Source organism: Sminthopsis crassicaudata, chromosome 4 (genome assembly GCF_048593235.1).
Source record: "Sminthopsis crassicaudata isolate SCR6 chromosome 4, ASM4859323v1, whole genome shotgun sequence".
NCBI lineage: Eukaryota > Metazoa > Chordata > Mammalia > Dasyuromorphia > Dasyuridae > Sminthopsis > Sminthopsis crassicaudata.
Genome location: NC_133620.1, coordinates 99,722,073 through 100,010,430, shown reverse-complemented (window position 1 = coordinate 100,010,430; position 288,358 = coordinate 99,722,073). Strand labels below are relative to the sequence as shown.

Genomic DNA, 288,358 nt, shown 5'->3' with positions numbered 1-288,358 from the left:
TCTCTTCTATTATTATATATGCTTTCTTGAAATGGAAATTTACTGTTACACATTTTGAATATTCCCTGAAGTTCTATTGGATACATTACAATGTTTTTCTTTTTCTTTTTCTATTTGTTTTTTTTTCTTATTTTGTATTTAATTAATGAAAAAAAAAAAAAGAAAGTAGATAGTATCCTAACACTTCTTAAGAAAACTTTGAACACTTTTGCAGAGCAAGAAAGATGCTGTTGTGATTAATAAAATACAAACTGAGGTAGCTTGCTAGGTGTTCCAGGAGAGTGGCTTACAGATACAAGAAGGTAGGAGATTTCTTCAAATGAATTGGCCACTAGAATTCTAATTCTTTCAGAAGGCCTGAGAGCTTTTTTTAAAATGAAAGCCTAGGCAAGAGTTGGAGGCTAAGGAAGAAGTATGATGGAATAAAAAGGTTTCCTTGTGCACTAGGTGTCACTGTATCCAAGGCTCAACCTGACCAGTTGGGATCTGGGAGAGGACAAATGAATTAAACCAACTTTGAGATATTTTGCTATTCCCAAATAGGGAAGGTGATTATGGTCCAGAGGGAGGGATGGATAGAAGAATTCCATACCCCTACTCTGCTACTGCAATGGAATTGGGGTTCTTAAGAAAGTAGGGACCATTTTTTGTTATTCAGTCATGTCCGACTCTTCATGACTCCATTTGGGGATTTTCTTGGCAAAGATACTGGAATGGTTGGCCATGTTCTTCTCCCCCTCACTTTACCGATGAGGAAACTGAGGCAAGCAGAGTTAAGTGACTTGCCTAGGGTCACACATTTAGGAAGTGTCTAAGCCACATTTAAACTCAGAAATTCCTGACTCTATTGTGCTTAGCATTCCATCTACATTGCCATTTAACTGCCTGCAGGCACCATGCTTCAAATAATGCAACTATGAAAACTCCACAGAGCCAGACCCAGTTCCAGGTGCAGAGTAGGTGCTAAGTAAAATTCCTGTTACAGGATGGCATAATAGAGCTAAAAGGACTTTGAAGATCCTAGTTTTAACTTGCTGATTTTACAGAGAAGGAAATTAAGATTTAAAACAGTTAAATGGCTTGTCCAATGTCAAACAATGAAAACTGATGACTCTTAGTAGACCGGGTGAGGGTCGATCTTGACATTGTACCATTCTTCTTACTCCTGGGGCTCCAAAATCATTGCTAGTAGTTTTATCATTTATAAGATGAGGGGATTGGATTAAATGATCTTTTATGAGAAGGAAAGAAAAAAGAGGAGAGACCAATAGGAGAATAAATCAATTCTTCAATGCAAATACACAAGAGTGACTTGGTTCTCTCTGTCTCTATCTTGTATGTCTCTCTTTCTCCTTTCTTTCCTCTCCTTCCTTCCTTCCTTCTCTCACTCTTTCTTCCTCTCCTTCTCTCCCCCCTTTCTCCGTTTCTCCATCTCTCTCTCTACCTATCTGATTGGTTCGCTGCCTATGCATCATTTGCCTGTCAATGAGAGGCCACCAAACTGGGTCTGTAGGGGTCATCCTCTCATCACAAAATCTAAAACAAAGATGTTGAAGCTGATGGGAGAAGGAGAATTTGGCAATGGCGCACAAGCTAGAGAGAAGGGTAACCAATATTGAGCTGGAAGAGGGTTCCCACTCAGGGCCAAAGTATAGGATGGGGAAGGGAGAAGGACTAGAACTGTAGGATTTCCTGAGTTTCAAAGATTCTTTTTTCCTCTTTTCCCTTTTTATGGAAGCATAACTACTAGAAAGCATCTCAAAGGTCATTTAAGCTAAACTGCATTGTGATCCCATATGGGGATGTGTAATTGAATGTGGGGGTTGTGAAATTAGAATTAGTAAATGTTTGATTTGCACATCTATTTTATATTCATATTTTATATACCAGGTATATACCAGGGGTTTGCATAAAAATTTCTTGGGTAAAAAGGGATAACAAGCAGAAAAAGTTTAAGAAACCCTGATTTAGACCAATTTCTTCATTTTACAGAAGAGGAAACTGAAGTTTTAGAGACTGTAACTTGATCATGATCACATAGGTGTTTAGTGGCACAGTCAGCATTTGAATCCAGGTTCTCTGGCTAGAAATCCAGCCCTTCCCATTGTGCCACATATTTCCTTTTGAACTTCCTCAAAGTGTTTATAGTCCAAGGTTTACTTTCCACCTGATATAGAGGGCTAGATTATTTGTGAAATCAACCCTGGCTTTCTGAAGTCTATGTCAGTGGAGCCATACTTTATTAGAAAAAAAAAACAAAACAACTTCATGTGGAAGTCAGCAATAGTCACTGTATGTGGGCTAAGGTCAGTCTAGGTAAATATGGAGATGGTCATCTGCAGAAGGCTGAGGAATGTCTAAGTCCACTACAAATTACCAGCATCATTTTACAAAATGTGAAGGGGCTGGGATCAGCATGGTTGGGGGGGGGAACACCCATATCAGGGACAGGATTCAAGTGGATGAGAGTAGAAAATGAAGAATGGTTAGTATAATTGAGATGGAGGGATCGGGGAGAAAGGGAAGGATCCAGCCTCTGTGAGAAGAGGATAAGGGCCCATGTGGAACCAAAAGTCTGAATATTGTTTGTCTGCTGAATACTGGTTGATCTAAGCAGGTCTTGGAAGAGCACCTGGGACATTGGCAAGGATATAGGACACAAACACTTGGCCACTGATGCAGAAGTGTGGGTGGCCCAAGGAATTGTTCTATTTGAACTGACTGTTCTTTGCTAACTTGGTGCTAAGCCCAGTTGTTTCTATCCTGCTGAAAGACTGACAGATTTTCACTTTATGTGCCCTGAAACAAGACCTGTAGGGCTATGGTGGGAGTGGGGTCATTAGTGGAAGGGACGCTGGAGGAAGGAGACTGTGTCTTTAAGTGGCCTTCTCCAGGATTGGAAGTTAATGATTTGTTCAGGAAGGGATTTCACAACCTTGCCAAGGTTCACTCTCCCAACAGCATGTGTAGGCAGCTCTAGGCTTCATACCACCCACTGGCTCCCCAGAGTGACTGTCTCCAAGAGCTCCCCTCATAGGCTGTGGCCATGATCTCTGTGTCGGAATGGCAGAGTGAGTAAGGAACAGGGGAAAGGGGGAGGTGGGGCCTGGGGAGAGAAACTTTGGATTCATAAGCAGAAGCTGAAACCCTCCACCCCCAGGGAGGGGGCCGGGGTGGAGGTGAGGAAATGTCACTGACCTCTGGAGCTGAGAGGCAAGAGGCTGCTGTGTTGGCAATATGAGAGGCTTTGATGACCTAGGCTGGGCGTGGCATTTGTGCCTTCAAAAGGAAGGGGTCCTCACCATCCATCCCTTGGCTTAGACTTATGCCCCCAGAAACCCCTAGGCTGGCATCAGGGGAACAGATCAAAGCTCATTCTTGAATGCCTAATGGAAAGGAGACTAGGAAATGGGACACTGGTATAGCAGAGATGAGTGTAGAATATATTAATCACCTATTTAAATATATTATAACATCTGATATACAAAAACAGAGGCAGCATTTTTATTATTCAGTCGTGTATGACTTTTCAGGACCTTATGGCCCATAGCACATCCATACTGTCCATGGGGTTTTCTTGGCAAAGATGCTGGAGTGATTCCTTCTTCAGTGGATTAGGATAAACATGGTTAAATGAAGTGCACAGGGTCATACAGCTAGTAACTCTGAGTCTTTGGAGTCATTCAATTAGAAAGACCTGCCCCAGCGCTTTATCCACTATACCACTAACTGCAACATAGTGAAGTGGATTAAATGCTGAACAGAGTCAATCAATCTGGCAACGACATTTATTAAGTGCTTACTGTATGTCAGACACAGTGTGAAGCACTGGAGATACAAAGAAAACAAAACCAGTGCTTTCCCCAAGAAGTTCACAGTCTCATGTGGGTAGTTAACAGGTCAGTGACAGGTACAGTCAAGATATGGAGAGACATCCTTAATCCTTTGTGACACGAATCTACGAGAAGCTAATGGACCCTTTTCTGAATCATGTTTTTAAAACAAGAGATTACAAAGGAAGCCAATCGTACTGAAATTTTAAAAAGTTCATGGCCCTCTGATTAAGAACCCTTGGAGTAGATGAATGTAATCCAAAGTAGGAAGGTATGAGGAGCTGCTGTGATTTCAATACAACACGTTCCTGGGTATCACATAGATTGAGTCTCCCACTTAATCATTCAGAATCTTCACAACGAGGGGACCTCTGAGACAAGAAGAGGACCAACAAGTCTGAAGTAGACTAATTAGTCTGAGGTCTTCCCACTCCCCCCAACAAACTCTAATAAGTATCTAGCCCATCCTGAGGACCCTTCTGGCATCTCCCAACTTAGGATCTCCCCCTATCCCTGACTTTTTTGTGAAGAGCAGCAGTCAATGAAAGGCTTATGAGTCTGAGAACTGTGGCTGTGTGGACATGTGTGGTATTATCTTAACTCCTTATCCCCCGAGATCCAGCTGAATCAAGGTGTGACTGGGTATCCACCAGAAATACAAGGGGATTAGCCCAACAGTAGGAAAACCTGCTTTTCAAAGCTAGGGCAAGGGCTAGGCAGGGTTCTAGACAAAAAGGAAAGGAATGATTGGTTATTGTTTCTCATTCTCAAAGAGGACCAAAATGACATCATTATGTTAAGACTGTGTGTTAAGACTGTGTTCCAGGGTTGATCAGACCAATACGAGTATTCTGCCACAGGTCGCCCACAAATAGTCCATATAAACATTTGCACTAGCTTCTCTAATTTTGCTCACTTCACATTTCTTTGGGGCTAATTTAATTCTGCTTTGTTCATGGAGCAAACAAATAAATGTATATAAATAACTATGTAACTATATATAAATATAAATAACTATGTATAAATAAAAATAACTATATATAAATAAAATATATGTAAACATAAATAATTGTATCTAACCATGTATAAATATAAGTAATACAAATGTAAATAACTACATGTAACCATATATATGTAACTATATCTAAATATAAATAACTCTATCTAAATAAAAATAACTGTATAAATAAAAATAGCTACATATAAAAATTTATATATGTATATTTATGCCCTGGGAAAAGGAAGATCTTGGAGTTCTTCTCTCCCACTCTAGCCAACTCTAGCCCACCCATGACATGGGTGAGGGTGGTTCATCAGTCTCCACCATATAACTGAGTTTGAGACTTGGGTTACATCCCAAGCATTAATTTTGAGCTAAATCAACTTGTAGTTGTTACACAAAAATCCAATGCCTCTCTGGAAAGTAATTGATGAAGGGGTGTAATTTTTGTGAGGGGAGGGGAAATGTCCCGTCTTCTAACTTTTGTCCAGTGGGGGAAAAGTCTAGGGAGGCAGCAGCAGCCCCTCCTGTCCTGGAATCATCCTGCAATTGGATGCTTTGTTTGTTCTGACCACCTCTTCCATCGCATCTGCTTATGTTCTTATTTGCAGAGATTGGCATGGGTATCATGGGCTTTGGCCTTTTCTTCATTCTCTTTGGGATCCTTTTGTACTTTGACTCTGTGCTTCTGGCCTTCGGAAATGTAAGTCACCCTTCCCTACAACCCTCCCCAATACTCTCAACAAGTCTTCTCCATGCCTACCTCGTTCCCTTACTGTCCAAGAACCAAGAAGGTAAATCCAAAGACATTCTGCTAATCTATTGCTACAGACAGAGATAGCAAACCAGTCAATCATCAGGTACTTACTCAGTACATTCTATGCTTCAGGCACTGAGTTAGAAATAGGATAGCCCTATAGGAGCAAGACATTCCAGGAGAAATAAACACCTTCAAATAGATAAGTAAATACATTTTGTTATCTAGTTGTTTTTCCATTGTGTCTAGCTCTTTCTGTGACCCCATTTGGAATTTTCTTGAAAAATAAACTGGAGTAGTTTGCCATTTCCTTCTCAAACTTATTTTACAGATGAGGAAACTGAGGCAAATAGGTTTAAGTGACTTGCCCAGGGTCACACAGCTCGTAAGTGTCTGAAGATGGATTTGAACTCAACAAGGGGAATCTTTCTGATTGTAGGATCAGAATTCTCCACTGAACCACCTACCTGCCCCAAATATATCATAGATAAAAACCAAGTACAAAGATATTGGGTAAGTGGAGGCACTAACACCAGGGAATCAGGAAAGACCTCTTGAAGACAATGACATTTAAGCTAACCCTTGGAAGGAGAGCAAGAAATTACAAAGGGTGGAAGTGATGAGAGAGAGCATTCCAGAAATAGAGGGCAGGCTGAGCAAAAGTACAGGTGGGAGATGGAAGGTCCAATACTAGAAACTGAGTAAATAGTCTGAATGAAATGTGTAGTGTGTGAAGGGAAGTTAAATGAAATAAATCTGGAAATATAGGTTGGCTCAGATTGTAAAGAGTTTTCAATGTATATCAATGTATTTTAATCCTGGAAGCAATAGAGTATAGCTAGAATTTTTTCTGGGGGTAAGAAATACAGTGACATAACCCCCCTGTGCTTAAAAAAAAATGGAGGCAATCGAGGCTAAGTAATTTGCCCAGAGTAACTCAGTTAGTAATTGTATAAGGTCAAATTTGGACTCAGGTCCTCCTAACTTCAAAGCTAGTGCTCTATCCACTGTGCCACCTAGTGCCCTGCTCTTGTTGTTTAGGAATATGGTTTTGGCAACTCTGTGCCAGATAGATTGTAGAACAGACATCCTGAGAGTACAGGGAGATTAATTAATTAATAGGCTGGGTTCTAGGTGTGGTATCAGTGGAGAGAAGGGCAAAGATCCAAGAGATGCTAAGGAAGAAGAATTAACCTAGCAACTGACAGGATGGAGGAAGTGAAAGACTGGGAAGAGTTGAGGATGCTCCAGCAATATGTTGTAAATGTTTAACAACCAGCTGTCCAAACATCAACCCTGTACCCATAACACACTTTAAAATGTAATTTGTACTCAACATTTTCTCCATCATTTTCTTAAATTTAAACACCAACAAAACAATAAATCCAGCCCAAATTTGTGGCTTTTGGCTGTTTCCCAGCAGTAAATGCTCATTGAAAATTTAATAATCAGGTTGGTTAGAGCTGACTTCTAGAATACCCTGGATGACTGTTAGATTATATACCTGGGTTTGACTTGGAGTATATATCGCTTAGTCTCTCCATGCCTCAGTTTCCTCTTTTGTAAGATGTAGATAATAGCAGCACCTACCTCACAGGGTTATTGAAAGAATCAAATTGTTAATTTAAGGAATGTGTTTTGCAAACTTTAATATAATATATGTGCTCATTATTATTATAATTTTAGGATTTTTTGTCATTATTTCCTTACCTTTGATTATGTATATCTCTAGTCCCTACATCACAATCAGAGACGATAAAGTACTTTACCAACTTTTATACAAATGGTTATCCTTATTCATTGAACTGAGCAGACTTGGTGCTAGGTAGGATGTCAGTAAAATATGGCTTGGCATTCCCCTTCCAACACTTACAAAGTGTTCACCTTTTCTGTGGCTCTGGCAACTACTTAGTCCTTATCAACTATAGTGAGTCTGCAGATAAATCTTCAAGGATTATTATCCACTGGGGACATGGGCTATTATCATGAGAAGCATCCATAGAGCTTAGCATGATGATTTTGCACATAGTAGGTGCTTAATGAATGTTTGATTTAACATCTCTCCTGAGGATCTGACCTCCACTAAGCCTGCCAAGGAAATAATTTGGTAATCTCCAAAGAGCATGGGAATCCAGAAAGTGGTAAGGACAGGTACAATAAGTGAATTGTAGGACTTTAGAATGGGGATGGATGTTGGGGTAATTTGGTCCAACCTGTATCTGAACAAGAACTCTTTTCTATAATATCCCCCACAAGAGGTCATCCAACTTCCACTTGAAGACCTCTGAGGATAATAATGGCTTGGATTTATTTAAAACTTTAGGGCTTGCTAAGTATTTTACAAATTTTATCCTCACAACATTCCTGGAAGATGGATGCTGTCATCTCCATTTTACAGATCAGAAAACTGAGGCAGACAGACATTAAAAAAATTGCCCAGGGGCACATAGCTAAAAAAGTGCCTAAGTCTGGATCTGACCAGAGTTCTTTTGAGTCCAGGTTCAGTGCACTATCCACTACACCTCTAGTTGCTTCATTATAGAATAGAATGGGGAACTTGATGCCTGCTGAGGCAGCTCATTCTACTCTGAATATAATGGTAATTATTAAGATGCTTAACAGGCATCAAAATCAGCTTCTCTGCTACTTTCATTCACTCTGAGGGTCTAATGTCTCTCCCAAAAGATAGCTTTTCATATATTTAGAAACAGCTATCATCATGGTCCCCGCTAATAAAAATACTGCAACTCAGACTTTTATAATGATAAATTATTTACAGATCATTCTCACAATAAAAATATGAGATAGATAGTGAAAGGTTTATTATCTTCTCTTCACACATGAAAAACTGACACTCAGAAAGACAAAAGTAATTGATCCAAAGTCACACAGCTAATAAATGTGAGAGTCAAGAATAGAAATCAGGTTCCTTGTTATTAGGGACCTATGTTTTTCCCACAATACCCCTACATTGTTTTACACTTATTCATGTTTTATATTTATTAATAATAAAGAACTAAAATTTAATTTATATTAAAGTTTTCAAAATACTTTACCCATGGATATTCATGGGATATCTCTCCATCCACCCATTTATCCAGAGCCTCATACCTCTGACTTGGTCTTGTGGGGTTATTTTCCCACTCTCTGTGTTGGCGTCATCACTCCAACCTGCTCTAACACTGGTAGGTCTAGGTTTTCTGAAAAGTTCCATCTCTTTGCATTTACAATCAAATTCTCTCAGTGCCCCTGTTAAGGATTAATAAATATTCTCCCCATATTCATGACTATTGCTTGAGCTCCTTTTGAGGCTTACAACAATGACACTTAGATCTAAAAAAAAAAACCCATTTACTTAGCAATAAGACAAGGAAATAATAATGGCATCACAGGTAATGAAATGTTAAACCTAATGCGTGAAGAATAAAATATATCACAACTTACCCATGAACCTGGTTCACATAAATGTGCTCAGTGTCTGTGGGAAAGATTGGGTATATACATTTAGAGCATTGTGGCTAGAATAAACACATGAAGGGGGGAAATCCAAGTCCTTGGGATAACTCACAACTCTAGACTTCAGGATTACTCTACTAATTGCTTGTTCTGCTGACCCTCATCTCTTCTTTTGAACCAAAACAAGCCCTTTAAAATTAGAATCACCTTTAAAAAATGTCTAGAAAATGTTACTGCTTAATTTGGACAGTTTTTTTTCCTTTGGAGTAGCTTTCTATTTAAGCTAGAGAATTGCAAAACTCATCTTTGGACTATCCAGCCCAGTACAGCCAGTTATTCACCCATCTGGATGCTACATAATCCAGTCAAAAAAGAACTCACAGCAAATAGATGATGTTGATGTTGTTTGCCTTGACAAGGCAAACCAACCTAGCCAGCTTTTCATTCACCAGAATTTTGCATAGTCCAATTAAATCCCAATATCTCTGGGATTTTTGCACTCCCAAAGCCTCTTTTTTCTTTCTATTCCTCTCTCCAAAACCAGATGACATCAGTAAAGGAAATAAAGGGTTTATGAGAGGCTGCAGCCCTCTGAAGTCCTAGAGGATGTTAAAGAACAGTATCAGACCCTTTGTCCACAGTGGTTGAGTTTCTCTTCAAGCAAACCAGAACTATGTAGCTGAAGCTTTCTGTCATCTGACAGTTGACTGACTCTGCTCCATACATTTTAATCTGACTTTTTCTTCAATCTTTACTTGCCAGTTTTTTTTTTTCTTTTATCTTTCAGTAGCATAAACCACAGCTTTCTTGTACTCTAACTCATTTTTCACTTTAAAAGAACTTGTCAGATTTCTACTATGAAAACAGTAGTTTGTTTAGTTATACACCAATTAGCTAAGGAGTTATATGATTTCTCATTTTTAAAAGTTTTACCCTTTTCAGTCTTAAATCCACTGTTTTTTTAATGATTGAGGGTTTACAATGCAGCTCAAACTTTCTAGTAGTCTTCCATCTTATTGTGTGTTCTTGAACACAAAATTGAGGAGATCCAGATTTTTATAAGTTTTTTTTAAATAAGAAAAGCCCTTTCTCTGATTCTTAAAAACATCAAACTAAATAAATGCAAATGAATCATTGTCTTACATCTCTTACAAGGCGATTTAAATCTTCATATTTATTCACAGTTTATTTTCTGTCCAAAACTGCTTAAATTTCATCTGAAAACTGTTTCTTCACATTTGGCATTTTAAACTAATTGAACTAATATTAATTTCCTCTTCCTTTTAGGCATCTAAATGATCATTTATGACAAAAGCAATTCTCCACCTTTTACCAATTGATTTAATCTTTTTCTTTGCATGATAGTTTTCCCTACTCTTTTCAGTACCAAACTCTTCCATATAACAAGGGCAACACTGCAGAGGAACTACACATTACTTAATTTGAGTCATATAATAATCCTAGGAGACAGATATTGCGGGAATCATTAGGTATTTTAAAGATAGGGAAACTGAGACTCAGAGAGGTTAAATGACTTGATTATTAATCATGGAGGATGGAATCTGACACTCATTACATCTTTTTGACTGCAAATTCAACCATCTATTCATTCTTCTAATGCACTTTCCCTTCTACCAAAAGTCTGACCTGGCTTTCCAACGCACTTCAGCTATTTGCTTGCTGGGTGATCTTTAGCAAAAGTATTTAATTTTTCTGAGTTTCAATTGTCTCCTCTATAAAATGAGTAGAAACATCTCCACCTGTTTCCTAGGGAATATGTAATGAGCAATTAAATTTTATCTGTGAAAAAGCTTAGGAAGAACAAATATATTATATATAATATTATATGACATATAATATATATTATATAATGTGTATTATATGACATATATATTATTAGAAATTAACCCTTCAAGGCTATCTTGTGCATTTCCCGGATGCACCATCTAATCCAATCCAACTGAGGTTTTTCCTCTTCCTAAAGATTTTTTAGGACTTTACCACATGCCTGTTTCAGTCCTTCCAGTATTTTCTCCCTCTTCCCCTAAGAAGACAAAAAAAAATCCTCCCTGATGTACAATCCCTAAGCCAAAGCTCAGTACTTCATGATCTATTTTATATCCCTACTCCATGAATCTCTTCTCTCTTCTCCACAGATATTATTCCTATGTGGTCTCTCCTTCATCATTGGTTTAAGAAGAACTTTTGGATTCTTCTTCCAAAGGCATAAACTGAAGGGGACAAGTTTCTTCCTCGGGGGTGTGATAATTGTCCTCATGCGCTGGCCTCTTTTGGGGATGGCCCTGGAGACTTATGGTTTTATCAACCTTTTCAGGTGAGTGGAGTTTTCCTGGCAAGAATTGGAGGGGAGAGGGAGGCAGAGACAAAGAGAGTCTGAGACAGAGACAGAAAGAAACAAAGAGACAGAGACACAAAGACAGAGATAGAGATAGAGACAGAAAATGATTTAGACAGAGGCACATAGAGAGAGGCAGAAACAGTGACATAGACCAAGAGAGACAGAGAGATGAAGGATGAGAGTCACAGAGACAAGAGAGGCAAACTTATACACAGAGAGAAAGTGATAGATGATAAGAGTATTTATTAAGTGCTCACTATATTCCAAGTACAAACAAGATAGCTCCTGTCCTCAAGGAGCTAATTAATTCTAAGGTATCTACACCCCAGATAAAGGGGACCTAAAAAAGAGATAGCTACATATATGTGCCTGCCAATATGTGCCTGCCATGGTTTGGAGCTGGTGGCCAGGAAGATGAAGACTTGGGAAAATAAACACTCACACCTCTCAGAGTCTGGGGCTTTTCCTGGTATGGAGTCCAAGTTTCTGGTACAGAGGAGATGGGGATGATAACTGAAGTCTCATCTTCTCTGTTTCTGTCTCTATGTCTCTGACCCTGTTTCTCTGTGTCTGTGTCTTAGACTGAGAATAACAAAACAACTACCAACTTTTGTGCACCCCTAATAAAAAAGTAGAGTTAGCTAGAGTACAGGAAAAATGGAGTTCAAATCTGTCCTCAGACACTTATTAGCTATGTTACCCTGGACAAGTCATTTTACCTGTTTGCTTCAGTTTCTTCATCTGTTATTTTTATTTGTCCTTTGTTTTCTCAAAGAATTGTAACATCTGGAGGATGATGCTAGGACATACAAGTGAATTGGATTTAAGTGAGGGAGACTGTGCAAGGTCACCTGTCTCACTTTCTCTCCAGAGTCATCTGGGTTCAGTGGCCATATATAGATCAGGATGACTGGAGATCTTGGCCCTGGATGACATGGGAGACCTTGGTTTTTTCAAGCTAAGATCTTCAACAGGCAAATGAGCTAGAGAAGGAAATGGCAAATCACCCCAGCATCTTTGCTGAGAAAATCTCAAGTGAGGTTATGAAGTGTTGGGTGTAACTGAGCAACAACAAAATTGTAGAAGAACAAGCCCCATTTCAATCAGTTAATCAGTCTATAATACTTGAATCTCCATGTTATTTTTTGACTAAGGAGCATTTTTACTTAATTTCCTCAATTGATAATACCAAAAGCAGGTGACCTAGAGCTTTGTTTAGAGTGTTGAATTTTGAGTCAGTCAGTTAACATGCATTTATTGAGTGCTACATGCCCTGCCTCCCTAGTACCACCAGGATCAATTATAAAATCCTCCCTCTGAGCTCTAAAGTCCTTCACAACCTACTTCCCTCCTACCTTTCCAGTGTTCTTGCTCCTTATTCCCCTCCATGATCTAGCAACACCCACCTCCTTGCCATTTCTCGCACAGACCCTCTACCTCACATCTTTGGACATTTCTCCTTCCTGTCTCCCATGTCTTCATCTCTACCTCCTGACCTTCCTGCTTTTCTTCAAGACTAAGTTCAAGTCCCATCTTCCAGGGGTATTCTTTCCCAGTTCCTCTCATCATTCTCCCTCTGAAATTACCTTCTAATTACATAGTATTTATCTTAAGAGGTAAAACATCTTACATAGTGTCTCCCCCATTAGAATGTGAGGCCATTGAAAATGGCCTTTTTGGCCCTTTTTTGCCTTCTCACAACTTAGCACAGTGTACATAGTAAGCACTCAATACTTGGTGAATCACTGATATATAAGGTAAGCAAAAAAGTGCTATTTAACCAATGAGTCTGGGGGAGGATGATGGTGCCCTCAAAAGTAACAGGGAAGTTTAGAATAGGGGAGATTGAGTTCTGATTTGGATGTATTGAGATTGAAGTGTTCTAAAGACATTTGATGTGAAGCTAGAGCTCAGGAAAGATACCAAGGCTGAATTTACAAATCTGGGAATTGACAACATAAAAATAATAATTGAACCATGGCAACCCTTGGAAAGTCACTTAATCTCTTTTTTTAAGCCTCGGTTTCTTTGACTGTAAGGCAGGAATAATAAACCTTTATTTTATATAACAACCCTATGAAGTTTTTAAAAAGCATCAAATGAGATCATATATGTATACTCCTTTGCAAACTTTAAAGCACTCTCTAAATGATATTTCTTACCAGTATTAGCTCTATGAGATAAACAAGGCAGGATTGTGATGTCCATTTTATAGCTCTAAGAACTGAGGCTTAGAGAGATGAAGTGGGTTGTTAACAGTCACATACATAGTTAGAGACAGACAGAGCTAGATTCCAAGCCTTCTTACTGCCAGTCCCTAGTGCACTTTCCACTACAAGGTAGTTGCCTCATTCAAACAATCAGCAATACAGGCATCCACTGGGAGCCTAGTCCCACATTAAAAACAAGAGGAGACAACAAGAAAATACATAGGGAGTCTGCTGTTTTTTCTAGAACATATTCAGAACATTACACAGGAGGCTTTCCAAATAAATCTAGTGATTGATTTGGGGGCACATGGATCACCAGAGGCAACTCAGAAAGCATTGCTGAGTCCTTGACCGCTACCCCCCCCCAAAAAAAAAACAGAGTAGGGCAGAGAGGAAAGAACTCCAAAAGAAAAAAAGCAATTTTAGAAAGGGAACCACAGATTGGACTTAGAAGACAGTGTCAGGGAATGGAATCTGCATTTCTGGATCAATATTTAAGACAGAGGAATGCTGGGGTTTTGTATGGCGATGGCATGCATCTGACAAGGGCCAATTAAAAACATTCACTAAGAGTTTTTCAAATCTGATCAAGAGAGCTTTAAGCAGAAAAAGGGAGGAAGGGCTAATATTGCCCAGAAAAGATCTGCTAAGTTAGCTAACCTAAAAAATAGCAACAACATTGGAAGAAAACAGAAGAGCAGGCCAATGTATGTGGGAAATATAATTTTTACATTTAATTTTATTTTTCTCAATTATACATAAACAAAAACATTTCAACATTTTTTTTTATTTTTGAGTTCCCAATTATAGGATACAATTTTTAAGAGAAATATCAGTAAAACCTATGACATTAGGTATCTATGTACAAATGTACAAAGTATGGAATAATAAATGGGATAAACTTGAGATTCTAGGTGTTCAGTTGGGTCCAACTCCTTATGATTTCATTTGGGTTTTGAGGCTTTTTTTTTTTTTTGACAAAGATATAGGAATGGTTTGCCATTTATTTTCTCCAGTTCATTTTACAGATGAGGAAACTGAGGTTAAATGACTTGCCCAGAGTCACACAGCTAATTTTTCTGACTCTAGGTCTCTATCCACCTTGCCACTTAGTTATTCATAGAGAATGGACAGACATTTAACCTCATGGTTATCAGTAAGACTTAGAAGAATAGGACTCATGACTAAGAAAATAAACCTTGTACAAAACAAACAGAATTGATAAAAAGGATAGAGAGGAAGAAAAAAAGAGAGAGAACCACTTTTTAAAAAAATTTTATTTTATAATTATAAATTTTTTTGACAGTATATATGCATGAGTAATTTTTTTTATAACATTATCCCTTGTATTCATTTTTCCAAATTATCCCCCCCTTCCCTCTACTTCCTCCCCTAGATGACAGGCAATCCCATACATTTTACATATGTTACAATATAACCTAGATACAATATATGTGTGTAAATCCCATTTTCTTGTTGAACGTTAAGTATTGGATTCCGAAGGTATAAGTAACCTGGGTAGATAGACAGTAGTGCTAACAGTTTACATTCACTTCCCAGTATTCCTTCTCTGGGTGTAGCTACCTCTGTCCATCATTGATCAACTGGAAGTGAGTTGGATCTTCCTTATGTTGAAGATTTCCACTTCCATCAGAATACATCTTCATACAGCATTGAAGTGTACAGCGATCTTCTGGGAGAACCACTTCTTATAGTGAATAGAGTAATGATTGTGGCTAATGATAAGAAAGCTAAACTACTTTGTTTTTCCACTATTTCCTCTGCCAGTAAGAATCCTCTTTGGTCTGCAAAAGATGTTACGAAAATGGCCAGTAGGAATGGAATCCTAGGATAAGTGAGTTGATGACTAGTTGATATTTAGGAAACTCAAGTCATCCAGCTGGCTCAGGCGAACCACAAACACAGATGATAAAAAAGAAAAAATAAAAATTTTAAAAAGACCATGTGGCTGCTAAGGTTCAGCCAGCAAAATTGGAAAAATCTTGAGGAAGAGAAAAGGTGGTGTAGGATACAAGGAGGGCAAATATATTATTTTTTTTCCCTGAAAAGGGAAGAATGAAGAATCTCCATAAAATAAATAGATCAGTGAATTGGACTTCTATCCCTCATAAAATCTATAGATTTTGAGCTTCAAGGGATCTTAGAATTCCTCTAACCTCCACCCCTTCATCTTACACATAAGGAAACAGGCTGGAAGAGTTTAAGTGACCAACAGCCCCAGGCCATAAGCAGCAGTTTTTGATCTAAGAATTACAGGACAGGGAGAAAGTGGTCTCTACCTGGAACAGAAAGAAGGTTTGAGTGAGGAGGTAGAGGGGCACATGTAGGGAAAGTCACCAGAAGCTGGGTGACCCCAGCTGAGATGGGGCTGTGAATTCCTAGATCAATCTTTGGCTTCCTGGTGCTGATGTTGAAAATGAAAACACTGGACCTTATATGCCAAGCCACCAGACACCAGGGAGTGGAGCTTGGAGTGATGGACTTTTTCCTTTCTCTATTTTTCTTGGGTTAGGTTTCCATGGGAACCAATGTGTCTGCAGCAGTCTGAGATTGGGGTTCTGTGGAATGCAGAATACAAAGGAGAGAGCCCTGGGTTTGGAGTGAGAGAACCCAAGGTCTAGCCCTCTCTACTGCTGAGAGGCCCTGGGCAAATCATTTAACTCCTCAAAGTCCCCTCTCCTTGTTTGGAAAAGGAGGATTAGATGGCTCTGAAGGTCTCTTCCAGCTCTAAATTACAGTCTATGACCTTAAATCTCTGAGCTAGTGCTCATATGCTAAGACCTTTTCCAGGTGTAAATCTTATTGGATACCCAAGCTAGCTCAATATCCGGATGCTGCACACATCTCCTCTGGGATGCAACATACAGTCCTGATTCAGTGTCTTTTCTCCAGGGAAGTACCTATAGACAACCTTCACCACCACCACCATCACCACCATCCACAGCCACTATCATCACCACTGCCACTCCCACAAGATTTACACTCTCCCTTGTAATAAAGATGAGCAAAAATACCCTACACAATGCCCACTCCTATTCAATCCATTCAATATCTTGTCATAACAGTCCCTTGCCTGTCTGCCAGGAGGATTGAGAATGTTTCATTATTTGTTCTGTAGAATAATCATTTCCAGCATACATCAATTTTTACACATGGGGATGAGGAGCCAGAAATGTCAAGCCACTTTATTAGGTGGGAAGAAATACAACTTCAGTTTGAATCCAAATCTTCAAGTCTCTAAATTCAATGCTTTTCCATTCTATTATGGATTTTCTCCAATCTTGGCCCATATCCTTTTATATTGTCATTAATCCTTATCTCTTATTTTTCAGGGGTTTTTTCCCAGTTGCTTTTGGATTCCTAGCTTCCAGCATCCCAATTCTCAGTTCGGTAAGTCACATAGTTAAATGGTTGGACCAAGTAAAGCAGCAGGTCCCTTTCCTGTTCCACCTCCTTCTGCCTCTGTCCCTGCTCCCAGGGCCTGGGATTACTTCCCTTAACACCCAGAAATCAATTAAATCTAAAATACATGCAGTGTTAGACTGTTTGTTCACTGAAGTGACCCTTTTCTTTGGGAGCTGTCACTTCAGTGATGTAGGGGCTGATGGAATTAAACATAAATAAGGCACTTCCTAACTCTTTTTGGGTGACAGAGGCTGGTGCAAAGTCCATCTTGGGCATTTCACTTCTCTCCAGAGTAGCATTAGGAATGTCATTCTATTTCTTCAACCAAGGGTAGCCTCATGAAAGAGATGGAATTAGGATTTTCATGAAGGCAGGGAGACTTGATGGCAGGCCAGAAGTAGAGGTCATTCAAGAAGAGAAAGGGGAAAAATCTTAAAGTTGACACTGTATAGATTGGTTACCATATTATCTTATTGACATATAAGAGCAGGTATGATTATTTGTAGAAAAATAGGTCCAGAAAAGATAATTGACTAGCCAAAGGTCATCCAGATAGTAAGTAGCAGAACAAGAACTATGAATATACAGAGTGTAGGGTTGGAGAGGACCTTTGGAATCATCTAGTCTACGCTCCTTTTACAGATGAGAAAGCTAAGGATTAGAGGGGAGTAAAATGCAGAGAGCAAAATGGATTTCAAGAAATCCAGGTCCTCTGATTTCAAAACAAATGGTGTTTCTGCCTCATCACAGGCTTTCTGGTTCTAGGAACCTGTCTTCTCCAGTTCTCATAATGCTCTATTGACTTTACAGGAAGGATAAGAAGAAAGAGAGAGGGGGGTGGGAAGGAAAGAGAAGAGAAAAAGGAGAAGGAGGAGGAGGAGGAGGGAGGGAGGGAGGATGAACATGATGGAAAAGATCTCTGGTTGGAGTCATTAGTCCCACATTCAAATTTAACCTCTGACACTCACTACATGTATGATTTTGGGCAAGTCATTTAACCCCCATGAATTTCAATTTTCTTACCTGTAAAATGTGGGTACTGGATCAGATGGTCTTTTGTTACAATATCTATGATCCTAAGAGAGTTTAATATTTTTCTAGCTCTATAAATAACTTGGTTGTCTAATTGACATGGCATTAACCCATAATTTAATTTATGTAGTAACATTATTTTTATTATAGAAACAATTAAAATCTCTTTAATTATTTGTTTTTCTTCATTTATGCAGTGTTCTATAGTTTTTGATTCCTGGCATAAATCTAACTTGGTCATAGTGAATAATATTTAAAGTATATTATTGTAATTTCTTTGCTAATATTTTTGCCTTAATATTAATTAAGAATATAAATTATTTTCTTTCTCTGATTTATCCTTTCCTGATTTGAGGGTCAGGATCATAATTGTCTCATAGAAAGAGTTTGGTAAGATCTTCTATGCATATTTTTGCAAATTATTTATTTAAAATTACAGTTCATTGTCCTTTGAATGTTTGTAAGAGTCCACTTAGAATTTAATTCTTTTTCTACCTTTTCCAGATGATATTTATTAGTAGTATAAGAAATAGAAATACTGATGAATTGTCAATTTATTTCATATTCTGCTACTTTGCTGATGTTATAAATTTTTTTTTATTAACTATATAGTATTTTTTTCCCTTTTTTCCCTTTTCTTTCTTTGGTGAGGCAATTAGGGTTAAGTGACTTGTCCAGGGTCACACAGCTGCATTTGCATTCACATCCTCTCATTCCAGGGGCAAGGTTTTATCTATTGGGCCAACTAGCTTCCCCTTATCATATGATTTCCAGACAGAAATGACTTTTGTCTCCTCTTTGCCAATGTCTCTTCCCTCAATTTCTTTTCCTTTTCTTAATGCCATAGATTGCTTTTGTACAACTACAACAAATAATAGCAGTGACAATGGGTAGTCCTGCTTTGCCTCTGTCTTCATTAGAAAGGCTTCCATTGTTTTTCCAATACAAATAATACTAACTCTTTTGTTAAATATTGTTTGTCTCATTAAGGAAAAGTCCATTTATTCCTCCGCTTTTTGTGTTTTTAACACAAATAACTACTCTAATTGGTTAACAACTTTTTAAAAGAATATTTATTGATACAATTGGTTTTGCTGTTAATGTGGTCTATTATGTTTATTATTTTCCTTATATTGAGCTATCTTTTCATTCCTGGCATAAATCTAACTTGGTCATAGTGAATAATATTAAAAATATATTATTGTAATTTCTTTGCTAATATTTTTGCCTTAATATTAATTAAGAATATAAATTATTTTCTTTCTCTGATTTATCCTTTCCTGATTTGAGGGTCAGGATCATAATTGTCTCATAGAAGGAGTTTGGTAAGATCTTCTATGCATATTTTTGCAAATTATTTATTTAAAATTACAGTTCATTGTCCTTTGAATGTTTGTAAGAGTCCACTTATAATTTAATCAGGACCTTTTTTGGTTTTCCTTTGGGAATTCATTTATATGTCATTCAGTTTTTGTTTCTTAGATTGATTTGTTTAAATGTTCTGCTTATTAGTCTGTTATTCTAGATATTTTGCATTTTTGGAAATATTCATTTAATTTTGTATTTTGTATTTTTTGAAATATTTACTCATTTAATTTACTTTTATTTTTGTTCACATGTAATTGTGCTTTTATATGGATCAAGATTAAGAAATTTAAGGAGACTGGGGAGAGTAACTATGGGAGCTCAATTTTTAGGTTGAGTTAAACAGAGAAGGCTTTCATGACAGAGGAGTTGATTTAATGACAGTCTAAGAAAGGTGTTGTAGACCTATCCTGGATGCTGCTTTGGAAGTAATAGGTGTGAGATGGGCTGATACTAGTAGCTTTGAGCAGGTAGAACTGACTTATGAGTTGGCTTTTCCATGTCCATGTGTTAAATAATATAGGGTTTAGAGCACTTGTTCAAAGTGGAGAACAAAGGAAAGATGGTCAATAATCACAGAAATAATTGGTACTAATCACAAGGTGAGAAAAGAGGACATTTTTTGATTCACTTCAAGTGACAGAAAGAATAGAGTAGCTGCAATCAATGAGAAGAGTTACGGTTTGGGAGCTTACCCATATTTGATTGGAAGGAAGAAATTCTATAGCATACATATGGATCCACCTAAAAACAATCCCAGATGTTCCTCATAAGAAAATAATTTAGGTTTATCTTACAGCCAGTTCCTGGGACTCAGTCTCTTCTCTGTAGCACCTGATACAGACTGAGTGCTCAGGCGGCATAGGGAGAATGCCACAGCCTTGATCCAGCCAGGGTTTCCATCTCTCTCTGCCCCTTTGCCATCTGTGCCTAGCACTCCAGCTGACTTTCGAGGCCAGCCTTGATAATAACCTGGATATTGAATCTACTCTCTTGCCATTGTCTGCAATAATTATTCTTGGCTCCCACAGCTGTTCCAGAGGCTCCAAGGCACCAGCTCCATGGTCTGATCTGCAGAGGTGGGCTCCTTGAACTTGGACTGTTGTACCTGGGGAAGATTGGGCACCGCCCCCACATGCTTTGCTTGACAAATTCCAATCCTCCTTCGGAATTGGGCTGGAGGATGGAGCTGAGTGAAAGAATCGAGTGTTTTCCAGTGTGCTTAATATAAACTCTGACAAAACCTCAGACCCATGGAAACCCTAAGAGAAAGGAGTGGCTCAGAACAAAGACCCATGGGGATCAGACTGCCTTGTATTTATGGACAACAGAAAGAAAGACTTTTAAAGTACATTTCCAGATTGAAAAGCTGCCTGTCTAAAAATTAGTCTTAATGTCTTCATGGTCCATGGGAGATCATTTTGTCCACCTACTCTTCCTCTGCCACCCCCCACCCAGGGCCTTTTCCTTTCCACTTCCCCCTCCCCAGCCTCTAGGCAAGATTACACCTATACCTTCTCAGACATGAATTAATGACAGTCTTGGTCTAAAAGTACTGCAATTTTTATCCTTGTGCCTGACAACTCTTAAAGTAGAACTCTTCCCTCCCTGTATAACCTTCAATCCTGCCTGCTAGAAGGAAGCACTTTTATGCCATTTAATCCCTGACAATGAGCATCCCTTGGGTACAGAATCCTATGCTTGATAACAGATTGTTTTTGTATGTATATGTGGGATGGGGTAAGAGATGGGGAGAATCTAGTGAAAGGAGAAGACGGCTGCCCAGGCTTCTAGAGGTTCTTTTCAGCGACTCTGATTTGATGAGGTGATGGGATGGGAGTAACTACAACTAAGGAGCTCCCCGTGGAGTGGAAGAAGCCAGACCATATCTCCCTAACCTTTCTGCCAAAAACAGACAGAAGATCCTAAAGCAAAACTGTGAAACAGGAATTATTTCATCAATGTTATTAGTCCATGGGTTGAAAACAATACTTAGATAATGCTAAGAAACTATGGTCATTTCAGCTTCAAGAATTCCCAGTGTGGGAACTCCATATCCATGCAGATCATAATTCCCTAGAGAGGCATTTTGGTATAATGGGAAGGAAGATCTGGGTTCAAATTTTGACCCAGACACTTACAGACTATGTGATCTTACTCAAGGTCACCTATTGTTAGTAGCAGAGCCAGAACTGCTCAAAGCCAGGCCTTCTCACTCCAGAAGTGCTCCCCAGTATACCTCCTGTGTCTGGGAAAACAAGAAATATTCAAGGGATCTGTTCTTAGGGGATATTGAGTTATTTTTCTCTCTAGGATGATCTTGGAAGGAAAGAGAACAAATATGGTTGCTCTGGATGAGCTTTCTATGTTTTTGTGGTCTTCACTTGTTTCAGGCCCTTCATATTGGTGGAGTTATTAATAGGGTTGTGTTTCAGGGAAGTAAACTCCCTGGAAATGGCTGCTTTAAATCTTGGAGCCTTAGGAGTAATTTATTCACCTGAATTCTGGGGCTTTTCTCCATATTCCTCAGTTCACCCTCCTGACTTTTTGGTATCCTCCAGAATCTCACCTCCTTTTTTACACTGGGGGTAGCTGCAACTGGTCCTCTTGGGATGTTTAAGGAGGATCCTTCCTCTGAGCAGAGATATTGCGTCCAAACTTCATCCTCAAGTGCCTTCCTTTGGGAGACCTCTCTCCCACAGAATGAGAGTGCTCAGAGTTGGAAGGAGTCTCAGAGGTCATCTATAGGACCTCTTATACTTTTCTCACTCCGGACTCCTTTTCACCCAAGGAATTTTTATTTGACCCTGGAAATTAGGCATATAAAATAGGTATACAAATCAAACATTTCTGTTAACAAATCATAATTTCACACCCCTACATTCAGCTACTAGACCCCACAGAGGGTTGTGACCCACAGTTTAAGAAGCTTTGATCCAAATCCTTCATTTTACAGATGTGAAAACTGATGTACCAATTTGTTAGATGACTTATCCAAAGTTACCTAGATAGTAAGTGGCAAAACCAGATCCTCTGAGCCCAAATTTAATGCTTTTTATATTGTACCCTGCAAACATCCTACCCTCTGACCTTCATCAATCAGTAGGGACAGATAGACAATTGCCAAAAAGCACCAGAGAGCTCTGCTAATTATTAGCTATGTGACTTTGGATAAGTCATTTATCTGGACCTCAGTGTCCTCATCTGTGAGTGAGCGGAAATAAAATCAAGATCATTTCCCAATAGATAAATGATCAAAGGTCACCAGCCATTTTCAAAAGAAAAATTGGAAATTATTGCCAAAAACTTATTTATTCCAAATCACTAATAAGAAAAATAACTTAACACAACTCTGTGGTTTCTCCTCATGCTCCTTAAAATTAGTAAAAATAACAATAATAGAAACTGCTCATGCCTTCTGGTTGATATCCTTGTTTCCAGTCTCTTCTTATTCCAATCTATCCTCCACTTGGATGCTAAGGTAATATATAAAGCACTAGGACTGCCAATATCATGTCCCAGTGGTTCCCTATTATTTGCTGTAGCAACATAAAAATGCTGTTTGGTTTTTAAAACCCTTTACAGAGGTGGCTAGGTGGCTCTCCTGACCTGGAGTCAGAAGGATCTGATTTCAAATTTGATCTCAAATACTACTAGTTGTGTGATTTGGACAGGTCACTTAACCTTGATTGCTTCCAAAGAGCAAGGAAACAAACAAAAAATTAAAACCTTTTACAACCTTGTCTCCTCTACCTTTCAAGTCTTCTTTCACTTACCTCTCCTCCACATATCTACAAACCACACCAGCCTGCTGTTGCATATTGTTTTCTCCATCTTAATCTGTCATGAGCTTTCTAATAGAGGCAGTGGATAAAACACTGGACTGCCAAGTCAGGATGGATATGAGTTCAAATCCAGCTTCAGACATTTATTAGCTGGGTGACCCTGGGCAAGTTACTTAGCCCTGACTGCCTTAATTTCCTTAGAATGGGGTTTGATACCAGCACCCTAGCTGGTAAGGTAATATTTATAAAACACTTATCACAGTACTTGGTAATATACAGTAAGTGCTTAATATTTTTTTCCTTTTTCTTTCCCCATTAGGATATGAGCTTCTTTAGTACAGAGACTATGATTTTGCCTTTCTACCTTCAGCACAGTGCCTGAATAATAATAAGTATTTAATAACGATTTGTTATAGGATTTACTGACTTTCAATCAGCAGTCAAATATTTATTGCATATGTTTATATGCTAGACCTGTTACTAAATCCTTTGCAGAGAGAAAACCTTTTGAAGCAGCCTGAGACAGAGTTTGGAGATCATTGTAAGTCTTCAAGGCACAGTGGAAGCAGGGGGCTAGAGACAAAAATGGTTTCTCATGGGATTTGACATAGGGACTTGACCTATAATTTCTTTGGCAAAGGGACCTTGCTTTTTTTTTTTTTTTCTGTGAGGTGATTGGAGTTGATTTGACCAGGGTCACACACTACTAAGTGTTAAGTGTCCAAGTGTGTTTGAATTCTGGTCCTCCTGACTCCAGGACTGGCGTTCTATTCACTGAGGACCTTCTTGATGAGGACATTTCCCCACCAAAGCTGATTAGTGCCTTCTCTGCAACTCATAGCACTGAGATTTTACTGCCAGTGCCGACAGTGACTTACCCAGATCCCACAGCTAACACGTGTGAGACTTGGGCATTGAACCCATATGGATATTCTTGACCCAGAGGCCAGATTTCTACCCACCAGGCCATGCTGTCTCCTTGGTGGATGGGAGCAGACCCTGAATCAAAGATCCTGATCCCGAAAGGTACTTAAGAAGTAGAAAAGAAAAAACAAAAAACACATTTATTAAGCACCTACTATGTGCAAGACACTATGCTAAATACTTCATAGTATCTCGCCTGACCCTCACAACAAGTCTGGAAGTCTTCATTTTACAGTTGAGAAAACTAAGGGAGGCACAAGTTAAGTAGTTTGCCCAGGATCAAACAGTTAGGAAATAGCTGAGGCTGAATTTGAACTCAGTCCTCCTGACTGCAGCCCCAGTACTTTATCCATTGTGCCCCCTTAGTGGGTCTAATAAATCTGATAATATAAATCTTTCATAAATCGTTCCCTCAAAGTCTCTCAGACACAGAGTCCATGGATCTTTCTTGCCTCTATGTGCAATTTGCCTTTTTCCCTTCCTTTGATATCTATAAAAAGTTTATGCTAACAATACCACTGACATTTGTAAGTTGCTGAAATGTTTGCAAAGTAGTTTATATTCCTTGATTTATTCAAGCCCCACAACGGCCTTGTGACATAGGTACTACTGATGACATTATCCCCATTTTACAGATGAAAAAACTGAGCCACAAAAGTTAAGTATCTAGCTGAATCACATAACAATAAGAACAGAAGTTAAAGGGGTTTTGTTTGTTTGTTTGTTTATTTTTTACTTCAGGACCACCATGCCATCAGTAAGGCAGAGGTATCAAACACAGCTGATGACACTGATCCTCCCTTAGTGTCATCAATGACACTACAATATACCCTGGAGTGAGGGAACTAGATTAAAATGGAAGTGGAAAATATTTAATAAAATAAATAAAAATACAATACAGCATGGCTAATGTTAACATTGGGGTAGCTAAGTGGCAAAAGTGAAAAGAGTGCTGGCCCTAGAGCCTCAGATATTTACTAACTGGGTGACCCTGGACAAGTCACTTAATCTTGTTTGCTTCAGTTTCCTCATCTGTAAAATGAGCTGAAGAAGGAAATGGAAAACTATTCCAGTCTCTGCTAAAAAAATAAATCCAAAATGACTGAAATTACTCAACAATAAAGATGTTAAGAGGGGCAGCAAGGTGGCACAGTAGTTAGAGCACTTCAGGGAGAACCTGAGTTCAAATATGGCCTCAGACACTTAACACTTCCTAAATGTGAGACTCTGGACAAGTCACTTAATCCCAATTGCCTCAGGAAAAAAAAAAAAAAAAAAAAAAAAAAAGATGTTCATAAATTGTTTTATAAGTCTGTTTTCAGCTAGAAAGATTTTCTGTATAGTTCAATGATGCCATTTATATTTAAATTTGATAGCCCTTCACTAAACCATGCTACCTCTGAAAGTAATAATTTGTTATTGGTAATCAATAGTTAATAATAATCAATAATAAACAATACTAATTTATTGCCATAATTTATTACTCAATAGTTAATGATAAATAGTAATATTTATTATTGATGTCATAATTTGTTATTAGTCCATAGTTAATCATAATCAATAATAATATGTTTTGATTCTTATTAATCAAGATAATAATAATAAATAGTTATAATTTATTATTGGTGTTATAACTATTTCTAACACTGCCTAGGTAGACTTGTAGTAAGGTTGTTTGACCAAGAGACAGAGAGAGGAAAAAGTCGTTCTAAACTGAACCTACTCTAGGACCTCATTTTGAGCCTTTTTAGGGGTTTGCTAATGGCCAATATGTCTAGCAGAGGGAAAGAAGGGACTAAGGGAGACTTGAGAAATGCAATGTACAAAAAGGATGGAAAATGAGAGAAAAAAGAGATTGGTCCTCTTATGGGGGACAAGAGGTAAAGAAAGACAAGGGGCAGAAAACAGGGCTGTGAGTAAGTAGCTTTTTAATTATTTTTTTAAAGAAGAATTGATAAGGGAGGGGACAGAAGGTAGAGGTGGGACCAAGCTTGAAGACGTCATTCTGGACTTAATAAAACAGAGTCAATCCCGGACTTGGGGAGGGAGAGACAAAGAGAGAGGGAGGGAGTGGAAGGGAGGAGAGCTCCTTTCACTAATCCAGAAGCTGCTTCCCTGGAGTGTGATCTGAGGCTCCAACATCCCCTGCTGTGCTCTCAGCCCTGAGGCTGAGCCAAGGTAAGTGACATCTCAGCATCCACACAGGGGAAAGATGGGAGGGGGTGCCTGGATACTGAAAGTGATGAAAGAGTTGGTCCCAGAGCAACTGTGTGGCATGTGAAGTCAGAGCATGTCAACCAGGATCTCAGGTGAGGTTAGGACTGAGCAGCTGACCACGGGTCTAGTAAGGACTCTGATGTCTTCTTTTAATCAAATGAGATTATATGAGTATGAAACGTGTTTTTCAAACCTTAAAGTGCTCTACACTTGTTACTTTTTCTCTTTCTTATTGCCCCCAAGGATACTTACTTGCCTAAATTTGCATATACCTCCCAGAGTAATTCCAAATAATTGACATCAGTGGAGTAGTGGATACTCAGAGGAGAGAAGATCTGGGATCAAGGACCCAAATACTTGACACATACAGGCTATGTGACTCTCAGTTCCTCAGGGAACTAAAAAAAAATGCAGAGAAGGTGTGACTTGCATTGGTAGACTCACTGTGATACAGGGGCTGCTAGGGTGATCAACTTTTAAAGACTGCACTTGTGATTTAATTGTTATTGGACTTCCCAGGGAAGAGAAAGGTTTTACATACATACATACATACATCACCATGAAGTTAAAAATCCCCCTACCTCTTAAAAAATCCAACAAGAATCATCTATCTGGATGTAGCTACAATAATGGTCAAAGCCAACATCTGAAACTCACCAGGGAACTAAATTGGGTAAAGATTTTGGGCAGAAGCATGATGAATATGGAAATATGTTTAGAAGAACTGCACATGTTTATCCTATATTGAATTGCTTGCTGTCTTGGGGAGGGGAAAGGGAACAGGAGGGGGAGAAGAATTAAAAAATATGAGGTTTTACAAAACTGAATAATGAAAAATATTTTTGCTTGTACTTGGAAAAAATAAAATACTTTTTTTTTTCTGAGGCAATTGGGGTTAACTGACTTGCCCAGGGTCACACAGCCAGGAAGTGTTAAGTGACTGACGCTAGATTTGAACTCAGATCCTCCTGGTGCTCTATCCACTACACCAACTAGCTGCCCCCACATAAACTGCTATTTTAAAAAACTTTAAAGCACACAAAAAAAGGAAAAGGCATTAGTTTCTGGGGGGAAAAAGATTTGGGGCAGAGACAGTGTGGTATGATGGCTAGAATACTGGATCTGAAATCAGGAAGACCTGGTTTCAAATGTGACTTCTGGCACCTATTAGCTGTGTCATCCTGAGGAAGTCACTTAAGATCTGTTCTTCAGTGAGATTTACACTAGAAGCTTCTAAATTCATTTCCACCCTGAATTCATCAACCTATGACCCTACACATCCACTCAGAGCCCGAGGAATGAGAGTAAACATCAGTTTTCCTTGCAAAACCTTAAAAGTTTAGTTTAGAGGCTCTGACTCTGGGGAAAGGGAGAGAAGCTCCCCAAAATGCTTCAATGAGAGGATCAGCAGAGCTGTGTATGGAGACCTCTGCTTTTTTTTTTTTTTTCTCCTATTATAGACAGATTTCTGTTTGGGGATTTGATCAATATTCTGGAACTCCCAATTCTGACCTGATTATGTAAAAGTAAGAATTAAGAATGTCTTTTTAAATTTACATAGTTCTTTTAGCTTTCATTTAAGCCTTGACAATCTTATAAAAGTAGGGCAGATATTATTAACCTACTTTACAGGTGATGAAAATGAGACTCAGAGTAATTAATGTAAACTCTTGTTTGTAAAACAAAATGTAAAACATATGTAAAAAATGAAAAACATTTTCATATTGTCTTTCTGTGCCCAGTGCCTACCAGACACATAAATGCTTAATAAATATTTTTGATTAATTAATTATATCATCACGATAAGCTCTGTATGCAAGTGTGAAAGACAATCTCCAAGGTGGTGAGTTTTGAGGAGATCTGGGAAACATGTCCCAACTATACCCCCATCTAATCATATTTTGATACTAAAATGACACGTCTTTATTAGCCTGATTAAATTTTCAAGTTTCAAATTTCAAAACTCTTCCTTAAAACGCAGCTTCTTTTGAAGAATGGCAAAGTATATTGCCATTTATTGCATTTTATTTATACTTGTCTCTCCTCTGACATGTCCACACTGTGTTACTCTGGGCAAGTGACTCAACTCCCCAGTGTCCCAGGTAATTCTCTGAGACCATATGTTGAAGAGTAAATGGTGATCTGTATTAGAGAAAGTTATCTCATCTGGAATTCCCTATAGGAAAATTCTAGACAAAAATAAGACCAGAGCTTTATTTGGTTTTTCGGATCACCTTCAGTCCACTATTATCAGCTGAAAACAATGAAACATGGAAGCAATCGGTCTAAATGAAGTCTAAGGAAGCTCCAGTAGTATGAGGTCCTTCCAGGGAAGACAGGTCTCATTTGGATATTCACTGAGGGGGTCCTAGTGATCCAGAGACTGAGCAGAAAGGGAGGATGCTGTTGCCAGATGGGTCTGTGAAATATATACTGCAAGTAATAAGATCTATATGGGGATGAGATACAAAGATCATCTTGGTATTTTTCACTTTTTGGTCTCAGGTTGGCCATGTCTAGGATCACATGGAAGGGTGAAGGGAATGGAGGCAATAGTATGTAATGTAATGTTCTTTGGACCTGTTGTGCTCTGGTCACTGCCAGTTGATCTAATATCCCAGCAGAGGTCTTTCCCTTCCTTTGGTGAGCCTCATTGTGGTGCAGGGGCTGCTGGAGTGATCAACTTTTAAGGAGGACTGGAGTTGCAATTTCCCTGTTAATGGGTACACACACACACACACACACACACACACACACACACACACACACACACACGACAGATTCAGACAGAGACAGAAACAAAAAGAGACAGAGACAGAGACAAGAGATATGCAGGTATGAAACAGTGAAGGAAGAAAGTTTATTCATTCACTCACTATCTCTATTGTTTTCTCCCTCTTCTGATCTACTCAATCCCACTCCAGAATCATCCAAACTTTAGCAAGCTCAGAATTTGGGAGTATTTGCCAGGGCTCTCCTCCATCCACTAATTTGTGGACTGGCTTAGTAGGTCCTTTGAAGGGATTCCCTAAGAGCTTTTGCACACCACTTGGGCCATGGCAGTATATCTGTCCAAGCTCAGGAGCTGGATGGGACCTCAAATGTTATTTAGTCCAACACTGAGTGTCCAGATGAAAAAACTGAGATGACTTGTTAAAGGGCCCCCAGCTAGTTAGTGCTGGAATTTCAATTTCTTGGCTCTCAGTCTACCTCCATTTCTTGTCTCCCCTGCTTACTGAGTCCAGGTAAGGAAGAACTGCCATCAGGCACGTATGGGGGTGCTTTTGTTCGGTGACTCTAGTAGAGCTTTAGTGTTATCCACTGATACTTCTCTGGCCATCAGTTTCTAACTCTGCCAAAAGTGAAGATTGGACTAAATATCTCCTGTTCCCTCTAAACTCTAAGTCCAGCGATGTCCATCCAAGGTTCCTTCCTGCCATAGTTCTCTGTATTGTAACTGGATCTGTTACTTATGAGCAACAATTGGTCACAGGTCTTTGTACATGGGAACAGAGGTCATTTTCAAGCAACTTCCTTTGACCCTGCATCCTCAGCCCCGTTACCTTGAGTATAAATTTGACTTTGGAGCTTGGGTCTGTCTCTTGCTAGCTCTTCCTCTTTATCTAGCCCACAGAGACTCCTCTTCTTTCCTATCTCTTCCTAACTTCTTTTCTCTTAAGTCTTTTGAGCTGTTCCTGGGCACTATCCAAAGGCAGAATGTGGAAAAGAGCTACCTATTATCTGGGCATTATCTGGGAAGGGCAAGAGGAAAGAGCAGGCAGCCCTCTTCCTCAAGAAGAAGCTGTTTGCTCAATTTACACCCACTCAGGGCTCTAGGAGATCGGGAAATGGAGACAATTAATCTGATGAATCAGGTGAAATGGCTTTTTGAGGGCGGGGGTGTCTGAATTTTAGATAATAAGACAAAGTAATGACCGTCCCTTATTCTATGAAAAGCTATTACCAGTAAATTGGATTTTCTTCATTTCCACTGAAGACCGAGGAAAGAAGAAAGAAAGAAATTCATGCTATAGCAGGAAGAAGGTAGGCTGGATCAAAGAAAAGGATGTTTCAAGGGGAAAGGAGTAGCAAGAAGTGGGCCAGTTTGATAGTTGTTTCTGCTACAGGAAACCAGACCTAAATACAACAGACCCATGGAAGCCTAGAATGCTAGAGTGGAAGGGAGCTAATGAACTCTCTTATTCAATCCCATCATTTTACAGATGAAGAAACTGATTTCCATTACAGGCAGATCACTCCCAGCACCAAACACCTTGATTGTTTTCTCCTACTCTGAGTGAGAATTTAGAGAGAAGATTTTTCATGAGGTGTGTCTTAGCTTTAGGAAGCAGCAAGCTAGGTGGCTCAGCAGATAGAGCACTGGCCCTGGAGTGGGAAGACCTGATTTCAAATCTAGCCTTAAAAACTTACTACAACTGTATGATTCTGACCAAGTCACTTAATCCAGTTTGCCTCAGTTTCCTTATCTGTAAAATGAGCCGAAGAAGGAAATGGCAAAGCATTCTAGTATCTTTGCCATAGAAACCCATAATAGAGTCACGAAGAGGCAAAAATGACTGAACAGCCTTATTGCTAGGCATATTTTTATACTTGACTAACATTTTTATTTTCCAGTAACCAAGAAGAAATCACCTGGGTTCGAATCCTAGCTCTAACACTTGTCTAAGTGACCTTGGTCAAAATTGCTTTACTTTTCTGAGCTTATTTCCTCAATTATAAAATTAAGATATTGGTCTATACGGACTCTGAAATCCCATTTTAGTTTTATATAGATAATCCTAAGAACTGGACACTGAGAGGTGAATAAGGTCATAGATCTGGAACTGGAAGGGACCTCATCTAGCCCAATACCCTTACATTGTTGTTCATTTTCAAACATGTCTGACTCTTTGTTACTCTATTTGAGGTTTTCTTAGTAAAGATATTGGAGTGATCTGCCATTTCCTTCTCCAACTCATTTTACAGATGAGGAAATTGAGGCAAACAAGTTTAAGTGACTTGGCCAGGATCACATAGCTAATAAGTATGTAGGACAGATTTGAATTTAGGAAGATGAATCTTCCTGAATCCAGAACTGATGCACTATGGAACTATGCACTATGGAACCATCTAGCCATCCAGCCCTTATATTGTAGATGAGGAAGTTAAATGACTGACTCAAGGTCACACACAGGTAATAGATAACGAAGGTAAGTGTTGAACACAGCTCCTCTGATCAAACTTGGTCCTTTTCCAAAAGGTTGATAATCTTTTTTTTTTTTTTTTTTTTTTTCTGAATTACCCTCTAGTACTCATTACAGGACCCTGTAAGGAACCTCAATCTGGAACATCAGCTAATTTAGTTCCTTCTTCCTTCTGTCTCTATCTCTGTTCTAGGTCACCTAGCAGGATGAGAACCTCAATGTGTTGGCAGCTGCTACTGTTCCTCTCTGTTTTCCCATTTGGAGAGACTTTAGACAAGTTTGCTCCTGTTGGGAACCCTGGATTCACAGGTACAAGCTATCTGATAACAGGAAAGGCTTCAGGAAAGATGGGATACTAGTCCAAACTTCATCAAATCTGGGCCATTTTTATTCTCTCACTTTTTTCATTAGAGTATTGTGCAATCATCAAGAGCTAGTCACCCTCCCCTGCCACACATAGAATTCTCATTTCAACTAATCTGCCACAATTGGTTAGGGATATTGTGTGAACTCAAAGCTGGCAATATTGTTCTTCCTGCCAAAAATCATAGGAAGCTTAACAAGGTCTTAGATCTGAAGTACCTTCCAAATTAGTCTCTTGTTAACCTCATCAGCTGAATGGGAAAATGAGAGCAGGAAAATAGAATTCAAGTTAAGGTCACCCAGATAATTCAATTCATTAGGCACTCAGATCTCATCTATTGGGACTCAGCAATTACTGTAATTAGAACTTTTGGGGATGTGGTAGAGCCACTGTACTTATCATTTCTCTTTTGAGACAGATTGAGTTATTTACTCAAAGTGATATTCAGTCTAAGAGTCTAGATAGTGTATTGTGTTAGAAGGAGCTCTGAATTAAGTCACATGACCTGAGGAGGTGGCTCAAGAAAAAAATAGGCATGGGGGGGGGAGAGAGAAAGGGAGGAAAATAGCCACATCATCTTAGAATTTGTGATAGGAAAGGCTGGTCAAAGTCTGACATGCAGCGTAGACTTGAAGAAAGAAGATTTCAAAGGGCTCAAAAAAAATAGTCTAAAATTTCTATGGAGAACGAGGGGATGATAACAACGGTAAAGCCATGAATTTGACTTTGATACTTGGTAAAATTCTAGATCATAAAGGGATGACTGGTAAATAGCTAAAAAGGAAATCAATAAACTCAAAGAGCCCACCTAGCTTCATCAAGAACAGGGTAAGCTAAACAGAGCTCATTTGCTTTTCTGAGAAAGTTACTAGATTGGTGGAACAGGGAAATGCTCTAAAAATTCCTAGCAAAAGATTTGACAAAATCCCTCATGCTATTAGTGTGAATAAGCAGAGATGTAGACCAGATAATAAATAGGACAGTTAAATGGATTTGAGATGGTTAAGACCCAAAGAGTAGAAATTACAAATGATTCAATGTTAACTGGGATGGAGGATTCTTGACTGGCATTTTCATATGTGATATTTTTATCTGTGATTTGGCTAAGGGTATGGATGTTATGTTTATTAAATTTCCAAATAATATAAAGCTAAGTGAAATGTTAGAGGATAGAGTAAGGATTTAAATCAGTTAATTTATGAATCTGTTAAGATATGATGATTTCATAGGGATAAATGTAAAATTTTATATATTAGTTCAAAAAATAAACTTCAGGGTTACATAAGCAATATATTTTTCATGATTTCGTTTGTATGCTGGGAATTGAATTTTTTGCCTTCGTAATGGATGGTTAATAGGTAGGGAAATATTTTGAACTGAAAAATAATTTTTAAATGAAGTTTACATAGAGGGAGGTGGGAAAGAGAAGTAACTATTTTGTAATTAATTTGAAAAAGATCTGTGGACTTTGATAGATCACAAGCTCAATATGAGTCAAAAACAATCTGATCTTAGATTGCATTGAGAGGCATGGCATTGAGTGGGAAAGAGCTGACAGGTCCATTGTACTGTACCCTGGCTAAACTATAAACTGTTTTCAGTTCGGTATATCACATTTAGGGAAGAACATTTAAAGAAGCTGGAGAGTATTTAGATAAAGGTGACCAAAATGCTCTGATGCTTTGAAATCATGTGATATAAGAATTAGTTAAAGAAATTGGGAATATATAGCTTGTATATAGAGAAAAAAATTAAGGGACTAATTGAGCTCTTTAAATATTTGAAGGGCTGTTACATCAAAGAGGTATTATCTCTTCTACTTGGGCCCAGAGGGAAGAACTAGGAGCAATGGATATTAGTTTCAGAAAAGCAGAATTAGAATTGCTATCACATAAAAGTTCCCAATGATAAAAACTTTCAAAAGGGAAATGGGTTGCCTCTTGAGTTGGAGAATTCCCTCTTACTGGAGATCTTCAAGCAAAGACTGAAGGACTGCTTATCAGATCATGAAAACTTTTGCTCAGGTTGGGGTTAGCCTGGTTGGCCTCTGAAATCTTTTCTTTGTCCAAGAGTCTGTGATTCTATGCATAACACATATGGCAACTAAGTGTTAAAATGAATAGAGCACAGGGCCTAGAGTCAGAAAGACCAGAGTTCAAATGTAACCCTTAAACACTAACTATGTGATCTTGGCCAGGTCACTTAACTGCTATCTGCCTTATTTTTCTGAACTGAAAAATGGGGATAATAACCCTGGTCAGGATTGTTGTGAGGATTAAATGAGATAATATTTGTAAATATTTTGCAGTGTCTAACATATATTAGAAGCTTAATAAATGTTTGTTTCTTCTGCTCTCCCTCTCTTCCTTCTCTTTCTCCCTTCCTTCCCTCTCTTCCTTCCTCCCTCTTTTCCTTTCTTCCTCTCTCTCCTTTCCTTTTTCTCTCCCTCCATCCCTCCTTCTTTCTCTTCCTTCCTTCTTTCTTCCCTTCTACCTATAAGTCCTTAATGTCTTTGAGCCTAGGTTTCCTTTCTTTACAAAATTAAGGCATTGGATAAGGTGATTTCAAGGATCCCTTTAGGGTTTAAGTACTAGATGATTCTATAGCTCCAAGACAGCTTCTGAATTTGTAGAATAGCACCTTCTATGTACAGGTACTATAGGATGCATGGGCTATCAACCATACTTTACAGCCCAGTAGAGTTCTATTGCCTCCTAGCATCTTTGTTTTCAGACAGAGGTAATCAAGTGCAGCACTCCAATTCCCTCTACTATACAATGCTAGGACCCCTTTGCACAATACCAGTTTCCAGAGGATCCTCAAAGGGAACTATAGACTATGTATTTAATATTCTGAGACAGGAACATGTACCCAGGGTTCCTTTCTGGGTGTTTTGGGGGAATAGAGGAAAGGAAATGGCTGGTGAGTCCTTTCTCTGGTCCCTGGTCTCATCCAGAATTACAGATTCATATTTTGGAATACTAGAGTTGGACAGGGGCAGGGAGGAAGTGAAGGGGAAGGAGGAGAGGACTTTTGAAATGATCTAGCCCACCTCTCATTTTACAGAACAGTAGACTGAGGCTCAGATAGCTGAGGCAATTTGCCCAAAGCCATGCAGTATATGACAGGGATGGTATTTAAACTCAAGTCTTCTGACTTTAAAATTCTACAGCAAGACTGGAATGGGGAGCAGCAAGGTTTTGAATATGCTGGGAAAGTGTTGGTACCCTGAATCCAATCCGGGGTTCAGTGATACATAGGGTTGAAATGCAAGGCAGTATTTGATTCAGCATCTCCACCTGCCTTTTCTGCCCTAGGTCGGCGGGGTTGGCTCCTGGCCCACCTGGTTCCTTGGGGACGGAGACCCCGGTGCTCTGAGAAACCAGAACAAACAGTACAGACTCAGAGACTGGCGCTACTCTGTCCTTCAGATGAAACCCCTGACCCGCTGTGGCCAGGTCTGTGCCCCACTCGCAGCCGATTGATCCCCACATCCCAAGGAGCATTGCTGGTGGAGCGGGAGAAAGACCTATCGGCTTACAATTGGAACTCCTTCGGCCTGCGTTATGGAAAGCGACAGACGAGGATGGGGAAGGCTCGGGCTAAGGCCTGATGGAGATCCTGTGTGTCCTGGGATTTAAGATGAAATTTAACCTGGGGACAAAGGTTTCAAGCAAGGGGGCTGGGCTTTTTGGAGTGGGGGGGAAGGGAAGGGAAGGGGAAAAGTTCACTGTCCTAAGGAGATAAAAGAAATCATATTAATTCCTTCTTATCTGCTTTGTGGCTCATTCTATTGTTATTTAGTCATTTTTCTCTTGCATCAGACTCGTCAGGATCCTATTCAGGGTATTCTTGGCAAAGATACTAGAATGGTTTGCCATTTCCTTCTCTAGCTCATTTGACAGATGGAGGAAACTGAGGCAAATAGGATTAAGTGATTTGTCCTCAGTCACAAGCTAGTAAATATTTGAAGCCAGATTTGAACTCAGAAAGATGATTTTTCCAGACTCCAGGCCTGGCACACTATCCTTTCTACCACCTTTTCTAATCCTAAAGATATTGTCACTTCCTCTATCTCAGTTACATTTATCAAGGGGCAAGTCTTTAGAGAAGACTGGAACTTTGTATCAGTCAGAGATGTGCTGTTCTCCATCTCCAGCATGAATAAAGAGTAAGGAGGAATTAAACAAGGCAGCTGAGAAGCGCTCTCATTCCTCTTGAATAGGATCTTTAGGTTACATATTAATCAACTAATCAATCAGCAAATATTTGGTTTTTGATATAATAATTTTATTTTCCCCAGTTATATGAAAAACAAATTTTTATGTTTGTTTTTAAAACTTTTAGTTCCAGATTCTCTCCTTTCCTCTTCTTTCCCACAGCAAGAAGGCACATGTGAAGTTATGTAAAACGTTTCCATAAAAGTCATGTTATAAATGAAAACATAGATCTCTACTCCATCTCTCCCTGCAAAAAAAAAAAAACCCTCAAGAAAAATAAAGTAAAAAAAAGATTATGCTTCAATCTATATTCAGACACAATCAGTTCTTTCTTTGGGTATGGATAGCATTTTTCATAAGTCCTTCACAGTAGTCTTGGATCATTATATTTCTGAGAATAGCAGTCATTCACAGTTGATCATCTCAGAATATTGCTATTACTTTGTACACAGTACATTTCACTTTGCTTGAGTTCATGGAGGACTTTCCAGGTTTTTCTGAGAGTATCCTGCTCATCATTTTTTATAGAATAATAAGATTCCATCAAAATCACACACCACAGTTTATTCCGTTATTCCTTTGATGGTCATTCCCTCAATTTCCAATTCTTTGCCAAAGAAAAGATCAGTAAACATTTATTAAACACCTATTATGTACCAGGCTTCATACTATCCTATAGGGACACAAATACAAAAATATGATAATTCCTGCCCTCAAGGACTTTATTCTGCAAATTGGTATGAATTCTCTAAGTCCCAGCACAGATCTATAGCCAAATGTAAGCACAAACAATCTAAAGTCAAATAGGAACAATAGTTGACATATTGGGTTTTCCATATCACTGCTTATTCCAAGTATGACACTGACTATTACTATAAACAAGGAAGATGAGACACAGGTACTTGGTTAGTGAATTAGAATGAATCAATAGAGGAATGAAACTTCATCAAAGGGAATTTTATTTACCAGATTTGGAAAGTCTCTAGCACAGCCCCCCTCCCCCACCAAACCCCAGCCTAAAGGAAGAACTACTTGATGAATTATAACTGTTCAATAAAGGATTGAGGTACTTTGTGAGTAGTGAGTTTTCTGTTACTGGGGGGAGAGTGGGGGAATGGAGTGGTATTCAAAGCCGGATGAGTATGTTCTAAGGTTGTTATAAAAAGGAATCAATGAAATAGCATTGGGACCTCAGGGGATTTATAGTATAACCTTTGCATTTTAGAGATAAGGAAATTGGGGATCAATGAGGTTAAATGATTTACTCATGGTAAATAAGCATAATTAACATCAGGAGCAGGATCTGTAACAAGCTCTTCTGATGCTGGAATTACTGCTCTTTCCACTGTATCATAATGAATTTTTTTGGTTAATGAAGGAAAAAGCATTTATTAAACATTTACTATGAGCTAAACACTGAGTCAAGTAATGGGAGCACAAAGATTTTAAAAAGAGAAAGTCTTTGTCTTCAGAGAGCTTCTATTCTTGCAATTCTGATTTTTCCAACTGTAGAAGTCCAGAGTTGGGATTTGGGGAACTATGTTTGGATTTCTCTAAGTCTAGTAAGCAAAATTCCTCTTGAATACACTTCACCCCTTTGACTCAACTGAGAAAAGGAAAAACTATCTGATGCATTACAGTAGTCCAAATGTGGAATGGATTGCTTTGTGAAATAGTGAGTTTCCAGTCACTGGAGGTATTCAAAGTTAGATGACTATTTTTGAGGAATGTCATAAAAGAGATTAATGCAATTAGGAAAGGAATCTAACTGAGCTGAAATTTGCCATCACATGGATCCTAGGATTGTCTTCTGGAGTTATACAGAAGAAGTCTTCTCTCTTCTATCTAATATCTCTTCAAATATTTGAAGCAAAGCATCTGCCCCTGCCCCCTACCCTACCAAGTTCCTTTTTTTTCTAAGTTAAACATTCCCAGTTCCTTTAACTATTTCTCACAAGACTTGATTTTTAATCACCTCACCATCCAGACCCAGAACCACCATTCCATATGTGGTCTGACCAGCACAGAGAACAGCATTTTTGGACATTATGCTTCTGACATAGAAAAATGATAGCATCTTCATTTGGTGTTCCCAAGACTCCTGGCTCTAATCCAGGTTAATTTTCTCATCCAGAGGACTTGGGCATCCTCTATCGAGTCTTACACTTGTTTTAGCCATGAAAGGAATTGGTATTCTGATGATAATATGTGAAGATGGATGGAGGGTAGCAACTCAATCTCAATTGCCTCACACACACACAAAAAAGGTAGAGGGATAGTTTCCAGTCCTTAGGTTTAAAAAAAAGGGGAGGATCTTCCATATCAGCTATCCCTTTCTCCTCTCTTCAACCTCCCTCCCTCTCTTTTTAAGTGCTATCTACAGGGAACCCACATCTTTCCAAAGAAGCAGGGGGCAGGGAAATTAGAGGGCATTCATCTGCACCATTGTCAGCCCAATGGTTGAATGGCATTTCCATTTCTTGTCTTGTCTTCATCTGGACCATATTAAAATGCTATATTTGACCTTGGTCAGGGATAGCTGGATACACTCTTTATCATATAACTGTCCAGTCTTCTTTGTCCCCAATCAATCAACAAGTTCATTTTTAAGTGTTTACTTAATGTTCCAGGCATAATGGTACTAAAAGCTGAGCATACATAGAAAGCAGCCTGATGGGGAGACAATGTGTAAATAACTAAGTGCACAGCATACATATGCAGTGTAGGGAAGAGGTAACCCCAGAAAGGACTGGAACCTAGGAGAATTGGGAAAGGTATCCTGCAAAAGATGCCACTTGGGCAGAATCTTGAAGAAAACTGAGCTTTCTGGCTTCTAAGAAGTGGGGATGGGGAGGGAGAACATTCCAAGCCAGGATGAGGGTACAGGGAGACGAGCAGTACCGAGACACAGAAGTGGAAATGGAGTACATGAGGAACAGCAGGTGGGACAGTATGGCTGAAGGGTAGAGTGCATGGATGGGAGTAATAGGTAACAATGCTGGAAAACTAAAAAGCAGCCAAGTTGTGAAGTTTTAAAAGTCAAACAAAAGCATTTGTAGTTAATCCTAGTGATAATAGGGAGCCATCAGAGTTTATTGAATAGGGAGAGTACATGGTCAAAGGTGCATTATTGTGGAGAGATGTCAAACCTCCCTCATTGGACTGTAAGCTCCTTGAGGTCAGGGATTGTCTTTTGCCCTCTTTTTGTATTCCCAATATCCATAGTAGGTGTTTAATAAATGTTTATTGATATTGATATTTCATTTTAGAAAAATTACTTTGACAAGACTAAAGAAAAGCATATACAGATAAACAGGAAAGAGAAATCACAGGTGATTCAATAAGGTTAAATTGGTTTTATACACATATATATGTATATATGTACATATATATATTGGCTGAGGCAGTTGGGGATAAGTGACTTGACCAGGGTCACACAGCTAGGCAGTATTAAGTATCTGAGGTCCTCCTGACTTCAGGACTGGTGCTCTATCCATTGCACCAACTACCTGCCTCCTAAGTTAAAATATAACATGGGAAGATGACACTTGTAACTCCTAAGAACTTTTATCATTATTAGGGTAGTTAGAAGTACTATATTTCTTCAATATAAACAAGATATATATAAACTTCAAGATATATATATATATATAATATGCATATATGTATGTATATATGTTCATATATATGATGATATATATATATATATAAAGAACATAAATTTCAAATAAATAAGAAAACATGGGTGTGAGTTAACTATACAAAAAAATAAAATTAGAGCATGAGAAAAAAGAGTGTATTGGGAGAAGGAGGAAAGGGAAGATAGAATGGGGTAAATTATCACACATAAAAGAGGTATGAAGGAGCTTTTACAGTAGAGGGGAGAAATGGGCAACACTGGAACCTGACTTTCATCAGAATTGGCTCAGAGGGAATGGCACACACACTCTACTAGGTATAAAAATCTATCGTATCCTACAGGAAAGTAAGAAGGGTGAATGGAAGGGAAAATGGTCAGTTAGCAATTATAACTATGCATATGAATGGGGTATGTGGCAAAATGGAAGTGTATGGCAAAGTGGATTACAAATCAGAATCCTACAATATGTTATTTATAAGAAATGCACTTGAAGCAGAGACACACATGGAATGAAGGTAAGGCTCTGGAACAGAATCTATTATGCAACAACAGAGGTTAAAAAAAATTAAAGGTAGCAATCATGAAATCTAAGAAAGCAAAAGCAAAAATAGATCTAATTAAAGATGATAAGCAAGGAAATTACACTTTGCTAACAGGTACCACAGACACTAAGATAACATCAATATTAAACATATATACACTAAATGGAATAGCATAAAAATTCTTAAAGAAAAAGATAAATGACTATAAAAAAAGAGAGACAATAACACTATGTTTTCTTCTTCCCTGAATCTTTTCCCAAATTGTAGCAAAGCAAGAAGAGAATGAAAAGCGATATAGTAGCATGCTGATGCTAGTCTGTAATAAAACTCCATAATTGTCCTTATAAAAAAAAGTTAAAGAAAAAGATAAATGGGTTATAGGAGAAAATAGAGAATAAAACTGTATTAGTGGGGGAATCTCAACTTTCCACTCTCAGAACTATATAAATCTAAGTAAAAATAAACAAGAAAGAAGTTAAGGAGGTAAATAGGATTTTAGAAAAGTTAGATATGATAAACATCGTAGAAAATTTAATGGGAATAGAAAAAATGTATACTTTTTTTTTTTTAGTGGTACACAGCATCTACACAAAAATTGACTATGTATTAAAGTATTAAACATCTCACAACAAAATGCAGGAAATAGGATCATCCTTTTCAGATTATAATGGAATTAAAATTATATTCATCAAAAGGCTATGGAAATGCAGATTAAAAATACATTGAAAATTAAATAAACTAATTCTAAAGAATGAATGGGTCAAAGAAAAATCACTCTGATCATCCTGTGGAAGATAGATTGGATTGGATTTTATTACGAATAAGATTGCTTCCGAGGTTGGAAATGTTCATTGCCAGATCACTGCTCAATTACCTATACTTGGAAAAAAAAAAACTAGAAAAGGGCAGCCTAACATCCAGGATCTTAAGCTTGTCTAAACAGGACTTTATGTCATCTGTGAACTTTGAAAATGGCTAAGTGAAAGACTGCCAAGGTTTGGGAAGGAGAACTCATAGAGAGAGGCCAGTGATCCTGACCTGATTGACAAATAGAAAAAGAGAGTGCTTAACAGCAGAATCATTCCTCTTAAGATCCACTGAGTGATCTACTCACTCCTCCTGGCTTTGTGTCCAATATTTTTTGAGGCAGATTTGACACAGCCATCATCTTTCTCCTTTCTTTTAGCTATAGTAAGGTGAAGGGCCAAAAGCTATTCAGGAAGTGCTATAACATTCCAAAGCAATAAACCCTTCAAATGTTGAGCTACATAAAAGCAAAGTAAGATTGTTACTTCCCATGTTCTGGACATTATTCCTTTTAAAATATAGTTTAAGATTACATTAGCTTTTTTGGATATTATGTCATACTATTGGTTCATTGAGTGTATGCTCCATTAATCACGCTGCTCCTCCAACACATCAGATCTTTTTCAGATGAACAACTTTCCAGACATATTGCAACCAGTTTCGTACTGATTTTTTTTTAAACCCAAGTATAGGAATTTTATTAAATGTCAAATTAAAAATTAGATTCAACCCAACATGTTAGTCTATCCAAATGATTTTTTTGTTTGTTTTTTTTAGGCTGGGGTTAAATGACTTGCCCAGGGTCACACAGCTAGAAGTGTTAAGTGTCTGAGATCAGATTTGACCTCGGATCCTCCTGAATTCAAGGCTGGTGCTCTATCCATTGCGCCACCTCGCTGCCCCTTATCCAGATGATTTTTTAGAATTTTTATAACTTTTTATTTTTCAAACTATATGCAAAGATTATTTTGAACATTCACCTTTGCAAAACCTTATGTTCCAAATTTTTCTCTCTCCCTCCCTATCGTTCCCTCCCCCCCCCATTTCAGACAGCAAGTAATCCAATATAGGTTAAACACATGCAATTCTTTTAAACATTTATCATGCTGCATAAGAAAAAATCAGATCAAAAGGGGAAAAATGAGAAAGAAAAACACAAGCAAGTAAACAACAACAACAAAGATGAAAATTATATTTTGTGAAACATATCTAGGCTCTGTAGTTCTTCTCTGGATGCAGATGGTTCTCTCCATCACAAGTGTATTGGAATTGGCCTGAATCTTTTTCATTGTTGAAAAAATCCATCACAGTTGATCATCACATAATATTATTGTTGCTGTGTACAATGTTGTCTTGGTTCTACTCACTTCATTCAGCATCAATTCATGGAAGTCTCTCCGGGCCTCTCTAAAATTATCCTGCTGATTATTTCTTATAGAACAGTAATATTCCATAACATTCATATACCATCACTTATTCAGCCATTCTGCAACTGATGGGCATCTGCTCAGTTTCCAGTTCCTTGCCACTACAAAAAGGGATGCTATAAACATTTTTGCACATACGGGTTCTTTCCCCCTTTTTATGATCTCTTTGGGTATCCCAAAGATTTAATAGAAACTGCTGCTACCAGGTAGTTTTGAATCCTTCCTGAAATTTAATGCAGTAGCTATCCCAGCTTTCCATCTTTGGGCCATATACAAATATAATAAGCATGCCTTCTTTGTTTTTATCCAAGTTGGTTTAAAAGGATAGGGACAGCTAAGTGGTGCAGTGGATAGAGCACCAGCCCTGAAGTCAGGAGGACCTGAGTTCAAATCTGGTCTCAGACACTTAACACTTCCTAGCTGTGTGACCCTGGGCAAGTCACTTAACCCCAGCCTCAGTGGGGGGGGGGAATATATAGATATAGATATAGATAGATATAGAAATAGATATAGATATAGAAATAGATATAGATATAGATATAGATATAGATATAGATATAGATATAGATATAGATATAGATATAGATAGATAGATATATAAACAGTAAAGGGCCAAACATAGATAAGTGGGACACTCCACTAGATACCTCTTCTAAGCTGAATTAGCCTGAACCCCTCCCAGACTGAAAAATTTTTTGGTGGGGATTAGGTAAAAGAAACAGGTTGTGTTTTTTTTGTTTGTTTGTTTTGTTTTTTTAAGGGAGGGAGGTTTCGCTTCTTACCTAGTCTAAATCACTGAATGGACTTTGCCTCAGACAAATTAAGAACTGGGAAAGACCTTAATTTAACAAGACCAAGGTCTCCTATTGCATCTGGGGCCATGCTTAGTCATCCTGATTTATATCTTTTCAATAGACTCAGATGACGCTGGAGAAGAGAGTGAAACTGTTAGCTTTGCACAGCTCTCCTTCCCTTAAATGCAATTCATCTGTAAGACAAGACCTCACCTTTCTGATGTCATTGGTTCTCTTCAAGAATGAAGGACGACACTTTGTAGCCTGAATCCTCCTACTGTTTTTTGTCAATACTTTTCCTTCTTGCCCAGAAGGATAGCATGAGAGGCTTTGTCGAATGCTTTTCAGGTCTTGGCAAATTATATTTATAGCATTCCCCTCATCTAGTGACCTTGTCAAAACAAGGAAATGAGGTTATTCTGACATGACCTGTTCTTGAGGAAACCATGCTGACTCAATAATCATTAATTACAATGGTACATATTATAGGATAAGATTGTAGTTTTCAAACTTTCTGTTCTCAGGAACCCTTTACATTCTCAAAAATTATTGAGGAATCCTCCCCTAAAGCATTTGTTTATTTTGGTTTTATCTACTGATGTTTATCATATTAGAAATTAAAATATCTTGGTATTATTATGAAAGTAATTTTGATCTAGTGAGTATGAAGGTCCCAGCAAGGGGGCATGGTTTTGAAACCTGAAAGCTAGAAACAGGGTTGAGAAGGGAATGGACACCAACTTGGGTTGTTTCACAAAATGGAGGCTCCAAGAGGAACTCAATAATGAGAGAAGGGGAGGATAAACCGTATAAAGGGATGTTCCATGTCCAGAAGGACTTAGAAATGGTTGGATATTTTAAGGTGAGGAAGCCTCAGGCTTTGAGGATAGTTAAAGAATAAGACAGATTGGTTTTGAAGTTCAGGGGACAGATAAAGGATGTGGAAAGGAAGAAGAAATGGAGGAAGAGGCAAAATTTGAAGTCTCTGAATTATAGCTTTTGGAGATGTAAAGACCAGGTTTAGCTGTCATTTTATCTGACAGAAAGAAGTTAACCCCAACATGACAGAAAGCATCCTTTTTCATCTTAAAGACTGATTTACATATATGTTTTGCTATGTGGCTTTGATGACCCTAGGCAAAATGGAATTTAATAGGATTCAGAATTTGAAAACTAATCTAGGGATATTTTTCGTTACATGAGTCCCTTGGGCAGTCTGATTAAACCTAAGGATCTCTTCTCAGAATCGGGGGGGGGGGGGAGAGGGTCACCACACCTGTAACCTCAGCTCTCCTCAAGGATAAGGCTGAACGACTTGAGCTGAGAAGTTTCTGAACTATTATGGACTAAACCGATCTAATGTCTGCACTAACTTTGGCATCAATATTGTGAACTCTTGGGAGGGATGGAGGGATGTTGTGTGGTACAGGTTGCCCATAGAGGGATGACCTATGTGATCAGTATTGAAATTTGCCCATGTATGATAGCTGCACTTGAAGCCTGAGTTTAGTAGAGAAAGAGAATCTTTAAAATCAAACAGAATAAACAAAAAGTAGCATTTTTAAATACACAAAATAAAATAGAGTGTTACATAGCAAAGCAAGGGTTAGTGAAAATAAAGATCTTGTTATCCTTTCTAAATTCACAGACCCCTTGAAATCTATCCATGAATCACCTTTTATTAAGTTTTAGAGTTGTTGTGCATACCCTTTGACCCAGCAGTGCTACTACTGGGCTTATATCCCAAAGAAATACTAAAGAGCGGAAAGGGACATGTGTGTGCCAAAATGTTTGTGGCAGCCCTTTTTGTAGTGGCTAGAAACTGGAAGATGAATGGATGTCCATCAGTTGGAGAATGGTTGGGTAAATTATGGTATATGAAGGTTATGGAATATTATTGCTCTGTAAGAAATGACCAACAGGAGGAATACAGAGAGGCTTGGAGAGACTTACATCAACTGATGCTGAGTGAAATGAGCAGAACCAGAAGATCACTGTGCACTTCAACAACAACACTGTATGAGGATGTATTCTGATGGAAGTGGAAATCTTCAACATAAAGAAGAGCCAACTCACTTCCAGTTGATCAATGATGGACAGAGGTACCTACACCCAGAGAAGAAACAATGGGAAGTGAATGTAAATTGTTAGCACTAATATCTGTCTGCCCAGGTTGCATGTACCTTCGGATTCTAATGTTTATTGTGCAACAAGAAAATGATATTCACACACATGTATTGTACCTAGGTCATATTGTAACACATGTAAAATGTATGGGACTGCCTGTCATCGGTGGGGAGGGAGTAGAGGGAAGGGGGGATAATTTGGAAAAATGAATACAAGGGATAATATTATAAAAAATATATAATAAAAAAAGTTTTAGAGTTGTGATTTCACTTTCACAAGGTCTGAAAGATGGTAAGTAGCAGAGCTAGGATTTGAAAGCAGGTCCTCTGACAACAATTCTTGGTTCTAAAAGATACCTTACCAATACTTAAGTACTTTTCCATTCCCTTAAGGTGTTATCCTGGGGAAGGAAATAGCAAACCAAGCATCCTTTAGAACAACTAGGTGATGCCATAGTGCTTAGAGCATCTGGGCCTCGAGTCAGGTAGACTCATCTTAGTGAATTCAAGTCTGGTCTCAGTTACCCTGGGCAAGTCACTTGGCTCTATTTGCCTCAGTTTCCTTAATTGTCAAATAAGTAAGTTGCAAACTACTCCACTATCTTCACTAAGAAAACCTTAAATAGGGTCACAAATAATTGGATGTGATAGAAAAACAACAGGAACAACAACAAAGCTATTATCCTAGTGCTTATTTTCAGTTCCTCATCCCCTGTGCTCCATTCACTTTAAAATTCCAAAGGTAGGTCAGGATTGCCTCCAGTTTTCTTGGAGCAGTGAAGTCTGAAAAAGTCAGGAAGAGATCATTTCAACTTAATCTGAATTCTGATTCTTTCAAGATTGCTCTTAAAAATAGTAAGTACCTTCCTTTTGGATATCTCTCTCTTCCTAAACCTGAGACTTCGGAGTCTCACCCCTGACTTCTTTCCCAGTGCTCTTCATTAAACTGTTCATTCCAATGGGGACCACCCACACAATGCTGGCCCTGAATAGTTATTAAGCCCCTATTTGGAGTTCTTTCTTTCCCTTCAAGGCCCAGCTGCTCAGAGCTAGGGTCTGATTGAAAAATTCTTTGGAACAACCAGCTGGGGCCCTCTGGGGAGTCAGAAAAAAATCTATGGGGAAGATGGGGGTGGGGCAGTTAATGAAGGCAGATGAAAGAGAGAGCCTGCCAGTTCTGCATCCATTCCTTCTCTTCCTGTATGTGCTTTAAAGGACCAGGATTATGCCTAAATATTTATGAACCCTTCAGGTACTTAATCCCCTCTCCCCAAACAATAGATTTTATCCTCTGATCTTAGGTCTTAATAAACAAAATTCATTTAAATTGTTTCTGTAACAAGAAGTCATTGCATATTTTTAGAACCCACAACTTTGTGGACCTAAGATCACTGATCTAGGACTAGAAAAGACCTAAGAGGCTATCTAGTCTGAGGAAACTGAAAAAGTGTGTGATTTACTCAGTCACATAGGTAATAAACTAGATAAGGCCAAATTTGAACCCAGGTCCTTTAATTAATCAGAGAGTGCTATTCCTACCATAACACACTGGCTTCTTTTCACTCCATATTAGCCTCTTCTCTTGTCCACCAAGGATTGTTTATGATAGCCACCAATACCTGTAATCCGTCATGATGTTATTTGCGTTACCTTTGAACCAGTGTTACAGAAAAATAAATTTCAGCATTTCCCCCAAACCACAATTATGCAAAAATTAGTTGGTGTTGAAGGCTTATTTTCAGAGAGATCCTGAGCCCCACTTTGCCTCATGGGGTGGAGCATTCTCTTGCTTCTAATATCTTCTTCCTTTTTTCCCATCAAAAAACGAATAGGACTGAGTCAGAATGAATTTATGCTTCTCCTGGCTGAATCTCAAATGCCTCCGGCTGCCCTGGGTCCCATTAAAGAGAGGCAAGTGAAATACAGCTGTCTTCTCCACCATCTCCTCCACTTTGTCCCTTCACCTTGGACCTCAGAGTTGACGTAGCTCAAGGGCCCTGTTGGCCTTGCCAGTGAAGGCTTGAGGTAGGGTTCTGTGGGAAAAACTGGACCCTTGAGATAAAGGGCCTGGGAGATGTCTTTGATAAAAATCTTTATACAATTGTGTTCTCTTCCTTCTCATCACAGTCAGGGCCCTAGGGAAGTTAGAAGTCAAGCAAGGTCAGCAGCTCAGAAAGAGAAGCTGAATTCTTATAGCAGTCTCCCACTCTCTTCCCTCCCCTGTTTTTGCTCTTCAGGAAATGGTGGAAGCTAATGGCTTATGGTACTGAGCTAAAGGGATTCACAGAATCATGGGATCTTAACATGGGAAGAGATCTGGGACATCATCTAATCCATTCACCCATATATGCAGAAATCTTTTTTTATGTTATCTCTGACAGCTTGTACTTAGCATTTTTATTGACAAAGAACTCATTAATCCAGTTCCATTACTGATCAGCTCTTAATTCTTGAAAGTTTATTCTTACCTAGAACTGAAACTTCTACTCCTTTGTCCTGCTTTTTGTTGTCTTTCACACAAATCAAGTAATGCTTCTTCCAAATAAAGCCCTTCAAATATTACCAGACACTAACTCAGATGTTTAGAACTAGAAGGGACTCTACAGACTAGTTCATTCAACTCAGTCATTTTAGAGAGGAAGGAATTAAGGCTCAAGGAGGTCAAAGACCTCCTTGAGAAGATCAAGAGCTAGGAAAGACCTTAGAGATGATCTAGTTCAGCCCTCACATTTTGAATATGAAGAAACTAAAGCCCAAAAAGTGAAAATCTGTGTCCAAAAACAGATTGTATTAAGGAAAGACTTGAACCTAGCTTTCCTGATTTCCAGTCCTTGCAGTGTTTTCCAGGTTTTTCCTGTGTTATCTTCTCCAGGCTGAGCAAAACTAGCTCTTTATACATTTCTCATATGATTCTAATTTTAGGGGTCTTGGGTTCCAATTCCAATTCTGCTTCTTGCTACCTATGTAACTTTACTACTTAGGCCAATCACTCCTTTGGGGGTCTCTTTTTTAAGGTATAAAATGAGGAAACCAGAATATGATATCTTTAAGGTCCTTCCTAACTCCAGATCTTATGATGCTATATTCTCAAGTACCACAACAGGATAATCTTATTCTAAGATGCCAATTATTTAGCTATCAATGATCCTCCCAGATTTTCATCCCTTCTTGGTCTGATCCTCCAATCGTTGAGAGAAATCAACATGCATTCTCTCTCTGGCCTCATGCCTCAGTCCAATCCTTTGCCTTTCAAAGTTGGAGGCCCTTTTAGATGTCATTAGTTCATCTTATTAGCCAGGCTCTCTCCAATAATGTTGTTAATGAATTGTGATCCCATTTAAGGTTTTCTTGGCAAAGATACTGGAGTGGTTACTTTATAGATGAGGAACTGAGGCAAGCATCGTTAAGTGACTTGCCCAAGTTCAAACAGATAGTTAAGTGTCTGAATTTGAATTCACATACTCCTGAGTGCAGGCCCAATGCTCTGTTCACAGCACCATATAGCCACCACAGAATTTCAGAAAGGGAAGGTATCCCAGAATCTCTGCCTGAACAAAAATCCTCTCTGCAACATACTTAGTAGGTAACTTTTGTTTGAAGTCCTTCAGTCAGGATGAGCTTATTATTTTTCTATTCCATTTTTGAACAGTTCTAATTGTTGGGAAAATTTCCCCTGACATTGAGCCTAAATTGGCTTCTTTAAAATTTATTCCCCCAACTCCTGGTTCTGCCTTCTGAGACCATGTAGAAAAGGACTAATGAACACATGAGCATCTTTCAAAAGCTGGGCATTTATTAGATTTTTCTCCCACCTTCCACTTCTCAAGACTTTTCTTCTCCACATTCTGTTCCTTCAACTCATCCTTATCTGGCATGAAAAGGAAATTCTTGATCATCATGGTTGCCTTTTCTGGGAATTCTAGAGCTGGTCAATATCCCTCCAGACATATGATTTTCAGAACTGAATCCAATCCTCTAAATGATAAGTTCTGATTAGGACAGTCTGCTCAGGATATTATGCACCTCTTGATTCATCCCAAGATTTTTTTAACCTTTTTTGGCTGCTATTTGGTGTTCCTATTAAGTTTGTATTCCTCTGAATCTGTAAAAATGAGCCAGAGAAGAAAATGACAAACCACTCCAGTATCTTTGCCAAGGAAAGTCCAACTGGAGTCATGAAAAGTCAGACATGACTGAAAAATGGCTGAAATTCATCTAAAAACTCCAGATTTTTTTTTAATACAAATTACCATTGAGTCAGACTTGGGCTTCTAGATAGCACAAAATTTGAGTTGGTATTCTGATTCAGACATTTTATAATAATAGCTAACATTAATATAGTGCTTACTAAGTACTGGCACTATGCTAAGTGTTATTTTTACAAATAATCTCATTTGATCCCCACAATAACTCTGGGAAGTGGATGCTACCAATATCTCCATTTCATAGATGAGGAAAATGAGATAGAGATCAAGGTCACGAAGCTAGATAGTGTTTGAGGTTAGATTTGAACTCAGTTCTTCCTGACTCCAGGCACAGCACTCTGTGACCTATGACCACCTCACTACTATCAAGTTACTTCTGTTCTTTCCACTTTACTCTCCTTATCTGTCTAGTGAGGGGTCTGGATTCCATGACTTCTAAGGATCCTCCCAGCTCTAAACCTATGATTCAATGCCTCTCCTAGCTTCTACTTATGAAGTTCTTTTGTTTTTTGAACCCTAATCCTAAAGTTGGGATGAACATTCTTTATAGCTCTGAGTACCTCTTTGATTGTCATCAAAGAATTTTTGGTTGTCTGACTTTCAGTGTTATCTCCTCCCAATAGTGATCCTCAACCCCCTTAACACAATTTAGTCCCCCCAAATCCACTGAATATTTTTAGCATCTATTCTACTCTGCTACAAATCCCATCATCCAACCCCATTCTCTTTACCACAACATTCCTCAAAAAAAAAAGTTGTTTTTTTTTTTCTCCTGGCACAGTATTCTTTGCCATGAGCAATCAATGTTCACTGAACATGTAAGCTGTCAACACTATGGGAGAGTCGGAGACTCATATATGTGAAGTTTCCCTTCAGTATTTGCAGTCTTTTTAAGTTCATTGCAAGTTCAAGTTCTGCTATGTTCTGAGCTTAGTTTGGATGTATAATAGGCAAATTTTGTTTATTATGCAAATACTATACCTAATTATACTTCATATGTTGCATAAAGTAAAATTCATATCAACAATTATTTTAATGGATGTTATTAGTAACTTTTGTTTTTACATTATCTAGATTTCCCCTTGAATGCCTACCCTCCCAGAAAACCCCATCCCTTCTAACAAAGATTTTATTTATAGTTCAGCAAAATTAATATGTTGAAAAAAACTGACATAATAGGCAATGTTCCAATTAATCAATAAGGATGTAGTGTCTACTCAGTATCAGGCACTGTGCTAAACCCTGAAAATATAAAGAAAAGGAAACAAAATAGTTCCTGCCCTTAAGGAGCTTACATTTTAAATGGAGGTAGGGGGAGAGAGGGAGAGAAAGCATGTACAAAGAACTAATAGATATAAGTATCTTTTATGTATGTTAACATGTATGTTTATGTATCTTTGTATATATATACATATATATACAATGTATATTATATATTTGCATATATATATGTATATATATATATATACAAACTAAGATACATACAAAGTAGCTACAAGGTAAAGTTAAAGGGTATCACTCTAGTAGCTGGAATACAAAGAGGAAGAATCTTTTGCAGAAGGCAGAACTTTAATGTAGTCTTGAAGAAAACCAGGTATTCTTTAAGTCTGAGGTATCTAGGAAGAACATTCCAGGTATTGGGTGTGGGTTGGAGGTGGAGCAACCAATGCAAAAGCTCAGTTAGGGGAGCTGGAGCATTGTGTGTGAGGTTTGGTGAATAGGTAGCAAGACCATGTAGTGTGGGGAAAGGAATAGTGCTTCAGAAGCTTGGAAAGCTGGGAAGGCTCAGATGTGTGGAGCTTGTGGACCCAACTCTCCCTCTCATTCCTGCACAGAATTGCTAGGAAAATATTTTTAGTAGCTTTTCTTTGGGGGCAAGATTGTTCTTTTTTTTTTATTTTTATTTTTTTCTTTTTTCTGAGGCTGGGGTTAAGTGACTTGCCCAGGGTCACACAGCTAGGAAATGTTAAGTGTCTGAGACTAGATTTGAACTCAAGTCCTCCTGATTTCAGGGCTGGTGCTCTATCCACTGCGCCACCTAGCTGCTCTAGATTGTTATTTTTTAATTTAATTTTTGGAAGTTACATTTTAAATTCTGAACTCCTTTCCTCCCTACCCCACATTAGAGCTCTCTGTCTCTCTCTGTCTCTCTTCTCTCTCTCTTTCTTTCTCTCTTTTCTCTCTCTCTCTCTCTCTCTCTCTCTCTCTCTCTCTCTCTCTCTCTCTCTCTCTCTCTCTCTCTCTCTCTCTCTCTCTCTTTCTCTCTCATACACACACACATACACACACACACACACACATACATTCTATCTATCTATCAAACCATATTATCCATATTCTATATATCAGTTCTTTCTCTGGAGGTGAATAGCATCTTCTTTCATAAATCCTTTGTAATTGATCTGAGTATAATATTCAGAGTTGTTCTTCAAACAATATTGCTGTCACTGGATATAACATTCTTTTGGTTCTGCTCATTTCAATCTTCATTATTTTATACAAGTCTTTCCATGTCTTTTAAAATCAACTTGGTCATAATTTCTTGTAGTTAATCACAATCATATCACAACTTGTTTAGCCATCCCCAATTGATGGGCATCCCCTCAGTTTCCTCCCCACTACAAAAAGAGCTGCTTTAAAAAATTTAGGACATATAGGTTATTTTCCTTTTCTACTGATCACATTGGGAAATAGATCTAATGGTATTGTAAGGTCAAAGGGTATACATAGTTTTATAACTTTTGGAGCATAATTCCATATTGTTCTCTAAAATGTCTGGATCATTTTATTAATGTTCCAATTTTTTCACATCTCATCCAACATTTGTCATTTTAGCCAATCTGATAGGTAATTATCTCAAAATTGTTTTAAATTGCATTTATCTAATCAGTAATGATTTAGAGCTTTTTTTCAAATGACTATATCTATATATCTATATCCATCCATCTATCTCAATTTTCTGCTTTTATCTTAATATTGCCTACATTGGTTCTATTTGTACAAAATCATTTTAATCAAATATACTAAAAACTACCCATTTTACATCTCACAATGTAATCTCTCTTATTTATCCATAAATTTTTCTCTTATGCTAAGAGACTTACTCTGGTAAGTAATAGGTTCTATGTTTTTCTAATTTTCTTGTGACAACTCCCTTTATATTTAAGTCATATATACATTTAAGAGTATAAGATATTGGTCTACCCCCAGTTTCTTCCAGACTGCTTTCCAAACAGTGAATTCTTATTCCCAAAGTTTAAATTTTTACATTTTTCAAATACAAGATTAATAATCATTTACTGTGACCTTTGCCTTTCTGTTTCTTAGCTAGCACCAGACAGTTTTGATAACTGTAGCTTTATAATATAATGTAAGATCTGGTCCTGCTAAATTCCCTTCCTTTATATTGTTTTTCATTAATTCTTTTGATATTCTTGACCTTTTGTTCTTCCAAATGAATCTTATTATCTTTCCTAGCTCGTAACATAATTTTTTTGGTCATTTAATTGGGATGACATTGAATAAGTAGATAAGTTGAGGTAAAATTGTCATTTTTATTATCTAGGCTCTGCCCAACTGTGAACAATTAATATTTCTTCAATTATTTAAATCTGACTTTTTAAATATAAAAAGTGCTTTATAATTATGCTCATCTAGTTCCTAAGTGTGTCCTGATATACTCCCAGATATTTTATACAGTCTACAATTGTTTTAAATGGCATATCTCTTACTATCTCTTCTTGTAAGGTTTTGTGGATGATCTACAAAAATCCTGATGATTTCTTTGTGTTTATTTTATATCCTGCTACATTGATAAAATTAGTAATTTTTTCAACGAGCCTTTTAGTCAAATCTCTGAGATTCATATCATCTGCAAAAAATGAAAATTTTATGGCCTCATTGTCGGATCTGATCCCTTCAATTTATTTTTCTTTTCATTGCTATTTCTAGCATTTCTACTACAATATTGAATAATATTGATGACAACGGGCATCCTTGTTTCATTTCTGATCTACTGGAAAGGCCTTTAACTTATATTCATTACAAATGATGTTTGTAGGGGCAGCTAGGTGGCGCAATGGATAGAGCATCAGCCTTGAATTCAGGAGGACCCCAGTTCAAATTTGGTCCCGGACACTTAACACTTCCTAGCTGTGTGACCCTGGCAAGTCACTTAACCCCAACCTCAAAAAGAAAAAAATAAATAAATGATGTTTGTTAATGGATTTAGGTAGATATGTCTCATCATATTAAAGAAAATCCATTTATACCTGTGCTTCTAAGTGTTTTTAAATTCAAATGAGTGTCAAAAGCTTTTCTTGCATTTGTTAATATAATCATATGATTTTGTTACTATTGTTATTGATATAACCAATTATATTCATAGTTTACCTTATAATAAGTAATCCCTGCATTTCTGGTATAGCTCCCACTTGGTCACAATGTGTAATCTTTGTGATATATAGTTGTAGTCTCCTAACTAGTATTTTATTGCATCCATATACATTAATGAAATTAATCTATAATATTCTTTCTATGCTTTTGTTCTTCCTAGTTTAGGTATCAGCACTCTATTTATTTCACAAAAAATTTGGGAGGACCTTTTTGTCTATTATTATAAATAATTTATTTAATGTTGAAATTAGTTGATTTTTAAATCTGGGTTTCCATGGTCCTTTTTCAATTTTATTGAATTATGATATTTCTGCATGTCTGCATTTAACTATAAAGTTTTTATATCCTAATATATGATCAGTTTTTATAAAGATGCCATAAATTACAGAGAAAAAGGTACATTCCTCTCTATTCTCATTCAATTCTCTCCAGATACCTGTCATATCTACCTCATTTAAGATTTTATTCATCTCCTTGACTTCTTTCTTCTTCTTTTTTTTTTTTTTTGGTTAATTCTAATAGAGAAAGGTTGAAGTCTCTCACTATCATAGTTTTCCTATCTCTGTCCCCCTCTAATTCATTTGATTTTTCCTTTAAAAATTTGGATGCTATAGCATTTGGGGTATATGGGTTTAGCATTGATATAACTTCATTATCTAGGGTACCTTTTATCATAATGTAATTTCCCTCTTTATCTCTTTTAATAAAATCTACTTTAGCTTTAATTTTGTGATAATGATTGCTGCTCCTGCTTTTTTTTTTTTTGCATCAGCTAAAGCATAATAAATTCTACTGCAGCCCTTTATTTTTATTCTATGTATATTTCTTATTTTTAAATGTGTTGCTTGTAAACAAAATATTGTCAGGTTCTAGTTTTTAAGCCATTCTGTGTTAATTCATCCCATTTACTCTAGATGTCATAATTACTAATTGTACTTTCCCCTCCATCCTATTTTTCCTAATTATTCTTTTGGAGAGGAGTGCAGTTTGCTGAGGCAACCTGGGTTGACATACCCAGGGTCATACAACTAGGAAGTATTATGTGTCTAAAGTTGGATTTGAACTCAGGTCCTCCTGATTTCAGGGCTTTATCCACTGTGCCATCTAGCTGCCCCTTTAAGATTAAGAGTTTTTGGAACATTTAAAAAAATGTTTTGTAACTGCTCTATTTGTGTTGTAGTTTTCATGTATATAGTTTGTCTACTTCAAATAAATCTTATTTACATGTGTACTTCATGTAAGTCTTTTCATGCTTTTGTATGTTCTTCATTGTTGGTAGGTAAAAGCTGGTTTTCCTGGTATAACCTCAACTCTACAACTTGCTAATAAATCCAGGGATTTGGAATTAACCCTTTTTGGTCTTTTGCTGGAAGGGAACTGATAGAAACAAGTTCCCTACTTCCCTATTCCTTACCCCTTACTCCTTATTCCTTGCATTATTCCTTACTCCTTACTCCTCATTAGGTAATTTAGAAAATACTCTCATTTTATTGGTACTAAAAATAAGAGGCAGTCTCCCATTGGTATCATACAATATATAATTTTGAGCTCTGAAGAGCTCTGGGCTTACAATTAAGCCACAAATACCTACTTCCCTTATGCTCACCAAGGGCATGAAGTTTGCCCACAGACACAATTCTCCCAGTTGTTTTCTTTCTCCTACTGTAACAATAATATTTGTTTGAACTCTCTGCCCTGGTTACTCTTCATCTTGAATGCTCTTGCACTACAAACTGGTGGTAGCTATGGGAGATGAAAAGCCTTTTTGACAACAAGAGAGCTTTTGGGAGAGGGAAAGGGTGAAAGAGATGGGAAAATATGGAAAAAAATGGTTCTCTTCCCTATGGTTTCAGTAAGGAGAGCATCAGTGGTCTAGAGAGGTTGTCCTTTATACCTATCCTTACCTCCAGGGGATGGAGAAAGAAATTAACTCCAAAAGAATAAAGGATTCTCTCCCTTGGCTACTCCTTTTAGCAATAGAAGCTTTTACCTGGCAAAGGGAGGGAGTGACCCTGACAAATGGGTGAACAACCTAAACATCTAGAATCTGTCAGGTAACTACCACCATCCAGCTGCAAAATGTCACAGGCAGAGGCATAGTGAAGAGGAACTTGTTGGCATTGGGGAGACATCAGCAGAATATTGAAGAATCTTGAGGAGTGTGAGTGGTTTGTATTATTGATAGAAATACTTGAATTATGCCCATTATGGAAAATAAAGGCACTAGGGGATTTATCCATTGACCCCCTCCTGACTAACACAATGTCTACCCAGAAGTACACAAGGCAAAAAACTGCCCTATCAGAATGGCTTTAAACAGTCATAAAAGTAACATAACCCATACTGGGATAGGGGGAGAAGGGGAGATTTTCCATTTACTCAAGAGAGGTGATAGTCCATTCCTAGTGAAGTAATTGCTACTTTGAGACATGAGACTGTCGACCCTGCAGTCCATAGCTTTTTATGACAACCAAATAGATATGCTTCCCCTGATGATATGATCATAATCTGGCGTGTGGTTGATGCATTAATAGCCACAAGGATACTAAATGGCTGGCCTCCCTTATCCTCCTTATATGTTCAGAAATCACTGTCTGACAGGACATGGTTATTCTATGGAGTTTCTTTTCCCCAAATGACTAGGGAAAGGAAGAGAGGAAGTAAGGTTTTGTTAATAGATGAGGTCTGCTGGTATAAGGAATGAAGCTCCTTTAAGTGAGATTTTGGGAATGCAGAGTCAGAAAACAGGGATAGGATAGAGGGACTTTTTACAAAGCTTCTTCCAGGATCCTCCTGAAAGGCAATATGATGGTAGATGCTAGGTCACAAAGTACCCTGGGAAGATATGCATCAGGTCCCTAACACCTTTCTGGGACAGAAATATAGAGATTGATGAGTGGATAAAGGAGGGGTAGAATTCGGAAGCAACCTTAATACATAGAGATCCTGAGGAAGGTGATCCAAGTGAGTAGAAAGGAAAATTGGAATGAAGAAGATATAGGAAGGGGGAAAAGTCACTATTACAATGGGTCACTGGAGGACACTGAGCACCTCAGGATGAAGATGAAGAAAAGGAGCTAGCTTAGAGGATTTGTATTCTGCTAGGCTGAAATCCCTTGCCCCTATTCTAACTCTTTGTCCCACATTTGTCCTTTTGACTTCCATCTTATGTTTGGAAAGAAGATCTTTGATATCTTCTTTTTATTCTGATCATACCCCTTTCAAAGTGAGCCAACAAAGTTAGGGGTGAGCATGGTCCCCAGGTCAGCTGTTCCCTTAGGAAGATTATAGGCCATAAACCCAGATTATAAGATGACCAAATGAAGAAACTGGATATTTTCTGGGTCTCCTAGACATTAGAACCCAAGTAACTCTAGTATGAAGGTATTCATACATGAGGAGCAAGAGATTTTGCTCAATAACTTCAATCTAGGTTCTACCTTATGTAAACTGCTATACTTACAATGGGGAGCATTGTAGACTATAAAATGGCCTATCATGCAATGCCCATTAAAGAATGTATTTTAAACATACCTGATTGGTCAGTCAGCCAAAATCCATCATTGGTGCTTGTCTCCTACTAACTCAGGAATAGAAAGCAGGGATAAAAAAATTAGTTCCTGCCTCCAAAGAGCTCACATTCTAACAGAAAGAAGGAATGCAACATTAAAACTTAAAAATGCAAAATAATTTGGTCAAGGAGAGAGCATTATCAACCAGGGGATCAGGAAAAGCATTCTGTAGCAAGCAGATGGTAACCTAAGTTGTACATTGGAAGAAAGCTAAAGATGTAAGAAGCGGAGTTGAGGAGGAACAGAATCTCAGATAAATGGAGATAAATGGAGTTAGGTGGGAAATGGAATGCAAAATTCAGAGAAATGTTAAGAGGGACAGTTTAGCTGGAATATAAAGGGGAGTAACATGAAATAAATCTGGAAACAAGCTTTCCTATAATATACTGCAAAGGCTTTAAAAACAAAGCTGAAAGGTTATAATTTATCCTAGAGGCCATAGAGAGCCATTGAAGTTTCTTGAATAGGGTCAGATCTGTGCTTTAGGAAGGGTTGTTGGGGGTTTTTTGTTTTGTTTTGTTTTGTTTTTGAGATGAGGAGGGTAAAGCAACAATAGTAAAAATGGATTGGAGTGGGGAGAGATTAGAAGCAGAGTTCAGTTAGAAGGTTATTGTCCAGGCAAGAAGTGATGAGGAAGGGAAGTGAACTAGTGTGTTTATGTGGAAGCTTGAAGAGGGTTGGCAAGAGATTTATTGAAGAAATAAGCTAAGACTTGGAAACTGATTGTTCTTGAGGTCTCAGATAGGTAATTCAGGCTCAGACAGTTTCCAAACCTCACAAAGTCATTTTAACGAGATTTACTTAGTGGCTGGGCCACACTCACTGAAGGAGTCAGCAGGCTAGCAAAGCAAGACAAGGATTTTTACAGAGTAAATGGTGCTGAATTCATCACAAGAGATGTAAATCATGAAATTATAGGAGGCATTAGCTGACATGGAGAGGTCCTAAAGCTATGGTGGAACTGAGCATTATCCAGAATTCATATACTTAAGAGGTATTATTATTTGATAATAACATTATAACTAGCATAGGTTCACCCAAGGAAGCAAAGAAGGAACTGCACAGGTGCCATGTTAGGGGAAAGATTTATTGAGATTTGCAGTCCAATGTCCTGTTCTGCATATTATTGGAGCTACTTTCTTATTGGCTGATTACTGCTTTTTTTTTTTTCTAGTTCAAGAGTACATTAAATATTCCACAAAAGTGGTATACCTCTACAATGAGGGAAGGAAGGGAAGTACATTCTCATTTTTTCCCCAAGGGCTAAGCTTGGACGTTAATAATTGTAGTGTTATTATTTTTCCTGATTCTGCTTACTTAATTTTCTCACATCTGTATATTTCATATTCTTTGTTTCTTTTTTCTGCATTATGTTTTGAGGTAATTATCACATAATAACCTGGTGATATGGTCACAGAATATGTTTGCCTGTTCATTATTTGAGACCCATGATTAATGATTCCTGTGGGGCTTGGAGCTAGGAGTAAGTTTAGATTGAGATGGGCTGGGGACAAAAATCATAATTCTATCAATTGGATATGAATTTTGAAGGAGAATTAAAGAAAACTGAGGGTTGGTTTTTAGACTTAAGAAAGTCTTAGTAAAACTGACTAAACTTAAAAGTGTGTGCACATACTTGGCCCCGTTGTATCCAGCTGTTAACATCTGCCAACAGACCTTTGTCTTGCTCTACATAAAGTTAGGGCTGTGAAAATTAAGAAAAGACAGACAGATTTAGCATTTATGAGATTATTGCTAACCTTGGGGAAAGCAGTTTTAGTTGAGATGAATTATGCAATGAATTGAAAAATCAGAGGGAGATGAGGAAGAAGAGTCAATAAGTATCTGCCACTTACATATTCCAGAGAAGGTGCCCACCTCCATTAGTAGAGCAACTTTCCTCATTTGTGAGTTCTCTTTGTCAGGGAAACTTTAATTCCTATCCTTATTTGAGTGAGGTTTTATGTGAATATGTATGTGTGAAAAGAGTAAGTACTCTTTTCATAAAGAAGAGAGAGATCATGGCATAGTTGATATAAAGCTAGTGAATGAGCTAAGAAGACCTCATTTTGGAAACATACTGGTCTTGTGACTGAACAAAGTCAGTGTTTTTAGCAGCTCTCTAAGCCCAAGTTGCAGAGAAGGTGCCCGCTTGCCTTGGTAGAGGGAGTTCCTTACTGAGAGCTCCCTGCAGAGATAAAATCACAGTGCCAGTCCTGATGATCCCTGAAAGGGAAAAGAGAAGTAAATAACTTGAGGAGCTGTCAGGGTTAAGTGAAAAGTTTTTTTTTAAATATTGCATTTTATTTTCAATTCATTGAAGGAAAAAAAAAATTTCCATAGCAGAGTACTTTACTAATTCTATCCAGGCATTGATGTCTTATCATTTAATTTAAGTTCTTGAGTTTCCTCATGGCTTAAGAACCATGATTCCAAATCTTTCTAAGATATCTATACCTTTTGCAACTATTCCCAAACCACTCTTTGAAAAGCATTTTCTAAATGTCCAGCCCTTGTAACAAAACAAACATTATTCCATATTGTACAGGCAGTTCTATAAAATTTTTTTTCTCCACCAGGGCACAAAAACTCATTGTAATTACTTGTCTGTGGCTAGTCATATCTATCTACATTCTATAATCTGACAAACATCAAGGTGAATTGTTAGTGGTGCATCCTTTTTCAATGATATTTACCCCAATCTTAACCCAATGTTTCCCATCCTAAGTCCCATAGGGGACCCACTCAGATACCAGATAATTCAGGATCAATTCATAATCAGTTTCACTTCCTTCCCAAAACAATGAGGCCCAAAGTCCTTTGGGGGCAGGAGAAATGATCTCATCTTCTGAAATTATTTCCTGCTGAGAATGGATATAGAGCTGGATCATTTAACAGGATCCCATTTTTTTGAGAGGGTGGTAGCTGGAACTGATTGAAGCATCCAATGGGTTGATTCAGGTGTCGAAAACTGGTCAATGCAGCTTTAATTGACCAAAAAAAATCTAACAAATATAAGTTAGGATGGTCTGAGATAGAAAAGCAAGCTCACAAGAATTGCTATAAGATTCAGGGAGGCCAATGTAGCTTGACCAGCAACTTTTCATGTAAGGAAATATGCTTGTATCATAAGACACACAGTGCAAACAAATGATAAGGATGTTTCAGCTTTGGTTTCAATAAAAAATAAAGGTAACAATTAGGTTTCAGATAGTTGTATTAATTGTTCTTACATTTTTCTGGAAACCTTTAAGGTCCTTATTTCATAAAGACACAAACATTAAGTAATAGATAGAGGATGTAGGAAAACTGGGACACTGGTACATTATTGGTGGAATTATGAATACATCCAGCCATTCCGGAGAATGATTTGGAACTATGCTCAAAAAGTTATCAAACTGTGCATACCCTTTGATCCAGCAGTGTTACTATTGGGCTTATATCCCAAAGAGATTTTAAAGAATGGAAAGAGACCTGTATGTGTAACAATGTTTGTGGAAGCCCTCTTTGTAGTGGCCAGAAACTGGAAACTGAGTGAATGCCCATCAATTGGAGAATGGCTGAATAAATTGTGGTATATGAATGTTATAGAATATTATTGTTTTGTAATAAATGACCAACAGGATGATTTCATAAAGGCCTGGAGAGACTTACATGAACTGATGCTGAGTGAAATGAGCAGAACCAGGAGATCATTATATACTTCAACAACAATACTATATGATGATCAATTCTAATGGATGTGGCCCTCTTCAACAAAGAGATGAACCAAATCAGTTCCAATAAAGCAGTAATGAACTGAAACAGCTACATTCATCAAAAGAACTCTGGGAGATGACTATGAACCACTACATAGAATTTCCAATCCCTCTATTTCTGTCTACCTGCATTTTTGACTCCCTTCACTGGCTAATTGTTCACTATTTGAAAGTCTGATTCTTTTTGTACAGCAAAATAACTGTTTGGACATGTATACATATATTGTATTTAACTTATACTTTAACATATTTAACATGTATTGGTCAACCTGCCATCTGGGGGAAGGGGTGGGGAGAAGGAGGAGAAAAAGTAGAACAAAAGGTTTTGCAATTGTCAATGCCAAAAGGTTACCTACGCATATATCTGGTAAATAAAAAGCTATAATAATAAAAAAAAAGGATTCCAAGTGAGAAAAACTAGGACAAAAAAAGTAATAGATAGATAACTAGGCCAAATATTCATTCACTTAATTATTTAGGATATAATGATGACATGTTTCCAGATTGAAAACAGCAAGATATTATATAATTGAATTATGTTCATGGCTTCTATTGACCATTTGCTCTGATTATAGATATTTGCTATAAGAGAAAAAAATAGGGCATGGTTATAACACCATCAAAATGGATCCTTCAGGCCTCATTCTGGGAGCACACACATGAAAGGATAAAGCATCCTTGGCTCAGTTTAACAACCAATCATGCAATAATTATTCCAATTTATAGCCAGACTGAGGAATAATCAGGTGGGTTCTTATTCAAAGAACCACAACTGAGAAACTGAGTTAGAAGAATCCCACCTTATGAAGAGGACAAGGTTGTCCTCTCAACTCTTGTCCAGATACAGATCTCCACTTATAACAGTTCAGGGAGCACATTTCTCTGAATAACTTATGGTGTTTTCCTCAAATGGGTTACTGACTTAATTCATCAGACAATCATTCCCAAATTAAAAACTCAAAACAATATCAGTTACGGTTCCAAGAAATGTCATCTCAATAGCAAGTTTCACCAATCAGAGACTTCAAATCTATATAAAAACAACAATTTGCAAACCATTATGTATAACCTAACACATGTACCTGCAGGACACAGTCAAAACTAAGTGCAGGGATATCAGATATGTTCAATTTTCAGTTGAGAAATGATCAAAAGATGTGAACAAACAATTTTCAGATGAAGAAATTAAAACCATTTCTAGTCCTATGAAAAAATGCTCTAAATCACTATTGATCAAAGAAATGCAATTAATACAACTCAGAGGTATCACTCCACACCTCTCAAATTGGCTAAGATGACAGGAAAAGATAATGACAAATGTTGGAGGGTGTTAGGATTCTTACAGGTGTTATGGGCCAGAACTTGAGACAAGGTAATAATGTACTTGGTTCACAACTTTAAAGGAGTTCACTCATTGGTTCACACATTAGACTTCATACCTTTAAGAGAGCATATAAAAGGACAAGTCCACTCTCTGGGAGGAGATTCAGAACTAGGATTGACTTCTGGGAGCTCCCACAAGCCCACTGTAACCAACAATCCCACTCTCAGAGGTGGAGTCTGATTCATTCCACTTTCAACCTTTGTGCTGGCTGGAGGCTTTGGATTCAGAGAGAGTTAGAGGCAGAAGCTGGCAGAGACAAAGGACTAGCAGCAAGAGCTCTCGGGAACCAAGGAGAAAGCAAGGCCTCCAGAAAACTAGCCGAGCCCCAAGTGAAGGAGATAAGATTTGGAAAGAGACAGTAAAGGACTTTAACTTCTGGCTGGATTTGGGATTATTGAACTGAACTGAAACTAAGGCTGCCTCCAGAAGCTCCCCAAGAGATCTGCTCCCAGAGAACATTATATCTTTAGAGAAACAGAACATTACAGGAGGGGATGTGGGAAAACTATCACATTGATATATTATTGGTAGAGTTGTGAACTGATCCAACCATTCTGGAGAGCAATCTGGAACTATGCCCCAAGGGCTATCAAAATGTACTACCCTTTGACCCAGCAGTGTTTCTTCTGGGCCTGTATCCCAAAGAGATCTTAAAGGAGGGAAAGCAACCCACATGTGCAAACATGTTTGTGGCAGTCCTTTTTGCAATGGCAAGAAACTGGAAATTGAATGGATGCTCATCAGTTAGGGAATGACTGAAGAAGTTGTGATATATGAATGCTATGGAATATTATTGTTCTATAAGAAATGACCAGAAGAATGATTTTAGAAAAGCTTGGAAAGATTTACATGAACTGATGCTAAGTGAAGTAAGCAGAAACAAGAGAACATTGTGTGTAGTAACAAAAAGATTATCTGATGATCAACTGTAATGGACATAGCTCCTTTCAACAATGAGGTGATTCAGGTCAATTCCAATAAACTTGTGATGGAAAGGGCCATCTGCATCCAGAGAGAGGACTGTGGGGTTTGAATGTGGATCACAACATAGTATTTTAGGTTTTTTGCTATTATTTGTCTTCTTTCTCATTTTTTTTTCCTTTTTGATGTTATTTTTCTTGTGCAGCATGATAAATGTGGAAATATGTATAAAAGAATTCCCATGTTTAACACATATTGGATACTTGTTATCTAAAGGAGGAGGTGGGTAAAAAGGAGGGAAAAATGTGAAACATGAAGTTTTGCAAGGGTGAATGTTGAAACATTGTGTATACACATATATTGTATCTAGGTTATATTGTAACATATGTAAAATGTATGGGATTGCCTGTCATCAAGGGTAGGGAGTAGAGGGAGGGAGGAGATAATTTGGAAAAATGAATACAAGGGATAATATTATAAAAAAAAATTACTCATGCATATATACTGTGAAAAAAAATTATAAAAAACAAACAAACAAACAAACAAAAAAGAAACGTGTATATTTTGAAAATAAAAAGCTATTTTTAAAAAAATTCTGCTCAAGGTACTTCAAGAAAATTATAGATCATATTTGCTATTATATTCATTTAACAATGAGACCATGATGCACTTAAATAAATATTAAATAATTTTGCTGAAGACAGATGGAGACCTTGGTAGAAGTAATCATTTTCAGGGAACTTGTAGTTCTAACAAATCTCTTAAAAATGCCTTGCATTGCAAAAAAGTAAAATCTTTGATACAGTATCACAAACGACTTTGCCTTAAAACAGCCATAGACTTGAAAAAAAATATTCAGTTATGAATACTATGTAAATATGAGCCATTCTTTTAATAATAGAAGCAATTAATGTCAAAGGAATTTCATTTATCCAGGAGGGAGCCCAGAGCAGGGGCTGTGTTCTTGGATATCTCCTCCATTTTATGAAGGTATAGGGAGGAAGAGCTCAAGTCAGGCCACTCCACAATTATTCCTTCATATTCCAATTGATCCAAAATAAAAACCATACAATTATATAATTTTCAATCCCAATTCCAGATAACTTCCAAAAAAATTTAATCAAGTTTTCAGGAGTGATAATTAAACTGTCACTGTATTTTCTTTCTTGTATGGAAATTTCATATTCTATATCAAGCTTATAATTCTGTACATATTAGAATAATTTTAAGTTTTAAAATCATAATTTCACTAAAGAAAACTTACAAATTGCATAATAGAAAGCAATAGAATACCTTATACGAACATGTGATTTCATTAGGTTAAGTTATCAGAGAGAACCCATCTTAAACACAGATTTAAATTTACAATAGTAATATTTCAATATTTACACACAAATTTCTAAGATCTGGTGCCAAATTCACAACTTTAGCACACACCAATTAATGATTGTCTCATACAAGTGCAATAGTAAGAGATTTATCACATAAAATTCACAACTTATCTTAATAACAAAGGAGATGGCCTTAAGCTCAACATTCCTGGTATAAAAGCCAATCAGTAGAAATTGTTTCTATACAACAAAGTTGTAAATTATCAGCAAACTCATTCCTTCATTGGGACCCATATAACTCAAACAAATTCTTTTCTCAGAGATAGTAATCTTACAAGATAATTTTAAGAAACCCAACAAATTCAAAATTTAAGAGGAATTTCCAGGGATTCCAGAAAAAGATCCATTGGCTACTCTCCATTAAGTTTACCTTCTTTGATTGACATCTGCTTTCTTTGTTCTCTGACACCTACCCAGACAAGAGAAGTGAACTACATACTCTCAGATCTCTATACTTTTAAAATGCAAAACCAATCCAGATGAGGTTTTTTTATCTCACCCTCACTTTTACATAATTATTTTTAACTAACAGATTTTTATTTTCAAATGTATGCAAAGATAGTTTTCAATATTCACCTTTGCAAAACTTAGTGTTCCAAATTTTTTCCCTCCTTTCCCCCTCTCCCTCTTCCCTAAACAGTAAGTAATCTAGTATATGTTAAACATATGCAACAAAAAAAAAAAAAAATCAGATCAAAAAGGAAAAAAAGAGAAAGAAAACAAAAAGTAAACAACAACAAAAAAAGTGAAAATATTATGTTGTGATTCACATTCAGTCTTTACAATCCTCTTTCTGGATACAGATAGCTCTCTCCATTACAAGTCTATTAGAATTTGTCTAACTCATTTCATTGTTAAAAAGAGCCACATCCATCACAGTTGAGCATCAGATAATTTTTGTTGTTGCTATTAACAATGTTCTCTTGGTTCTACTCACTTCACTTAGTATCAATTCATGTAAGTCTCTCAAAGCTTTTCTCAAATCATCCTATTGATCATTTCTTATAGAACAATAATATTGCATAATATTCACATAATGGACATCCACTGAGTTTCCAGTTCTTTGCCACTACAGAAAGGGGCTGCTACAGACATCTTTTGCATGTGTGGGTCCTTTTTAAAAATGATTTCTTTGGGATACAGACTCCAATAGAGACATTGCTGAATTAAAAGGTATGTACAGCTTGATAGCTTTTTGGTATAGTTCTAAATTGCTCTCCAGAATGATTGGATCCGTTCACAACTCCACCAACAATGTTTTAGTGTCCCAGTTTTCCCACATCTCTTCCAACATTGATCATTATCTCTTCTTGTCATCTTAGTCAATCTGAGAGATGGGTGATGATACCTCTGAGTTGCCTAAATTTGTATTTCTCTAATCAATAGTGATTTAGAACATTTTTTCATATGACTAGAAATGATTTTAATTTCTTAATCTGAGAATTGTTCATATCCTTTGACCATTTATCAATTGAAGAATAGCTTGCATTCTTATAAATTTGAGTCAATTCTCATATATTTTAGAATTAAGACCTTTGTCAGAACTCTTAAATATAAATTTTTCCAGTTTTTTGTTTTCTTTCTTCTTGACTTCATTAATTTTATTTATACAAAACCTTTTTTATTTAATATTATCAAAAATATCCATTTTGCATCTCATTATATTCTCTAATTCTTCTTTGGCCATAAATTCCTTTCTTCTCCACAGATCTGAGAGATAGACTATCCCTTGTTCTCCTGATTTGCTTATAGTACCATCCTTTATGTCTAAATCATGAACCCATTTTGATCTTATCTTGGTAAAGGGTGTTAGGTGTTATTTAATGCTTAGTTTCTGCCATACTACTTTCCAGTTTTCTCAGCAATTTTTATCAAATAGTGAATTCTCATCTCAGTAGCTGGTCCATAGATATTTTTAAACATTTTTTTAAGCAAACTTTTAGTTACAAGCCAAATTTCAATTCTACAATTTTAGAAAGAAACTATTACTTTTTGATTGTTTTTTCCCACCTCACACAAATCTTTTCTCTTTCTTTTTGTGAACCAAGAAAGGGTTAAGTGCCTGATAATGCAAAAGTAGATTCTGTGCCTCCAGTTTTAAAATTAGCTTTTCTGTTTCTAGAGTTCTCAAACTTTCAAATTCCTTTCAGCCTATGCTCTTTTCATTCTAACATGCTTTAACTTTCTCATTCTCATCTGACTTTTCTTTTATCCTCTTTCACTTGCTGTCACCATTTTCACTGTATTGAATATATTTCCTTTCTTTCTCTTTGGTATTCACTCACTCCTGCTTATCTCCATCAACTCTTTTCCTTTTTATAAAGGTATATTTTCTAAATGGTATTTACACACATATATTGTATCTAGGTTATATTGTAACACATGTAAAATGTATGGGATTACCTGCCATGGGGGGGGGGAGGGAGTGGAGGGAGGGAGGGGATAATTTGGAAAAATGAATAAAAAAAAAGGTATATTTTCTATACACTATGTGATTTGAGGGAGCAGGTCGTGAATGACTCCCCCAGTTCTTACAGAAGCCCATTCCTTTAGCCTACTCTTTTGCTAAACTGTTATAAAGCAAATCTTCCCATCAGTGAGTAACTATTCCTTTCTTTTTCTTGTCTGTTTCACTTTAAGAATGGTTATTTGTTTGCAAATCCTGTTCATGATGTCAATTTAAGTAAGAGTAATCAATCTCGTTTTGGAATTTATATTCAACAGACACAGTCTTAAAGGAGGGAGGGTTATTGCTCAGAACCTTGATTCAAACAAGACATAAGGAAAGAGGGAATTTATAGCATAAAAATAATACACAATTAACAAACACAGTGATCACTATAACAATAAAGACAATATAATAAACAACATACAACATATATCATCACCACTTTGAGGAAGTACCAACCCTGAATTTTCCTAGCTGGAGAACCTGTTATAGCTTTCAGGGTATGCGGGGAGGATTTTGCCTCAGGCAAAACATCCTTTTCTGAGAGAGATTCCAAAGTCCCCTTTCCGCTCACAAGTCTATTGGAATCATCTCATTGTTGAAAAGAGCCACATCCATCACAGTTGATCATCAGATCAGTTTTTATAGGCTAAGAACAATGAGGGCGCTACGCTGAGTATTTTCATTTGATACATGACTCTTGACTCGGAACAACCTCCCAGGTACAGATGCTCCATCACAAAAAAGCCCACCCAGGAGAATATTTGTTTATTCCTTTAGGAGGACTGTATTTACTCAAGGCTGGTCAGGTTTCTACAGTAAACATAGGTCTGCAATAAAGGAAACTCATTAATCAATGCATCTGCAGAGTGCTTACTGACATTCCATCAAATAACTACAAGCACACTCTCATGTTCTCAGCAAAAAAAGTTACCCAAAAAACATGGCCAAGACTCACTTAGTATTCCATGCTCACTAGAATTGCTTACACCCCTCACTAGAGATGGCTGCCATTAAACACAAATAAGTAAATACAAAAACCATTCTATACATACTTCTTTTTATCAGATCTTTCTCTAGATGCAGACGGCATCTTTCTTCATATGTCCTTTATTTTTAACTTGTATATTTATGATAGTGAGAATGATTAGTTGGTTCAAAGTTGTTCTTAAAACAATATTGTTGTTACCATAGATAAGGCTCTTCTGGTTCTGTTCATTTTATTCTTGATTGTTTCATGCAAGTCTTTCCATGCCCTTCTGAGATCATTTTTTATAGCACAATAGTATTACATCACAACTATATCCTGCAACTTGTGCAGCCTTTCCTTAAATGATGGGAACCCTATGATTTCCAATTCCTTGCCACCACATAAAGAGTTTCTATACACACTCTGTTTACATTCAAAGTTATAATTATTATTTGTGAATTTCCCTCCATCTTATTTTTACCCATTGTTTTTTTTTCTCAACCTCTTTTTACCCTATCACTGTTTCTGAAGACAGAGCCTTATCTGTAGGCAACAAAGAAGGAGTAAATAGATATGACAAGACTACTTGTAATACTTGTGTGATCAAGCATGGAAAATGATAGGAAAAAAAAAAACCTTTAAGGGCTATGGGTTGAAAGAGGGAACCTAGGCCTGAGAATTCAGAAACGTATATTCTGACTTAATTCTCTCCTGGACTCAGAAAGGGCTCAATTTTTCTATGTCTCATAACTGAGGTCACCTACAGTGTGGGACCCAGGAACAGTCTGTTTTACCAGCATGATGGATTTGTAGAACTGCTGACGTTATTTAACAGAGGTCTCCTTTCCCACCACCCCTTTCCCCTTGCTGCCCTGCCTGGAAGCAGGTGACATTAGGCTTTGTACCCAGGATTAGCATAGAGCTGAGGATTTATTACTCTATCTATAAATCTATCTATAAATCAGAGGAGAGGTGGAACCCAACTAGAATTAAGAGGTATATAAAAGCAAGAGGAACTTGGAAAAGAAGAGGCAGCCTCAATCCCAGGCCAGTCAGACAGAGAGACCGACAGACAGAAAAGGATGAATTGCTGGGATCTACTGCTGGTGGTCTGGAGCACTTGCTTCTTCAGTCTGCCCAGTGATGCTTTACAACGGTAATACTAGGACCAAAAGGGTAGGAGGGGATGGGAAGGCTCAGCTGACTAGCAGTAAGTGAAGAAGATGATGTGACCAAAGAACCTTGGGGAGAAGAGGGCTTTTCAAATGCCAGTCAGGAGGAAGCTCCATCTGTTTGCCAATAAGAGGAGGCAGGAGGCTCTTTCTGTCTAGGTTTAGGCAATGGGGCACTAGGCCAGTGTAAGAAGCAGCAAGTTCTTAAGCTGCAGGTGATAAGTAGAGAATAATCAGTTATCTGCACATGTTGACCATTTCAACTCTCTTCTTCCCTCAGAAACTTGTGATGGCTTCACTTTATAGATGGGGAAACTGAGGCCCATAGAGAAGAACTGATTTTCCCTATAATTACCTCATACAATTATGGAGCATATCCATATAGCTGGCAAAGTCAGAACTGATGATACTTGTATGGTCAATTTCCACCAAAAAAAAAAAAAAAAGGAATTTGGGAGCAGGGAGGATCACTAATCTTGTGTCAGATTCAACCATTGATCATAACCATAGTATCAATCAACTAGCCAGCATTTTTAGAGCCAATTCAATATTTATTAGGCACCTGCTGCACGCCAGATACTGTGCTAAGCTCTGGGGTTAGAAAGGCCTGATCTGGATGTAAAATATAGCATATATGTATATATATACATATGCTAAATCTTGAAATAGTGTAAGGAAATCTAGCTGAATTATGCCAGCTCACACAGAGAAAGCTAAAAAATTATTTTTATTGCTACTTATTGGGGAGAATGATAAAAACTTTTAGCAAGGACAGTGATCTGTGTGTGGCCTCTGTACCTACAGCAGGCAGCACAAGATAGGAGTAGTATCCACCTTCACCCTCAGAATTCAAACATATATATTGTTTCAGACAAAGAACAAGTAGGATTCCAATGGGCAACTTTTCAGTTGTCTGTAAGACCAGTAGAGTGAGGGCATTGTCTATATTACCTAATAAGGAGTGAGGAATAGGAAGCAGAGAAATAGGAATGAGGAGCAGAGAGATAGATAATTTGACCCTACTGGTACCATTCCAGCAAAAAAAAATTAAAAAGAGTTAAAGTCCCAAATCTGGATTTATTAGCATCCTGTGGTCCTGAGGCTGTACCAGGCAAATGTGTTTCCACCAGTAGACAGAAACTAAGGAAAACAGGAGGTGGAGGTGAAGAAGGAGAATAGATAAAGCAAAGGTGCAGTATCTGGAGATGGAGTGTCTTATGTGAGGAACAGTGAGAAGATAAATGCCAATTGAAGAGCATATTGAAGGGAGCTAAGGTATAAAAAGACTGGAAAAGTAGCAAGGGGTCAGGTCATAAAAAGCTTTGAAAGCCCAACAGATCCTGGTTGTAACAGAGAGATCCCTGAAGTTTATTCAGTAAGGAGGCTCACATGGCCAGACTTTTGCTTTAGGAAAATCATTCTGGCAGCTGAGTGGAAAATGGTTGGAGTGGAAAGAGACTTGAAGTGGGGAGAATACTGGAAGACTGTTGCAATGGAGGTTCTTACCGCCCCAGGGTGATGGCTGTGTGAAGGAAGAAAAAGGGAGGGGGCACTGAGGTGAGATGGTGTGAAGGTTTAAACAAGATTTGATAAGAGATTGACTATATAAAGTGAGTACAAGAGAGGAGTTAGGAATGACCTTAAGATTGTGATCCTGAGTGACGGGGGTAGGAGGTAGGTGGTGGTACTTTGGACAGTTATAGGGCAGTTTGGAAGAAGTCAGAGTTCAGGGAAGAAGAAGGATAATGTGTTTTCTTTTGGATATGATGAAATCTATGGAATATCCAGTTCAAGAATCCAGTAGACATGCTGAACATGTAACACTGGACATGTAATAGCAAGGAAAAGGTTAGCGCTAGATAAATACATTTGAGAATCGCCTATATAGAGATGACATCTGAGCTGATGAGATCATCGAGTTAGAGAGCATATAGAGAGAAGAGGGCCCAGGACAGAAGGCCCATACCCACACTTCATGGGTATGACAAGGATGAAGATCCAGCACAAGGACACCGAAGAGAGGTCAGACCATTAGCCAGAAACCCAGGAGGGAACAGTGTCATGAGAAACTAGGGAAGAGAAAATATCCAGGAGAGAGGGATCAATGGTATCGTGCAAACTCTGCACTAACAAAAATGAAAAGAAAATGGTTCTTACTTTCCAAGAATTCTCATTTGCCTGGGCAGTAGAGGTTAGCCCTTTATCAAAATTATCACATTTATCATAATTTACATATATTTATTATATTTATAATTTTTATTCAAGATCAGAAATAAAAGCAGCAAAGGACAGTTCACAGTGCTCTGAGAATATTGGATAAGTGAGAGACTAGCCTTGACCACAGGTAAGTGGAGCAATGAGTGCAGAGAGTGCCAGACCAGAGTCAAGAAGACTCTTCAAATTTAGCCTGAGACACTTGTAAGTTGGATTACTCTGGGCTAGTCATTCAACCCTGTTTCCCTCAATTTCCTTATCTATAAAATGGGCTAGAAAAAGAAATGGTAAATCAGTCCAGTATCTTTGCCAAGAAAACCCCAAGTGGGGTCAGAATGGGGTCAGTCATTCATGACAGAATAACCACCTTGGGGAAATGCTTTGGGGAAATGTCATGGAAATGGTGTAATCTGAGCTAGTTTTAGAAGGAAGATTTATACTCTGAGAGTCAGAAATGAAAAGGGATTGCACACCCCAGGATGACTTACGGAGGATAATTTATATGATCTTAGGGAAACAAGGGCAATTTGGGGAAATACTGATAGCCCATAACTTGGCCCAGAAGGTGAATAACATGAAATAAGGTTGGAAGGAGTTTGCAGGGGCCCTTAAATAAAGTTTGTATGTTGTCCTAAAGGCAATAGGAGTTAAGTGACTTGCTTAGACAGCTATTAAGTGACTGAGGGCAGGTTTGAACCTAAATCCTCCTGACTCCAGAGCCAATGCTCTATCTACTGTGCCAACTAGCTGCTCCACGTAGACTTCCAATAGGTAGAGAGAAAGGAGGAGGCAGGCCGAATTCCAGATGAAGGAAATGTCATAAGCAAATTGTATGGGTTCTTAAGAGCTGATTTTCAAGGAAAGCATTTACATTTCAGTAATTAGCAAAACTACAAATCAGGGCTTGATTTATTATTTGGTTGATTGTACAGATTTAATAATATGATAGAGGAAAAGGTATGAATGAATGAATGGTTAAAATTAAAAGTGTGTCTTATGTACAATCCCTTTCATTGCCATTCCTTTAAACATTTATCAGCCCTGTGTGAATGTGTGTTTGGAATTAGGAATATCTGGGGTTAGAATGTGAATCTGGGAGAAATTAGAAATAAGGATCATCTTCAAATGGAAATTACTACACTGTGAACGAGGAAAATCTATAACCAAAATTACAACAGGGTGATTTCTCGCATTATGTCCCAGGTGTGGAGGGGGTTGGACAATTGTTAGTGTGACTGGTACTGTGGGAAAAGGGCATTGTCTCTAGAGTCAGAGCACAGCTTTTGGGTTCAAATATTACTTCTGGTGTGATTTGTGACCCTCAGATCATCCTTAGACTCAAGGAAGTGCTTGGCTGAGTGTAGCAGATCAGAGAAGCAACAATGAAGTAGACAGTTTGGGCAAACACATTTCATGTTTAGACATCAGGGATCCAAGCGATGGAAATGCCAATCCTTTTCCACAAGACCTTTCCATCACCTGGGTCCCTCGACTTTAATATAACCACTTTGATGTCTGAGAGCCAGCCAGCCAGAGCTTTAATGCTGGTTAGCTCCGAGTATCTGCTGCCATCTACTGTTCTCAAATAGCACCGCCTCTTTCTCATAACTATGTGTTATATTCTATTATTATCTTCATTTTATGAACAAGAAGAGGTTAAATGATTTGCCCGGGATTACAAAAATGGTAAGGATCTGAGATAAGCTTTGAACTCAGAACTTCCTGATTTGAAGTCTAGCACTCTATGATAACACCTAACTAGCCCCCAATGCCTACAAGGAGTCACCTATATCTCTGTCCTTATCTATGGAGAAGTTCTTATCTTGTAAGGAAGTAATTTTAAGGGCAATGGCAGGTGAGTATATGGGACTAGGGACATTGCAATTTTCATCTCAACACAGAAAATGAACAAATAGGCCCAAGCAGGTTTTTAGACCCATGATGTCAACTCCAAAAGAGATTGATCCCTGTGAGTCACCTTAGAAAACCACAAGCATTATCTATGCATTGTGTTTTTATTTATTTTGGCAAACATTTTCCCATTACATGATCCAGTTCTCAAATGCCTGGATAGAAAGGTTAGGGGTAGTCTTGACTGGGGACAAAGGAATGAGTGAAATGATCTTAAAGGATTGGGTAGGAGATCCTGAGAGACTGTAATATCTTGTTTTTTTCTTTCCTTTATTCCTGGGCAGGATTGTCCTCAAGAAAATGACTTCAATACGGGAAAATATGAAGCTCAAAGGCAAGGATTTGGGAAACTTCAACATGGATTGGATCTCATATACCAAGCAGCTGTTCCTGCTTAATGTAATGTCCCCTGTTAGGCTCACCAATTTTGAGGATGTAAGTTTTCCAGTACTTAATTAACTTTTTGCTTTCATCTCCATGGCTCCCCAGGATACAAATCCAACTAGAATGTATGGAAGATATAAAGTAAAAGTTTAAAATAGTTAAGAAATGTTTTTGTCAATTAAGTAATAGCATTAGAAGAAAATAATTAGAAAATAAATAAAAGCTATGGAAGGAAGAAAAGGAATTAACACCTTGAGCAGAAGGGGCACTAAACCTTGCCTAATCAATGAACTGAAAATTAAAATGGACCAAATAGAAAAACCAGTGACTCCACGAGACAATAAGAAATGTTAAAACAAGTCAAAAGAGGAAAATCTAATGCTTCTAGTAGAAAAAATGACTGGATTAGAAATCAGATCAAGGAAAAATATTAAAAATCAAAAGACTACATTTATACTGTGACAGAGAGAAAGAGAGAGACAGACAGATATAGAGACAGACAGAGACAGACACACAGAGAAACATACATAGATACACACAGACAGAGACAGAGAGATCCTCTAGACATCATATTTAAGAAATCTTAAAAGAAATCTCCCAAAGCTTTTAATATCAGAGGCCAAAGTAGAAATCAAATCTACTAGCCACCTTTTGAAAGAAACCCTCAATTGAATATTTCTAGGAATATTATAATCAAAATTCAGAGCTTCTAGGTAAAAGAAAAATACTACAAGTAGCTAAAAAAAATAAGAATAACAACAATAATTTGTGTTTTATAGCACTTTAAGGTTTGCAGAGTATTTTTGGTTATCCTTTAGTGGTATGTTGTTTCATTCCTGTTTTATAGAGGTAGAACCTGGGGCTTAACAAAGCTAACTAATTTGCCCACACAGTTTTTGAGAGCTGAAACTTAAAAGTAGGATAGCACTTCATATTTTTCAGTACCGCATTCTGTGGCACTTCAGAAATGGAAGATACTAGAAGAGATCATCTAGGGTAACTTAAAATGATTTGCCCTGGGTCCATCTGGTTTTTCTTCCCCACAGACCCAGTATTATGGTGAGATCAGTATCGGCAACCCATCCCAAACCTTCCAGGTTGTTTTTGACACGGGCTCTGCTGACTTTTGGGTGCCCTCCAGCAAATGTAGCCCACTCTACACAGCGTGTGGTAAGGTCCTAGCCCTGAAGAACCAGGGTTCTAAGCCTTTTTCCTCCTATCCTCCCATTTACCTATTCAATTTTTCAAAAGGGGTGGGGATTTTTCATATTTCTTGAATAGAGAAAATGAAAACCCAGAGCTAACAGATTTGTGTATGGAGCCCAACATTCCTGACTCCTACCTCCTTGTTCTTTCAGGCAGAAAAATCAAAATGATAAGGGTAGTGGGGGAGGAAATAAGGAATCAAATCGGATTCCTTGGGGAAGCATTTGAGGTCCTGGCCGACCCACATGTCTAGGTCTTCCCTAGCCTGCAGCAAGACAGAATTTTTAAGCCTATCTCCCTCCCTCAACTTTGCCTCATGTCCCCAGACTCTCATCCTCACTTCTCAGGCTTCAAGGCTCTAATTTAACAGTACCATGCCAGGAACTTGGCCCCTCATCCTTGGCAGTTAGCCTTCTCTTATTGACACATAGTCCAACCTCATCCTTAGCACTTAACCTCCATTCAAAGAGCTCCCATGATTCCTACCAATTAGGAATCCATTAATACTGTCCATCAATTAGTATGTGTCACAGCTCCTTAGCCCCTATCTCTGACAGTCTGCCAATCAACAAGTATTTATAGAGTGTATATTGTGTACCTCTCACCCCTTACCCCAAGATGAGATGTTTTAAGCTGATTCATTTAAACAATGGTATAAAGTTCAACAGAAATCCTTGAAGCAGAGTACAGAGGCTTAACTAGGGTAAGGTGAGTGGGACTTAGGCATAAGCTGATAGTACATTCAGTCTAGCAACATGTAAACTCCAGCTAACTGCTTAGCTAGCAAGAATAGTGAATTAAAAATAGGAAGCTAATGAATGGTATTCTGGATGAGTCCTATGACCTAGATGTATCCAACAGCTACTAAGTATGCCCAAAATAAGCACTGGTGCCCCCAAATCTCTGCCTATCATGAGGGACGGCACAAAATATCTCCCAAAGGAAAGTCACCTTTCATGCTGATTGGAGTAGGCATTGGGTTTCAGCATTTAAAAAAAATCTTAGTTTTGACTCTGGCAGAGTATGGGGCACATAGTAGAGGCTCAGTAATTTTTTTTAAGTTTTATTAAGGGATAGGGACTGATCTAGGATTTCATTGATCAGGGTTCTCCCAGGTTCAAAAATTTCTTCTACCATTGCAAGCAAGCACCTTCTCTGTAACTTATAGTTTTAGATAATTGAATCCTGAGAACCTAAATGATATGTCTGGGGTCACAAAGCCAATCTGTGTTAGAGCCAAGTCTTCTTTGCTTTGGGCTGACTATCTGTTTAGCCATGATACTTTAAGGCTAGCAGCGTGGTTGACTTCACAATCACAGCATTGTAATGGTTCCACAGAGATTGGGTCATTTATTTACATTCTCAAAGCCTTCATCCCTCCAGATTAAAGAATCATCGGCTGTAAGAAAGGAAAGACGGTAAAGACCATCTGTTGGCTTCCTTTCTGGACAGAGAGAAGTACCCTATAAGTAATGGGAAGAGAGTCTAGTCTTGGTCTTTCCATCCTAAGTACCTTCCTGTCTTCTCTGCCCTCCCTGGCTCCCTCCTCTAACAATTGGGTCTCTGTCTCCTTACCAGTGTTCCATCATCAGTACGATTCCACCAAATCTTCCACCTACAGAGAGAATGGGACCGAATTCAAAATCCAGTATGCATCAGGCCAAGTCATGGGCTTCCTGAGCGAGGATACAGTGACTGTGAGTCCTTCCGAAGAAAGGACCAATTTCCCTTAATTTAGGATGCTGGAAGAATTCTTGTGGGGAAGAGGGAAAGTTGAGGAGAGAATATGGATGTAGGTCTATTCCCAAAACCTAGGGAGACTGGAAAATGTCAGTGTTCTGCTGCTTCTCTTTGCTCACTGGGGATCCATAATGTAGTCCATGTACCTAGTACAGAAGAAAGCTAAACTATTGATTCAAAAAAAAATCTTAATTATTTGCATTGTATTTTGCATATAATTTGCAAGTGATTCATTTAAGATCAAATTACCTAGAGGTTCTAGTCCATTCCTTGGAATATGATTTGAGAATATCAAAAATATCTGTGCTATACATCTCTTCACAGTTCTAAAATACACACTATCCTCATCTCCTTAAGGACTTTGAGAGCTCACTAGCAGTTTGAGTGGACTGGAGTACCATATTAATCTGGAGGGGTAAACTACAGGCCAACTAATATGTTAGCAAAGATGGACTTTTAGTCTTTTAGCTGAGAGGAAGACCCTGGGAAATGAGTCACTGGAAAGAAGTATTTTTGGAGGGGAGACTTGGAGGGAAAGGAAATAAATTAAATGTGAGGCTTGGACTAATACCCTCTGGGTGTCCTGGGAATGTGGCTGGGTGTGAATCTTAGGGAGTGGAATGAGGTTTTGGGGTTAAAGGCATTAGGAATATGGTAGGGAGAAGAGGATCCGGAGAGGAGATGGAGAAGAAAGTGAAAAATAGATAACAAATTTGGTTCATTCCAATTTGGCCCGAGTCCAACCTTCCCCTCTCTTCCCAGTGTTCCACTAGGTCTGATCTCTTGAGTTGACTTTAGGCCAGGTTATTGCCAAGGGAGAAGGCCAGCATAACTTATACCATGTGGCCTACAACTCCATTAATACTTTTATCTAGGTGAAATCAGGTTTTGATAAGTAGGAAGGGCAATCCAGAAGGAGATGTAGGTACTAAAAGGGGCATTGGAGGGCACACAGGGAGTGGTAAAGGGGTAGACTTGTCAGGCAAGCAACCCATGGGATGGAGCAGTGTTATGACCAGAATGAATTAGTTGGGAGCTCTAGAATTTTAAAAAGCTGCATCCAAATCTGGATTCTGGTGCTTGCTTTTTGATCTTAGGAAAGTCATTTCATTTTCTGGCCATCAGTTTTCTTATTTGTAAAACAAGAGAGTTGGACTGACCTCAACAATTCCTTCTGATTCCAAACCAATATTCTTAGTACCAATTTCTCTTATTTTTCCTCCCTAATTCCTCCAAATTTAACTGTTTTCCAAATCAGGAGCTAATATGATTTCTTGTAACCTAGAGTTCGAACTGGACCCAGCTCTCCTGGCAATATCCCCGTGTTGCCTACCAGCTCTGATTTCTTTATCCCATAGGTTGGTGGGATCAAAATGACCCAGTCATTTGGTGAGGTCACAGTGCTGCCCCTGTTGCCTTTTGGACTGGCCAAGTTTGATGGTATCCTGGGCCTGGGTTTCCCTGCCCGATCAATGAGCAAAATCGTTCCTTTCTTTGACAACATAATCTCCCAAGGGATGCTGGAAAAAGAAGTCTTCTCTATCTACTACAGCAGGTAAGGCTATTCTTCTAGGTGGGAGGAAAGAAGAGGAATTGTGCTTCTGACTGTCCCATCTGCTGGATGGTCAAGAGCATCAGTCCCAAAAGCCTGGGGGGAAACTTCTGTGGCATCCAGAGCTTTTTGGAGAGACAGTTGAACCCTAGAACCATGCTAATGTGAGGGAGTCCCATAAATCAAATGAGATATCTGGAAAAGTGATTTTTATTTAGCTTGGGAAAACATGGTTTTGTACATTTGTACATTTACCCAGTTACCAACTTAGCATTTGCCTAAGGCTTTACACTTTATAATTAAACACTACACTCATCTATTCCATTTGCTCCTTATATCACATTGTGAGGTAGGGTAGGGATTACTATCCTCATTTTATAGGTGAAGATAACTGTAGTTCATATAGATGAAATCAATTAGGATTATAAAATCTAGCACTTGTAAAGGCCTCTAGATCATCTTTTTCAGGAGGTCCTTAACTTGGGGTCCACGAATCCCCAAGAATTCTATGAATAGATTTTAGGAAATTTATTAATTAGATGGGGAAAATTGTGTTTATTTCCTTCAATTGTTCAAAAACATTATTCTAAGAAGGGGTCCTTTGACTATACCAAACTGCCAAAGGGTTCTAGGTCACAAAAATGGTTAAGAATACTTGATCTAATCCAGTAGCCTCATTTTACAGATGATGAGACTGAAGACCAGAGAGATGAGTGCCTTGTTATTGTTGTTCTGTGGAAAGTTTCTGTGGAACTATAAAGTACTATTGAAACAACTTTAAGGTTTATAAAATACTTGGAAGATAGTGTTTTGTGTGATCTTCACAACAACCCTGTGAAGTAGATATCATCCCTGCCCCATTTTACAGATGAGGACACTGAGGTTCAAAGAGGATACTATGACTTGCCCTTAGTCATAAGGCTATTGTGAGACAACAGACTCAAAGAACCATAGATTGAGAATAGAAAATTGAAGCCAAAGGGTATATAGCTGTTATGAGATGATATATTCATAGAACTATAGACTTAGAACTGAAAGAAAATTTAGAAGCCATTGTCTACAACTCAATCATTTTACAGATTAGGAAAATGAGGTGAAAAAGTAGTCCTATGGTTATCATAAGAAATTAGAATTATAAAACCATAAACTCAGAGCTAAAAGAGAATTTAGAAGCCATTCACTAAAATCCATTCATTTTTACAGATGAGGAAACTGAAGCTAAAAGGTTAGGTAACCTATTCAAGATCACACAGGTTTATGGGGCAAAATCAAGATTCAAATTGAGAACATCTTGCTCCAAATCAAGTATTCCTTCCAGTGTGCCATGCTGCTATTAAGTCTTTTGGGCCAAACTCAATTAAATCACAAGTTTTTAATGTACCTCCCTCAAAAGAACTCAACAATATAACCAGAAATTAACAGGGTATTTTACTGGTAGGTGCTCAGTAAATATTCAGCTACCAAAATTATGTCCTGGACTGATAGCTTGTCATTGAGTTCTCCATTCAGCATCCTAGAGAATCTGCTGCAGAGAGATTCATGGAAAAGCATAAGCACAAGTTGCTACAGGTGAGACAATGGATGCGATTCATTCTGGAATTGGAGAGAGCTTCCACACTGATGCGATCACAGGTCCTCCTAAGCATCAAAATGTCCTACAAGACATGATGCTTCATACACCCAAGTCAAAATAAGACTAAATCAGCCACACAGATGAAGTTTGGAATTACTAGAGGGATGAAGGCTAGCCTTGAACTGGTGACCCATGTAAGCAAGAGCTGGGGATGTGCCTTTTCTTCTACAAGCTAGCAACAGTCAGGCAAACCCCTTTGACAGCAGTGACTTTTGTCTGACTTCGTGGGCAGAAGCTTCAGGCTCCTCCTCCAATAGAACTCTTTCCCCTTTCCATCACTATCAATCATCATTGACACTTTCACCAAATTCTGTTTGCTGACATGATGTAGTGAATAGAGTATTGGGCTTGTAATTGAAATACCTGCCTATAATCCTTATTAATTTGGAAATCTTGGGCAAGTCACCAAATTTCCCTGAGGCCTAGTTTTTTCTGTAAAATGGGGGAATCCTTACATTACATAATTGTGAAGAAAACTTGACCAACTGTAAAAATGTGAGGTTTTGTGACTCAACACATTGGAAATCCAAAGAAGGATAATAATACATCTCAGCTAACATTGAAGAGTTTAGCAGTCCTAGTTAAAGAAACAATATGTTCCTTATAGGAGCATAGATTTTTTTCAGCTGGGAAGAATTTTAGAGATCATTTTCATAGAGATGGAGGTAAGATTTCTGGATCCAGAAGGGAGTCTGTGAATAGTTTTCAGTGGGTCCATGAACCTAGAAAGGAAAAAAAAGTTATTTCAATATAATTAGATTCCTTGAAATCATAGGATTTTGTACATTTAAAAATATAATTTTTGAGAAGAGATCTATTGGCTTTACCAGGTTGCCCACAGCATCCATGACATACACAAAAAGGTTAAGAACTCTTGTCTAGAGTAGATTTATAGATTAGGAGACTGAATCACAGAATTGTTAAATTCGCACAAGTGAAAATACTTAGATCTCAAGCCTTCCAGCTCCAACTGCACTCTTTTTCAATTGATAAATCAAAGTACTTAACAAAACCAGAGAGTGAATGGTAAGAATGATAATGGGAGCAACTAGATGGCACAGTGGATGGAATACTGGCTCTGAAGAGTTCAAATCCAACCTCAGACTTCTAACACTAGCTGTGTGACCCTAAGCAAGTCACTTAATCCCAATTGCTTCACCCCTCCCCCCTGCCAAAGTGACAATGATTGTTAGGGGAAAGCAATGTAGTAAGGTAAAAAGAGCCTGGAGTTTGAAGTTAAAAAATCTGGATTTCAATCCTAGCTCTTCTACTTAAGTAGCCTTGAGACAAGTTTTTAATCTCTGTGAGCCTCAGTTTCCTCATATGAAATATGGGTGAATTCTGAGATCCCTTTGGTCCTTTCCAGTTCTAGATTCTGTGTTTTAGAAGAAACCATCACTTGGAACCAGGGCCCTTATGGAAGGCCTCCAGACACAAGCAAGATTAGACTTTGGCCTTGAAGGAAGGGTAGGTCTTAGATAATAAGAGGGAAAGGGGAAGGCAACTTTGTTTGCAGAACTCTGAGACAGAAAGGCACATGCTGTTTTTGGAGAAAAAATTAGATTAATAGAGAATTTGTTTTGAAAAATAGTAAAAGATAAGACTGAAGAGGAAAATGCTAGCTATTAAGGGTCCAAGGTGAAACTATGGATTACTTTAAATGCCATGATGAAGCATGATGAAGGAGCAGCTATTGAAGGATTTTGAACTGGATTTGGGGAAAGAAGAAATCATATATAGAAGGCTGTCCTATTAGAAGATTAAATTGGCAGCTGTTCTTCGATTAAAAGGGAGAGACACAGGAGGCAGGGAATGCAATTAAGAAGCTATTAAATAGTCCAGGGAGGTGATGATGAGGACCTGGATTGAGTAGCAGCAGTGGTAGTAGCAGTGAAAAGGGAGGAAGGTAGATTTTGGCAACATGAAAAAGAAAGACTGCAGGATATAATAATGACAAGAAGGGCAGAAAGGGGAGTCAAGGAAGATGTTTAGGTTTTTAGCATGGGTGAATGGGAGGATAATAGTGTTGTGAAAAATGAAGCTATAAAATCCAAAAGGGATAGATTAATATGAATGCAAAGATCATTAGTTTTATTCTGGATACATTGAAAAAACAGCAAAGAGAAAGAGTAGATAAGAGAACTAGCTAGGAAGACCAGGGTTCAGGTGCTGCCTCTGATATATACTGGCTGTGTGAACCTGGAGAAGTCACTTTACCCAGTATGCTAGTTCAGAGGTGTCAAATACAGTCTCCTGGGCTGTCACGATGCTTTAGAATATAATTCACCCAGAGTAAAATGTAATTAGGAAATATTTAACAAAATCAAACACAGTAAAGCATAAATGATGCTAATATGAGGTTTTATGCAATCCAAAGGGATCCTTATGTATGGCCTAATTGTTCTATTTGATTTTCAATGGCTCACTAGGATTGCAAAGAAGGTAGAGGTGATTCCTTTACCCTGGAGGGAGATCCCCATAGCAGTGGAATCATGGTTCTAGTTCCTATCTATCCTTCAAAACTTTGGGTTCATGCAACAACATTCATTTGACATGTATTTTTAAAGCTCTTCCTGGATACAGAGTACTATGCTAGGTACCAGGGGAATTATAAAGGTTAGCTTAGACACAATTCCTCACTTTAGGGAGGTAACAGACTAGCTGGGGAGTAAGATACAGACAAGTATATTAGAAAGTACAAAGAATTTGAAGTGATGTTCATCCACTAAGCAGATGGGTGAAATTGGGGAAGAGATGGAGAATTTGTAGTCTTCTGCATGGAGGTGACAGTTGAAGCTATGGAAATGGATGAGATATCTGAAGGAGAATATAAAAAAAAAAAACAAACAAGGAAAACAAAGATCAGTGCTGACCATGGTATATCTAAAAGGATGGGAATTTGTGCTGGTAAAATGCCCAGAGAAGTGATCAGGGAAGTAGGAAAAGAACCAATTCAATGCTGTGTCATGGAAGCCTAGAGGAAGAGAGGGTTGAAGGGGCCAATAAGGTCAAAGACAGACTAAATTTGGGTCAAGAAGAATGAAAAACCATTGGGTTTAAGGAAGAGGAGGCTGCTGCTGCCCTTGGCAAGGATAATCCCAGTATTTAGAAGGTCAAAGTTAATATTGATAGATGGCAGGTTATAAGGAGTTAAAAAGACCACATGAAGTGTTACATGGCATGACTAAAGAAATATTGAGTAATGAGGGAAAGGCGGCAGAGATGGTAGGAAATTGGTGGTGAAAGGGGGAAAAAATGATAGCTCTAGGATAGCAAATGTTCAAGGAAAATGTATGTAGTTTTAAATAAATTAAAAAAAAAACGTACTGAAGAACTGAGTTTTTTTGTAGGTAGAGAAGAATCTGTGGAGAAGGAGAGATGGAAAAGCCAAAAAAGGATGATTGGTGGAGAAAGGGTCTTGAAGAATAGGAGGGAAGTGGGCAGGAATCAAGTAGAGGGATTAACCTGGGAAAGGAGAAGAGACAGTTCTTCCTCTATGATTAAAGAGAGGAGAAAGGATGGTTCTAGACGGCATGGCTATCACATGTGCAGGTGACACAAAACTGAGATTGGATAATTAACATTCTAAAATGACAGTCAGGATCCCCAAAACTCTCAATAGAGTAGAACTTAGGCTTCATTTAAGATGAAATTTAATAGGATTCATATACATGCATTTTTTTTAAAAAATCAACTTTACATGTACAAGTTAGGGGTGGCACTTTTATTGAAAAAGATCTGGGGGCTTTAGTAGACTACAAGCTCAGTATGGGTCAATGAGGGGCTATCACAGCCCAAAAAACTATTGTGATTTGAGACTGCATAGCTTCCAAGAATAAGGTGGTGATAATCCTAATGACCAGTCCTTTGACTTAAATTCACTGCTCTGGAATACTTCTGGGCAAGAAGGATGTTCATAATCTGGAGGGTGTCCAAAGGAGGACAACCACAATGATAAAGAACCTTGAGTCATGAATGTTTAGCCTGGAAAAAAAGAAGACTAAGATGGAGGGGATGGGGAACATGGTAACTGTCTTGTAGTGATTGGAAATCTGTTATGTTAAAAAGGGATTAAATTTGTTCCATTTATTCCCAAAAGGCACAACCAATAGCAATGGTTTTGAAGAGATTGTTAGGCTAGTGTCAGGAAAAAATGACTAGAGCTGTCTAAGAGTAGTATAGGCTGCTTTGGGAGATGATGGTTCCCTCTCAATGAAGATCTTATGAGCAATAGTTGAAGAGACATTTGTAGATAGAGATAGTAGGGACCTTTCAGGCATAGGTTGGACTAGAGCAGTGGTATCAAATTCAAATATAAAAGCTACATAAGATCCCTGTGGGTCACATCTTGACTCAGAAAACCACAGATTCATGTTATTTCATTTTGTGAAATATTTTCCAATTACATTTTAATCTGCTTCCTAATTCAACTATTGTGAGATACATGGGACCATATTTGACACTTAGCTCTCAACACTTCTTAGATGACCTCTGAGATCCCTTCCAACTGTAAAATTATATAATTCCATGAAAACTCAGGGAAATTTTGAAGTGAGATAAAACTATTTATGTTAAAAAGTCAGCAATGACCTGCTAATCTCAAACCTGATTTTTTCCCCCAATCCTCAATCTCCTGAAAATAACCCCCATTGACCTTCTCTCTTCTCTGGGTTTCCATGACACAGAATTGTTCTAATTATCTTCCAATTGTCCTCTGTGTTTTAATAGTTCCATTTTTTTCTGTTTTTAATCGTATTTTTATTTATTTTACTAAACATTCTCATTTACACTTTAATCCAGTTCAGGCCCTTGGCATTTGAGAGTTTGACATTGCCTTTAATCACAGTAGTAAATAAAAGTGTGATAGGCCTAGAGAAGAAACAGTTATTACACCTCAAGTTGTTCTAGAAGGCAGTAATAGAACAAGATGTCCCATGAGATAGTCTTCAAACCATGGATGACCTCTGTGGTCCTTTCCAGTTCCAATTTCTATTTTTTTGAGATTCTAAAATTTGGTATGCATGTAATACTAGCTCTAATTTTAAATCAGAGTTTTATCACCAAAAAAAAGGCATAGATTGGTGAAGTCATAAGGGTAAGATCAAATAGATGAAGAGATTGAATATTCCATCTACAACCACATGAATTCTACATATTGAGAGAAGACATTGGGAGAGTCTCCTGAGAACTTCTTACAGGTGATCATGGACTACAGTTGAATGGCATAGATGGATTGTGGGTTATGCTCTATACCTTTGATGGGAATGTTTACATTTATTATAAAAATCACATCAAACAAAGCAGGAAAAAGGTTGAGGACACAAGAGTTGGTGGTAGAGAGAATAGGAGGGAGCTTAGAATGGCATGTGTGTACAGCAGCTGGCATAGACACAAGTGCACATACTCACGTAAACCTTGCTCCCTTTCAATGATTTGAAACACTACTCTTTTTTAAGAGAGCAATAGCCAATGAAGTCTGTAATTTTAATTATCACATAAAATACATTGCTAAAGGTATCTTGAAGATCAAATGAGTTCTTCACTGTGAAAGGGAACAGGGATGGGAGTGGCCAAATAATTCCTTCAACTCTTCCCTATCTCTTTATAGGAATTCCAAGTGAGGAGACAAGCCCAGCCTGAGATGGCTCGGATACTCCAGCTTCCCTGCCCCTGTGCTTCTTTAGCAGCATGAGCCCCAAGTCACACACCCTAGCAGCCCAGAGGTGCTTCAGAGAGGCCCCCTGAGGCTCATCAGTGGCTATGTGCTGATGTTCTCTGTGCACCCCTCTATTTTTACTCCCAAATAGTCACAGATCTTTGCATTCCTAACTACCTTCTTTCTCAGCCTTTCCATAATCTTTTTCCAGGCACCAAAACCCACTTTATGGTGTCTATGCCTAAAAACGCCTACAGGAAGAGAATGTGTGCCAATTTGCATTCATTTTCCTGGTGCTCATTTGCACATCTCCATCCTTGTTCCTTTTCTACTAATTCCTGCAGTGACTGTTGGGTCAGGTTGGGCTGACCCAGCCTGAAAAAATTAGAGCTATCCAAAAATGGCATGGGCTGATTTGGGAGTAATTGATTTCTCCAAAAATGGGGTCTTTCAGGTGAAGGCTCGGTGATCACTTATTGGAGGGACTTCTCATTCAGGGATGTGATTGAATAGCGTTCTACAAGGTCCAAACTATGAGATCCAGGAGAGGAGGAGATGGATCCTTGAGGGAAATGCATGTTCCCTAGTCTTGCTCTCCCATGCTGCTCACTGCATCCTGTCTCCCATGTCTCTTTCCAATGCTTACCAGAGTGCTTGACATTCAGCTGATGCTTAATGTTTGTTGACATGATGTCCCGATTCTCCAACTCCCTTCCCCAATTTTTCCTTAATCCTAGATCTTTGGGTTTCAGAGGAAAAAAACCTGTCTTCTATTCTCCAGGAATTCTCATGTGCCAGGTGGAGAGATTATACTTGGCGGGAGCGACCCCAACTATTACGAAGGGACTTTACACTACATCAACATCAGCCATCCAGGCTTCTGGCAGATCCAAATGAACGGGTCAGAAATCACCACTGGTTCTACTTTTACCTCATCTTCCCCATCCCTGAAATTCAGACACATCTATTGTGGGCCAACCCCCAGAGCCTGCGTCATGCACTTCATTAAGTTCAGACACTTCTGGGTTATTATCTGTCCACTAAAATCCTTCAGTAGAGACCACTGCTGTAAACTATTAACACAACTAGATATCCATGCATGAGAGGGAAGGATGAGGAGGCAGAGGAAGGTAAAGATGGGCCCTACCAATGCAAAAAATAAAGTGACTGCTCCAAATGGAATCAGGAGACCTGGATTTAAATCCTGGATTTGATTACTGGCTGTGTGACCTTGGGCAAGTAACAATGTGTTCCAGTAGCTTCAACTGTGAAATAGGAGTAACAGTACTTCTACTATACTTTCCTCATAAGATGGCTATAGAGAAATGTTTTGCAAACATTGTCATAATGACTTCCTTCTGCCTCTAACACATGGAGGTCCTTTAAGAAGCCTCCTCAGTTTCAGTTCACTTATTTTCCATCAGGACAGCCCATTTTCTGAATCACCTTGTCATATAATTGGGGTATTACATCTCACCCCTCCTTCCTCTACCCAAATATCAACTCCCTGAAATCAGGGATGATATCTATAATTTGTTCTATTCCCAAGTTCTCTGAGGCTCCAAGTCTCTGGAGGTGGGATCAGTGACTGACTCTGCTGGCTCATGAGCCGTCTGTCTGTCTCTGGCCTTCCCCATACAGGGTTTCTGTCGAATCCAATGTGTTGTCCTGCCAGGATGGTTGCATAGCATCTGTGGACACTGGAGCTTCCTTCATCACAGGTCCAACCAGCTCCATGAGGGAAATGATGATGACTCTGGGAGTTAAGGAAGATGGAGACCAGGTGAGCAAGCCAAACTCTGGGAAGAGGAGAATGGGTAGATACCAAAAAAAAAAAAAAAAAAAAAAAAAGGCTGGGTAAGAACCAGGGCACTGAAGTCACCTTCCCAGAGAATGGAAAGAGCAGCAGGAGATAGTTATCCTAAATGTGTTGGTCCCATTTCAGCTTGCCCTTCCCCTACAAATGCAATATTACCATCAGAGTATCATAGATGTCAGAATTTGTAGGAACTTCAAACTGCTTCATTCTACCCTGTACAGACATTTAATTCACAAAATCTCTTACAGGTGTTCATCCAGCTGCTTTTGGAATACTTCCTTTGACAGGGAGTTTACCACCTTATATAAGACAACCATTACTATTATATTCAAGAGATTCGACTGTTAGAAAGTTCTTAGATTGAGCCAAAGTCTACCTCTCTATAACATAATATTGGAGTAGGTGGAAAAATTTACAATTTCTCTAAAAGCATTTGAAGGAAGAAATAATTTGGTCTACTTAGCCTCGGAAGGTATTGTTAAGAGCAATGAATGGAAGTTGCCAAGCCAGATTTTAGTTCAATATAAGAAAAAATGGCCTAATTTTTAGTTGTTTTAGTCATACCTAACTCTTTGTGACCTCATTTGGAGTTTTGCAAAGCCATTTCCTTCTAAAAATTAAGGCAGCCCAAAAGTGAAATGTGCTGCTCCCACTGAGAGTAAATCCCCTATAATCAGAGGAAGCATATGATCACCTCATCATCTTGATGAGTATACTCTAAAGAGAAACTAACTAGCAAATGCTTAATAAAATAGATAAAAATACATGACATAGATATTATTAATTTGTGGTTTTCTATTTAATTTTGACACCATTGCTATAGAAGCAGAAGAGCTTCCTATTCAGATTACAGGTGAAGCTAGCTAATCTCTGAGGTTGCTTTCTACTCTTTGTGAAAGCTCCTGAGCTCAGATAGACACTGAGAAAGAGTCCATATAAATACTTCATCCCTTTCTTACTGACCTGTGAACCTACCAGTCTGGAATACCTGGATCTCACCACAGGCCTTGGGGCACTTTCTGCCTACAGTATCTTGTACAATGTGATCTGGCATCCACGCTCCCAGATATCTCCTTCTCCCTGGACGGCAAGCCCTTCACACTCCACAGTTCTGACTATGTTTTAGAGGTGAGTTTCTGGGTCATTTTTCATCTGATTCTCTGAATCTGTGTCTCTCTTCCTCTTTCTATCTCTGAAGTAAAGGATTGTGAAATATTAACTACAGAGTTGGGAACCAGGGTTGAGGGTAGGAGGTTGAGTGTAGAGCTAAAGGGGCCCTTGCTCTCCCTTCATTTAAAAAAAAGGTTAATTTAATAACTAGCCCCAAAGTGGTGGGAAAAAAGGGGAAGAGTTCCTAAAATCATAAATCTAAAGTGTGAAGAGACTTCAATCATATAGATTAATTTTATCTTATAAACAAAGAAACTGAGGCTCAGGGAATTTGTGATTTGTCTATGGTTACAAAGTTAGCAAGTATCAAAGGTGGGATTTGAACTCAGATCTTTCTGACTCTAGGTTCGGTGCTTTATTTGCTACAGAGTAAAATGGCATAACAGAAACAATAACTCACAAGGTTATTAAATGTTTTTATCCCAACAACCCTGTAAGACTGGTAGTATAAATATTATTCCTATTTTACAAATGAGGAAACTGAGGCTCAGAAACATGAATTGATTTGTTTGAGGTTATACAGCTAGATGGAGAAAGAGCTCTTTCCTGGATCCTCTTTTCTTTCAATACTCTCTCTTGCTGATCTTAGCTCCTGTGGGTTCAATTATAATTGATAAATAAAAGGGGCAGCTAAGTGGTACAGTGGATAGAGCACCAGCCCTACTTATAAGGATCTGAGTTCAAATGTGACTTCAAATATTTACTAGCTGTGTGATACTGGACAGGTAATTGCCTCCAAAATAATAATGATGACAAAGATAATTGATACATGAATCACTTGTAAATGACTAAAGCTAAACCCAATCCTGAAGGTTAGTCTCACATCTCCAAATTCCTGCCAGATACCTCTACCTGAATGTCCCATCAACATTTCAAATAACATTTCTAAATGGGACTTGTGCTCTCCCTTCACTGTATATCCAGACCACCAATCTTCAGTCACCTAAGGTTCAAAAGTTCTACATAGTCCTTATCTTTTTCCTTTTCCCTCTCCATTTTCAGGTAATCAAATGCCACTCATCTAGATTACACCTTTCCATTTCTTCCATCCATCCATCTCTCCTTTCTACTTACACAGACACCAGTCTTATTCAGGCCAGCATCATCTCTAACCTGGTGATTGTAAAAACCTCTTTTAAAAAAAAGGTTTTATTGATTTTTTTCTATCACCAATCTCCAAGTATTCCTCTCCCTTTCCCTTCTTAGAGAGCCATCCCATATGACAAATAGTATTTTTTAGAGAGGAAATTTTTTTTTAAATCAGCATAACATATCCTTACATGGATAGTCTGAAAACAGGCTCTATGTGTTCCTGTGGACTTTCCACTTCCATGAATGGGTGAGTTGGGGTTGCCCTTTTATGTTTCTTCATTTGAGTCTTGAGTGATCTTTTATAATTTTGTTACATTTACTTGTTTGGAGTGTGACTGTTATCTCCATTTCCATTGCTGTAGTTTCTATGTGTATTGTTTTTTGGCTCTGCTTACTTCATTCTGTGTCACTTCATATTGATCTTTCCATAGTTCTCTGAATTCATCACCTACATCATTTCTTAAAGCACAGTAATCTTTCATTAGATTCATGTACCACAATTGATCTATTACCCATTTAATGGGAATCTATTTTGTTTCCAATTCTTAGCTATCAGAAAAAGTGCTTCTATAATTATTTTGGAGGATATGAGGACTATTTCCTTATCGATGAATTACATAAGAATATAAGTCCATTTATGAAGTCTTTGGTTCAAAGAATATGGACATTATAGGAACTTTATTTGAATAATTCTAAATTGACTTCCAAAATGATTGTACCATTTCATAGAGCTACTGTAATAGTTGTATACAACTCCCTTTGATGGTGATTATTGTCATTGTTTGGTCATTTTTGCATTTGGTCAAATTGCAGGATGGTTTTGATGTGTATTTCTTTTATTATTAGTGATGGAGCAATTTTCATGCACTTGTAAATACTTTGTAGTTCTTTTTAAGAGAACTGTTTTTTTTTCATATCATCTGACCATTTATCTATTGGGAATAGCTATTGGTCTTATATCTGTTAAATGTTTATGTTTTAGATACCAAGGTTTTGTCAGAGAAATTTGATACAAAGGGTTTTTCCCCATCCAATCGCTTTTCTTTTTATCCTATATGCATTAATGTTATCTGCACAGAAGCTTTTTCCATTTTAAGAAATCAAAGTTATGTTTTTATCTTTCGCAATTGTCTATTTCTTATTTGATTAAGAGTAATTCTTCTATCCATAGCCATGAGAGGTACATGATATTTCTCTTCTAACTTTTTATAATTTTTTAATTATGCCATCTTTAGTATTCAGTTCATATTTAGAATGTATTATAGAATCGGGATAAGGTATTGTATTGGCCTAAGCCTAACTTCTGCTGGACTGTTTTCCAGTTTTCCTAGTAGTTTGTAAACAAATGGTATTTTTCCTAAGGTGATTTATTTATGTTTCCTCCTTTGTTAACATAGGGTTATTGAGTTCCATTGTTTCTGGATCTTCCTTAGCAATCTCTCTATTCGTTAGTCAATTCCATATAGTTTTGATGACTGTTGCTTTATTGTATAATGTGTGGTGTTGGAGTCCTACTTTGTCCCTATTTCTTTTCATCATTTCCTTTGATATTCTGGCTTTTTTATTTTCTCAAATGAATTGATATTTTATCGAGTCATATAATGTTTCACCTTGGTAATTTGATTGATATAGCCACTAAAAGTGCAAATTAACTTTGGGAGCATTATCATTCTTATTATATTGACATGGCCTTGCCATGAACATTGAGTATTGCTCTAGCTATTTAATACTTTATTTCTTTCAGAAGTACTTTGCAATTGAATTTGTACCAGTTTTTTGTGCACTTTTAGAGGTAGATTCCCTGATATTTTATTCATTTTGTAATTATTTTGAATGGAATTTCATTTTCTATTATTTTTGTGTTTTGTTATATAGAAATGCTGTTGATTTTTAAGGACTCATTTTGTTTGCTGAAAGTATTGTCTCAATTGCTATCTGTGTTGATTCCCCAGGATTTTCCAAGAAAGCCTTATATCATTGACAGAAATAGTTTTAATCTTCTCTTACTCTATTCCTTCAATTCCATTCTCTTATTTTATTGCTACTGATAACATTTCCAGAACTATACCAAATAATAGTGGAGAGAATAGGCATCTTTGTTTCTCTTTTGTAATTTGTTGGGAAAAGTTTTAGTATATTCCATTGATAAGATGATCTTTTGGTTTTACATAGATGCTTTTTATACTATTAAAAAAATGGCCCCCTTCTTTGCCTGTACTTTCCAGGGTTTTTAATATAAAAAGTGTTGCATTTTATCAAAGGCTTTTTCTGCATCTACTCAGATGTTCTTGTGGTTTTAGATATTTTAGTTTTTAATAACCCTTAATTGCTAAGTGACATTGTAGATATAATACTGCTTAGATATAATACTGGTCTGGAGTAGGGGAGACTTGAATTCAAATCCTGCCTCAGATGTCTGCTATCTTTGTGATCCTGGGCAAGTCACTTTAACTCTATTTGCCTCAGTTTCCTATTCTATGAAATAGGGCTAATAATAGTAGCTCCCTCCCAGGGTTTTTGAGAGGATCAAATGAGACAAATGTTAAGTGCTCAGCAGAAAGCCTGACACACACACATGGTGAGCACTATATAAATGTTAGTTATAAGCATTATTATTGCTAATCATATTGATTATTTTCCTAATATTGAACTAGTCTTGCATCCCTAATTTAAATTTGACCTGATCATAATGATTTCTTGGAAAAATCACTATAATGTTTGATAGAATTTTGTTTAAAATTTTTGAGTCAATGTTCATTAATGATATTGACTTTTAGTTTTCTTTTTGTGTTTTATCTTTCTCTGATTTAGGAATAAGAACAATATTTGTCTCATAAAAAGATTCCAGTAGAGTGTTTTATTCCTCACTTTTTGAGAATAATTTGTGAAGTGTGATATTAAATATTCTTTCGCAATTTTATAGAATTCTCCCATGGATTCATCAGGATCTGGTGGTTTGTTTTTGTTTTTTGTTCTTTTTCCTTTTGTAATTCCTTTATAGATAAATCAATTTCTTTTTCTGAGATTGAGTTATATTAGATCTCTGTTAGGTTATCTGATAGTTTGGATATTTTATATTTTTGAATGTATTCTTCTTATTTCTTTTCTGTCCTCAGTTTTGTTAACATACAATGATACACAATATTTTCTAATTATTTCTTTTATTTCTTCTGCTTCTGCTAATTTTCTACTCTTCTTTTTAATAAGATTGGCTATTGGTTTGTCTATTTTATTATACTTTCCAAAGAACCAGCTTTTAATTTTACTTATAATTTAATAGATTTTTTGTTTCTAATTTATTTTCCCCTCTAATTTTTAATATCTGTTCTGCAAAAGCCTCTTAATTGATATCCTCCTTTCCAGTCTCTTTTCTCTGATATCTTTACAACTGCTAAAATAATAATCCAAAGGCACAACTCTGATCCAGCTACTCTTTTACTCAAAAATTTTCCATATCTTCCCACTTCCTCTAGGATATTAGCAATTTTCATGCCTTATAAAAATGTCACAGATTACAATACTCTTTCCTTTCCGGCAAAATACAAGCTTCCCCATTTGACTCCCACCTACCCTTTCCAATCTCATTTCATAGGACTTTCCTGTGCAAATTCTATTTCAACCAAATTGAAAATTCAAATTTCCATCTCCATATTTTTAACTTAGTTCCTTATGCCTAGAATTCACATACTTTCCACATCCACCTTTTAGAATCTTTGCCATAATTTGAGACTCAGCTCAAATACAATCTCCTAAGGAAAACTTTCCCTTATCCTCATCAGTAAAGTGTTTTCTCCTCAAATTACCTTGTATTTATTTATACTTCTGTGTTATGTCATATCCAGTAGAAAGTGGCCTCCTTGAGGACAGACATCTATAGCACAGTATAACCAATCAAATATGCTTCAGGTTTGTTGAATGGAATTAAATTAAGAAATCTGGATTCTAGGGGCTGCTCTCTTACTGTTCAGCTGTGTGATTTTTGTGTGTTCATTTCCCTCACTCTGGACCTGAGCTTCCTCACCTGTAAAATAAGGCAATTAGACATTAGTATTTCTCAATAGCCCCCAGTTTGAAGATTCTACTAAATAGCATTCTTCTCTAGAGATCAGAGCTTTACGTAATTAAGGCACGAGAATCTTGACCATGGAGTAGTCAAAAGATGGTTGATCTTTGATTCTGGAAAAATTATTTACTTCTCTAACATCCCTCATTTCCTCATATTTAAAAAAAGATGATAATTTTTACCTTCACTACCTTAAAGCATGTCTAAGCTTTAAATATAGAAATATGCTAATTTCTTATATTTAACATTAAGTATTTATTATATTTGTGATGTATTATACTTATAAAATATTTATATTTCAATTCTACTTATAATATTACCAATGATAAGTATTTTATATTTATACTAATTATTACTATTTACAAGTAGTACTTATAATAATTATTATTATTTATAAGTATTACTTATAATTACTATTTATAAGTAGTGCTTATAGTTAAAATAATTATTACTATTTATAAAGAGTACTTACAGTATTACCATTTATTAGTACTTAGAGTTATAATAATTAGTACTACTTGTAAGTAGTACTTCTAGCTTTATAAGTATTTCTATTTATAATAATTATCAATATTTACAAGTATAATTTATTATTATTATTAAATGCTTCACCAAGGGTCTGCTTCAAGAATTTCTTCTGAGAGTTTCAATTGCTCTGTTAAAATAGTCTAAGATGCTTTCAACTCCTAAAGTAAGCCCAGTACCAAAGAACTGTGCAGCTGGAGTGGAGCAAAAGGTATTAAGTAACAAAGGTATGCCCACAGATACCACACTGGCTAAGAGTATGGAGATGGTCTTGTTCAGGAATAGTTTCTTTTCCCATTTGGACTTCTCATCTTCTTGGGTCCTCTGATGTTTTACCATCCAAACTAAAAAAAGAGTCAATTCTGTATTTTCTGGAGAGAAACCAAAACTGGATTGCCTATCCTGAGTGGAATAATAGGAAATAATTACATTTAGTAACAAATTGTCACTTTAAGGTTTCTAAAGAATTTTATATCTACCATTTCATTTATTGAGATAGATTTAGACTGAGAATTTTTTCTGGAGGCTGTACCCTCAATTGGAACCATTCATGGGAGATAGAGGCAGATAAGAAGAAATAATCAAAAATGAATAGCAATGCCTGGATTTATCAGATTGAAAAGATGATAGTGGGATTTATGGAGATGGGAGAAGCCAAGGTATTAGAGGGAATGTAGGATCCTGAAAAAATGGGTAGGTGAAGTGGTGAGACAGATGCTACAAAGATAGAGTGTGTCTGGGAAAATACATTGCTCAACACATTGTTAGATGTTAGATTGTTAGATGGCACTGTACCTGGAGTCAAGAAGACTCATCTTTATGAATTTAAATCTGCCCTCGGATACTTAGTCCCTGGGCAAGTCACTTAACCCTGTTTTGCCTCAGTTTTCTCATATGTAAAATGAGAGGATTAAGAAATGGCAAACCAATCTAGAATCTCTGCCAGGAAAACCTCAAGTAGGGTCAAGAAGAGTTGGATATGTCTGAAACAAATGAATAATAAAAGGCATTTAATGGTTGATGAATGAATGAATAAGAAGTTAGTAAAGGAAAAGGGCAGTGCATTTCAATCAAAGAAGCTAAATAGGAATTAGAAAGAAGATACTCCCACTCCCCAAAAAAGGCTTTTATGAGTTCTTGAAATGGACAGGGACTGGACTATAGTGTTCAGGAATGTCTATCTCAAACAGAAAGAGATTTCTGTGGGTCTCACATTTTTGTTCAGTAGTTTTTCAGTCATGTGTGACTCCACATATATAACTTCTTATTCATTCATTCAATTCATTTATCAACCGTTGAATGTCTTTTGTTATTTGTTCAGTTGTTTCAGTTGTGTGCAAATCTTTGTGACCTCATTGAGGGTTTTCTTGGCACAAATATTGGAGTGGTTTGCCATTTCCTTCTCCAGCTCATGTTACAGATGAGGAAACTAAGGCAAATAGGGGCAAGTGACTTGCTCATGATCACACAGCTATTAAATGTCTGAGGTCAGATTTAAACTCAGGAAGTGGATTCTTCCTTACTCCAAGCCTGGTGTTCTAACTACTTTGCCACCTAGCTGCCGTCTATGAGCCTCATATTAAATTCAAAAACTATAAATGAACATTATCTACATTGTATTGTGTTTTTACTTATTTTGCTAAACATTTCCCAACTTCCCAATTTATTTTCATCTGGTTTAGGTAGCACTGGGGAGTTTTACATTTGGTCCACAGCAGTGAATTTGACAATTCTGAAGTAGAAAAATTCCAAGGTCAGCTAATAATAGAAATAAATAAGAAGTAAGTTCCAAAAATTAGCTTCCCAAGTACAAGAATGGGGAGAGGTATATAGAAAATAATTTGATGAAAAGATCAGAAAGATTCAGTGAACAGCATGCTCAAAAACAATCAATATTGTGACAGCAATTCAAAAAGCTAAATTTAGTTTTAGGCTATTTAATTTAGGTAATGGTATGGAGGAGATACTAGCTATTTTGCATTCTGCCCTCTTCAAGCTATCAAGAGTATTGTATTTAGTTTGGTAGACTGCATTTTAGGAGAAACATTGATAAGATGGAGATTTTCCAGAGGACAACCACCAGCATGGTTGGAGACACTTGGGGATGTTTAGCCCAGATAAGACTTTTGGGGAAGGATTGTGGTGATGGGAAAAATGATAGCTATCTTTAAATGCTAGAAAGGCTGGCTTGTGGAAAAATAATTCGATTATGCTGCTTGACTCCAGAAAGAAGAACTAGGAAGGATGGGTAGAAGTTGTAAAGAGGCAAATTAAAACTTTAAGTAGGAGGATTGATATAAGGAGAAACCTCTTAAGAAGAGCTAAGCCACAATAGAATGTGCTGACTCAGAAGGCAATAGGTAACTTCCTTCTAGATTTCTTTTAATTTAAGGTTATATTGGGGGCAGCTAGGTGGTGCAGTGGATAGAGCACCAGCCCTGAAGTGAGGAGGACCCGAGTTCAAATCTGATCTCAGACACTTAATACTTTCTAGTTGTGTGACCCTGGGCAAGTCACTTAACCCCAGCCTCAGAAAAGAAAAAAGAAAAAGTTTAAGGTTATATTGCAGGTGGATTCTTATGCAGATGCAGTTTGAACCAGCTGGTTTCAAAGCTCCTTTCTGAGTTTCTATGATCCTTTCTCTTCCAGTCCTAAGATTCTCTTGTGATTTTATCATTAACATGAACTAAATGGAAAAGATTTGCCAAAAGCTGGGGTTGGAGGGCAGAAGGAGGGAATGAAGGACCATGTGGACTTATTTGAGGGAATGAGTCCAAACTAATCTCTCCTTGCAGGATTTGAACAGCAGTGATAATTTTTGCTTGCTAGCCTTCCGAGGCCTGGATATACCACCCCCCACAGGACCTCTATGGATTCTGGGAGCAACCTTCATCCGAAAATTCTACACTGAATTTGACCGGCACAATAATCGCATTGGTTTTGCTGTGGCAGTCCAATCTGTCCCTGATCATGGGGCCAAAAGATAGAGGGAGATGCTGTCTGGGGCCTAACCTGCATCCCTCTTGGATCCAATTTTCTCCCTGTTGGGTTTGATTGTGAGGCAAGTTCCTCCATCATGCTCTCTTCCTCTCTATTCCTTCAAGCCACTGTTAACCTTCTGCTTTAATTGAGAATAGAATAAAGTTTCAATGCTCAAAACTGGTACTGTCTATGAAATGAGAATGAGGTTTAGCAGGAACTGGGAAGAGAAGTATCACTGTACACGTAGAACATAAGACGATGATCGGGATGAATTCGTAGACAAATCCATATAGGCTCATAAACCCTGACATCCAAATGAACACATATATCACCATTTGTTATATAACTGTAATAGCTTCTTAATTGCAGGACTTCCCCTTCTCTATCTGTAAGATGTGTTATTTGAATTGATTTTCCAGCAGTGGGGAGGTATTTTCCTTGTTTCATGAATTGTCATGGCCAAAAAATGGGCAGTCTACTGGTGATGAGCCTCTCCACACTTAAGTAGACTCAGTCTTTGAAAAGCAGACTCCATTTGTTGCTAAGCTCTAACCTGGTTCCCTTTGCAACCAAGGGCAAGCATTTGAAAACCAACTGGTCCAAGCAAAGGGTATAACCAGTGATTGGCCTGTGTAGCAGGAAAAAGCTTATTGGCTCATACAGGGATTATCTGTGACCTTGAGGCTCAATAGAGTTCTCCCTGAATTAATCAAGTCCAGACGTGAATGTATGAATATACACATACAGGTGCTCAGAATCAGAGACAAGCATATTTAAATACAAAGATACATGTGTCTTACATGATGTACAATGTACTCATGTGAATTCCTGACATACAAAGGACACCAACACATAAGAATAATACCTATGCACGTACAGAATTGGAGACTCTCAAGAGACTTCAGAAATTATCTAGTCCAACCTCATTGCTAAATGCAGGAATCCCCTCTACACTGACCCATACATGACTAAGAATTTTAACATCTGTAACAAATACCACAAGCTGAATTGGAAGCAAACAGCATGGAATAGGTGCTTACAGTTGGGATGGATGAAAGGAGAGGAGAAGATGGAGTTGTGATTGGTAGAAAGATTCCTTATATTAGTGAGAGGCCAGCAATAGGGAGACAATTCACAGGTAGGGAGCAAGATGGGGCAGGATAGGAACTCACCCTAATATACTATCAATTAGCATCTTATTTTTATTTTTTTTAAATTTTAATAGTATCTAAGAGAAAAATCTTTATTTCTGATATTATATTAATCAATCAATAAGCATTTTTGAACAATAGTTTTTTTTATTTTCAAAATACATGCAAAAGACAGTTTTCAATATTCATCCCTGCAAAACCTCATGTTACAAATTTCCCTCCCTCTTTTCCCCTTCCCCTACACAGCAAACAATCCAATATATGTTAAATATGTGCATTTCTTCTATACATATTTCCACATTTATCATAGCATTTTATTTTCCAAAAATTAGTTTTGCTCATTAAATGCTAAGTTCTGTTATTTCTATGCTGCTAAAGACTACAAGTACTATCTATACCTTCCAAATTTAGCATTCTAAGACAAAGTCTTGGGAACCTCACCTTAGTTATGTGTCTGCCTTTTCAATAAGTGGTTTAAAAGCACAATCAAATGCCAAGAACCACATACCCAAAGGGTTGATGGACAGGCTTTTGGTTTTTGTTGTTTGTTTTTTAATAATAGTTTTTTTTATTTTCAAAATACATGCAAAGATAGTTTTCATCATTCACTCGTGCAAAATCTTGTGTTTCAAATTGGAAAAGGCTTTTGTAAGTCACAGGTGAGATTTATGAATTGTGTTACTGTCCCCAAGAGAGCTTGTGCCTTTTCTGTAACACACATGGCTTAGATGACATCACAAATATACCTCTTGGCCACAGAGGATAGAATCTCCAGTGATTAACATTTTGTACATTTTCACTAAAAAAACCCTCAAACAAAAAAACCTCCACAACGATATTGAGAAATCTATCAGGTTCCTGCATGTTGGATGCTATCTTTGACTAGTACCTATACGACAATACTCCAGAGGATTTGCTACTTCATCATTGACATGGATGTTCCCTCTAATGATGCATGTTGCAGATCATCCATACTTGCTCTACCGGTTATGCCCTCCCATAAATCCACTGTAGGGGTTCTGCCCGATATGCTGGGAGCCTTTTTTTCATTCACTTAACATGGTATGAATATAAATGGAGCATGAGAGCTATTCAGACTAGACATTGGAAAATTGGCTGCCTATTCTTCCTACTTGAAACCTGGGTTCTTCAAATATACAAATGAACAGATATTAGCCTAATGACATGTGGAGCAGTCATCTCTAGGAGAGACACAAGAACAACTCTACCCTGACTATAATCTTTTATCTCATCCTATTCTCCACTTTATTTTCTTCACACATAACCTCCATCCCCCAGCTAGGGCTACTACCTCATTAGGTCATGGCTTGAGCTGGGCACAGTTCTGGAGTTGGCCATAAATGGAAAAGAATCAGACTGAAGGTAAGTGTCCTGGATCCCATTCTTTCCTTTTCTCTTATAAAGAGTTGGTTACTTATCTATTTATTAGAAAGGGAGAGAAAATGGTACCATCAGGGCCCAGATTAAAAAAGAAATCAAGCATAGATGATATGCAATTTTAAAAATTCACTTAAAAGCCATTCAATAGACATTTATTAAGCACCTGCTTGTTCAAAGAATTGTACTGGAATTAACACTGGAAGTAATAGAAAATTTAGGAAAGATAATATCTCATAAAATCTCTACTCTCATTGAAGTTTACAGCCTCATAAGGGAATAGGACCCAAATACCGATAACTACAATAAACAACATTATATGATGTATATGATATAACTCAAAACCAAGTGCTCTGTGAAGTACCAGACTTACTAGTTAAAACTTTATCTGAGGAAAGGGAGAAAGAAAGGGACTTTTCAGGCATAAAGAAAGTGTGAGCAAAGGGACAGAGGTACGATGATGGTAATTCAGGGGAAAAGTCTGAAAGGTTTGGTAGATATCAATTTATAGGCATTCGTGCCCAATAAAGGTATTTAAATGAATATTAAATCATTAAATACTATTTGTTGGTTGGCTCCCTGGGAGAGAGAAGGGGGAGGGGCTGCTGGGAGAAATTCTGGTAATACAAAAAAATAAAAAGGTATCAATAAAATGTATTTTTAAGAAGAGAATACTGAGACATTACAAAGAAAAGTTTGACCCCAATGAAGAAATATGAAAAGATATTCCACACACAACTCCTCTCTTTTTAGAAAACTTGGAAGTCCATGAATATAGAACATTGCTGGTTTTAATTCATTTTGCTCATTTTATTTATCTTTTCAAAAATTATTATGTAGGCTAGCTCTGTTGAGTGGAGGGTAAGATACAGAAGGAAATCTAGGTGATGCAAAAACAAAAGATATCAATAAAATGTGTGAAAAAGAAAAACATTAAAGATTTTTGAACATAGGAATAAGATGACAGCAACAAAAAAGGTTATTCTTGCACACTATGAAGGACCAATGAGCCTAGAGTATGGAAGTGAGAAGATTACATGCCCATCAATGAAGTCCTATATTAATTACATTTGGATAGTGGCAGTGGGAATAAAAAAAAAAAGTGGGATTAATTTGAGAGGATTTTGTAAGTAGAATTAACAGAACCTAGTTAACTGACCAAATATGTGAAGTGAGGATGAAAGACCAGCCAAAAATAATCACAACCTTTCAAGTCTGAAGGACAAATAACTGTGGGGGAGGGGCAGAAAGAATAATATGTTCAACTGTGGATACATTGAGCTGGGATTATCTTGTTACTTAATTATCCCTGTTGTATCCTACTCCCCCATAGAATATAAGCTCCTTGAGAGTAGGGACTGTTTCCTTTTCGTTTCCCCCTCCTCCCTTCTCTCCACCGGGTGCATAGCACATAGTAGGCACCTCATGTTTATAGAATGGTTGAACTGGACTGAGATACTGGTGGGAGGTGGAGGCCCACAGACATGTTCTGCAGGAAATTGGACATTCAGGACTGGAGGTTGAGAGGAACTATCAGGGCTGGAATTTTGGATTAGATTTAAATTGGTTAAAATGAGCTCAAACCCGGTGGACAGCTTCTTGAACGAAGACCAAGAGTGGCAGCCGCTTGGGGTCAACAGAAAGGGTACCAAGTTGTCATCTTCTCCCCCTCCCACCCCAGCTTCACTCCTTATCAGTGATGAGGTGATTTCAGGGGAGTCAGGCCTATGAAGATAACTGTTAGACAGCGAGTGAGTGCTTTGGACCGCTTAGCTTCGGAGCTCCGGGGCCTCAGAGGAGCAGCAGTATCTCCAAGGTCCGCTGCTTGGCCAGCTTCACTCCTAGTCCGGCTGGCACACGCCCCTCCCAGGAAGTGATTAGTGAGATTATCTGCAGATCACCAGGCACTCCCAAGTAGAAAGTATGAAATGCCCTCATCCCTCCATCTCTGGTGTCTGCTAAGCGGAGCTAGGCTTTTCTGTTTTGTAATGGGGATTTTTGTTTATTTTTTAAAATTCCTCTTCACTCAAAATCTTACAAAAATGAATATTGAAAACTAATTTTTCACGTAATGGGAAAATAAAATAAAAATACTATTAAATGCAAAACAAAACAAAACGACCAAAAAAAAATTCTTCCTCTTCCCCTTTCCCCATCACTTTAACAAGACTGTGGAGTGGCAAGAGTTTGTAGAGCAAGAAGTTTGGGACATGGCTGTGGAGGTTCGAGGATTCTCCCAGGAGGTGGGCAAAAAAGGGGGAAGAGGGTGTCTAAAGTAAAGGGTGGGGGAGGAGGGAGAGAGTGGAGAGCTGCTCTTATTGGGTTCAAGAAGTTCAGAGGGGAGTTTCCTCGAGGCAAGGGACTCACTGCAGGGGAGAAATGTGCAGGGTGAATTGAAGCTGACCTGGCAGCCAGCCGAACGCTCATTCTCCGGGTCTGGCCCAGGCGTCTCCCCGCTTCGCTCTTCTACCCGGGCCCTGGCAGCTAGATGCTGAAGCTGCCAGGGATTTACTCGGAGAGAACCAGGGCCAGTCCTTCCCAAGCAGAGAAGTAACTCCCCCTCCGTGGGGCCAAAGGGAAAGTGGGATGGGAGTCCAGGCAAGGCCCGAGAATTCTTGGAATCGGTGGACCCCCCGCGGGGGAGGGGCGGGGAAAGGAGGGAGGAGGTGGGGCGGGGGTGGGACAGAGAAGGCCGGACAGTGCATGCCCCTCCCCCAACCTGACCAGGCCCCCCCCCCCCGGGGGGGGCCTATGGGGAGGAGGGGGTGGAGGGAGAAAGGAGGGGGAACTCACTGCTCCACCCGGAGCTCCAGGTTGCTGCTTCTGGAACCCGCTGAAAAATCAGTGAGACCATCCACCATCACGGCAGCTTTCTTCTAGCAGCGGGGGCGGGCGCTTCCCCGGCTTCCCTCCCTCTGGCCCCCGGCCCCTGGCCCCCGGCCCAAGCCTCCGGCTCGTGATGTCACAATCCCACCCGGACCGAGTGTTCCAGTCCCGGCTCCCAGTTGTCCGGCTGGGAAACAGGGGATTGCTCTGGGGGAGCTCGTTCGTGAGTCATGGACTTCTCCAGGCTCCTCCTCTACCACTCCCACTCCCTCGCTGGCCCCCCCCACAAGGGCTAGCGTTTGCTCCTCGGGCTCCGAGGGGGTGGGGCTGCTGGGAATGGCTGTTCGCCCTTCTCCTCCTCTGCCCGGCTCCCTATTTTACCTGAAGAGGCAAAGATCTTGCCCACAGTGCACATGGGGCATGGAGGAGAAGACAACGGCACAGTCCGGGGCCAGCGGGGCCAGCCGGGAGCTGCCAGGCCCCCGGAGGATATCTGCGGTCCAGTACTTCAATACTGCAGTGGACCAAAATCACATCCTTCCCGGAGCCCTCCGGCTCATCCAGGAGCTGCGCCCGCACTGGAAGCCCGAGCAAGTTAAGACCAAGGTACGCGGGCGAAGGAAGGTGCAGGCTGGGCGGTGGAGGGGCACAGAGCTCCGAGAGGGGTGGAGTGGGGGTCCCTCAATCCCTTTCTTCTGCACCCCCTCCTCAGGCCGCCCCGGGGAGGGGAAAGCAACACGTTTCTGGGGATGAGGAGGCTAGAGAGGCGACTGGGGGCTGATCCCGAGAGGAGGCGGGGATGCTGCTATGCTGCTGCGTGTGTCTCGGAGCTACTCGAGAGCTTCTCTGCAGGAGGCATGGGGTGGGAGGTGGTTGTTTTTTTTTTATTATTTTTTTAAATTTGCTTGGGAGGGCCGAGGAATACAGGGTTCGCTCCATCTTCAGGGGATGGGACTCCCCTATTTCTTTCTATCTCTCCCTCTCCCGCTTTCTCTCTCTCCCCCTCTTTCTCTCTCCTCTCTCTCTCCCTCTCTCTCTCTCTCTCCCTCTCTTTCCCCCTCCTCCTCTCTCCCTCTCTTTCCCCCTCCTTCTCTCTCCCTCTCTTTCCCCCTCCTTCTCTCTCCCTCTCTCTCTCTCTCTCACCACGCCCCCTCTTGCTTGTTTCTGCCATGCTCTGTAGGAGAGGGTTCCACTGCCTGGGGATGCCACCTTTGCTCGATCATATCTGCTGTGCCTGACATATATACCGAGTACAGAAGGCTAACTTTTTCTGGAACCCAAATTACACTCCCCAGACCCATAGTCTATCTTTTCCTGGGATTCTTGCCTTAAATTAACTGGGTACTCTCAGAAATCAGGCGTTGAGGATCCTAGTTATACCTCCCTAGGGGAGAGAAACGGCCTCCCTAAGATTAGGTTGCCTTCACCAACCTCTTGACTTGTAAGCAAAGTCATATACAAAGACATGAATGGAAGGTGAAGGGAGGAATCATCCATAGCACCCAAAAGAGCATGGGATGTCTCCCAACCAGGGAGAGCCACACAGTTTCTCCAGCTGACACATCTTTTCTCTAAGAAAAGGCATCACCTGTGTGCACATAGCCTATTCTACCTCAGGGCCTACTCATTTAGAGAACATAGTCTCCCCCAAGAGGAATGTTAAAGCCTGAGTCCCCCAGACTTGTTTATAAGAATGGCAGGACACTCTGTGCCGGTAGTTATGTTAGAACATTGACCAAGGAGTGCAAAATGAGGAGAGGAGTCAGCCGTAGCCCTCAGAAGGGGATGGTTCCTATCCAAATAGAGCCAGACTGACTCTTTAGCTGACATATCTTTTCTCCAAGAAAGGGCTTCACCTGTGTGCACACACCCCATTCCACCTCTGGGCCTACTTGTTGAGAGGTGAATGTCCAGTCTTCCCCAGAAGAATATTAAAGACCCAGTCCCTCTGACTTGTTTCATAGGATTGCAGGACACTATGTTCCAGTGGTCATATTGGAACATTGACAAGGAGTGGAAGCTGCTATGAAGGTCCAGGGTGAACTGTGGAAAGTGGCATTCCAGAGTGAGGAGAGCCTCAGTGTGTACCTGCATGTTTGATGTGTGCTAGGGAGGGTTCATTTAGAATAGGTAATGTACACATAGAAGAAAGAGTACTGATGTCAGCGTTGTTAGAAGACTTGGTTGGGTTCTTTTAGCCCTAATTCTGCCATTAATTATGTGGCCTTAGGCCAATAATGATGTTGCTGGACCTCAGTTTCCTCTGTTAAAAAAAAAAAAAAAAGTAAATTGCCTTGATCTTTTAGGTTTCTTCTAACTAAATATTCTTATTCAACAAAGTACTTCCATTTTGTACTCTTCTGTGCCTTACTTCCCCCTTTATAATCTTGGTGAAATCAGTCCCTGTGGGCCATCTGTGCAACCTTGGGAATAATTGCCTTCTTTCCACCCAAGACAACATGCAGGTGTCTCATTGATATTCTGATGACATTGCTCCCTGCCTCAGACAACCAGCTGAGTAAAGGGTAATAATAAGTATTCTAGCACTTTAAGGTTGACCCTGAGATTCCCTCCATCAACCCTGTGAGGTAGGTAGTACAAATATTATTTTCTCCATTTTGCAGATGAGAAAAAGATGACAGACTCAGATTAAGTTCATATAGCCAGTAAGTGTCAGGGCTGGGATTTGAACACAAAACTTCCAAGCCCAAGACTAGCATACTTCTAGTTCTAGCTGAGAGAGGTGCCTATGTGGAGGGGCTCCTGCTTTGCTCCCTCTGCCAGTTCTGCTCATCTTTGAGTTAGGAAGAAATTCAATTGAAGATAAGGGAGAGGAGTAAGGGGTTAACCTCTATGGGCCCCAGAAACTCTCCATCCCAAGGTCCAAGTTGTAAGGAAGAACCAAACACCACCAAAGATAAAGTGGCCTGTCTGTCATTTTTTTACAGGCTCAGCTAGAGTTTGCCTGGCACTGGGAGAAAAAGCAGAGACACACTGATTGGGTTGGAAAAAAGTGGAGAGGGTACTGGTGGGAAAGAAGTACCCAGTGGACTTTGGGCACATCTGGGAGAATTATAGTGATTAATCTCCACAAAAGTCCTACTCTGATGCCTCATCACGGTCTGAAGGTGACCTGGGGTTCTCGGAGGCAATGACAGTCGGAAACAAGCTCTGGCAAGTCCTCCTAAGCTGAGAAGGCTTCCAAGTATGGACCTTCTCCTGATCTGCGTCATTGTCTGTGCCCTGTTCTAGCTAAGCTAAGAAAGGTTCAATGAGAAAAACAAGGTTGACTAAAACATCCAAACAATTCAATAATAGCTAAGGCAGGGAAGGGATCCAACTCGTATCAATTGAAGGGAATACCTATAGCAAATCCTGGATCTTTTGGAAAATTTGAAATACCAATGTCAATGTAGACTCTTCCCATTAGCACACAACTTAATAGTGACTCCATGGAACTCTGAGTGGGGATGATGGGGCTGGGAAACCGAGCAGCCCTTCTCCTCCCATTCCCCTCAGCTCCCCTCCCCCTTTCCTTAATTGTATAGCGCTTCACTGATGGGATCACCAACAAGCTGGTGGCCTGCTTTGTGGAAGATGACATGAAGGATGCAGTGCTGGTCCGTGTGTATGGGGAGCGGACAGAGCTTCTGGTGGACCGGGAGAATGAAGTCAGGAACTTCCAGCTCCTTCGGGCCCATGGCTGTGCGCCCAAACTTTATTGTACCTTCCAAAATGGCTTGTGCTATGAGTTTCTCCCAGGCATGGCTTTGGGGCCTGAGCATATCCTTGAACCCCGACTCTTCAGGTGAGGCGGGCTCTGGAGTCCAGGGAGAGGTTGGGAACAATTTGGATTGGTGGTGGGGAACCTCTGGGTTCAGATTGCATTATTTATTGTATATTTATGATATACTTCTGTCTGGTCTTATCTTAGGCCACCTGAGTTTGAAGCCCTTCAGCCATTTTTTGGCCAGGTTTAGGGATTTGGAGGAGGGGAGAGGAGGAGGTAGAAATTGACAGAACTTTGGTTTCTTGGATAGATTTTGTTTGCATGGCAAAGGAGTTCAAGGAAAGGAAGGCTGCATCCCAACCTCCTCTTCTAGACTTCCCCATATTCCTCCAAAACCTAAAAAAATTCTCACTTGTTCAACATTTTCTTTCTGCAAATGTTTTATTGCCCATTATGTTAGGCACTATATTCAAATCTCTAGAGTGCTTAGAGTTTCTCTGCCCTCCCTTCCTCTTGCCCCCAGCCCAGGTATGTACAAAAACTGGGTCCCATTCTAGAACTGGTATATATTTCATCTGAGCTCTGTGAAGGTGATACAATTCCTCTCAAGCTGGGCTTCCCTCTGCATCCCTGGGCTTGAGGACTTTTCTCCACCTAACCCAGATACATGTACTTAATTATTTCAAGCCCAGGTATGAGCTACCTGTATAGAAAGGGGACTTGGAGATGCTCTTAAGCAAGCTACTCCATCAAGCATTGCTAAGAGGCAGTCCAATCCAGTGGTTTTGAAATCAGGATTCTAATTCTAGCTTTGAACCTTATTACTCCCACTGTGGCAAGTCCCTCCTTGCACCTTCTTGCTCCTTCTGTGGGGCTGGGCCGGGTCTTCGATTTCCTTAGTAAAATGAAGGTGTTGATCTATCTCTAAGGTTTCTACATCAGTCTCTAGATTCTAACTACTACTCCTAGATCCTATGGGTTCTGGGACAACAAAATCTATGCAATCTAAAGCACTGATCCAGGGAGCTCCTTGGGGCTTTAGGTGTGAGGGGAGATTAGGGAGGTGTGGGAATAAACCAAAGCTCCCTTTGGTTACGGACCAAATCTTCAACGCTGTTTCTCCCTAGCTTGGCCTTCTTAAAGTGGCCTCTGCACTCATGAGCAAGTCTTTCCCGGCCAACCCACTGGGTGAACGGAGAAAATATGACCGCCACAGAATCAAAGAGAACTAGGGGGTCATAGCCTGGAAATTTGCAAACCAATACAAAGAATTTCTTTAGAAAACCACCATCAGTGAAAGTTGCTTTCACCCCTTCAACCCCACTCCTACCTTAAAGCTGAGGGCTAAGAACCGGAGGGACCGAGTGGCAGATGGGAATGGGGAGCTCCGGACCCTCACTTGTGCCCCAGCCCTGCTCAGTTACCTGGGGATGGACGGGGTGGATGGTAGGAGCCTGCTCACCTGGGAGGCCTTTTCCTGAATCCCTCCCAACCCTGTATCAGGAACTCCAACGCTGCAGAAATCTACCACTCCCACCCCCACCTGGGAAGACAATTGCTGTCAGTCATCCCAGATGGGAGAGATTACAGTTGTCAGAGAAGCTGGGGAAGGGATTTAGATTAGGCAGCAGGAAGAACTTTCTTCTCTGAGACACAGAACATCCTCTCGGGATGGGCAGGCCGGTTCTAGTCAGGGCCAGTTCTGTCTCCTCCTTCCAGGATCTTTCCCTAGAGCCACCTGCCTGGATTGGGGTGGATCCACCTGTCCAGAGGCAGGAAAAGAGGTAGAATGACCCCCAAGAAGCCCCCAGCACCTGGGGAGACCTGGTTCTCTGTCTGCCCAGGCTTCCCAGCTCCAAAAATGCTGAGTGTAGATGTCACACTCATTGCTATTCCAGACAAGAGCTTTATTGATATTCAAGGAAACACTCTGGTGTAGAATCTTCCTCTGGGAAGGGAGATGGGGAAGAGCTGTGTTTTCAGGTCTGTTCCTCCGGCCTGTGGGAGTGGAGTCCTGGCCCAGCTTCTCTCCTCCCACCCCCAGGCGGCCTCCTCAACCTCTGAAGCTGGCCTTGATCTCTCCAGCCCTCCACGGCCACTCTTCCCGCCCCCACCTTTTCCACTGTACACAAGGAGAGATGGGTGGGGGAGGGGGCCCCGCAGAGCTGGAGGCCCCCCCTCGGAATGCCCAGGGCGGCCCCTTTGCCTCTGGAGGGCGCTGGCAGTCCTGCCTCTTCCTGGAGGCTGCCACAGAGGGGGAGAGGGAGGGGTCGGGGGAGGGGGGGGCAAGAGAACAACATGGCAACAAGGTTTCAAACAGCAAATGCCTTTGTTGTGTTCAGCCCGTGATTATTATCCGAGCAACAGGCAAAGGCAGAGTGACAGAATGTTGAAGGCTTGAGGGGTGGGGGGAGTGAAGTGATAGAGGAGGATGGGCCCCGGAGCTGCAGGGAGAGCACGGTGGTACCCAAAGGGATCCCAGTGGTCTGGCAGGGCCCCGACAAGCCTCCGGCTCTTCCCAGCTCAGTTTTCCCCTCTTCCACGCAGCCCCTTCCCTCCCAGGACCTTGGACCGAATCCCAAATATAGCTCGCAATAAGAACATGGGCTTGTGTGTCCTTGGCGCCCTGATGCCAACATCAACTCCCTCTGGCCGAAGAGAGGCTGAGTTGGGCCTACCTCCCTGCCTTGGCCAGCTTGATAAGAGGCGGGCACTTCCTGCCGGGTATCCCTCCCTTGGAACCAAGCATCCTGCCCGTGGCCGAAGAGGCTGGGCAGGAGGAATGCTCCCTCTGTGCCAAACCCCCTCTCCAGCCCCCTACTCACCCCCACCAGCGCCCATTCTATTCTCACGGGAGGCTAGACAGTCGTCATCCTAATATTTCACATTTATGGAATGCCCACAAAGTGCTGCTCACACTTACACACACATAATCTTACAAATGTTCTCTGTCGGATTCTCACAGCAAGCCCACGAGTGAGTAAATGTGACTGTCGTTATCAGGTATAAATGAGGAACTGGGACTCAGACCCAGTCTCTTGCCTCCCCCTCTAGTGCTCACGCTGTACCATGCAGTCCCATTATATCTGTGTCCTGACCACATGGGCAGTGCCCACCAATGACACATCACTATGTTACAGATGAGTTGGAAACTGAGAAAGGAGGGAGATAGAGTGACAAAAGAGGCGCCAGCTATTAAGTGTGGGATTTGGAACTTGGATGCAGGTCTTCTGATCCCCAAGTCCTTTTACTATACCATGGTAATAATAATAATAACAAAAATAGCTTCTTATGTGCCAGGAGCGATGGCTAAGTTTTACCAATATTCTCTCATTTGATTTTCACAACAAGCCTGAGAGGTAGATACTATGCCTTTTTACAAATGAGGACACAGAGGCAGATAGAGAATAAGTGACTATACAGGGAGTATTTGAGACTGAATTTGAACTCTGGTCTTCCTGACTCTATCCACTGCATTATCTAACTTGTTGCCTCTGGGCAAGTAAGTCATTCAGCCTTGCTGAAATTTTCTCATATGCAAAACGGCATTAATGATTAAAACACCAACCTCCCCGGGTTGTTTTGAGAAACAAATTTTATATACCTTAAGATAACCTATAAGTAATATAAGCTCCTTTTCATGAGTCTAAATCCATTGGTTTTCTGGTACACCATCCTGGATGCCATGAATCCATGGGAAGTGGTGGGGATGGATAGTTACAGGGTGAAAGATTGAGTAGAAAAGGATTTCTGAAAAGGGGAAAAAATGATTGCTACAAAGTCCTGGGCCCACCACCACCTGGTATTAGAGCTGGAAAGGGCCTTAGAGATTATTTAATCCAAACCTTTCATTTTAGAACTGCCAAAATTAAGGCCTTCAGAGGACATTCAAGTTGCCATTACATCATACAGCTAAAGAATTCTTCCTCTTTCCTGATTCTATCTTTGGAAAAGGAATGGAAACCTCAAAAACCTGAAGATTTCATTTTATTTTTCTTTTAAAAGTTCAGGGCCTTCCTGCCCCAAATAGTAAGGGGGTGGTCCTTCCTAACCCCTTTCCCTTTCTAGCTCAGGAGATAAGGGAGGTAGGATGGGGAGATGTGGCATGGGAATATCAGGGCATAAGTGACCCTTGTATGGTGGTGACCCTTGTATTTATGCTTTACCACAGGCTGATTGCCCGGGAAATGGCGAAAATCCACGCCATCCATGCCAATGGCTGCCTGCCTAAACCTGGCCTGTGGCCCAAGATGTACAGCTATTTCACTCTTGTCAAGAATTCTTTCAACCCCAGGTAAAGAAACATGCTGTGGTCAGGAATCCCTGTCCTATCATACCCACACTAGGTCTGGCTTAGACTCCTCACCTTGGGAGGAAGTTAGAGTCTAAAACTCAAGAGAAAGGCATTCCAGAACCTTAAATTCAGAGCTGACAGGGATCTGACAACCAGAGAGATTAAATGATTTATTTGCCTCAGGTCCAAGAGGTAGATAGTAAAGCCTCAGTGCACTCTCCTTCCCTGCTATTTTCCATGCCTCTCCTTTGAATTCAGAGACAGTTTGCTTATCTTTTGCTGGTGTGAGCTGATTGGAGAGACCAAGTTCGTGTCAGGCTTTTGATTGATTGGCAGCTTAATTTTTTTTTTTTTTAAATTTCTAAAACACTTTTCTTTTCTAAGGTCTTTCACTCCTGAATGGTGAAATGCCATCTGGCCTCATGCCTTTTGAAAGAGAAAGTCAGGAAAGGGGTCTTTTATTTTACCCAAGAGGAAAGAGAGGTGGTCAAGAGAATTTTATTGTTAAGGAACTTGTTCAATGTTACGCACACTGAGTCAGTAATTGAATCCAGATCTCCTAGTGGGCGAAAACCTCCACTGTTTACCTTGATAAGGTCCTATGGCATCTATAACCTATATCAGATTGCTTGTTGTCTTGGGGAGGGGGAAGATAAGGGAGGGAAAGAGAAAAAAAATTGGAACTCAAAATCTTACAAAAATGAATGTTAAATTTTTTAATTTAAAAAATAAAAAAATGAATGTTAAAAGAATGAGAAAGACCTAATAAATTTTGTTCTTATGAAAAAAAAATATTTTATCACAATAGAGTGAGGATGAGGCAGGCTTGGTATCCTGCAAGCAGCAAGTCTGTTACTTTTCCTTTAGAATTTGTCTACCTGTACATCTCCAGGCTTTAGAGCCTATCCCAGACAGATGACTAATTCTCTTCTCCTTTCCCCTCTGGAGAAGGAACTGGCACCACCCATCTGTCATATCCTACCCTTTCACTAGGGTCCTTCAGCTTTTTAAATCCTTCACTGATTTTTCTAATCCATAATCCTGAGGCTCCTACTAATCCCCCCAAACCTGTTCTCTTCATAACTACCTCCTCACCACATGCTGAGAAAAAATAAAAGGCCTCTCTTTTCCTCCCAGAAAACAGCCCCCTTCTTTGTCTCTTCCCACATTTACATAGTTAAGGCTTACAAAGCACTCTCCCTACAACAGCCGAATGAATTGGGTAACATGATTATCTCCATTTTACAGATGAGGAAATAGAGGGCCAAAAAGATAAGATAGCTTGATAGACCATGATCACACAGCTTGCAGATGATGGAGACTGGATTCTGAACCAGTCCTCTCAAGTTAATCTAACCAGCTCTTCCCCCACCCCCCACTGTACTCTATTACCTCTCATAGATAGCTCCCTGTCCAGTCACTGTGACTTGAGGCTCTTTGACCCAAAGGGACAAGGGGAAGGGGGAGAAAGGATTATGCAAGTTGAAGAATCATTTCTTCCTACTGTGACTTTCTCCTAGTCTCCAACCAAGAGATCATCCACTTAATTATTAACAAGCATTTATTTAGGGACAGTTAGAGTTGGGTGGCCTTGACATGTCACTGTTGGAAAAATTCTAACCTCTCTCTCTCTTCTCTTGTCCTTGTATGTCTCCTATTTCAAATGCCTTTCATTCTGCTAGTGGGGCACTGAGAAAGCCCTTCCCCTCCCCAATGACCAGAAAATAATAATAATAGTAGTAGCAAATGATCAAAATAGTGCTTAAATATTTGCAAAGAGCTTTTATTCTTAGAACCATAGAATATCAATATTGCAACAGAACTTGGAGATTATTTATTCCATTCTTTTAAGCCTCCCCCTGAAATTTTAGAATGTTATCCAGAGAGGTTAAAATAAAGGAAAATAAAAAGCTTGAATTTTATTTTGGATGGAGTGAAGAACCCTTTCAACAGGAGAGTTACCTGATCAAAGTAGTGATGTAGGAAGACTAATTTGACCTTAGTGTGTAGGACACATTGGAAGAAATGAGAAAATGGAGGCAGGAAAACTAGCCAAGAAGCTATTCAATAATTCAGAAGAGAACAGGTATGAAAGGTCTGAATTTAGCTCAACTTAACAAAATTAATCAAGTTTCTTCTATGATTAAGGCATTGAGCAGGATGCCCTATGGGATACAGAGATAGAAAATCTTAAAAAGTTAGTGAGAGGAGGGGTACAAATACACAAAGAACTCTGACACAGGTTGGGGATCAAGACAAGGACAAAGGGGAGGGCCGGGTATCAGGTAGTGGAATTGAGCTAGAGAGGTGACAATATTATGAGCAGGAAGGGACTGATTTGAGAAACATCTCAGAGATAGAATAAATACAGTATAGCTACTAGCTGATGGGGGTGGGAAGGGTAAAGGGAAGGTGATTTGACTTGAATGTTGAACCATGGTGTCTGGGAAGAAGAGTGATTCTCCTAAAAACTTAGAATTCAGGGGGAGGCTCCAGCTTGGGAAGGTAGGGAAGTTTAGCTTCTTGATTGGAAGATACCTTTACTTAGCTTTCCTAGGTTCCAGGATAATGACAGTTCTCACCACCTTGATGTACTCCTTGGGATATCTCCAGTTCTGAAGAGCTTTTTTATCACTTTTGTAGCTTTTCTCTCTCCTTTTTTGATCTTCTTAGTCCTATCCCTGGCTGCAAGAGTAATACTTTTCTCTCAGTGGTGATGGATACTAAAGTTGCCAAACCTACAACTCTCAAATAGATTCAAGAAGGTCTAGATGGAAGATGGTAGGCACTTGAGCCAGTGCTTCTAAATGTTCACCAGAGAAGAGACAGGGCCAGCTCCTTCAGAGCTTCAATTCCTCCTTCAGTCTTCCTTCCAATGAGTATAAGAGTGAGAATCAATGTTATGTGTATTGGTTTGGGTAGGTATAGACCCTGTAATCCCAAAGGCCTTTGATAATGAGCCTATTGTTCTATGTTTTAGAAACTGACTGAGGTTCATGGGGGTTGGAATTGGGGTGAGGTGGGGAGGCAAAGAGCAATAATGACTGATATCCTTGGATATTTGGTCCAGTGGCTTGCCCTCCTGGGGATGTGCCATCCTCAAGAGGTCATTGAATATTGAAGGGAGTCCAGAACATCAAGTCTCTAGATCCTCCCTCCCTTTCCTCTTTTGCTCAATTACCTTGGAAGAAAAAACACAAAACAGATCCACAAATCAAAGAAAGACCAAGTTTAGTCACACTCACCCAAGCCTCCTCCCCTTTACTGATTGGTTCACTATGAACTTTACTGGGACTGGGCCAAATATTTGGTTTTACACTGTACACAAACCAATGTGCTTTTCTAAGAGACAGAGTCCAAACCATTCACACCATTTAAACCCAACCCAATCTCGAAATGATCTTAGGCAAACAAGAAAGAACTATTTAGATTATTCTGAAATGGACCCACCACATCAATCAGACCTAAGGGAACTTAACTGACATCGGTTCTTGTATCCCAAGAAGTGTTCAGGGATGGTTGTTTGGATCTCTCATTTTAAAATAGGCAAGTTGGATTAAATAACATCTAGGGTCCCTTTCAACTCTACCATGATTGAATATTCAACGCATTCAATTCAATTTAACAAACATTTACTAATGACCTATCAGGAAGGTACTGTGATAGGCATTGGAGAGAAAAAGGATAAAAGATGATCGTTTTTGTCCTCAAGAAGCTTATATTCTCCTGGAAGGAATATGGCAAATATTCCAGAAAAATATATATGATACAACAAAAGAGAAATCCAAATGCCCTGGAAAAATTTGAGGTGAAAGAAAACACTTTTACCTGGGAAGAAGATGGAAGGCTTCCTGGAGGAGTTGACATCTAAACTGAACCATTGAGAAAGAGAGAGAGAGAAAAGATTCTCTCCCCTCATGACTGATCCAACATGGAGCAGCGTGGTTTTTGTTTTCTTCTGTTTTGCACTGCTGGAAGATGGTTATAATTTTAACTAGGCTACCCCTGTCTGAGATATTTCTTCTTAGTGTTTTGAGAAATCCTTTTTCTTTTCCACCTTGTCACTATAGTTATTCTGTTCTTGGTTGGGTTTTGAAGGCTTGACCTTTCATTCCTAATTATTTTTCCAGCAGATCTCCCTGTCCTCCTTCACATAATGTAATATCTTAGATGTGTAGAACCCTTTATGATACTTAGAATATTTTCATATTTATTGATCTTCATAATAAATTTGTGAAGTAGGCAGGGGAGGTATTATTACTCCCATTTTACAGATCAGGAAACTGAGCCCAGAAAAGTGAAATGACCAGCCCAAAGACATATGACTAGTGACTGGTAGGGATGGGATTAGATTTCAGGTCTCTTGGGACTTAGTTTAGTGCTATTTCTATCCATTACACTACTTTCCTAATCCTCCCTCACACCTGACCTCACATCCTATTGAATCAGCCTTTCCCAGAGCATACCCAGTGTGGAAGTCCTCGAACAGGAAATGGCCTGGTTGAAGGAGCACCTTTCCCAGCTGGATTCTCCCATAGTGTTTTGCCATAATGACCTGCTTTGCAAGAACATCATCTATAATGAAAAGAAAGGTGGGCGCATCTCTGTCCTGTTGTTTTTGGAGTGGGAGGGAATTATTGAAAGGAGGAAAAAGTGGCTTGGTAGCAAGAATATTAGGGAAGGTTCTACCACAGAAGTAAAAGCGAGAGCTCTCAGCCAGGTGCCTAGGCCATGGTAAGCAACGCATCCTGTCTCTGTCTCCTTCCATTCCATGTCTTGACACATTCTCTTCCACTCCATTTAAAGGAAAATGACACATTCTCTTCCTCTCCTCTTCTCCCTCTTGTTCCTTTTCTCTACCCCCTATCATCCTTCTCCCTACCCCTTTTTTCTCCTTCCCCTTTTCCCATTCTCCTTTTTTTCCTATCCCCTCTCCCTCCTTCAGCCTCTTAGTTCACAAAGGATCCTAATACAGGTTGGACTAGATATCTCCTGAGGTTCTTTTTGATTCTAAAATGTTCTAATTTTGAAGTCATCTTATCTATTCCCCTGCCTCCAAGCATATGCTTCAAGACCTCCAGAGTAAAAAAATCCCCCACTTTTCTAATATAAATCCCATCCCTGTAAGGACGGAGATTATTTCTAATCTTAGTCATGTCAAGTGCTTTTTTAAAGTGTGAAATGTTAGGGAGAATCATAGAATCATAAATCTAAGACTGGATGGAACATCAGAAGCAATCAAATCCAACTCTTTCCTTTTATAGGTAAGAAAGCCAAGGCACAGGAAAGTCAACATTTGCCCAAAGTCACATTAGTAGTAAGCATCAGTCAGGATTTGAATCCAGGTCTCTGACTCTGGATCTTTTCAGTGTGGAGGAAAGGACTTCTGGATCTAGAGAGAAAGGGAGAAATGGAGCCTTTATTAGAGGAACAATGGAAGGGGAGCCAGAGGACAGGGCAAGAATCAGTATGTAAAGACTATGTCCCCCTACCTCTCCCCAGGCTAGGGCCCAGGGTATGTAGTAACATCTATTCAGAGCATTTTTTTTTAAAAGATCTCCCTGCTCCTTCCTGATCCTTATCACTTCTCCCACGTTTCCCTTATTGCAGGTCATGTCAGATTCATAGACTATGAATATGCTGGCTACAATTACCAGGCCTTTGACATTGGCAACCACTTCAATGAGTTTGCAGGTAAGTGAGCAATCATCCATTAGAGAGTCTGTCAGAACCAGGACTAAGGATAGGTAAGAAAGACAACTGCCTAGGATATAGTACTCTGTGTGTGTGTGTGTGTGTGTGTGTGTGTGTGTGTGTAGGTAGGTGTAGGTGCAGGTGCAACAAGGAATACTTTTTCAGTATTATTTTGTAGACATTGTATTCCATAAAATGTATCTCTGTGGAATTTAGAGCTTTTATTTTGCTATGTATTAAGGTACATTGTTACAGTGAAAGTTAAAAGCTTCCTGCAAACAATCTCACAGGAAGGGACTGAGATGCAAAAATATCTTGATCCAGAGCTGTTGGCCCCATCATTTACTCCATGTCCAAAGCCCTCTCTCTATGCAGACCCCAACAATACACATTTAGAGTCTTGACCTCACTTCCCTCCTCACTTTGATGAGAGAAGCTCAATTCCTATTTTCAGAGAGCTACCAGTATAATGGGGAACACCAGACACTCACCCAGGACACAGATATAATAAAGATGTGATCATCCCAGGGGGCAGATAAAGTGAAATGAAGATGTAGGTCAAGGGAGTTAAGTAAATTGATGAATTGGAAGGTCAGGACATTTGAAGTAACATCATTGTGTATAGGGAAGTCTGCAAATAGGAGGGCAAGAATTAAAGTAGAAAGGAAGACTATGAATCAAGTATTTGCTTTTTTTTTTTTTTTTTTTTAGCATTCTCTCTCCCTCCAGTCCCTACCCCATCCATTGAGAAGACAAATTCTTTTGATAAGCAGTATACATTTTACACTCTCTTATGACTGATAAACTTCCTCTACCTCCCTGTGCAAGAAAAGATTCTAGTTACCTTTCATCCTTATCCACTTTAGCCCTGTCTCTCCACTATTTGTTCCTTTAAACCTTCACTAACAGATTGCTAATAAATTCTAATTAGATCTCTTTGTGTCTTTACAACTATTGGTAGCCATGATCACTGACAGCAGACGCCCCACTAAACCTCTCCAGTTCTAGGTACCATCACATCCACAGTGGGCTAAGAGGAAGAGGCGGCAACAAATTCCTTGTTACTACTCCAAATCCCCTGGCCACCATTCTTCAGCATCTTCTCTTTCTTTAAGGTTCATTCCATTTGTCTTTATCACTCTATATTCAGTTAATTTCCTGGCTCATTCTCTCTCCGATCAATCAATAAGCTTTTATTAAGCACTCACTATTCCAGCATTAGACCCTAGAGATACAAAGTTTCTCTGCTCTCAAGAAACTTGCATTCCATCAGGAGAGACCGCGCACACACACACACACACACACACAAACCACATACCTTTTATTCTCAAGGACATAAGTACTTGACTACTTTTTTCTACTCTAATTTTTACCCTCATATTTAGAGATTTCTCTATATATATTGATGTTACTTCAAATACCCTGACATTACAATTCATAAATTTACTTAGCCCTTGACCTACATCTTCATTTCACTTCCTCTGCCCCCCTTCCCCCCGCCATGATCACACCTTGGATCTCACCATTGCCCCAAACTATCTTACTTGCATGATGGCATACATTGAAATTTCTCTTGCTGATTGTAATCTCCTATCCTCTTATCCCTCCTTCTGTTTAATTTCTCCTAAATCTAACCTTCACCCTCATTTGGACTCCTAATCCCTCCACTCTCCTTCTTCCCCCAAACTTCCATCCATCAGTTCTTTTCACAGTCTTGATCTAAATTGACCAGTTCAATTCATTATCCTTTACTTTTGACTCCTTCCTCCGACTCTTAGCAGGTTCATCCTATAAGCAATCACATCTTGACAAATATACCATTTCTTCTCTGTTCCCTCTCAGCAAAAGACCTCACTACCTCTTTTACCAAAAAAATTGAGGACATCTGCCATAAACTGCAGCTTATCCCCTACTTGACCTGTATGTTATGTCCCATTCTATGCTCCTTTGCCTCACTCATTGAAGGAGATGTCCTTTCTGTTTTCTAAAACCAAGTCCTTTACTCATACTGTCAGTGCCATCTTTTCTCTCCTATTTGCTCCAGGATCTTCTATCTTTTCAATCATCTCATTTTTACCTCGTCAATCTCTCCTAAAGAACTATCTCTTTCCTTGCCAGCCACACGCATGCCCAGGTCCAACCCATCCCCCTCAAATAAATTCCCCCCTGACATTGGATCCTCCAGTTTCTGCTTCAAGATTCTCAATGATGGGAAACCCACTCCCTCTGAAGACAATCTATTCTCATTTTTGGACAACTCTGTTGGGAGTTTTTTTTCCTGACATCAAACCTAAATGTGCCCCTTTCAAACTTTCTTTGCTCCTGATTCTGACTTCTAGAATCACACAGAGCAAGCTTAATCCTTCTTTCACATGACAGTCTTTCAAATATTCAAAAACTGACATATGCCTTTTTACCTCCACTGTACCCCCTCCCCACAAAGTCTTCCCTTCTTCAGATGAAACATCCTCAGTTCTTTTGACCAATCTACAAATGATATGAATTCAAGATCTTTCATCATCTTTGTTCCTCTATCCAGGAACTGGAAAATTGATTAGTTTATCAATGACTGTCTTAAGCTGAAATACCCAAAATTAAATATAATAAGGGTAGAAAAAAGGAATAAAATTTACATAGTGCCTACTATGTGCCAGGTACAGTGCTAGCATTCTTTTTTGACAAATGTCTCATTTGATCTTTATGACAACTTGTGAGAAAGGCTCTATTATTCTCTCTACTTTACAGTTGAGACAACTGAGCTAGAGGTTTAGTGACTTGTTTAGGTTAACACACAGCTTTTAAGTGTTTAAGGTTGCATTTGAATCCAGGACTTTCTGATTCCAGACCTAGAGCTCTACCCACTGGTGCCACCAACTTCCCCTTATAATAAGTCAGATGTGATCTAACATATGGAAGATACAGGAGGGGGGCAGCCAGGTGGCACAGTGGATAGAGCACCAGCCCTGAATTCAGGGGGACCCGAGTTCAAATCTGGTCTCAGACACTTAACACTTCCTAGCTGTGTGACCCTGGGCAAGTCACTTAACCCCAGCCTCAGAAAAAGGGGGAAAAAAAAAGAAAAAGGAAGATACAGGAGGACTATTACTTCCCAATTCCTGAAAGCTATGCTTCTTCTAATATCGCCCAAGATAACATTAGTTGCCCCCACCTTCCATATTATACTATAGACTCATTGAACTTGAAATCCACCAGATCCCCATATATTAAAAAACAAAAACAAAAACTATTCCTTCTCTATCCTTAGGAAGTTGATTTTTGAACCCCAATATAAGTTTTTACCTGTATTCCTATTGATTCCCATTTTGTGAGATTCTATAATCTATCCTATTCAGATCTTTTGAATCTGACTATCATCCAGTATTAACTATCCCTTCTGGCTTTTTGTCATTTACAAAGGAGTATATCATCTGTGTCATTTACCAAGTTAAATTAAAATAGTGCAGGATCAAGCACAAATTCCTGGCTCACACTATTATGAGTTGCCTGCTAAGCTGACTTGTTCAGTCATTTTCAGTCATGTCTAAATCTTTGTGACCCAATTTTAAGTTTTGTTGGCAAAGATCCTTAAGTGGTTTGTCATTACCTTTTCCTGCTCATTTTATAGATGAGGTAAATGGAGTTAAGTGACTTGCCCAGCATCACATAGCTAGTAAGTGTCTGAGGCTGGATTTGAACTTGGGTCATCTTTTCCATAAGAATAATATGAGATACTTTATCAGATGCTCTTCTAAAATTTAAGTAAATTCTAGCTTCAACATTCCCTAATCCAACAGTTTATTAGCCCTGTGAGAAAAAAGAAAAGAAAAGGAGATCAATCAACAATATTAAGTGCCTACTATGTACTGGTCATTATGCTAAGTACTAGATCAGCTTGATATGACCTGTTCTCTCAGAATCCTTGCCAGCACTGTATAATCACTGCTTCCTTTTCTAGACATTCAGTTACCATTTCTTTTAATGATCCTTTCTACAAAGTCTCTGGAAATCAAAGCCATGTCATTAGCCAGAAGTTGGCCTACTCCTTTTTTGTTTTCCACCATTTTTTATTACTGACTCAGCCACCACACCCACTACCGTTTTTAGTACCTGAGGATAGAGTTCACTTGGGCAGGACAGCTAGAATTACTTATCTCAATATCAACTGTTAACTATGGTTTTTTTTTTTTTACCCCCCCTTGGCCTAAAGCTCATCCTTTTTTTGCCTTGTTGACTCTTATTGACTCATCAGCTCCAAGCATCTTTTTCCTTTCATTCTCTTTTCCTCAAAATAGTTTTTTTTTTTTTAACTTTCTTTTTTATAATCTTCCATTCACTCTAAGCTTTAGGACTTCTGGCACTATTTTTTGGAATCATGCCATGGTCCTGATACTTATCCTCTCTAGCTTACAGTGCATCTCTCCCCCTTTTTATTTAAAAAACTCTTAGAATCATCTCTATTGGTTGCCTCCATTTCCTCCCCTTCTTCTCACCCCAGGAAGCTTAGATGGTCCAGTGAATGAAATGCTGGGCCTAGACTCAGGAAGACCCAAGTTCAGATTTTGCCTCAGATATTTGAGTGTCATTTATCCTTTGTCTACCTCCGTTTCTTTAGCTAAAAAAAAAAATGGAGATTAAAGTACCCACCCATCAAATGAGGATCATTTGATTTTATATTTATAAAGTTCTTAGTACAATGCCTGGCACACAAGAGGCAGTTAATTAAGGTTTCTTTCCTCCTTCCTTCCTTCTCTTCCTTTCTTTTACTCTTTCCTTTCATTTCTGCCTTTTCTCCTTTTCCTTTCCCTATTCCTTTCTCTCCCTCATTAAAAAAAAAAAAAAAAAAAAAAAAGTCTCAATTATAGCCCTTCTGCTTCCTGACCTCTTGATACTATTGACTATCTTCTCCTCCTTCTGTCTTGGACATTCTTCCTTCCTGGTTCCCCCCTACCTTTCTGAATTATTCTCAATATCTTTTGCTGAATCATTATCAACTTTGAATTCCCAAGTGTAGTTCGATTCTGAAGTTCCTTTTCTTTAAAGATTTAGGTTTTCTGTGTATGGGGTTTTCCGGGAGGACTAGCCCCTCTGATGTGGGGGCTTGCTGAATCCTTTTCAGGACTGCTTATCCACTTTTGGTGTCCATCTTCACTCAATTCTAACCTGTGACTTTTCAAAGTTACAGCATGTAAAACTTTCTCAAAAGATGGGCTAACCGAGGTAATCCATTGGTGAGTTTAGAGGAGGATGTCTACCCCAAGTACATGAAAACTTATTTGAGTAGAGTGGGCAGCTAAGGAAAAGATTCATTCCAATGGTCCTGAAGGAGGGTGAAACAGGCATTGTGGATCACTTTAGAGTTGGTCAAATATCAAAAATGCCAAGGTCATCCATTGTATCCCAGGTCATGGCGGGTCATTTTGTCTTTTGTCCTGCCTTTTTTGACTCTTGAAGAAAGAGTAAGGCTGACAACTTTGTGTAGCTCTACCTCACTTAAATCCAATTCATGAGCAAGTCTAGACATTACCCATGCCATTGTATGCTATTGGTCCTTGAAAACAAAGGATGAACAGCAAGTAACAGATTTTCTGTCTTAGTGTTCTCAGCAGTACCATGAAATCTATAATCATTGCAGTACAGATTACACTTAGCTTAATGTATTTGGTCCTAATCTCTTTCTTAAACTTCAGGTCTACACCACCAATTGCCTTCTGGACAGAATCTTTATCTGGATGTCCCATAATTATCTCACATTTAGTATATCTAAAATGGATCTTGTTATCTTTTCGTCCTTTATCTCCCCTACTCCATACTTTCCGGTGGAAGTTGAAGGCACCACACATCAATCCCTCTGCTCCCCCAGGATGATAACTTTAGAATCATCCTTGAGGCTACTTTCTCACTCTCATCCCCCAATCTAGTCAGTTGCCAAGTTTTATCATGTCTTCTTTAATAATTGTCCCTTTTTTTTCACTCACAACTCTATGATTCTAATTAATACTCTCATCATATTTCATGAAGACAGTTATAAGAAAATCTTAACTGATCATTCTTCTTCCTCATTCTTCTTCTAATACATCCATGATAGAGCTTCCAAATTAATATTCTCAAGGCAAGATTTGATCTTAGGGCTTACCTGCTCAAAAATTTTCAGACGCTCCCCCTTACCTCTTAAATAAAAAGACATACTACCAAATCTCTTCACAAATGGCTCGTTACCTTTACAGACAATACAGATTAGCTCCTTTCTACATTCCAGCTGAATTGACCCTCTAGTTGTTCCTCAAAGTGAATATATCATATCCAGGTTTTTTTGCCTTTGCCCAGGGAGTCTTCCATGCCCAGAATATATTCCCTTCCTTTATATTATCCCTTAAAATCCTTTGTTTTCTTCAAGGTTTAACTCAGAGATTACTTCCTAATTATAGCTTTACTTGATTCTCTCAATTATTTGTGCTTCCCCCTCCCCAAATGATCTTGTATTTACTTATCTGTATCCATATCGTTGCCCTCCAATGGAAAATATGTTTCCCAAAGCCAGGGATTGGTACTTTTTCTACTATATATTTCTAGTACCCATTATGTGTTTTTTGAAAAATCTGTTGAATTCAATTGAAGGAAAAGAGTCTAGAGTCAAAACTGGAGAATTTAAGGAAAGTGATTTAAAATTATGGAAGAGGGTGAGGTTTTGTCTAGGTCAGAGAGATAGCAAAGGCAAGAAAAGGCAACATGTGTGGAAGAAACAAATAGTAAGTTTTTTTTAGTTTTTTGCCAAATTGGAGTTGTTGTTGCCAGGAGTAAAGGACAGTGAGATGAGAATATAAGGATGTAGCATGTAACAGTGCAAAGAATCAGAGGACTGGGGTTCAAATCCCATATCTTCTACTACCTGGGCAAGTCCCTTCACTTCCCTGTGCTGTTTCCTTATCTGGAAAATGAGAGGATTTGGATTTCTTTTCAACTCTAGAAAATGGTCCTATGATTCTATGACAGGGTCTTGAAATTATTCCAAAATTTAGGGCCCCTTTCCTATCTTGGGATACATGAAACCTAGAACCTTCATTCTGAACCCTTTCCAGATCTCTATGGCTCTCCTTGCCTGTGATAGAGAGGGAATAGTAGAAGAGAGGGAAGGAACACTTTTGTGGCTCTTGCCCCCGATGCTACCTTTCCAGTCTTGATCAAATATTCTCACAAAGAAGTTAGTGTCTGTCTCTTGGTCCAATTGACTGATACCTACTAGGGAGGCAGAATGGAGTGGTGGGAAAAGCTCTGGCTCTGAGGGAAAATGACCTGGGTTTTATGTTCCACCTCAGTGCTTAGTATTTGTGCCACTTTTGACAAATTACTCCTCATCTGCAAAGTACAGGGTCAAACTAGATGACCTCTGGGGTCCTTTTCAACTCTACATTTAGAAGACTAACAGAACCATGGCATGAGAGTATCTGATTTTCACAGCTTGTTGAGGAAGCAAGATGAGATGATATCTAAAGTACTTTATGGTTCTACCATTCTGAATTCTAGGATACTCCAGGGGAATGATATGAATAGAAAAAAAAAGAGAGAAGGCAAAGTGTATAAAAGCTTGCCCAACTGGATTTTTATAAGCTATTGGGACTGCCCACTAGCTCAGCTCTGTTTTCTTTCTGAATCCAGGTGCCGAGAGCAACACACACACACACACACACACACACACACACACACACACACACACGAAAAAAAAAAAGGAGTGTGTGTGTGTGTGTGTGTGTGTGTGTGTGTTGGTTGGTTCAGGAGATAGGGAAGAGACTAGTCAGCTATGTGCAACAATAATCACCTCAGAGAGAACTCACCAAAAAATGGAGCCAGTACAGGAACTATGGAACCTCCCCAGCTTTTCCCTAGGCTGATGGATGGATACCAGCTGATCAGGTAGAGGAAGGAACCTCTGAGAGACTTAATGTTCAGCCTGGCACCAGCCTGGCACCATGTCTTGCCAAGTACTCAGCTGCCATGTAGAAAGTCTTGCCTGGGGTCAGAGAGGGGAGGATAATTCCTAAAGTATTTGAATTCCTTTTCTCACTGGCTTTATGAGCAAAGTTCACTTGGAATTTTCCCAAAGGGGCAAGTGGTTTGAATTGTGTCCTAATCCCACTTTTGGCATGGAGGGTGAGGGGAATTGTGGTGGGAAAAGCAGAAATGCAGGAGAGAGGACTGAGCCCTGGGCAGAACATCCTAGCTTCTCAGTTACTGGAAGCTCTGGTTTGGGAAACAGAAGACCTGAGTCCACTGGTGTCATTTCTGTCATCAGTTAAATGATATGGCTTTGGGCAAGTCATTCTTTCACTTCCTTAGTTCCAGCATCCTCTAATATTCTGGAGATATCGGAGAAATTATGATTCTGGGCACGCATTTTCTAAAATTGGGTTCTTCAAGCTGAAAAGAACCTTAAAGATCATCTCCAAACCCTTCTCCTTCCTTACCTTCTCCCACTCACCCCCACCCCAGCTTTTCAGGCTCTTTTTATATGTTGCCCTCATCTATTAAATTGAGAACAGGGGGTTCTCTTTTATCTTTCTTTGTGTCCCCAGCATTTAATCTAGTGCCTGGCACACAGTAGGTGCTTAATAAATGTTTTTTGGACTGACTATTGGTCCCAGTACCTTGGGTGTATCAGACAATAGGTCTAAAAGAGAGGGACCTCCAATCCCTCTGATCCAATAATGCTGGATCTCCTGCATCTTAGGAATCTAGATGTAGAACTCAAATGTTAAAGGTCTCAATTTACAGGTGAGGGTCCAAATCCCAGAGAGTAGTGCACCTAAGATTTTACAGGGAAGGAGTTGGGGGAAGCTAGGATTTGAATCTGTGTCTGATAATGCAGAGTACCATTCTCCCAAGTTAGATGCTCTTCCCACTACTCTGAACTGTCTCTCTATGGAGCCAGAAAATCTTTGACTCTATTTTCCATAGTTCTCAGGATCCAGTATCTACAATAAGAACTATTGGAGGAAGTAGTCAGGGGAAGGAAGGAAAGGGAAATAGACATGGTTAGTTATCACAACAGATGCTAATCCAAAATCCAAAGCTGCTTTCAACCTCAACATCTTCATTTCGTCCTGCTGCTTTGGACAAGCTGCTCTGCTTCCCATACACTCTACTACACAAACTCCCAGTAATGATTGTAAATGTGGTAACATAGTGCTTTTATGGTCACAAAATACTCTTAGGAATATTGCTGCCATATGTAGTCCTCACAATCTTGTGAGGGAAATCATGTGAAGTATAATTGTCCCATTTTGCAGATGAGGAAGGTGAAACTTAGAAACTAAAAAATGATTTGCCCCTAAACCACCCAGCTAGAAAGGTAAAATCAAGACAGCACTTGATTTCAGCTCTTATAATTCTAAGTGGTCAATAATTGAAGAGCCAGTGAGTCAGTATACCCTCCCCCCGCAAAACACATGCCTTTTTAGATGATTACATGAGCTGCCCAAAGGCTGCAAATTTTGTCACTTTAGTGGCCAAGGTTCTGATTAGGAGCATTTCCCAACTTAACTAAGATAGTTCTCTTTTGAGATTTTCTCAAATCTTTTCTAACTTTATATAAAATCTACCCTAACTTTCAGTCCATTGGCATTGCCTTAAGAACCCAGAGCCACCCCCAAGTGATGAATAAGGAGGATGTGGTATCATGTCATGGACCAAAGCTTATACAGATCAAAAGATTTGGACTCAAACCTCTGAGGTCTCCTTTCACTCTAGAGCTGTGTCCTATTATTCTCATTGACTGATCAAGGGATGGGTTAAGTGCAGGGGTGTAGGACTGAGGACTTTGGAAAAATGCTAATATTTTAGATATAGGTTGGTCAAGTCTTGAGTCTTTTATTACTCTTAATCTTTGAGGGAAAGGGAAGTACAGAGTAGAGATGGGAATGGGTGAGGATGGAGACTTAAAAACCTGAGTTGGAGATGACATTGTTTTTGTGGGCTAGAGGAGGAAAGGGGTTGATGCAAAGGACCAGATCATGATGAAAAGTCTCAAGACCATCTCTCCCAAGGTCTAAAGAGTTATGGGCAAAGCTCTTAATTGAGGTTATGTTTCCAAAGGCACTGGGACAGGATCCTGCTAAGAACAATCTGAGAACGTGGGCCGACTAAGCATCCTCCATTAAGCCAAGCCCTCTGTCTCATAGGTGTGAATGAGGTGGACTATAGTCTCTACCCCAGCCGGGAGACTCAACTTCGATGGCTGAATTACTATCTGCAGGCCCACAAGCAGCTCTGCAAGGAAGGCTGGGGTGGAACAGCTGTGACGCCCAGAGAAGTGGAGAAGCTCTATGTACAAGTTAACAAGTTTGCTCTGGTGAGAGTCTGCAGCCTGGAGAGAAAGTAGGAAGTTCTGTTCCCCCACATGGGGGGACATGGAGGGAAGGGTGAGAAGAAACATGACTAAACAAATTGGGTAGACCCGGAACTCCATAAACTTTGTCTAAGCTCTTCACCAAATGGAAAATCAGTGGCTGCCTCAGGCTGCAAAGTCAGCCTCTGCTTTTGAATGGCACTGCCCCATCTCATCTCCAAGAAATCGGTTTGTCTGGTTTCTTGGGAAAGGGAATTCCTCAACAATGTTCCTTAACTACTGTTTTTAGAAAGGCCATTGACATCATGTGATCCACAGAGGACAAAGTTATTAGGATCCATGGACAGAAGTTGCTAGGAATCAAGACAGGAGGGTGTGAGCCATTCCAGTTGCAAGGGGGGCAGGAGTCTGACAGCTGTAGCCGGTGCTCTCAGGAGGCATCTGCTCTATATGTACCCTGTGATCTGAGGAAGATAGTCATCCCCAAGGGATCACAGGATTTAGAACTGGAAAGGGCCTCTGAAATTTTACCCCCTCATTTTGTAAATGAGAACTCAGATCGTGCAAAGTAAAATGACTCATCAAATAAATAGCAAAGTTAGTGTATGAACCCAGGTCTTGGGGCGCTACCTGTTGTCAGGAGGATTTACTGGGCTGATGTTGGAAAGACCTCAGAGCCCAAACTCTTTGCTTCTAGGAGTCAGCTTTTGGTATTTATCTTCAGTTCTAAAGGGTGAGTGTTGGGGAGGGAAGGAGGGAACCACTCTGACCCTCTCTGCTTCTTTCCCAGGCCTCTCATTTCTTTTGGGCATTCTGGGCTCTCATCCAGAACCAGTTCTCTACCATTGATTTTGACTTCCTCAGGTGAGTGGGCAGAGGACAAAAAGAGGTGGGCAGTAACAAAGATGAGAATGGAGGGTGTGGAGGGAGAAGTTCCCTGACCCAGGAGGGGGTGAACCCAGGGACTCGGTACTGATTTTCCCCATCCAAATCTTTGGCCTCTGCTTCCCCATTTGTAAAATAAGGTTGCCCCGTAGAGCTCGGGAAGACCTTAGGAGAGTGAGCCAGTTAAGTCGGAACAATACTGCTCTCTTTGAAAATCCCCTGCTCCCCCTCCTTTCCAGTCCCAGGATTCTTCCTAAGAACCCTCTGAGCCCTAGCAGGGAGTTCCCTGGCTAGCTCCCAAACTAGTGAACACAATCCTATCACGGCAGCACTTTAGAGAGCTTAACTGATTATTAAAGATCCCGGGGAAATTGAGGCTCTGAGAAAGTGACTTATCCAAGATCACAGTCAGAAAATAGAGCCAGGGGCAGCCAGGTGGTGCAGTGGATAGAGCACCAGCCCTGAAGTCAGGAGGACCCGAGTTCAAATCTGGCCTCAGACACTTAACACTTCTTAGCTGTGTAACCCTGGGCAAGTCACTGAACCCCAACCTCAGAAAACAAAACAAAACAAAACAAAAAACCCAGAAAATAGAGCCAAGATTCAAAGCCTAGGAGGTTGACTTCAGATCCAGTACATTTCCTTGTTGTTTCTTACAGAAGCCATTCATGGTCCTCTAATTCATTCCCAGAGTTTAGCCCAGCCTTCCTAAAATCCCTGTGCTTTCCCCATCGTATGATAGCGCTTCCTTGCAAGGAGAATGAGCTCTTGATTTGGATTAGAAGGGAGGGTAACAGAATCCAGAACTGCCATTTACCAGCAAGCTAAGTCCCCTCACCTACTCCTAGATTTAAAGCTAAAAAGAGAGAATAGAGGATGTTTATCCAATCCCTCACTTTATAGATGAGAAAGCCAACCTAAGGTCACCTATATGGTAAGCAGAGTGCAAGAAAAAAATTGAACCCGAGTTCTCTTTCTTCTGTCTCATGCTGTCTCAGTTCCCCAATTTGGAAAATAAAGAATTTGCCAGATGATCTCTAAAGGTCCTTTCCAGATCTGTCACTCCCAGATCTATCTCAGAATCTACTTAAGCACATTCCAGTGCTCTTATCAGCCTTCATCTTCTCCCCCGTGATGAAGAGTGCTTCCAATTAAGGTTCAAAGGCTAGTTTCCAGCCTCTGAACCCCGTCCATCCTGGCTGCTGATGTATGTATGGGGGGGAGGAAGAGGAAAAAGGAGAAATGCTGCCGGAACCCAGAGCGTGGCTCGGCAGGATAGGCAACAGTACTCTAGGGAGGTTGTGGGGAGAGCTGGAACTCTTTTTTTTTTTAATAGAATTTTTCTACATGTGTGTGTACATATATCTATACATATACATATAGTATGTATATTTTATGTGTACGTACATATAAAATATACATTATACACATATATAAGTATATACGATGTAGGTATATATGTATATATATATGTATATACATACCTACATATACATATACCATATATACATATACCTACATATATATAGTGTATGTGTATTTTATATGTAAACATAAACATTTATATATAAAATATATAGGTATATACACATCTAGGTATATCTACATATACCTATCTACAAACACATATAATGTGTGTATATTTAATATGCAAATATAAACATTTAATATATAAAATATATAGGTATATACACATCTAGGTATATCTACATATACCTATCTATAAACATTCACATATAATGTATGTATATTTAATATGCAAATATAAACATTTAATGTATAAAATGTACACTATATAGATACCCATATGCATACATATATTCGCATGTATTTTATATATTACATATATAATTTATATATACAGATGTATATGTACACACATGTGTATGAGTTCTCTGAATTTACCAGCTAGGCACAGTGGGTGGTGTGCCAGAGCTGGAGTCAGGAAGACTCGCCCTCCCGAGTTCGTTTGCCTCAGACAATTACCAGCTGTGTGACCCTGGGCAGGTCACTCCATCCCCTCTGCCTCAGTTTCCTCATCTGTAAAATGAGCTGGAGAAGCACTCTCTTATCTTTGCCAAAAAAGTCCAAGTGAGGTCCTGAAGAATCAGACACAAAAGAAAAACGGCACAGAGCATCGCAGCTCTACGTGTCCCGCTCTCCCATTACTTAATAATGGGTTCTGGACATCCTATAGATTAGATGTATGTTCTCAGAAATAAGTCAACCTGAGTGTGCATCCTTTGGACAGAGCACACAAGGGGGCGCCATTTTCAAATATTGATCCCAGTCCCATCACTTGCATAAGTGGAAGGAATGGTCTCTCTCATTTTTGTAGATAAGGATCTCAGGACCACTGACTTGCTAGGATCTCACCAAGAAGCTGTATGAGAGACAGAATTAGAACTCAGGTCCTCTGACCCCCCCTAACTCTAGGGTTTTCAGGGCCTTCCCTGGAGGGCACTAACAAGGGAAGGATTGGGAGACTGGTTTTTACTGCCCTTGGAGAAACCTCCTTGAACCTGGGGATCCTGTATTCCAGGGTTTATACAATTCTTTCTTCACAGACCCCAGGGAGTGCTTGCCTTATTGTTACCATTTTACAGATAAGGACACCGAGGACCACGTGAAATGTTTGCTCAAGTATTTGTGTCCCCAAGGACTGATTTATGTCATCAGGACCTAGGAAAGTGCCTGACACACAGTAGGCATTTAATAGATGCTAGGTGCCTGGCACACAGTAGGCATTTAATAGATGCGTTACATAAATAGCAGATGTCAGCACTGGGAATGTGCACCCTCCTCACTGATCCCGAGTCCAGAGCTCTCTCAGACTGTACCGAGGTGCCCGACACTCTCCTAGGCTTTCCCCACCTTGCCGTGCTAAGCCATAGATTGGAGTTGTGGAGTGTAAAACTGTGAACTCCGACCTCTGACACGGGGGAATGCTCACGAGGGCCCGAGATTGTGGGGGCCCCGTGACTTCCTCCCTGATACTGCCCCCTACTCCCTGTCTCCTGGCAGATATGCGGTGATCAGATTCAACCAATACTTCAAGGTGAAGCCTCAGGTGTCGGCCTTGGAGATGCCAAAGTGACCGGCCTCCCGCCCTGTCTACCCAGCCAGACCTGCTCTCCTCAGGGCTCCTGCTTGGCTCTGGGGCCTGTGCCTAAAGGGCCAGAGCGAGAGAGGGATGCAGGTGGGGTCTCTCCGGTGGGGCAGTGGAGAAGCCCATGCCCTGTGCCACCGGCCCCAGATTAAAGCCGCCGTAGACCTCGCCCCCCCCACCCCCTGTCTGGCTTCAGCCTCTGAGGCTGAGGGGACCAGCTCAGGGTACCCTTCTCCTTCCCCTTCCCAGACTGGTGGGGGGAGGGGAGTGCCTGTAGAATACCAGGGACGACCAACCTTCTAGAACAGGGACCAAGATAACCAATGGGAACCCCAGGATTCCTCCAAAAACCACCCTACTCTCATCCCTCTTTGCCATCAGGGGTGCCTTATTTAAGTATCGGATCCTGCTCAGCTTGGGTAGAGTGTAGAAAGGGCTCCTTTCCACTTCCAATGCCTGTAGATTCTCTAACTAACCCCCCCCCCAACTTCCCTACTTTTCCTAAGCAGAAAGTGATGAATTCCCTTCTCCACAGCTAGCCACATCCCAGCACCCCACACACGTGGGTGTACTTATCTCGGATGAGGGGATCCTAGGTGGGAAGTGCCCCCATCAGCAGCCTTATCTGATTTCCCTGGCACTGCTTCCACTCTTACTTTCTCCAGCCCATTTCTGGTTCCTAATCTTACCCCTCCTCCAACCCAGTTCCACTATTCCCCACTCGGGTCCAGGGGCTGCGTCCTCTACCCCTTGGCCAGCTCCTGTTGCCTGTCGAAGGCCCAGTGACTGGGTATCTCTCCCCCAAACTGTCATCGTGATTGCCTGGGGGACTCATGGGGTGCTGTTAGCCAAAGCCTAGGCCAGTGAGTCTCACCGACCTAGATCCCACCCACAGCCCCCACCCACCCACCCAAGATGCCTACTTAACCTTGTGTTTCTCTTGCATACACTGGACCTGAATTAGAGGACCCTCTCAGAAGGTCAGTCCTGGGCAGCAGGGAAGAGGGGACATACACCAAGAAGCAGAGGCCCCGGGAGAACCAGGGAATGGGCCCCTGGTTAGGACCTGACCTGAACGTAGGTAGGGGATGTCCTGACCTCCTGAATTCCTTCACCAACCACCACTCTCCCTTAGACAACAATTAAATCTTTCCCCAGTCTCCTTTCTGACCCCAGGGCTCCTGGGGTAGGGTGGGGGGACCCTTCTCAGCTCTGGCACATAAAACAAACTTTGAGATTCAAAATTATTGTGGTTTTGTTCTCCATTAAAATGGCCGCTTCTGGTTTCTGGTGCTGTTCACTCTTGGTCTGAGGGGTCATTCTGTTGGCATTATTAGATGGGTCAGAGAAGGACCATCATGGCTCTTGAATTGTTGGGCTGCCAACTCAACTCCCCTTTGGATGCTGGGGGGACACCTGAAAGTGTAGGGAATGGTGGGTGCTAGCAAGTCGTGACTTACTCTTATCACCAGAATATTCTTTCACTGAGCCGGGCCAGCTGAAGCAGTTTCAGGCCAAGGCCACATCGGAGCAGTCTCCATGACCGGCAGGGTAGGTTACCCCACTCTACAGTGCCGAGCTATAGAAGGGAGTGCTTGGGTTGGCAGAGCTGGCTGGCTGTGGCTACAATTTTAATGGGGACGCGGGAAGCCAGACTTGATTCTGAGACCCAGGTGCACGATTACGAATCTCAGAGCTAGAAGGACTTGGAGATCAGTCCGTCCAGGGGTTCCTGAGGGGCACGAGAGCACGCAGGCATTTTCTGCAGACGTTCAGGAATTGCATATAGCGTGCCCATCCCTCATGGCCAAAACTAGTAATGGGCGCTGAACAACAAAAAGAGTTCGGAATCATCAGTCTAAGTGATATATGAGGAATAATCTCCTCTAAGGTATTCCTGGCAAGTGGTCACTCAACGTTTTCCTTGAGCACTTCTTATAATGGGAAACCCGCTGCTATCTGAGGCAGCCATTTGTAGTCTTGGCTACCGGAGTGTATTCCAAACTTGAGAGTTTGGAAACTTTTTCCTTACATGGAATAAAACTGCCTCCCACAACTTGCACTGATTAAAGTGGGAGTTCTGTCTTCCGAGGTCAAGCACCATTGTTCCCTCCTTGACAGGACAGCCCCTCAAGTGAAGACGATCATTTCCCCAGTTTTTTTGGGTCACAGTCTTTGCCTTTTTTTTTTTTAATGATGCTCACAGGGCAGGATCTTGAAGCCCTTAACTACCTTGAGCTTTTCAGTCTTTTCTGAAATGCTATTGGCCCTTCCACCAGGAAGGGAAGGAACTTCCCCTGCAGAAGCAGAAATTGAGGTGGAACATCTGGTGGCCCAGCCTGGCAGAGCGGCGACGCAGTCAGAGATGGGTAACCGGGGAACGTGGTGGGGGGTTCCGTCTCCTTTCTTGGAAGTGGTTCGGTTCTCCTAGATACTCTGCCTGGTGACGGGGAGACGGACAGATGACCTCTGGATGGCCCTGCTGGCCCTGGAGTCTGGCCATCCCTTTTTCTAGATATTCAGCTCCTCCTCCCAGAGGCCAGGAGGATAAAAGAGCAATAACTTGCAAGCTAAAGCAGGGGGAGGGAGAAGAGTTCTCTCCAGTGGCTCCTTCCTGCTGGGTTCTCACCCTGCCCGCCCAGCCAAGACTAGCTGCTTCCAGGCCACCAGGAAGGTGCCCGCTCTCGCCCCTCCCCCAGGCAGCAGCAGCCACCTGTCTGGTGGACTCTGATTGTTTGGCTTCTTCGAGTAAAAATACCAAGAGCACCATGGTAACTGCTGGTGACGTCACCCAGCAGCTGGGGCCTTCTTAAAGGTCACAGCGATTGGGGAGCAGCAGGACTCCAGGTCCCAAAGGCGGCCTTTCCTGGATGAGCCCCAGCACCGAGGTCAAACACAAGCTTGGAGGGTCCGCGGGGGACTGGGATGCGCGCCGAGGGGGTGCCAGAAACTCTTCCGATGCCTTCCTTAGCCTATCTGTGCCTCCCCAGAAGTGGGCAGTCAGGGGCTGCCTGGGGCCCGTTAGTGGCCGGACCCCTTTTCTCCAGGGTCTAGGGCCACGTTCCTACCAGGGGCCACCTGGTCCAGCCTCCTCCTACCTGCCTCCCTCCGGCAGCTTCTCTCCCCAATCCCAAGGGGCCGACATACATTTCCAAGTTAAGACAAGGATGTGGGGTGGCAGCTTTCGCTGGATCACCCTTCAACAGCCACATATGGATACCACCCCTCTCCTTTGAGAGAAGGGGAAATATCTCAGAATCAACCCAGGAATCAGGCAGGGCCCGAGATGGGCCGGACAATATCCACCCAAGTCTTAGGGTCCTCACACTTTAATTTTTTCTCTCCCCCATCTCCTCCTATCCCCCTCCCCCCTCCTACATCCAGGAATGTGCAAAAACACTTTGAAAGTATCACAACTACCTCAGGAGAGTTAGATGCTTTATCCCCATTTTTCAGGTGAAGAAACAGAGGAGTCAGCAATTAGTTGACTTCTTTGGACCACTTAGATTTTCCTGAGCTCTACCCAGTGCACCACCTAGCTGGATTTTAGCTGCCCAGGTCCAGGCTGTAGTTATCGTGGAAATATAGAAAGAAATGAGTTAGCCATTGCTCCTCTCTCTGGCTGGGATCCATGACTGAATTCCAGGAGACTTCCATCTCCCACCTCCCCCCATTCCGGGAGCCAATAGGGGTGAGGGAATGGGGGGTGGACATGGTAAAGGGCTCAACCCAGTAGTAATTGAACTGAAGCACTTAGGGTCATTGTTTCCATGAGGGCAATCCTGGGACTGAGCTAAAAGTTCCTTGCATTTTAATAGGATTCTGTCCAAATAGCATGGCCCCATTTGTACATTTTTACCTAAGGCCATGGGGGGAGGGGGTCAAGATGAATCATTTCCCAGCAGGCCTCGGGTAGCTCCCTCCTTAACAAGGAGAGGCCACAAAAGGACTCAGTTCAGGTAAGTCTTGACTAATGAGACTGCAGTTCCCAGCCCCTTTAGGGAACAGCTTCTCCTTATCTGGGAATCCATTCCCACATCTTTAAAGCAGAATGAGGGTGCACAGAGAGAAATAATGGTGCCCAAGTAGCTTTGGAAAGGTGAGGCACATAAATCACCCCAAGGGCTCCAGGCCCCTCAAAAGGAACAAGCAAAACACAGGTCCGTGTGAAGGTTGAAGCAGGACCCTGAGGGAACGAGAAGCGGCTCTGGGGGAGAGATCTGAGAGCCAACAGGGAGATGCCAGCGGCAGTTTCTCATCAGGGCACCAGAGGGCAGAAACCACAGCTGTCTCTTCTCTATTTCCCTTGTTAAGGAGGCAGACTCCAGCAGCCAGGGCCGGGGCACCTCCAGCAGGGAGTCAGGAGCTAACTTACAAAACCAGGCTCGAAGGACTCGGGCCGTCCCCTCGCCTCCCCAGGCAGCCGCAGTGTGCGAAGGTGGTCAAGACTGTGGAGAGCGTCCAAACCAACCCCTGTCATTTTGCAGAAACTGCCTCGGAGGCTGCTGCCCACCATCTCCCAGTGGGTGGTGGGGCTGAGACAGGCCAGGTTTCTCACTTTCCCCAACCGCACCCCACCAACTTCTTAACGGAGGGGCCGACTTCTCAGGGATGTAATTTTAGAACCTAGAGAGGAATTTATAGTCATCCAGTCCAGTCTCGGCTCCCACCCAGAGGAGGCTCCTGCTCTTTATATTGGAACACTTTCAGGGATGGAGAGCTCACTACCTAAAGTGACTACCACTGTTGGGACAGCTGTTAGGAAACCGTTCCTTAAACCGGACCGAAACTGTCTCCCGGTAACTTCCACTTCTCTGGTCTCGTTCTCTGCACAATGCTTCCTCTGAGGAAGGAGAGCCAGGCGGTACAGCGGACCGCCAGCTCTGGGTCAGAAAACCCAAGTTCAAATCCAGTCTCAGACACTTCCTAGCTGTGTGACTCTGGGCAAGTCACTTACTCGTTTTCCTCAGTTTCCTCATCTGTAAAATGAGATGAAAGAAGAAAATGGCAAACCACTCCAGTGTTTTATGCTAAGAAAACACCCAATGGAGTCACAGAAAGTGGGACATGACTGAGATGGCTCGACAACAAACAGCTCATGCTCCCCCATGTCTTTTCTTTCCCAAGCTAAACATTTTTAGTTCTTCCAAATAGTTCTCATTATAATATGGTTGCTAGATGCTTCCAGCTAGCCCTGGATGTGCTGATTCATCAATGTCTCCCTTCAAATATGGCGCTCGCAACAGAATACAAAATTCCAGCTGTGAAGAGTACGGGCTGATTACTTCCCAGTTCTGGCTTCGTTCTTTCTTGAGGAAGCCAAGATCACATTCATTTTTCCTGGCTGCTGGATCGTGCGATTGGCTCCTATTCAGCTTGCTATCAATTCCCTAGGTCTTTTTTATAACGGGATACCAATTATATCTCACCCTATATATACACACACATATATAAAATAGAGGGTGATATATATCATATAGAGAGAACATATGTCATATATATTCTATATTATATATATATATATACATATATATATATATATGCACACACACACACACACACACACATGTATATATTTTGTTTAGCTGAGGCAATTGGGGTTAAGTGACTTGTCCAGGGTCACATAGATAGAAAATATCTGAGACCAGATTTGAACTCAGACTTTGGGGCTGGTGCTCTACCCACTGCACCACGCAGCTGCCCCTCTTCTATTTTTTAACCCGAGTGCCCTGAGCATGTAATAGAGGCCCTGGAGACATAGGTTCAAAGATACAGAACCAAAAACTCACTGATAGGTGAAGAAGCTAAAACTCAGAGACTGAGCAATTTGCTGAGCGTCACACAGCTAGGAAGTGTGAGGTAAGATTTGAAACCAGGTCTTGCTGATTCTTAATCCTGTCCATTCCTCCTTGGACTCTCGGGTCTCAAGAGAGACCCTCAGTTCAAATCTGCTCATGTGACTATGGGGAAGTCATTTTCTTGAGCCTTGTTGACTCATCTGTAAAATGGCTCACTGTGATTATATTAGCCACCTAGCACTGTATTAATGCGAAGAAAGTGTTTGTAAAAAGATGCTATAGAAATATAAATAATTCCAGTTAAATTTCATCTTGATTCAACATATCCTTCTAGGCTAGCAATATCTTTAAAAAAAAAAAAAAGATTCAAACATAGCGTATATTTGAGATCCTTCTGAACTCGGGCCATTTGAAAATTTGATAAAAATGCTCTATTTTAATCCAAGACAATGATATCAATCTTGAATTAGCAGACTGGAGGATAGAGCACTATGGCACACCACTGGAGACATCACTCCAGGTTGACATTGATCCCTTAAATCATGCTTTGCAGTTGTTCAATCAGCTATAAAATCAACCCAGATGTTGTCACTTTAACCACAAGATTTCCACTCCTACCCCATGAGCATTAACTCTCATCTCGAGACTCAGTAGGTATAATCTCCCTCAGGTCCACATCAGAACATAAAAACGTTAAGAGCAGGGAGAGATTTCAGAACTCGTGAAGTCAACTTTGAGCTTGAGAAGGATTTCATAGATAAATTAAACTATTTTACAGCTGAGGAAACTGAGACCCAGAGAACTGACTGGATTATGGTCACGGAGCTAGTGCTTCGGAGTAGCAAAGCAGGGAATAGAATCCAGGTGTCCTGAATTTCAGCTCTTTCTATTTATATACAACTTGTTCCTGGTCTAGGAGTCCTCTAGAGTGAACTCTGACTGTAGTAGTGGTTCAGTAGGGGAATATTTGCCTTTCTTCATAGGAACTCTTCCCCTGATCACTATTAATCTTAAGATTCTGGTTAGCCGTCACCAGGTCACCGCTGGTTCCTGGATTAGATTTTCCCCAAGGATGACCCTCATTTTTCCCATTCCATCTCTATGCCAGGGCAAGGATCCAAAATGTTCTCTTTTTATTGTGCCAACCGGAAAAAAAAATCCCCAGATTATAAACAGGTCAGGAGAAATATACAGGTTAAGTTACTCATCATCATCTTATTAACAAAATAAAGCCCTATCTATGTTTACAGTCATAAAAAAGGAATAACCCTGGAGAGAGGTGGGGGTTTAGGAAAGGGGCTGAGATAGGGAATGGGGGGTAGGTGGGACAAAGGGTAGGTTTGGTTTCTACATCTGTCCCAGCTGGATTGAATCCCCTCCTCCTGACCCCAGAGCTCTCTCCCTGCCCCCTCAGTGTTCTTCTCCAATGGGATGTGACTTTTTTGGGGGTGGAAATAAATAAATAAAATGAGAGACTGATCATGGGCAAAGTCAAGTTCCCCAGCCAAGGGGTGGGGTCAATGGCAAGGGGGTGGAGGGTGAGGGTGGAGAAAGGAATAGGGAAGGACTGTAGCCAAGAGAAAGAAGGGGAGGGAAAGGGCAACTGAGGCTCCTCATCTCCCCCCCAGATAAACAAAGTGACTCACACACAAACATACCCTTCCCTTTCCCAGCCAGCAGGGCCGGCCAGTTCTAGAAGCAGCCTCGGCTACCTTGGGCAATCTTTGATGCCCATCATTCCGACCTTGTCCAAACTGACCTTGTCTACCAGGCAGAGAGAGCCAGGGCCAGATGACGCAGGTGGTCAGTCTCTCTGAGCACCTGCCCGTCTGGCCTTGGTCAGTTTCCCCAGCTTCCAGCGTGTTGGAGAAGGCCCCATTTCCCTCCCTCTCCCCCTCCCCCCTGCTGGGAACCAGGGCCTAAGTTGGGCAGCCTAGGGCTAGGGGGCTGGGTAGCCCCTTGGAAAGGCTGCGTTCTCATGCGTCTCAGGAGCTAAAAATGGCTCCGTGGGAATGGACTGGCAGTCAGCAAACGGGAGAGGGAGGAGGTGAGGGTGGCTGACAGCTCCGAACACTGAGACCCACAGACACAGGGAGATGTCCAGACACAAAGGGTGGCTCCAGAAGGGTCGGGGCATCCTGCCAGGGAGAAGCAGATCAATAAGAAAACAGACCCAGGACAGAGACAGCAACACACACACAAAGAAAAGGAACCTGAGACCCATAGGGAGCTACAAAAAGGCGAGGAGTCTAATGGTACTCACTGACAGATATCCAGAGTTAGCAAAGGCGGAGGAGGCGCAGAGAGCAGCCTCCCCTCAGGAATCCTGAGACACAGGAATCCCCCAGAATGGGGACACATGAACCACATGAGCACACACACACACCCTACGCTAACACAAACACACAGGTACACACGCTGGCTGGACACCCCAAGACAGAGACAGCCCAGGGGGAAGAAATGAGAGAGTGAGGAGGCCAAGGGGAAAGGCAGGTGGATGAGAGACTCTCACACGGCCTTGGGCTCATTTACGCCAAGCAGACAGAGACCCTGGGAAAAGCCCCATGGAGGTAGGGCAAGCCCTGCAGGAAGCTGATGTAGAATGAATGAGGAGGTGTGCTACCCCAGACATGGGGTTATGAGCGGAGTGGAGGATGGGGAGCAGATGGAGAAAATGGGCACACAAAATAGATACCACCTTCCCAGCAGATCAAGGGAGATGAGAAAAGAGATTGTGGGAGGAGGGCTGCAGCAACCAGGACCCAGAGTGGGAGGGAGGAGAGGATCATACAGTAACCTCCTAGGTGTGAATATCAGGGGACCCCTGAGGGTCTGACTTGGTTGATGACAGGAAGCTGGGCCAGACCATGAAGCTCCCCTTTTCCAGGAACTTAGGTATCCCCTGTTTTCTTAAAGTCCACACCAACTCTATTGGCTCTGAAGCCCCCCAAGAAAGGATTCAACCTTCCTGCTCCTATTTCCCCTGCATAGATGTATGTACATATGCACACTGTGCCCATCTCCCGGACACATCCCGGTCCAGGTACCTACACAGTCCAGCTCAGCTGGAGGTGCCCAAGAGGGTCAGGGGACAAGCCCTTATTAGCCTTCTCCCTCCCCCTTTAAAAGATATGCATGGGGGGAGCAAGAGGGCATGACCCCCAAGCCCAGCTCAGTCTGTAAGCACCACCAACTCTCCATCGCTTTTCTCCTCAACTTCAGAGTCGTCTTCCTCGCTGTACCGGAACATCTCCCCATCGGCTACGGAGTGCCCGTCCTCAGCTCCCTCGTTTTCCTCCTTAAGGCTTCGGGTGTTGACAATAATAGGCATGCTGGGGTCCAGGCTTCGGGGCACATAGTGCTCCAGAAGGGGCTGTGCCAGCGGCATTCCAGGTGCCCTGGGATACAGGACATCCGGGGAGCTCATCTGCATCTGATTGCCTGGTGGGCTGGGGAGCGAGAGGAAAAATGAAGGGTGTTAGTACTGTTCCCCAAAAGCTCACAGATCTATGCTGATCTCCATACCCCCAATCCCACTCCTACCATTTCTCCCAAATCCTTTCGGGCTGGGAGAATCAAAAGCATTATCCCTCCAATTCTCACTGAGGTGGGGAAATGGGACTTAGGACAAGGACAGAGACATGAACGTGCATGTGGTCCCTTCTCCCTCCACTCCCACCCCCAACTACATATACTCTCCATCGGATCAGAAATCTAATCCTTCGGTTTCAGTGAGGAAACAGTTCTCAAGGATCTTAAATCACTTGACCAAAGTCACACAGATAGTAAAGCATTAAAAGCAAGATTGAAGTCATCTCCTCTGACTTCAAAAGCAGCGTTTTTCTGTTATATCCTGGATTAGTATGTAAGACTCAAAATTCCCAGGCTCACTACTGCCTGAGCTTTTGAATTGCTGAACCGAAGAGCAGTCATATAAGAACAGCAGGAGGAGGGCTGGCTACAGGGGCACTCACGTGCTTGCTTCTATGCAGTCATACATTTATGTGGGTACTTTACTTTTACAACATATTTATCTTCTCCGGGAATTGTGTGTGAATCCATTTTAAAAATCAAATCAGCTTTTAGCTGTGCCAAAAGCACTTCTATTTAAAGGAAGCATAGTGAGAAATCCTATGTCAAAAGAAGACTCTCTAAGGACCACCGTCACCCCAAAGTAATATTGTTTGGTAAATCAGTATTTTTTTATTTGATTCTGCTCTGGAGGATGGAGCAGTGCACAGCCAGTCCCTGTGTGTCTGCTGCCGAGTACTTGTACGATAGAAAGGCAAATGACACAGTCAGGTTACAGTGACCCATGCACAGCGTGTGCAGGCAGAGATGAGCAAGAGTCTAGTGGAGTCATTTTAAAATAGTTCTCAGTTCTTGAGAGCCAATGGCAAAATTTTCAGTGTATTTACATCTCAGAAATAAGCAAATTTGGTTAATCAAGGCTTGATTTATTGCTTTGTTGATTGCACAATACATACTTGATAATGGAGGAAATATTAACAGATTAAATTTTAAAATGCATAATTTTTTTTCAGGGCAGAAAGAGGGAGCCAGTTGTTAAACATCTGCCAGTATATGTCAGATGTAATGGAAAGGGACTTTAAAGATCTCCTAGTCTAACCCTTTCATTTTACAAATGCAGAAACCAAAACCTAATTTTCTGGCTCTAGAGTAAGAAGACCTGGATCTAGAACCATCATTCTTCAATCTATAACATGTATGATTCTGGGCAAGTTACTTCCTCTCTCTGGGCCTCAGTTTACCCAAATACAAAATTAGGAGAGTGGACTAGATGATCTCAAAGGTTTCTTTTAGCTAGGAGCCTGACAATGGATGATCCTTCTAGCCTGAAGTCTATGAGCCAGTGTAGAATTCCCCAATCATCCTGCCCCTTTTACACCTGCTCATACATGGTAAAACTGACCACTCTATTCCCCTCTTTCCCGGATCACCCAGCTGGCCAGAGAGGGAAAAGAACTGGGGGGGAGGGGAGTGCAGGAGGCTCACGGGATCACGTAATTCTGCCTCGCGTCCTGGCGCCGGTTCCTCATCAGAGCTTTGTACTCCCCCACTCGAAGTCGCTTGCCCTCCACGATGCATGTGCGCTTGGGTCGAGGCTTATATTTGTAATCGGGATACTTCTCCAGGTGCTGGCGACTCAGTCGTGCCTGTTCCTCATAGTATGGCTGCTTCTCCTGGTTTGTCATGGACTTCCAACGGGAGCCTGGCAACCCAATCCTGGTATCAGTCCCAGCAGCTCGGTCCAACCCTGAGCTCCACCCTCCTACCCCATTCCCCTATTCCCCCAACCCCGGGTGGGTGGAATCCAATGGGGCGCACCATCATGCATGGGGCACGGAGCCTGGATAATTCCTGAGTGCAAATCCAACCTCAGACTTTCTAACTGTGTGACTCTGGGCAAGTCACTTCACCTTATTTCCCTCAGTTTCCTCATCTGTAAAATGGGCTGGAGAAGGAAATGGCGAGCCACTCCAGTATCTCTGCCGAGAAAACTCCAAATGGAGTCAGACATGACTGAAATGACTGAATAACAACAGCATAATTGTCCAATGATGGACTTCCACAGTCATAAAGGATTCTCTGTGGGCACCTGAATAGAGCCGCCTACTGGAAGGGTCCGTGTCCACCCGTTAGAAACAGACTGAAACCTCATCAATAAGTTTTACACATGCAAATGAACACATACAAACAAAGAGTGATCTGGGCAAGGGCAGGTTCCATCGCCCTTGACGTACACAACAGTATCACAGTTTTGTGGGATATTCAGGGCACCTATCCATGAATGCCACTGGTCATTAAGGTTTAAGTAGGTGCCATTACTAATCTCATTTTACAAGGGAGGAGACTGGGGCTTGAGAGAGTTTGAATGATTTTGCCCAGAGTCCCACTGTTGAGTGAGGTCTGAGACTGGGTTTGAACATAGAACTTCCTGAGTCCAAGTGTAGGCTCTCTGTCCATCGTGCCATCAAGCTGCCTCGTTTGCACATCTCAGCCAAAGGAGTATCTCATACATTCTGCTAGATCTCACCAGAATCAACAGTCTCTACCAAAGAGAGATATGTCTGAGTGGGACCCCCGAATCTGGTGCCCCCAGCAAAAAAGCCAACCACTAGAAAGAGTAACCAGACAGGAAACACAGAAGCCCATGCCCCCCCCCCAGCAGACACTCTCATCCCCTTGCCACTGGTTTGCTCACCAAGAATTTTGCTGATACTGGAATTATGCATGTCAGGACAGGCCTGCAGAATCTTTCGTCGTTCATCCTTGGCCCACACCATGAAGGCATTCATGGGCCTCTTAATGTGATTGTTGTTCCGGGACTCGGGGAAGTGTCGGGAACCTAGGAGGGGGTGTAGGGTAGAAACAAGAGTTGATCTACTTTTGTAGGGTAGGATAGAGAGGGGATAAAGGGAGATGGGGGGGGGTTGGACGCTTGAGGAAGAAATGGTTTCTCTGTTACTGGAGGACTTTGAATGGAGATCAGAGGATGATGACCAGTCAGGAATATTATAAAGGGAATATTCCCATTAAGGAAGGGCCACCAATGCCCGATGTTCCTTCCAACTTCCAAAGCCTGTATTTCTAAAGGGGCTCCTTGCCTCTTCCTTTTAACTAAGTAACTTGGAGGAGACAGGCTCCCCATCCTCATCTTCCCTGGCCAGGTATCTGTCCATGGCTAAGATCAATGGGGACTAAGAGCCCCAGATATGGCAATAAATGAAAGAGAATGAAAAAGAAGAGACACAGTGAACCAAAAATGACGGAGATGGGGAAGACACACACAGAGATGTTAAGATTGACAGACATCAGAGAGAGAGGGGGGAACACTAAGGTGACAGAGAAGGAGAGAAATAAAGAAATTGCCAGCAGATGGACAGAGACAACAGCAGAGACAGCAGAGATACAGATGGCACCAATCCCAAACCCACCCTCTGCTACCTTTCCATCCCAGGTCTCATTTGGGGATTCCACTAGGAAATGACTGGGGATGAGAACTTCCCGATCCCCTGGAAACCTGGGGGACCATACCATCCATGTCACAGCTCAGAATGGTCTCATCCAGCTGGTGCCCACAGCTCTCCTCCAACCGATCCTTGGCTGGGGATGACTCCAGGTTGATGAGGTCCTAGGGTTGCAGACAGGATGTGGTGGGAGAAATGCCCATGGCTGCAACAGCACCCTTCTTACCTCCTGACTACTAAAGGTCCTATTCCCTTCCCTGCCAGAACTTTTACCTTCTCTTCATTTCTTCCCAGGGATAGGGACTAGATCTATTGGTGTAAGGAACTTGCAGACCAGGAAACTACCTTAGTCAAAAAAAATCTCTGCAAAATATTGAGATTGCCCAAAGCAATTGAGATTCCAAGGTCTTCAATCCATGTAAGAGGTAGGACAAGAATCCAAGCCTTCTGACTTGGAGGCCAGCTTTTTATACACTATGTCACTTTTTTTTCCTTCAAATTATTCTTTAATCCTCAAATCCAAATAAAGTACCTGTGCCCAACTGATTCCTATTATTCTGTGTGCCCTGGGGGCCAAAATCCTTACCTTCCTGAAAGATGCATTAGGAGAGCTTTCCATGGGGCCACTGTGGCCATGCAGCAGCTGCCGGGCATCCTGGATTGCTTTGGTGATAGCATCACCCTCACCCAGAAAGCCTTCAGAGGGAGAAGAGAGAAGGAGAGAGCATCAAACATAGGATCCCCTTAGAGGAGTAAGCCTCCTTTTTCAGCCTTTATCACAGACTCTTCTCCCTGGCCTTGTAAATTCTCCCCTACTAGGACACAGGGGCATCTGGTCTTCTCCCAACATGGGGAAATGGCACCCAGTGGAGATGGAGGGCTTGATAACTTAGAGACTCAGTGAATATCCAGTCAATTTTGCAGGTGAAAGAATTTGAAACCCCCCCAAAAAAGAAATGACTTGGGGGCAGCTAGGTGGAGCAGTGGATAGAGCACCAGCCCTGAATTCAGGAGGACCCAAGTTCAAATCTGGTCTCAGACACTTAACACTAACTGTGTGACCCTGGGCAAGTCACTTAACCCCAGCCTCAGGGAAAAAAAAAAAAAAAGAAATGACTTGGTTAAGATTACACAATTACTATCATTAACCATTAAATATTTTAAAATATCTAATAATAGGTCATGATTTATTTTTATTGGGTAATAATAGCTAATAATCATCCAATAATAGCTAACATATATACAGTGCTTATAAGGCTTCCAATCACATTGTACCTTTTTATTATTGTTTGATTCTCATAACAATTAGCAGAGTTGGAGCCAGACTTCAAGCCTCCTTCCTGCCAGACCAGTGTACTTTCTGTTAGCCTCCAATGAGAAGGGGACAAGTGGGGTAAAGGGAGAGATAAGGATGTGAGGCTTACCTAGGGGTAGGCTAGGTGGGCTGGCCTGGAGATCCCGAGTGGGAGCCCCATGATTGGTGGGGAGAGGACCACAGGTGCTTATTTTCAGGTTGGGGGAGCTGGAAGTGTTGGGCAGCTCCGGACCTTTGGGCTTGGCTGTCAAATTCAGAGGCTGTGAAGACTCCTAGAGGAAATCAAGACAGAAAAAGAGAGGAAAGGGGTGAATGACCCAGAGACAAATGGAAACAAACCTGTTTAGGTAGATACACATAGGGATCAAAGGATGGATTCAAATACACAGATAGAAAGATAGTGAGATGGGCATTGAGTGACACAGACTAAAGCGTTTCTGCCCAGTGGCTTAGCTTTAAGATGAGTATAATAAGTTTAAGAGATTCAAACATAAATAAGTAGCTATAACTGATTGAATCCTGCATTTTTGTTATTCCCTTTTCACACTCCCACCTCCCCAATCAAGGCCTTGTGGGAGCAGAAAATGAGTAGAAGTCTCCATCTCCAGTTCCTTCCCAGGGGACACCAGAAAATGCCTGGGGTCCAGGCCAGCTTCCCTCTCTGGGTCCAGGAGGCAAGGAGTGTGTGAAGTGGGCAGAATGAATTTCTCTTCCAACTTGTCCCTTCCCCAGCCCAGATTGGGAGCTCATAGTACCTGGAGAGGGTGATGGGTAGAGACAGCCCCAGGCCTCTTCACAGCAGGGGTAGGGGGGCTGTGCAGCAGCTGCAGCGGGTACTCCACTGTGGAAAAGGCGGCAAGGAGAAAAGTCCTGGATGAGTATAGAACAGCAGAAACTCTGCTTGACGAGGCACATCAGCGACCAGTACATTTGGATAGATAGAGGGTTTGAGCTCTCGTCTCCAGCTTGGCTTTGGCAGCTCTCCCTTCCAGCATCCGATCAGCCAACTAATTCTACCTACTAGTCTTCTCAGGATTCTGATTGAGACACACACTCTACATACCCTCATATAAACATATGGGCTCTGGGCCAAACCTTCTTAAAGTAGGGGTCATGGACTTATTATTTATTATGAGCAAATGTTTGATTTGTATACCTGTTTCATATACCTATATACCTGGGGTCATGTAAAAGTTTCTCAGGGGTCCTGAGCGGATAAAATATAAAAAGCCCTGCTCTAGGCAACATTTTAAACACCTAAACCCCTCCCAAGTTTATGCCTTCATCCATTCAACAAACATTTCTTGAGTGTATGAGACACTGAAGGGGATACAAAGAGAAAATACAACAGCTAAGCCACTCTCAAGGACTTTGACAAAACAGCAAGTGAGGAGGGCCATAAATGGGGGGAATCAATAACTGCCGAGTGCAGAGAAATAACAAAGCCAAAAGACCACCCCTAAAGTCCCAGATAGTTCCGAATCCTATCCTTTGCCTTCTGTTTGGGAAGATCAGAGAAGGTTGCAAAGGGGTGACCATTTGAGATGGGTCTTGTAGGTTGTAAAGTTCTGACAGTAGGAAATGGGGTCCGTGGATATTTCATACAACATGACCAAAGGGAAAGGAACAGGAATACATGTGGAGGGATAGAAGAAAGATAATTATAGCTTTTGGGTGGAAAGAGCACTGAATCTGGAGTCAAAAGACCCAAATTCAAATCCTGATTCTCTACTCTTAGATGGAATGTCACTTTACTACCACAGGGCTCAGCTGCTCTGCAAAACAAGACAGTTCAATCAATGACATTTGTAGACTCCTCTTCTTCTAGAAACTGAGGCAAGGATGGCTGGGACTTAAATTGACCTTGAGTAATAGATTAAAGAATTTGGATTTATTTAATAGGAGCCACTCACAACTTATGAGTTAAGGAGTATTAGATCAGAGCTGCATTTTAAGGAATACTTATCTAGGAGCTTATCAGAGGCTTGCTCTACTTTACTCAGTATTCTAGGATAACTTATGGAATTGTACCAAGAAAATAGCACAGTATATATGCCCCTGATTGTTTAAAACAGCTCAAAGCATGATGCTTGCCTGATTAATCCAGCTAGATTTCAGCATTACTCAATGACTCCTCCAGTACTTGGCCATTTTCTTATTTATGCCATTCTTGATTGCCCTTGCTGATGACCAACCATGTAAAAATCTTTTTTCAGTTATTTCATAGGTGGGTACTATTCATAGGAGTACTATAGTACTATAGTTGAGACTTTTATAATTTTTTTTTTTTACTTTGCTTGCTTGTTTTTTTGAGTCCAGGTTAGGAAAGCAGCCATTCACAGGCTATCTGTCCCGCTGCTGAGTGGTATAGAAGCTTTGCACTGTGGCATTTTTTTGACCTGCCTGGTTCATCCTACCTTGAGGATCTTGGTAGCCCTCCTGTCCCAGAGGCTCATCACATTGGTGTAGGATTTACAAAAACACCAGATGTAACTTTAACTCCACTGTAGCTCAGAACTCCTGAACACAGTAATCCATCAGCCTGAGCCTCCTTAGTAACAGGGCCTATGGGAACATCACACCCATCTTTTTTTTTTTTCTCCTTGAGGCTGGAGTTAAGTGACTTGCCCAGGGTCTCACAACTAGTAAGTGTTAAGTGTCTGAGACCAGATTTGAACTTGGGTCCTCCTGAATTCAAGGCTGGTGCTCTATCCACTGCGCCACCTAGCTGTCCCTACACCCATCTTTTTAAAACTGGAAAAGCATTTCACACATATTATCCTGTTTGAGCCTCAGAGAGCCCTGTGAGGTAGGTGCTACAGATTTTACCATTCTACTTTACAAATGAGAAACTGAGGCTCAAGGAACAAAAGTAACTTGCTCTTGGTTACACAGCTAGTATTAGGGACAGGATTTGAACCCAGATTCTCCTGATCCCTGAATCTAACTCTCTAGAGCACTCTACAGTCTCCAGCCTATAATCTTCTAAATCACAGTGTATAATAACAATAATAATTAACATTTATACGGATCCTATGTCCTGGGCACTGTGCTAAACACTTTACAATTATTATTTCATTTCATCCTTATGAAAAACCCTGGGAGACAGGTGCTATTGTTGTTATCCTTTTACACAAGAGGAAACACAAGAGGCAAATAAGAGTTTAAATGACTTGGTTGGGGGCATACATTTGGGGAATATCTGAGGCCATGTTTAAACTCAGGCTCAATGTCCTGTCCACTGCAACACCTAGCTTACTCATTAAAGATATAAGCAAGGGATAGTCCTAGTAATTCCATTGTTGAGAATTTATCCCTAAGCATGTTCCCCAAAGCCAAATCAAACCAAAAAGATCTGTAACAAATATTTTTATAGCAGCAATATAAGTAATTATATAAAACCAAAATCCATGAAAAAGCTCTAGAAGAAACCCAAATGTCCAATAATAGTGCACTGGTTAAAGAAATTATAGTCATTAATATAATAGAACACTACAATTAAAGCTTACAAGTATGAAGACACCCCAAAAAAATCTGTCAAGACCTGCATGAAATAATGCCAGGTGAAAGGAGCAGGGAGCAGTATACACTCACTACTTACCAGCCATAAGAAGACAAGCAAAAGAAAAAAAATGGACAAAGAATCCTGATGTTAACACACACATGTGTACCAGTGTTTTCACTGGGGTGAAAAGATTTGGGAACTGAATTTATGTATTACTCCTCGAGTTCTAAATCTAGAAGGGAAGAGTTGTGGGAATTAGTATGGCTAGTATAGCAGCTAAAAATGAGAAACAAGGGGGAAATGATGTGCTTGGAGATTTCAGAGATAAGTTCAGTCTTCCCCCCCCCCCCCAGTCATATCTAACTCTTTGTGACCCTATTTGATGCCTCCCTGGCAAAGATACTGGAGTGGTTTGCCATTTCCTTGTCCCTGAGATAAATAGGGTTAAATGACTTGCCCATGATCACACAGCTAGGAAGTGTCTAATGCCAAATTTGAACCCAAGAAGATGAATCTTTCTGACTCCAGACTGAGAACACTACCCACTGTGCCACTTAGTTGCCCAGAAACAAAAGTTCAGATTGGATCAAATCCTCAAGTTGGCCTTAATGCTCCCAGAAGCCTGGGGAAAACCAATTTCTCCTTACATTTGTAAAGCAATCAATGGCAAAAGATCGTAATAAATCTAAGGATTTAATGACAGAAGAAGGGACCTCACTGAGTTCAATATCATCTCGTTTTACTGATACAGTAAGTCTGGAGGAAATTAAGTCACTTGCCTATTGTCATACAGGTAAATCAGGTCCAGAGCTGACCATTTTCTCACTGTATCATGTTGCTTCTTTTAGAAGCAACCTATATATTTTTCTCATACACACACACACACACACACACACACATATAAATATATATATATATATTTTTTCCCTATATTTTTCACAAATTTTTTGAAAAAGGCATTGGAGTTAGAGTTTGAAGATATGGATTTTAATTCCAGGTCTTCCATTTATCAGCTTCCATTTATAACCTTGATTTGCAAGTCATTTCCAGTCTCTGAATTTCTGTTTACTTATCTGAAAAATGGTGATAATATCTAATGCCTGCAGATATTAATGTAGAGTGTTAGCTCCTTCAGGACAGTGATTACATCTTGCTATTCCATAGCACAGTGCTTTGCACAGGGTAGGTGCTCAATAATGTTTATTGGATTAGTGAATGACTTCATAGGGTTCTCTCCATCCCACTGTAAAGTATATAGGGAAACAGTTATCTAATCTCTTGAACAAATGAAGGAATGGCGATTAAGGAATGTACAATGTTGCATAAGTCAATGATCATACCAGGAATAAGACCAACAGTTCCAGATTGCCAGTGCTGTCTCTAGAGATCCTTTCCTTTTCAGAAGTAGCCCTGAGACTCCCAACCTTCCCCCCAAAATCCTCTACTTACCTGGTTTACAGGGGATGGGCTGAATAGGTAATGCCAGCTGAGAGTCAGGGGTGACAGGCATGGGCTGGTGGCTGGGAGGGAACGCAGGGATCATGACATAAGGCATGTTGACCTGCTGAAGGGAAAGAAACCCCCCATGTGAGTTCCCCAGATGTGGCAATTCCAAGGCATGCTAGGAAGCATCTGAACCTATGGATGGGCAGGCAAAGTGCTCAATTTTTTTTTTTTTTTTACTTCCAGCTAGCCAAGGACATACCTATTTTTGTTTGTTTGTTTGTTTTGTTTTGTTTTTTTTGTTTTTGCTTTCTCCATGTCTAGAGTTCTATGAATAACCAATTCCTATCAGGGAAATCATATTACAGATCATATATTTAGAGTCAGAAGGAAGCTTAAAGACCATTTACTATATTTCCTTCTTTTACAGATGAGGAAACTGAGGCCTAAAGAGGGAAATTACTTCAAGGTCAACAGAGAAGAATTGAGTGTGAAAAAATAAGATGGCTAGTAGAACATCTTATTGTAAAAGAGTCTCTAAAGACAGACATATGATCATAGATATAGCCTGGAAGGTACTTAAAGACCATGGAGTCCAATCCTTTCATTTTACAGATGAGGAAACTGAGGACTGGGAATGCTCTGCCCTATTCATGATCAGAGGCAATATCAGAGGCAAAATTTGGATCTTGTTCCTTCTGACACTATCCATGACACCATGCTTTTAAGCCTCCCTGCCCTCCCAACACTCCCAACCCATCCCCATCCCACCCATGACCCACCCCTCAATATTCTTTGTTGACAACCCTGACTCTCTCTTTACCTGGATCTGCTGCTGGAGGAGGTTGATCTTGTGCTGTTGCTGAATGAGTTGCTGTTGCTGTTTTGCTATCTAAGGGTGACAGAACAGGACCATGCCCAATTAACTCTTGCATGTCTACAGCCTTTCTCCGAGAGGAATGAATGTCCCAACCCTACAGAATTGGCCACCTCGTACCCTGGCCTAATCTGTGCTGTGGCAAACTAAAGAAACTCCAAGGAAACCTAGTTACATATAGAGTCTCTTCAGGGTCAAGAGAAGGGAAATAGAGGCAGTGAAGTCATTCAAGTTTCAGAATCCACTCTTTCTTAAATTGTCAGAATTTACCCAACTAAGGAATACACTAAATAATGGATTGCTTGAAGACCTCCAGTGAGACAAAACTCACTACTTTTCCAAGCAGGCCATTTTGATTTTGAAGCTTTCCCCCCTCTTCTTCTTCTTCTTCTTTTTTTGCTGAGGCAACTGGGGTTAAGTGACTTGCTCAGGGTGACACAGCTAGGCAATGTCAAGTGTTTGAGTTCAGATTTGAACTCAGATCCTCCTGACTTCAGGACTGGTGCTCTATCCATTATGCCACCTAGCTGCCCCTTCTACCTTCTTTTTTAAGGCAATCAGGGTTAAGTGACTTGTCCAGGGGCACACAGTATCTGAGGCCATATTTGAATTTACCCTCCTGACTCCAGAACCAGTGCTTTACTCACTCTGCCAACTAGCCATCTCCAGAGCTCTAATTGTTAGGAAGATTTTTCCCCCTTATAGTAAGCCTAAATCTTTAAATATTTATATATATGATATTTTATTTTTTCCCAATTATATGTCAAGACAATTCTAAACGTTCATTTTTTTTAAGATTTTGAGTTTCAAATTTTTCTCCCTCTCCCTTCCTCCTCTCTGAAAATGAGCAATTTGATTCATGTACTATCATGTAAAATGTATTTCCATATTAGCACAGCTGTGAAAATAGATCAAAAGAAAAAAACACACAAAAAGAATAAAGTAAGCAAAAAAACCCTCCACTTTGATCTGCATTTAGAATATATCAGTTCTTTAGCTGGATATGGATAGTATTTTCCTTTATGAGTCCTTTGTAGTTGTCTTGGATCACTGAGAAGACATGAATCATTCATAGTCGATCAATATAATGTTGCTGATAACTAGTACAGTGTTTATCTGGTTTTGCTCATTACACTTTGCATCAGTTCATACATATCTCTCCAGGTTTTCTGAAATCTACCTTCTGCACAATAATATTCCATTACATTCATATACTACAGCTTGTCCAGCCATTCCCCAGTTGATGGGCATTCCCTCAAATTCCAATATTTTTCCACCATGAAGAAGGCTTTCTATAAATATTTTTGCAGATAATTCTCTCTCTTTTTATAATCTCATCAAGATACAACTAATTAAATTTTATTTAAAAATTTTTTTTAACAACTTCTATTAACTGTATCCAGTTCTATCCTCTGGGGCCAAGTATATTACGTCTCTTTTACTTGGCAGCCTTTCAGATACTTGAAGGCAACTATCATAGTCCTACCACCCTCAAGTAATCTCTTCTTCAAAGTAAATTAATATCTCTGATTCCCTTCATTGAGTTTCAGAGGACAACAATTTTTAGTCCTTTGACCAACTTGATTGTTCTGCTTTGGACAGTATTAAGTTTATCAATATCCAAATATGACAACAAAAACAGGACACAATAATGTAGATGTGGTCAGACCACAGCAGAAAGCAGAGGGACTACTAATGCCCTAATTCTAGACACAACGCCTTTCTGAAGGCTGCCTAAGATTGCATTAGCTTTCTGTGGCTGTCACTTGCTTCGGCTAATTCATGCTGAGCCCATCATTCAGTAATGTCTTCCCTGCTATCTAGTCATGTCTTCCCCATCTTGTACCTCATCCTGTACTTATGAACTTGATTTTTTGAATCCAAGTATAACTCAATTAAATGTCAGCTCAATATTATTATTAAATTCAGCCCAATATTCTAACCTATCTAATCTTTTTGTGCCCTGACTTGGTCATATAGTGTGTTAGCTATCTTCTCAGCAATATATCACCTCCAAATTAGAGATATGTGCCATCTATAGTTTTATCCAAATCACTGATAAAAATGTTAAACAGACATTATCCACCTTCAGAGAAACAGGAGACAAACAAGGGTTATACAACCTTATATAGATGGATGGAAGTGGATATTTTCAATAAAGAGAAGATCTAATTCAGTTCCAATTGATCAATGATGGACAGAATCAGTTACACCCAGAGAAGGAATACTGGGAAATGAGTGTAAACTGTTTACATTTTTGTTTGTCTTCCAGGTTATTTTTACCTTCTGAATCCAATTCTTCCTATGCAACAAGAAATTCAGTTCTGCACACATATATTGTATCTAGGATATACTATAACATATTTAACATGTATGGGATTGCCTGCCATCTAGGGAAGGAAATGGAGGGAAGGAGGGGAAAATTCAGAACAGAAGGGAGTGCAAGGGATAATGTTATAAAAAATTACCCATGCAATGTACTGTCAAAAAAATTATAATTATAAAATTAATAAAAAATAAAATAAAATAAAATAGCTAAAAAAACCTTATATAGATATATATGAATGTATATGTGTATATAAATGTATGATTATAGGTACCTATGTGAATGTTTATACAAATGTGTATATATGTACACACACATACACACACACACACACACACATATATACAAATATATTTGTGCTTCACTGTAGCCAGCTTGGGGGAAATGGGAGGGGGAAAAAAGAAAGAAAAAAGTAAAAAGTGCACAGCAGAAAACAAAAGAAAACCTAGTTCTGAATACAATGTATTCTATTATTATATATGCTTTCTTATAATGGAAACATTGTTACATATTTTGAATCCTTTCCTTTGTCCTGTGCAGGGGACATTTTTTTCCTTTTCTGTTTGTCTTTCTATTTCGTATTTAAGTTCTAAAGAAACAAAATTTAAAAAGAAAAATATTAAGAAAAAGGAGATGTTAAACAGCACAGAGCTCCTGAAGTCTACCACTAGAAACCTCAGCCAAGATGATACCATAGCATAATGGCTACTTGGTTTGGTTCTACCAATCAATTCTGAATCTAACTGACTTATCAGCCAGCTCACTTCTCACTGTATTTTCCACAAGAAAAGCATAAAAGACATTGTCAAATACTTGGCTAAAATCTAGTAGTAAACAGAGCAAAGTGAGGTTTTTTTTCAACCCAAATTCCTCCAAACTGATCTAGAAAACAAAAAAGTGAACTTTAAGCTGAAAATATAAGAAAAAGTCACAGTGAACTGTTTTTCCAGTGCCAATCAGCATAAGGAGATAAAGAGGTATGTAGATAAGAGGGACAAGGTCTGGCAAAGGAATATGCCATCTACAGAGTACTCCAGTGCCCAAGGAGAGGGCTATAAACCAAAATAAGAGGATGTACCAGATTCATAATGGGATGGAATTCATGCAAAGAGTATGGGGGAAAGTACCAAGTAATTCTGGATCGTAGATCCAGGGCAGATCAAGGAAGGGACTTGCTACAAGAGTAGCTTTCCAAGGTATAGACATTTTTCTGAGTTAAGGATCAGTTTCAGACCTAAGGTGGTATATGAAGAAAGGAACAAGTTTAGAAGTAAATAGCATGGGTATGACTTAGATCCCTAGAAGCAGAGCAGGATGCCTCATTTCCAGCTTCTAGTCTAGAGTCTAAAAGCCTTTACAGGAATAACCATGGTTGGAATCCCAAACAAAAGGGGAACCTGCAGTTTTGTTACTCTGAACCAATAGTTTCCCTTGGAGTTGACCGTGATTGGTCTAGCAACATTCCATGACCACTACAGTAGGGATAAAAGTTTACAGGTCTTTAGCGTGAAAGTCTAGAATAATATAACACTCAATATCCCTAAGGAAAGCAGCAATAGAAACAATCTAGGCCTTTCTTCCAGAACTGGGTAAGGCCTGGCCCAAATATCAAGTCTGAAATCAAGAAGTAGATTGGAAGAATGAACAATTATAAAAAAAAAATGCCATCATAAAAATTTATTATGGGGACAGGGATACTCAAGACACAAACTCTGAATAAGCAAATGACTCCAGAACATCTACTAGCAAAACCTCAGAGAAAAACACAGCTTGAATATAAATTCAAACAAGAGGATATAAAACAAGCCTTTAAAATAGTTTTTTAAAATGTTTTTTGTTACTGAAATGAAACCACTAGAGGAAAAAAATTGGAAAGGGAATGGAAGAATTAGAAAAGGAATTAACAGCTTGGCACAAGAGTACAAAACCTTGCCTAAGCAATAAACTTAAATTAGAATAGACCAAATAGAACTCAAGACTCTCTGAGAGAACAAGAAATGTTAAAAATCTAAAAGAAATAGAAGAAAATGTAAACCTCATTTAAAAACTGACAGAAAATAGATTGAGGAGAAAAATAGTCATTGGATTGCTTGAAAGTCACGAACAAAACAAGAGCCTAGACATATTTCAGGAAATCTTAAAAACAAACAAACAGCACCCAGATTTCTTAGAAGTAAAGAGCAAAATAAAAGAATTCATTGGTTATCTCATGGAAAAAAGTTTCCCATTAAACTCCAAAAAATATTTCAGCCAAAATGAGTTTCCAAGACAAATAAAAAAGACTAGTAGTAAGAATAAAAGGCATTCAAATACTGAATAATTACAGTCAGATTTACATATGATTTAGCAGCCAGCACTATTGAAGAATGAAGAGCTTGGAATATGATTTTCCAGAAGACAAAGGATATATGCTTGCAACCAAGAATAATGGACTAATTCAGCAAACCTAAATATAATGCTACAGAAAGAGAATAAAATGGACCTTCAATGTAATAAGAGTAATCCCATGTATTTTCATTGAAAATACAAGGGAAAAGTTTTTTTTAAAACAGGTATCCAAATAAATGTCATTTCAACCTCACTCTCATATGAATTGGTCAAAAGTAGAGAAAAACATACAGAGAGAAACGTACAAAGACACACAGAGATTGGGTACAGAAATGGAATTTATTCACCATCAAGAAAAGGGAAAAAAGAGAAGAGGGAATTGAAAGGAAAATAGATTAAGAGAGAGATTAGTCCTAAACAAAACAAACTTTAACTAAAAGATGAACAAAACTATTTATAACTCTTTTTCAAGTAGCAAAGAAAGGTAAAGAAGGTACCTATCATTTGAGGAATGGGTGAACAAGTTTTAATATATAAATGTGAAAGGATACAATTGTGTCATAAGAATTGATGAAAGGAATGGTTTGGAGAAATTTGGGAAGACTGACATGAACTAATAAAGGATGAAGAGAACAGAACCAGGAGAACAAATTATATAACAGAAGCAATAATGCAAACACAACTTTGAAAAACTCAGGAACTCTTAATCACAACTCTCGATGACTAATGATAAGATGTAATTACTTCCCAATAAGAGAGGTGAAGGACTCTAAGAGCAGAATACACATATGTGTATATGCTGGGATAGGAGATAGGAATGGTAGATTTTGAAAAAATTGAACCTAAGTGAACTAAATCTATAGCTGATGTTCTCTAGAAAACCTAAAGGGAAAAAAATTATATTGATATGACCTGACTTGATAAAGTCTTTTTGTAATCACTATTTCTTCTTTTCGATATTCAATAACCATCTTTTCAATAATATGCTTTGGAATTTTTCCAGGAGTCAAGACTTTTCCTAAGTCTAGATTACTAGGTTTTTTTTTTAAATTCTCATTTTCTGTGTGTGTGTGTGTGTGTGTGTGTGTGTGTGTGTGTGTGTGTGTGTGTGTCATCAGGTGATTTTCACTGCCTCTTCTTTTCACTATTTTCACTGCCTCTTCTTTTCTCCAAAATCAGCAGTCTCATGTGTTAGTACTTTCAGTTCCTAATTATATAGTTATGTAGTGACTTGAACTCGAGGATAACTAAGAGATCTTTTAATATCTCCCTACTTACTCAAGACTTCCACTGCCTATTACTCATTTGAATTCATTTTAGCCTAACTAGGGGCCCCTGGTTCTTACAGTTATGCTTAAAAGAATGGATATTCCCTCCCTGATATATACACATATCTCCTTCTGCATGATTGTCCCACATGTTGTCAACACATAAAATACAGAATTATTAAAATTACTTTTCCCCATTCTTGACAGAGTCCTTGGTTGTTAGGATTGTTTGGGTCTTATCCTTAAGCTTCTATCTCTTACCCCTGAATATACCAAATTTCAAGAAGAGGGAGGGGCAGGGCTCACCTGCTCTTGCTGCTGTCTGGCTAGCTCCATCTGTTGCTGCTGCTTCTCAAACAACATGGCGGCCATATTCTTCTGCTCTGAGTGAGCTGTCAGGAGCTGGTCCCGAAGAGTGGACAGCTGGTGAATCATGACCAAGAGCTGAAGTTCCTTTTCCGCCAGGCTTTCTTGGGTCCCTGTTCAAATGATAAACATTTCCCATAATTCCTTATAGAACCAGCAGACAGATAGTAAGTCAGACATAGAGGTATTCTCCTTCTCAAAGTCAATTTTTGAGATCTCTTGCCTAATATGGCATCCCAGGCTTAGACCAATGTCTCTAGGTCTCATTTCCAGGACACACATAGTCAGAAGGCTATGATAGAATAAATAGCAAAGAGAAGGCAGGACAAATAAGAGAAGGATACAAATAGAGCTATGAGCTATGGCCTGAGCTTCATTCACTAATAGTCCCAACAGTCACAGGGCCATTGAAAAGAGTAAGTAGCACTGCTTTACTCACAACTCTCTTGTATTTTACTTTCCCTTATAATATACAAACTCTGCACATGTCTTCCTCCTTTTAGAGTTTAAGGTACTTGATAAAAGAGTTTAAGAAACTGAGAGAAGAGTGTTGGATTCAGAGTTTAAAAAAAACAATGGCTCTTCTTTTGATCATTTTTCTTTTTTCCTTTCTTTTCCTCTTGGTGAGGCAATTGGGGTTAAATGACTTACCTAGGGTCACATAGGCTGAATTTGAACTCAGATCCTCCTGACTTTGGGACCAGTACTCTACCCACTGCATCATCTAACTATCCATGTGACCATAAAAGAAATTTGCCCTGATGGTCTTGAAACTCCATTTCATTTCTATGATCCCATATTATAACTAACTTTGTGTCCTTGGCACACAGAAAAACCTTTTGCAAATAGTAACTACTTAATAAATCTGGACTGAATGGAATCAAATTAGAGGCAAGTGAAGCAAGAGGAGGCAAAGTCACATAGCATGGACTAGAACTAGGTTCTTCTGACTTCAAGGGCTTATGGCTCTATTATGTTCCCAATCTGTTAAAAGAATTAAATAAGTTAATCAATAAGCATTTATTAAGCATTCTTTTTGTGGCTGATCTCCTTGAGAAGACCCTCAACACAAGGTGCCCTCAATTTTTTTCTTCTTGCTATCTTTTTAACTCTCCACAGTTTGTCTTCCAATCTCTTCATTCAATGGAAATTGCTCTCTCAAGTTAAAAATGATTTCTTTAATCACCAAATACAATGGCCTTTTTTTCATTCTTCATATTTCTTGACTTTCATGAAGGAAGTCTTTAATACTGTGAATCACCCTCTTCTTCCTGATACCTTTTTTCTCTAAGCTTTTGTGACTGCTCTTCATTCTCCTCTTACCTATCTGACCTCAGTTTCCTTTACTAGATCCTTATCCAGGTCTATGCTAACCAAATATGTCCCATGGGGCTCTGTCCTGGGTCCTCTTGTCTTCTCCCTCTATATCATTTCACTTCATCAGCTCTCTTGGATTCAATTCTCTTAGAGTCTTAGATTTGCTTTTCCAATCTTGACCTTACTGCTGACATTCTTTTGTGTTTTGTTAATTTATTCTTATTTTTATCATTATTATATAAATTATTATTACTTATTTACATTTAATATTGTTTTCCTTTGAAATTAGGAGTTCCAAATTCTCTTCCTTCCCTATACACTGAGAAGGCAAGCAATATGATATCAATTATACAAGTGAAATCACACAATCTTCTATATTAGCCATAGAGCATCTATTGATATTCAGTTTCATTTCTCCAAATGGCTACTGGACATCTTGTAAGTATCTTCAATAATTCAAAAGTAAACTTGTTATCTTTCCCCAAAATCTCCTCTTTTGAATTCCTCTGTTACTATTGAGAGTAGCACCACCCTCCCATTTGCCCATACAAGCAAACTATGACATTCTCAACTCATTCTCTCACCCTGCCCCTACTATCCAAACTATCCCTCATCCTCCAATATCCAAACTATTGCCAATATCTCCTGCATATGACCCCTTCTCTTCTTTGATACTACAATCCTCTCTACAAACTTCCACTACAATTTTCGACACCTCAATAGCTACTGATTGGTCTGCATTTTCACTGGTAACCCACACCCCCATGTCTAGAATACTCTCCCCCTTCATCTCTACTTCCTAGATTTTTGACTTTCTTCAAATCTCAGTTAAAATCCCATCTTCCACAGAAAACTTTTCCCAATTCCACTTTATTTTAGTATCTTCCCTCTGTGGATTATTTCTAATTTATCCCATAGTTGTGTGCATAGTGCTCTCTATTGGACTAGTGGGAATAACTGTGATCCTTGAAAATAGAGGCTCTCTTTTAAAATCTTTTTTTGTATAACTAGTGCCTAGCACATAGTAGGCACTTTATAAATATCTTGGCCCACCAACTCAAGAAAATAGCACAGATACTCAGCCTTCTGTTCACATACCCATTACTCACTCTCTGTTAAGGTATAAGATCCTCACCTTTGACATCTTTGGTTTCCACGGTGCTTCTTCCCAGAAGCCTCTCTCTCCAGTCACTGGACAGAAGCTTCTCAATGGTTGGCATAACTGAAAAAAAAAAAAAAAACAATAGATGAAAATCGACCTTTCCCAATAGCTCCCATTACTATTCCCAGGCACTCTGGAAAACCCACATCTGCCCTTGATAGGAACCTTACCTTCTTTCAAGTTCCGATTAAAATCCAGCTTTTCTTGGCTCCCAGTGGCTGGCTCAGGCCCAGATCTCCTAGGTTCTGGGGGCCCATCGCTTCTTGGGGACCCGCAATCCTATAATACAATTCATCCCACATTGTCATTATGTGGCCGGTTGTCCCGCAGACAAAGAAAGACATACAACCAGAGGGAAGACAAGTCTTCGGCAAAGGCAGAGTGGTTTTTGGGGAAAAGTAGAAAAAAGGAGGCTGAGCTTTAGATTGCTTGGGCTGTTTTTAACTATGTGTGTCTTTCTTACATGGGATTTCCAAGCTCCCCGACATGTAAAAAACAATCTCCACTCCACATTTTAGCTAAGTCAAAGATACATTATTCAGGTCAAATGCAATTGCAAGGAAACATACCAACAGTTTTCTCTCAATCTGGTGGATTCTCCTTAACGTAATTGATAGCAAAACAAAAGATAAAGAAATAAGGCCAGAGAAGGGAACAAGGTTTTCAGTTTTCAGCTATGCTTTTGTAGTATTTAACAAAAGGGTATGATGACAACATGGACACAGCCTCAGAAAGACCTGATCAGTGGTTCTGGCTTATCAAGAAGCCATAACACTGGGACAACTAGGTGGATCAGTGTTTAGAACACTGACTTAGGAGCTGGGAAGACTTGAGGGTTTTTATATCCTGGGCAAGTAACTTGCCAAAACAACAACAACAACAACAACAAATAACACATCCCTAATCCTCTATCTTCTACAAAGAATCACAGATAGAAGCGGGGTCTTAGAGGCCACCCAGCTCAATTTTAAAAAGGAAGGGACTTTACATGATTTGTCCAAAGCAGTGAGAGAATAAGCATCAGAAGCAAGATTTGAATCCAGGTCCTATTTCCAGAACCATTTGTAGCATGGAAATTCAGGAAACCTTAGTGTTAGAAGGTTACTGCTTCTGACTCTCCTACCTTCACAGGACTGACATTATTGCTGCATCCACAGCTCTCCCCACTATTCCCTTTCAATCCAGTCAAGCCAGTCTAAGCACCATCCCCTTCTAAGAGCTATATGTTGGCTCTCACCATTCCTCTCCCCTTAGAAACAGCCCCCCTTCTTCTTGATATTATCGGCGTCCAGCCCAGCCATCTGAGCCTTCCTCCAATCCTCCTTTCTTCCATGAAGCCTCCCCTGACCACACCAGCCCAGAAGGATCTCTCCCTCCTCCCATCTCTCACAGCCATTATTGTCTGTACCCTTCATCATCTGGCTCTTTAATTATAAGCCTTGTGACATCTTTTGAATAGAATCATAGAATATTTTAGAGCGGGAAGGAACCTTAGAGAGCTTCTAGTCCACCCCTCTCATTTCATGAGAAAGAAACTGTATTGTTGTCTTGTATGGTTATTTAACTCTTGGGTGTATAATAAGACTGATTTCCAAGAGTCACATGGGAAAAGAGTTTCATTAGTACACAGCTCATTAGATATCTACATGTACCTGCCTTCTTTCTCTAACTAGACTGTAATGTAAGACAGGGACAGCATGATAAAATGGGAAGAATGGAGACTAAGAGAGGCTGGGTTGGGTATTTTCTTGTCTCTGTGCCCTCACCTGTACAATGTGGAATTTACGAGTAGACAGCATAAAGGTCCTTTTAGCTTTAGTTCTGGAGCACCATGAAGCAGTGCACATACTAAATCAAGAGCTATATTTCTTATTCTTTTACAGAGCCAGGCATAGCAAAGTTGCTCCAAATGAACAAATGCCAGGTCCCTGTTAGGGACGTGAGCATAAAAAGCAATAATAACAGTTCACATTCATATAAGCACTTTAAAGTTTACAACTCTTTCCCCACAGGAAGTCTGTGAAATAAAAAGTACAAATGCTATTATAACCATTTTATTGTCTAGCTTTTACTAATTTTGTATAATGAAGTCAAGTGGCCTGAACTTTGAGCCAAGAACAAACCCAGGAAGGGGAAGTAGGTTGTGATGCAAAATGCACTGGATATACATTTCAAAGGATCTGGATTCGAATCTCAGTTCTGCAACTTCCTGTGGGATCTAGAGTAGTTTACCTCAGCTCTCTGGGTCTCAGTTTTCTGAGGTATGAAATGAGGGGGCTGGATCTCCACTGTAGCTATGAACCCTAATCCTGCCACCAATTCTCTATCTGAATGAAATACTTTGCCAACTGGTTGAGTACTATTGCCCTGGCCTGTGATTCCAGTTGAGCATGAATCTCTAAAGACAGAAAGAAGGGAAACTGTATCTGGAGCAATCTAAGGGTAATCAAGTCACCTGGGGTGGCCCACTTGAATCAGCTCCATCCTGGGGTGGGCGGGCTGGGTCTCCGGTCAAGGGCTCTGCAGCAGGGGCTGGCACCTGCTGGCCAGATGGAGCCTCCTGGCATATATCCTTCTTTTCTTCTGCCTTGACAGTACAGTTCACCATGGTCCCAATGCCATCGAGTGCCAGCTGGGGAGAGATGGGGCTCCTCATGGACATCCTGCCAAAGAAAGGAAAGAAAAAATCAGAATGAGACTCGCCTAATTTTAGAAGCCCAATATCACAACCAATTTCCCCAACTTTTAATATACCCACACAGGCATTCAGTGTCAGAAGTCTAAATTCTGTATTCTATACAAAAAGGTAAGAAAGGGTAGCTGCCTACATATAAACCTTTCAACATAGGGGCTTCTGGAGAGGGGAAAGGGAAAGGTTAAAATAAGCACACATATACCCATATACAGAGAAAGAGAAGAATAGAGAGAGACAGAGACAGACACACACACACACAGAACACTTGTTATATACCAGCTACTGTTCAAAGTCCTTCATAAATATTATTTCATTTAATCCTCACAATAATCCTAGAAGGTAATATAATAGCAATGATATTAGAGCTAACATTTATATAGCATCTACTATGTACCAAGCAACCCACTAAAAATTTACAACTATTATCTCATTTGATCTTTACACAACTCTGGGAGGTAGATACTATTATTATCCCCATTTTACATATGAGAAAACTGAGGGAAACAGAGATTAAGTTATTTATCTAAGATCCCACAATGGTCTGACTGAATTTGAACTCAAGTCTTTCTGACTCAGACCCAATACTCTATTTACTTTGCCTACTAGATAGTATTTTTCTTTCTGGATAAAGTAGTTTATGAAAATTGAGAATAATTATAGCCAATGACTACTTATCAACTCAATCTTCAACACTTTGGTTTGGTTTAGAAGAAAAAACAGCGAATTTGCCAATAACAACAACAATCTTAAATTGTAAATCATTAGCAAAGTTCTTGGCACATAGTGGGCACTTCAGAAATGGTTCTCTCCTCCCTTTAATTTATTTCCCCTTAATTAGGAAGAAGAATTTCAAAGGTAGTAAGGGCTATCTTATCTACCATGCTCACATTAGGCATAGAGAACAGAGGCAAAAAGCAAGTTCAATGACTTGTCCAAAGTTACATAGATGAGTAACAAGGAATTGGATTTGAAATCTGGCACTCTATAAAGTATCATACCTTCTCCAAGTGACCTTGGACAAGTCATCAAAGACCTGTTTCTTCATCTCTACAATGAAGAGTTTGGGTTCTGGTGTGGAAAAGTATGTTCTAGTGTCCTCAAGTCAAAACTATTTTTATAAGAATACTGAGATATTAATTGCCTATTAAAATACTGCCTTTACTCTGCCATCTTGGTTCCACCTCCTTAAAATACTTTCTTTTGTGGTATTGGATCTTCATCCTATACTTCAACCAAAGCAATATATTGTAACACACTGAATATAGAAGCAGAATATCCAGCTGTCTTCTATTAAGCCAGTTATTTTTTTAAAAAATTGTAAAAATATGTAAAACAATGTCATCCTTCTAATTCTTTTTTGTTTGTTTTGGAAAAAAATATTTGTTTTATTAAAATGTTATTGATGTTTGACATGTATTGAGTTTATTTTTTCCAATGAATTAACAATTTTTTAAATTATGGGTTTTCATTTTAAATACAGCAAATATTGATAGAGGAGGCTAGTTCATAGAATCCCGACTCAATATTATTAGATATGTCCTCGAGTACTTCAGTTTTCTCACCTATAAAATGGGGATAAATAATATTCATGAGTACCTACCTCAAAGGGGAGGGGAGTTATGACTCAAATAACACATTTAAACACTGTGCAGTTAAAAACTTTGAAACAATTTAAAGATTAGATACAGTAACTTTATGTATACTTTCCCTGGGGCTGGGTTCAAAGCTACAACTCTGCACCTTTCTCAGCCCGCCAGGCAAATGCCCTTCTGTCCTTTAAGTGTCTCCTCTACAATTCCCGCAGTAGATTTAATTAGGGGGCCCCAGTAATAGATGAGATTCGATTTGTTTGGCATTAAAAGCCCTTCATAACTTTAGTCCCCACTATGCCTTTCTACATTTTTTTGTTTTAAATACCCTATATCCTTCTAAGAATTCTATCCTCTAAGTGTCTCCTCTATAGTTCCCTCAGTTGTTAGGGGGCTCCAATAACAGATGAGATTCGATTTCTGTTCAGCATTTGAAGCCCTTCATAATTTCAGTCCCTGCTCCCCTTACATCCTTTTAGTTTTTTTTTAAATATCCTACATCCCCCTCAGAATACTTCTATCTAATGATACCATCCTTTCTGTTCCCCAAATCAGCATTCCCATCTCTAGAGACTGTGCCTTTCTATCTATTCCATGCCTGGAATGCTCTGCCTCCTGTCTTCACCTTCAGGCTTTCCTGGCTTCCTTCAGCTAAAAATCACACTGTATGTAGGAAGCCTTTCCCAATCCCTCTTAATTCTAGTGCCTTCTATCTATTGATTATTTCCTATTTGTCCTGTATCTAGTTTGTTAATACATATTTGTTTGCTTTTTTCCCCAATGGTGAGCAGTGACCATCTTTTCCTTTTTTCTCTTTTTCTTTCTTTCTTTTCTTTCTTTGCCATTCTATGTATTCCCAGTGCTTATCACAGGAAGTGGCACCTAGTAGGTGCTTAATAAATGCTTATTGACTAACTGACCTAGACCTGACCACTCTGTCGACCCATACTCCACCCCAGTGTAGCCAAAGGGAGAAGGTATTATTAACTGGACAGGTCTGGAAAGGACATGAGAGCACGAGTTCCACGCCACTCAGGTAGAACAAGGGGGGCACAGAGAAGAGATGGGCACTTGTGCCCCTCCGTCAGTGCTTGGAGTTCTGGATCCAGAAGCATCAGCGGGTGAATGAAACCCAGAAGCCCCCTACCCCCTAATTCTTCTTTTCCTCCCCCCACCCCGGGGCCCAGATTGACTCCAGGAAGCAGAGAGGCCTCAGCCCATCCGGCTGGAGGGGAGCCCCCGCCCCCCTGAGCCAGCCAACTAGCCAAGGCCCTCTGGGAGGGGGGAGGCCGGCGAGGCTGGGGGCGGGGCAGGGTGGGGAGTAGAGGGGGTGGGGGGAGGCCGGGGAAGGGGTGTTCTCCTGAAGCTCAGGGCAGTAATTACATAACAAACAAACCCCAGGCTCAAGCTGTGAATTAATCAAACCGCTGAAAATAAAACCTTCCTCTCAGGAACTTCAGACAAAGGAAACGAAAACAACCGGGCTGGCTGGGAAATGAAAAGGCAGCGGGCGCTGAATGGGGGACAAAAGGAAATCAGACAATAGGGTGTTGGACAAAAGCAATAAAGCCAGGGGAAGTGTGACAGGAGAACAATGGGGGCCTGTGTGTTTCTGATCCGAGCCTGGGGCTTTTTATCTCCAGTCCCGGCCCTCCTCCAAACCCACCACTTGGCTCTCGGGGTGATTGGGTTTCCTCCTTTCTTGGGGGCTGAGCCTCTGTTTTTCCTCAGCTCGGGTCCCCCCCCCCCCAACTACGGGCTGGTCCCCTGCTCTCCCTACCACCTCCTCCCAACCAGGGGCTTCTTTCCCTTTTCTTCTATCATGTGGGACCCAGCAAATCCAGTTAGGAGATGATGGGGAACCCCGTCCCAGACACACACACACACACACACACACACACACACACACGCGCGCGCGCACACACACACACACACACACACACACACACACACACACACACACGGCTGTTTTCCAACTTCAACCCTAACATCCGTGGCCTTTCGCTGGGAACTCGTGCTTAGAGCAGGAGAAACTGATGAGTTTCTGTCCCTCTTAAGGAGAAGCTGTTTATCGCACAATGGAAAGAGCATTCTGTTCCGATCCTGACACTGCCCCCAGAATTTCCTCGCCCTTCGTCTTCAGGAAGAAAAAGGGATTGAACGAGATGGTTTCTCATGGCTCCATCATGCTGTATAATTCCGTGATTTTCAGTTGTGTTTGTCAATGGGGCTGCTTTGAAGTTCTGAGGAAAGCACTCCCCATCTTGGGCTCCTTCCCCTGTCAGTCTTAAGAGTCCTTGGGGACTCATGGACTTCACTAGGAGTGAAAGGGACCCTACGAGAATTTATTGAACGCTCCGTGCAAAGTCCTGTGGTATATTCTGAGGAAACCATGATAGAAACATCCTGCCCTCCAGTAGGTTACATACTAGATGTTGTGGGTCCTTCATTCTCAAAGAGTACCATGATATCAAGAAGGTGATGTCAGGACATGCAAGTGACTTGGATTTAAGTGAGGGAGGGCTGTGCAAGGTAGAGGGTAGAGGAGGAAGGGAGGACATGTATATGCAAACATATATGTCTATGTAAACATAGAAACAAGCCTGCCTTTAAGAAGACATAGCAGAGGAGCAGCTAGGTGGCCCAGTGAATGGAACACTAGCTCTGAAGTCGGGAGGATCTGAGTTCAAACTCTGGTCTCAGACTTTTAACACTTTCTAGCTGTGGGACCCTGGGCAAGTCACTTAACCCCAATTGCTTCAGCAAAAAAAACAAAACAAAACAAAAAGACGAGGACATAGTGGGAGCAGGGAGAAGGACATGTTTATAGATAACCAAGTATATGACAATAAAGAAGGAGCATCTTAGAGGTCATTTAGTCCCCAGCTTCTTAACCTGTGTGTTGCCACCCCATGTGGAGTCTCCTAACTGAATGTGGATATTGTGGAATTGTGATTTATTGCCAGTAAAAGTTAGATTTATGTGTCTATATGTACCCAAAGTCACATAAAAATTCCTCAGGCACAAAAGGGTCACCAGAGGGAAAAGTTTAAGAAGCCCTGAATTTTAGTCCAACTAGTTCATTTTATAGATAAGTAGACAGAGGCCTACAGAAGCCACACATGTCTACTCCAAGATCATCCAACAAGATGGTGTAAAGCTCAAGTCTTAATTCTCAGCTGGTCTGGGTTTTCTTTACCATATCATATAGGCTTTTTGTTTTGTTTTTGGAGGTAATAGGGATTAGTGACTTGATCCCACAGTTAGTACATGCCTGATACCAAAATTAAAACTTAGGTCCTCTTGATTCCAGGGCCAGTCTCCTCACATCACATGGTTTTACTTTGAGTTCCATTAACACAAGAATTTGGACCCTGGATTGAAGGAAAATCTGATTTGGGGAGGGGGGGGGGTTTGTTTCTGGATAGGCAGTTAGGGTAAAGTGACATTCCCAGAGTCACACAGCTAAGAAGTAAGCCTGAGGTCAAATTTGAATTCAGGTCCTCCTGACTCCAGGACTAGACTCTATCCACTGTGCAATCTAGCTGCTCCCAGAAGGAAAATCTGATACGCTACAGGCTACACTACCCAAGCTCCAATTAGGGTCAGTTGTAATGGAGGGTCTAGGAGAGGGGCAATGAGGGAGAATGGAAAGAAAATTGAAACAAAGACATGAGTGCACCACAGTTGGCTAGGTGGCCCTTTTCATTTAGTACTTCATATTCCTATTTATTTTCTCAGTGTATATAGGACTTCTCAGTCATGAATCCAGCTGTCTTGTGATACTCTTTCCTCTATATGCCCAGCTTCTTAAATTGTGGTTCATGACTCCATTTGGGGTCCTGTAACTGAAAGCAGAAATCATGAAGTTTTGATTTATTAGTAGTAAATGTTTGATTTGTATACCCATTTTATATACCTATATGCTCAGGTAAAAATTTCTTGGAAGAAAAGGGGTTGTGGAAAAAGTTTAAGTAATCCTGCTATAGTACAAGTGAAACAACCTAGGTTACATGGAGGGGTTGGCACTTTGGGTCTCTCCTCCTGCTTGGTTCTGATGACCGGGAGGAGAGGGCTATATATCTGACTGGATCCTCTCCTCCCCCTAGACTAGGACTCAGCCCCCACGGGGAAGGAGTTCTGGGGCCCTGAGTTTCCTTTTTGAAACTGTCTTTCCTCTCTCTTGCATGAACAATGTGAGAGAGGAGCCAAGTCCCCTTGGCCCAGGGCCCTTTCAAAGGGCTCATGGTGTGGTACAGTGCAAACAGCAAAGCCTGGCATTCATATTTGGCTCTGCCACTGGTTCTCTGGGTGACCTGGGGAGTCAGTAATAATTCACATCGATCTGGCTCTTTGAGCTTTGTACAGCATTTTTCTCACAACCATCCTGGGAGTTGGGGGCTGTGATATTCATTACTCCCATTTTAGAGATGGGGAAACAGTGGTAAAGCATAGGGGATTGGCAAAGCAACTTGCCTAGGGTCAAATAGCAAATAAGGGTCAGGAGTAGGAGCTCAAATCTAGATCTTCTGAGTAAGAAACTGCTTTTCATCTTTCCTCTACACTGCTAGGCACTCCAGAACCCAGCACAGTCTCCTTAACTCCAGGACCTTTGAAACAACATAGGCTTGACTATGTTTTTGATTGTACCCATGATTGCTTGGTGTAGGACACCTCCTCCTACCAATGCTACTTTTCTGGGATTTATAATCTTGGGTGGTACTGTAAATAGGGACTGGGAGTGAGGAGGACCTGAGTTCAAATATGCCCTCTGATACTTAATAGCTGTGTGATCCTGGGCAAGCCACTTTACCTTGTTTGCCTCAGTTTCCTCATTTGTAAAAGGAGCCAGAGAAGGAAATGGCAAATTACTTCAGTATATTTGCCAAGAAAATCTTAAAAGAGATCACTGAGAGTCAGGCATAACTGAACGACTGAACAAAAACAAGAGTTTTCTGGGAGCAATTAGGAGTTAAGTGCTCTCCCCAACCCTCCATATCTGGCCTGTATTTGAGGCAGTATGCAGTATCATAAACATTACAGATAACTAGGTGATGTAGTGCCTATGACCCTAAGTTGTGTGACCCTGGAAAAGTCTTTTAAGCTTTTTCAGCCTCAGTTTTCCTTATCTTTAAAATAGGACTGATGATAACAGCACATAGCCCCCAGCAATATTGTGATGAACAAATGAGATAATATATGGAAAATATTTGCTAACCCTAAGGACAGAAAATGTTAACTCTGAAAGGTCCTTGAAAACCTTAATGCATTATAGAAATGTTAACCCCTTTCTTTCAGTTTCCTCATCTCTAAAATGGGATTAATAATAATGCCTACCTACCTCATAGAGTCGTTGTGAAGATCACACGTGCCAGATGCATAGTTGAAGCCATATACTTGCTTATTTCTTCCCTCCCTATTATTTTTATTATAATTTTATAACTTTATTGGTTAAATGAAGGAGTTGGAGTAATGATCTCAAGATCTGTGTTTGTGTGTGTGTGTGTGTGTGTATATATATATACATATATATATATATATATATATATATATATATATATATATATATATATATATATATATATATATATATATGAACTTGTACACATTGGACTAAAGCAAGGATTATTTTTTTTTTTTTATGCCATGGATGCCTTTGGCAGTCTGGTGAAGTCTAGCCTATAGAATCCTTCTCAGAATAATGTCTTTAATGTATAAAGTAAAATTCTCAAATAGCAAAGAATTGGAAATTGAATAGATGCTCATCAATTGGGAAATGGCTGAATAAATTATGGCATATGAATGCAATGAAATATTATTGTTCTATAAGAAATGATGTCCCAGCATGATTCATAAAGAAATGTGTATTTAAAAAGTGAATATACAAACAAAAGAAATGATGAGTAGACTGACTTTAGAAAAAGCCTGGAAAGATTTCCGTGAACTGATACTGAGTGAAGTGAGCAGAATCAGAGAACACTGTACACAATAACAGCAAGATTGTGTGATAATAAATTATGATATTATGGCTCTTCTCAGTAATTCAATGATGCAAAGCACTTACAATAAACTTTGGATGAAAATGCCATCTGAATCCAGAGAATTTTGGAAACTGTATATAAATCAAAGCATACAATTTTCACCTTTTTGTTTGTTTTATTTGTTCTTGTGATTGTTCTCTCCCAAGATGACTCATATGGAAATATATACAAAATGAATGTACATGTATAACCTAGAAAGTTAAAAAAAATTTTTTTAAAGAAACTTAATTTTTTTTTAAATACACAGGATTAGCAAGGTAACCAGTTATCCAGGAACAGAGTTATCTATATCTATCAATATATCTATTTCTATATCTATTTAAAGTTCATAGACCCCATATTAGGAATCTCTGAATGAGAAGATCTATTATTACCTGTGGTGAATTTGAGAGGGAAAGAGAGGGAAGGACACAAAAAAAAGAATAACATGTGATGGGCAGGCCTGGATGAACTGAGACCTATGGCCAAATGAATGAGATCATAGATCTCCTATTATATCCCAGCATTCAGAGGCTGCTCAGGTCTACTCAGCTAGGACCTCCCTGTTCACTAGCAAAGCCTTAGGACTAGACTGGAAGCACTTTGCTTTTAACTAAATTAAAACATTCCACCCAGGGGGAGTAGATAAGAGCTAATAAGAAATAAGACTAAAGAGTCCTGGGTTACAGGAGAGGGAATGGGGGCATAGGAAAGTTTAGTAAGTCTCAGCTCTGGAAGAAGGCACATTTATCAAGCTACAAAAGATCATATGATCATATATCAAAATGGCCCTAGGATAAAAGATTTCTAGATCTAGAAATCTTAAGAGAGATATGTTATATGTACTTATATAGGTACATATTATCTCCCCCACTATAGCATTTGGGTGGTGCAGTGGTTAGTACCTTGCCAGAAGTACAGAAGACATTTTGTGAGTTCAATTTTTGCCTCAGACACTTACTAGCTGTATGACTCCAGGCAAGTCACTTAACTCTGTTTGCCTGTTCACCTGTTTCTTCATCTGTAAAATGAGTTGGAGAAGGAAATGGCAAACCAGTTCAGTATCTTGGCCAAGAAAACCTCAAATGAGGTCATGAAGAGTCAGACACAACCAAAAGAAGTTGACTGAATTCACAGTGAAATCTCACTGTGAGACTATAAAGTCCTTGAGGGCAAGCACTGTTTCATTTTTGTCTTTGAACCTCCAACTTCTAGAATAGTGCCTATGACAGATTTAAAAGTTGTACATGATAGACTTGCAGTTTCATGGTATTAGGCCATGTTATGGAAATACTTTTTTTATCCCATAAATTAAAAAAAAATTTAAGTACTTAAAAGATACATACAGTGGAAATGGGAGATAATCTCAGAGGAAATGACTTATACATTGTCATATAACTAAATAAAATAAATAACTAAATAAATCAGAGGTGGGAGTTTAATTCAGGTTTTCAGGGCTCTCTCTTCTCTTATCTAACCCTTTCCCAAGAAGTTGAAACTCCCTCCGTTTGAAGTCCTTTGAAGGAATGTTCTATTCTTCCCATGGCCCAAACCCCACTCAAGTCATCTATGCCAATGTTTTCCTTCTTCAGATCTAAGTTTTTACTTAGGATTGACCTAAATCCCTCCTGCTGTAAATCAAGGCTACTTCTTTTTATTCTGATCTCAGGGATAGGTAGAAAACATCTTTGGTATGACATCAATGAATAGACTTAAGGTCCCGTCATCTACTTCATCTCTTCAACCTTCCCTTCCCCATGGACCCCAATCCCTACTTAGAAAAAAAAAAAAAAAAAAAAACCAAAAAAAAACACCTTTTCCTTGAAAGCACCTTCTCCAATCCTTCAAGCTTCTGTGTGGATCTCCCCGAAGTTTATTTAGCTCCTTAGGCTGCTCTACATCTAGGGGACACAACCTGCTACCTCTCCAAAAGACCAGACGCACATTCTGATCAACCTATACTGCCTGTTTTACTTTTTTTTGGCCCCAATTTACCTGTATGAGAATACAGGTGAGGCTGTCTTCATCCTGGGTTTCTGATTGGTACCCAAAGCCTGAAGAATTCCAGACTAGGAATTCCTAGGAATTGGATCAATCCCTTCCATCACTTGTCTAACATGAAGCAGTTGGAACTAGGGGAAAACACTCAAAGGGCTCTTCACCATTATTTACCATCATCTATACTATAGAACAAGCTGGTAGAATTCCTCCAACTCCCCTATTGTATACTTCTCTACCTTGACACCTAGCCTGACTTCTGCCCAGAGCAGGTCACTCACTACTTACTTCATTTTCTCACCAATGTCTGGAAAAGAGAAAAATGAGCTTTCATTCCCCACCCTGATTTTTTCCCAACCTTCACCTCCACAGACATAAACATTCCTATTCCTTAAATATATATAATTACAGGAGCTATTTGGCCTGGAGCAAATTGATTCACCTTGATGAACTTCAGTATCTTCACTTGTAAAAAGAGAATAATAATACCTGTACAACCTACTTCACAGGATTGTTGATGTGATAATACATGTGAAAGTGCTAGGTACACCTTAAACTGCAACTGTGTTTACATACAACTTGGTGCTAAGATTATTATGAGTAAGAATCCTAGAAGTTTAAAGGGAAGAAACCTTTCTTACAGATCCATCTCTCCACTAAGGGAAAAATGCTTTTAAATGCACAAAGTTAAATGAATTACAAAGAATACCAATGGTATGGACATATAATTATATATGCATACATGTAGATGTGTACACACAGAGAAAGACCAAGTGTCATGGACCTCAGGTTAAGAACACCCTGATTCTAGAACAAATGTATTGTAAGAGAAAATGATAAGGTTACATAGGTAAAATTAACAATGAAGCTGAAACTACCCAAGCTTGGGTTCGGGGTGGGATCCAGAGAAAGAAGTGCCAGGTAAAAGTGGGAAAGAGACAAGACTTTTATCAATGGAAGAACTAATTCTTTGGGGAATTTTATTTCCTTCTCAAAAACCCCAGAGAGCAGGGAAACCATTGGGCAAGCAGAAATCTGTGCCCTAACAATATCCCTGAGGCGTGGGTGCCCAGAACCAGGCCTCTCTGCCACATCCTGCTATTCTTCTCCTAGGCCGCACCCTGCCACCCTTCCTGGTTCGGCTGTGATCCTATCTCTCCTGTTTATTCCAAGCTGGGCTGCCTGGATGCTGGGGACAAAAGCTTTCCTGAAAGTCCCAACCCCCAACCCCACCCCTGGCTCCCTCTACCAGACCCCAGCAAGCATGAGGGAGACCATATCCAGGGAGTGGCCCAGACTAGCCTGTCGGTGCTCAACTGGGACAGAAGCGTCCACCTCAAGTTGTCCTGGAGCCATTTCCAGACTGGTTGCTATCATACATAGCCTGGAAGAAAAACTCAATTCAGACCAGCCAGAAGCTCAGCTACTCTTCGATCTCCTTTTAGGAAAATCCTGCCTCTTGCTTATAGCCTTGGCACAGAGGTCTCCCATTCATCCACTGAACTAATGGACTACCCAGGTCACAATGAATTCTATACCCATTTGGGCAGCCATCCAGGAATCCTGACATATGACCTAGCCACCCACCTCCCTTTCCTCTTACCACACCTCCAAGCCTACTCTCTACTCACAGGAAAATAGACTTTTCTCCATTAGGAGCACAAAGAGAGACTAGGAAGGGGACAGGGACAAGCTGCCAGTGAGATTCCCAGAGCATTTGTTCCAAAAACTTGAACTCAACTAGGGAAAAGACAAAACCCCTTCTCCGGTTACTCAATCCCTTCAGCAACACATCTGCATTTAACTTCCAAGCCTTACCTGGTAGGGATAGTTATAATCTTTGTTTCTCTATCTTTTTGTCTCTCTTGTCTATGCCCTGGGTGTGTTTGTATGTTTTGGCATTCCTATGACTCTAGATCCTCTTTCCCTTCACTGATCTATCCCTTCCTCCTCCCCCACTTCTTACATGTTTCAATGAACCCTAAAATTAATCCCAGGGAGGTGAATAACTGTCTTCTAAAAATGACTTCTTTTTAGTAGAAATCTTCCAAATACTTGTATTATCCTCCCCAAAACTTTTACTTAGTGCTCATCTCTTACCAAGTCTCCTCACTACCATAGATATTTGACAAATAATTGGAGTGTTTTTTTTTTTAATCATCTTCAACTCAATATTAGGGGAGAGGAGAATGAATAATTATCCCCCCAAAGAAGAACACTAAAGAAACCTTTTTTAAAATACACAGAAGAAAAGAAAAAGAAATCCAGAAAGGGGTACAAAAAAACAGGGCAATTTTATTATTACCTTGCTAAAGTTAATATATTTTTAGAAAAATCAAACTGTGAACAAGCCAAGACAATCCCACAAAATACCAATAAAAGCAAGGATTGCTTTTCCTTTGGAGATCATTAGGGATATTTGATACACATCTCCATTTTCCCTCTAGATTGAGTTTGGTACATTCTTTCTTCTGTGTGTTATGTGAGGCATTTGGGACTAAGTGACCTCTCTTTAAGTGTCAAGTATCTGAGGTCCTCCTCAGGTTTGAACAAATGTCCTCCTGACTCAGGATCAGTGCTCTATCCACTGCAAGGTACATTCTTTCTAATCATAATCTCATGGGACAAGAACCAGATGGTCTCAAGAAGCTCTCTCACCTTGGAGAGCTAGGAAAAGGATAGTATCACCATTTTGTCTGATGCCAGAACTACCTCTGCCTCTGAAATCTAGGACTGAAAGAAATTTTAAAGGTCATCTCATCCAGTTCCTTCAAAATAAATGCCCAGTGAGGAGGGTCAATGATTTGCCCAAATTCACATAAGAAATAAGTAGCCATTCTACCTGGAAATAGGAGCTGGAGACAGTCCACTGATGGAGGTGAAATTAGAATTGAAATAGGATTTTACTTTCTTAATCTCATTTACCTTTCATTTCTCTGGTCTCCTGGAACACCCTAGTCCTAGACTTAAATCTTTATATGGTCCTGCCATGGGTCATTTTCTAACTGATTTATGCGTGCCTTTTGATCTCATTTACATTGCAGTTTTCTTCTGAATCTTCCACCAGCCTAGTGGAATGCTGGTCAAACAAGGGTACTGATAGCAACCTTGGACCTCAAAGAATCACTGGACCGGAACTTAGAGAAAGTCCACCCTTTCATTTTACACAAAAGGAACATGAAACCCAGAGAGATTAAATGATTAGGCCCAGAGTCACATTGTTAGTAAACTTCTGAGCAGAGATTTAATTCCAAATTTAGTCTTCTTACTGCTGATGGAACTATGAATTGGTCCAACCAGTCTAGAAAGCAATTGGAAATATGAATACTCTTTGATCCACCAATATCTCTACAAAGAAAAGGGATCTACAGAAGCAAAAATATTTATGTATCTCTTTTTGAAGTGGCAAAGAGATGAACACTAAGGGGGATCAACTGAGAAATTATGATGTGAATGCAATGAAATGTTATAGTACCACAAAAAATGAGAAAGAGAATGGATGGTTTCAGAGAAATCTGGCTTGTATGAACTGAGACAAAGTGAAGAGAATAGAACAGGGAGAACAAGTTATATACTAAAGACATTGTAAAGACAAATAATTCTGAAAGACTTAAGAATTCTAATCAATGCAATGATTGACTAATGATTCCAGAAAACTGGTGCTGAAATATGTTATCCATCTCCTGACGGAGAGGTGATGGCCTCCAGATGCAGAGCAAGACATATCTTTGGATGGACTTAATGTGGACATTTGTTTTGCTTGACAACATGTATTTATTATGAGGGTTTTGTTTTTCTTTTTTTTTTTCCAATGGGAAGATGATGAGAAGAGAAAATAATTTCGTGCTAATTGAAAAAAATTAAAAGCAAACAAAAAATAACTCCCATACTCTCTCCATTGTGCCAAACAACGTCCTCATTCATAGGATAATCTCTATCTCTTCAAGAAAGTGAAGGGAAAGAGGGTGAGAGCTGGATTTTCACAAAACATATGAGGAAGTTAAAGTTAAGCAGGAATGAATGACTTAATCAAGGCATAGTAAAATGTGAAATATTTATAAGCATGGTCAATGATATGTTGATTTATTTTGCTTGAGTAAAATTATTTGTTATAAGAAGGCTTCTATTTTTAAAGCTTTTTATTTTCAAAACATATTCATAAGTTTTCAACACTCATCCTTACAAAAATTCCAAATTTCCAGATTTCTTCCTCCTTCCCTTCCTCCCTAACCCCTCCTCTAGATGGCAAGTAATCCAATATATGTTAAACATGTGTAATTCTTTTACACATATTTCTACAATTATCATGCTACACAAGAAAAGTCAGAACAAAAAGAAAAAAAATGAGAAAGCAAAATGCAAGCAAACAACAACAAAAAAAATGAAAATACTATGATGTGATCCATAACTCATTCCCCACAGTCCTCTCTGTGGGTGCAGATAACTATCACAAGATCACTGAAATTGGGAAGGCTTCTATTTTAAAGTGGAAATAGGAGAGTGAGTTGAGTGAGTTAGTAGGCAGCTATAGAAATTTTTTTTTTAAAAATCAAGAAAACATTTTTAAAATATGCAAAAGAAAATAAAAAGAAGTCCAGAAGGGAACATAAATAAAACAATTTTGTTACTACCTTGTTAAATTTAACATATGCAAATTTAAAGTTCAAACTATATATAATAAAAATACATGGTTTAACATCAAATTCTCTTTTTTATTCTTTGTATACTTAAATATTTATGCTTGTTGATGACTTAGATTCACAATAAAAAATAAATCAAAAAACAATTTTTAATGATACAAGGCTGAGAGCAGCTCTGAAATGCTTATTATGTCTATGAACAAATTTGATTTTTGTTTGCATGGCAGTTCTAAGCAAATATGACTGATAATTAATAATAATGTTGATATGGGGGACCGAGTAAACACTCATTCTCCCTCTAGTCATCCAGTCTGAAAGGGAAATGGGGTAGAGAACAGAGGATCCATCCTCCTCTCCAATATCAGGAGCTGGCCCATAAATAAAAGCTGAATGAGTGAGAATTCTCAAGAAATCCCCTCTGTCTCCTTTCATGCACTAAGCCCCAAACCAATCTCTCTTTGGAAGGGATCAGAACCAAACCCTTTAAAGCCACTTAAATGTTGCTGCCCAAGCCTCATCCATAGCTCCAGATATCAGAGTTGGCCCCTTCTCACCATGACTTGCAGGGGGTTACTGAGGCATGGGGGTGGGGGTGGGGGGTGGGGAGGGGGAAAGGCTATCTTTCAATCCTTCTTCCTTTGTCCTTCCTCTGGCACCCTATATCTTTCCCTCACCCATCTGTCATATACTTCTGAGGCTTTAGAACAGAGACAGTAATTGTGCATAGAGGAGTGATAAGGAAGATCCATAGGTCCAGAGTAAACTGGACTTCATCATTAGGAGATCCCCATAAATCTAGTCCAAACAAAAAAAAAACAATTATAACTCAAAACACTCTACAGCATACTAGATGAAGATTGAATTCCACTGTAATACATGAGCTGTGATCTCAAGGAAAAGTTATTTAAGGTCTTAATGTCCCAAGCAACTCTACTGGGCCTGTATCTATCATCTTCTAGTTTCAAGTCTCACAAATTTTCTCTTTTTTTTCCTTTTCTGAAATTGGTGTCTTCCTACCATGGCTAGGTTGGAAGCACCATGGGACCCAGTCAATGCGAATGCAAATGGCATGGAAGCTTCAAGCTTCACTGTCTAAACTAGGATGATTTGCCCCTCTTTATATAAGTCTGGTGTCCTTCTTTGCTACTATAGGACCACCATGCGGGTGCTATAATTAGTGGAAATGCCCAACTGTCTTTTTCCTTATAGCAGCTCAAAATCTTCTAGCTCCAGGGACACCTTCCACCCCCTCTTCAGCCTAAGAATTAAAGGGACTTGCCAACATGCTTCTTGAACTTTACCCTATGTACAGAGGCCATGCTGAAGGATCCCCTGGGCCCCTTCTCACAGCTTCGCACGTAAAAGCTGACCTCTCCACTACTGACCTTGTCTGACATATCTTAAACTATACCTAGCTTACAGCTACTTAATAGTCATTGGCTCTTGGTGAAATAAATTAATAATAATCAAATTTGGTTATTATTTATTTGATTATTGATTAATAGCAACTAATGATTTATTAATAATAACCAAATAAGAAGCTAGCCCCTTGATGTATGTAAGAAACTGTAACTGCTTCAATTAACATGCTTCTTTCCTTCTTGTACTTTAATCCTACATTAGAGATTATCAACATGGGATACATTTAACCCTAGGGGGTATGAGAAGCTTGTTAAGAGGTCATAAGGAATATTTGATAAATGATTATTTTCTTATTGAAATATTCTAAAAATAGTATGGCTAGTGAAAAATATTTGTGGATTGGAGAGAAGACAACTTGATACCGAAAAAAAAATTATTATGTACTGAATAAAACTTTCTTTATTTGTACATACAAATGTATGGATAACTCTAAAATTTCCTTTCATATTGAATAGGGGATATAAGAAATGTTATTGAAAGCCAGAAAGATACAAGGATCAAAAAATTTTAAAAATGAAAACTCTCCCCTAGATGATGAATACAGAAAGCCACAAAAAAGGGGCATCTTGCTAGAAAGATTACTACTCTAGGGCCTATGAATTTGGCCCCTATGACTTTTGATCTGGACTCTCATTCAAAAGAGGGCGTACAGCATAAATGAGGGTGGGTGGGCTCACTCTCCCCACCCAAGTCTGTGTGCTAAAACCACCCGTCCTGTGTACCGGCTTTATTTAATCACCATCATCTCAGAGATCGCTATGATAGCTCGTACATCGGAAACCCCAATTTTGTAGCCCTTGCACGAGCAGCTCTTGTTCTTCCAGTGAACAAAGTGTTCCGTTCTTTCTTTCCGCAAGAGCTGAGTTTCCTCTCCCATTATCTACCCCATCACCAGCCAAGTCCTGCATGAAAGCAAGATTTCTTTTTCTCTTTTCTTTTTTGTTATTTTTGTTCTCTCTTTTATGGTGTGGCTTTTTTTCCCCTTTTGGATCCTGGCACCATTTCAAAGGGGCCAGCAGGGAAGAGGAGGAGGGAGAGAAAGAGGTGAGCAACAAAAGCCTGGAACGCCCAGTTAGTCACCCACCCCATCTGACAAGCTTATTGAAACAACCAGAAAAACAATCTGCCCTCTTCCCTACCCTCCAGCCTCCTTGCCACCCCCTTCCTCAACATCTGACCTTCTGCCCACTGGCCACTTCATCCTAAATCCCCAGATCTTTCCTTGAAATACAGAGGCAGCCATCCCTCCAACCAGAGCAAAAGTCAGAACCTGGGCAGGATAGTAGGAGATGAGACCCAAAGTAAGCAGGCTTTCACAAACAGGGTGGCCAGGAATCTGCCTCTGTTCTTATCCTAGAAGCCAGAAACAAGAGCCTCAAGATTCAAGTAGCTTCAATCTCCTCCCTTCTCCCCATTATAGGGTTAATTTCCCTCAATAGAGATGGGGTTTTCTAAATTACAGAAATTTCTTCATTGCTACATCTATATTACTGAATATATATATATGTATATATATATATATATATATAGAGAGAGAGAGAGAGAGAGAGAGAGAGAGAGAGAGAAAGACACACACACATATATATATATATTCATTTATATATTCTATACAGTCTTATTTCCAAGCACTTAGGACAGTCTTCCCCAAAAATGTTTGGGGTTGGGTTACCCCCCCTTCCATTTGGAAATGGGGCAGAACATCTGAAATCAGGGCTCTCCAAGGAAGTCCTGGCCCATATGGTCATGGTAATAACAGAATCCTGACCTCAGTTAGTGTTAATGAGGCCAAGGGCAGGGCTTCCAGCAGAGTGGTGAAATTAGCTTCATTCAACACATATTTATGGCATTTCTACTCTATTTAGGCACTATGCTAAGTAGAAAGAGACAGAGAGAGATTGTATGTGTGGACGTGCACGCGCACCTGTGCACACGCATCCAATCAGGAGTAATGTATGACCCAGTTCCTAACCTGAAGAAGTTTACACTCTCATAGAAGAGGGAGAAAATAAGACATCCAGAAAAAAATTAAATGCAAAGAAGAATGTAGTAAGTACATGAAAAAATCAAAATGCACAGAAATCTTCTCACAAAGAGAAAAGTTCTTTTCCTGGGCTAGGAAGCACCCATTCCATCAATGCAAATGATAGTCACTAAGAGAACCAGAAGAAAATATGGATGGCTTAGTGTAATTCATCCCCACTAGCCTTAGGGGTTGGGAGGTAGTCTTAAAGTACAAGTCCATAGCTTGATTACAAATACCAATTTTTTTCCCCTGTGACCAACCTTTTGTTCTATGTTCCCTGTAATATGGGACTCACTAAAGATCAAAGAGTATTGTTGACAACATACTATTGACCCCCACCCTGCCTCCAGCTAAAACCTTCCTCCAGACGCCTCCTATAACAGGTCCAGAGATGACCCATGGATCTCAAAGGCCATACCAGTAGAATGTAAATTACACTCCCCATCCTTCACTAGTAACCAGAGAGAAGGCAAATCCTAACAGATCCTCTCCAGCTGGAGGATTCAAGAACAGGCCCCCTGTAAATCTATCATCCTAAGACCAGCCTGAGCCCAGAGAGGCTCCTCTACAGAGAAGCCTGGCTTCCAATAGATATAACTTTTTTTTTTTTTTTTTTTTTTTTTTAAAGAACACAGCCACTCATGAAGACAGTGTATAAAATCTGGGAGGGGGCTATAATCTAAACCATGAGAAAGAGCATCCACATGCTGGAAATCACCAGAAGTAATGAAAGTTTCTATTACTTTTCATCCCCTCGTATTCAGAAAACATTCTTTGTCCTGAAATATCATTAGGATGTCATTCCTTCTCCCTCTGCTAGCACATACATCAGGGAGATCAAAGTCAGAAAGAAATATTCAGAGGAGCACTTTTCATAAGAGCAAAGAACTAGAAACACAGTTAGTCCATTGACCTCAGAAGCTGCAGTGCATGAATAGAGCAAGATATTCCTGCACTGAAAGAAATGAGGAAATTTTCAGAAAAGGATGAGAAGATTTATATGAACTGATATGAGCAAGCAGAACCAGGAAAATAATATACATGACTCCAAAAATGATAAAAGTAAAAATTAACAACAACAAATGACAACTGAATACTGTTAAGGGATGGCTCTGGAAGGAAGTGAGGGAAGAATATAGGGAGAAATCTAAGTGATAACAAAAATAAGATCTCAACATAAGACTATTTTTTTAAAATTAAATATTGTAAAATGATAACTAAACATGATCCTAAAGAAATGATATGAGAATGCATCTCTCTCCTTTTCTTACAAGCAAGGAGTAAGGGATGGAAACAGAAAAAATATTTAAGTGCCTACTTTGTGCCAGGCACAATGCCAAGAGCTTTACAAGTATTATCTCATTTGATTCTCGCAAAAAACCCCGGAGAGATAGTTGCTATTATCATTTCCATTTTACAGTTGGGGAAACTGAGCCAGATAGCAGTCAAATAATTTGCCCAGAGTAGATAATAGAACTAGTAAGTGTCATTGGTGGGAAGACTGTGTAACAAGGATAATATTGTGTGTGTGTGTGTATGTATGTGTGTGTGTGTATACATATATATGCATGAAACAATATATATAAAATCATATATATATTAAACAATATAGATAACAATGTAACTGATATACTCGGTTAGTATGATGGTTGTTTTTACCGAACTGGTATTTTTTCTCCTTTTTAAATTTTTGAACTTTATTATAAGAGATGATTCTTAGGGTATGGGAGAGACAGGAATATATTGGGAAGTAAAAGTGATAAAGTAAAAACAAAAAGAATTGATCTTTAAAATTGTTTTCTAAATGTTATTTTGTATTTTTTCCTTTCTAATAGGTTTTCCCACAAACATGGAAAAATTGAAGCTCTAAGAGGTTAAATGACTTTCCCCCCCAGCATCACAGATCAAAACAAAAGAGCCTCATCAGGTCTCCTAATGATGGGGGTAGATAGGGTAGCAGACAGTGTGGGATTAAAAATTCAGAACCCTGAGTTCTGAAATGTACAACCATTTATTTCTGGGACTAAGGGTACAACATATCATTTCTACGTCCCTCAGTTTCCCCTGGGTAAGATGGAAAATATAATCATAGTTGTAACAAATAATAATGGGAGTCATAATAATCATATACCTTATTTGTGGTATTATTATTCTTAAAATCAGAAGGCCACTTTTAACTTCTCTAAGTACTTTCCCTGTCCTACATTATCTCATTCGATCTTCACAATAACCCCAGGCAAGCAAAGCATATTATCAGTATCCTCATTTGACAGATTAGGAGGCTGGGTGACATCACAGAGGTCACATGGCTGAATTGAAGGAGAAACCGAGTCTCTAGCTAGTGTCTCTCCATACATCTAGACAGACGCCTTCCTCCCTCCAGGGTAGAAGAATGAATAAAAGCCATGATATTTCGATATCCCTCAGAAAGGGGGCAGGAAATAAAGTGAATGATCAAGACCCCATGGGAATAACAGAATTGAGGGCTTGAGGACTCCAGAGAACCCTGTAGGGTATTAACAAGGCCATAATTAACATCACTAATTGAAGTATACTCCATAGGAAAGTCCAGAGACAGAAACTGTCAAACTTGCCACACTAGCTAAAGGAAGCCCTTCCTCTGGCTCCCTCCACATCACCTTTGTCTCCCCAGCTAATTAGGAGGTATCCTACCTCCTACTCCCTCCAGTAGCCTATATCGAAGGTTAAGTCAGGTTAGTCAAAGGCCATAAAAAAGATACGGAGGAAAAAAAAAAAGCTCTACTCATGCTTAAAGCCATTTCCTTCATTTCACCCTCAGTTCCTTCCTCCACTGGTCATCTATCTAGAATGAGAAATCTCAGGAAAAGTGCTCTGGCCTCTGTAGGCAAAACAGCTGGTCTCCATCTTCAGTTTGCTATATGACTTTGGACAAGTAATTAATATCTCCGGTTACCAGTCTGGAAAAGGTAGAGTGACTTGTTTCTTTACTACAAGGGCATCCTGTGAATATCATCAGAGGGTTAAGAACAGAAATTCATAACTTGAGAAATCACTTAGTTCAAATTTATAGATGAAGAAAATTAGATCCCCAAAGATACTTGGCCAATGCCGGTGGTGGAAAAAAAAAAAATCCAAACCAACATCCTTTCATCCCAAATTTATTGCTCTTTAGGTGACCTCCCCATTTAACTGTGATACTACTTTCAATTTTTCAAAAAAATAAAATAAAATAATTGGAATGATGATGATGTAGGGATAGAGAAAGCTGTTCTGTTATCATCCCACAAGTGACTACTCCAGATTGTAGTTTTCTTGTTGGCAAAATTGAACACGGTGACAAAGAAGACATAAGTAAAAATGAGATTCCCTCCCTTTCTTTACTGAGATGGAGAACTATGATGAGGAGCGATGTACATGATAACAGACTTTGGACGTGTGATGGCTTGTTTTTGTTGATGCTCTTCTCTCCTTCCCCTTCCCTCCCCCCTTTCTTTTTTTATGAAGGATAGCTTTCTGGAAGGAGAAAAGAAACAGATAAGAAAATACAAGTGATAAAAAGATAAAGGATGTCAATAAAAAAAAGAAGGGGTTTACATTATAATATATTGGAAAGAACATTATCTGGCCTGAGATTTAGGAGATCTGGCTTCTAGTCCTGGTTCTGACTCTTGCTAATGGGGTGATTTGGAGGCAAATCACCTCTGCTTTCTCATACTCAGTTTCTTCCTCTGTAAAATAAGAAAACTGGATTTGATGATCTCTCTAGGATTTCTTTTAAGTTCTCCATTCAATTAATAGTATTCTTGTCAGCAGTATCACTATCATTTTCATTTAAACCAAAATATGGAAGAATGTTCCACAAAGTATCTTGAGTCTGTAAAACCCACCAATGATTCTGATCCAGGGCACCTTTTTTGTCTCACCCTCAGATGATTCTGCGGGCAACAACCATGGAAGGGTAAAAAAAAAAAAGGTTACCTGCCCCCATCACCCCAAAGCCTCAATCTCCTTCCTTCTCCTTGAACAACCCAGCCTAGCAACCCTACTCCTGCCTCCTTTTTCTTCTACAACCCCCAATTAACTTTGCCCAGGGTAATGAGGGTGAATGAGGTCACCTTCTCTTCAAACCACTTCCAAACTCACTGAAAAAAAAATGACTCTTTATCTCCACCCAAAATGTAGACCAGTGATGTCAAACCCAGATAAAAATGGGGCCACCAATCCATACATAGAAATCATATGGGCAGCATATTGACATAATTTTAAAAATGAAATGCCATCTGTGTTTTATTGTGTTTTTATTTATTTTGTTAAAGATTTCCCAATTACATTTTAATCTGTTCTGGCTGAAACTGAGAAGGGTTGCATTTGGCACCTTTGACATAAACTATCGACCCAGAGCTGGAAATTCAGCCCTGCCATTTTACAGCTGGGACCTAGTAAGGTCAAATGACTTGCCTCAGACACAGAGGTAGCAAACTTTAGAAGCGACATTTGAACCCAGGTCTTTTAACTCCACAAACAGTTCCACTGGACTATGCTGCTGCCTAATAGAGTTGTCCAAGAGTATAAATCAGAAAAAAGTCTAACTGAGAAGGCAATGAGCTGGAATGTAAAGCTTAATTGTCCCCTTAATTTATTATAACACTAAGTATAATAACTGATCTTTATGTAACTCCAAGGCAGTATTTGAACCCAGGTCTTTTAACTCCATAGCCAGTTCCACTGGACCATGCTGCTATCTTATAGATTTGTCCATGAGCATAAATCAGAAAAAGTCTATCATTTAATTCAATGTGAGACTAAGTACAACAACTGATCTTTACATAACTCCATAAGAATCAATAAAGTATTCATCTCCCAATGTCCTATGAGACATATTATTATCCCTATTTTACAGATGAGGAGTCTGAGGGCCAGGGAATAACCTTGCCCAGAGTTAGAAAGCAGTCAGGATCTAGACTTGAACCTAGACTTACTGATTCTGAATCCAATGCTCTTCCTCCTAGAAAGAGCAAAAGAATTATGGCAAATGCTGTCTCCAATTTATTTTCCTGTCAACCATTTATACATGTCCCTAACAGCCCTAGAATTACCAAGTATTAGATTACGCTTCCTTCTAGCTTGAATTAAACCTCTGTAGCAAAGAGAACTTGCTTCCGAAACACACATGGCTGTCAGAAACTTCATCACCAGAGACAGAAATAATGGATGACTTTAAGGTCTGAGTTCTAGTCCTTGGAATTCAAACCTTAAACACCCTCAATGAAGTACTCCTCACTTCTTCCACCTCCAGAAGAGGGCCTAGAGACTCCCCCCTAACCAGAGGACATTCTTTCTCTGAACACAAAGGAAAATGTCTTGCTGTGTTTACCAGAACCTAGCCCCTTGGTCTAATGATTTCTAAAGAGCACCTCCAACTTTAAATCTATGCTCAAGAAACCCCATTCATTTCTCCTACTCCCACCTCCCTTCTCTTACAGAAGACTCACACTTCCCCAAAACCCCCTTGCCTAAATTGTCTCTTAAAATTCCAGAGAATTTGTTTACGAAGACATCAGATCCTGGTCAAGGTAATCATATCACCTGAATTAATTACAAGCTCCCTGAAGGCAGGGATCATATTAATATTTTTGTTTCTTTTAGGAAAATATTGTTTATGATACCTACATTCTGTCTTAGAATTTTTTTTTAAGAGCAATAAGAGAATGCAGAGATTATTGACTTAAGCACCTGTTTGCTGGGGGACAATTTAGTCACTGAATGTACTAAGGTTTATCCTTTATTACTACAATCCCAAAATGCTGTGCCATGGGAAAGTCACAGAAAACCCACAGTATAAAGGAAGTGGGGAATGTCAGGAAAATTTTGGAGAAAATGGAGAAAATTAATTGTCACTTAGAAAAGTTGTCATAAAAATATATATGTTTATGTTTCATATTCATAAAAAAAATTAGTTTTCTCAGAGAGGCCATATTTGTGCCGTGTAGAATTTGTCTTGCAAACCGCTAATGGAATCTAATCTTAATTTACAGATAAAGCAAATGAGGGCTGAAGAGCAAACATCAATAAATATTTCTTAATTAATTGGGGATCTTCCTAATTCACCTTAATGTTTAGGAATCCCATTAAACAGTTCAGGAATACCAACATTAAACTAACATTGTCTTTTAAAACAAAGTGTTGACTATCTGAAATGAATGATGTGTGGCTCTCGACAATAGTGGGCCAGCTGTTGGCATGGACACTGATCTTTCCAGTAATTGGGAGGCAGTTCAGGGAGCCATCCACATTCTCAGCTGATCACTGTGAATGCAACATGAGAAAAGCCATCTGAGTTAGGAATGTTAACCATAACCACTGGGCAAAGCAAAGCTAACCATTTTACTCTAGCTTTACTCAAGTTCCCAGTCATTGACGTCTCTTAATAGTGGAACGATTTCAGAGACAGAGCTAATCAGTTCAGACAGAAAAGACCCATTAACTGCCCTCAATCTAATTCAGCCTAATTTCTCACCAGTCCTCTGTATATGTACCCAATGTTCCAACTGAACCAAAAGCTGTTTTTTAGACATGCTCCTGGGCCTCAGTTTACTAAGATGAATGGATTGAATCAAAAGATCTCTAACATCTCTTCAGGCTATTAAAACCTTCACAATCTACTTATTAGCTGGGTGATTCAGGGCAATTGACTCCATTTCTGGGAGTTTCAGTTCTCTAATCTACTAATGAGGATAGTTCCTCCAAATGCCAAAATGAACCTCTCCAGGAAGCCATTTTGAATTTCAAATGAGGTATCAATGGAAAAAGCATTTATTAAGCTCTGACTAAATGCCAAGTACTGTGCTACCCTAGGGATACAAATAACAAAGCAAAGACATTCTGGACTTTCAAGAATATTACCTAGTAAAGTAAGGAAATATGCAGGAAATAACCCAGAGGAATAAGAGTCAAAGAAGGACAGTTCAATCAATTGTTAAGTATTTACTAAATATCTACCATATGTCAGATATGTAAAATTCTTTGTAAACAAATATCATTTTTGACTATTGTTTACACCTCCATGGCTTTGCTCAGCAGGTTCCCTCAGTTAAGATCTCTTCCCATCTTCATTCACTGAAATCAAATTTCAATCAACCGATGACCTATGCCATCACCTTTCCATGGGGAACCTCTCTCTCCTCCTCCCATCACACTCTCCTCCTGTATAGTATTTTCTTTGACTAGGACCCCACATGGACGATCAGTTCTGCAGGAGGAGGGTTAACCCAGATTATAAACTCTCTGAAGATAGGGACTATATTTTATTCACCTTTTAATAATCCTCCACATCACATGTCCAAACATGTATGTTGAAGAACTTTTAGGAAGAGCAAAAATAAAGAAAGGGCAGAAAATTTTGGGGATGAAATCTGTCTTCCAGAGTAGAATACTAGGTATCCCATAATATGCTTGTTGAATTGAATTGAGCCCAAGTTCATCTACACAAGAGTCTCTGAAAGGAAAAAGAGCTAGATCTTCTCATTAAAGGCTAGAAGATAATGTAAAAGAAGCAGATCCAACATGGAGGAGAGGAAAGCAAGGGAAAATGACAAATTATATGATTCTGTCAATGTCTGCTTTGGGGAGAAGGAGGGTGTGTGTGTGTGTGTGTGTGTGTGTGTGTGTGTGTGTATGTGGGGGGAAGGTGTGGTGTATGCTGTGTAAATAATGGAATAATGAATCTCAATAGCTGGAATATACAGTATGGCTTTCCCATTAAACAACTTGTCTCCCACACTCTGTCTTACAACATGGGCTACAGAGTCAGAAAGAAAAGGGTCTGAAGCCTGGGTATGACATCTTCTACATATGTGACTTCAGACAAGCATCCTCTTTTTTCTATACCTGTTTCCTTATTTGGAAAGTAAAAAAGTGCTACTGACATCGCTTTTTACCCTAGATCTAATACTATTTTCCCCAAACTCCAAGGTAGCTGATTACTTTCCCTTTTGGCCAAAGGCTCGGTAAGTCTAGAGAGATGAATAGTTGGGTTGTAAAGATTGGACTAGTGGCAGGGGTCAATAAAATGGCCTCTGGTATACACTAGGAACAACTCTACAGGACTTGACAGATTCCAGGGACCAGCTCTTGGGCTTCTCCCTTCTATACCATAGGCACTTGCCCTACCAAACTCTAAAAACGTTCCGCCCTGGTCAACAAGTTCCCTTGAATGGAGATCTCTCTAATCCTGGTGGAAAGGGAGAGAGAGAGCAAGAGGCGAAATAGAAAAAAAAGGCAGCGGGAGAATGGGATGAGCTTACCTGCAAAGTGAGTGCAGCACCAAGGACTGCAGATGAGAGAGAATGAACAATGTGAGCTGACTGCAATGGAGATAGTCGATGTACGCCAGGCACCTCCAATTGCTTCCGGAAGCCCATAACTCAAACCCAGAGGGGACAAACAACCAATGTTATCTCCGCCCTGATCTCATACTAAATTCCACGCTCTCAGCACTTTTTGTAGAGCAGGGTTTTTTCTTCGCTGCCATACCTTCCTATGGAGCCAAGGGCATGGCAGCCAGTCAAGCTATTATCATCTTCCTCCCTCGGTTCCCTACATACAGAACACCCATTGGATGCCTTTCTTTTATAGAAGTTGCTTTCTAAGCTCCCTTTTCCCAAGCGGAGCTTTGTGGGTCTCTTTTTGTCATCCAGGGTCACATTCTAATGCCACTGTCCTTATCTCCCATGTCAACTCTAGAAGAGAAAGTCATCTTCTTTATTTCTCAACTCTTGCAAGAGAACTTGGAAGGTAAGGGGCATTATATCACACATACCAGGTGGATGTCTCACAAAATCTGATGGCTGTGGAAAGATTGCTGGATTTAGAGCCAAAGGACCCATTCTGATTCTGATTCTGCTACTTAAGACCCATTAAAGCTTGGTCCACAAGACCTCCTCTTTCTAGTCCTTAGTTTCCTCATCTATAAATGAGGGAACTGGACAAGATAATGGCTAGAATCTCCATTCTAACTCCAAAGATGCTGAGGAAGCATTACTTCAACCACTTGTCACAGAATCAGGAGATTCCCATCATAACAACAGAACATTTTGACATACTTTGCCCAAGGGCAACTGCACTGGAAAATCAATCAGCTCTAGATCCTGAGTTTAAAAAAAAAAAAAGTCAGTGACTGGTTATCTTCTCCAGCACCACAGCATCCACAACATGGCAGATGATGCCTTGCGTTTGAACACGACAGACCTCTCCAATGACCACATCCACGGGACTATCTGCCAGCATCCTCCTTTGCAATATTGTTTCCACTTGGCCTCATTTCACCCCCATTGTCCCCTAAGCCAAGGGCTAATACTCACATTGTTGTGTCTGCTGGGAAGGGAGAAAACAAGATCCCATGCCCAGCCTTGAATATGACCCAAGTATGGGCCAAGTACTATTAGGCTCACAGATTTAGAGCTAGAAATAGGGTGACTTTTGAAAAGCCTGAACTTTTCAAAGAAGCATGAGCCCTAATAGCCAATGGACTCCAGATGTTCTCCTGTGTCCATCAGCCCTGCCTGGTAACAATACTAACATATCAGAACAAAAGGACAAAGGGCATTGGGGCTGTTTCCTCAGCAAGATATCAACTTCTTTTTTTCTTAAAACAAATTCTTCAAAGGTTAGATAGGGTCCAGACACCAGAAAAGCCTGGGAACCTCCAAGAGAACAGACCATTGAAAGGATGCCCTAGGACAAGAAAAAGCATGGGAATAGGGAAGATGAGGCACAGAATATTTCACTGAAAATCTGGAGACTCATATCATTGGTCTGGAGGAATTGCATGGGAAAGTCCTAAATGATAAAAATTCAGGGATGGTCTTCCTCATTATTACAGCACTTAGTACAAAGGACAAGAAGCAAACTAGTATCATATCAGTAAGACAATAATGGAACTTTTTGTAGTTACAAAGAATAGGAAGGAAAGCAAGGACCCTTCAAATGTACAATGGTGAAGAAAATGGTGGTATATTAATGTATTGGAATATTGGGGCTATAAGAGATGATAAAATATGAAGAATCCAAAGAAACTTGAGAAGGTTTTATGAAATGATATAAAACAAAAAAAAGGAAACCCCCCCAAAAAAAACCCAATCCAAAACAACTGACATGATAACCATAATGACTTTAGAATTCATTACCATTCCCCCATTTCTGAACTTCCCTATCATTGTCAAGGGAACCACCTACTCCCAGTCACCTAGGTGTCATCCTTGCCTCCTGATTCTTTCTCATTCCACCCTTATATATGATCTATTACCAAGTTCTGTCAATTTTACCTTCATGGCATGTCTTACATATGCCCCCTCCATTCTCTGGCACAGCTACCACCCCAGTTCAGGCCTTTATCACCTCAAATTTCTCTCTGCTCCAGTCTAGCCCACATTCAGCTTCAAATTAATCCTCCTAAAGCGAGAGTATGACCAGGTCACTAACCTATAACCCTTTCCCCCAACTCAATAAATTCCAGTGGCTCCCTCTCACCTCCAGGATCAAATACAAAATCTTGTCTGACATTCAAAACCCTTTATAACCTGGACTCTTGCCATGTTTTCAGTCTCATTATACCTTATAACCAAACATGTGCGTATGATCCAATGTTACTGGTCTCCTTGCTATTTCTCAAACAAAACATTCCATTTTCCAGACTTCAGGCATTTTTATTTGCTGTCCCTCAAGCCTGGAATTCTCTTCTTCCTTATCTACAAATCCTGGTTTCCCTGGCAACTAAAATCCCACCTTTTACAGGAAGTTTTTTCCAATTCCCCTTTAATGTTAGTTAATGTCTTCCTTCTGAATATTTCCCATTTATCCTGTATAGACACACTTCATTTTATTGTGTTTCACAGATATGCTGGGGTTTTATTTTTTTTGTTTGTTTGTTTTTGTGTTTTTGCCCTATATTTGAAGATTTGTGGCAACCCTGCATGGAGCAAGCTTGTTGGTGCCATTTTTTTCAACAGCATGTGCTCACGTTGCGTCTCCATGTCACATTTTGGTCATTCTTGCAATTTTTCAAACATTTTCATTATTATTATATCCATTATAGTGATCTGGGATCAGAAATCTTTAAGGCTATTATTACAATTGTTTGGGGGCTCTACAAATAAGTGGGTGAACTTAACTGGTAAAAGTTGCATGTGTTCTGACTGCTCTATCAACCTTTCATTCCCTGTCTCTCCCTTCTCTCATCTCTCTCCTCCTTGGGCTTTCCTATTTCTCAAGATACAATATTAAAATTAAGCCATTTAGTAACCTTACAATGACCTCTAAGTGTTCGAGTGGAAGAAAGAGTCAATCCTTATTTTAAGAAACTGCCATAGCCACCCCATCCTTTATCAACCATCACCCTCATCAGTCAGCAGCCATCAACACAGAAGCAAAACATTCCACCAGCAAAAAAAAATGACAAGTCCCTGAAGGGGCAGAGGGTTAGTATTTTTTATCAAATGTAATTTTTAAAAATTAAGGTATGTACATTGCTTTTATACATACTATTTTTTTATTTTATTAATTTTATAATTATACATTTTTGACAGTATATATGCATGAGTAATTTTTTTATAACATTATCCCTTGTTATACATACTATTAACTCATGTTTAGTAGGATATAGTATGTTATAAACATAACTTTTATATTCACTGGGAAACAAAACAATTTGTGTGACTTGCTTTATTTTGCAATATTCATTTTCTGATGGTCATCTGGAAACATATCTTCCAGGTAGGTCTGTATATATCTTGTTTGTACACAATTTTTTTGCATAATTTCTCTCCCCCACTAGATGGAGAGCTCCTAGAGTGGAGGGACTAGCTTTGGCACTTCTTTGTATATCCAGAGCTTAATGCAATGCCTGGAACATAAGAGACACTTAATGAATGCTTGTTGACTGACACTGTGATGTGCTTCCTTAGTCTCAACAGAGAGGTGATAGTCTTTTTACAGAATGAGACATATTTTCAGCCATGGTCAATCGTTCATTTATTTTGTTTGACTTGGGGCAGACAAAGGAATCATTGGGCAGTGATACAGACATTAAAAAAAATTAGTAATTTTTTATTTTTATTTATTTTTTGTTTTAAAGGCATTGGACTTGGTATCAGGAGATGTGGTCCCATCCCCATTCTAGTTAATGAGTTATGAGACGATGTCAAGTGACTTAGTTTTTCTAGGCCTTGGTTTTCTGAGCTGCTTTTTTCATAAGATTAAGAGACATCCTGAAAACAGCCATATCCTTTGCAAATATAAAGGATACCAAGCGTCATAACAAAGTTTTGAAGCCAGGGTGAAAAAATCTCAAAATTATAACAATAATCCTCAGTCTGTATATTTCTATCATTTGTAACTCATTCTCAGAAAGAACAAAGACGAGTGTCTCCATAGTAAGATGGGGAATTGGAGTTTCAGAACAAAGGTGAATATCTCCTTAGTAAAGATGGGGAATTGGAGTTTCAGAACAAAGGTGAATATCTCCTTAGTAAAGATGGAAATTGGAGTTTCAGAACAAAGGTGAATGGTGGGGAATTGGAGTCTCAGAACAAAGATCTCCATAATAAAGACGGGAAATCTGAGTTTTTGAGAGGGTTAGAGGCTTGTGGGAAGGCATATAGCCAGTCAGTGGCAGAGCCAACAGAGACTTTGATTCCCATTAGACTCAGCTGCCTCAGAAGTGAGGGGGGGTGTTGGGGAAAGAGGGTTCCCCCAAGAAGAGAACAATTTCCCCAAAACACCAACACAGCTGTTGGGGAGAAGATACCTTAGCCCCTGGGAAGGCTTAACCCAAGTCAGGAGGGTGGGACTAGAGTCTCAGCTGCCTCAGCTGTCAGACGTTTGGGGAACAGATGCCTGGGCTGAGAGAAGGGAGCCTCTTTGGACATCTCCCTGTCATTAACAATCTTAGCTTTGCTATAAACAGCCTGGCCCAGGCCCAAGACAAAAACCATTGAATTAGGGTTCTCCTCTGGCTTCAGAGACTCAGCCGGGTTAGCTCTACTCCAACTATCAGCTCCAGCTTCCAAACCTCCAGGCTCCTAGAGCTCTATAACTGACTTTTCAGAGTGACCTCTGTTATTAGGTTATATTTACAGAACTTTAAGTGAAGTTATAAGCCAGCCATCTAGTCCAACCCCCTCATTTTACAGATGAGGAAATTGAGGATCAGAGAGATTGGAACTTAAGGTCACACAGGTAAGAAGCAGAGCTGGGATTTGACTTAGTCCTAACTCTGAATTCACTGCTTTTTTTCATAGTCCCACTCTTACTGTGAAGGAGACGGGCATGGATTCTGGTGCCCTTCCCCATGTTATCTCTGAAGAGACAAGGATGAGTCTCCACAGATTATGGGGGAATGGGAAATTGAGTCCCAAAAGCCCAAAGTCACACAGGAAGTCAGTGATGAAGCTTGGTTAAAGCCCAAAGTGTGGACTCAAGAGTCCGAAAAACTGAATTCAAATCCTGCCTGAGAAACTTTCGAGCTGCTTGACCTTAAGCCCGTGTCAGCCTAGAAAATTGGTGTTGGTAATAATCTCATTGTGAGGATTCAATGAGATAACACAGGTATAGCACTTTGCCTTAAAGCATTATATAAATGCTTATTATGATTGTTATTATAGCTGTGTGATCATGGATGAGTCATTTAGCTTCGAAGACTTCATTTTTTCATCTTTAAAATGGGCACCAGAATACTTATACTACTTGCCTCATAAGCAAGGGACTGGAGTCAGTTGGGACTGGAGTCATTTCAGACTGGCTCTCCAACTGTTTAATTTGCAGTGTAGACATCTAAATCCTCAAAGCTTATAAATTAGGGCTTCAATTTATCTTGTTGATTGTCTCAACTTAAGAAGGTGATAAGAGAAATTGTTAATGCAGGTTAAACTTAAAAATGGGGTTTGCTAAGAGCCCAGAGTCAGGAAGATCCTGAGTTCAAATCCAGACTCAGATTCCTGTAGCTGTGTGACCCTGAGCAAAATCACTTTGCCTTATTTCCCATCTATAAAATGAGGTGAAGAAATACTCCAGTATTTCTGCCAAGAAAACCCCAAATGGGGTCACAAAGAGTCAGACATAACTAGAAAATAACTGAATAGCAATCCCAAACTTAAAAGTGTGTCCTGTAGCCTAGTCTTCCTCCCTCCCCCAAGAGAGCTGGTTATCAAACATTTACCAGCATACCACTGCTCACTGAGTTATCATTTATTCCAAAGAAATAAAAGCTGAATGATATCAGATTATCGGGTATGGGAGGAAGGCACTGTAGGTGACTAGGGGTATCGCCAACTGCTGGGGGTATCAAGAGCAGGAACTGTGCTCGGGGCATAGAGGAATCCTCCTTCAATCACCAGTCCCTTTTAACCTGCCCCAATTTCCTTATCTATAAAATGAAGTTAGACTAGATCATGTGATGTGGAGTTGGAGAGGATCTTAGACTATATCCAGTTCAACTCCCTCTTTTCAGAGAAGGAAACTAAGGCCCATGATGAGTTAGCAGCAGACATAGGAGGAGCCCAAACCCAGTTCTCACCTTCAAGGCTTCCTCCCAGAATATCATCCAGAGATCAGCCAGGCTCTGATCTCCTCACACTCCCCCCCACGGCCTCTCAATCACATCCAGGCTTAGGGCCTGGCACTACCATTGAAAAAGACCAGATCTTCTTATTTTCATCCCACTTCTTTCCTCAGGATCTTGGTGGGTAAATTGCTTATGTGTCAATGGGGAACCTAAGGCCCCAGAACGGTTCATCTAAGATCATAGAACCTGTTGGTCAATGGTTAGACCTCCAATTACCTGCCTTTTGACCTAGCTCTCCTCACCAGGCCTCAATAACCAGGGAACAATTTTATTTTGGTCTTAAGAAGAATGCAAGTCAAGCTGAGGGAGTGTTGCAAGGGAGGGACAGGGGTAGGGAAACAGCCAACTCCCTCATTGTTCCCAGAGCCCTCACCGATGACCTGGTCACTGGGCCTGAGCCTGGGTAAGGAGGAGGGGGAGGGGGGGTGGCTACCCCCGGCTGCTGGGGAGGAGACAAGAGGCTCTTTGTGTCTCTGGCTCCTGAGACACCTGTTCTCTTTCCCCTCCTAGCTCGCCTGTCTGCCTGCCTCCATGTGTGCGGCCTTGTTTATCCTGCGGCTCCCATAGCCCCAGCCCAGCCCTGGCTCCCAGCATGGGCCTTTGGCAGCCTCCACCAACACCTGCCCAGTCCTGGCAGCGGAGCCTGTAAGAGACGCACAATCACCCTGCTGTTGACATAGTTGTTTATTTTCAGGAGGGCATCGAAGGGAGGAGATTGGAGGGGAGGGGGACAGACAGGGCAAAGGCATTTAGCAGCCAGTGGAGTTAATTCACAGTTGGTCCTAGAAATCAATCTCCACTGCCACCTCCCGCTGTCCCCACCCCAATTGCTGCTGCTGTTCCTGCTTTCACCATCACCCTGGAGCCAGGTGTTCCAAAGGGGCAGCATCCACAACCACACAACCCCATCAAATGGGCAGTACCTGCTGCTTGCTACCCCTACTGCTGTTCCTGCTTCCACTATCACCCTGGAGCCAGGTGTTCTAAAGGGTAGTACCCACGATTGCACAACTCCTCCAACGGGCAGCACCCACAACCTTATCCCGATAGTCTTGTACATCAGCAAAGGACCACACACACAAGAGGAATGATGAAAAGTTTGTAAAATACTTTCTCCACAAGCTGGTGAGGCAGGTAACACAAGTATTCCCAATTCATTCCCATTTTAATGAAAAAAAAAAAAAGTGAAGTTCACATAAATTGTTATTTGTTCTTAACCATAAGCCTATAAAGGGTCAACTTGGACTGGAATGTAAAGGTCTCTTGTCTGTGCTCTTTCCATTAGGCTGGGACAACTCTATAGAAATCAGCTGACACTTTTATAGCACTAGAACACTTAGAAACATCATCTTATTTAAATCACACAACAACCCCCAAAAGTAGATGTTAAAAGATATTAGCCCCATTTTACAGTTGAAGAAACTGAAACTCAGTTTGAATGGTTTGCTCAGAATACTAGAAAATGTGTGTCCTGTAGCCTATTCTTCCTCCCTTTCCCAAGAGACCTGGTTATCAAATATTTGCCAGCATACTACTGCTCATGCGAACCAATATTTTTCCCATATTCCAAGGGCAAAACACTCTTCTCACTACCCCCACGATATTGGTATGGATAAACAGGAACACGTTAATATGTAATAAAATGTAAGATATTCAGAAACATGTAGCCACACACACATGCTCAAATTCTTTGGGGTACCCATGCCTGCCACTCCTTCCCATCTACATCTCCTATTTTTTCCTCTCTTCTGTCCTTGACACACTTGGCTCAAATCAAAAGCTCTAGGAGAAAGGAGTTTCAAAGAGAGAGGACCCCGTCTCAGTATAAGGAGTATGATTTCGATTATACAAGAGTCTTCAGGAATAAACTTCCCTAATGGCTATAAGTAGGGGAGGCTTACAGAATGAGCTAAGAGGAAAGAGGGAAAATTGTCAATATTACCATTTAAAAGCATTATTGATTTGTTAGACTTGGAAGAGAACTCAGGGATCATCCAGTTTAATCTTCTCATTTGACAATTAAGGAAACTGAGCCCCCAAAAAATGGACTTATTTGCTCAAGACCACACAGCCAATATCAGACTCAGGATTCCCACCTAGGTCTTCTGACTTCTCATCATCTATTTTAAATTCATCATTCCTTCCAGAGTGTAATTTTAGGAGCAACACATAAACTTACACCCTCAGCCCCAAGTATTTCTATCAGACTAATCTATCAAGTGACAAGAATTTCTACCTAAAGAATTAATTTCTTGGGTTAAAGATTCATCTCCAGGGAGACCTAGGTGGTGCAGTGGAGAGAGCACCAGCCCTGAAGTCGGGAGTACCTGAATTCAAATCTGACCTCAGACATTTAACACTTCCTAGCTGTGTGAACCTGGGCAAGTCATTTAACCCCAATTGCCTTAGCCAAAAAAAAAAAAATAATAATAATCTCCAGAAGCCTCCTTTAAAATGCAAATAATATCTGAATATTATCATTAAACTATAACTCCTTTAGTCAGAAACCTAGGATAGAGGAAAGTGACAAAATTCACCCCAAGGGCAAAATTTGAAGATAATGTGTTTAGGGTTTAGCACAGAGCAGGATAGAGTAGGCCAAAAACAAACATTGATTGATTATTAAGAGACTAGAAGGATAGATCCACTGGGCATTAAGAAGAGTCAAGGGTGTGCTAGTAAATGTCTAAGCAAGGGTAGAAGGAGGATGTGAGGGCAGATCTCTTGCTCTCTTAAATCTAGGCAATCAACAAAAACAGTAAGTCAAGCCGTGATTTTTCACATTTTTACATTTCTGAGATGTAAATGCTCATCCTGAAATTTTAATAATTGGATCTGGGCTCACTTCAGGATATCTCTGAGCAGAAGTGAGAATAGCTTAAGGTCCCCTCCACAACTTTGCCTGAGGCTAGCCCTGAATGAAGATTTCTGAATTCTCATTTTGAACTTCCAAGCAGCCAGAAATTCACAGGCTGCCTCCTAGCACCGGAAAGTCCAGCCATTCCCAATCAAAAGTCTTTGTTTGAGGAAAGTGTCTGCCTATCAGTGTATGGACTACTAGTCTGGAGATCTAAGTTGGTATTTCAGCTAGACGGCTAAGTATTTGGGTGACTTTAGACAAATCAGTTCCCTTCTCTGGGGCCCTCTTGGTAAAAGGAGGGATTTAGAGAAGCAAGTTTGTTGTAGTTAGATGGACAGCTGGCCTTGGTGTTAGGAAGATCTGGCCTGAAGTCCTAAATCTGCTCCAGGCTGGTTGGCTGATCCTGGACTAGACAACTTCAGCTCTCTAAGATTACTGGGAAGGTGATCCTCACGGGTAGAAAGTTTTCCATCTGGAGTTTGGGATTGCTACAGATGGAACCACAGGTCCAGTAAAAAGTAAAATGAAATGAGGATGTTTTTAAGGGCCTAACAGTCTATGAATTCAGGAGCCACTAGGTAGGTGATGGACACAAGGGATCATGGGAAAGGAGGAGGAAACTTGAGCTGGGGACCATAGGACTTTTCCTAAATGCTTACCTACAATGGGACAGAAAAGCATTTCTTACTCTAGCAACATGTACACCTTCCCTTCCCAACCCACTGAAAGGTATTGATCAAGCACCTACTGCTTCACAGGTATTATCTCATTTGATCTCACAATAACCCTGGAAGATGGATACTAATATTTCATTTTATAGTTGAGATACAACTATTTCATTTTACAGCTGGGGGAACTGAGGAAGCTGGAATTAATAAGTGGTTGACGTGATTTGAATCTGGGTCTTCCTGATTCCAGGCCCCCAAACCCTACTGATCTACTGTGTTGTCTAACTGCCTAGAAAAGCTCCACATAAGGCTTCAATTTCTTTATCTGAGAAATGGAGCATTTGTACTAGAAAAGCTCTAATACCCCTCTTCTTGTTTTAAGGTCAGCTGTATATCCAGATTGGGAAAAGAAGCAGTGAGAGGGGAAGGGTGATCGGCAGAGAAAGTTTCACTGGGTTTAGACTCAGGAGATGGGCATAAGGATAAGCTGGATGGCCCTGTTTAAGTCTGTTCTAAACCTCAGTTTTCATTTGTCAAACATTCAATCTACATGACAGTCATGAGGACCAAATGAGATAATGCGAGTGCATTTTGTAAACTTAAAGCACTAGATACACATCAGTTATGATCTTTTCCAAGTCTGGGCTTGGAGGTCCAGGAAAAATGAATGAAACTCATCCCTTATGTTCTTCCTTCTTTCTGCACAGTGGATGCTTTCCATCTTACCCAAGGTGAGCTCTCCCTCCTCCAAGCTCTACCCCCCAGAATAGGACACCTCCACAAAGATAGTCAACAACAGTATTTACAGAAAAGAAGCATGGAAGCAGAGAAGGGATGGGAAAAGGGGTAGGCAGGGGTTTACAATGGTCACAGGTGCAATTCTGCCTCCTCTAGGCCCTCCCATCCCATTCACATGAGGGATCCCTCCCTTTCCCCCATCCCCCACCAATATGTACTCAGCCCAGACTCAACTCCAGGGCCCCCAGCTTGGAGCTTTCCTCACCCTCCCCCACCCTCCCAAAAGACATCTTTCAGAGAGGTTGCTCGAGTGGGTGCCCTCAGGGTGAAGACCAGCAGGCCTCTCCCTCCATTTCCACATTCTTCCCCTTCCATCCCCAGCACAAAACAGAGGTAAGGAGGTTAAAGACAATAAACCAGGAAGGCTATTGTTCCAAACAAAAGATAAGAGGAGAGGCTCTCCAGGGAGTGGCCTCCCTCCCCTAGAATCCCTCCCCCCACTCCTCCCCAGCTACATTCCAGGGCAGACTCCCAGCCCTTAGTCAGGCTAACCCAGCAGGCCCCAGTAGCCCCTGCCTTTAACCCTTTCATTACCTTTCCACTTCTACCCATTTACTTATTCGGGAGAGTATCCCTGGAAGAGATATTCCAAGGCTTCCTTAACCAGATGTGGGAAAAAAGGAGGCACAGGGAGGATGGAGATACTAAGCAGATTAGCATTCATAAGGATGATAATAATAATAATAAATTTAACATTTATATACCACTTACTATGTACTAGGTACTATGCTAAGTATTACAATAATTACTTCACTTGATCCTCACAACACCTCGGGGAGATAGACACTATTATTATTTCCATTTTGTGGGAGGGAAACTGAGGCAAATAGAAGTTAAATGACTTGCTCACAGTCACCTGACTGGAAAGTCTAAGGCCATATTTGAACTTCAGTCTTTCTAACTCTAGTCTCAGCACTGTGTCACTTAGCTAGCCCAAGGGTGAGTGGTAATCATCCCTCTTTCACCCATCCAGTATGTGTGAGCAAGTCACTTAAGTTTCCTGAGCCTCAGTTTCCTCATCTGTAAAATGAAAGCATTGTATTAAATGTCCCTCAATGATCTCTTTATTTTCCTTTTTCCTCCTTCTCATTCCTTTCCTCTTTCCCTTTATTTTCTCTTCTCTTGGGTCCAATAAGCCCCTCAAGGAGGAGTGGTTTAGCCAATACTTTTGTGGTTGAGCGATTTTTCCATCATGTCAGACTTTTTGTGAACCCATTTGGAATTTTCTTGGCAAAGATATCCAGTGGTTTGCCATTTCCTTCTCCAGTTTATTTTACAGATGAGAAAACTGAGGCAAACATGGTTAAGTGACTTGCCTAGAATCACATAGCTACAAGTGACTGAGGCAAGATTTAAACTCAGGTTTTCCTGACTCCAGGGCCAGTACTCTATCCACTGTGCCATCTGTGCCATCTAAGCTAACACTTAGCTGATAACAGTGGCCTTCAATTAAAGAAACGACTGAACTCTAAGAAAGAGGTTTGGACTTAAGTGTCAAAAGACCTATAATCTGGACTTGGCAGGTAACACTAAACAAAATGTTTTTATTCTCTGGACCTATAAGAACTCATCTAGAATGGGAGTATTCTTTACTCCTTTCCCCAGAAAGTTCCTTTCAAGGCAAACCCATGCTTGACATGGTACAAGACCACATCAAGGAGATGGAATAGGAGAGGACACCCAGAAAAGCTTTTGATTCAGTTTTTTCCTCAAAAAGGTCTTTTCATAAATATTCCTATTAACATTTCCCACCACTCATATCATTTGTCTATAAAAATCTCTGTTACTTTCTTTCAATCACTCTTTAGTATTTTAAATAAAGTTGAAACCAATGAATTTGTAATCAGAAGATAAATTTAACTCCTCCCTTTGCCATTGGACTCAGTTTCTTTATTTGTAAAATGAGGGGGTTGAATTATAAGACCTCAAAATTCCTTCCAATTCTTAAGTCTATAATCTTTTTCTCTCTCTCCATGGGACTTAGTTTCTTTATTTGTAAAATGAGGGGGTTGAATTAGAAGACCTAAGTTCCTTCCAATTCTTAAGTCTATAATCCTTTCCTCTCTCTCCATACATCTCTATACATCTGTATATACACTCCTAGAGCAAAGCTGTTTCACCAATTTCTCAATAGAGTAGAAGTGGTTAGGGTAAGTACAGCAGGTATTTGTAACAGAATTCTGCTTGAAGGAGAGAACTTTTTTCCTTCTAGGTCCATCCTCCAGATTTTGTGTTAGGGACCCAGAATGGAAGACCATCACCAATAATAATGAATTCTTTTAAAGACTAAGTCATCGATAAGAGGGAGGGATGTAGGACAAGAGAAGGGAAACTGAGGCTGTGATAAGCTGACTTACTACCAGCAAGGTCAGGATCAAGACTCAACATCATGAAGTCAGGATGGGGATGGGAACTTGGAGCAAAGAAGGAGTAGAAGATATATGAGGTATATGAATGCTATGGAATATTAATGTACTGTAAGAAACAAGGAACACAGGGCAGCTAGGTGGCACAGTGGATAGAGCACCAGCCCTGAAATTAGGAAGACCAGAGTTCAAATCTGGTCTCAGATACCACTTCCTAGCTGTGTGATCCTGGGCAAGTCACTTAACCCCAAATGCCTCAGCAAAAAACAAAAACAAACAAACAAAAGAAACAATGAAGACTACCAGTATGGAGAAGCAAGGTAAGGTTTACATTCATTGATCCAAATTGGTGAAAGCAGAAACACATAGTAACTATAACAATGAAAATGAAAAGAACAACCAAAACTAAATATTATGATGATGAAGCTTGATACCAAAGAAGAAATAAGAAACTTCTTTTTCTCTCCTCGCCCTCAACAGAGGTTTATGTTTAAACAGATGTTACGGTTGGGGGACACTGGACATAATGTCAGATGTTGTACATTGGGGTGGGGTTTGTGTGTGTGTGTGTGTTGATGATTAGTTCTGTCCAACTCTTAGTGACCATTTGAGATTTTCTTCTGAGTACTTTGCCATTTCATTTTCCAGCTCATTTTATAGATGAGGAAATTGAAGCAAAAAAGGGTTAAGTGATTTATCTAAGGCTACATAGCTAATCCATGTCAAAAGTTGGATTTGAATTCAGGTCTTCCTGACTCCAGCTAGCTCTCCATCCACTGTATCACCTATCTCCCCATGATGTATTAGTTTCACTAAAAAAAAATCCCTCTTTTTTCTTCTATTGTAATACAAAAAGGACATGTGATGAGAAATACAGTGGGGAAATGCAGGGGATATTAAAAGAAAATATATCAATCAAATTGAAAATTTTAAAAATGTATTTTTAAAAAGATGAATAGATCTCTGACTGAATGAAAAGCCACCAGACCATCACAATTCTGTTTCTGAATAAGCCCCCCAATGACCAGGAATGACAGGGAAATATGTCACCTGCTATAAAATTCCTCCATCATAATCTTACCCTATCCTCTCAATTCCAGTTCCTACCCAATCAATGAAATTACATGGATACTCTTATTATGGGGCATATCTATGCCCACAAGGAAGTCAAACCAGAAACACTGAAAACAATGGGAATAACCCCTTAATTGGTGAATGGCTAGAAAATGATATATGAAAGTAACTATTATTTTGCACTAAGAAATGACAAATCTTGAGAAGACGGTAAGATTTTTATAAACTGATACAGAGTAAAATAAGCAAAAGCAAAAGAACAATATGATAAATGGTTCTAACAACCCAAATGAAAAGATAACCAAAAGGAAGCTGAACTCTAAGCAATAGAAAAAGCAATCAAGGTCCAAGGGGAAGAGATAATGAAATATACCTCCTTCCTCCTGGCAATCATGGGGAAGACTACTAGGAAAGAATATTGTTCATGTTTTCAGGCATCTATATATCAGATGTTTTGCTCTAATTGTTTTTCTTTGTCATAAAGTAGGAGGACGGTTCAACTGAAGGGGAAGGAGTAAATGACTGTACTGGAAAATCAAAAGTCATCATAAAAGACATTTAATTTGATCCTCTTTGCAAGTTTTAAAAAGGAGTTACCTAAACCAAGGATTCCTTAGCTACTGAGAAAGGATATTTCAGACTTCTTTGGCCTCTGTCCCTTCCTTGTTCCACCCTAAACTCCAATGACCATGAGAGGCCTCTCCCTTATTCTGTCCCCAAAAGCAGATAGCCTGAATGTTTTTTTTTTTGTTTTGTTTTGTTTTGTTTTGTTTTTTGGGGGGAGGCATTGCCATCTATGTCACAGCCCTGGAGGCAGTAGTTTCCTCCCGGAACTGGTTGGGGAATAGGACTGGACAGTGTTTGATTTCTCACTCCATCCATTCCACATACAGCACATTCCATTCTAAGCACAGCAATTGGGGGTGGGGGTGGAGGTTGGAGTTTGGTCCAGACCAGGGAAAAGAACACTGCAGACTATGCCCTCAGTGTCCCAAAAGGAGCTGGGAATCTGGCAGAGATTACAAACCAATAATGGTAAAGGGAGTCAAGCCATCTAGTCCTGTCTCTTTCCCCTCATACAAAGCTGACACTTCCTCATTCCTTTCCTTCCCTCTCCAGGACTAAGTCACAGAAACCTAAGCTGTACACATGTCCCCAGCAGACACAGTAGAACAATGATTTGGGGGGGAGGCAGTGTGTGATGGCTGGACACTAATGCCCATCCCACACATATTGCAGAAGGCCATTTAAATGCTAAGGTCATTGAGCAGAAGAATCTAAACACAGGTATCAAGGGAACAGAATTCTAGATTTAATTGAGGGTATCAATTCTCTCAGGGGAAGCTAAGGAGATGGTAGGGTGGAGCAGAAAGAATATTGTTTGAGAAGAAAAGAAGCAGCTGGAAATTCTTCCCTTTTTCGTTTACTCCCTTTCCCTTTCCTGACTTCATGGGGTTAATTCTTGACCCTGACCTTGTATCACATCAGTTTACCATTCAGTGCCTCACTTTCCCTTCTCACCCTGTTCTATCCTTCCCACAAATGATTTATCCTTTGAAAGATGACTTGCTTTGAGTGATATGGTAAAGCAAGAAAGACCTTGTCTTATCCTAGCCCATGAGATCCCCCCAGAGAGGAGGCAGTATCTATCCCTGGTGACTTCCTCTTAATCTCACTCCCTTTGGCTGGGGCTCTCTCTTCAAAGAGGAAGAATCTGGGAAGAGAGAGGAGTTACAGCTGTTGTCTTCTATTTTCTTTGCCAGGCTTTCTCTAAACCAATCGACTGCAGAGCAGATACTATTTAGGACTCTGCCTTTTACACTCCTGAGAGATGGGCAGAGAGATCTCAGAGAAGAAAAAGGAAGTTAGTGGATAGAGGAGAGTTTCTGGACTTAAGGAGAGCTAGGTCCCATTCACCCCAAAGGTGGAAAGTCCAATAGCAGGGATTTCATAAGATATGTGTTAAGCTAATGTTAGCCAAACTAGGCAGGGATGGAATTAAGGAGAACAAAGGCTTTGAGAAAACCCTTTCCTTAATGGCAGGATCAGGGACAAGAGGCAGGGAGAAGGAAAGATGCCTCTCATCCTAAAAAAAAGGAGGACCACATCAGCACAACTAAAAATCTTATTAAAGACTTAACTAAATTAACTAAAAATCTTACTAAAAACAATTCCACATACAACTTTTTGTACACCTAATATATTCTCTGTGTGTGTACACACACATACACATACATACATATAAGTATAATAGCAATGTGTTATAATGGAAAGAACCTTAGATTTGAAGTCAAAAAGATACAGATTCAAATCTTAGCTCTCCTATTTTTTCTACATGTGATCTCAAGCTAGTCACCTGACTGCTCTGGGTTTCAATTTCATTTTCTATAATAAGAGCATTGGTTTAGTTCACCTTCGAGATACCTTTGGGCTTTAATATTCTATGATTTTTGTGAACTCTGACTTCCAGCTAAGAATTTCCATTCATTCTAGAGGAGGGGAGTAGTACTTTAGGGCCCTTTTGCCAACCTCTCCTATCCAATGGAAACACTCTGTTTGGCCAACTAATGCATTATTGGTAGAGTAGTGAATTAGTCCAACTGGTCTGAAGAGCAATTTGGAAACATGCTAAAAAAAAAAAGTGACTAAAACGATCAAATCTTTTGACCCAGAGCTCTCAGTGCCAGACATATCCCCAAGAAGGTCAATGACAAAAGGAAAGGTTTCATCATATATACCAAAATATTTATAGCAGCACTTTTCAAAGTAGCAAAGAACTGGAAACAAAGTAGATCATGGATTGGAGATTGGCTAAGGAAGTTGTGACATGTAAATGTAACAACATGTTACTGTGCTGGGAGAAAGAAATGGGACTACCTAAAAGCAAAGAAAGACAAATAAAATGATGGAAAAATGAAGTAAACATAGGCAGTGACTAACATCAGAAGTGGAAAGGGCAACAATTGAAGCTGACTGTTATGATGAGAAAGCTTAGTCGCAAAGAAAAGGTCCAAGACTGTGTCTCCCTCCCTTCTTTGTAAAGGTGAAGGGACAAAGCATTTGTAAGAAAGAATCTAAGGTTGGACTCGATCGCTGTATTAGGTGTAGTTTTGATGAACTTTGTTCTTCTCTTTTTTTACTCTTTGTTAGAAGAAATGATTCTGGGAAGAAGAGTGATATATTTTGAAATGAAAGTAATACTAAAATAAAATATTAATAAAAATTAACTTTTTTTAAAAAAAAGAAGTAATCCATTCAACTCTTTCGTTAGCTCCCAGACTTACATGGAATGGTTTAGTTTATGGTGGGAAGGGTAGGTAATAGAGAGGAAAGAACATGGGAGTGTTACAATGCAAAGACTTCAACCCAGGGACCAGTCAAGAATGTCACTGCCGCCTCTTCCCTACCCCACACCCATAAAAGATGTGGGAATGGGCTGATTTAAGAGAAGGCTCAATTCTTTAAACTTTGGATCTTTACCAAGGGGGCTAAAGGGGAGGAGAGGGAGGGCAGAAAGAGCAGGTCTCCCCTGGGCCCTCATTCTCAATCCCCTGGCAGGCACCATGACCATCACCCGAGTTTAGAAGGCCAGATTCCAGGAAGGGGACCAGCAGAGTGTGAATGAAACGAGTTCAGGCAGGAGCAGGCCCTCTTAAGCAAACAGTGAACACAAAAATAACTCCATTCAAAGCACGATTTACTGAGCTCCCAGCTCCAGCAGCCTGTCCTTCCAACACAGTTCTTTTCAAACATATGGCCTCACCCCTGAATGGGAGTGAGGGAGTGGTGGTTGTGGTGGAAAAGGGTCCTGTTCTATTGGTACTCCCCTCCCCAAGTAGGTGCCAACTTCTTGCCAGCCTTCTAATAATGTCCATCTCAAAACACTCTGTCAAACTATCGTCCTAGAATGGACTCAATTAGCATGTCAGCTCTTGCAGGGTAAGGGGTAATCAGACTCTTATCTCTTACACTATCAATAGCCATACACACACACAGATACACATGAGAGAGACGGACAGACAGACACCATCACAATAGTAGATGCATATTAGGTGCTCTGTGAATGTTGATTGACTTGGTCTCTCATTCACTTAGCTGTCTTGAGAAATATTAAGCCTAGTTTCCCCTGGGGAGGCGGGGAGGATAATATAAATGATGGTGGGAAGGGGGCTTAAAGAGGGGAATGTCTTATGACACACTCACAATACCAAGGAATACATTGGGAACATGCTTGCCCATCCGAGACTTCCAGTATACATCTGAAAAGCAAGTGGGCTAAAGACTACAAGTTAGTTTCCCACCTTAGCATCTTTATTAATGTCATTTCCTGTCTGGAACGTTCTTTCCCTAAATCTCTGCCTATTGAAATCCTACCTTCCTTCAGAATCTGGCTTAAATGCCAATTCCTACATGAAATATTCCCCATCTCCTTTCCTCTCTCTCTTCAGTTGAATACACAAAGCACTTTCAGGTATATTTATTATATGCTAATGTGTAAAGCTTGTGTATTGTCCTATTCTCCACCCCTGCCCCTATGCTCAAATTGGCATAAGAGAGTGGCTAATCAACTCATCTCTCTATAGAATTCAATGCCCAAGGCCTAGCCCAATAACTGCCCCATTTTTTTTTTTTTTTCTTTAAAGAAGACCTGTGAATTCTTCTGTGTGGAAAAGTAAAGGTGAGGAGACTGCTGATATGAGCATTCTAGCATTAGTTTTAAAGAATTGGCTGGAGCTCTAAGAGGCTCAGTGAGTTGCACAGGATAAAAAATCTAACATGTGTCAGACTCTGGACCTGAAGCCAGCTCTTCTGGACTCAGAGAAAGGTTCTTCAATCACTGGGTCCCACTACTCCGCATCTAGTAGGTGCTTAAAGGTTGTTTCAATAACACAGAAAAAGCAAAAGTTTGGGGAATACAACAATTTTAGGGCCAAGGGAGGAGATGGAAAATTCCAGTAGGTTTTCTTAAATATTTTTAAGTAGTGATCAATTGGGGAAGAAAATAATAATAATAATAATTAACTTCCATTTCTATTTCAGAGAAAGAAATATCTGTGACGTATTTATTTCCACGCCTTTTGAGATGAACATACTGAGCGTTATAGGGCTTAAGTGTCAACAATTTTCATAAAACAGCACGTCCAAGTCCAAAACCCAGGTTTCTTTTTAATATAGAAAGCATTATGCCTACAAGCTCATATGGGTAGTAATGCTAATAGTTATTTCCAGTTTTTATAGTACAGAAACAAGATGTACTGTGTTCAAGTGACTTGACCAAGTTGATAGGATTATAAATATGCTAAAGAGTCAGAAGTGGAATCCTGATTTCCAGATGACCAAGAACCAGAGTTGATCTTATTCTTTTTTGGTAGTCCCCCCATCTCTCTACCAGTTTGAACACCTATTTCCAGAGATTTAAATTCAACAACACATTCCTACTAGAAATGGAAACCAGAAGATTCACATTCTCCTCCAAAACTACTAAATCCCTCCAAGATGGGGCGTTTAGAGATCAGTTAGGTGACAAAGACCACCGGGGCTGAAGTCAGGAAGACCTGAGTTCAAATCTGATCTCAAACACATTAACTGTGTGACCATGGGCAAATCATTTTATTTGCCTCAGTTTCTTTACCTGTAAAATGGGGATGATAATGGTACCCATCTCCCAGAGTTGTTGTGAGGATTAAATAAGATAGAATTGTAAGGTTGTAAGGCATTTACTTAGCCCTCGAGAAGCACTATATAACATTTATTATGATTATGATTTTTGTCATTCCCAAACTCCTTCTATCTTTCCCTACTTAGAGCAGTGGGAGGTTCCTAAACAGTAAGCAATATAAATACAGCCTAGGGGGTAGTTACCCAGGAGGAAGAGGCCTTAACCCTTCCCTGGTGACTTCCTCAGGGCCCAAGACATCTGGGGTTTAGTCTCTCTCAGGAAATTCACCAAACCCCACTGACACAAAAGCACATCCAATCCTGGAGCCCGCTGCCAAGAAAGCTATGCTCTGGGGAAAACTGTCCTGAGTATTCTTTCCACCAGACAGATTGGGCCGGGTGGGAAGGGCCCCACCAGGGAAATTGAGGGAAGGGAAGGATGAATAGACTGTTCCTTTCATTAAAATCAGCCAAACAAACAAAAAACACCAAAAGGAGCTAGTGGGGTGAATCTAAACATAAGATCCTTTCGGTGAATATTTAATCTCTCTTCTTTGAAGCCCAGTACTTGTAGTAATTAATCTTATGTCCAAATTTATGCTGTTCAAGATTGCCCACAATCAGCAAGCAGACTCGGTCTTTGCCCTTTTGCAATTACTAAATCTGAACCATTAGCTCTGACCTCTTCCTAATATGTGGGATTGGTTAAAAAGGGATACCGACTCCCCGATTCTCAGGGAAAGCTGAAGTCCCTAGAGGTACTTAAGGCCAGGGAGTGGGACCAGATCTCTAAAATTCCAGCGCTTGGTCAGTGGGCTCCACTTCACAAAGAAAGAGGAGGCCGAGTGTCTGAAAAATCAAAGCAGCAATTAAATCAAAGCCTTCCCCCTTCAGCCCAGCAGGCAACAGGGCCCCTTCATTCTCCTAGTTACCTACAGCCCCTGGGAGACCCCACAACACCAATACTGTTCTCAGTGTCTCTGTCTTTGTCTGTCGTTTTCTCTGTGTGTGTCCCTGTCTTTTTCCCTCTATCTCTGTCTTTCTGGGTCACCCAGGCTCTGCCCGGAAATTCTCACGGAGAAAAAGCAAACTTCCCAGGAAAACTTCCAGCTTCCTCCCTAGACTGATGTCGTGGGGGCCTTTGCCAAGAGGTCTGGTGGAATTCTGAAGCCGCTGCCAATTCCTTTGGGGTCAGAAGCGGAACCACCGGGTCGAGCGCAGGGTCTTCCCAGAAAACTACCTCCCCTAAATTCAAAACTCGTCCCCCTGCCCCGCTCCCCGGACAACAGCCCAAGCACATTCTCAACTCTACGACATCTTCCTACGCCTACCCCATCCCCGAGATGAGCAACGGAGGGAGAATGCCACACTAGCCACTGGGAGAATCCCCCAACCCCTGGGCAGATCCAGCCGAGACACGTGTGTGGTGTGTGTATTTATATGTTGAATACACTTTGTATGAAAACAATGGCGAGCCGCTGAGAATGGGACCATCCCCTTCCCTAGACTTTTATTTTGCAAGATCGGGACAAGAAAATTCACCTCGTGTATCCCCGAATTAAAAAAAAATAATAATGAGGGGGGGTTGTGAGTGTAGGGTGGGGGGAGAGTTGGAGAAACAGCAGAATTAAGACACAAACAGGATGCCGCCTCCCCCATCTCCTCTTGGGAATGAACCTAGGGCTGATTGGATTGGGGTGGGGAGGAAGGGAGGGAGGGAGGGAGGGAGCTGAGAGGGAAGGGTTGGATTGATATCCCAGTATCTAGGGACAATTCCTGGGGGTTATGTGTATGGGTTATGTCACACTCACTCTCTCACACACACACACACACACACACACACACACACACACACACACACACACACACACACACTCACACACACCATCCCTTCCCGCTAGGAAATCATTGTGACTGAGCCCACAGACTGGTTGGCGAGACAGGGGCCCGGGTCAGTTATCAGGCAAAGAGAAGCCAGACAGACGCTAGGCAGATGGGGGAGTTAGGAAGGCACAGAGAGCCTGAGCTGCTGGCCGCCCTGCTTCCCTTCATCTTCACACACAACCTGGCCCCCAACCAAGCGGCTCCAGAGACGTCTCCTCGTCTCCCTCTCCCCAGGGATGGAGAACTCGGATCAGATCATAATGAGCACCATATCTAGAACTGGCATTGCCTGAGGGGCAAAGAAGTAGGGGTGGACGCCACTTCTGGGGACCGGAGGGTCCCCTAGAAAACTTTACAAGCACATAAAAACTCGGTAGAGGCAAGAACTGGGGTGTCCCCCAAAACACGTAAATGCGTCTGTCAAACTTCAGGTGTCGGAGAGGAAGCGGGGTACTCGGGAGTGAGCCGGGCTGAGCCGTGCGGGGGAGAGGAGCGGACTGAAGGGCTGGGGGTGGCGCTTCCAGAGGACAGGGCATGGCAGGGCAGGGCAGGGTGCACTTACTACTCTCCCGGCTCCGGCTCCAGCTCCGTCCTTCGCTGGGGCTGGGCTTCTCCCTCTGAATGATCGCGCCAGTCGCGGCTTCCAGCTCACATGCCCCCCACCACGTCCAGAAGTGGGGAGGGGTATGGAGAGGGCTGAGTGGGGGAGGTGGGGTGAGGGGTGCCGCTCCTCAGATTAGATCTGGATCAAGGGACGCTCGCTAGCCAGCTCCCCGTTCTCCAGGCTGCCGGCGTCGCTGGTCCCAGAGTCCAAAGCTCCCCGGCGGGAGACTGACGTCTGTCGACGGCTACCGGCCGTGTGCCTGCTTCCCCGGCTGGGATCTCTGTCTCCCGGTCCCCGGAGCTCGGGAGCCCGCGCTCTACTGGCTCCCGGCCGCTCCTGAGGTCTGTCCGGAGCCCGGATCCCCCTTTAATCTCCTTGCCCGGGGCTCTGCCTCAGCTGGGCTGCTGGGATCGGCGCTCACTCCCTCCCTCCCTTCCTGCTCTCGGCTCCCGGCGTCTCGGAGTTCCGAGCCCAGAGTCCGGATCTCAGGGTTCGCTCCTCTCTCGGTCTAAGTCCAAGAACCGTCTCTCTCCCGATCTCTCTCTCCGCCACCCCACGTCACACAACACGGGAGGGAGGGAGAGAAGGAGGGAAAGAAGGAAGGAGAGAGCTGCTCGCGACTGCAGCTACTGCTTCCGCGGCTGTGGCTGCTGCTGCTGCTGAAGCTGCTGCTTCCACCGCCTCACCGGCTCTTCAGCTTCCGAGGAGAAAGAGGGAGGGAGACAGAGAGCCGGGAGGAAGGGAGGGAGGGTAGAGAGGGAGGGACAGAGAGACAGAGCTCCCCCTCTCGCCCTGTCCATCTAGGCATCTCGCAGCTGGCTGGACAGGAAACCTCTGTTTAAAGGGGCAGAGCCGAGGTTGCCCTGGGTGATAGGGGGCGGAGGAGGGTGGGGGAGGAAGGAAAGAGAAAGGAGGAAACTAGGTCGGATGACTCCCCCTTTTCCCCACTCGGCAGGTACAGGTGTTCGTTTCTTCATCAAATCCTAGGTTCTTAGAGCTAGAGCAGAAGTCCTCTCTCCAGTCTAGGTTCAAGAAGGTGGCTGCTCATTTTTAGATGTGCAAACCGCCTCGGACAAAGATGCAGAACCTCTCCAAGGAAAACTAATCTTCCTCACAGCCAGGAACGCTCTTTAGGTCTAACCCAACTCCCTCTTGCTGCCATTTTAAAAATCAATCAAGTCAGCCCTTCGTTGCCTCCCGCTCTTTGCTCCGAGGACAGGGATAGCAGTTCATTATAATAAAGACCCTTGCTAGTTATTCAGTGAAACCCACGGCTCTCCCTCCTCTAGGTCCAACATCGCTTACTGCTCTCCCTGGACCTATTTTCCTGCCTTTTAGACAACAGCAACATCTTTAAAGGTCTACAAAGTACTGCAAATACATTATCTCATTAAATGCTTGGCTATTTTGAGTTGTTATTCTCCCGACCCTCTGCAGCTTCCATTGGGGACTGCAGGAGGAGAAGAGGAAAGAGGGGCAGAAGAAGCTTGGCAGATAAAGACTGGCAGGACATAAGCAGGGAACCTCTTTTAGGCTGATGGGTGAGGATGCTCTCCTAATCTCGCCCATTACCATGGCATTCTCTTCTTTCCAGAGCACAGTCCAGGTGCCACTTCCCGCAGGAAGAGCCCTCCTCCCCCCATTTAATGCTCTTGTTCTCCTGAAATTACTTTCTATTCCCCTGTGTATTTTAAATATTTAATAATTTGACTACATGTTGCATTCTCTGGGTTCCTCAGTAGGAGATTACTATCTTCCTATTTAGAATATACTAACCACTCGAATTATTTGTTGAATAAAGTGGATGTGGTAGTCAGTTTGAAGAAATATCTCAGTTCAAATCCTTATTCAGACATTTTCTGACTGTGTGAACTAAGCCAGTCACAATCTCTCTGTGCCTCAGTTTCCTGAGGGGGCTGGGTCCCTTCCTACTCTAAATCTATGATCTTATGAATTGAATTGGATTACATTTCCTAATTAAGAGGCACAGAATACTTGGTGCAAATGATGAAGAGCCCATGTGTCTACCTTACCTCTATATCTGCAAAATCCTTACAAACTATGCAAACTTCCCAGTGGAATGGGAAAGGTTAGCAAAAAAAAAAAAAAAAAAAAGTGATTAGATGTCTTTCCTAGGTCATTTAGGGAGCCTTTAGAGCTACCAGGGAAAGTTTCTCAGATCTAACATTCTTTGACTGAGTCTTAAATTCGCTTGACCAGCTTTAACAAAATCATAATTACTAGCCCAGCCTACATGCAAATACACTTGGGAATGATAACAAGAGGAAATTTAGTTTATACAAAAGTGTAAATGACTTTCCTGGAATAGGTAGGTGAGTTGGGTAAAAAGGGAAAATGGTACATAGGAAGGGGAAAGGTTGGACTAGAGATATCTCCAGGTGGTGAATGGAGAGTAGTCTAACTCTTTAGATATATAGCTCTTGGATTTGTTCTTCTTGGAGGGCCAAGGTCTTTAAAAAGGACCTTGAAGTCATCTAATACAACATTTTATGGATGAGGACACTGAGCCTAAAGAAGTGAAGATCATAAGGTGAATATTCAATCCCAAATCCACCACACCATAACCATCTTCTGATACACTATTCCAAAGTATTTCTGTTACACTATAAAATTATGATCTAGATTCTAGATTCTTAAAAACTATGATTCAAGACTCCATATGGGATCTTGTAACTGAATGTAAAGGTTACAAAATTATGATTATCAATAAATATTTGATTTGTGTATCTATTTTGTTTATCTACATACTTGGGGTCATGTAAAAGTTTCTCAGGTGAAAAAGGTGAAAAAGGCAGAAAAAGCTTAAGAAGGCCTGATAGAATACAGAATAATATAGAGCATATATTTGGAGCTAAAAGGGCCCCTGAAGTCATCTAGTTCAAACCCTACATTTTACAGATGAGGGAGGATAAGTATATATTCCTTGCCTACTATTTACTCAGCTAAGCAGCTAGGTGGTAAAGTAGAGGCTGCCTGGAGTCAGGAAGAGTCATCTTCCCAAGTTCAAATCTGGCCTCAGACACTTACTAGCTGTGTAACTTGGGCAACTCACTTAACCTTGCTTGCCTCAAGTTTCCTCACCTGTTAAATGAGTTGGAGAAGGAAATGGTAAACCATTCCAGCATCTTTGCCAAGAATGAGGGTATGAAGTGTTACCACTAAACAACAACAAAAATTTTCTCTGCTAAGAGAATGTTCTCTTATTCAATTCTCATAACAATCCTGGAAAATAGGTACTATTATGATTCCTATTTTATAGTTGAGGAAACTGAGGCAAACAAAAGAAAATGACTTGCTCCAGGTCACAAGGCTAGTCTGAGGCTGAATTTGAAGTTACATCCAGTACTTTATCCATTGGCATGTAATTGCCTTTAAAAAAGTGAGAAACTTCTCAGCAATACAGTGATCCAAGACAATTCCAATAGCTTTGGGATGGAAAATGCCCTTAGCATCCGAAGAGAGCTATAGAGATTGAATGTGAATCAAAGCATACCATTTCCACCTTTTTTTGGTTTGCATTTTCTTTCTTAGGGGTTTTCCCTTTTGTTCTGATTTTTCTTTCACAAAATGACTAATATGAAAATATGTTTAAAATAATTGTGCAATTATAACCTATATCAGATTACTTGCTGCTTTGGGGAGGGGGCAGGTGAAAAATGGAAGGAGAAAACAAATTTGCAACTCAAAATCTTACAAAAATGAATATTGAAAACTCTCTTTACATGTGATTAGAAAATAAATACTATTGAATACATTTTTTAAATGAATGTTGATGGTTTTTATGGAAATGTTTTGTATAATTTTACATGTGCCTTCTCAAAGGGGGAAAGGGAGGAAGGGAGAGAATCTGAAACTCAAAGTTTTAAAAACAAGTGTTAAAAATTGTTCTATACATAACAAGGAAAAAATAAAATATTAAATTAAAAATTTAAAATGAATATTGAAAACTATCTTTTTGTAATTGGAAAACTAAAATACTATTAAAAAAAATTTTTAAATGAGAAAACAGACTGCCTTGTCCAAGGTCATGTAGGAATGGTACAATTTGGAAATAAAGCCACTTTTCATGATGAACATTGCCACTGTGGAGTCCAACAGCCTCTTAGCTGCAATCCTCACTTCTTTTCTCAATCTAAGGGATTCTCTGAAGAGACTTGAAGCTTTAAGGAGAGTACAAGACCAGATAGGACTCCAAAGGAGTTATTGTAGCCCTATCTCTGTTTTTAAGAAGATATCTACTATGGTCCAAAATTTATCTAGTACATTTGGGTGACTGTAGGAGAGGAAATAAAAAGGAGGATATTGTCTATTCTAGAAAACATGGGAGTTGAGGGAAGGGTGCCATAGATGAAAAAAGAGCAGGAAAAAAAGGGGAGCTTATTGTTCCTTCTTCCAAATTTTCCCTAAGTTCCCCTAGCATAAAGAAGAGCTACCTGGATTCTCCCTGAGGATCACTTGACGTACTACATTCATTAAATTTACACAACTTCAGTGGGATCATGTACTTTAAGAGTCCTTCATCTTTTTTTTTTCCTTGGGTAATCTGACAAAGCCTATAGATTTCTTCTCAGAACAATGTTTTTTTTTTTTTTTTTGTTTTTGCTTTTTTTTTTTTTTTTTTTTTTTTAATTATAGCTTTTTATTTACAAGATATATGCATGGGTAATTTTTTAGCATTGACCCTTGCAAAACCTTCTGTTCCAACTTTTCCTCTCCTTCCCTCCATCCCCTACCACCCCTAGATGGCAGGTAGACCCATACATGTTAAATATGCAGAACAATGTTTTTATAATAATTGAAGGATATTTTAAATTTCAGTTAGAGGTAAGTGAAAATAAAGATGTGTTTTTCCCCCATCCAAATTTCATGGACTTTAAATCCAAGACTTTCAAGTTTCTCACTTTACAGAAGAGGCAACTGAGGCCCAAAAGGTTAAATGCCCTCATAAAGATGATGTAGCTTACTTGCAGCAAGGACAGAACTAGTACCTTCATGTCTACACCCCTTGCCAGTGTTTGTTCCACTAGATCTGACCATCTCTTTGAATCAGAGAGGCAGTATAGTCAAGTAGATAAAATACTGGACTTGCAGTTGGGAACCCAGCTGGAGGAAATCACACAATTGCAAAGACTGGGTATGCTACAAAATTATGTCATCTAACCTCATCTGCTGCTGCTTACTGCAGCAAGGCAGTCCTTTTATTCGTCCCTAATTGATTCACTATCTCAATCCCCACAAAATCTATTTGAAATCTTTTCTTCGATCTTTAAGCCTCCCACGAAGTCCCTTCACCTACTGTCCTATTCCTTGACATCATCACCACTCACTTTTGTTTTCCTCCAGTCTCTGATAATGAGGTGGCCCTTCCTTTTACCAAGGCCAGCCCTCTATCTATTCCCTTGAGCCTATCCCCTCCCTTCTTCAATACACTGCCCTCTCAAGCATCCCTTCTCTCTAACCATCAATTTTTTTCCTTTCTTTTGGTTTCTTTCCTACTGCTTTCAAATATGTGTGTGTGTGTATTTCTCCTGTCCTTTAACAAAAATAAAAAATAAACTTCTGCAGTCTCTACCATTCTTTCAACTTAATATCAAATATTTTTGTCTAATATATATTGCCTTCACTTCCTCTCCTCTCATTCCCCCCCCCAAGTTCTCTGCAATTTAACTACTGACTTCATCATTCACTTAAAACTTTTCTTTCCAAAGTTATCAATTATCTTTTAATCACCATATCTAATGATCTTTTCTTAATCCCCATCCTTCTTGATCTCTGTGCAACATTTGATCTAGTTGATTACCTTGTCCTTCTAGGCAATCTCTCTTTTCTAGGTTTATGATGACACTCTTCTCTTCTGATTTTCCTCTTTCCTGTCTGCCTAGTTTCTCAGTCTCTTTTGCTAGTTCTTTATTCATGTCATGTTCACTAACTGTGAGTGGCCCCGAGACTCTGTCTTGGGCTCTTTCTCTTTTCACTCTATATATACTATTAGACTTGATGATTTCATCTGCTTCTATATGTTCAATAATTATCATTATGCCTTTATGTATGTCCCAAATGTATACATTCAATCCTAATCTCTTTCCTGAACTATAGAACCAAATCACCATCTGCCTTTCAGACATCTAGAACTGGATTAGTTATATAGTTATCTCAAATTCGATATGGCCAAAAGAGACTCATTTTTTCCCCAAAACCCTTTCTTACAAATTTCTCTATTATATTTGAAAGTACCTCTAACCTTCCTGTCACTTTAGGCAACAATCTCAATGTCAACCTGGATTCCCTACTGTCGTTCACTTCATAACCTATCCCTTTGCCAAATTTGGTCATTCACTGTGTCTCTGGTATATACTCCCTACCCTATTCAGATACTACTCTCATCCAGGTCCAAATCACCTTGCACTTGGCAATTACAATGGCCTTTTTTTTGCTCTTCCTGCTTCAAATCCATCCTTACTTCAATCTATCTACCATTCAGTTGGCAAAGTGATTTTTCTAAAATCTGACCTTGCAATTGCCATCATATCCTCTCTACTCAAAAAACTTCAATGCTTCCTATTTCTTCCAGGATTAAATACAAAATGTCTTGTATGACACTTAAATCTCTTTATAATTTAGGTCCTTCCTACCTTTCCAGTCTCCTTCTTTTAAAAAAAAAAATATTTTACTTTCAATTCACAGAAGAAAACAAGAATTTCCATAATGCCATACAATAAAAAAAGATGATTGCACATGAAACTGCAAATCTACTGTGTAAATCTATCATGTAAATTTCTTTTTTCCCCTTTTTCTCCCCTCTCCACCCTTAGAGATATCTACCACTAGACACAAATAAGTGTGTGTATGTGGATTTATGTGTATGTGTAATTATTCTATATATACTTCTATTTATCAGTTCTTTCTCTGGACACAGACACCGTCTTTTTCATATGCCCTTTGTTTTTCGTTTATTTATAATAGTCACAATGACTTAGTCACTCAAAGTCATTCTTAAAAGAATATTACTATTACTATAGACAATATTCTTTTGGTTCTGCTCACGTCACTCCAGCATTTTATACAAGTCTTTCCATGCCTTTCTAAGATGCATGAGCTCATCATTTTTAATAACTTATAACTTATTCAGCCATTCCCCAATTGATGGGGATCCCTGTAAGCTCCAGTTCTTTGCCACTACCAAAAGAGTTGCTATAAACATCCCATTCATAATACTTTAATCTCCTCCAGGTATTCTACGATCTAACTGCACTGGCCTATTCACTCCTCTCTGTACCAGATGTTTTTATCTCTGCCCCATCACCTCCTTTACTTGGTTTTTCCACTTTCTTTTAACACCTAGTTCAGATCCGATTTTTCGGGAGGAAGCTTATTCTGGACAATTTACTTCCCTTTTCTCCTCCTCTCATTTCCACTAATGACTTTACTGTCTGCCTACATATATATCTTGTATATATCTAGTTATTTACAAGGTTTTTCTTTACTTATCATGTATGTTATATGTGACACTGTTGATACTTTACCTTCTCTGGGTTTTCATGAAAATACTCTCCCATGATTTTCCTGATACTGGGTCAACTTTTCCTCAGTCTCCTTCTGTTGGGTCCTAATCCATATCACGCCCCCTAACGTTGGGTGTTTTCCAGAGTTCAATCCTGGACCCTCTTCTCTTTCATGTTCTGTCTCTTGATAACTCATCATTTCCCAGGTGTTTAATTATCATCTTTATGCATCTGACTCAGACCCGAGCTTCTCCATGGCATCACTGTTTACTGGATATTTCAAACTGGATGTCACATGTCCAAAAAAGGCTCACTATTTCTTCTTCCCCATCCCCCCAAAATGTACCCATTTTCTAAACTTCTTTACTGTTGTTGAGGGCACTGCCTTGTCTCCAGGCTCCCTGATTCCCAAGCTCATTATTTTTCTTGATTTCTCACTCTCCTTCACTCTATAGATCAATCAGTTGGACAAGTTTGCTGTTTCTACTTCGCTACAAACCTCCAATCTAACTCTTCATCTCTAGCCACACAGCCATCACCTTCATTTAGCTTCTCATTATCTCTCACCTAGACTATTAAAAGTCTCTTAATTGGCCTCCCTGTCTCAAATCCCTACTCCAATATCATCTTTACACTTTAAACAGAGATCTATGTCACTCTCCCATTGTCTCTGGATGAAAAAGAAACTTGCTGTTTTAGTTTTAAAGTCCTTTACAGCCTGGCCAGAACCTTTCTTTCTGATTTCCTTGTACAATTATTGCCCCTCATACACTCTGTGATCCAGTGGCTTTCTCATTGTTCTTCCCATCTTGAACCTCTGGCCCCTTACTCTGGCCATTGCCAGTGTAGAACATATTCCCTCCTCTCTACCTCAGAGAACTCTTCTTTTCCTTTAAGACAAAGTTTAAGGATCATTATTAGGAAACTTTTCCAGATTTCCCCAACTTCTAGCACATTTTTTCCCTAATTGCCTTGGTGTGTATGTGTGTATATGTATGAAGATATCGTGTATGTATATACACATATTTAAATAGGTACATGTCTCCCTCATTAATATATAAGCTCTTTAAAAGTAAAGATTCTCTCTACCTCCTTCCTATATATGTAACATATATATGTAACATGTATAATGTATTAATATTATATTTCTATTATCTAATACATAATATATGATAAATAAAATAAACCGCAATATACATCACATTAGATCATATTATAGAAATATGATCCATTATTTATAGGGAGAAAAACATACATGGCTATATATGTGTGAATATATCAATATATATGTGTATGTATGTGTACACAACACACTTTTTTTCTTTTTTTTTTTTTAGCTGAGGCAATTGGCGTTAAATGACTTGCCCAGGGTCACACAGCCTGAGTGTTAAGTGTCTGAACTCAGGTCCTCCTGATGTCAGGGCTAGTGCTCTATCCACACTATACCACCTAGCTGCCCCTATAACATACATATCATACACACATACACACTCATATATCCATTGCATGAAGCTCAGTAGACCCCCTTGGAAGAGGTATGATTTTAAGCATGGATTGAGTGACTGATAAATGCTTGTCAACTGATTATTTAAAAAACTAGAAGATCAGATTTGGAATCCTTCAAATACTAACTAGCACTTGTGTGACTCTAGGTAAATAACAATTAAGCCTGATGTTTTATCATATGTAAAATGAAGATAACACTGGTACCCAACTTAAAGATTGCAGTCAAGATTAAATGAGATAATAGATGTAAAGTGCTTTGCTGATAGCACTACATAAATGTGATATTTCCCTTTGTTTCTCCTCCTCTTCCTCTTCTGATACAGACTTTAAAATTTTATTTTCTAAATACACATAAGGATAGTTTTCAACATTTGCTTCTATAAAATTTTGTGTTCCAAATTTTTTTCCCTCCCTCCCTCCCTTACCTACCCCTTCCCCAAGACAGCAAACAATCTCATATAAATTAAACATGTGCAATTTAAACATATTTCCTTATTTCTGCCACAGAGTAGTAGGAGAATAGAGAAATATTCACTAAAGGTTCATACACATAATGGATTTTAAGCCTGAGAACTGAATTCAAATCTGCTCGTGCTTCCTGTGTGTGTTTGAGTAAATTACTTAATCAGCCTTGCCGGTTTCCTTATCTGTAAATGAGAGGACTTTACTATCTATCTCTTCCAGCTCCAAATCAGCAAACCATGGTTCAGTGTTTTCACCGGGCTATCTTAACTCTCTATTCTTAGTAGAAATCAACCCACTGACACCAAATTTGTGTGTGTGTCTATTGTGTGAATTCCCACCTCTGCTGTTTTATGTATACTGTTCAGTGACTGTGGGAGTTACCTTGATGGAGGGGAAAGATTGCTGCCCTTGAGTCAGTGGACTTGGTCTCCCATTGGGGTTCTGACATATATAGCTTCGAAGTCTTAAATATTTCATTTCTCCTACCTTGAGCCACACTTTCTTCAACTATAAAATGGACATACTTTGTACTGCCAAACTGCAGGCTTGTTGTGGGAATGAGAACTCTACAAACCTTAAAGTGCCATGTTAGAATGTTTCCACCATTCCATATTAAGCCACATCCTACCTAAATGACCCAACTAAATTGTCCCCTGGGAAACAAGAAGAGTAGCAAAAATCAAAAGCGAACACTGTGTCATCGTTATAAGGGGCCAACTCCCGACTTCTTTGTAGAGGTTGGGAACTTTGCTTGTGGAACATTGCATGAGCAAACAAATTTGATTTGATGTTTAGACCAATTTTGTTAAAATGCTTTTTTATTCTTTGTTGTAAGAGATGACTCCCTGGGGTGTACTAAGAAGGGACATGGATATTAAGAGGATGTAAAAGTCAAAGATATCAATAAAAATTAAAATAATAATAATGAAGTATCCCCTGCTTTAGGAAACCTTCCAACGTGATTTTACCCTAATAATCTTCCTTTCTGGAACTCCTACAGTTTGTTCCACATACTCACAGATTTAACAATAATAATAATAATAGCAACTAGTTTTAAGCTTTGCAAGATATTTCATATAGAGTATCTCTTTTGATTCTCACAACAACCCTATGAGATAGTAGGTATTATAATGATCCCCATGAGGCTGAGAGAAATTAAATGACTTGCCAGCTAATAATTTTCTGAACCAAAATTTGAACTCAGGTTTTTCCTTACTCCAAATAAAACTTTTATCCATTACATCATCTTTCACTATTCTCACTAGATTATAAACTTTTTGAGGGACAGGATAGAACTGAGTCAATTTTTTCTTCTTTATTTTCCCTAACTAAACACAATGCCTAATACACAGCAGGTGCCTAATTAATGTTGAAATGTTATGTGTAAGTCCTATTGCCCCATCTAAAGGAGTATCTCTTTAAGAAAACAGAAATGAATTCATATTGTATAGTTCTGTTTAGGTTGATACCAACCAATTAGACCTTTTTACATAATTCTAACTTAAATTATGTATATTTGAATATATGGAACTGATGAGAACCAGAATATCGTTTTGGACCAAGCAAAACCAGCAGAAAGTTCTGAGAGATCAGCTTGGCTCCATGTCCCACCTTTTGGGGAAGTGGTCCAGTCTGAAATCCAAATTATGTCAAACTCCTGAGACCCACCCTCTGCAGAGGTTTCAAGCAGTCTCACCCGGCCATCCTGTCAGAAATCCCAACCATATCCCCGAGGTTAAATTTTCCCAATAAAAACTACTTATGAGCCATTCCGTGGATGCTACCCAGTCTGCAGTGGCACTCTGCCTTGTGCTCTCTTTTCCCTTCTCCTTTCCCCATGCCACATATTATCTCCCATAACTCCACTATACTTGCCAAACCCACTTCTCTTTATAATTAGCACCCCAAAAGAGTTAAGTCCCTTCGACTTAGCCTGACCTCTAATAGCATGCCCCAACCTCATGGGGTGCTCCCTTTCTACTGGGGAATTGTGAGTTCTCCTGAGAAACTTGTCTTTTATTTGCTCTCCTATTCTATTTCATATTTCCTATTCCCGGTGTCTATTATATCTATACTCCCCTAAATAAATCTACTTTTTGGCAAGAGAATGGCCATTGTGAATTCTTCACATGACCGAATCCCAATTTTTGGTACCCGCCATCATTTGTCCACAAATCCCACATCATGGATCACATCATAACCTCCTCAGGGGATTCATTATTTCCATGAATCGAACCTCACTGCACACTTCATTCCATATGACTTTTGGTTCATATAGACCTATAATAGGTATCCAGTAAATTCACTTTTGTCTCTTCCTTTCATGTTCCTGTTTTGTTTGTTTGTTTGTTTGTTTGTTTTTTAATATTTCTCTACTATGTTTTTGGGATAGTATCAAAAATGGTCTCTGGACTGGTCTACCTGGGAGTTTTCTCTATTGTGTCCAAAACTGGACCTCCTAAAGGCAGAGGAAGAAAGGCAGTGAGTTTAATTTGGGAAGGGGGTTGGTGTGGAAGGATAGGGCAAGGACTATCAGCAAGCCTATTGTGTTTTTTGGATTTTCTGTTCTCTTTCTTCCAGACATTCTCACTGACCCTTTTATTCACCTGCATATACCGCAGTGAGGAAGAGTTGTAAAAAGAAATTGAGGTAAAGAGGGAAGTTGATGTGTGTAAGGAGTCTAGATAGTTTGGAGAACCCCAGTCTTGACTCTCCCCTTTCCCTCCCTCCTAAAGCAGAGGCCTGAGCTTTCATGTTTGATTTTTCCCTCTCTGCTTTGCCTTGGGGGAGACCCAGTTCCCCATCCTGGGAGGGACAGGCAACAATTAACAAAGGCACCATGGAGTAAAGACAATTAACAATCCAGAAAAGAGGGGAAAGAGAGGCTTTGTTCTGGTTTCCATGGAAACGGGGGGGGGGAGCCCACACAGGAGAAGGAGGAAGAGGAGGAGGAGGAGCTGGGATAGGGGGGGAAAAGGGGTCTGGACCAGGGACATTCTAAGCTGCTAAAAAACTCACATTTTCTCTTCCTCCTCTTCTCCTTCCCACTCTGCTATCCTTCCCACCTATCACTCCCAGGATTTCGGCCAGATAGACTGGGGCAGATAGATTCTGGAAGTGGCTGGGTCCTGTTCTTTTCAGAACTGGGACATCAGGTAGCTGAAGAGACAGACTAAGTGGGATATTCTGCAACATCTTCCCCTTCCTTCTTTCTTTCTCCCATTCTTTCTTCTCTTCCCCAAAGGAATTCTATTCAGTTAAGTATTGGTCCTCAAATCCTTACTCTGGGGACTTGACGGTCAAACCATGGACAAATCAACAAGATTTCTAGATCATCCTGCTCTGGAGGTGTTCCCTGAATTAGTCAGGTCTTTGATCCACAAAAGGAATGAGTTACTGAAAGTCTCTTTAAAGCCTGCACACCCCCACTCCCCCCACCAACACACACCTTTTTCTCATGAGGTGTACCGAGAAGGCACATGCAGCCTCCCACACATCCACTGAGCCCTGAGCCCCTGCATCAGCATGAAAAGAACAAAACAGCTCTAATTCCCATTCCCCAGCCTGGCTGAGAAAGGGTGAGGTCTTTTTGGATAATAGCATCCATCTGAACAGGGTAAATTCTCAGACCTCCAAGTCACCTAAACCTCCCCTGTGCCCATACCCTCAAATTGCCTCATGGATCTTTTCAAAAGATTAGAAAGAAATAAAATATACCAGCTTCACCTAAAAGTAATTTATTCTCTGCTCAAAAAACTTCATTATTTAATTGTTGTAAACAGCTCAACTGCTTTGACATTCAAGGCTATCTCATTCTATTTTTCTAGCCTTATTTCATATTTCTCCATCCATTCTATATCCCAGATTTAATCCATTACTCTGTCCCTTGGCTGCTCATTTTTGTGATTTTTGCTTACAAAGTTGCCAAATATTGAATATCTTCTCTTTGCCTGTAAAATTACCTCTTGGTCATTATCCACCTTAACTCAAATGCTACCTTCTCCAAAAGAAAAAATCTTCCAATAGTTCTTTTTGTACATTTTTTTCCCTTTTAGGCTGTCAATTGCCTTGTCTTTCTCTCACCTCATATTGTATTGTGAGGCTCATTATGACCCTCATCATGTAATAATATTTTGGGCATATTTTATTCTTCTGCTAGACTATAAGTTCCATGAGGGGAGATATGCAATTTTTTGTTTCTCTCCAATATCTAGCATTAGACTTTATATAAATAAATGTTGCTATGTGGGATTATTTGCTGTCTAGGGGAGGGAGTGGGGGGAAAGGGATAGAGAAAAATTTGGAATACAAAGTTTTGCAAGGGTAAATATTGAAAACTATCTTGGCATGTATTTTGAAAATCAAAATCTATTAAAAAAAAAAAACCAAATGTTGAAGTGAAGTAAATTTTCAAGTTCTTCAAATTTTATAAGAACTTCAATTTATTATTCCAGACATCTTAGGGTTGGAAAGGACCTTCTCAGATCATCTAGTCTAGCCTCTTGTCTCACAAAAGATTTTTCCCTTGTTGTTACTGTTGTTCAGTGATTTACAATCACATCCAATTCTTCATGATCCCATTTGGAGTTTTCTTGGCAAAGACACTAGAGTAGCTTGCCATTTCCTTCTCCAACTCATTTTACAGATGAGGAAACTGAGGCAAACAGAGTTAAGTGACTTGCCTAAGATCACACAGCTAGTGTCTAAGGTTGGATTTGAATTCAGGTCTTCGTGACTCTAGGCCTGGTGCTCTATCTCTTGCACCACTTAGATGCTACTGAGGTTTTTCCTATGACATTCCTAATGGAAGTTCATCTTCCTTCTTTTCAGTCAAAATCAGCATCATTGACATTTTCATGTACTGCTCCCAAGTATTCTCTTAGCCAGCTAAGAAGAGTACCCATCAGTTTGCTGGATAAATAACAGTAAAAATGTACTCCCTACATACCTTTAAATTTAATCAGCATAACTAACTTTTCCTCCATCCCTTTTCTTAAGTCGACAATCAACAAAGCAATAGATAAGTCATGATTTGTAGCCATTGCAGATTTTCAAGATATAAATGTTCATCCTGAAAACTGAAAAATCAATCCACCAATAAGAATTGGCTCTAGCACATCTACCACTAAAGATTAAATCAAGTAGCTGTCACACGATTGCTCTGCCTACCCCATTCAGCTCCCTACACAAAGTTTTCTCAATTTCTACCATTCAACCATTCATTGGAACAAACATTCATTAAGCATTAAACATTCATTGTTACATATGCAAAGCATCTCACCAGTTACTGGGATATGAAAATTCAAAAACACCTAGTTCCTGTCCTCAGGAAGCTGACAAGCTAATAAAAGGGACTAGCATGTGCACAAATAATTATGATTCCAGAGAGAACATGAAAGCAATAAAAGAGGGCTTGGCAAAGTGACGCGAGAAATTTGAGGAGAAAGCGATCACCTCTCTGAGACTGAAGGTTCAGGCCAGATTTAAGAAACATCTGAGGGATGAGAATAGGATAAAACTAGGGATAGGGGAACCTATTTTTCTGCATGGAGACTGGCACAAGAATAGATAAGGAGATGAGAGAATATAAGAACATGGATAGAGAATGATCAAGATAACTAGAGTCATTTCTTCCTCTCTCTTCTCCATTTTCAGACGGATAGATCTATTACCCTTTATTTAGCATTACATGAGCTTACCTGTAGCAGCAAAGATCAGCAGTCATTATTAAAGCGTTCTCCTTAACTTCCTTAGTTGTTTACTGCTCTGATGTCCTGTCCTCAGTTTTCCCCTATGTTGTGCTACAGCTTTTCCTCCCATAAGCACCTTAGTGTCATTTAAGATAGAACATGAGATCTCTCCTTCCAGCTTCTGTGGCTTCTTAGAGTCAGGGGTACACAGTTTGTTTAATTAAACTTGAATTCAGTTGCTTTCCACACTAATTTGGCCTCTGAATACTTGGGAGGTTTGAATTAACTTCAGGAAAGCCATAAATGCTGGTTAGCCTGTGTTGGGAGATGTCCAGTACCCCTGGGATAAAGGGAGATCTGGGAAATTGTGTTGTCAGATAAAGGAAATTAAAATTATTTTCATACTGGAAAAAAGTGCCACCTGTAAGTATTTTTGATACTCATATAACTTAATAACTCATATTTTAGAGGGAAAATAAAAAATCTCACCCCTTGTATAGAATACCTGAAGAGAGCTCTGAAGAACTCAGTTTGGGAGAGTCACAAAAAGTCAAAAGCCATTTTCCCTATTTACTCTCAACAACTTTTTACTAACTACCTGTGTGGCCTTGAGCAAATCACTTTAATAATAATAATAACAGCTAACATTTATATAGTTCTTACTATGTGCTAGGCATTATGTTAAGTACTTTACAATTATTATCTCATTGGATCTTCACAACAACCTTGGAAGATGAGTGCTATTATTATTATTCCTCTTTTAGAGATGGAAAAACTGAGGCAAACATCAGTTAAACAATTTTCCCAAGTTCACACACAGCAAGTGTTTAAGGCTGCATTTGAACTCAGGTCTTCATCTCTCAAGTAAAAGTTAGAGTTTCACAAGATTTTTCAAGGATCAATGTTAAAAAAAATAAATTATCCATGTATATGTTTTGAAAATAAAAAATTCAATTAAAAAAAGAAAAAGAAAAGTTAGAGTTTCCGCAACTGAAAAGGAGGGAGATAGGTACTCTCTAAAGTCACTGTGGCTACTCTATGATTTTCAAGTCATCCCCAGCAGGGAAGCTCTTCTTGGATTCCCAGTGAATCTTTAAAAAATCACTTCTATAGTCTGACCCAGTTCCTAGCTGGTATGCTTTGAATGCCAATTGTGCATTCAAAAAGGTAAAATTCAGAAAGAAGGTAACTGTCAACTTGGGGGTCAATCCTGATCCCTGGTAGAAGGAGAAGCCCAAATAACCACTTTTCATCCAGCGATGCCCTAGGGGTGCAAAGTAACTGTGAAAACTTCTTTTAGAAGAAAACTGGCCCTAAGGAAGGAGATTGAAGGTAGCAAGAAGTGGGACCAGACCTGTTCCCCAAATTCTGGGTCTTCTTCGGACACAGGGTCACCTGCTATCTCCTCAGCCTAAAGTACAGAAGCCTTAAAATCTGGCCAAGGATTCCTTCTGAGCTATTTTGCTGCTCCCCTGGAAACCTCTGAAAATATATCTATGTCATAATAATAATGATAGCAATTAAAATAGCAAATCCCAACAACCTTTTGAGGTAGGCAGTACAAGTATTATTATCATCCCCATTTTAAAGACGGTAAACTAAGACTTAGGGTCCTTGGCTAATAGGTATCAGAATTAGAATTTGAAGCCTGCTCTTGCCTCTGTTCCATACTGCTTGGATGCAACTATTGGCCAAAGAGCCTCTGTAGTGTCACCAGAAGAAATGGCCTTGGTCTCCTATAAGTGGGTGGTAGGTGCTGGAGGCCGAGAGTGTTAGAATTTAACCACAGACCTCAGTCCTGGAAGCTAAATGTCTCCACACTTTCTAAAGGAGAAGAAGAGGGAGCTCTTAAGAACGTGGCTCATGGCTCTGGACAAAAGCCTGATCCATCCTTTCTCCCTCTCACCTGCTGAATCACTGCTTATCTTTTTCTACTTTTAGGTTCTTCTTTGATCCACAAAGACCTCCTTTTGCTACAGCCAAGGATCCCAGACCTCGGCCTTTTCCCTACTAGCCTCAAAGAAACCACGCCCTTCCAAATATTCTCCCTCTTCTCCCCAGCTGCCCCTGATCTACCCAGTTGTTGTTTGTGTCTCACTCTATTCCCAAGGGCCCCGGGCTAAAGCTGGGGAGTCTTTGCAAGTTGTGTTTGTTGCTGAGTTGGCCCCCAACAAAATACAGCAACAGCACCACCAGCTTTGGTTCAGTCTTGGCAAGAGGGAGAGACTCCACACAGAGTGCTCTGGCACCTCACCTGCTTTACTTCTTACCTGGCCAGCAGGGCCAGGTGTGGGTCTTAGAAATGCCATGGAAGGACCATGTTCTAAAGCTCCTCCAGGGGCCCCAGAGTCAGAGGACCATGGGCACTACAAGGGGCCTCAGGGATCTGACCATAGTCACACAGATAGGACAGAACTGAGGCTGGATCTCAATCTGTGACTTTGACGCCAAACGTCAGTCAATGGGGAGAGAAGAGTATGGGTTACCCCTTAGAGACCACTGAGTTTCACTGTAATCCTCTCAATTCTTTCCCAGCTCCACGCCACATCTCCACTCTCATCATGATGAGGTTACAGGAAGTCCAGTTATAGTCCTTGTTACCTACCACTCCAATTCCTAAGTCCTCAGTTTTCTCATCTGGAAAATGAGTATGGATGTTGGGCCCTCCTAAAACTAGGAGACTCCTCCTAGTTTTGTTTAGAGTTCAATAATGCTTCAGAGGATCCCTTCCCATCTTTTCAAGGTAGAAAGCATCACGATGGCAGTTTTTCTCACCACTTTCTTGGCTAGTGACTTTTCCAAGCAAGGATTATATTATAAAATCACCTAGTGGAAAGTATAATGGATCTCAAGTAGATAGAAGGCCAGCCTTGGAGCCTTGAGAAGGATTCAAATCCCCCATCCCACACCAACTCTAAGCAATTCACTTCATCTCTCAAGGCCCCAGGCAACCCAACGATAATAAAGGTAGTTTCCTCTTTGGAAATTATTTGTATCAATGAAGGCACTGTTCTGGCATTCCCCCCCCCCACCCCTAATGATATATAGTCATGAAACTAGACCTTATTCACCCCAGGATAAAAATCCTTCCATTGGAAAAAGTTTGACCTATGAGAACACAAACACACTGTCTCTTTTAGGCTACCTAAGGGTCTTTCCACAGAAATAAATGCACAAAGGGTAAATGGGGGCCCACAGATGGAGTGTTTTGCTTAGGACCACACAGCAAATCACAGACAATTTACCCCCTATCCCCCCCTTCTTATTCCAACCTACCTGCCTTGTTTCTAAGGAAGGAGGAGCAAGTCAGCAGAAGCAGCCAGCCCACTACTCAAGCATCCTGATTCTCAGCTGGCCCCTCTCTCCTTGGCCAGGGACAGGTGGGAAAGGCAATTGAGGTTAGCCGTCAGTGGCTCTTTGCCCTGACCCCTGGCTCGGCCAAATGTGGTCATTCCCGAGGATGCAATTACCCTGGTCATGGGAATGGTCGGGCGCTCAGACTCGGAGACAATGGCTTGGCTGGAGCACGTGGGCAGACCGGGGAGGCCAGCATGGGCCTCTGGCTTCCTGGGAGGAAGTGGGGCATTGTTTCAGGGCCCATTCCGGACCCCGCTGGAATGGAGTACAATGAAGGGAGAGGACCCAGCCAATCCACTGACATTTGGGGTCTCCTTTATGACTTTAATGACCGTGCTGGTGGATCTACCTGGAAGCAGACCTGCTAATGAGCTCGGCAGTTGGCATGGCACCAAAGGGAAGCCAGTCGGGCTGGCTCCCCTAAGGGAGGCAGGCTGGCTGGTGTGTGGTCTAACACTGGGAGAGCTGGGAAACAGAGATGTGGGTTCCGTCTGGGCAAACCGCAGGGAGGTCCTGTGACTCCCCACCCACCTCTCCACTCACTCCACTGGGGTCACAGGACCCCACCCTGAGAAGGGGGCGGCTGTAAGGTTAAGAATTACCATCATAATCTGGCTTTTCATCTGGGCTGTGCCTTTACTTGCCATATGACCTCCACTAAGTCCCTTAACTATTTGGGGCCTCATCTGTCTTATAGAGGACATCCCATTCCCATCTCCCTTAGGGCACTACAAAGATAAGATCAAAAATACTGTGTACTTGGAACTCTTTGGAAGAAAATCGTTCTAGACATTTAAGATGTTAAACAGTTTTCTTTTTCCCACCTCCATGGCAAGGCAATCTCCTAGAGCATGAAGGAAAATAGTCCCTTTGGCCAGTCTGCGCCTTCGTCCCCTAGTTTCACAGCAAAAGGGCCCAGGTTTCCCAGTAGTGCTTACCACTTGATCCCCATCCTCATCTCCAGTGGTTATTCCAGGGGCAAAAAGGAGAAGACTTATCTAATTTTGGAGACATCTAAGTGTCAACTGTTAAAGCCAATATAGTGGACAGAGTATCTGAGGTTGAGATGATTGCTAATGCTTCCTTTTTACTACCATGCAAGGTAAAATAGACTACTCCCCTGCTTAAGAAACTTCACTGGCTCCCTATAACCCATAAGATAAAATAACATTCCTTCATCAAGTTTAGAAGGCCCATTAATCTGTTTCTATTCTACTCTTCCAGCCTTAATTCATGCAATTGCTTTTCACATATTCTATAATCTAGTCAACCTGTCTGTACCCTTAGTTCTCTCTACCCTTTATAATCATTCTCTTCCATTTATTTGCACAGTCACCCTATGCCTAGAATTCACATCCTCCTCATCTTGGCCTCTTGAAATCCTTATTTTCTGCAAAGGCCCAGTTCATGTAACACGTCCTCCATCAGGTCTTCCCAGGTATCCCTAGTCTTTTGTCCAAGCCTTTCCTTTCCTAGTCTTAAACAAAACAAAACAAAAAACCCAATACAACAGACTCGAATATGTCAGAACTCTTTAGTCCTGGATCCCTTAGATAGTCTGATGAGGTTTATGGACCTCTTCTCAGAATGTTTTTAAGAGGCAGAAGACAAAATACAAAGAATTACAAAGGAAACCAATGACATTGAAATTCAGTTACCAGACTATTAAGAACAAGTTCACAGATCTTAAGGTAAGAACCTCAGAAATCGTATCTGTAAGTCCCTTTCCAGCCTCAAGTTTTCTGATTATTTGTCCTAATAGTCTACTTTGTATCATACTTAGCTGCCTTCATAACATTTCCATTATTAAATCATTTGCCTCTTGAAGGCAGGAGCTGAAATATTTTTCCATCTTTGTGAACCCAGCATCTCAAATAGGTTCCTATACATGTTAAATGTTGGCTCATCTGAATGGAAATGTGACAAATGAGGCAGGTGGATGGTAGGTTCAGGACGCAGGATGGCAGAAACATCAGTGGGGGCTAAAACTGTAAGATAGGGAAGAAGCTTCAAGAGATTAGAGACAGGCTTTGGAAAATGGATGGATAAGACTTAGAAAAACAGGGATGGAAGGAGAGGGGACTGTCATTCAGTAGGAAGAAATACATGACCAAATTGGGAAGCTGGGCATAAGAATGCTCCAAAAGGGAGCAGACCAGGTAGAACAGTGTTGAGTTCTATAGCAGGAGAGAGATCATTATCCAGAGAAATTTGAATAATCTATGCAGAAAAGATAAAATTATCCCAGAATAGGCCCACATATACAGTCCTAATCCATCTTTTTGAACTCGAGGCATCCATTATGAGCTTCAAGTTGGACATCTCCAACTTGATTTTTATAAAATCTTGGGGAAACTTAGTGGCCCAGTGGATAAAATTGGACCTGGAATCAAGAAGATCCAACTTCAAGTCTGGCCTGAAACACTTAACAGAGTGGGTCATTTAAATTGTTTGCCTCTGTTTCCTCAGTTGTAAAAAGAGGACCTCAGGGTTGTTAGGAGGATCAGATGAGATAATATTTGTAAAGTGTTTAGCACAATGTCTGGCACATAATAAGCACTATGTAATTATTTAATTCCTCCCCCTTTCTCTGTTAAACCAAACTTCTCCCCTAGGGCCTCTGTTCTTCCAAACTTCTTTGTTGATGCAGAATTGTTCTAATCACTCAGGTTTGGAACCTAAGATCACCCTAGTCAGTCAAACCCCTCTCTCTTATTATCCCATGAGTTAACACATCTTGTTGATCTAGTTCTCCAAACTCATCTTGCTTTTGTCCCTTCCTCCCACAACCCACTCTAGCTCAGGCGCTCATCATCTCTTACCTTCATTACTGTCTTAATTGGACTCCCAGCCTCCAGCACCACCCCTTGCCAAGCCATTTTCCATCCAGCAGCCAAAAAAAATAAATCTTTTAAAAGCACAAGTCTGAACGTGTCACAAATACACTCCTCACACTATTCCCCCTTCCCCTTTCTAAAACTCTTAGTGGCTCCCTATTACATCTATGATAGAATATAGATATCTTACTCAGGATTCAAAATCATCACAACATGGTTCCAACATATTTTTTCCAGGCTCAGGTCACATTTTTCTCTATACACTGTTGCAGTCAAATTAGCCTATTTGCCATTCTTTAAACTCAATAAACTATCTTCCCTTACAGTGTTTTGAACAGACTAATTCTCCATGTCTGGAGAATCCTCACCTCTGCTTCTGTACATTCCTTTCTTGCTTCATGACTTTCTGCAAGAAACTTTCCCTCATCTTCCTAATCTGTATGCTTTCTCTTCAAATACATATACATACATATACACACATATTCCTTAATGTGTGCATATGCATGTAGGTATGTGCGTATAGGTAGATATATTCTTTAACTTTTTGTGTGTCAAAATCCTCTTGGACAATTTGATGAAGTCTTTGGACCCCTTCTCAAAATAACATTTTTAAATGCATAAAATAAAATATATTGAATTATACAAAGGAAATCAATCATAATGAAGAATGTATAATCAATCATAACATATATGTGTGCAAATGTAAAATATATTTTTATCTGTTTACAAATTGCATTCACCACATAATCTTCTTAAGAAGAGACTATTTTTTGTAATCTTTGTTTCCCCAGCAGAACCTCAAACACAGAAAGCACTAAATTTTAACAACAATGAAGAAACGATTGGTCTTGAATCTTTTATTATACTGCAAACTTTTATATTTAAAGAAAAAAAATTTAATTCTGAATGAACGAATAAAAGCTATTTAGTTGAATTTATTTTAATAGGCTCCAACTTCCAACTTCTCAGAGAGATCCATCTTTACCTCCCCCCCCCCCAGTTACCCTAGCCCCATTTTATTAATGAATAGACAAAGGCCCTCAAAGGTAGAATCACTCACTCAGGGGAATGTAGCAAAGTTAATTGACATTGTCCTTTCAGACTACAAAAAAAATTTGGGCAACCATAGAATTTAGAGCCAGAAGGAACCTTAGAGAATCATCTAATGTAACCCTCATTTTATAGAGTCCCAGACATCAGAAGTGGCTTGTCTGTGTAGTTAAGCATTCAATGATGGAGTCAGGATTCAAATCCATGCCCTGTGGCACCAAGCCCAGGACACATTTCCCTTTTCACTGGTCCATACAGTACCTATTTACTAAAATCAATGAGATGATAATAGAGATAAGAGAGGATTGGATTTATTAACAATTTAATGATAACAGGACAGTAATGATTATAATATATAATTTTATAATGACATTAAGGCATTATAATAATAAAATAATAGGGGAATAATAATGATTATAATTACTGGCTTATAATAATTGTATCATTAATAAATATGATCGTTTCTTATCACCATCTGTGGGAAGCAGCGTGTTATAACAAATAGAGAACTGGCTTAGAAGGAAAATAACATTCATTTCCTGCCTCAGGTAATGGCTGTGAGACCCTTGGCAAATCACTTAAGCTAAATTCCCCCAGACAACTATCTTAAGTTGTAGATGCTGATCTGAATTGGTAAAGGGAGTTTCTCACTGGGAGCTCCCAATGAAATCCTAGGTCTGAGGAATATCTGACACTTAAAAAGTACTTTAAGATTTAAAGTCTGGATCTTTCTTGTAAAAACAAAGATATTTAAATGAGGAGGTCTCTATGTAATCTTTTCAACTCTCAGATCCTAACTTTGACTTGATATCTTTCCATCTTATCCTTTCTTTCCTGTGATCTCCCTCCAGACTGCAGAAAATTAAAAGCCGTCCTTGATAAGGGCTCTAAAAGGCATCAGCATTTCTAAGGCAGCAGTCCTTAACTTTTCTTTTTGTGTATCAATTACCCATTAAGCAACCTAGTGAAGTCTTTGGGCCTCTTCTCAAAATAATGGATAACATAAAGTACACAGGATTACAAAGGATACATAGGATCATTTTGAAAGTTACCAAAATATTAAACAAACAAGCTCAGGAACAGATATCAATAATTCCTGCTCTGAAGTCATCCTGATAGGTTCTGAATTAGAGAGGAAAGAGAAGCCATCCCTATTTCCTAAACCATTTTAGGGGGACCCCCCTATTCTAGGTGACTTGAAGTCTGAGGCTAGGAAATAAGCTCTCACAAAGTAAAGTTCCTGACACCCATGGCCTGTCAAATTTTCTTACTGCAGGCTAGGATATAATTCTTTATCTTCTCCCAAAATAGCATGAGAAAACACTTCTTTCTCTTTAGAATGTAAGCACCTTGAAAGCAGGGCCTTTTTCTTTTTGTAGTATTTCAATGACCATTGGGCTTTGGGCCCAGTGGCTCAGAGTGTTGTAATAGCAATCGTTTCTGGTTTTTGCCCAGAAATCCTGAGGACCTCTCCCTCCCACATTGATTTTTGGTTTTTTAGACTAGGTAAAAGAGGCCATTCTTTGCTTCATTTCTTACCTAGTCTGTAAAATCTGCACAATATACTAGCACCAGGCCAAGAAACCAATTTGCTTATAACGAGGGTGAACTCTATAAAAATTGTGTAAAATAATCACTGAAACCACGTCCCCTTTTGATCTGCAAAAAAAGAGAGATCAGGGTCTCCCAGGCTCTAAGGAGTCTAGAGAGAAGGCCCATCCTCCCAGTTTGAGATAAGCAGCATTATTCAAGGGCAATCAACTCCTATTGATCTTTTGGGAAGTCACATCCTTATTTAGGAAATTCTGAAACCTTCAATTTCTATTCAATTGAGAAATTCTGGTCTGATTATCAATTCAAACCACCCCAGATCTACTCATAAAGTGGGTCTTTGCCAGTCACTCTTTGCAAAATTTTCTTCATTAAGAAAATATGCCCACTAAGGGAAAGCCTCTTAGTAAAAATTAAAACCTCTTTTTGCACAGACTTTGGGGTTAGTGAATTCTTTCACTTCTGAACCTGCGTCTCTGAGCAGAAGGGATCTCATTCATTTCCTCATCATCACTTCCATTTGAATTGTATTAGGAAGATTCTGAAGATCATCTGGCAGGATAAAATACTAGACACTGAGGTCCTTTCTTGAACTAAACTGCCAAGCATTCAAACTCTACTACAGAGATATATAGTGGAATATCTTGTTCTACTTGTTGGAAGTAGATTATTTATGAAGAACTCACACAGAATGAGTGCTCACAAGGTGGTCAGAAAAAACAATACAAAGTCTCTCTTAAGAACATTACAATTACTCGACAACATCGATATTATTATACGATGATCAATTCTGAAGAATGTGACTTTTTCCAGTGATGAGATGATTGCAACCAGTTCTAATGATCTTGTGATGAAGAGAGCCATCTACACCCAGAGAGAGGACTGTGGGGACGGAGTGTGGATCATAACATGGCATTCTCACTTTTTGTTGTTATTCTTTTGCATTTTGTTTTCTTTCTCATTTACTTTCTCTTTTTGATCTGATTTTTCTTGTTCAGCAAGATAATTGTATAAATATTGGATTTAACACATATTTTAACATGTTTAACACATATTGGATTGCTTGCCATCTAGGGAAGGGGATGGGAGGAAGAAGAAAAGAAAAAGGGCTAACATTGTCAAATTATCCATGCATATGTTTTGAAAAACTTAAAAAAAAAAAAGAACATTATAATTAATTGTATGATATAGGATATACTGGCACAGGACCACCCAGCATGGCGTATCCTCATCAGAGAAGGTGCTACACTCTATGAGCAAAGCAGAATTGAATTAGCTCAGAAAAAATATGAGATGCACAAATTTAGAGAATCCACCCCAAATGTTCATAGGGATTATTTGTGTCTGACCTGTGGCAGAGCACTCCAAGCTCATATTGGTCCAATCAGCCACAGTCAGACTCACAGTAATTCGACTCTAACATAATGATGTCATTTTGGTCCTTTTAGAGAATGAACAACAACCAACCACCTAATTGGTTAATCACTGATTGGATGTTGTCTCAGTCAAAGTGAGATCTGGGAAAGACCTTAAGATAAAATGGCCAATTCACCTCCCGGATGTCATATTTTATTGTGCTTTGCTTTATTGTTTTTCTTAGATATTGCATTCTTTATTTTTATTGTAATTTTATAAATTAAAAGTTTTTGGCAATCCTGTATTAAGCAAATCCATCAGCACCAGTTTTCTAACACCCTGTACTCACATTGGATCTCCATGTCACATTCTGGTGATTCTTACAATATTTCAAACTTTTTTCATTATTATTATTATCTCTGTTATGGTCATCTGTGATCAGTGGTCTTGGATGTTACTATTGTAATTGTTTTGAGGCACCATGAACCACACCCATCTAAAATATGAACTTAATAAATACTGGTGTGTTCTGATTGCTTCACCAACAGGCTGTTCCAGTCTCTTTCCCACTCCTCAGGCCTCCCTATTCAAGACACAACAATATTGAAATTAGAACAATTAGGGGGCAGCTAGGAGGCACAGTGCATAGAGCACCAGCCTTAAATTCAGGAGGACCGGAGTTCAAATCTGATCTCAGACACTTAACATTTCCTAGCTGTGTGACCCTGGGCAAGTCACTGAACCCCAGCCTCAGGGAAAAAAAAAAGAAAGAACGAAAAAAGAAATTAGACCAATTAATAACCTTACAAAGGCTTCCAACTGTTTCAGTGAAAGGAAGAGTAAGTCAATATGACAAACTTCATTGCTGTCTTATTTCCCACCCCAGCCTTCAACAACCACCATCCTTTCTTTGTAACCATCAACATAGAGACAAAACTTTCACTAGCACAAAAGATTATGAGTCATTGAAAACTAAGATGATGGTCAACATTTTAGCAATAAAATATTTTTAAATTAAGTTATGTACATTTTTTTAGACATAATACTATTGCACACTTAATAGATTAGAGTGTAAACATAACTTTTATATACACTGGAAAACCAAAAAATTTATGTGACTCACCTTATTGAGATATTCACTTCATTGTGGAAGTCTGGAACCCACAATATCTCTGAAATTATGTCTATCAGTAGGTAGTTGGTGTTGGATTTAATTGAAATAGCTTTTTATGGCAGTAGCAAAAAAAAAAAAAAAAAAAAAAAAAAAAAACTTAATGGAAAAAGTCATTTATAGAATGTCCACTTTCCAGAGAATCTTCAACATGGAAGGCAGCAGCCATCAGTATTGGCAGGTAAAGTTCTCTGTACAAACAGGGGCAAGGAAATAGTGACTTCTGGAGTAGATGACAGACTGGTCTCACTAAAAACACAATTACTAATGATTGGCCTCTTTTAATCTAGTCAAAAAAAAAAAAAATCAATCTGGGAGGGGAAGACCTTCAGGGTTTCTAGCCCCAACAGAAATAATTGCCATTTACATTCACTTTGTGCAGTTAAGGCCCACACAATGACCCTGTGGGCTTGGACTGGTCTTATTGTTGGACAGTAAAAGAAAGGCAGAGTGATTTGGTTTAAGTTTTGGTTCTTAAGAATGAAATATAGTTTTGTTTTATTTTTCCAGTTTGATTTGAATTTTCTTGTATATATTGGATTTAAAGTATATTTCTACCATGTTTAACATATACTGAATTACTTGTCATCTGGGGGGGGGGAAGGTGGGGAAATTAAAACAAGGTTTTGCAAGGGTTAATATTGAAAAATTGTCCATGCATAAATTTTGAAAATAAAAATCTTTAATTTAAAAAAAAAAAAAAAAGAATAAAATGTAGACTTGAAAGGCCAGCTGGTGACTTTGCACAGCTCTCCCTCACTTAAATCCAATTCATTTTCAACGTCTGGAATCACCTCCCTGATGTCATGGTTTTTTTTCTAGAATGAAGGACAAATAGTAACAAATGATTAGGCTGTATTGGAAGAAGCTAGAGTACTTTCAATCAATCAAAAATAATTTATTAAGAGACTAATATGACCTCTCAAATTGGCTAAAATGACAGGAAAAGATAATGACCAATGTTGGAAGTGATGTGGGAAAACTGAGACATATACATTGTTGGTGGAACGGTGAATGGAGCCAGCCATTCTGGAAGGCAATTTGGAACTATGCCCAAAAAGTTCTCAAACTGTGCACCCTTTGATCCAGCAGCATTTCTACTGGGCATATATCCCGAAGAGATATTAAAGGAGGGAAAGGGGCCCATGTGTGCAAAAATGTTTCTGGCAGCTCTCTTTGTAGTGGCTAGAAACTGGAAAATGAGTGGATGTTCATCAGTTGGAGAATGGCTGAATAAGTTACGATATATGAATGCTATGGAATATTATTGTTCTGTAAAAAATAACAGCAGGATGGTTTCAGAGAGGTTTGGAGAGACATGAACTGATGCTGAGTGAGATGAGCAGGACCAGAAGATCATTATACACGGCAACAAGATTATACGATGATCAGTTCTGATGGACGTGGCTCTCATCAACAATGAGATGATTCAAACCAGTTCCAATTATTCAGTGATGAAGAGAGCATCTGCACCCAGAGAGAAGACCGTGGGGACTGAGTGTGGGCAACACAGCTTCTTTTCTTTTCTCATCTCTTCTTTTCTTTTTTCCTTTCCCTTTCTTCCCTCAGTAGGGTATCATACCCTGACCTATGGGTGCTCTGCCCAAAAGAATGTAAATTTTGATTGCTGAAACGTTGCCAAATACATGGGGTTTTATGGACTAGGACTGTGTCTTAAAACCAAATCAGTCTGACTTTCATTGACTGATCAACAATTGGTCCCAGGCCAAGCCCCACTTGGTCATTGTTTGAGTGTTGATTGACACATAGTGAATTTAATAGTAATTGTTTACAATTTGGCCAGAAACTCGGTGGCATTTCTCCTCCCAAATGGGATTTTTTTTCTTTTGACTAGGTAAAAGAGGCCATTCTATGCCTCATTTCTTACCTAGCCTTAATCACTGAATGACCTCAAACTGAGATCAATTAAAGACCTTTGCTTAAAAAAATCTCCCACTGCATCCAGGGCCATCTCCAGTCATTTCTCTATGTTTTAATACTGGTCAAGGAGAAGAAAATAAGTCTGGTGATTTTGCACAGCCCTCCCTCGCTTTAATTCAATTCACTTGCAAGTCTTGGCATTCCCTCCCTATGTCACAGTCTGCTTTTAGAACAAAGAACAAGCAACAACTAGTCAATCTATCAATCAAAGGCATTAAATCTTGGTTCTTGTCTTTTGTTCTCCAAGACTAAAGTGACATCACTATGTTAGAGTCTAGTTACACTGTGTCCAGCTGTAGCTGATCAGACCAATGCAAGCTCAGAATGCCCTGCCACAGGTCAGACACAAATAGTCGCTATGAACATTTGGGGTGGATTCTCTAGTTTTGCATGTCAAAGGTTTCTTCTGAGCTAATTCAATTCAATTCTGCTTTGCTCATAGAGCACATAGCACCTTCTCGGATGAGGGCATGGCCATGGGGGTCAGTGTCCTCTTTGTCCTATAATCAATTCAGTTAAGAGAGACTTTGAGAGTGTCCTCATATCATTTTTTCTGACCACCTTGTGAGCATTCCCTATGTAAGTTCTCCATAAAATATTTTTTTTGGCAATCATATATTTGGCATTCAAACAAGGTGGTGATCTTCAGAATTCCTAAATCAATTCAAATGGAAGTAATTCAGTTTCTTGGAATGGCATTGATGTACTTGTCCAGGTTTCACAGGCATATAATAATGGGTCTGTAGATCCTTCAATTTGGTAATCAGTCTAATACCTTTCCTCTCCCACATTTTCCTTTGGAGCCTTCCAAACATCGAGCTAGCTCTGGCAATCTCATTATCAATGTATATATCCTTGCAGAGTATAAATCTAAGTTTAAACAGTTTAGTTAATCAAGTTGGGAAGGTATAGAGCAATAGGTTGAAATGAAATTGCCCTACACAGGAAGTGAAATGGCATTTGTTGAGGACACTACAGAACTCCCTGTGGTTTGTCCATCCTTTGTTTCAAAAGGGACCAATGACATCACCCCATGACATCAGTGATGGCTTGAGTTCCACTTGATTTAGATTTAAATGAAGCAGAGCCATGCAACATCATCAGTCTCACTCTCTCTTCTAAGACGTTGGTCTTAGGTTTTAGGGTTAGGGTTAGGGTTAAGGTTAAGGTTAGGGTTAATGTCCAGTGGCAAGACAAAAGTTAAGATACTGGTGATGGCCTAGAATAAAGAGGATGACCTTGAAATCTTACATTTCACCAAACTCTACGACCTCCATAGTTCCTGCTTCAGCTGACTTCATGGCCACTGAAAACAATTATTCTCATCCTCCTATTCTACTGAGGGAAGTCTTCACTTTTGGGATAGACATCCCCCTAACTCACTGATGGTTTTGAGACCTGTTTAACCTTGGTAAGCCTGTGGTTTACCAAGTTGTGACTGATATGCATTCCTCAGCTTCTTGGAGCCACAGACGAGAATTGGGTGACAGGTGGACACCCAATGTGGTTAAGCAGTCCTGAAAAGGATTTGGCAAGTCCTCACACCAGAGGTGCTAGTCCTCCCTGAATACCCCCCACACCTCCTGTGGCTTTTGTAAGATAGCTAGAAGGGTGGGACTGTGTCATTCTATTATTGGGACAGCCCAAAAGTGAAAGCAGCTTTAGTTTCTGAGAAAATTGCCTTAGAGGACTGTAAGGGAAAAGGAGAGGATCTGTTTCCCTCTCCCAGTATAAAAAGATAACTTAGACAACTTTGAAGAAGATCACTGTAGAACCCTGAGTAGAGATACAGTCTCTGAATCACTTGGTATGATTTTTTTTTAAAGGCAATTCAATCTTTTTTTCCCTCACTAAAAACATAATTATTAATAATGATACTCTTCATGAGAGTAATGTGAATATCATTCTACTCAATATGATTGGAGAGTAACAATATTTAACACTTTGTAAAATAGAGATCTGCTATAAAATAGAGGTCTGCTTTAAATTCAGTTTATTTTGATATTTGTTTTTAATGGCTGTCATGGCTGAAAAAGATACCTCATGAAGATACATCGAAATGGAAGAAATGCATCATTGGTTGAGCTTATTAAATTATGATACTCATTTTTCAATCTCATTCACCAATTATGCGAGTGTTTTTGTTGAAATTTTGGCTGGCAAATTTCCATCTTTTCTTGTGTCAATCAATTGTTCTCACAAACTAATCAAGAGATATGATATTTTAATATTTTTTGCCAAATAGGCTCAGAACACACTGAAATTCTACGTTGAGATTTTTAAAATAGGTTAGGAATTTCTGTTTCCAAGTTTGTTTGTTTTTAATGTGCATTTATTAGAGTTTTTATGGGAAGCACACATTGTTTTTAGCAACCCCAAGAGAAGAGAATATGAAATCAGGAGGAGGAGATGATTGCAGAGGGCCACAGATAGTGGGGGAACTCTGAGTGAGGTATAAGATCCTTCAGTCCAGAGGGAATCTGCTAACAATGTCTGGTTCGGCTCCCCATCTCCCCTAAGGGCTCTCAGCTTTCCTGAGGAGTCAGGGGGTGTGACAACCTGTGTTGTAATTGAAGCAGAGTGATACCAGGTGGCAAACTATGTACAATAGCAAGTTGTTTATGTGGTCCCACATGGCAGTATATTCTTAGTGCATGTCCAGTGTTGTTTTGGTTATATAAGGGTATGAGGGTATATAAGGGGGAGAGAATTTGGAATAAATGGACTCCATATTTTAACCATCCTCAGGAGTCGTGACTTCATTACTCCTCCACTAAGATGGTACATTTTAACCACCCTGGCATGGGGGTTCTAGAAAGCACGGTATGTTTTGTCACCCCAACTTAGGGGCTCTAGAAAGCAGGACACAACAGATGATTACCAGCCAAAGGCTATAGAGAGATGGAGAAGTTTTAGGTTCTACTAGAGTATCTTAGAGTTGGCCCATATTGAGTTAACTGTTAAATTTTTTACTGTTAGCACTGACAAATCTGACAAACACTGCAAAACGGGCTTGGGTTATTGTTTTGTTGATTGTGTTGATTGTTGTTGATTACTAAGAAAGTGATGGAGGAGATGTTAATAAGTTCTGGCCAAGATGATTATGCTTGTGTCTATTGCTCCTCATTTTTCTCACTGGGAAAAAGCAGAACAGATGTAATCTTTCTTTAATGCTTCAAATACTTGAAGACAAATATCACAAAACCTGAGTTAGAGAAGCACCTCAGAGATCATTTAGATCAATTCATGACTAAACAAGGATAATCACTATCATATGTTCAACAAGTGGTCATACAATCTTTGATTTAAGGTCTCTGAAGAAGAGGGGCCCTTTCCTTTCTAAGACATTCCATTCCACAGTTGGATTATATGCCTTTCTCAAATCTTCTCTAGATTAGACATCTCCAGTAATTACTACTCTGAGTGTGCATAATTTTTTAATCTTCTTTTTAGAGTGATGTTCCCAGGATAGAACACAATATTCTGGATCAGTGGTCTTCAAAGGAGAGTCTAGACTGACCTCAACCAAAACCTATTTCTCTCTCTCTTTTTCTCTGTGTCTCTGTGTCTCTTTCTCTCCCTGTCTCTCTCTATGTGTCTCTGGGTCTGCCTGCCTGTCTATCTGTCTGTCTCTCTGGTTGTCTCCCTGTCTCTGTCTCTTTCTGTCCCAGAAAAAAAAAAATTGTATTTATGATTTGAGAAAGGGATGTAATCCAACTGTGGAATGGAATGTTTTGGAAGTGAAAGACTTAAAGCAAAGACTATGACCACTTGTTGAGTATATGGTAGGGATTAGCCTTTCTTTTGTCATGAATTGGTCCCTCTCCAATTAAGGTTTTGTGACTTGTTTTCAAGTATTTGAAAACCTGAGGAAAGATTAGATCTGTTCTGCTTTTTCCCAGTGAGAAAAATGAAGAGCAATGAAGGTACAAGTTAGAGAGAGTCATAGAATTGTTACAGATAGTCAATTAGTTGATAAGAATTTAAGTGCACCAGGCATTGTGCTAAACACTGGAACTACAAAGGCAAAAGCAGTCCCTGCTGTAAAGGGGCTCACAGTCTAATGAGGGGTGGGAAGTAGGAAAAGGTAAGGGGTGGAGGAGGAACTTCCTAATAAGTAATTCAACATAAGCCTCCGCATTTTTGTTTTGTTGTTGTTTTTGTTTTTCCAATTTTACATATATAGAAGGCACTTAATGAATGTCTGTTAAGACAATTTTCAGATGAAGAAATTAAAATCATTTCTAGTCATATGAAAAAATGCTTTAAATCACTACTGATCAGAGAAATGCAAATTAAGACAACTCTGAGGTACTTCAGATTGGCTAAAATGACAGGAAAAGATAATGATGAATGTTGGAGGGGATGTGGATACATTGTTGGTGGAGTTATGAACTGATCCATTCATTCTGGAGAGCAATATGAAATTATGCCCAAAGGGCTATTGAACTGTGCATAAGCTTTGATCCACCAGTATCTCTATTGGGCCTATATCCCTAAGAAATCATAAAAAAAAAAAGGGATTCATATGTGCAAAAATGTTTGTGGCAGCCCTTTTTATAGTGGCAAGGAACTAGAAACTGAGAGGTTTGCCCATTAGTCAGAGAGTGGCTAAATAAGTTATGGTATATGAATGTTATGGAATATTATTGTTCTATAAGAAATGATCCCCAGGATGATTACAGAAAGTCCTGGAGACTTACATGAACTGATGCTGAGTGATGTGAAGAAGAACAACATTGTACACAGAAACAGGATTATACAATGATCAATTCTGCTGGACATGGCGCTTTTCAACTGTGAGGTGATTTTAGGCTAGTTCCAATGGTCTTGTGATGAAGAGAGCCATTTGCACTCAAAGAGAGGACTGTGGGAACTGAGTGTGGATCAGCATATAGTATTTTCATTTTTTTGTTGTTGTTTGCTTGTATTTTGTTTTCTTTCTCATTTTTTTCCCTCTTTGATCTTATTTTTCTTGTGCAGCATGATGATTGTATATGTATATATGTGTATAGAACACATATAAATATGTATAGAAGAATGGTACATTTTAACCTATATTGGATTACTTGCCATCTAGGGGAGGGGATGGGGGAAAGGGAGGGAGAAAAAAAAAATTGAAACACAAGGTTTTACAAGGATGAATGTTGAAAATTATCTATGCATATGTTTTGAAAATAAAAAGCTTCAAAAATAAAAAAGTAAAACACTAAAAAACAAATTAACAAATATTTATATATATATAAAAAGGAACTTTAAAAATATGTCTATTAATTAAAATAAGATTATCCAAAGTGGAGCAGGCTTTTTCAGGAGGTACTATGTTCCTATTTATTAGAGATCTTTGTGTACAGGTATAGAGAGCAGCTTGTTGGTAATATGGTAGAGAGGATTCCAGTCAAATATGGATTAGACAAAATATCCTAGTCTATGACTAGATGCCTCAGTTTATTCCCTGAGCAAGAACATATGTAACTGGCTAAAGGCAAATATCTCTTTGGCTCAGGGTGCTTCCTCCCTGAAGTAATCCCATCTATACTCACACGGAATCTTGTGTTCCTCTGGGTGCAGCACAAGCACCTCTTGGGCTCTGCCCCTGGAATCAATGCAAGGGCCTACCTTCTCTCCAGCTCCTTTGGGGACAAAGGTCAGTCTCTCAGGAGGATGGTCACCCTTTCTTTCTTTAGGACTGAAACCACAGTCAAACTGTCTTTTGTGCAACTGCCTCCCCCAATCCCAACTGGTTTTGCATCAGGAGAAAAACAAATCTTAGTCATGGCTCTGCCTCTGAAGCAACACTCTCCCGCCCCCCCCCCCAACCTAAGAATCTGTGAATGTGGTTCACAGAACTGTTGTTAATAGAGGGGAGGAGCCGAGGCCAATATGGTGTTTGGGGGACATCAAAGTAGAAGCAGGCTATTATCTTTGCTCCAAAGATTGCTTTCCCTTTCTTCCTTTTTATTCCCTCCCTGAAGGGGAGGAGAGGCAAAACCAAATAGTACTCAGGCCTGCAGTTTATGCTATATTAGCCTGTGTTTGTTCAAATCACAGGACTTCAAGGCTGAAAGATATCTCCAAGAGAAATCTTGTACCCAGCTCTAAATTCGTAGCCTAAATTCATAAAGCTAGAAGGGATGTCCAGGATATGTAAGCCGGCAATCCTCAAAGGTGATCTTCAGATCTTTGGGGACCCTGAGACCCTTTCAGGGGATCTAAGAGGAAAAAATTATTTTCATAATAACACTATGACATTATTTGCCCAATTAAAACACTCCTTCCCTTTTCTAGCTATATATTTATGTTAGGCTGTATTTTTTCCATATTCTTTGACTAAAACAACATGTTATAACAGATTAAATAAATTCTACTAAACCAGAAATTAAGGGGATTAGCAAAAAATATGTAAAACAATATCATTCTTTATATTAACGCATAATGGGTTTATTATTTTAAGTGAATAAATATTTTTAAATTGTATCAGTTTGAATTTCTACTGCAGTAAAAAATAGGTAGATATAACTCACAGAAGCAAAATCCTCAACAATTTTAAAGAATCTATTGGGTTCCTAATACCAGAGTTTAAAAATAACTAATCCAGGCCAACTCCCTCATTTATAAGTGAGGTAAGGGATACCCAGAGAAGGGAATCAACCAACTACATGTCAAACATTATGCTAGGCGCAGGGGATACAAAATAAAAGATGAAACAGTCCTTACCCAGAATGAGTTTATGTTCTATTCAAATACAACTTGCACAAAAGTATGAGCAAGAGATATGCAAAATAAATATAAGGTAATTTTTTGGGGGGAGAATGTTAACAGTGGGGGTAAGATAATTGGGAAAGGCTTGGCATGGCATCTTTTGAGCTTACTTTGAAGCAAACCGGACTTCTGAGAAGCAGAGATGAAGAAGAAGACCATCCTGAACTTATTATACAAGGCCATTCACCGAGTTAGAGGAGGTAAGTAGTAAAAGAACCAGGAGTGTGCTGGAGCCAGCTGAACTGACCTTAGAGATCATGGAGCTACAATCTCTCATTTTACAAGTAGGGAAACTGAGCTTCAGAAAGGATTAACGGGTACCTAAAAAGTTAGAGGCAGAGATAAACCTCAAGCTTAGATCTTTTGATTTCAAATTTTGGACTCCTTCTACATCCAACACTTTTTTTTTTTTTTTTTTTTTTTGAGGTAATCAGGATAAAGTGACTTGTCCAGGGTCAGGCTGGATTTGAACTCAGGTCCTCCTGACTTTTGAGCTGTTCCTCATCCACCACTTCTTTAAAAAAAACAATTGAGGCTTTAAAAAAAAACAAAAACAAAAACTAATAATCTTTAAATATTGTAAATCTATCCTCCTTCCTCTAACAATTTATCCTTTGTGACACAGAATTAAAAAAAAAAAAAAGGAAAAAAAAAACCCCAACAATTCAACAAGACAAATTAACTTATCATCCAAATCTGACAGTATATATATGTAATGCTTCATGCCTGTAGTTTCTGTACAGAAGGAAGCAAAATCCACTTATTCATCTCTTCTCTGGGACCAAATTTTGTCAGTATAATTAGTTACCCAATATTCTGTATTTCTTTCCATTTTTACTATGTATGTTGTTATCCTGGTACTTCATGTTTAGCTCTCCATCAATTCATCCCATGCTTCTTTGAATCCTTATTGATCCTTTCTTAGGACACAGCAAGAGCCCTTTTTATTCATGAGCCACAATTTATTTACTCATTCTCCACTTGGTGGGCATCTACTTTGTTTCTAGTTCTTTGCTACATTTCTTTTGCTTATCACTAACACTGTATTGAATGTGTATCAGGTCCCTTGGGGAAGTAACCAAACAGAAGGTCCTCAGAAGGAGTAGAAACTAACTGTGTGACCCTGGGAAATCCACTTAACCCTGCTTGCCTCAGTTTCCTCATCTGTAAAATGAACTGGAGAAGCAAATGAGTGAAACACCAATATCTTTGCTAAGAAAATCACAAAGAGGAGTCACAAAGTCGAATGACTGAAACAACTGAACAACGAATCTTTGAGTAAATAATTTTACCTGAATCTGTTGCCTCACCTTTATAATGGAAATAATGCTACTTGCTTTACATACTTCCTTGGTTGTTAGAGGAGAAAATACAAATAATCGATGTAAATAACAAACTGCTACATAAATGTCTATTATTATTATTAGCATTATCCAAATATGTCAAATTGGTCTTGGGATGGAATATGAGAAAATTTTATTTCTAGTCCCAATTGTGACATTAACTAGTTCTGTGGCCTTGAGGAAATGATCTGAACTTTCGACCTCAATTTTTCCATCTATAATAAGAGAATCCTTGCTTTTTCTATGTCACTGAGTCATGGTGAGGCTCAAATGTGATCATTAACGTGAAAAAAGTTTGAAAATGTAAAAAACATGCCATCGTAATCAGACAGTATTTCTATCCTCAGAAAATGAGAAGACTTTCTCTTATTCTTCATCCATAGAAGGCCAGTCTAATTGAAGGGGTACAAAGTTGCAGTGGGAAGCTCTCTATAGGCCAGGGGTGGCTGAATTTAATTGTCCCCCCCAAATGGCCCAACACACACCCACACAGAAGAACCCTGTGGCTTTGGACTGTGAACATCAGGGCATCCTTGGGCAGAATGTGACTGAATGTCCATTAAAATCCAGGATATGAGCTTCAGTTCTCTCCCTCCTTCTCTCCTCTGGGAAATCCAAATGTATTTTTAGGAATCTTCATTCCTCCTCTTTTTGGTTCCTTTCCAGGGAATTCCTCCGAATGTTGTGAGATGTCCCCACTGGATAGTGACATGTCCCAGAGGGAGCTTTCCTCCCCTCAGCCCCAGAAGCCAGGTTCTGTCCAAAGCAGACAGAAATCAACCATTCCCTGGGGCTCTTGGGAGGGGGGAAGAGAATAGTATTAGTTCTAGCCAGCCCCTAGACCCAGGTGGCCTCGATACCCCTACCCTGCCTGAGGCTCCTAGGAGGAAGAAGGGAGGGAGGGAGGGGAAAAAGGAGGAGCTGGGGAGAAAGGGGGGGAAAACAACTCCCTCAACAAAGGTTGTTGGGGGAGGAGAGTGAGAAACGTGTGTGTGTGTGTGTGTGTGTGTGTGTGTGTGTGTGTGTGTGTGTGTGAAGCCTCAGCTGGGGAGAGAGCCCAGCAAACCCCAGAGGAATTGATCGGGTAAACAGCTTAATCTGTGTCTCACAACTCCGTGGGGCCCTCCCTCTGCTGAAGGCTTCCTTCCGGGGGATGCGGAATGTGGGACTGGGGCAGTAGCATGTCTAGGCTTTCGGGAAAGCTCTGTGTGTGTGTGTGTGTGTGTGTGTGTGTGTGTGTGTGTGTGTGTGTGTGTGTATGTGTGTGTGTGTGTGTGTACATATGCATTTACTCCCCTGTCTATATATATATATTTTTTTTTTTCCTATGTATAAATGTTGGCTGTATAGATGCATTGTGTGTGTGTGTATGTGCACACTCATACATTTGCTGCTCTGTTTATATTTTTTTCTATGTATAAGTGTTGGCACTATGTATACATCTATATTTATGTCTTTGTATAGTACCTCAATCCTTTTAAAATACACCCACATATATACACCACAGACACATACAGATACATATACACCAAACAGATGTCCATATATACACAACACAGCCAATACAACATACATACATAAGCAGACACATCCATCCAATTTCATATATGTTGTGAGTCACTGTGTTGTGTATATGTGGACCAATATGTCTCTTGTGAGAGTATGAGGGTGTGTTTATTGTGTGTATTTTCTGTATGTCTGCATTTCTGTGCCTCTGTTTTGTTTAATGTTACAAATGTCTTGTCATGTTTATGTATATTGTGAGTCGTTGTGTTGTGTCTGTGTATATCCATTTGGATAGGTGTGTGTCTCTGTGGTATGTATGTGTGTGAAAGGGATTGAGATGCTACATGGGATAAACAATCTTCAGCTGGAACAATAAAGATCAATGGTGACCTAATGTTCAAGGCTCAAGGGGGTGGATCTTCTCTCCTCCCTTCTTCCCTCCCTCCAGGTTTAATTATCTGAAGAGTCTTTGGACTTTAGGAGACAGTAAAGAGAAAGAAGATCTGCAAATGATTAATCCCAAAACAGCCTTCATAAGTGCAAGAGAGGAATATGGAGGAGGCAATGAGGCCTGCAGGCCAGGAACTCCCTGAAGGGGAGACTATGTTTAGCCAGAGGGAGCTCAGAAAGATTGGGGCAGACCCATTTTTCAGGACTAAGGGAAGGAAGCTGAATGTCGGAGAATCTTTGCTGGAAACTTACAGCCAAATCTTGAGAAGTCAGGGCTGTGTCTTTTAGAAACTCCAGAGCTCTATTTTTCCATCTGGCCCTTGTTCCTTTGCCAAGGCCAGGAAAGACCCATTGGTTTTCCACATAAGAATGCTATCTATCTCTCTATCTATATATTTATATATATTTATGTGTGTATATATGAATATAACATGAATGTTATTTATTCTGAAATCTTTTCTTCTTGGGTAAACCAGAGCTATCTTGGTTTAGGAGCACAACTCTACTTTCATTAGTCTTTCCTTTCATTCCCTTCTCTTTGCCACCAAAGTTCTAAGAAACTACTTTGGAATTATCAAATGCCAGAATTGGAAGGAATTTTAGTTCTTGCATCCCAGAAAGGGAAAATGGCTTATCCAATATCATAGAGGCAGTGAGTGGAGAGGGAAAACCTAGAATCTAGGGTTCTTCCATGTCCAATATATATATATGACTTTGCATTGACCTCTGGGGGGATATGTATATATTTCTGTATATATGGTTACACATGTTTATGTGCTTGTATTTTCTCCTTGTCCTATGATTTAATCACTATAGGGATCTCTCTCTACCACTTCAGATCAAAGCAGTGATGAAAGAGTTGTCTGGGTTATTGAGAAATGAAATGACTCTCAGGCCAGATAAAGAGCCATAAGTAAAATGGTCAAAGAGTATTTAAAAATACTTCTCCAAAAGAACATTTGCAAAATATTAACAACCATATAAAAGAATGCTTCAAATCACTGACAAGAGAAAGGTAAATCATAACAATTTGGGAGCTTCATATCCCAGAAAAGTGGCAAAGATGACAAAAGATTGAAATAATTCACATTGATAGGGTTATGGAAAGATTGGCACAGTATTGCATTGTGGGTGGAGTTGTGAATTGGTACAGCCATTCAGAAAAGTAATTTGGAATTATACAAAAAATATAAATAAAATGTCCACACTTTGTCCAAGACTAAAACGTCATAAGCCAGTGCTTTACACACAGTGAGGACTTAATAGAAACAGCTGTTGGCTCAATAGAGAGAATGCTGAAACAAGAAGATCCAAATTTGGATCTAGCTTCAGATGCTTATTAACTGTATGACTCTAAGCAAGTCATTTGAACTGTCTGCCTCAGTTTCCTAAATGGAAAATGACAGTATTAATAGCACCTCCCTTGCTGGGTTGTTGTGAGGAACAATGAGATAATATTTGTAAAAAGTGTTTGTCACAGTCCCCTTCTTTTCTCCCCACTTCCCTTAATAAATACTTATTGGCTGACAGACATACCTTGTGACTCAGAAATCCCATTGTTAGGCATTTATTCCAAGGAGATCATTGACAGAAAAGCTCCATGTAACACCAAAATATTTACAGCAGCACTAGCAAAGAACTAGAAAGATAGTTTAGGCCCAAACAAATTATGGTCCATGAATTAAATTAAATATTCTCATTTCATAGAGAAGCATGAAAAGACTCATCTGAACTGCTACAAAAAACAATGAGTAGAGCCAGGAAATCAATATAAACAATGATTATAATAATGCAAACTGAAAGAACAATCTCAATGCAATTGAAACTTATATTGTGAAATTATAAGTAAAAGATAAATATCTCTACCCCTCCCAAAAAACACAAACCTCTTTTCACTCTTTGGAGAGAGTAGGATTCATGTGTGCAGAATATTGCATATATAAGCATATTAAAAATATGTTATTATGTAAGCGTCCTTTAAAGGACCCTTACATTTATATTTTATTAATTTTTTTTCTCTTCCTCCTTTTTTTCCCCTTTTACTACAAAAAAAAAAAAAGTCTGTTGTAAGAAATGGTGGTGAGGTTTGGAGCAGGGCAGAGAGTTATGGGAACCCCTTTGGTCAGCCTGCAGGTCCTTTGTAAATGAATTCACTAACCCAAAAAGTTAGACTGGCAAAAAGAAGTTTATTGGCACTTGGCATTGGGAAGTTAGCCTTTGCTAGAAAGATTGATTCCAAGTGGCAAGGTCTGGGGAGAGATAAAGGTTCAGCAGAGAAGTTCTGACAGAGAGGTAAAGAGGAGCATAGTCCAGTTAGGGAAATGTATGAGAAACAAAGAGAGGTTAATGCTGAAAAAGAGAATGTCTTTTTAGTGGGCAGAGAGTCCCTCATAGATAGCAATGCCAAGGGAGGTCCCTTGGCCTGGCATGATTCCTGCTTTTAGGAATTCTGCAAGGAATTGGGCTGAAGGAAGCTTGTTATATGAGTAGATCTTGGTGGGGGCTGGGAACAGTTTGAGTTGAAATCAGAATAAAGAATCTTCCAATTGAATGAGTGTCCCTGGACTAATCTTCAACTCAATAGGGGTCAATATCTAGATTTTCAGCTCTGGCTAAGCAAGAATGGTCCTGGACTCAACTAGCCCCTCCCAGATAACAGAATGAAACCACTTTATCTTGATTCCCTGGAGTGGGTCTCTCAGGGGAGGGCTTCTCTGAGCGAATTTCTCAAGCATTCTCTCCCAAAGTCTGAGAGAAAGAGTAAGAGAGTTTTGGGGCTCCCCTCATCAATGGCTCTCTGGAAGGACAGAAGGGGAAGGATACTGAAATCTAAATGATATGAAAACAAACTTTTTTTTGTTTTTATAATATTTTTTTTCCAATTACATGTAAAGACCAATTTCAACACTTATTTTATTTGTTTTTGTTGGGTTTGTTTTTGTTTTTGTTTTTGCTGAAGCAGTTGGGGTTAAATGACTTGCCCAGAGTCATAAGCTAGGAAGTGTTAAGTGTCTGAGGCCAGATTTGAGCTCAAATCCTCCTGATGTCAGGTCTGGTGCTTTATCCACTGCACCACCTAGCTGCCTCTCAACACTTATTTTTTAAAAAATTTTGAGTTCCTAATTTTTCCCTCCCTCCTTTGCCCTTCCTCATCCCTAATTTAATATAGATTATATATCTAGACTTATAAAATGTATTTTCATATTAGTCATGTTGTGAAAGAAACAAACAAACAAAAAAAAAAGAAAAAATAACAAAAAAGTGAAAAAGTGAAAAATAGCATGCTTTGATTTTCATTCAGACTCCATCAGTTCTTTCTCTGGAGGTAGATAACATTGTTTTGTATCATTGTATTTCTGAGAATAGCTAAGTCATTTGCAAGGGATCATCATACAATGCTGCTATTACTGTGCACAACATTCTTCTGGTTCTGCTCACTTCACTTTGTATCAATTCATGTAAGTCTTTCCAGGAAAATTCATTTAAAAAAGAAAAAATAATTATGAGTCACCAAGAAGTTAAGGGACATGCCAAGGACCACATAAAGAGTATGTTTCATAGAATCCAACCATTCTGGAGAGCAATCTGGAATTATGCCCAAAAAATTATCAAACTGTGCATACCCTTTGATCTATATCCCAAAGAGATACTAAAGAGGGAAAGGGACCCATATGTGCAAGAATGTTTGTGGCAGCTCTTTTTGTAGTGGCTAGAAATGGAAGTTGAATGGATGCCCATCAATTGGAGAATGGTTGAGTAAATTATGGTATATGAATGTTATGGAATATTATTGTTCTGTAAGAAATGAACAGCAGGATGAATACAGAGAGACTTGGAGAGACTTACATCAACTGATGCTGAGTGAAATGAGCAGAACTAGGAGATCATTATACACTTCAACAACAATACCGTATGAGGATCAACTCTGATGGAAGTGGATATCTTCAGCATAGAAAAGATCTAATCCAGTTCCAATTGATCAATGATGGACAGAATCAGCTACACCCAGAGAAGGAACACTGGGAAATGAATGTGGACTACTTGCATTTTTGTTTTTCTTCCCAGGTTATTTTTACCTTCTGAATCCAATTCTTCCTTTGCAACAACAACAACAACAACAACAACAACAACAACAACAACAACAACAACAACAAAATTCGGTTCTGCACATATATATTGTACCTAGGATATACTATAACATATTTAATATATATGGGAATGCCTGCCATCTAGGGGAGGGAGTGGAGGGAAGGAGGAGAAAATTCAGAACAGAAGGGAGTACAAGGGATAATGTTGTAAAAAATTACCTATGCATATGTACTGTCAAAAAATGTTATAATTATAAATTTAATTTAAATTTTTTTTTTAAAAAAGAGTATGTTTCATGATCAGGAGGATGATTTTACAGCAGCCTGGGGAGACTGATACTAAGTGAAATAAGAAGAACCAGAAGGTCATTGTCCTCGGCAACAAGAAGATTATACAAAAATCAGTTCTGATGAACATGACTTTCCAACAATGAAATGATTGATGTCAGTTCCAATGATCTTGTGATGGTGAGAGCCATTTATATCCAGAGAGAGGACTGTGGGAATTGATTGTAGATCACAACATAACATTCTCACACTCTTTTTGATGTTGCTCCCTATCATTTTATTTTCTTACTCATTTTCTTTCCTTTTTGATCTGATTTTTCTTGTGGAAATAGAGAATTGTATAAATATGTTTACACATATTGGATTTAACGTATATTTAAACATGTTAAACATATATTGGATTGCTTGCCATCTAGGGGAGGGAGTGGTATGATTAAAGGGAAAATCTGAAACACAAGGCTATGCAAAAATCAATATTAAAAAATTATCTGTTGAACCAAATCAGTTCCAATAGAGCAGTAATGAACTGAACCAGCTACACCCAGCGAAAGAACTCTGGGAGATGACTATGAACCACTACATAGAATTCCCAATCCCTCTATTTTTGTCCGCCTGAATTTTTTATTTCCTTCACAGGCTAATTGTACACTATTTCAAAGTCTAATTCTTTTTGTACAGCAAAACAACTGTTTGGACATGTATACATATATTGTATTTAACTTATACTTTAATATATTTAACATGTATTGGTCAACCTGCCATGGGGGGGGGGGCGGGGGAAGGAGGAGAAAATTTAGAACAAAAGGTTTGGCAATTGTCAATGTTGTAAAATTACCCCTGCATATATATATATATATATATATATATATATATATATATATATATATATATGTATGTATCTGGTAAATAAAAACTATTAAAATAAAAAAAAATTATCTGTGCATATGTTTTGGTTTTTTTCCCCCTGAGGCTGGGGTTAAGTGACTCATCCAGAGTCACACAGCTAGGAAGTGTTAAGTGGCTGAGACCAGATTTGAACTCAGGTCCTCCTGAATTCAGGGCTGGTGCTCTATCCACTGAGCCACCTAGCTGCCCCTGTGCATTTGTTTGGAAAATAAAAAGCCTTTTAAAAAAAGAGTATGTTTCAGAGGACTTTTTTAAGTCCAAGATTAGCTTTCTCTTTCCTCTAACTATGATGCCTAATTTTTTTTTTTTGAGTTATTTACTTTTGTGTAGGATCTCATTTTAATGTGGTTATTATAAGGCAAAGCTGGGCATTAAGTAAAATCACATATATGGCATGTCACTTAGGCTGTCTTCCTTTTAGTTCTAATATTGATTGTAGCTTCTTTATAGCTTTGCTCCATATGGGGAAATGTTGTTTTTTGGTTTTTTTTTAATTGAAGACTTATTTCCAAAATATATTCAAGGATAATTTTTCACCATTGACCCTTGCAAAATCCTGTATTCCAATTCTACCCCTGAACCCCGTTTAAATGGCAAGTAATCTAATATATGTTAAACATGATAAAAAAAAATATGTAAATCCAACATAGGCGTATATATTTATATAATTATCTTGTTGCACAAGAAAAATCAGATCAAAAAGGGGGAAAAAATGAGAAAAACTAAAATTCAAGCAAACAACAACAAAAGAAGTGAAAATACTATGTTGTTATCCACACTCAGTTCCTACAATCCTTTCTCTGGGTGTAGATGACCCTCTTCATCACAAGATCATTGGAACTGGCCTGAATCATCTCATTGTTGAGAAGAGCTACATCCATCAGAATTGATCATCTTATAATCTTATTGCCATGTATAATGATCTGGTTCTGCTCATTTCACTTAGCATCAGTTCATGCAAGTCTCTGGTTGATTATTAAGAAAAAAAGGACTATACATGAAATTGTAACCTTATTTACAATTTATTTTTTAAATGCAATTGTTGTTTTTGTTCAACATTCTCACTGAAGAACAATGTCAGCAAAAAGGTGATGTCTTGGCTTGCATGTGAATTGAATTAAGTAAGGTAGAGCTGCATAAAACTTCACTCTCTCCTCCAAAGTCATGACAGACAAAAGTTAAGAATACTGGCTATGGCTCAGGTTGCAGTGGGTGACCTTGACCTTTTTAAACCAAGGTCTTTCCCAGGTCTCAGTTTATCTGAGGTACTGCTCATTCAATGATTAAGGGTTAGGTAAGAATTGAAACAAAAGATGGCCTAGTTTACCAGTGCAAAAGAATCAATCTGGGAAGGGAAGACCCTAATAGTCTCTGGCCCTGAACAAAAAAAAAATTGCTATTTATTTTCACTCTGAGCCATCAAAACCCAAAGAGCAAGAAAAGCTTGGGCTGGGACCTATTATTGTCCATTTAATGAAAGAAAAAGAGATTTGAGTTTAAAGGTGTAGTCAAGTAGTTCCATTTGAATAACAGTGAGCTTTATCAAATCCTGTTTTTCAGAGCTATATTTCAAGAAATAAGAAAAGAAAACTGCACAAGACAGAGTCAATTTTCCCAGGTTTTTGTTTTGTTTTGTTTTCTTTGTTTTTTTTTTTGTTTGTTTGTTTTTTGGGGGGGGTAATAAAAAAAAAAAAACAATTAAATAAAAATTTTTAAAAACTAACTCCAAACCCCAAGATATCTTATGAAATATAGTTGGCCAGGAGGAGAAAAAGGAGGAAGAGAAGGAAAAGGATAGATAGCAGCATTGTCATTCATTTTCACAAAGGACAAATGGCATCATGAGGGTGCTATCTTGAATTGTGGATGAATTGAGTTCAAGATATAAGAGTTATGGAGTTAGGGAGGCAGTGAAGGGAGACAAAGAGAGAAGCTTCTCCTGAGTTTTAGATACTTCATCTGTAAAGCAAAGGTGTTAGAATAAATTATCTCTCAGGTGCTTTTATCTGGAATTCCATGATCCTGTAATCCAAATCTGATACTTCATTATAACAGGGAAGTCACTCTGTGTTGTTGATAATTATGCAGTAGAGCAAAAAGTCACATCAAATCACTAATTAACTGTCATTATTACATGTTTAATATGTTCGAGGTTCTGGGATTGCAAGACAGAAATGATACAATACCTCCCTTCAAGTAGCTTACTCTACAGCAACCTTTTCAGGATTCTACCATACTGAACAATCATTGAATAGAGTGATCAATTTTTTGGTTGTGGCAAATGAAGAAAAGTACAAAATAACAGTCTTGGACAGCCCCCATCTTCTTCTACAATGACAATATCAGGGTGGTAGAAAAAGGGAATAGACCATACTTCCCCAAACAATGGGAGAAAAGAGCAAGGAGAGGGCCCTCTGGTCAATATAATTTGGTTTTGAAGGTTACACTTTGTACTTATTTACTGACAAACATCTTGTCAGATGGAAGTTGCCCTTTCTCACAAAATTGTAATAAATCTCTTTTTTGCTTTTTCTAAAAATAAATAAATAAATAAAAAGAAAAAGGGGCAGAGGGCAAACTAACTTCTATGAAAAATACAACAAAACAAAGAAAAACAAAACTCTAGCACCAGATAGATTAACAAATGAATTCTATCAAATATTTAAAGGACAAATAATCCCCATGTTACATATACTTTTTCAAAAACACCGCAGTCTGCAAAAATTCTTTTATGAGCTATATATTATTTTTATCCTCAAATCAGTATTTTTCTACCATATATAATTGTGAACTTAACCACTGTAAAATGTAAGATCCTTTTCCAGAAACTAACTAGTCGATGCACTTCAGGGGGAACTGAATGGAATTCCTTCTTAACAGTCTGCCTATAAGCAAAAACAGAAGAAAAGGGGAGGGAAAGAAATAAGCACTTAGTATAATACCTGACATATAGTAGGGATTTAATAAGTGCTAAATGCAAGGATAGTTCACAACCTGTCCTCGGAAAAGCAAATAAAAGAGGTGGTTGAGTTGATATAGATGGGTCACAGGAAACATTACTTCTTATGGTTATCTGAGATTACATTGTTTTGTGGTAAGAATTTGGAAAAAGAGGACTATGAACATTTTCACATCTCATGTGCCAACATCTGTGACAGAGGAGGGAGAGATGGAGAAATTTTATAATGAACTTTATAGGATTTTCCAAATACAGTTGGTATATGTCATATATAGGACAAGACCCACTTCTTTCTGATTCCAAGGTTCTCTATCCACATCACCACATTGCTTTTCTCAGTGTTATACCTAAAATTCCCACATCATCTCCCATTCTTTCCTCTTTTATGAGAAAAAAAAAAAGTGCCTTTTTTCCTTGTCAAAAACAACCCTTCTACTTATACTCTCAATCCCATATCCTCTCATCTTTTGACTCCTTCAATCATTTCAATCATTACCATAACTTTCTATTTCTCTTTATTCATTAGTTCTCTCATAGCCTCAAATACATTCAGACCTTGTCCATTCTTAAAATCAAAACAAAACAAAAAACCATCACTGCCTTGCTGTCTCATCAAGCATCTTGTATTATCAATCCCATCTCATATCATCTTCTCTTTCACATCCAAATTCTTTGAAAAAGCCATTTTTACTCATTGCCCTCTCTTAGCTCTCATTCCTTAACTCTTTTCAATCTGACTTCTGACAATACCATGCAAATGAAACTGCTCTCATCGTCACCAATGACTTCTCTATTTTTAAATTTTGTGGGGTATATATATTTTGTTTTTACATCACCTTTCTTTCTGAATATCTCTCTGCCTTTTTTCCTACCCAGTAAGTTAGTCCTTGTAATAAAGAATAAAAAAGAAAGAGAAAAAGCAGCAGTTCAGCAAAATCAGTACATCAATTATTTGACAGTGTGGTCAGTATTCTACACCCATAATCCCCAACCACTAAAAAGAGAGAGAAGGATACTTTTAAAATATTCTTCTCTAGATCTGCCTCTCCCTCTCCATCTCCCTCTCACCCCCCCACACACATACAGGCACACACACATATATACACACTCACTCATTCTCTCTCCCCTCTCTTTGTCTTTTCCATTTGCATTGTTGAAATCATCACATATAAGGTTTTTCTGGTTCTGCTCATAAGACTGTCTATGCTTTTGTAATTTCTTTAAATTTATTGTTTCTTATGGACTAATAATATTCAAATACATTTATCTGCTCCATCTTATTTAGTTGGTCCCTAATTGATAAACTTGTATTTGGTTTCCAGTTCGTTGTTCCTTAAAAAAAAAAAAAAAAAAAAAAAAAGTTCTGCTACAAATATTGTGGTGTAAATTGTATTTTTCTTTCAGTCTTTGTCCTTGGAGTGAATATCTAGCAGTGAAATCCCTGAGTCAAAAGGTATAAAAATTTGGGGAACAAGGGAGGCATAATTTCAAATTGCTTTCCAAAATGTTTAGGCCATGTCACAATTTCACCAATAGTATATTGGTGTGCCCATTTTTCTACAACCTCTCACAACTTTTACTACTTTCAGCTTTTTTATCTTTGTCAGTTTTCTGAGTGTGAGGTATTTTGAAGCTGTATTGACTTACATTTCTCCTATTATTTATAATTTGTAGTGTACATTCATATAGCTACTGATAGTTTGTGATTCTTCTTGTTTATGTTTTTTGACCACTTATCTATTGGGGACACCAATGACATTTTTTTTTCCATTGATAAATCCAATGACTTTTTCCTTAGTACTCATGACTCTATAATATTTGGTATGGTTGATTATTCTTTTCTCCTAAATTCTTTTTCCTCCCTGAGTTTTCATGACTGTCCTCTCCTGGATCTTCTACCTGAATCTGCTTTTTAGCCTTTGTCAGATCATCATTTTACATTCTTCTCTCTCTGCATGAGTGTATGACAGCTCTTTGTGCTGGGCATACATATTATTGCTCTACACTCAGTTGGTCATTTCATCAGCTCCCATGAGTTCCATGATCATCTTTATAGATGAATGCAAGTTTAAAATTAATGTTATATAAGCTCATCTGAGCCCTTGCCAAGAGAAGGCAATCCTTATATACCTTCCGAATTGATTCACTATTGTACTCCCCACAGAAGCTTTTCCAGACTTTTTCATTCCTCCTCAACCCTCCCATAGCTTCCCCCTCCCCCCATTCTCTTTGCTAAGAAACTAGCCTCCTATTTCATTAAAGAAATTGGGGCCATTCACCAAGATCTTCTCTTCTTCCATTCCTTCTTCCTCCTCTTCCTCATTTGATATCAGTCAGATTCCCTTTGCTACTATGTCTTTCTTCACTCATGTCTCACATGAAGAGGTGCTTTCTCCTCGCCAAGACAAATAATTAGCAAAAAATTATTTATATTCCATCCTCTCTTCTTTCACAGCTTGTCCATTGCTTTTCTACTGCTTATAAACATGTCCATGTCTCTCCCATCCTCTCCAAACCCCTACTTGACTTGTCCATTTCCACTATCATGCTTTATGTCTCTTCCCATTTATGAAGTATTGACTACATCCCAGGTACTGTGCTAAGCACTGGAAAAACCACTAAAGAATAATGTCAATAATAAAGGTATATGATTATAAGAAAAAAATTTAGAAAAAGGGTTATATATGAATTCTAGTACTCATTGATATCAAAAACAAGATAAAAAAAACATAGGAATAAAAGGATCCTTCTTTAATATGATTTTTAAAATCTATCTAAAACAAAGGGCTAACATTAGTTTAAAATTTTTTTTATTCTGAACTTAATAAAAAAGGGCATCTTTCTATATAAAATAGAAATGAAAAGAGTGAACATATAACTGTGAGCTTTTATCATGTACAGCTTGCTTTTTCTTCCAAGCACATATTAAATTCAATGGGCTAGTATTATTTGTAACAAACACTTTAAGCTTTCTCATTAAGATCAGGGATTCAACAAAGATATGTACTATTACTGCCATTATTTGACATAGTAATAGAAATGCCAGCTATAAAAATAAGACAAGAAAAAGAAATTAAGAGAGTAACCATTGGTAGAGATAAAGCAAAAAAAAAAAATCTCCATTTATGGCTATAATGGCTTAGTTAGAAAATCCTTGAGAATGAAAAAAAAATTGCGATGATAAATAGCTTCAACAAAGTAGCAATTTATAAAGCCATTAGTGTTTATAACTATTGCCATGATTATATATATATAGGATATGTGGATAGAAAGAGAAATACCATTCAAAATGACAATATGCATTAAATATCTTGGAGTTTGCCCATCAAGACACATAAAAGTTATATAAATACACCTACAAAGCAATGTTGACAGAAACAATGGAGCTAACTTATTTTGGTAACTAGTATCTGCAGCTGGATTGATCTATGAAGCAAAATTGAAAACATTAATCCATAGATTTAACATGAAATTTCAAGGGGGTATTGTATTAAATTAGATAAAATCATAATAAAATTTATATGGAAACAAAAGGTCAAAAATATTAAGGCGAGCAATGGGAGAAAAAAGCAAATAAGTAGTATTACCAGATGTGAAATTATATTAGCAGTAAATATCAAAATTATAGAAATCAGTACAATTGATTATATAAGTAAGATTTAGAAGCAAGCATTTTTGGTAGTCTAATCTTCAATAAATCACCAAGATTGTTTTGTTCAACAATCATCTGATTACTCCTTTTCAGTAAGATTCAAGGCAGGGAGGTAGATGTTCATCAAAAAAAGTTGTTCTTTGTGACTCTTTCCAACAATGAGATGATTGATGCCAGTTTCAATGATCCTGTAATGAAGAGAGCCATCTACATCCAGAGAGAGAGGCCTGTAGGAACTGAGTATGGACCACAACATAGCATTCTTACTCTTTTTGATGTTCACGTGTTCATTTTTTTTGATTTGTTTTGTTTTCTTACACATTTTTTTTTCCTGATCTGATTTTTCTTATGCAACAAAAGAATTGTATATGTATATGGATATGGATTTAACATATATTTTAACATGAATAATATATATTGGATTGCTTGCCACCCAGGAGAAGGGGTAGGGAGAATGAGTGGAAAATCTGAAACACAAGGCTATTCAAGGATCAATGTTGAAAAATTATCCATGCATATGTTTTGAAAATAAAAAGCTTATATTAAACAACTCCCTAAGAAAAAAATCCCCAGGACCAGATGGATTTACATGTGAATTCTACCAAACATTTAAAGAACAAATAACTCCAATGCTATATAAACTATTTGAAAAAATAGAGATTGAAGGATTCCTACCAAATTCCTTTTATGACACAGACATGGTACTGATACCTAAACTAGGTAGGCTGAAAACAGAGAAAGAAAATTATAGACCAATCTCCCTAATGAATATTGATGCTAAAATCTTAAATAAAATATTAGCAAAAAGACTACAGAAAATCATCCCCAGGATAATACACTATGACCAAGTGGGATTTATACCAGAAATGCAGGGCTGGTTCAATATTAGGAAAACTACTAGCATAATCGACTATATCAATAACCAAATTAACAAAAACCATATGATCATCTCAATAGATGCAGAAAAAGCATTTGATAAAATTCAACATCCATTCCTACTAATAACACTTGAGAGTATAGGAATAAATGGACTATTCCTTAAAATAATCAGGAGCATATATTTAAAATCATCAGTAAACATTATATGTAATGGTGATAAACTGGAACCTTTCCCAGTAGGATCAGGAGTGAAACAAGGTTGCCCACTATCACCATTACTATTCAATATTGTACTAGAAACACTAGCCTTGGCAATAAGAGCTGAGAAAGAAATTCAAGGAATTAGAGTAAGTAATGAGGAAATCAAACTACCACTCTTTGCAGATGATATGATGGTATACTTAGAGAACCCCAGAGATTCTACTAAAAAGCTATTAGAAATAATTTACAACTTTAGCAAAGTCACAGGATACAAAATAAATCCACATACATCCTCAGCATTTTTATACATTACCAACAAAATGCAACAGCAAGAAATACAAAGAGAAATTCCATTCAAAATAACTTTTGACAGTATAAAATATTTGGGAATCTATCTACCAAAGGAAAGTCAGGAATTATATGAGCAAAATTACAAAACACTTGCCACAAAAATAAAGTCAGATTTAAATAATTGGAAAGGCATTAAGTGCTCTTGGATAGGCTGAGCGAATATAATCAAGATGAAAATACTCCCTAAACTAATCTATTTATTTAGTGCTATACCAATCAGACTCCCAAGAAACTATTTTAATGACCTAGAAAAAATAACAACAAAATTCATATGGAAGAACAAAAGGTCGAGAATTTTAAGGGAAGTAATGAAAAAAACATCAAACGAAGGTGGCCTAGCTGTACCTGATCTAGAACTATATTATAAAGCAGCAGTCACCAAAACCATTTGGTATTGGCTAAGAAATAGACTAGTTGATCAGTGGAATAGGTTAGGTTCACAGGATAAGATAGTGAATAAAAATAGCAATCTAGTGTTTGACAAACCCAAAGATCCCAACTTTTGTGATAAGAATTCATTATTTGACAAAAACTGCTGGGAAAACTGGAAATTAGTATGGCAGAAACTAGGCATGGACCCACACTTAATACCACATACTAAGATAAGATCAAAATGGGTCCATGATTAAGGCATAAAGAATGAGATCATAAATAAATTAGAGGAACATAGAATAGTTTACCTCTCAGACATGTGGAGGAGGAAGAAATTTGTGACCAAAGGAGAACTAGAGATTATTATTAATCATAAAATAGAAAATTTTGATTACATCAGATTAAAAAGCTTTTGTACAAACAAAACTAATGCAAACAAGATTAGAAGGGAAGTAACAAACTGGGAAAATATTTTTACAATTAAAGGTTCTGATAAAGGCCTCATCTCCAAAATATACAGAGAATTGACTCTAATTTATAAGAAATCAAGCCATTCTCCACTTGATAAATGGTCAAAGGATATGAACAGACAATTTTCAGATGATGAAATTGAAACTATTTCCACTCATATGAAAGTGTTCCAAATCACTTCTGATCAGAGAATGCAAATTAAGACAACTCTGAGATACCACTACACACCTGTCAGATTGGCTAAGATGACAGGAACAAATAATGATGAATGTTGGAGGGGCTGTGGGAAAACTGGGACACTGATGCATTGTTGGAGTTGTGAAAGAATCCAGCAGTGCTACTACTGGGCTTATATCCCAAAGAAATACTAAAGAAGGGAAATGTTTTTGTCAGCTCTTTTTGTAGTGGCTACAAACTGGAAAGTGAATGGATGGTTAGGTAAATTATGGTATATGAATGTTATGGAATATTATTGTTCTGTTAGAAAAGACCAACAGAATGAATACAGAGAGGCTTGGAGAGACTTACATCAACTGATGCTGAGTGAAATGAGGAGCAGAACCAGGAGATCATTATACACTTCAAAAACAATACTATATGAGGATCAACTCTGATGGAAGTGGATATCTTCAACATAGAGAAAAGCTAATCCAATTCCAATTGATCAGTGATGGACAGAATCAGCTACGCCCAGAGAAAGAACACTGGAAACGAGTATAAACTGTTAGCATCTTTTGTTTTTCTCCCCAGGTTATTTATACCTTCGGAATCCAATTCTTCCTTTGCAACAACAACAACAACAAAATTCGGTTCTGCATATATATGTATGTATGTATGTATGTATATATATATATATTGTACCTAGGATATACTATAACATATTTAATATGTATGGGAATGCCTGCCATCTAGGGGAGGGGGTGGAGGGAAGGAGGGGAAAAATTCAGAACAGAAGGGAGTACAAGGGATAATGTTGTAAAAAATTACCTATGCATATGTACTTTCAAAAAATGTTATAATTATAAAATTAATTTAAAAAAAAAGAAAAAGAAAATAAAAAGCTTAAAAAAAATTGTTCTTGAAGATGTTGAGCAGTCTGTGAAGAATGAGACTTCCTTAGATATGAAATCTTTCAGCTATTCCTGTCTACAAAAGACATTATCATGATTGTATCAAACTATAGAAATAAAATAATATATATAATGTATGTAATATATAATATGCAATTATATGTACAATATAATATACAATACACCATTTTTTAACTTTTAAAATTTGTTTTCTTTTTTTCTGATTAAATGTACATTAATTTTTAAAGATACACATTTATTTATGAATCATATTGGGAGAGAAAAATCAGAACAAAAGGGAAAAACTATGAGAGAAAAAAAGCAGAAGAAAAAGGAAAAGAAAGTGATCATGGTATATGTTGTTTTACATTCATTTTCCATACTTCTCTCTCTGGATACAGATGGTATTTTCTCTACAAAGTTTATTGGAATTACCTTAGGTCACTAAACCACTGAGTAGAACCAAGCTTTTCATAGTTAGTCACTGCACATTCTTGCTGTTACTGTGTATATTGTATTCCTGGTTCTACTTGTTTTGATCAGCATCAGTTTGTATAAATCTTTCTAGGCCTTTTTAAGATCAGCTTATTTATTTTTTAATAGAATAGTAATATTCCTTTATTTTCATATATCATAACTTATTCAGCCATTCCCCAGTTGATAGACAGCTATTCATTTTCTAATTCTTTGCCACCACAAAAAGAACTTCTACATTTTTGCATATGTGGGTCCTTTTCCCTTCTTTATGATTTCCTTGGGATACAGACCCAATAGTGGCACTACTGGATCAAGTGGTTTGCCCAATTTGATAGCCCTTTGGGCATAGTTTCCAATTGCTCTCCAGAATAGTTGGGTCATTTTGCAACTCCACCAATAATGCATCTGTATCCCAGTTTTCCCACATTCCCTCCAACATTTATTATCTTTTCCTATCACCTTAACCAATCAGAGAAGTATGAAGTAATACCTCAGAATTCTTTTAATTTGCATTTCTCTAATTAATAGTGATTTAGAGTGTTTTCATATGACTATAGATGGTTTTAATTTCATAATCTGAAAATTTTCTGTTCATATCCTTTGACCATTTATCAACTGGGGAATGACTTATGAATTTGACACAGTTTATATATTTTAGAAATGAGACCTTTATCAGAAACATTGGCTGTAAAATTTTCCCCCCAACTTGTACTTCCCTTTTAATCTTATTTGTGTTGTTTTTGTTTGTGCAAAAACTTTTAAATTTAATGTAATCATTAAAGTTGTCCATTTTGTATTTCATATTCTCTAGTTCTTCTTTGGTCATAAATTCCTCCTTTTCCCAAAGATCTGAAAGCAAACTATCCATTACTTTCCTAATTTGCTTATGGCATCATTACCCTTTATGCCCAAAAAATGTACCCATTTTAACCTTATTTTGGTATAGGATGTGAAAATTAGGTCTATGCTGAGTTTATGACATATTATTTTCCACTTTTTCCCAGGAATTTTTTGTGAAATAGTGAGTTCTTATCCCAGAAGCTAGAGTTTTGAAGTTTATTAAATACTAGATTACTATAGTCATTTATTATTATATTTTCTTGGTTTTGTGGGTTGTTGTTGGGTTTTTTCGTGTTTTTTGTTTTTGTTTTTTTTTTTTTGGATAGAGAATATATTTTCTTTCTTTTCTTTACTCTCTTCTAGGTTATCCTTTATTTCTTTTTATTTGTATTTCCAGTCTATTCTCTCTTTTGCTTCTTTGGCTAGTCTTGTCATTATAGATTTAAAATTTTCTATTCCTCCAATTATTTTTGATGTATAGGCCACAAATTCTTCTCTTATAATTCTCATTTTTCTTTAAAACCATTGTGAAACAATATTTTGTGATTGCATGTTTGCCTCAAGTCCCATTGAATCCTCTGTCTCATCAAATATTGATTTTTTTCCATTGCTTATTTATAGATTCCTGAACTTATTTGCTGAATCTAAAGGCCAAATTATCTCCCACAGTTAATATTTTCCCTGTTGACTTCTCTACTTGTGTCCAAAGCCTTAGAGTTTTCTTCTTCCTGAGATCTTTGATAATTTCAGTCTCCCCACCTTTTACTTCTCCCTATTGCTCATTTTCTGACTCCCTCCCATCTGATGATGGCTTCCACTGGAGCTGGATCTCAAAGTATCTCAGTCATCTCTCACTTTGGGCAATTCATAATTTACCAGCCTAAATCTTTACTCCAAGTAACTTTTTGGGAAAAGAATTCATCCCAGTTGGCTGCTGGACTCTTTTCTTCAGGCTTAGTGGAGTACTTCAGCTGTCCCATTTCCTCTGTTCCTCAGTTCTCTGGCTCAGCAGTTCAAGTGCTGTCATACTGGTGTTACTGTAACCAAGGGTGGATTTTTATCATTTGAACTTTGGGTACTGCAGCTCTGAGGGGAAGGAGTTCTAAAGTGGGGTTCTCTAGTTCAAGACTAAACTGATGTTCCATTTTGTCCCCTCTTTTCCTCTGCTCTTTTGCAGTAATCTTTTGCAGCACAGTAATCTTTGCCAGTGCTGCCATGGTGCTGGCCATCAAAATTTCATAGATGGAATCCTAGCTTTTCATACCACTGGAAAGAAGTAAGAGGGATTGGAGTATAGAATTTTGTTGTAAGTCCATGGTAAAAAGTGAGGAGGTTCTTTTGGTTGGCTAGTACAGCCTTGATGCTTGTGGTATAAAGGGCAGGGAAGGACTGAGTGCTGCTTAAACTTGGGGGCAGGATCATTTCATGGGTTTTTTTAAATTGTCTTTTGGGTGTCCTAGACAAATTGAAGTTGCTTTATTTTGGTGCACAATTTATTTTTGAGAGATCTGAGAGGTTATGAAGGTCAGAAAAAGTGTTTAATCTTCCATCTTGTTGGTCAGCTGACCTGGAAGTTACCATACACAAAACAGTACATAACAGAAATAACACATTTCTTATGTATTTCTTTTTTATTGTTTCTATATTAAAAAGTCCATGATTATTAATGTTCATTAAAATCATAATGAAAATATTTTTAAATCATTGGATTAGACTTTTCCCACTGTTTCCTAATGAGTCAGAATGAAGAATAAATTAATGAAATAACAGACATAAATGCATTTGTATGTATGCAAATATATAGGTTAATACATGTGTGTATTTATGTATATAAACATATAATCTTTGAAATGTGTGTGTGAGATCTTAATTGATCCCAAAGTATAAGATTAACATTCTACTTTGGAAGTTCCCGAATTCCCCCTCATTAAGTCTCCTGAAGACTGAATGATGGCTGCTTGTCAGTAACATTGTAGAGAAAATTTTTGTTCAGGTGGAAATAGAACTAACAGGTCTCTGAAGTCTTTCCCAACTATGAGATTCTGTGATTCAGTAGGGTGAATATCAGCTGTACTTTGGGGATTTAAGACCCCCTAAATTAAAGCATCTCTCCCACCCAACTGCCACTGATGCATGCCTTGTCCCCAAGAGGCCATTTGTGCAGTGAGAAAAGCACCGAAGTGAGAATCAGGGGATCTGGCTTAGAATTTCAGCTCTATTGCTTACTAGTTATGTGACCTTGAGCAATTCTCTTTATAAGAAAGAAAGAAAGGAAGCATTTTTAAGCACTTACTAGGTATGAATGAGGCACAGTGTTAAGTGCTTTACATATATTATTTGGTTTGATGCTCTCAACTATGTTGAGGGATAGGTGCTATTATTATCCCCATTGTATAGTGAGGAAACTGAGGCTGGCAGTGGCCAAGTGACTTGCCCAGGGATTACAGAGCTAGTAACTGTCTGAAGTCAATTTTGAACTCAGGTCTTCTTGATGAGAAGCACATGAATCTAACCACTGCACTACCTAGTGCCTCTCTGAGACAGCTTCCATAGCTACAAAATGGTAAGAAAACATCTGCCTTCCTTGCTGGACCATTTGATGGAGACCTCACTTGTTAGAAAAATCAAATAATAATAATCTATTTTCCTACAATCCTTTAAGGTTTATGCTGCATTTTCTTCACAACTAATAAAGTTCTTATGAAAGGATTATCATTCTCATCAAATAAGTTAAGAGTGTGATAGTACCACACTGTACATGTGAATGTAAATGTGTGTTTTTCAATTCAGGTTAAGGCACAGCATAATTTGGAGAGGTGATCAATTGACAGGAATCCACTCTTGCTGTCAGGAAATTGAGAGCAGGGCCTCAAATAAGACAGAGGACACTAACAATCTGAAACCAAAAATTCTGAACAGCATCTCTTCTTTCTTTTTTCTCCCCACTTTATAATGGGAAGTTGTAAATAACTTTTTATCTATTTGAATGTCAATGGTAAAGCATTGAGAAAACTTGAGAAAATTAATTAGCTCAGGATCAGGGAACCAAACATTGTTAGAACAAGGATAGAGAGTGGATTTCTTGACCCTAAATCCAAGACATTTCCCAGCAAAGCATGACTGTCTATGATGAAAATTTCAGTTTACTAGTTCTCTGGGGCCTTCTACTTATGTTCAAGATTGTCTGGAAAGTCTCAGGAGATGTATGTAGTGCTCCCATAAGGGTCTCCCGGGGGAGGAAGGGGAAGCAGAAGACACTTGATGCCCCCACAGCAGACACCCTATCACCCCCCCATCAGGAAGGCCCAAGACATCATGCCCTTGGCGCAGGGGCCTCCACTCGAGCACATTTCAACATCCTGAGGGATAGGAACTGTAGAAGGGCAATCAGAGTCACACTGTCTTTTTTGGAAGAACTTCCCATCCTCAGTGCAGACTGTTTTAACTATACCAAATTAAGACTGACACAGTCCCAAATATCTCTGATTACGTTCCTAGAGGTAGGTGGGGGTTTGATTGTATCAAGAAATAGGGATACAAGAAATAGAAGGTCTTCCTGCTGAGAAACCAATATTCCTGGGTCTTATTGAAGATCCAACTTCATGTAATTGCTAGGTCCTGCAACATCAGATACCATTCTTTGTTTTGTTGAGGAACTTCTACTAATGAAAATTTCTCCTCTCCCCCTGCCAAAAAACAAGAAACTAAACTAAACAAAACAGTAACTAAACTCAAGAACAGTAAAGTTTTAAAAAGTATGCTTCAATATACATTCAAATCCCACCATTCTTTTTCTGGAGATATATCGCATTTTTTTTTTTATCATGAATCCTTTGCAATTGCCCTAGTTCATTGCCTTACTGAGACTAGATAAGTCATTCACATTTGCATTGTATTATTATATTGTTGTTGCAATGTATAATGTTCTACTGGTTCTACTTACTTTATTCTGTTTCAGTTCATGTAAAATTTTCCAAGTTTTTCTGAAAATATTGCAGAGATTTATTTCTATTAAAGTTTGACACTGCTGGATCAGATGTGTTAAGTCCCATTTAGCTTTAAATCTATGATCCTACATGTATACATATATTGTATTTAATTTATACTTTAACATATATAACATGTATTGGTCAACCTGCCATGGGGGAGGGGGAGAGGGGAAGGAGGGAGAAAATTAGAACAAAAGGCTTGGCAATTGTCAGTGCTGTAAAATTACCCATGCATATATCTGGTAAATAAAAAAAAAAAAAAAAATCTATAATCCTATAATGGTATGTTGAAAAGCATACTGAAAACAGGCCCTTGGAGCCTTCTTTTAAAGAACTCCTAGCCTGAAAATAATCCATCAAGTCTTTAGGTCCAGTCATTCAAACATTTCTGAATTCATGTAATTATTCTATTTTGTAGCTTTAATTTTCTCATCATATTCAAAGGGATAATATGAGAGATTTCATCAAATACTTTACTTAAATTCAGGAATATTACATTCAAAGCATTTTCCTGATCTACTATTCTATTATCCCTGTCAACATAAGGCAATGAAATTATTCTGTTAATGATTTATTTTTGATGGAACCATTTTGGCTTGTAATGATTAACACTTCCCTTTCCGAGTGCTCATAAACCATGTATTTAATAATATATTCTAGGACTTTTTCAGAATTATATTCAAGAAGCTCAGAAACCTTTGAATTGAAGATCAGAGATTTAGATTTGGAAATGTCCTTGGAAATCTTCTGATCTACTGCCTTAATTTTATATACCCACATGTGATTGTCCTTCATTTTCAAAGAGGTTCAATGACATCATGAGGGTGATTGCTTCATTTAAATGCAGTTCATGCATAAGACGAGTCCAAAATCATAATTCTCACTTCTCTCCTTCAGAGTCATTGAAAATGTAGTCCTAGAACAAAGGGTCTAGGAAGGTAGACTGTGTAATGTCCGGACTAGCTTCCTGGAGGTCCTCCGGACCGGCCTTAGTCTCAGCAGGTTAGTCACCCCGAAGATAGTCAGGAATAGAGTCTAAAATCTTTATTGGCTCCTTCACAGTCTGTCTCCTTTACAGTCTGTGTCTGTCACAGTCTGACCCAGTCTTGATCTTAAATGGAGTAGTGCAGAAGGCAGGAGAGCCACCAGGAGGATGGTCAAAAATAGAATGTCTCATTTCTAGTCCTCTAAGCTCTTATATATCTTAGTATAATTACATCACTCCAGCACACTGAGCATGTGTCAACTGTAGAACCATTACATCACCATACTAAATACTAATTACATGTGAACTAGAGAACCATTATCTCAGCATTGAGTGAACATCCTGCTGTAAGTATCTTTGTTTCAAGCATACTTCTCCAGAGTTCTGGCTCTCCATAGACTGGAAACTGGCAAGGAAAGCACTTATTTAGTGTTTATCTGTGCTAAGTACAGTGATAGGTGCTGAGAATACAAATACAAACAAACAAACAAAAAAAACCAAGCCCTACCCTTGAGGAGCTTATATTCTAATGGAAAAAGGAAGCTGAAAGGAAAAGAGAAGAAGGAAGAGATCATGGCAACCTCCTGAAAAAAGAAGAAATGGTATCCCAATTAGAGGGAGAGGAATTGGAGCAGAGTGTACTTTGGAGGTGTGAATTCCAAAGCTAAAATGATCTTCTAAGAAAAGAGTTTTCTGGGGCATGATCTAGAGGGCTGGTGAGAAATAAATATGCCAGTTCTCCCAGTAACTTAGAATATAGTTCATCTAGGACTGTTGATTTAAACATAATGAGGGAAATTTTTCACTTGAAAAAGCATTTTCCTTGGCAGAGAAAGCTGGAGCAAAACAGATGTTAAATAGATTTATCTTCTCTTTGAATCTAATATAACTCACTGATATTTCCCAAAACCCTTTCCCTCCACTTAGAATTCTGTTGTTGAGATTGCTGATGCTATATCTGATGCCTTCCCTCTATTGGATATCTCCAATTTTTCTTGTATGTATCTTGTTCATCCATAGTTGTTTGCATGCTACCTCTCTTCTTTAGATTGCAAACTTCTTGAAGGGAAGATTTTTTTTTTTTTCCTTTCTTTGTATCACCAGTGCTTGGAACATAGTAGGCACTTAATAAATGATTGATGATTTCACTGGACTTTGTCACTAGTTTTATCATCCTATCCAACAATCAGTAGTCCTATTCCTTACTTGATCATATTTTTTAGTTCCCAACAAAACTGATTATTTTTTTCATTTGTCTCAGCATCTGTTACAAATCCCAGTTCATTCTGGATTTCAACATTCTTGATATTCAAATTTTTTTATCATCAGATTTTTATATTTATCTTCAGCTATCTGGGTTTTTTTTCTTTTTTTATATCTTTTTTAAAAATCTAATTTAGTCAGTGTGTGTGTGTGTGTGTGTGTGTGTGTGTGTGTGTGTGTGTGTGTGTGCGCTTAGCTTTCCAGCTAGCTTCTTAAGTGCCAAGTCCAGGGGTACAGCTCAGATCTGTGTTTAACCATGACTTAAACCAATCCTCTTCAAATGTGAAAGGAAATATCTTCAGGGCCAAAACAAAAGCTTCATCCTTAGCCTTGCTGATCATACTCCTCCTGAGGTCTAGAAATGTGAAATGACTTTCTCATGGCCAAAGTATTAGTAATTAGCAGAACCAGGATTCCTAGTTCCTTGACAACAGAGCAAAACCCCCTTCCACTGAACCATGCTGCCTGGTGGCAACTATACACTCTCTGGATGAGATAATGATGGAAATCCAGGCATTTATAATTATCCACTACTTGATAAATTAAAAACAGTTATTTTAATGGAGGACAGAATGGTAGAAGGAACAGAGGAAATAGAAAAAAAAAAAATAAACAGAATATTGCTGATCTAAAAAAAAGTAAATAATGTGGCCATAAGCAACAAATCTGGACTATAGAACAATAGGGAAAAATTAAATAGTAGAATTCCTAAAAATTATTATATAAGAACCTTCCCCAGAATTATTGAAAATGAAGGATGAATTTCAAATCATCAGTGTTCACAGGACATTAGGAGTGATAAATTCCAAATGTAACTTACTTAAACACATCACTATCAAGTTTCAAGATTATGGTAATGATGATTTTATAAGTAGACAAGAGTGAGGAGTAACAATTCAAATTTCATTGTTTTTATATTTTTACAAAAATTACAAATAAGTTTGAACATGATATATTAAAATTTAAGGGAGACAGGAACATTATGCCAAAATCAGATTTTAGGAAAAGATAAACTTTCCTTTGAAAGACAAAAGATAGAAATTTAAAAATTTTGACTAATTCTTGACCTGAATGACTGACATCAGAGCAACTTTTTATTTGCAAAATCAGAACTCAGAGCCTCAGATAGAGACTTAGTTCACCCAATCTAACCACAATAATGAAAAGAAATTTTATAACTGAAATTAAAGAGCAACTATATCAATACAATCACCATATGGTTGTTAAGAACAATTGTTGGGAACACAACATGTAACTTTGCTTTACCTCTGGTAGACCTTTTCTTCTTGTGAGCAAATTATGGTGATTTAAGGAGACTGAGAGGCAGTTGCTGTTCTCTGACCTCTCTCCTCTTCCCTCTGCCTCCAATTTATTTTCCCAGTCCACAAGCAACACTTGTGTCAGTAAAAGCTGCTTTGCAATGCCTTCAGATGTTCACAGCTGTGGAGGCTCTGGGAGAACTGACCTGCCCCTTATAGGGCATTTAGGCATGGTCCTTAACAAACAATAATAATATTGTTTTAGTTAATTCGAACATGTCTGTTTCAGAAATAGGATTCTCATCTGCCATGAAGGAGTTTCAGATTCAATTCCTACCCATCTTCATACTTTGAAGAGTCAGCTTAGTAAAAGGGAAAATGCCATGAGTCAAATCACAGGATTAGTTTCAAATCCTTCCTTTAATGTTTACTGCTTGTGAAATCTCTGGCAAATCACTTATCTTTCCTGAGTCTCGAGAGGGTTAGATTAAGTAATTGTTTCAGATCTATAATCCTATAAATGATAAAATTTGAGGGAAGAAAGGGATGAGGAGGAATGAAATAAATGATTAGCTTTATTTTAAAAAATGAATACAGTTTGGAGCAGGGAAAAGAGGTGAAGAGGTGTTGGTGCTAAATCCCAGAGTGAAACCTCTATCTTCAAGAGAAGTGGGGGACACTGGGATTCCATGAAACTTAATGGAGCTATTCCCATCAAATATAAAAATGTTATTATGTGTTTTACAGATAGAAAATTATTACTATTAATTAAATAAAAAATATTATATTCTCTTCTGACAAAATGAATATTTTAATTAAAAATGGTGGAGAAAATTGTGAACTTGAATATAAATGGCTTGAATTCTCCTGTAAAAAAAATCATAAGTTTCAAAAGAGAAAAACCTAATAATATATTTCCTATAGGAAACACATTTAATGCTGAAACATTTTATATAGAGATATGTGTGTATGTGTGTGTATATATGTATGTGTGTACATATATATACATACATATACTTAAGATAATAGTCAATGATGATTTGGTGCAGCCTTTCCAGAAAGAAATTTGAGGCAATGACTAAGTTGTCCATACTTTTTCATCCAGCAATAACACTAGAAAGCCAAAGAGATCAAAGGAATTGGGGAGAAAATGTACAAAATGAAACAGGATATTATTGAACTGTCAGGATGATGGGTATAGTTTCAAGGGAAAATGGGAAGACATATATAGCAATTTATGCAAGAATGACCACATTATAAATAAAAACAGCTTTTAAAAATTTAAGAAATTTGATCAATGCAGTGATCATTAAAGAAGACCTAATAACAAAACATGCTATTCAGTTTCTGACTAAGAGGGATTAGCTTCAGGAGCATAATGTGACACATATTTTTTAATTTGGCCAATGTATATATTTTTGTGTGCGTGACTATACATATTTGTTACAAGGGGTTTTGTTTTTCCTTTTTTTTTTTTTTTTTTTTTTGTCACAATAGGGTGTGAGAATGGTTATAGGAATTTTTTTTTTTTAAAGAAAAGAAAGGATGTAGTGAAGTATTTTTAAAAATGCACAAAAGCAAATAAAAGGAAGATCATAAGGAAATATAGATGACCAGAATGGCTTTGAAAGTAACACTGAATTTATTATATATTGAAGAAGAAAGGCAAGCTATAAATAATATTCATTATTTCACATTCAGTCATTGCACTACTTTGTATGTGGAAGTTTTATCTGGTGCTTGTTTATTTTAGTAACAAAAAATTTAAAGAAAAGGCATCAAAATTTATAGTGTTTCAGCTGACTGCAGAAAATTTGGGATTGTCTTGATGTCAGAGGCAGCTGAACTAAAATTAGAAAGCATTTAGTGAGAAGTAAAAAGAAATTAAATCATAATTTAAAAGTACCACTGAAAAGGAGAAAAATATGAATATTAAACCCCTATATGCCAAATCACATATTAATTAATTAATTAATTAATTAATACTTATTAGGTGACAGAAACTATATTTTGTATTAGAGTTACAAAGAAAAGCAAAGGACCCCACTTCTAATAGAAGAGACAATATACAAATAAATATATTCATATAGTTGTACATAATATACAACCAAAGTAGATGGAGGGAAGTCCCTACTATCTGAGAGGATTTAGAAAGGTCTCCTTCAGAAAATGATATTTGAGATGAATATTAAAGGAAATTAAGATATAGAGCATTCCAAGCATAAGGGGCAGCCAGTGCAGTCACCTAAATAGGAGATGTGTGTGTGAAGGAATATGCTTTGGCATTTTCTCAGATTTAGGCTGCTGTGAAGGGATCAGCTATTGTCATCAGAGATAATTTCCAACAGTTTTGCTCCACCCTTCCCCTTTGTTAAAGATCTTTAACTATTGTTCCAGTTCCATTCAACATTTCACTTAACATTGATTAACTTTTCCAAAAGGAAGGGGAAAGTAATAAGCATTTATATAGCACCTACTAAGTGCCAGGCACTATGTGAAGTTTTGTTTTGTTTTATTTTGGTTTTTTTTTTTTACAAATATTACATCATTTGACTCTTATAACAACTCTGTGATTATCATCACTTTAAAGTTGAAAGGATTAAAATACATGATTTGCCTGTAAGTGTTTAGTAATAAGGCTACATTTGAACTCTAGTCTTCCTGACTCCAGGCCCAGCACTTTATCTTCTTCATCACCTACCTACCTACAATGATATATATCCTATATAAAAGGATATTTACTTCAAAGATATATCAAGACAACTTTGCAAACATTTCCTCTAACATCACGGTTCACATTCCAACAGATATCTCAGTCTCTATAGAAGTGTGCTTAAAATTTTATTCATTTCCTAAAATGCTTCACTCCATGTCCAAAGCTAGCATTTCTGCTAATTGAGTTTCAGCCAGTGTAGATTGAGTTCCTGGGCCACTGACATTGGAATGGCTGTAGTATCTGGCATAGAACCCAATCTCCAGGTTTCTGGGATTCTAGAATGACACACCTTCATAAATACCCTTCCAACTCATCAGGTCATGAGATTCCAATTTCTTTCACTTGAAATAGAAAAATACAAATAAAAAGATGGTGGACTGAAGCCTATTTTTCAGGGCAAGAGGTTTCTACAGCTTTTTTGTGTGTGTGACATCCTCGCTCCCTGGACACCATGAATAAAAATTATCACTGAGCACTCCCAGATATAAATGAAGCAGAAACAGCCGAATTGGACCTAAGTTTTGTTTGAAGCTATCTACAATTCTAGCCACGTAGGGCAGCCAAATGAAAAGTGTTTTTCCTAAATATGTGACTAGCCAATCAGAATTTCCATGCATACTCCATTGTCTTTAAGGAACCTCCCTTACATGGCATCATGATTCTTCTGAAAGCAAGTTCCCTAGTATGTCTGACATGGAGACGTTTCATCAGCTGAACAGTTAATGGGGTCTGCAACAAGTGCTGGACTCCTGTTATTCAAGGAAGAGCAGGCAGGATAGTATAACTTTATCATTGAGTGCACTGAAGGGAGTCAAGTATAAGAAGATTGGACAATTATGGGAAGAGATTTAAATGAGATATGTCTGATCCTGGAAGTCATAAGGAGCAACAATGTAGAGATAAAGTTAAATGATTTCTAAAGATAATTAAATAGAAAATCAACAATGGTAGGAGATTTCAAGAGCTCACTAAAAGTCTATGATAATGAAGTTTAAAAAAAAAGGAATAAGAAAAAAACATAAAGAAAAATGGATTTGATATATTTGGGGAATTAGAAAAGTAAGAAATAATAATATACTTTAAACCCAAATATATGAAATGGAGATTGGCCAAAAAGGGCCCAGGTCATAGAACATATGCAAATTTGTTAACAATCCACATGGAGCTTTGGTGAGCTTATTTCTGAAAATGCCTAATGGAAGGATCCTTTTCTTCTCTTTTTAAGAGCATAGGCAAGCATCCTTTCTTTTCCCTCAATTTATTGCATTGAGACAAAAAGATTTCTAACTGTGTCTCCATACACACAGTTCAGCAGTGTGTTCTTCACATCTGCTTCAGATTCTTCTTCAAATCAAATCTCTCTCCTTTGCTAGCAAGTGAGGCAAGAATCACTATAGGCATTTGGGTAAGGAGAGAAAAAAAATGTCCAGTCTCCCTAGTTGGCCACCCCATAGCTGTGGATGTATGATACTGCCGTTTCTTCTATCGCTGTGGTGATTATTCTTTCTTAATCTTAGGTGAATGAGGATCAGCAATGAAACAGAACCAGTTACAATCTTGTGAGCTTTGTTGGGTTCAAAGAGCCATAAAAATTTCCCACAGCAACTGAAGTCAGAAGTGGAAGAAGCCAAGTTTGGTGAAAAGCCACCCCAGATCCTGATGAGCATGTCAAACCAGAAAACAGGGAGCTCAGGGGCTATTTCTCTTGTTCAGTTCATCCTCTCCCCAGATAAAGTTGGGTCCTTCTTTTGCCACCCAGAGCTACCCTTACCAAGTAGTCAGATATCCAGGTGCCTTGATATCCCCATAGCTAACTCACTGCCATCCATGGGATATGAGATTCAGAAGAAGGATAACAAAAGCAGTGAAGAATGGAGCAGAAATGGAAATTGTGATACAGTAAAAAGGGACCTTAATTAAAAACATCTTCATATACTATCCATGTGACCTCAGGCAACTCACTTGGTTTCCTCATTTGTAAAATGAGACATCAGACTAAATGAACTTTTAAGGTTCCTTTAGGTCTAAATCTAGAATTCTCTGATCAGAAAGCAGATAGATGGAAGGTTAGACAGGTTCATTTTCCTCCCCAAAGCTCCTCCCCATGGAGCTGGCTCAATAAAGCTCATAGGTTGGGGCAGCTAGGTGGCGCAGTGGATAGAGCACCAGCCCTGAATTCAGGAGGACCCGAGTTCAAATCTGGTCTCAGACACTTAACACTTCCTAGCTGTGTGACCCTGGGCAAGTCACTTAACCTCAGCCTCAGAAAAACAAATAAACAAAAAAAAAGCTCAGAGGTGGTCTAGGAGTGAGCTGTCCTCTCCTTGTTTCTCAATATGACTATGAGATATAGAAAGAATCTTCAGCCAAGCTGGAGCTATCCTTTCAAGATGTATAACCTTGATCTACCAATTAAGTCAGGTCTGGTAGGTGGGAAGTTCCAGAGAGAGAAGCAGATATCAGTTTGAAGCAAGGAAAAAAACATTATTAGAGCATTCCCCAAATTTAAGGGCTACTTTGAGAAGTAGCCCTATGTCTTTGAAGGTATACAAATAAGAGCTAAGTAAGTGCTTTTCAGAAATATTGTAGAGACAATTTCTATTTCATTATTGGTTGGAACAAATAATCTTCCTTATAATTCTAAGAGATTCTAGGAAACACAATATATCAAAATTTATGGGATGTCATCATAGCACTATTCAGAGACAAACTTACATCCCTGAACACTTTATTATATACATCCCTGAACACAATGGAAAAAAAGAGAAAATTAATGAATTGAATTTGATTTTAAAGAAATTAGAAAATGGCCAAATTAATATACAGAAAGCAAGCACAAAGCAAAAAATCATTAAAATAAAAGGAGAAATCAATAAAAATTACAACAATTGAATTCATAAAGAAATGAAAAATAAAACAGAGTGCTTTTTAAAAACCTGGTAAAAATTGATGAACCATTAACAAATTTAATTAAAAAGAACAAATCGGAAAATAAGATTACTGAAATCACAAATTTGAAAGGAGAGATCATAATGAAAGAATAAAAAACAGAAAACAATATTGCATACAGCTGTTGCTGTATGCAAACAATACAAAAGGTTGGGGTCATAGACCAGTTCTGAGGGGTCTCAAAAGAATTTGTAGGCTTGAACACACATCCAAGTCAAGGGGCAAAGTTTATTGTAATTGTAATGCCAGTTGAAGTGGGCAAAATTCCAAATGAATTTAGCAAATTGCCAGAGGCAAGAAGATAATTTATCTAGTTCTTCATGTTATTGATATGCTAATTTTATAACCTAGAGGCAGAGCTGAGGAGTGGTCTCAAGAATTCAGTTATCACTGACTGGCAGATTTAGGACTATCCTAAAGCCAGAAGACTTTAGAATCATTGACATTGTTAGGACAATAACAGACTAAGGTTAGAGAGTGTATGGATCACTAATAAATCTTCCCTAAAGTTTAAGGGAAGAAACCAGAAGGCTTTTACAATCATTAACAGAACAATAGCATTCTTAGATCAGAGGGCTTCAGGATCATAGATTCCAAAGCCACAAGATTTAGAATCACCAACGGACTGTTAAAACAGAAGCCCCTTAAGGTCAGGGGACCTCAAAATTATTGCTGTCTTCTCTAGAAGCTATACTTCATTTCCCACTCAAGCATTTTGAACCCTAAGATTCATTTGAAACAAAAGGACAGAGATCTCATCTTCTGGAGCTGTTTCATGCTGATAAGAGGTGTAGAGCTGGCCCTGCCTAGTGGGGTCCACACTGAGGAAGGCATGTGACTTGAAGATGGCAGCAGCAGCTTCAGGGATGCTGAGTGTCAGAATCAGTTAGGCAATGGTTTTCAGAGTGAACAAATCCTTGGAGGTTCATAGCTTGGAGTCTGGAGGAAACAAATCTTACAAGTAGGTTAAAATACAGGGGCCAAATATGAGCCAAAAAAAGAATAATTAAAAGTGGAGTTAATGTGGGGGTTACCAGGGACAATAACCAGGAACCCTAACCAGAGAGGAAGAGTTGGGGGGATAGATGAGTCTGTCATGAATGTCTCACTACCAGACAGCTTTTTGTAGGGTAAATACCAAAGAACATGTCCTCAAATCCCTGCTTTTGTCTCCTCAAGGAGTAGGAGTAATGGGTAGAATAGTGTGGCCTTAGTCACAGTGAAAGGAATGCTCAGGTGACTTAATATGCAAGCACAATAATATTTAAAAGCCATTAAGCATTGGGTGGAGAGGGAGACATGCAGAGTGGAAATAATAGTTAATCTTAAATGGGTTTGATTTCCTTTAGCAAAAACCTCTGAGCCTTTTCAGTCTTACAAGGGAACACTTTTACCCAATTAATACAGGTGTTAACAAAAACCAAAAGCAGTTTGAACCCCCTAAAGGGGGGAATATGTGTAAAATCTATCTTCCAGTCCTCCCCAAATATGTATCTCTTTTCCAGATGGGTTTCAGGAGGTGGGAAAGAGGTTAACAGCCCTTTCAGAATTTACTTGAGCACTAACTAGGCAGACCTGACAGATCTGTTTAATTGTTTCTCCTAACTTATGACCAGTGAAAATAGGTTTCACAAGGGATTGAAGAGCATTTTTTTCCCTAAGTGAGTAAGTAACTTGGTTTAGACCATAGAAAAGTTTGCATTGGGATTAGAAGTCAGCTTAAAGATGTTTGAAATCACCTAGAAGGAGAAAGGGTATATACCCCACCTTCTTTACCAAAAGGCTTGTTCCAGGGAGCTTTATAAGGGAGTGGAGAAGTTGGGGAGTTGGGGAATTAAAGGTGCCATGACCAAGGGCAAAAAGGCAGCAGCATGGGCAGCTAAATCTACAAGCCTGTTTCCTTCGGCCTGAAGCAAATTCCCCTTCTGGTGTCCCTTTCAAAATGTAACACAAACCCTTCTAGGTTCATGGACAGTTTGCCATAATTGTTTTGCTGCCCAAAAAATCCCTTTTCTTTCCATATAGTCCCATGAGCATACAGACCATGTTGGAGTCAGTATAGATGTTCAGTCTCATTCCTTCCCCAGTTTTAAAACTCTGTGAGGGCAAATATGCTCTGAACCTCCAGGGTGAGCTTAGAGGCTTCCTCACTTAGAAGGGCTGTGTCAGCCACTGCTCTGAGGTGGGAGGGTCACCCCAAAGTGGGAGGGTCACACCAAGTTTCTTTGAGAAGTAAGCTAGGGGTCTGGAATAGGACCCCAGAAATTGGCCCCGTGTTCCATCAATGAACAGCATAAAAGGCTTTAGGGATAAGGCCAGGGCAAGAGATTAATTTCTTTCAGGGTCTTAAAAAATTGATAAATCTGTGTAGGTTTTTAGACAAAGAAACTTCATCCCCCTGGATGGGGGGAGGAAGGCTAGAGGTTAGTGTTTTTATGGCTATAGCCAGAAAAGCCTGTCAGTGGGGCTGCAGATCAAGATACTGAATAGCCAGGGTCTGTCCAAATATGTGGGGGCTGTCATGGAAGCCCTGAGCTTATGTTATGGATATGACTGCCTGTACTAATTGGTGGGCATTATGTTTCCCTGGATTTGCCCCTTCAAGGGCAAAAAGAAATTGTGAATCTTTATACAATGAAAGGATTCTTAAGATCTAAGGTAGAAAACCATTGTGTCTCCTGGGATACTTGTATTGAGCTCATGGCTTCTACTGACCATCTGCTCTGATTATAGAAATTTTCTATAAGAGGAAAAAGCAGGGACATGATTATAATAACATCAAAACAGGACCTTCAGGCTTCAGTCTGAGAGCACATACATGACAGGATAAAGCATCCTTAGATCTGTTTGACAACTAATCATGCAGTAATAATTCCATCTCATAACCAGGCTCAGGAATAACCAGGTTGGAAAAAAAGAAACAGAACTTGGAAACTGTGTCAAAAGGATCTCCCCTTAAGCAGAGACTAAGGTTGTCCTCCCAACTCTCGTCCAGATAAGACTTTCAGAAAAACATTCTTCAGAGTAACTTATGGCATTTGTTTCAAATGGTAGGTTACTGACTTGATGATCGGGCAATCAAATTCAAAACTTAAAAGAATATATCAGTTACAGTCCCAAGAGATTTTATCTTTAATAGCAAATTCTACTAATCACAGTTTAGGGCTAGATACCTTATTAAGAGATTTTGTTTAACTTGTTTTATATGTTTAAACTTATCTTGGTACAAAGGATCAATCATACAAGCTTATAGATTCTTAGTAAACACATTCCTTGTTTAGAAACTATAAACCCTAACTAGGCTCATTTCTAAGGGCTGATGACCTTGTTTACCCTGATGATTTTCTTTAACTGAGAAGCTTTCAAATTAAGGAGAGTTGACAGAGACCCAAAAGAAAGGGCTGAGATTGCTGTTGCCCACCCCAACTGTTATTAGTGTTTTCATGGGCTGTGCTATTTGATATGACACCCTACTCTGTGAAGAGGGAAAAGGTGTTGTACACCTCATACATAAGGCTTTCACCTCATCCCTCTTGTTCCACACACAATAATTACCAATTTTAAGTTTGACATGATGAAAATAATTCCAAATAACTTAATTAAAAACTTTAGAATTTTCCTAAGTAATAACCAAATAGTCTTAGTTGTAATTTATGTTCCCTTAAATAAGTTTCCCTTTTGTTTTAGGGAGAAAAGAAGACAATTCTTAAAATTGAGATAGAACAGATTTTAAAATTGACAACTTTAGTTAATGAGATTCTCTAGATTTTGATTAAATGTCACCCAGTACAGAAGTATGAGGTGAGAAATCTGTCAGCCTCTGCATTTGGTAAGCACATCATTCTTTGTTTCAGTTATGGATATGTATTAGTTTTGTAATTTATGGCAAATTATTTTATCTCCACCCAGTTTTTCTGATTTGTAAAATAGAAATAAAAATTATTGTTGTAAAGATCACATGATTGAAAAAGTGCTTAACATAAAACATACTATAGGTATGTTGCTGCTTTATTGGATATAATTGCCTCATATCTGATCATTTTATATGGGTTTTTAGATGTGACCAACAGAGAAATGATTTCTATGTGTGTGTAAAGTAATTTGGAATTTCTTATTTGAAATATGATAGGAAAAGCAATTTTAAAGGAACTCTAATTAAAATCCACTAAAGGGATATGTAAATTGTAATCTATTTGCACTGACAGTATTACCAGAAGATTTAAGAGTTTGGGAACTTTAGAAAAACAGAAAAGCAGTTTGCTATGTTAAAAACTCTGGCTACAAACTTCTGAGGGCCCTGTCAGTAAAAATTGGCAGCTAACCCTTTTCCTGGCTCACAAAAAAAATAAAGGGTTATCAAAAAGCTGCTATTTACATAGTTTGTTTTTTCTTTTTCTTTTCTTTCAGAATCGGGCAAATTCCTGGAATTATCCCTAATGTTTCAGAAATTTTCTTGCCATTGTAAAATGACTAATTGCCAAACTTCTTAATCATTGCTCTCAAAACTTTGAGAATCTGTTAAAATGTTATTTTAATTTTAATCAGCTAATTAAAATAACAGAACTTTTAATTAGCTAATTAAAAATTAGCTAGCTTTTTGGTGTAGCCCCCAGCTTGGCCAAGGTTGAAGTCCACAGGAAGAAGAAATTAGGCTTTTTAAGAAATTTTCCCAGCATTACAATTACAGCATAGAGGTTTTTTGTTTGTTTGTTTGTTTGCTTTTTTGCTGGTTGCATTTTTTAATCTTTCTGGATTAACAAAATCTAGCTCACAAAATAAACATGACACAGACATTCTGCACAGAGACACATTCAGACAAAAATGACATGAAAGCTGGCTGTCCCATCTTTGCCAAAAGCCATTCTATAGCACTTCATGTGCTCTGGTGTCCCAGAGCAGGTGAAAAGATGACGAAGATTTCCTAGGAACTTTGCTGAAAATTTCAAGAATTTCCAAATCTGGGTGTCCCTAGTCAAGGAAAGCATGCTGAGCATAGAGCTCATGATGACCCAGATAAGCCTTCTCCCAGTGGCTTGAGATGTCCCAGGTATAGGATTGAGGGGGAAAAAATGGGGGGGCTTACCTTGACTAGAAGGGAATCAAATCAGAGGAGGCCAGACTGTCCCCATACCGGTCAACAAATGTTGAGGTTGGGAAGGGACCCCAAAAGGCTGGGGCTTGCAGACTGGTGTTGTGAGGTGTCTCTAAAGAATCCGCAGGCTTGAGCCCATATCCAAGTCAAGGGGCAAAGTTTATTATAATTGTAGTTGAAGTGGGCAAAATTCCAAATGAATTTAACAAAGCTCCAGAAGCAAGGAGACACATTTATCTAGTTCTTCATGTTATTGATATGCTAATTTTATAACCTAGAGGCAGAGCTGAGGAGTGGTCTCAAGAATTTAGTTATCACTGACCAGCAGATATAGGACTATCCTAAAGCCAGAAGACTTTAGAATCATTGACATTGTTAGAGCAACAGCATCCTAAGGTTAGAGAGCCTCAGGATCACTAATAAATCTTCCCTAAGGTTTAAGAGAAGAAATATTATAGTCCTAGGTCAGAAGGCTTTTACAAAAACTGACAGAACAAAGCATTCTTAAATCAGAGAGTCTCAGGATCACACATTCCAAAGCCAGAAGATTTAGAATCACTGATAGATTATTAGAACAGAAGCCCCCAAAGGACCTTAAAATTATTACTCTCTCCCCCAGAAGCTATATTTCATCACAATCTACATGCCAACAAAACTGAGGATGTAAAAGAAATGGCCAAAATTGTATAAAAATATAAAATCTCAAATGCTCAAAACAGGAAATAGAAAAATTAAACAAACCTCAAAAAAAATTTTACAAGTCATTAACGAGCTATTGTCTGAAAGCAACAAGATCAGATAGATTAATGATATAAAAAATAATGGAATGACTATATATACAAGTAAAAAAGAGGTGTGTGTGTGTGTGTGTGTGTGTGTGTGTGTGTGTGTGCATGTGTGCTTATGCATAGCCTCTTTAACAGTCTCCTTGCTCTTTGTCTTTGTCTCTATCTCTTCCTCCTCATTCTCCTCCTCTTTCTTCTTCTCCTCCTTCTCTCTTCCTCTCTCTCTGTCTCTAATCTCTGTCTCTCTCATTCTCTCTCTGCCTTCTTCTCCCTCTCTCCCCCTTTCAATCTTTCTTTCTGAATCTCTTTCCCTCCCTCTTTCCCTCCCTTCCTCCTTTCCTTCCTTTTCCCCCTCTCTCTTTCTTTTTCTGTATGTGTGTTTCTCTGTCTGTCTCTGTCTCTTTCTCTCTCTGTGTGTCTCTCTCTTTCTTTTTCTCCCTTTCTTTTCTTTTTGAGTAGCTCATTCAATCTAATTTGCCTTCACACCAGGCAAAGTTTACACTTCCAAACAACAAACTACCATAATGTGGCTATTACTCAAATTTTCTGAGGATGCAATGGATGAATCCTGAGGAGGAAGAGGGATTTCAATGGATCACCCTAGAAAATACAGCTTCTTAAACCTGCTATATGTCTCTTCATTCACCTTTGGATCACCTATATTTTTAAGTCTTCAAAGATCTTTGTGTTAGATTCACAACCATATACTACCTCTCCAAAAATAGTGTCAAAAAAAAAAAAATTGGACTTTATTCAGAGGATAATCTTAAGATTACTAAAAGAACTTCATAATTTCCCAAATTCAACTAAATTCTGGATTCAATTTACTGTTCATCTACATTTCTTGCCTATCCAAGATAAATGCTTAAAGACAGAAAAGGTTTTATTGTATATCTACACACACATATATAGATACATACATAATTATGTATGTATTTGTATATATGTATGGGGTGATAAGGGAGAACTAGCCCCTCTAGTATGGGGGCTTGCAGAGCAAGCAACTTTGTGCAACTCTGTTTTCCTTAAGTCCAATTCAAATGTAATACAAGACATCATTCTGTAGTATATTTAGAAACATTGGATTATTTACTATCTAGGGAATGGGGGAGAAAATTTTGGAAGGTTTTTCAAGGGTGAATGCTGAAAACTATTTTTGCATGTATTTTGAAAAATAAAAAGCTATTATTAAAAAAATCATAAACTTATAGGAATACATCATTCTATGATGTCATTAGTATTGAAAACAAAGGACAAACAATATATGTGTGTGTGTGTGTGTGTGTTTGTGTAATCTGGATTGTGACTAAATAAAAGATAATGACCATCTTCTAGAGTTTATTATTATTCCAAAGTATTTTCTCTTCCCACTCATTTGCATAAGAGGAAAAAAAAGGACTTTTAGAACTGAGAAATTAGGAGACTCCTAACCCTAGAATTTTGGGTAGTTTATTTTAGAGTGGCGTTTATATAGATCATATAGTTTAGTTCCCAGGACATCAGGACACACAGATTTTCTAACCCTAAACTAAAGGGCATTTCATTTCCTTGACAGAGATACACATTGATGAGCAGGAAATATGCTTTAAAAAGAAAATTAAGTCTGACCACATTAGCTAAGTTTAAAATCACTCGATCTTGTGTTCCAAAAAAGCAAAACTTTAAAAAAAATCTCCTTTTGAAGAAGAAAATCTATTTTTAGTCAAAATCTCAATTAATCTTTGAAAGAAAAAGGAGAAAGAAAATAGTAAAAAAAAATGTTTTCTCTCCAGTAGTTTTTTCATTGACCATATGACCAGATGTGATATGGTTTTACCTCTAATCCAATACTATGCCTTCCCCAATGACTTCACAGGAGATACCATTAACCCCTAAGAAGACAGATCAAATTGTACAAAATGTAAAATGCAGATGTAGGCCATGACCCATTATCCCACAAGTGTCTAATTTCTCCTTCCTTTGTCCATAGGTTTATATTGGAAGACTACTTGCTAGAATACAGAATGCCCTTATATATTCTACATTATTTACTGGAATATTCACAGATTAAAAAGGTAGAACCATATAAAACAAAGCCACAATAAAGTGTCATGTAGGCATTCAGAAAAATATTGGACATTGAAGAATGGTTCTTTGAAAGTAGGAGAAGACTTTTCCCAGACTACACTTATCTATACCTTGACATGACAAACACCCTACCTGGTTGACCAAAAACCTGACTATTAAAGCCATCATATTATTAGAAATCTGGAGGAGGAAATAGAAAACCACTCTATTATCTTTAGCAAGAAAATTCCAAATGGGGTCACAGGGAGTCAGACAAAACTGGAAAAGAACTAAAGAATGAAATTATTAGAAAAGAACAAAATGTGGTTTCAACATACCCCCCTCCCCTTAGGTCTTCTCCCCCTCCATTTAAAGTTAACATCTCTATGGGGAAATAAAGACATGCCTTTGCAGAGATAGGCCAGATGGAATACTTCCTATAAGCATAATGTAGTAGATAGAACTTGGACTCTGAAAACTAGACTTTAAATATCAGCTCTGTCACATTTTAGTGAGATCACCTTTACAATCACTTTACCTGTAAAAGATTACATTGGGTAAAATAATTCTAAACTCTAAAGTCCCATATAAATATGAACTGCTAACTTTCTCTATTCACTCTCTATGGGTTTATGCTTTGGATTCGTTAACTCTTATTTTGTTTTTGGAAATGAAAATAAAAAGTAGATGAAAATCCTAAAGATACTCATAAAGGATTTGAAAATATGTGTGTAGGTACTTCATAACTAGCAATGTTGCAGTGATGGTCTACAAGTGAAAAGGTATGTTTTCCATGTGACATTGGAAAGGTGCAATTCATTCAGAATTATAAAGAGAGTGTTCTCAAGTCTAGAATAATGGCTACTCTCTTAAATGGTCTTCCAATTAGAATTCCTTTCTAATAGTCCTTTACTCCAGCTTTCCTGAATCTAGTGATACAATTAGCTCTGAACAGGTTAGGATTCAAGACTAGATATTATCTAGCTCAGGGCTTCTTAAACTTTTTCCACTCATGACCCCTTTTCACCTGAGAAATTTTTTCTTGACCCTAGATATATATATTTATTAAAAAAAAAAAAGTCTACAAATCAAACACTTATTAATAATAAAACACAATTTCACTACCCCCACATTCAGTTACGAGATCCCATATGGGATCATGAATCACAGTTTCAAAAGCTGAGTCCTACATCACAGTAATTGAGGGATGAATGGCCTTAGCAGATACCTCTGAAGTTAAGTCTATATAAGTGTCCTGGACACTGTAGTGATGGTCAATCTTTCAAACTTTTCTTCATCTTTTGTTGACAAATTTTATACAGAACTTATAAAATATATTTGTTAGGATCATTCCTGTTGGTCAGTTGAATGACCTTGGGATGCCTTATTCAGTCCGGTTGGGATGGGATTCCTGGGTGGATTTCCTTCACTGATCAAATTGAATATTTAATTCTTCTTATAAGCACTATAGCAGTAGAATATGTCCTAAGCCCTGAGACTATCAAAAAACTTGTTTAATTTAACCAATACAATTGGCAA

At 39.3% G+C, this 288,358-nt stretch overlaps 5 protein-coding genes across 7 annotated transcripts; 4 read left to right on the top strand and 1 right to left on the bottom strand.

Moving 5' to 3' along the window:
• The first annotated feature begins 2,943 nt into the window (after positions 1–2,943).
• GOLT1A (golgi transport 1A) lies at positions 2,944–25,534 on the top strand. The gene is made up of 5 exons (XM_074308901.1): positions 2,944–3,071; positions 5,445–5,536; positions 11,203–11,381; positions 16,969–17,026; positions 20,470–25,534. The coding sequence occupies exons 1-5, from the start codon at positions 3,047–3,049 to the stop codon at positions 20,506–20,508; spliced, it is 393 nt and encodes a 130-aa protein (XP_074165002.1). The 5' UTR covers positions 2,944–3,046; the 3' UTR covers positions 20,509–25,534.
• A 665-nt stretch (positions 25,535–26,199) lies between these two features.
• On the top strand, positions 26,200–35,648 carry KISS1 (KiSS-1 metastasis suppressor). 2 transcript variants are annotated; one of them, XM_074265099.1, is made up of 3 exons: positions 26,200–26,325; positions 31,762–31,877; positions 35,250–35,647. In XM_074265099.1, the coding sequence occupies exons 2-3, from the start codon at positions 31,775–31,777 to the stop codon at positions 35,543–35,545; spliced, it is 399 nt and encodes a 132-aa protein (XP_074121200.1). In that variant the 5' UTR covers positions 26,200–26,325; positions 31,762–31,774; the 3' UTR covers positions 35,546–35,647. The 2 variants fall into 2 exon arrangements, with proteins under 2 accessions (XP_074121200.1, XP_074121201.1); XM_074265100.1 differs by lacking the exon at positions 26,200–26,325 and adding an exon at positions 30,321–30,408 and having other exon boundaries at positions 35,250–35,648.
• Positions 35,649–69,558: 33,910 nt separating this feature from the next.
• REN (renin) lies at positions 69,559–97,829 on the top strand. The gene is made up of 9 exons (XM_074308898.1): positions 69,559–69,689; positions 74,115–74,265; positions 75,261–75,384; positions 76,999–77,117; positions 78,519–78,715; positions 86,783–86,902; positions 87,643–87,784; positions 88,850–88,948; positions 97,466–97,829. The coding sequence occupies exons 1-9, from the start codon at positions 69,616–69,618 to the stop codon at positions 97,655–97,657; spliced, it is 1,218 nt and encodes a 405-aa protein (XP_074164999.1). The 5' UTR covers positions 69,559–69,615; the 3' UTR covers positions 97,658–97,829.
• Positions 97,830–103,196: 5,367 nt separating this feature from the next.
• Positions 103,197–132,322, top strand: ETNK2 (ethanolamine kinase 2). Its single transcript, XM_074308900.1, has 8 exons — positions 103,197–103,633; positions 106,576–106,835; positions 110,929–111,051; positions 115,501–115,643; positions 116,662–116,745; positions 126,918–127,087; positions 127,875–127,948; positions 130,994–132,322. The coding sequence occupies exons 1-8, from the start codon at positions 103,364–103,366 to the stop codon at positions 131,064–131,066; spliced, it is 1,197 nt and encodes a 398-aa protein (XP_074165001.1). The 5' UTR covers positions 103,197–103,363; the 3' UTR covers positions 131,067–132,322.
• A 5,665-nt stretch (positions 132,323–137,987) lies between these two features.
• On the bottom strand, positions 137,988–211,486 carry SOX13 (SRY-box transcription factor 13). Of its 2 annotated transcripts, none has more exons than XM_074308896.1 (14): positions 210,632–211,486; positions 162,231–162,438; positions 159,946–160,054; positions 159,749–159,835; positions 157,237–157,409; positions 150,955–151,023; positions 150,138–150,252; positions 145,939–146,024; positions 145,293–145,455; positions 144,455–144,564; positions 143,936–144,032; positions 143,103–143,246; positions 141,893–142,109; positions 137,988–140,325 (listed from the first exon to the last, which is right to left on the bottom strand). In XM_074308896.1, exons 2-14 carry the CDS (start codon positions 162,435–162,437, stop codon positions 140,049–140,051), a joined length of 1,854 nt encoding a protein of 617 aa, XP_074164997.1. In that variant the 5' UTR covers position 162,438; positions 210,632–211,486; the 3' UTR covers positions 137,988–140,048. The 2 variants fall into 2 exon arrangements, with proteins under 2 accessions (XP_074164997.1, XP_074164998.1); XM_074308897.1 differs by having other exon boundaries at positions 150,138–150,249; positions 210,632–211,375.
• Between the last annotated feature and the right edge of the window lie 76,872 nt (positions 211,487–288,358).

Excerpts from the sequence above, each read along its gene's own strand:
- SOX13 (XM_074308896.1), bottom strand. The coding sequence starts at position 162,437 with ATGTCCATGAGGAGCCCCATCTCTCCCCAGCTGGCACTCGATGGCATT. Across the intron at positions 144,033-144,454 it reads CTAATGCATCTTTCAGGAAG|GACCTCATCAACCTGGAGTC; the intron begins GTAAGGATTTTG and ends CTGCAACCCTAG. Across the intron at positions 142,110-143,102 it reads CAGTATCAGCAAAATTCTTG|GCTCCCGTTGGAAGTCCATG; the intron begins GTGAGCAAACCA and ends TTGGGTTGCCAG.
- REN (XM_074308898.1), top strand. The coding sequence starts at position 69,616 with ATGAATTGCTGGGATCTACTGCTGGTGGTCTGGAGCACTTGCTTCTTC. Across the intron at positions 77,118-78,518 it reads TGAGCGAGGATACAGTGACT|GTTGGTGGGATCAAAATGAC; the intron begins GTGAGTCCTTCC and ends TTTATCCCATAG. Across the intron at positions 87,785-88,849 it reads TTAAGGAAGATGGAGACCAG|TATCTTGTACAATGTGATCT; the intron begins GTGAGCAAGCCA and ends TTCTGCCTACAG.
- ETNK2 (XM_074308900.1), top strand. The coding sequence starts at position 103,364 with ATGGCTGTTCGCCCTTCTCCTCCTCTGCCCGGCTCCCTATTTTACCTG. Across the intron at positions 103,634-106,575 it reads CCGAGCAAGTTAAGACCAAG|CGCTTCACTGATGGGATCAC; the intron begins GTACGCGGGCGA and ends TTAATTGTATAG. Across the intron at positions 111,052-115,500 it reads AAGAATTCTTTCAACCCCAG|CCTTTCCCAGAGCATACCCA; the intron begins GTAAAGAAACAT and ends CTATTGAATCAG.
- GOLT1A (XM_074308901.1), top strand. The coding sequence starts at position 3,047 with ATGATCTCTGTGTCGGAATGGCAGA. Across the intron at positions 3,072-5,444 it reads CTCTGTGTCGGAATGGCAGA|AGATTGGCATGGGTATCATG; the intron begins GTGAGTAAGGAA and ends TCTTATTTGCAG. Across the intron at positions 17,027-20,469 it reads GCATCCCAATTCTCAGTTCG|CTGTTCCAGAGGCTCCAAGG; the intron begins GTAAGTCACATA and ends TGGCTCCCACAG.
- KISS1 (XM_074265100.1), top strand. The coding sequence starts at position 31,775 with ATGAGAACCTCAATGTGTTGGCAGCTGCTACTGTTCCTCTCTGTTTTC. Across the intron at positions 31,878-35,249 it reads TGGGAACCCTGGATTCACAG|GTCGGCGGGGTTGGCTCCTG; the intron begins GTACAAGCTATC and ends TTTCTGCCCTAG.